The sequence below is a fragment of the Microtus oregoni genome, unplaced genomic scaffold (genome assembly GCF_018167655.1).
Source record: "Microtus oregoni isolate MIOR12 unplaced genomic scaffold, Mior012 000023F_ref0000262, whole genome shotgun sequence".
Classification (NCBI taxonomy): Eukaryota; Metazoa; Chordata; class Mammalia; order Rodentia; family Cricetidae; genus Microtus; species Microtus oregoni.
Genome location: NW_024543082.1, coordinates 24,994,556 through 25,217,335, shown reverse-complemented (window position 1 = coordinate 25,217,335; position 222,780 = coordinate 24,994,556). Strand labels below are relative to the sequence as shown.

Below are 222,780 nucleotides of genomic sequence, written 5' to 3'. Positions count from 1 at the left end.
TGTACCAGGTACCTGATAAAAATTCCCATTTGTGGATATGTATTTCTTGATCCAGCACATGCTTAGTAAAGGCTTATGATGTGTGGGAACAGCCCTAAATACTGAGTTATGTGATCTGATGTGCTGCTCGCTCTGTTGGACTGGAGAATGATCTATGATTTATAGCTACGCTTTCGGTTGTGAATGAGTGGATTTATTAAGTATATAGTAAGCAGAAGTCGGAGAACAAACAGCAAAAGACCATCAAAGCTGGAGCTCAGAACACCTAGCAGAAATGAACAGGGAAGCCCTGCTGAGGCAGCCAGCTGGAGTTTCTGTCTGGGTGGAGCAGAGTCTCCTTCATAAAGGAGCAGGTGACAACGGGAAGGCGACATCCTCAAATCAGCTGCTTTCATTTATCCAGCAGACACTTGACTGGGAAGCCGAGGCAACCGAAACTCCTGATTGAGAGGGTCCTTCTCGCTTCCCATCCTCACCCCAAGCATTTTTTATATTACAGGATAGTCTCTGTTGGAAAAGCTTTCTCGAAGTTCTCAAAGGCGTGGTGTTTTAAATGCCCTTGTGACCTTGACGGCTCTTCCTGTTTCTGAGTCAGGAGTCCAGCCTGACCCAGGACAAGTTTTGGAGGATACTTGACATAAACATGCTTGTTCTAAAGCAGTGGTTCTCAGCTTTAGAACTATGGGTTGTGGTCCCTTTGTGGGTTGAATGACCCTTTCACAGGAGCTGCCTAAGACTGTCAGAGGGACTGATGTTTACATTACAGTTCATAACAGTAACAAAGTTACAGTTAGGAAGCAGCAATGAAAATAGTGTTATGGTTCAACATGAAGAGCTGTCTTAAAGGGTCTCAGCATTAGAAGGTTGAGAACCATTGGTCTAAAGTGTGTGCATGGCAGCAGGGGTGGGGTGGGATGGGTGGGGCTGGGGGGGAGGGAGCAACACCACTTCCAGAGTGAGCTTCTCAAGGAGCTCAAACAACGCATGACAATGTACATTGTATATCCAGACTGTCCTCCAGGCAGAGGGGCTAAATGAAAGGGCACACTGTTTCAGCTTTGGTGTGCTCAGAGTATACAAAGATCTGTAAGATGTGTACTCTGCTCATAAAGAGCTTCTAAGAAAATGAGTACATAAATAAAAACAGTTGTGAAAATTTGAATGTTGTTTTTTTATTCTGATGGGTGTGGGTATTCAAGGTGCTTCCCACAAGAGTTCATGTGTAACTGCCCACGGGTTCTTTATTTAGCTATTAAAAACGTAAGGGCTGGGAGATGGCTCGATTAAGTGCCTGCCCCATGAGCATTAGGACTTGAGTTCCAGTCTTCAGCCCCATATAAAAGCCAGGTGCAGAGGTGTGCGTCTGTAACCCCAACACTGTGCTCATATGTGTGTGTGCGTGTGCGTGTGCGTGTGTGTGTGTGTGTGTGTGTAAAATAGGCAGCTCTCCAGAGCTCTAGCTTGCTGGCCAACCAGTCTAGCCATTCTGAGCTCCTGGTTCACTGAGAAGCCCGGTCTCAAAAAAACAGGGAAATCAATCCAGCATTGACACCTGGCCTCTGCATACACACGTATACACATGTGCATGATCATATATACACTTATCACACACACACAAACCGTGGAGTCTGACTTGTCTTCCTGACCATGGCACCTGCCTACCCTGGTGTGGGGTGGATATACTCCGTGCCACTCCATTGGAAAAAACTGTATTTTCCCTCTCCTAGCCGATATCAATTTTATTCTCCAGGCACAGCAGGGCCAGTGCACATATGAACTCAGAGAGACTTGTGACAGTGTGTACAAGTCCTTTGCAAGTTCAAGCCAGACAAAACCCCAGCACAGGAGAAAGGAAAGTAGGCATAAAGTCCCACGCCTAACCAAGGAGGCACATACCTTAAATCCCAGCACTTGAGGCTGGGGCAAGGGGATCTCCCTAAATTCAAAACTAGCCTGTTCTACATAGTGATTCCTGGCCAGCCAGGGATACAAGACCCTGTCTTTAAAAAAGAAAGAGAGAGAAAGAGAAACTCCTAGTAGTTTCACCTTTTGTTGAGTCTAATGAGTTCAATAGCGCATATAGAAAATTCTCATCAAGGAAAATGAGGATAAGTGTAAGAGTCTGGAGTTGCATGCAATTGCATGCCAGCTAGGAGCTGGTGCTACCCAGCACCCGGGTTTATTTTCATCTCAGTTCTGTCTTCCAGGACCAATGAAACCAAGCATGCACCTTCGTACATTCTTGTTCAAGACAGGCAGAAGAGGCAGAAACCTGTCCCCAGGCATGGAATTCTGAGTCCACCTTTCAGTCTGCCTGAGCAGTATTGTTACGTGTATTTTATAAAACAATAGTTGTCCGTGGTGCACCTAAGGCTAAGTGGTCTAAACAGGGCCCACCTCTTTCGTATCTCGTCAGATCTCTGGGCAAAACTGAAAGTCTGTTTCACAGGAGGAAGGAGCCAATGGATATTAAGTCAGAAACTAGTTTTCCACCTCGCCCACCAGACCATGAGGTCATCCTGAATGACCACACTGAGCGTACAAGATGAGTTCCTCTTTGTGTTGACTCAAATGAGAAAACTTGGTGAACTGTGAGAAATCAACGTCCAGGCTCCAACAGTCAGCAAGTGCTCAGGAAGCTGTTCCCTGGAGAAGAGCGTGTGGGGGTCTGAAACAGGGCACATTCGGCTCCAGGAAGCTGGATGTCCTGCTGAGGTGATATAAGCAATACAGATGTGGGACTCACTCTCCGGTCCAGAGTCAGGAGATGGGAGGCGCCGTGTTTACAATCACGGCAAAGTCACACTTTGAGCAACCCAGGCTGCTGCTGTTTATCTTTGTCCTCATCTTTTGGCACGTCCTGACCATGGTACCTACAAGTGTTTGCCACACAGTTGGACGAGAGGGCTCAGGCCACCTTACTGTCATGGTGCACACCTGGAACCCTAGGCTTGCCTGCACATCTGTTCCCTCTTCCTCAGATGCCCTCCCCAGCAGGAGAGCACCTGCCCAAATGCCAGGCCCCCTCAACTCACCTCCCTCCAATTGTTTCCCCTGTTCTTTGTATCACATCAGAGATTTTCCTTTCATCCTGGGGTCATCTTTTCTGAGACTGCAGTTTTTCCAGGCTAGTCTTCCCTCTAGATCAAAAACAAAAAACAAACAAACCCCAAAACCCTCAAATTCCTTTTCATTCATCTTTGTGTCCCTTGCCACTACCTCACAGTTCTTCTGAATAAAAGCTTACTGACTTAAATTGTCAAGTTACTTCTGTTTCTTCCCACTGTGTCTGTTACTTCTGTTTCCTCAGAAGGACATGCTATCTTAACACAGACACCATAGTTTTTCTTTTTTCTATCGAATTGACTTTTAAAAAAAATAATAATTTCCTGTTGTTGTGTTCTGTTGGTCTTTGGGCATTAACCTCACCACTCAAACATAGTCAGGTCCTCTGTTATAATACGTGTGTGTAGGCGTTATCAACTCCTCCACATACGCTGGAGAACGGTCCAATGGAGAACTGCAATTTAGACTCACACTGCCCTAGGCTCTAATCGTCATTCACATCATTAACTCTGTGATTTAGGCAAGTTTCTAGTTACTCTAAGTCCCAAGAAAAAGAATGAAATAAAAAAAATGGGGAGGAATTATGTAGTGAGACCCTGTCAAAAAAAATTAGATAATAAAACAATAGGTATCTCGTTTACCATTAGAAAATGATAACTGCTTGATAAATGTTAGTGCCCCCGGCTCAATTAATCCCAGGTGCACTGGTAGGGATTTTGGACAAGCAGGCAGTGGTTAGCTGAGATGCCTGTCTCTTTAAAGAGTCAGGGCCAAGCCTTTGGTTAGTCTTGCTGACCTGCTTTGAAATTCTATCTGGGATAGAGCCTTGGTTGTTTCTCCCTGCCGGCCTCCCCTGACTTTCCTGTCCACAGCTGGCAGGGACTCCAGCCCTGGGAGCCCCGTGCGTGATGCCCAGACAGCTGCTGCTTGCTAAAGTAGGCAGGTTGACAGGAAGTGGCAAACGACAAAAGCAGTGTATGGAAATCCCCACCCTCCACCGCTCAGATGACACCACAGTCACACCTGGAATCCTAGCACGTGGGAGGTCAGGCAGAAGGATTACCAAGAACTGTAGAGCTGCCTTGTAGACCAGTGAGTTCTGGGTCAGTCTATGCTGAAGTGACATCAGGCTCAAAAAATATAACAACAACAACAAAAATATCACAGGACCAAAGCAACATTGTGAGAGAGGCTTGTGGTCTTTGTTCTCCAGATTTGCTCCAGCGCTTTTTCTACCTGTCTCCAGAGAAACAGAGAGAGAGAGAGAGAGAGAGAGAGAGAGAGAAGTATGAAACCATTTGCAGATCAATTGACTCCAATTAAAAATTTAAAATGTCTCCCTTATCATGCAGAGAGCTTTCACAGTTTGGTAACTGCGCTTCAGCCACCTCAGGACAAACAGGACTCCCCTCTACTCACACCTCACCCCTCCCTCAGCTCTACCCTTCCCCTACTACCCTCTTCCATGGTCACACTCTTCTTTAAGCTTAGTTTGGTCATTTGCTGCAGGCATCCAGTTGCCATTGTTGTCTGTAGCCTCCCCCTTGAAAAGTGGTGCTCAGGCCATGAATGCGCACTTAGTATTTGTCCAGGTGGGAACTCCAACAACGTTAGTGCACACTTAGTAAGTATTTGTCCAGGTGGGAACTCCAACAGTGCATTCAACAATTCCTAATTTTTCCTTAGCCTTAGACTGTTAGTTCAGGGACTCCCCGTAGACTTGGCGTTTGGATGGCTCTAGGCTACTCAGCATGCACTTAAACCTTGGGTACAATAGGGCAAAGGCGCTACCAAACCAGTAGCCAGGATGGAGACCCAGCAAGTCCTCTAGAAGCAAGAAAGTCAATGTTTGCTTAGTTCACATTTACAAAGTGGATCCCTGGGTTTGTTTAGACGTTTCTTGAAAGTCATCAGATGTCTTAGGAGTGTGAAGTTGGAGTCAGTGGATCTAGTTCAGAATGTTTGGCATTTCTACTTAATGTAAAGCCCACTTAAAACACAGCATTAACTATGACAGACTTGGGTTCAAATTCCAACTTTGTTGCCTACTCTGTGTTGGTACATGTTACCTCTCTGAGGCCCCCATTTTCCTAAGCTCTGGAAGACTGGTGATGACTGAGTAATATATATATATACACATATAATATTTATGTACGTACACAATATGTTATATATGTTTAATATACATTTATATATAAATATATAATATTTATCTGCACATAATTGTTATATATGCTTACTATATACTTATATATACGTATATGAAGTGGCCACTGGAGGTTGAACACCAAATGAGTCATTTTGATTGGAGGTCATCGATGTAGATGGGGTGGGTGGTGATTTGGGTAATGTGTTACCTACCACTCATTAACTCTTACTAGGTGCAGATATTGCAGCGGAGTGGCAGCTTAGAGTTGAAGGGGCTGCTTTACCCCGCTGCTTTTGTCGAATGAATGTCAAATCAGTGCACAGTGATGTTTGCAGAGTGTCTTAGACCTTTCATGGGGCTTTCCGGTTCTCACTGCCAGGACTGTTTCTGTTAATAGTCCTAGGCGTTCCCACTTTGAACTGCCCTCCTACCACACACAAATCCCCAAATCCTCCTGACAGGGCATCTGCACTGTGTCCCGCCTGCTCTGTGGACCTCAATTCTCTGCTCGCTTTTCCTTTGACTGCTCTGCCTGCCTCTGGTGACCCCCAGGGTCTTATCTTGTCCTCTGGAGGTATGCTAAGTGTTGTACCAGCCTGCCTGTTGGCCTGGCCTGTTTTCTCTCACTGCCAGTACCTCTTGGATTCCAATTCCAAACATGGTATCCCTCTGGGGTCACCCTTTCTTCCGGTGCCAAGAGAACATGCATTCCAAATGGAACCCAAGTGTGTCTCTCCTGCTGGCTCTCACTCCTCAGTCTGCTTGGGAACAACAGAGAGCAGGCTGTGGCTTCGTCGTCCTGTGCTACTGAAGTTTCTGGTGTTGTGGTCCTACTTTCTCTGAGGACAATGTATGCCTTTTGCTGAAAACTAAAGGTGAAGAGCATTCTAAGAAAGCCGGAGCCAAAGAAGTTTGCCAGAGTGCTGCAGGGAGGACGAGAGTGGTGCTGAGAGAGGGAGAGAGAAGAAAAAACATCCCGAACAACAAACAGGTTTTCAGTCTTCCATGAAGCGTACTATGTTCTGGCATTCTTTCTCAGAGCCACCAGAAGCAATCCTGTCAGCAAAGGTCGAGTTGGTGGTGAGAAGCCACCGGGGAGTCCAGGTTGCTTGATTTTTTTTCTTCCACTTTCCTTTGTGGAGAGGCCTGGAGAGTCTTTGAGAGCCCCAAAGATGAGTCCCAACAGCAGCGCGCTGGGTCAGCTCCTCTGGCGGGGGCCAGTGTGCAGTAGCTGGAAGCAGGATATGGAAGGTGCCGTCTACCACCTTGCCAGCTGCTTCTTGCTCATGGGTTTCATGGCAGGCAGTGGGGTGTACGGCTGCTTCTATCTTTTCGGCATCCTGGGCCCAGGCTACCTGTGCTGTGTGCTGTGGGGCTGGTTTGATGCCTGCGGGCTGGACATCGTCCTTTGGAACTCCCTGCTGACCGCGGCTTGCCTGCTTCAACTGGCGCATTTGGTGTATCGCCTCCGGGTGAATACCCTCCCCGAGGAGTTCAACCTCCTCTACAAGACGCTGTGCCTGCCCCTGCAGGTGCCCCTGCAGGTCTACAAGGAAATTGTCCACTGCTGCCACGAGCAGGTCTTGACACTGGCCACGGAGCAGACCTATGCCGTGGAGGGTGAGACACCCATCAACCGCCTGTCCCTGCTCCTCTCTGGCCGGTAAGCTACTCTGTGTTGTCAGTGCCTGGAATTCCCCCGGCCCACACTTCCCATGTCCTAGTGTCCCTTTCCATTTCGTGTCCCCTTTCGTCGAGGGAAGGATGTGGCAAGTCTAACAAACCCAAATAGACTTTTCTAGGAGTGACTTTGCTTCCTCTTTCTTGACACTTTCCAAGAGGAAACTAGATCACGGGGCATCTTCCAGGCTATCAAGGATAACTATGTTCACTTGCTAGTGCAAAGTCTGATGAGGCCAGACCTGAAACACCCCCCCGCATACACACACACACACACACACATGCACACACACACACACACACATGCACACACACACACACACCCTAATGTGTAATGCCCCAACCTCGCTGTGACCTTTAGGAAACTGACAATTTCAGTAAGATTGATTTCTTCCTTTCATATAAGCATTTAACATTTGCTAAGCACCAACTGTGTCCAGGAAATAAACCCAGAAACAGGAGGCTTGCCATGACCCCTGTTTCCTGCCAGGGCCTCGAGGAAGCACCCTGTTGTATCTGAGATCTCCTATACAAGCCTTGGAGGACACCCCATGTACTGGCAGCTACAAAGAGAAAATAGCTCTGTCTTATTTCCAGTCCGATTGTCCTACTGAGAGTCCGTACTGTAATCTGAGGGCCCTGTGGTGACAGAGGAGCAGTGAGGCCCACAGATTTCCCACTGGGGATTTAGTGGAGACATGTGCCTCAGAGGAAGAGTGACAGCTGGGCGTTGGCTGACTTTAGGACCAAAGTGTGTCCACTTAGCCTGCATGACAGCAGTGGTCATGGCTGTTTAATGAGAAAACACCATGGGCTCTGCATGTCACACTTCACAGCCATTTGCATCCTTTGAGATGCTGCCTCATGGCACTTGACCATAGGCACTCCCTCCTGTCACCTTGCTGGAGATCACGTGTGGCTAAAAATGACGGTAATCAGAGCGTTCTAGAAGGCAAAGGGAAGAGGGGAATGGAAGGAGGAGGGGAAGAAGGGAAAGGGAAAGGGAAAAAGAAGGGAGGGGAAAGGGAACAAGGGAAGGGAAGGGAAGGGAGGAGAGATGGGGGGAGAGGAGGACAAACTAAGATGGCCATCTACACAGTGGGGAAAGGCCTCTGATGATGGCGGGACAGCTAAGGTCAAAGTCATAACACACATTTATGTCTGACTTTATAGAATACAAATTGTTATGTAGACTTCGGTTTTCTGTTTTTCTGGACTCAGAAGACAAGGGTTGACTGGGTTATGAAGGGGGAGTTTTTATGGGGAGATGAGCAAACGCAGCAATCTGTAGACAAGCGTACACGGTGACTGTTGTCTGGTGTTTACCTCATAGCTGCATGCTTCTAGGACTAACAGTGAATGTGGGGACTTCTTCATTCATGGGGTCCACGCTGTTTGCTCCTCATGGCTCCTCTGTTGGGCTGAGGGGACTGAGGCTAATAAAGAACGGCTTCTCCTTGCCTGGTGTTCACTTAGCAGAAACACAGTTACCATATAGTTCTGATGTCTTGTATAAGGCAGATTTACTGTGCACTTGTATCAGCCTGTGCCCTTGACAAGAGGGAAAGTAAAGCTTGCCTTTCCACAGAGCTTTTTCTGCTATACTTAGGCACCAAGAGGTAGAAAGCAGGCCATTTTGAGTTTTCTCTAGGTTTTCAAGGTTTGGAGTAGGGTTTTGTCACTGTTCTTTTTGACTGTCCTCTTTCCCTGTCATTCGTCTCAGCTTTGCTGGAGGGACAAGAGGGAACAGGCCTCTAGCTGGTGGCTGGGCTCTGGATTTAAGAGGGAGTGACTGCATCTGGGTAAGTGCAACATGGATGCCTCCCAGTCACAGAAAAGACTCCTTCTGGGCCAGGAAGTGCAGGCCTCTTATGCAGACCTCCCTGTCTTATGTGGAAGGTCACCCGGAGACCTTGGCTCCAATCCTGGAAGCCTTTTCATTTGGTTTTAACAAGGGCAGCCAGTCACCGCTTCCAATATTCTGAGAACAAAGTGACTTCCTCAAAACCTGTCACCCGGCTAAACTATACTTACTCTTTCAGTTTCATTGCCGATGACATGTACCAACTCCCACGTGTACAGCCCTCTGAACAGGTGACTGGCTGCCACCTGTGTGACCAGGGAGGACACCAATGACGAAAGAGACACCGAGGAAAAGCCACCTCAGTTTGGCTTGCTGCCTGGTTCTACGTTATACAGACAGAGTCACATCTTGGTGAGGTGCTTTGGGAACCAGCTTCCGTCCCTGAAGAAATGATGAGGAGAAATGATATATATTACAGGCTTCCTTCTCTCTTTCTGTCTTCTTTCCTTAGAGAGGCTTTTTTTAGGTTTTAATCTCTTCACACACACACACACACACACACACACAAATCTTTGTCCATCATTTCTTCCTTCTTTCCTTCCTTCCCTCCTTCCTTCTATTTTTCCCTTCCTTCTTTGTACATTAAGAGTAGTAAAACTCCTGATGCAGATGTGACAAGCGTTGTCTTGAACTCGTGGAGCTTAAGACAATAATAACTGTGTGCCAGCGTGATTAATCATGGACATGGCCTTCTCAGCGAGAGATACTTAGTATAATGAGAGCATGTAAGCTGTGGATCTTCCTTTTCTGGGAGGTCAGACAGACTCCTGCAAGGAATCAGCCCAGCCGTGAGGGAAACTGGTCTAGCTGAAGATAGACTGTGTGGCGGCCCCTCGGTAGGAGGACACGTTGTCCGGGCAGCCTGTATAGATTTTTCTAGTCTTGTAGTGAGTGTGTTTCTGCCATCAGGGGCGGACTCTGTGATTAGCTTGGTTTGAGAGCTTTCTTCTTTGGGTGATTATATAATAGGTAATTACTTAATGACTAGTAATAGTCTTCAATAATTTGTATGGTCATGCATGTACCTAGGCATTCATTGAGAGGAGACTTATGGGTGCTAATGTTCCATTGACCAGAACTTAACCCCTTGACTAAACCTAGCAGCAAAGGCTATAAGAAGGCATAGACTTAGCCGTGAAGCCACATATCCAGCTGGACCTCTAGCAGCACGGAGGAGGAGAAGCAGAGAGTGTTTAAGAGCAGGCTCTCATTACATTAACAGATCTCTGTCCACCTCCATCCTTTCGTGCTCATCAGTGGCCTGCTAACCCTGCAGCGCTCACATGAACGTCATCCTTGAGAAGCCTGCTCCCTGCACAGAGCCAGGCTCTTTGTCTCTTCCTCCTGTGAGCCTGCTCTACCCCAGTACTCAGCACACTGACTTGAACTTGTTACTTATGTGCTCGAGTCTTCCACTCAGCTGTGAACCTCTCGAAGGCAAGGGCCAGATTATACCCCTCTCAGTAGCCCCCAGTGTTCAGGAAGACGGGAGGTTCTGTGAATGTTGGTTTAGTTAGAAAATTTTCAGAAGTGACAGCAGGCCAGCTCCTTCCATGTGGTGTGTGCGCCACTGAGGTGCGCTTGTCTCTTTGCGTCTCCGCCCGATGTAACCCGCTTGAAAAGAGAAGGCAAATGTGAATGCCTGGGTTTTCTGGGAAACTGGGGGAAAGACCCTTACGGGATCTTGATCTCTGTCTAGATGCTACATCACATCCCCAAACCACTCTCTTTATCCAGGCGTACTGCTGTTGGGCAGGTCCCTTCTCTGCAGAAGCCAAGCGCCCGTATGATGCTGGCCATAAGGCTAGACGAGACAGCAAGCAGTATGGGTGGGGTTGCTAACCCTGAGCTGGAAAACACACCTGAGGGAATAAGAAAGGCCAAAGCATTTGCTTAACTTGTTGGTAGTATGGAATAATTATATCCATAAATTTTTAAAAATTAATTAGAATTCTTGGCTGGAGCCACAGAAACCCACTCTGTCTAGTTGTTGCCCTTTAGAAAAAGCAAATGACTTCTTTTGAAACTTAAAGAGAGACATACAGCCTGGCCTCAGGCTAGAAGAACATAAAATCATGTCTGTTGGAAATTCTGTATGACTTTAGGTTCTCCTTCCCTGTGGCCCTCTGGAGAACATCCTTGTGTAAAGTCTGAATTCCATTATATGAGAGACAAGGTTTTAATACCTGAATACAGGTTGAACCAATGTCTGGTAGTTGTCTCTGTTGGAAGCACAAGTCATAGTGACTTCACCACAGTTCCAAAGTCTCACAGATGGGGTTGAAATGTCGCTGGGCTAGGTGTGCATCCCAGGACTGTCCACTGAATGAGGTACCTGGATTCTCATTTCCTTATGGATGCTGACGGTTCAGAAAGGTGATGTTGAAAGTGTCCACCACCACCTACGAAAACCAGTAAGATGACATCGTGGTGAGAACACAGAATCTCGGTTTTGTTTCCTGCTAGCCATATGACCTTAAGGTTTCCTTACCATCTTTGTTCTTGGCTGTAAAACAGAGGGTGGGGCGGGGGAGGGAACCAAACGGTCCACCTTGCCTTGCCGTGATGACTAAAGGGGCAGGCACACGTGGAGCATCTTTTCGTCTCTCACACACTCTTCTTTCCCTTGCAAACGTGTTCTGTCCTCAGTACTGCTGCTCATGTAGCCTGCTGGACAGAGGGCAGCATCCCGGTAGGGCAGCATCTTCCGTGGCAATGTCACCATTCTACATCCACACTGTGCAATGCGGCAGTCACAGACCGCACACAACCACAGACCGGAGCACCTGGGTTTGATCAGTGTGACGGAGGAACTGGACTGTTAACTGTATTTAGTTTTAATGGACGTCGATCTTAATTGAAATAGCCACATGTGGTTAGTGGACAGCGGAGCCACAACCCAGTGGTTTGCGTCCTGGACACATAGTGGACTCACTGAGGAGATTCTTTTTTTGTGGCTTTAAACATATTGTTTTGACTGATTCTTTGGGAATTTCACATTAAGGGCCCCAATCCCACTCATTTCCCAGTCTCTCCATATCTGTCCTTCACCCTTGTAGCATTGCCATCCAAAGGAAAACTAAAAAATAAATAAATAAAATAAAACAAAAAATAGCAATACAGACAACAACAAAAAATCCACTTCATTCCTCCTATTTCTCACCTTCTGGGGAGATTCTTAAACTACTAGTGTCCAGACCTCACCCTCAGACATGTTTCTTATTGCTTTGGAATAAGGCCCATGCCCAAGGCACTTTTCAAGAGGTTTTCCTTCCTTCCTTCCTTCCTTCCTTCCTTCCTTCCTTTTTTCCTTCCTTTTTCTCTTGCTTCCTTCCTCCTTCCCTCCCTCCCTTCCTTTTCTCCTCCTCTCCTTCTTTGTTGTTGTTGTTGGTGGTGGTGATGGTGGTGGTGTGTGTATGTATGTCAATTCTAGAGTTTTGGAAGTTGCTTACAATGTAATTCTTACTTACTTAGGTAATATTATATCCTTCTGGAGTCTTTGATGGAGTTGAAGATTAGATAGTTATAGTTTTCCTTAGTTATATAAAAGATAAAATAGATATAAATATTGTAACTGTAATTCTTGCTTGATATCTGTTTTTTATATATAATTTTACTATGTTAAAGTTAAAACCTTCCTTTTTGTTTAGACAGAAAGGGAGAGGTGATGTGGGATTCCCCTCTGTATGCTGTAAATATTTTATTACCATTGGTTAATAAAGAATCTGCTTTGGGCCTATGGCAGCGCAAAATAGAACAAGGCAGAAATTACAAGCAGAGATAGAGGAGGAAAAAAGGCAGAATCAGGGAGACAACAATATGGCCACTCCTATCTCCCCAGAACTTTACCGGTAAACCACAAGCCTCATGGTAAAATATAAAACAATAGGAATGGGTTAATTTAAGATGTAAGAGTTAGTTAACATTTTTAAATATTTATTTATTTATTTATTTATTTATTATGTATACAATATTCTGTCTGTGTGTATGCCTTCAGACCAGAAGAGGGAACCAGACACCCATTACAGATGGTTGTGAGCCACCATGTGGTTGCTGGGAATTGAATTCAGGACCTTTGGAAGAGCAGACAATGATCTTAACCTCTAAGCCATCTCTCCAGCCCCTAAGAGTTAGTTAATAAGAAGTCTGATCTAATAGGTTGAGCAGTGTTTTAATTAATATAGTTTCTGTGTAATTATTTTGGGTCTGGGTGACCAGGAAAAGAACAAGTAGCCTCTACCTACACTCCCCCAATTCCCAGGACTCTAGTTCTGCAGTCTGGAGTAGAGAGCCATGCATGGTGGGGAGGAGAAGGGCCGTGATAGCCTGCTTTCTGTGTTTCATTGGGTCACATCTGCTTTAGCTAGGTGTTTCTGCTGGAGGATTTGAGCCAATCACCATAAGTGACTTCGGTAGAGGGTATAGAGCAGTGATTACCCTTTCCCAGACAGTGTCTTCTTTCCTTTCGTCAGGGTTCGAGTGAGCCAGGATGGGCAGTTTCTGCACTACATCTTTCCGTACCAGTTCATGGACTCCCCCGAATGGGAATCGCTGCATCCTTCCGAGGAGGGGACCTTCCAGGTAACAAGGAGCCCGACGGCAGCACTGCTCACCTGCCACTGCACGCCCCAACATCGCTGCCTCCCTCTTTCACATCTGCCCTTGGGCCATCACCAGATGTGATGCTAAGAGGGGGTGGGGTCATGACCCCTGCCTTCTGAGGAGAAGAGTGCCTACGCTCCCGCTCCCGGGTCTGGGGAACAGGGAAGGGTGGTATTGGTCCCTGACCGGCAGTCATGTCGCGCATGTGCCTACAAACTTTCCAAAAGACTAACGCCTAGAAAAAATAGATTAAAAAAAAAAGCCCATCCTACATAGGATCATGGAAACTCCTAGAACCCCCTGGTTGTAGCTCCAGCTCTCCTGGTTCACGCTGCTCATTCTAGCTCTGCTGAACACCGGTACCCATATACCTTGACCCTGCTATGGCCTCTTTATCTGAAATACATTTTCACTTCTAAATGAGCCACCATGCTCTCCAGGACTCTTCTATGAGGGTCACTCAGGCTCACCTTTCCGCCTCCATGTCCATAGCTTACTGCAGCCACCCGCCAGCTCGAGTTCTTCCCTTCCTTCATGCTGGCCTGGTGCACATTGCTGTCTATTCTAATGACACAGAGACAGCTCCATCTCTCCGTCTCTGACCCTATCTCTGTCTGTATCTGTCTCTGTCCCCACACTTCAAAACACAGTCCCAAGAACACAGTTTTTCCTGAACAGGTTGGTGTCTCAGAAGACTCAACGGGTCACTCACACCCATGAGGCCACAGGGATCCTGACCACTCAGCTCCTACTGACCTCTGTGCAGCTGTTCACATTTGTGGTTCCGGGTTGCCGACGGCTAGAATGTGACACACACTGCAAATTGTATTGCCTTGCTGAGTCACACAAATTGCTAGACCGGGTAATACTGTTACTGTCTAACAGATAACCCATCTCTGATTCCAAAGCATCGTGCACCCAGCCAGAAAGCGACAAAGCCAAAAAGGAGCCTGCTCTTACTGTCTGTCTCTTTTCTCTGAGAAATGAAAGCGCCATCATAGGAGTGGTTCACTCAGCCCTCTTAGGGACTCTGCTAGGCAGTTTGCTGGTCCTAGGATCTGTGGATCTTCTGTGATGTCTACCAGAGAGTCCTCTAGCCAGCATATGAGCTAACCCCGGAACAGACACATGCCAGGCAATGCCACTGTCTGGGCTGGCTTCTGTCCTAATCCTAGCTCTGTGGTGATATTGTCAAAGAGGCAGTCTTGCCGCCATTGCCAGGGCCACTAGCCACTGACTCCCTCCAATCAAATAATTTTTGTCCCATCCCCACCCTCTCTGCCTCACCCAGAGGCATTCTCTGGGAACTCCCTCAGGCCAGGAGAATGACAGAAGAGCTTAGGGCTGGAGCCAGCCAGACCAGGCTACAGCAATGACAGGGAGGAGCAGGTGGGTCGTACTCCAGAGGAAAGACTGTTACCCCAGATGGCCTCTCGGCCTGGAATGTAAGCATGCTCATATTCCTCCCTTTTATATCTTCTGTGTATGCCTCATTTAGAAGCAAATGGATCCACACCCTTGCTATTGGCTGTGTAAAATCCCATTTCCTCTTTGCAGGTATCAGGTGTTGTTGGGTTATAGTTCGTCTTGATCTTGCCTCTTACCTAGCTTTGTTGACTGGAAGAGCAATTCTAGGGACTGCTTACATCACAGCTTACAGCAAATTTAACCCAAATCTCAGCGTCCTGTCACACTTTTCAACAGTTCAGTCTCCCCAGATCTGCTGGCTGGTGGCACAGTGACACTTCCATTATTCACCAAGAGCGGAGCACGGCACAGCCCGCAGAATTCATCACCAGGTCTGTGTCCTGTTTCGCCGGACCTCTGTCTTAATTATATATGTTCTCACAAAGAAAAGGCTTTGTGCTTATCAAAACTTTGTTACAGACAACCCTGGATGCATGTGGGAACCAATAAAAAGGTAGGTTTCTGGAGGTTAAGAGCCTGGTGCAGTAGGGAAACGCTTGCTGTGCAAGCACGAGGGGCTGAATTAGGATCATCAGCACCCAACAGAAAGCAGGACATAGTGACGTGTGCCTGGAACCCCAGCACCGGGCAAGGCAGAGACAAGCAGATCTGGGGGGCTTGCTGGCCCGCCAGTCCAGTTGAATGTCAAGTGCGAGGTGTAGCCTCAAAAAATATGATGTAAAGCAATAGAGAAGGTACCAGAAGTCAGCTTCTGCCTCCACATGTACATGCACAGGCCAGCACACCCACATACATACATGCCCATACATACCCCCTAACATACACATACACACATACCCCCAACACACACACACACACACATACACACACACACACAAAAGAAAGTAGATTTCCAGAGAACCTTCAGAGAAGAACTTTTTAAAAAGATTTGGTTTTAGTTGTATGTGTATGTGGTGGAAGAGGTATATGCACGTAGGTGCAGCACCCTGGAAGGCCAAAAGAGGGCATCAGCCAAAATTACAGGCTGTTGCTGTTGTGAGTGGCCTGACCTGAGTTCTGGGAGCAAAGCTCTGGTCCTCTGGAAGAGCAGGAAGTGCTCTTAACTACTGAACCATCTCTCCAGACTCTAAGGAAGGACTTTACGAAATGATACTGGGTTGTTTGGCTGCATACAAGACTGTTCATCTTCACTTGAATCATTTGTTCCTTTCAGAGACGCTCTTGAGGAACTTGGTATATGTTAGCACTGATGAAAGGGTTTGGAAAACATCAATGGACAGCACACATCCTGCCCTTATGCAAGCTGCATTCTAGCAGGAGAGGCAAAAATAAACCCTCGATATAGCAAACAGATGAACATATTGGAGAACAGTAACTGCTGATTAAAAGAGCAGCAGAGAATGCAGCGTACGGTTACAGTTTAAGTAGCAGTGCTCATGGGTGCCCTGTTGTTAAACAGGTGACCGCTGAGTAAGGGCTTGCGAGGGGACAGTGTGCACTCTGGTCCTCTAGGAGACCGTGGAGAGAACACGGTCCTCTCCTAAAGTCCTGAGGGAGAACTGCAGGCTTCAGGTACAGAAAGGGGAGCACTGAGAGGTGGGGTACAGCTAGCAGGAGAGGAAGCTGCAGATTGCATAAGGGCCAGCACATATGTTTTCTAGATGGAGCCCGAAAGGTTAATGAATGCTTATTGAAGAAGGAGGCTTCTGACTTTCTGACCTGAGCGCTAGAAGGGTGGGGTGGCTGCAGGCGGAGCTTGCCAGAGCGGGAGAAGTGCATCTTGGGATGTGTTCAGTTTGCTTCATATTGGACAGTGGGGGTGTTGCAAAGGCAGCTGGAATAGTCGAGTCTGGAATCCAGGAATGAGGTCTGGGCTTGAGAGATACATTTGGAAACGGGTTTTATACAGGTAAGACTAAAAGCCATTGGGTGGGATAGCATTGCATAGTGAATGCAAGCATAGAGAAGTGGTCAAGAATCTGACCTCTTCTGTGAAGTTGGGGAGAAAAGGAAGAGACAGAAAGTGAACCTGAGGAGAAGTCAGGAGGTCTTCCTAGGAGTGTTTGGCACCCCAGAACCCCACAGAGACAGTGTGCCAAAGAGAGGTGATTTGGCAGAGCGCAGCTGGCCTGTGAGAGCAGCAACTGAGAGGTCACAGGGTGTCTTGATTGACAGGAACAATGATTGACAGTCTTATTTGCCAAAGAGCAAGTCAGAAGAAAGGAGACAGTACATATAGACAGGTTTCTGTGGAGTTTGCTAAGATGGGGCATGAATATAATGGTAGCCATGAAAGTAAGATGAAGAAAAGGAGTTTCATATTTTATCCTTTATTTTAATGAAAGCAATAACAACCTACACAAGGGGAAAAAGCCCATAATCTCTGTGTCTGGCCATACAGACATTGACGTCATCCACGTTAGGACATCATCAGGCGCATCTGCCCTGTGGTTGGCACCGTGTCTTTTGTCCTGGGACTTTCTGTCCAGGACATATGAGGCAGAGGCTATGACTGAGTGTGACAGATTGTGAGTGTTCTCTTCAGGACTCTCTCAAAGAGGCGGCATGCCTGGGCATAGTTATTTAACGGAAACTACACAGCTGGTGAAGGGTCAGGCTGAAACCAGCGACCAGCCCCTGGCCTGATGACTAATTTAGCTAGGGCCCTGGTCTAACAGATGAGACAGGGGGCTGTGGGGAGCAGGAAGTGGAGGAGGGGCTCAGCAGACACTGAGGAGGAGAGGAGAGGGATGGGAGGTAGTGTCTTTTTAGAAGATTTATTTTATTTTTAGTTTGTATGTTTGTGCGTTCACGTGCGTGTCCACCCCCCCCCCACAGAGGCCAGAGGCTTTAGACCCATTGGAGCTGAAGTTATAGGCAGTTGTGAGCTGATCGATGTGAGTGCTGGGAATCAAACTTAGGGTCCTCTGTAAGAACATCAAGTGCTCTTAACCCACTCAACCATCTTTCTGGCCCTGAAAGGCACGAGTTCAAGGGGTTGTATATAATCTCTAACAGAGAATGCTTCAAAAGCCAACACCACATTTCATAGTCAGTATAAGGCGTCAACAGAGTGCCTGGCACATAGTCACAGTTCAGTAAAGGTTAGCCGCCATGTCCCTCCGTCTCCACTCACAAACACACCCTAACCCTGCCAGCCCAAGGGTTGTGTCAACCAGATCGTTACAAATTGTCTAAGTTTATCCCCTTCTCGATACTATCCTTGGAATGATTCCACTTTAGCCTTAGCTTTGCTACTCATCTTTGGTTTTGGTTTTGAGACAGGATCTCACTGCATAGCTCAGACTATCCTAGAACTCACTGTGTACCGGATCCATTGCCTCCACCTTCGGAGTGCTGGGTTGTAAGGCATGAGCCACCATGCCTAGATCATCATTTTAACAAGGATTATGGAGGCCCACTGTGTGCCAAGCACACGGTGTTGCTGCTCTTTCCTGCTGGCATAATCTGATTTGCATCCAGGGCACAGTGACTATGCAGACATTCCCAGGCCCTTAAATAAATAACCGAAGAAGGGGGCCTGTTCCGTTCTGGTTGTGAGTTCTTTTTCTGTCTCTATTCGTTCTTGAGTCATGAGATCCTTTCGGTTTGTAACCAAGTTAAGAACAGATTTGGGTACCTGAACCCCAGTGCTCTGTCCCTCTGATACATCTTGGCTTGATACTTGCTTGATCTGTAGCCTTGTCCCTTGATAAACGTTTTCCTCATCTCTTTGGAGGTGATGGTTGAGTGAGCACCAGGCTGTCCCCAGCTCCTGACACAGGGCATGCACATCACAGCACACACAAGAAGCTTGTACCTGGACTTCCTCCCAGCTAGGCCGTAGAGTTACCCCAATCAAAATAGCCACCTGTGTCTCTGCATTTTAAATCTTTCTCTGCTACTAACCCCCCAGGTCACGCTGACTGCTGAGACCGAATGTAGCTACATTTCCTGGCCCCGGAAAAATCTCCACCTTCTTCTGAACAGAGAGCGATACATCTCCCGCCTCTTCTCAGCCCTGCTGGGCTATGACATCTCTGAGAAGCTCTACACGCTCAATGACAAGCTGTTCGCTAAGTTTGGGCTACGCTTCGACATCCGCCTCCCCAGTCTCTACCATGTTCTGGGGTCCTCAGCCTCGGATGGAGGACCCGAGTCTGAGAAGGATGAGGAAGAAGTCTTTGAGGCCGCCGTGTCCCCTGCGGAGGCCAGGCCCATCTGTATCCTGCCAACACCCCCTTGCTCCCCACCTCCAGCTCCGACCAACTTCCCTGTATCTCTGCCCCGGGCTAGGATGTCCAGACCTGACAGTGGCCCCCTGGGTGAGGACTCCACCAGTCTGGTGCTGGAGGATTTTGAAGAGGTTTCAGGATCAGAGTCGTTTATGGATTATAGGAGTGATGGGGAGTACATGAGGTGAGGGCGGAACTAACAGGGGCACAGACACCAGCTAAGGATCCCATGTAAGTATGCAGAGGCGAATGTGCCTGTTCCTGCCGCTGCTGGTCACAGCGGCCATCTTACGGCAGAAGCACTGCTTTTGAGTCCCGCCCAGAGGGCTCACTGCTCTAACCCAGCCCTGTGCTCACAGCCGGCGCACGCTTGCCTGGAGAATTTTCTAAACCTACTCACGGCGGGGTTACATTTCAGAGAATGGGTTGACTGACATTTATGGGCTGCTGATCTTTTGGGCGTGGGAGGGGCTAGATTTTGCTAACTGCTAACAGCACTGCTGAGACGAAGGAGGTTCTGTCTGTGGCATGCATTTCAACATGGTTCTCCCCGTGGGTTCCCTGGTGTACAGATGAGCTCTGGGGACGCAGAGTTAGTGAGACTTGACTAGGAAGGACTGTTCAAATCAAAGAGACTGGTGATGGCCGACACAGTTCTGGGAAGTAAATGGCCCTGTCTTGCTTTCCTCCTGCCCAGGGGCAGGCGTGCTGGTCACTCAGGCAGAGGTCTGGGCACTACTTTGATTTAAACATTACCACGACAGGTGTAGGACAGCCTGGTTTTCCCCAGCAGCCCACACGCGTGGGCAGTGGTCGTGGGCCGGGCCTGGACCCAGGTGAGCTCCCCGTGCTGACAGGATTTCCCTCCTAGGAGTGTGTGCCAGGAAGGCCGCGCTCCGCAGTTCTGGGAAGTCACTTTCATGTTCCTCTGATTGATCTTACAATGCTGTGACATTTTCCTCTGGTCTCTACCCAAATATAGTGGAGGCTTGGCTTTTCCTGAGGAAAACCCCACTCACTCTTCACGATCTAGAAGGTATTTTAAGTGACAGGGGAGCCACTGAAGGGACCTGTCGCTCTTTGGGAAGCACCGGCAGATTTGAGGAACTAGCCCAGTGCGGAAGGCCTCTGAGGCACACGGAGTGAGTGAGTGGATGCGTATTTCCAGAACAATCCGCATAGCAGGTGAAAGAGGCAAGAGAGGTGAAGGCCATGAAGACAGACATTGGCTTTAGAGATACAGACGTTGTCATCTCCCAGGGAGGAATTCCAGGGCTCTGAGACCCATGATAATTTAGTTTACTTTCCTGTTCCCTGGTCTCCCATTATCTTTCCGCACCTCCTGCTCCGTTCCCTTCCTTGCTGACCAGTGTGACCCCTGGGTGTCACATGCTGTCCAACCTGCCGCACTGCCTCTTTGGTTCACAGAGCTCTGACTGCTGCCCTTCTCATTCCTGACTCCTATTTGTCCCTGCTGTCTCAGTGTGTGGCTCGGTGTGTCCCTCTCCCTCTCCACCTGCCCGATTTCTCCTGCTTTTGTTTTTGTTTTAACTCTGTTATCCATGCCCTCTTGCCCAATCTCTGGCTTTGCTCTCTCTTCTCTTCCCTAAGCAACCTTGTGTCTCTGTTCATTTTGGATTTTAACTCCTCCAAGGTCGGTACCCATTTCTCTAAGGATAAAGAAAACCATTCAAATAAAGGCCCCCAGACATGAAAGGACAGGCGGCTTGGTAAATGAGGAGACTGGAGCTTTCGTGCCCAGCCCCTCAGCGAGGGACGTCAGGACAGAACAGACTGCGTGTCAGCGTTAGCATTCACCTCAGCAGGAATAATCTGAGGCCTCCTTTTCCGGGAGCCTAACTCACTTTGTAAAATCGCAGAGTGTCTTGGGGTCCCCGCAGGAGCTCCTCACAGTGTGATTCTCGGAGCAGGGGCGACCCATTGCTCCTACCAAGCTGGAATCCGATCAGCTTGCAGCCGTGAGCTCATTTCCTCCTCTAAGAATGATTCCAGTTGTCAGATCTTTCCCAGAACCACTGTTGGCCCCCAGATCCTCCTGCGTCTGTCCCTGTTATTTAAATAGCCGGGAGGAAGGAAACAGCAGGTGGCTTTTACTTTCAAACCACGGAATGTTCCCAAGGAGGTGAAAACATGGTCATAATTGGTCCTGTTTTAGGCAGCTTCCACGTGGCTGGCTGATTCTCCTTCCTCCCTGAAACCTACCCCACGGGAAAGGGCTGGTGGGGACAGCAGTTCAACAGCTCAGCAACAGATGGGACCCGGTGGAAGCGGTTTGGTTTCTGACAGCTGCCAGAATCCTCTCCCTGCCTCCTCGGTCGGCAGCCTGGGAAGAGGCTGAGAAAGAGACCACGCCCTGCTCCCCGAGCTTCTGAAGAACCGGGTAGCGCTCTACCTCCCACCGCCGTCACTTTGCCTTCAGACTCTTCCCTCAGAGGGAAAGCTGGTGACTGCCCATGCAAGCAGACAGCTCCTGAGCAGATTCCTGGGCAGACATTTGGTTCTTAGTAGGCTGGCAGGCTCGGGAGTCTCTCAGTGGCTGATCGGCTGGCAGACGCCCCTGTGTGGGTCAGGCCCAGGGAGGCAGTCACTCTCTGCACAGTTCTCAGGTCATTTTTTTTTTCAGTTCTGCACTGCAGGCCCCATCTTCATTTTGTGAAATGAAAGACGGGACGGTAGAAAGCCTGTTGAATTTCAGTATTGGGCTGGGGCTGTCTTTATCATCCCTGAGCCGCAAGTGGGAAACAGAATGCGTTCCTTTGAGCTTCCTGAAGTTGCGAGAGGAGGATAGAACCGTAGACGAAGAGAACAGGGATGGATAGCTTCAGAAGTGACCCCCGCCTGTCCCCCACCTGCATTTCATAATGAAAGAACTGAAAGACACAGCTGCCCATGGCCAGGCATTGGGCATGGGGTCCGCGAGGGGGGGGGGGGTCCGCAGGGGAAATGGAAACCCACAGGCTCCTGTGATACTGCACATGCCCCCTGGAGCCAGGTGCTGATACCCTTCTTCTGTTTCTCTCCACAGCTTTCAGAACTCTCCAGAACTCTTCTCAGGTTATGACCAGAGCACAGGCCCCTTTGGCTCCAACCCACACTCCTGAGCTTTAAGGATCACAGAGACAATGGCTTCTCTTCCAGATGTCTCCCTTCCGTGTTCCCTGGATGGCCACTTGTACTAACATCCCTCCTCTCATCCATCAGAAAGAGCTGGGGCAAGATGGGGAAACGGACATGCCATGCTAGTCCCACAACCGCGCCAAGGGTGACAGGAGGAAACTTGCCTTCACGAACCTTCCTCACGGGAGGAGGGTCCAGAGGCGGCGGCCTGACTCTATCTTCTATGGGCCATAGGACCTTGGCTGGGTACACAGCCTCTGAACCTGGGCTGTCAAGCGGGGCTATGAACTCACCTCACGGGGTCGCCGTGAGGATCCAGTGAGGTAGAGCTCCTATGACTGGGCATGGCCGCAAGCAGGCACCCACTAAAGCACGACACGCCTCTCCCAATGTTGTTGCTTTAAATTGTCTGTAAGGATCCACTGACTTCCTCCCGTGGGTATTTTTGGTTCCCAAATAAGTTTCTATTGAAGTAGAAAGCTTTAAACCCTAATATTTTCTTCAACTTTTACGTCCAAGATACAAATAACCATGTCCTGTTTATGAATCTAGTATTAGATAATAGTTCTTAGAAAAATTTTATAAATTTAACCAATTCGTTTTCCTTCCTTAAACATATAAAAGTGACTTACAAGTTGGATCTATCCTGCTCTCTTTTTATCTGATTATTTATTTTGATTGAGACAGCATCTGACTACCGTGCCTGAGATGGGTCTTGAATTGACAATCCTCCTGCCTCCCTTTCCTGAATGCTAGAACTGCGGTTGGACACCACCATGCTTTGCTGAATATATTCTACGTTGTTGTTCATTAAGAAGCTCAGTGTGTGCTCTGCTTACCTACTGCTGTGTAAAACCTATGTCCAATACAGCGGCTAAAAACTGGTGTAATCACTTGGTTTGCTGATGAAGTGGGACTAGCTGGGGCGGCTACGCGGTGCTTACCCAGCTCCGCGCTATCGCTCATGTGACTGCTTTCGCACACGCTCGGAGCGGACTCATCTCAAAGACCTCCTCAGGCAACTGTCTGGGGTGAAACTAGAAACCTCAAACAGCTGAGGATTAGCCAGCTGGGGACCCTCGCTCCATCGCCAGCAGTTGACTCTAGCTGACACGTAGCTCTCTAGTGTGTACCACGGTGTACTCATGCATTCTACTCCTGGTATGCGTTTGATTTGTTCCCATCTTGGCGTGATTAAAACAGTGTTCCTGTGGACATCTTTGTACAGATGCTTCGGTCCGCATACCTCTGCATTTCAGATACCTAGGAGTGGTACCCTCAAGGCACTGCTCAGGCATCCAGTGTATACATGTTCAACTACAGTGGATTCTGCCAGATGGTTTTCTTTTAGGTCATTTTCTTTTCTTTCATCTATATTTGGTTGTTCAAGTCTTGCTGTTATAGGGTCTTTAGGTTTTACTGGTGTCATGTTGCTCTTTGTGGTGTTGTGTGTGTTCTTACTTTGTCTACTCATCTTTTCCTCTAATAGGTGTAGTTGTGGCTGTCTGTGACTCTGGTGATTAATCTTCTAGGTGCCAGTGGATCCAGGGCTCAGATGGTTGTTCCTTGTGGTCCAGTCAGTGCCACGGTTCTAGTTATCCCACTGATCACTCCTTGTTCCTGGAGGTTCCTCTCCTGAGGTTTGCTCTGCTCTTGTGGAGCTTGCTGCCTCAGGCCTGCTCTGGTCTAGGTTGCTGGCTCAGACCCGTTTCTGTAAATTTCTCTGATCTGGATCTGTTTGTGCAGAGGTCCCTGGCTTGGGGTTGGTGCTGCAAAGGTCTCCGGCTCTGATCTACTCCCTTGGAGGTTCCAGATTCGGGTGCACTGGGACCCGCAGAGGTCCTGGCTCAGGCCTAGTTCCTTGGAGGTCCTAGACTCAAGCCCAGACTCACAGGGGTCCTGACTCAGGTCTACTCCCTCAAAGGTCCCAGATTCAGGCCTGAACCCACAGCTGTCTCTGGCTCTGGCCCACTCACTCAGCAGTTGCTCCCCTGTACCTGCTCCTGTGGAGTTAGCTGTCTCAGATCTGCGCTGGCCCAGATTGCTGGCTCAGTCCTGCCTCTGCAAACGTCCTTGGTCTGGATCTGCTCCTGTGGAGCTTTAGCCATTCTGAACAGAGGGAGGGAAGTCCCAGGTGGCCACCATCGCGTGAGAAGCATGGCGATCACAGTCCTCCTTCCAGATTGTTTTCTTAAGTGTTTTCTTAAGTGGTCGTAGCAACTTGCATTCTGCTCTCCAATGTTTGAGGCTCCCTCTCAGGTAGTTGTCATTATTATGTTGTTGTTGTTTTTTGTTTTCTAACCTTTGCCTTTGGGGCATGAATAAAACATTTCATTGTGGTGACAGTTTTCATTTTCCTGATGAATATTAAGGTTGAATACCTTTTTTTTTCTGTGCCCCCTTACTTGGCTAACCTGGAGGCTAGCAAACTTCAGCTATCTCCTGTCCCCACTCCCCCACCTCCCCACCCTTTCCTCAAAGCTGAACTAAGTGCTGGGACACCTGGCTTTATTACATGGCTGCTGTAATCCAAACTCCATTCTTCCTGGCTGTGCAACAGGTTCCCTTAACTGCTGAGCCATGTCTCCAGCCCCACCCCCATTCCTCATGTGCATGTCTTCTGTTATTAAGTGGCTAATCTAGTCTCTGAGCCATTTCTCTATTAGTTTGTTTCTCTTTTTCTTACCAATTTAAAGAAATATTTTAAATAATCAGGATAAAAATATTCAGGTTAAAAATTTTTACACATTTCCCCCAACACATTCTTTTTCCTCTAAATGGTGTCTTTTGATGAACAGCGTTTGAGTTCACCATAGTGCTGGTTTTGCCCTTTCCTGAGGCTAGTGCTTTCTGTGTCTTCTTGAATGATGTGTTCCTGTGAAGATGGTCTCCATCTCAACCTCTTAGATGTTTTATAGTTAACAACGAGGCTGGCGATAGCCTGTATTTGGTTTTGGAGTATGGCATGAAGCAAGGGCCTGGACACTAGTCACTGACATGGCTGTTTTAGCCCTCACTCTGGTATTCGCCACCAGCTTTGTCATAGGTCAATGAAGCAAGGGCCTGGACACTAGTCACTGACATGGCTGTTTTAGCCCTCACTCTGGTATGCACCACCAGCTTTGTCATAGGTCAAATGTCCCTGGACGGAGGCTCTTTCCGGAGCTGTGCCATCGCCCTGTCTGCTCTCTGTACTAGTCCTGTGCTACATCCCGGCTCTCTCTGTTCTGTGTTTCTGTCCATTAATAATCCCACCTTGGTGTCGTTACTATGGTGTCGTAGTAAGCTTTGCTATCCTGCAGTCTAGCCGTTCCTTGGATCTTGGTTACTGTAGGTCTTTCCCTTACACATCCACGTAAGTTTCACAACCAGCGTTGTCAGTCTTGAAGCACAAACCGATCAAGTGTGAAAAAGCGTTATCTTTACAACCCTGATCTTTAAACCTCTGAATACAGTTTAGCATTTCATATACGGTTTTCTCACAATCATTTTTTTTGTTTTTGAAGTAGATACCCTTGCATTTTTTACAGTTATTTGATAAATTTGATATGACTGTAAGTAGTATCATTAAACACTTTTTTACTTTCTGATTGTCCATTGCTGCTTATAAAATACAACTAATTTTTATAACTTCCACCAGTGATTATGATAAATACATGTATTAATTTTCATCATTAATCTATACATGCTGCAGCATTTTCCAAAGATAAAATAATGACAGTTTTATTTCTTCATTCCTGACTCACACGTCCCCTTCTTCCCTCCCTTCCCTGTCTTCAGATTCTGTCCCGTGCAATTTCACAATAAGTGCTAACATGAAGCCAGCGTCACTCAGAATTAGATTCCCTGTAATGTGACTACTCTGCTGCCCCTCTCCCCGCGGTTCTGTTCCACACACAGCAAAATGCTCATTTGGATGTGCAGGAGTCTGAATGCTTTTCACCATTTTCTCTTGTTTTGTTTTGTTTTTGTTTTTTTTTTTTTTTTTGGTTTTTTCAAGACAGGGTTCCTCTTCTGTGGTTTTGGAGCCTGTCCTGGAACTAGCTCTTGTAGACCAGGTTGGTCTCGAACTCACCGAGATCCGCCTGCCTCTGCCTCCTGAGTGCTGGGATTAAAGGCGTGCGCCACCACCGCCTGGCTTCTTGTTTTGGTTTTTGAGACAGGGTTTCTCTGTAGCTTTGGAACCTGTCCTGGAACTCACTATATAGACCAGGTTGGCCTTGAACTCGCAGAGATCTGCCTGTCTCTGCCTCCGGAGTGCTGGGATTAAATACCTGCACCACCACCACCTGGCACATTTCATCGTTTTCAAGCATCCAGTGATGTCACCAAACTAGACCACTCCCCAGGCAGAAAGAGAAGTTCTCTGTGGCTCAGACTGCCAAGGCTATGGGCAGGGCAGAGAGAAGATGATTGGTGGAGAAGCAAGTGGATTTTATATGACAGTCAGCAGGGAAGGAATCTTGGAACTGTTCAGATTGACTAGGAACTAGATGCCCTTGCCCACGGTAGTTAAAGCCTTTGGGAGGATTAAGGAATTAAAGGAGACTCCAGGTAAACACAAACATGCCTTGTGAGATCCAATTTTCCAGTAAACAGAAACCCAACTTCAGGCTGTTTGCCCAGTAATGGTCCTTCTCTTTACCCAGCCAAAGTCCTTGTGTGTAGGACATTGTCACCAGCACTGCCATTTTGAGGGACACAATTTGGACCTAACCACCATAAGGAAAATAAATAGACATGTGAAAGAGCCTATCATTTTCCAGCCAAACTTTAAATGATTCTCTATTCCACTTGAATAAAATCAGAATCTCTTACTGAATGACATTAACATAAGGTTTACTCGCTGAGGGGCCCTGTGACGGACAAGGGCATCTGCCTGCCTGTCCTGCTGCAGCTCAGTGATTTGATTGACTTTGATCATTGGGTGCTGGCATCTTCAGGAGGACATCTCCTGTTTTCTTTCCTCTGCCCTGAACTGAGAGTGCATGCCACCATCCAGTGTTTAGACCTTGTCACACTGACCCAGCTTGTTCTCAGCTTTGCCTTCTGTCTTAGTTAGGGTTTCGATTGCTGTGAAGAGACACCATGACCACAATAACTCTTATAAAGGAAAACATGTAATGGGGTTGGCTTCAAGTTTCAGAGGTTTAGTCCATCATCATCATGGTGGGACAAGGCAGCACGCAGGCAAACACAGTGCTGGAGAAAGAGCGGAAAGTTCTACATCATATTGATCTGCAGGCAGCCGAAGGAGACTGTGTGCCACACTGGGCATGGCTTGAACATATGAGACCTCAAAGCCCACCCCCACAGTGATGCACTTCCTCTAAAAAGGCCACACCTCCTAAGAGTGCCACTTTTTATGGGCCATTCAAATACATGTGTCTATGGGGGCCATACCTACCTAAACACCACAGTTTTGTTGACCAATGTAGTGATGAGGAGCAGCAGGCCACTTTCCGCCGCCCGGCTCCCGGCTAGTTTTACCCAAAATAATTACACGGAAACCTGAATTCATTTAAACACTGCCTGGCCCATTAGTTCTAGTCTCTTATTGGCTAACTCTCACATCTTGATTAACCCATTTCTAATAATCTGTGTACCACCACGAGGTGGTGGCTTACCGGAAGATTCTAACCACCTTCCGTCCGTCTTGGGTAGGAGAAGCATTCTGTTCTGTCTACTACACTTACCTATGTTCTGACCTATCAGGCCAAGCAGTTTCTTTATTAACTAACCAATGAAAGCAACAGATGGATAGAAGACACTCCTACATCAGACAAGGGCAGGCAGAGACTATGGGGAAGGAAATGGATCTCCAAACAATTTCTACTCTTTAGTCTGCCTACCTATCCACCCCCATCCCCGGTGTTCCAGCCACACTAACCTTGTATTTAGGGCCCTTCCAGTTGTTATTTTGTCTAACTGCTTTGCTCTGGCCTTTTCTTGGCTAGTGTCTTCTCATCTGAGTCTTGTAGCAGATGTCACCAGCCCAGCAAAGAGGCCCATCTCACCTCAACCCCATTCTAGGTCTCCTTGCCCTACATACACATTAGGAGTCCTGTCTTCCTTTCCCTCTCCCTTTGGGGTTTCAGTCTTATACGTGATAGAACTTAGGTGTCCCATTCAGCTCTGGTGTTGTTTTTGATTTTTTTTTTCTGAAATAAGATTGTATATGTATTGTGTCTCTTTCATGTACATTTGATGACCAAAAAGGTCCCTGTTAATCTTAAGAGGTTCTATCCACTATTAATGACTTTCTCCGTGTTCTTGACACACTGGCTTGCAGATGCCTACACCAAGCCCAAGGCCGGAAGGGTGAGCGAGGATATTGGCAGTTTCACTTCCGGGTGTCACGGTGTCCATACACAGAGCTGTCTTCCCCTTCAGAAATTTACCTAGAGACCATGAGACTTTACTTTGCTTTTGGTATACTCCTCCAACATGCTCCTTCCTCAAAGTGCTTCAATACTGTGTACAGTTGAGATTGTCACATGACCTCTTCGGATGGGAAAACCCAAGACATCACCACTTCACGAATCTGATTTACACAGCCTAGAAACTGAATCTTGGCTAAAGGCTAAAGCAGCCCTCTACTGCCCCGCTGCCTGATCCTACTCCCCACTCAGTATCTCTCCTTCCCACTGTAACTGCCACCTGCCTACTCGGTCATTGTTCTCTGCGGGGCCCCTGAGACTCCAGAGTAGGAGGTTTCTGTCATTGCTGTGCCTGGAGCATGTCACAGGGTCTCAGGCTTGGTACCAGGTTGGCAATTGCTCGGGGTCTCTTCAACTTGGTTGCTGTTACCAGGATGACTTGCACATCCCTCCCGAGAGGGGTAGGGCAAGCACTTGGGAGTTCTGGGTTGCTCTTTCCATTTCCAGGTTTTTCAGCCTCTCTCTTCTATCCAAGACAGGGCCCCTTTTCTTTCTCTGGTTCATCTTTTTTAAATTGTTTTTTCAAGGCAAAATCTCACCATGTAGCTCTGGTTTTCCTGGAACTCAGTCTGGCCTAGAACTCACAGAGATCCCCCTGCCTCTGCTTCCGGAGTGCTGGGATTAAAGGCATGAGCCACTATGCCCAACTCTTTTCCTGGCTCTTTAAAAGCAGTGAGGACAGAGGTTTTGTGGTTTCTTGAGACCCTGATGAATCATTTAGGCCTGATTTTCCCCGCCTCCAGCCCAGTGAAGCTTCATCTTTACGCATCTTCTTTCAAGGGTCAAAGAGGAAAATATTCGTTGCTTTTAGCCTTTATCCTTTGCCCTTTTTGGTTTCTTCCCCTTTCCGTGAATTTCCTTTCTCGCAATCCAATTTCTCTTCACTTAACCACTTATACTTTTCCTGTTCCCCCAACATAGTTCCTAAATTATTTTAACTTCTGTCTTGGGTACAAAAATGCACTTAAAAACTCACATCTGCAGGGTGTCATTTTATATAACCTAGAAAGCACAACTTTAATGTAATTTAGCATATATATTTTATAAGGTCTTTGGTTTTCTTGTGTGTGAATACCAGTGCTGGCCTGGGATTCTCTTTGGGGTCCAGAGGTACTGTTAGCCTTGGAGACTTCAGGATCCAGGAAAGAGTCACGGAAACATCTATGTTGAGAGTTTGTTGTCCCTCCTTCTTATTTCCTTTATATCCATCAATATTTCTATCTTTGCTGGAATCATTTAGACCTGTAGTCACCACTCTGACCTCATATTAAAGTAAACTGAGGGACAAAAGAAGAGCACATGGGGGCTGATTATTGCTAAGGCGGGCTGGAGGCACGAGTTTTGTACCTTTCTGATTTTTTTGTATATGGTTGGTTCTTAATAAGATGAATTACATAAAAATATTTTTATATACATGCTTGTATGTACATTGATGCACGAGTTCTACTTGGTCTTAATAACAAAAACATCTGGAGCCAGGTAGAGGGGTAAATGCTGAGAGATCAGAGAGAGAAAGGAGCAAGCCACAGCCAACTCCTTGCTAACTCCTCAACCGAAAAGGGTTGAACCTTGTCTCCTCTCACCTTATATTTCTCTCTCTGCCCAGCCATACCACTTCCTGTTTGTCCAGACCTCTATGGTTGACTAGTGGCTAGCTCCTCCCTCTGATCTTCAGGCAAGCTTTATTTGATAGAGTACAAACAAAATATCAGCATAATACATTCTAAAAAGTTACTGAAGATAGGCCTTGTGGAAGACAGAATTCTTGGGGGCACTGGGCCTGGAATCCGCCAAAGCTCCCTGGGGATTCTTAGGCTTGAGGTGGGTGTGTGAGGACAGGAAGATAACTGAACTGGCCATAATGGCTTCTTGAGACTGCGAGCGGCTGCCTCCACCTCCTCCTCCTCTTTATCTTCTTCTTAGTCCCTTGAGACATAGCCTCATTCTGTGGCAGGCTGGACTCAACTTCACAGCAATACTCCTGTCTCAGCTTCCTGGGACTAGGGACAGGTGCCACTCACTGCACCAGACTTGGGGCTCTAGTCTTCTGATGAGGTGCCAGATGGTTGCTCCCGATAAAGCAACACTCCTATAGTGTTCTACGCACCTCTCGTACGATCTGCACTCAAACAACAGAAGTCAATTGGAAAACAGCGGCACTGGCATGGGTAACTCTGGCTAGCGCTCTCCTATCAGGGTGTGAGCTTCCCGAGCAGTGGTTCTCAGCCTGTGGTTTTGACCCCCACAGGGGTCAATTATCAGTATCTTGCATATCAGATATTTACACTATGATTCATAACAGTAGCGAAATTGCAGTTACAAAATAGTGATGAAATAATCTTGTGGTTGGGATCACCACAACACGAGGAACCGTATTAAAGGGTCTCAGCATTCGGAAGGTGGAGAACCACTGTTCCAGAGGGAAGAAGCTTTCCTGTGGTATTCGTACTTACATTCTCACCACATGGAATATGATATTACCAGGAACGTGTCTAGTAAATCAAGTTTGTTAAAATATAAGAAGGGCCTATGATATGGCTCAGTGTTATTACACTTGCTGCCAGCCCTGGTGGACCTGAGTTCAACTCCTGGAACTCACATGGCAGAAACAGAAAACCAACTGCCGGAAGCTCTCCTCTGGCTTCTCCATGTAAGCCATGGATGCCTTGCAGCCCTCAAATACATATGGGGAAATATGAATGGTTACTGGGTTAAGACGCGCTCTTATCAACAAAGAAGCAGGGTTAAAAATATAGACCCCGATTTTAGCTCTCCCCTGGGTTTATTTTATCATCTAGTTATTTTACTGTGGGGCATCTCAATTTGCTCAAATGTAAAATGCAGAGCAAACATAATAGCTACAACTGTAAAAACAAAACAAACCTTTTGCAAGGAATAACTGTGAGGATTTAATAAATCTATGCCTAGAGCTATAAAAAAGCATTTAAAACTGTGTCTGACACAGAGTAAGCATTCAAACTCAATGCGTTACAATTTTTATAAGAGAATAAGCAAACACACAGTCAGGAGGACTTGCAGAATGAGGGAATAAGTCTTCCGGTTTTGTGATTGCTCATCTCTGCTGTTACCTGTTTCCCTGTACTTTCCAGATAAGAGACAAGGCAGCCAGCAGCTCTGGGCTGAACTTTGGGTTAGAGTCACGGAGAGGCATCAGGAGTGGAGGCAGGAAGATCAGGAACTCCAGGCCAGCCTGAGCTCCATGAATCCCTGTCTCAAAAATCAGACAAACAAAAAGGGGGAGTTAACTCATGCTTGAGCTGGTTTGACTTGTGAATCTCCACCAGGAGACTGACGTGAGCCCTGTGGGAGTTTTCAAGAAAGAGGGGTGTTCATAGCTGAGCCGCTTGCCCCTGTGCTGCGGGAGGGAATTCACCGGCTGGGTTGCCCTTTGCAGGAGATTCACCTAATTTCCCTTCCACCTCTCAAGGCACCAGGGACTAAGAACTGCTTTCAGGAAACGGTAAATGAGAATCAAGAGAAAGGGTATAATGACTTAACTAGGGAAGGTCCTGAAATCCAGGCTCTTCCAACGACATCAGGAGGATTTCTTGAAAATTGGGGAGCAGGTGAATGGGTTTCAAGAGGTTTTGGACAGAATTATCTGGCTGGTGCTGGAAGAACTGGAAAGAGGCCAGTGTAGATGTTGGTGTCAAAATCCAGGGCTCTTAAGAGAGCCTAGGCAGGAAGGAACAGATCCCAGACTTGAAGAACTCAAGAGCCGTTGTGTGAACGTGAAACAGGGAGGACAGAGACGGCTTTTATTTTTAGTGTTGCCATGTTCTGAGTCAAAGATGACTCAAACTTCAAGACTAGACAGCTGAATTATCATGGCGGCTGTCATCGTAGAAAAGGACAAACAGATGGGCCCAGACACTGATCTGGCTTTGCACGGAATGAGTGGGCTGTGGACAGGATACCAGCTGGATGTTATGGTTCATAAACAGATGTGTGTGTGTGTGTGTGTGTGTGTGTGTGTGTGTGTGTGTGTGTGTGGTGTGTGCATGTGTGTGTGCGTGTGTCTGTGTGGTGGTGTGTGCATGTGTGTGTGCGTGTGTCTGTCTGTCTGTCTGTGTGGCGGTGTGTGCATGTGTGTGTGCGTGTGTCTGTCTGTTTGTCTGTGTGGCGGTGTGTGCTGAGAATCAGAAGAAAGGTCAAATACAAGGGCTGGGTTTCCTTATCACCTCCAGACTCTTCACAAAGCAGAAGCAGCCTGTCTCTCCTGAGGTGGAGGTAGGGGCTGCGATGGTCAAGTATGCCCAAGAGTGAGAGCAGGGGGTATGTACGAGTCTGGGTGAGCAGCTCGTCACTTTCAGAATAAATGCCAGGATAAGGCGATCTAGGGCAGGCGAAGATTCAGTGGGTAGGGAAGGAAGATTTCTATTCTAGTGTCATGTGGATGCAACCATTACTTCTTCCAGAGATTTGAAATGTTAAACTGTAACATTGGTAAATTCTCCAATAAAACCCATAAATGAAAAACATGCTGGACACCTAGGAAAAGACAGCAAGCTGTTTCTCTCATCTTTAAAAAAAAAAAAAAGCCTCTCATGTTTTCTGAACCTTTAAGTTTGCTGTCTCTAACTCGATTTGAGCTTTCCTTGTCTTTCCAATGAATTATACTGTGGGTGGGGGACGCAAAGAAAGAGAAAGCAAAGTCCCTGTTCTTACGAACCTAAGTCTTGGCTGTCATAGAAACTGACACGCGTGCTGTAAGTTCCTGAATACTAGTATAAGGCTCTGTAGACACTGACTTATTCTTAGTTATGAATATCCATCCGATCTTGGCTTGGTGTGTTTCAAGCCAATTTTTCTATACTGTTTCTTTAACTACATTTTGTGTCTAGGCTTTTACATTTCTTTATTCTCTATATCTTTCTTCCTACTCCATGGCTGGCTGTGTGGCTGGGTGCCTGGCCCCTGGCATCATTCTCTCCTCCTTTTCTTGCTCTTTCTTCTCACTCCCTAGATTTCTCCTCCTATTTATTCTCTGCCCGCCAGCCCCACCTGTTTCTTTCTTCTGCCTAGCTATTGTTCATTCAGTTTTTTATTAGACCAATCAGGTGTTTCAGGCAGGCAAAGTAACACAGCTTCACAGAGTTAAACAAATGCAACATAGAAGAATGCAACACCTCTTTGCATCATTAAACAAATATTCCACAGCATACATAAATGTAACACATCTTAAACTAATATTCCACAACAGCTAGATGTACCAGGGTGGGCAAATTATACATATACATATATTTATATAATCTATAATTACTCATTTAAATAATATATAATTTGTATCACAGATTATATAACTTATATGATAATACAATATGTAATAAAATAACAATTATATATGTAGAATTTCCCTTGTCCCTTAGTGCTTTCACATGTAAAATAAGGTAACGCATGGAATTACTAGGAGGTTTATGGATGATAAACTGCAGTGTGATTAGAGTCCTACCTGTCACATTATGTGCTCTGGGAGTTTCATTTTCATTGACAATGCTATTGATGGGGCAAAGGGAAATTTATCATAAGAGTACAGGGTGACCTTATGGAATTAATGTCAAGACTACTGCTAGGTTTCAAAATAGGGCTGGATCAGAGAAACAGAAAGTCATCAGGGACCCAGGCCCTTTCTCCCTTTTCTGCTTCTCTCGGGAGACAGGTGATGTGTTTCTCTTTCCTTACAGACTAGCCTTCCCTATTTCTCTATTCTCATGGGGAAATAGGCTGCCCTCATTGCTCGTTTGTACATAACCATTCCATCCACCAGAAGAGAAGGGTCGGCCATCTCTTACAGTTTCAGGTGTTCCAGATGAAGCCTGTCTGGTCCAGCTTCAGTCAGGTGTCCACGGCTAGTCCACGGCTAGTCCACGGCTAGTCCACGGCTAGTCCACGGCTAGTCCACGGCTAGTCCACTCAGGTGAGGCTAAGGACAGGGTCCTCCATTTCACGTCTCAGAGAAGGGGCCCATGAAAATGTCTTCTGATCTGAGCAATATGATTTTTAGGCTGTGGTCCCTCTGGGAATGCAAACTCGGGGTATCCAGAATGTTGATGTCTTTGATTTGAATGAAAAAGTGAGTATATTCTAGACTTCAGATTTCTATGAGGAATTAACGGTAAGGAAATATATTATTCTTCTGAGATTTGTATCCAGGCATGAAAATAACTAAAAGACACGTAGCAGAATAATGCCTTGTCAAAATATCCAAAGTTTCCTCAGGAACTGTAACCCCATGACCCTGCTTATTTGAGGTAGGTAGCCAACAAAAATTCTGTGATCTCAGAAAGACTGGCAGTGCAGAAGGAAAAACACAGAAGCAAAGTCAAATGCTTGACATTTTCTACTAAAAAAAAAACCCAAATAATATTGAAAAATGTCCAGTGAAGAGAGAAAATAACAATTAGTGACAATTAACAAAATGGAGAGTGGAAACCCGTTGTTTTTTTTTTTAAAGAATCATTAAAGCTGACACATCTTTAGCAGATCTTACTAGCAAAATTGTGAGATTTAGTCTCTAAAATCAAGAATGAGAGACATCACTACTGACCTCACAGAAATAAGCATGTATTCGAGAATACTATGAAGACTGTACACCAACAAACTAGATAATAGGTAAAATGTGCAGATTCCTAGAAATGTCTGAACTGCAGACACTGACTCAAGAGAAAATAATAAGAGCAATTCTCTATCAAGTGAAGAGATTGAATTGGAAAGAAGAAAAGAACCCACAGAAAACCAATGCTAGCATATTAGGTCAATGAAGAGAACATATCCAGGGAACCACGTATCTTATAAATAGTGGGGCTGTACCATACCAGTGTGCTAGCTGCTGGTGTTACAATAGATAGAGCAAAGGACTGCTTTTTCCTGGTAGAGATTTATAGCCAAGGCAGAGTCTGGGAGCCACCGGAAGCCACTGAAGTGTGCCTCCTCATAGAAGGGCTCCAGAGAGGGCTGTGTGCCCGGCTGTCTCTCTGAGTACAGAGATCTCCAGTCACCCTCATGTCTCCTCCCTTCGCTGTCTCCCTGCTCCCATCTCTGTCCACATTGTATTGATGGACCAGCCCTGTTCTCCTAAAAGAACTCACCAGCTGACAGTCTGAGTTCCCCATCTGCTGACTATGCCAGCTTGGCTAGGATTTCCCAGTGAGGGTGGCTCACTTGGCTGCAGGGCTGGCTGGAGGGACACGTGACCTGTAGTTCTGTTTCCTGCTCTGCTGTCACTATCTTGAAATTTTAAATAACTTTTTAAAATGATGAATCCATATCTTAGTTTCACCTAGACTTCAAAAGTTCTGTAGCCAGTCTTGGGGGCTTCACTGTGGGCCTTTGAGGGGAATTTACTCGGCCTTGGTTTTAAACACTTTATACATACAGACTGATGACGGTTCCGGTTAGCACCCTGCGCTGGGACCAGACTGCCGGCATGTGAGTCCTGACTCCTTTGCATACCAGTCCTGTGATCTTGAATGCTCTTCATTGTGTGACCTGGGGCGGTCGCTGCGTTTGTCTCACTGGAGTGATGAGAGAACAAAACGTGGTAAGACAAGAGACAAACTCAGATGACGTCTGGACCACAGGAAGCTGCTGCGCAGCCTAGCTATTTCTGTTGCGTCCTCGTTTCAGGATTAAGTTACTTTAATCTTCCAGGTGTGTTGGCTTGGTGAGGAATCTGACTCCTGAGTTAAGTCACAATGATAAAGATCTCGGCAGAGTTCTGTGAGTGACGTGGAGGTGAAGGGTTTCCCAGCCCTGCCCTTGCCCTATTGTTAAGCATCACACCATGCTAGTCCTCCCTTTTCCCTACCTCCACACACTTCCCAGCCTCTTAAAGCCCATTTCCCAAAGAGAAGACTATGTGCCCAGACAGGATGCTTTTGGAAGGCGCCCAGGTCTACCACTGTGTGGTATGAAATCTCATAGTAAAGAAGCTTTACATGTCTTCCAGTCCACTGATTACATGTGTTATTAGTAGAAGGCGTGGATATTTTTACACACGCGTGTGTGTGTGTGTGTGTGTGTGTGTGTGTGTGAAAGAGAGAGAGAGAGAGAGAGAGAGAGAGAGAGAGCATCACAGCACATTTGTGGAGGTCAGAGGAAAACCTGGAGTCAGATCTTCCCTTCCACAGTATGGGTCCTGGGTTTGAACTCAGGACATTAGGCTTGGGATCGAGCACCTTTCCCCACCAAGCCATCTTGCTAGCCCTGCAGATGAGTTTTGAAAACTTTTCTCATAAGTTGCTAACGTTTGTTTTCTGTTAGGGAAAAAGAGGGCCCGCATCTCAGGGGCCAGCAGGCCACAGCATCTGCTGGGAATTTCAAACATTGCTATGTTCTCGTTGTATTTATTTCTAGGATTAGTCTCTGATAAGGGAAACTAGTTTCCCTTTTAAGGCAATGATCTAACAATTCTGATGGGACGCACAATACCACGTGGGTACATTAACGATGCTGTAAGACAAGACGGCGTTAGTGAGGGAACACAGGCTGTTCCCCAGAGACAGAGCAAAGCTTAGCCAGAGTAGCAGCAGCAGCATATGATATATAGAATTTTATCACAGAAGTATAATATGATTTATCCATACTTGGAAAAAAGAGCAGCAGGCATAAGGGAGAACTAAGGAAGAAGTATGGCTAAATAGTGTCTCCCAGGATATCCAACCCTTCCCAGTTATAATCCCAGGAAGCTCAGCTTGATAAAACCCAAGCCAGCTGAGGTCACCCCCGGGAAAATTCATGAGATGCTGGGTGTTACAAGAGGGCGTAAAGGAAAAGGTGGCTTGGGGGCTCTAAAAAGGAGCAAAATTGCACGCCTGCTTACTGAAGAATACATGGGTTCTTCCCATGACCTTTTCCTATGGGCGGTGGCAGCTAGAGAATGACATTGTGTCACTTGTCCAGTGGTTTGTATTGTCACATGGCTCCTGCACCCTGTGTGGCCTGGTCCAGATGACGAAAGCACACCCACCCTATGGTTTACATCAGGAAGGCTGAAGCCATGGCTTCCGCACCCTGTATGACCGGGGTCCAGATGATGAAACACACCCACCCTATGGTTTACATCAGGAAGGCTGAAGCCATGGCTTCTGCACCCTGTATGACCGGGGTCCAGATGATGAAACACACGCACCCTATGGTTTACATCAGGAAGGCTGAAGCCATGGCTTCTGCACCCTGTATGACCGGGGTCCAGATGATGAACGCACACCCTAGGGTTTACATCAGAAAGGCTGAAGCCATGGCTTCTGCACCCTGTATGACCGGGGTCCAGATGATGAACGCACGCCCTACGGTTTACATCATTCTTCCTGCCTTGGTTCCAGGGTGAACCAAAAGTCAGCAGTTCCCTTCTAAGCACATTTCTTTGAGTTTTTTTTTTTTTTTCTTTAAAGAGACTTATCTAGGAGGGAAAGTAATGAGGGTGAATGCAGTCTGTTTGTTCCTAAGCATTCCGTCCTTCTGTGCCCTGCTGTATGCCCTGGACCTCTATGTGCCAAGTTGATGACTTCCTCCTGCTGCTTCTGCTGGGGTCACTCAGGGTCATGAGCAGGAGGAAGGAAGAAGAGTGAGGTGGGAGGGCTGTGTGGCTGCCTCTTCCCTTTGCTCCTGAGAGAAGGTCCACAGCCTCCAGCCTCTCTTTGAATCTTCAGGGTCAAAGCAGCTCCTACTCCGCTAGCCACGGAAAACTGACGGTTCCTTGGGATTTCACCCAAATGATTACTGTAAACCGTCTTCTTTTTTTTATTAGTTTGTTTGAGAGTGTCCCAAGTAGCCCAGGTTGGCCCCTCACAGCTGAGGATGACCCTAAGATCTCACTCTTCTTGCATTTACCTCCTGAGTCCTTAGGTTTCAGGGGTGTGGGCCACCAGTCTAGCTAAAATACTGTTAAATTCTCTTCAACTTACCCAGTTTGAGGCTACCATCTGATTTTTGCTGAGCGGCTTATATAGGTTTCTTGGAAGATGAGATTCCCCAAGGGCTCTCTCATCCTCCAAACCTCAGTCACCTGGGAGAAACCATTACAGAGCTGAGAATTTGATAACTGCCATCTCCTTCCTCTTGGACTGTAGATTTCCCCTTTTAAAAGGGAAACACTCTTGGGTATCAAATCTGTATTTCTTTATATGTTATGTAACAGATATCAAAAAATAAGAGCTTAAACAATATATTTGTGTCTTTCAGGCAGGATTTTCTAGAAGGTTTCATCCATCCTGGCAGCTGTTGAATGTTATTTTGCTTTATTTCTGGGACAAGCTCTTATTGTGTGTCCCTGTATGGCCTGGATCTCACAAAGCTCCACCTTCCTCAGTCTCCTAAGTTTGGTGATAAAAGATGACTGCCACCATGCCTGGTCCATGATTTTTTTAATTGGAAAGTTTCCATTTTCAAGTTTAGTATGGTTATTGACAAATTCATTTTCTACTCTGCCCAAGGCTGCTAAGGATGGCCTTGTCAAATAGAATTAAAGAGAAGATGACTTTAGAAGTCATTTCCATAATGTGACAAAAATCAATATAGCAATGTGATTTGAAGGAGAATAGCCCCTGTAGGCTTATATATTTGAGTGCTTGGTCCCCAGCTGGTGAAAGTGTTTGGGAAGGATTAGGAGGTGTGGCTTTGTGGGAGGAAGTGTGCCACTGTGGGGTAGCCTTTGAGGTTTTAGAAGGCCACTTCATTCGATGTTAGCTCTCACTGCCTCCTCCTTGCAGATCAAAAGTAAGCTCTGAGTTACTGCTCCAGTGCCATGTCTGTCCTCCTGCTGCTGGGCTTCCAGTTATGACAGTGGCCTGACCCTCTGCCACTGTGAGTCCCAACTTAAAAGCTTTCTTTTATAAGTTGCCTTGGACAAGTAATATTAATAAATGTTGTCACAGAAGATGATGTAAGAGGAATATTTCATACTAGTATGGTTGGGCCATCTTTCTTCAAAAGGCCTCTATATTACAGGCCATAAGGGGAGTGTTGGTGTCGCGGGATGTCCTGGAAGGAGCCATACATGCATCTCCTCACCCAGATCAGAAGCCAGTAGCTGACCATAGTAACAACTCCACGGAAATCTAACTTGACTAACTAATGAGTGCACTAGGGCTTCCTTATAGGATCATGAGTGCGTTCATGCTACAGGAGCATGAACAACTCAAAGGCAGTTGCATCCCCAACAAGCTTAGCCCAGCCTGGGGGAAGATGCTCAAAAGCTGCATCCCTGGGGCTCTCTGAACTTGCAGGCAGCTCGCCGGGTCAAAGTCTCTTCTTTATGGATGCCTTTCCTCGCTATGTGATTGTGAGGAGGGGTCTTGTGGGTCTCCTGAGTTTCTTCTTTCCAGGACTTGTGGCGCGTGTTTTCTTCCTGAGTCCCCAAGCCTCTTTCCTCCTCCTTAGAGGGAAACTTTCAATTCAGAGGAAATGGTCATACAACACTCATCCTTTTCCTCCCACTCTTACATTCTTTCTGCCCCTCTTCTGTGATGTACCCGGAGCCTAGATGTTCCGTTGTTTTTCTCCATCTCGGGCTAAGTATTGTGTCCAACTGCTACAGCAACCCTTGCTTTTTCCTAGGAGTTTGGCAGGTGGTCAGGGTGGTCAGTCCCTGTGATCTGTTGTCCATTACAAAATGAACGTTTTCTCCCAAGGTGAACTGCAGAGCCTCTGCATGTCACTTTTTCATTTTTAAAAGCATTTACTCAGTGTGTGCAAGTGTGTGTGGTGTGTATGTGTGAGTGTGTGTGGTGTGTATGTGTGAGTGTGTGTGGTGTGTATGTGTGAGTGTGTGTGGTGTGTATGTGTGAGTGTGTGTGGTGTGTATGCGGTGTGTAGTGTGTCTGTGAGTGTGTGAGTGTGTGTTAGTATGAGTGTGGGTTGTCTGTGTGCTGTGTATGTGGTGTGTGTGCTGTGTGTGAGTGTGGGTTGTGTGTGTGTGGAGTGTGTGTGGTGTGTGGGTGTGTGTGAGAATGTGTGTGGTGTGTGAGTGTGTATGTGTGTGAGTGCACACGTGAGTGTGTGGTGTGTGTGTGAGTATGCATTCACACGAATGAGTCATCTCCATGGCCCTGTAAATAACAGTTGTAATAGTAGTAGTAGAATTACATTTCAACAAAATAACCAAAATGATTCAGATATTCCATATAGTTTATTTAAAACATTTCTCTGCGTATGTTTTCCATTGAATCCTAAGTATAAATACCTAAGGATGTGAGACAATTGCAGTCGTGTAGAAACAGGGATGCTGAAACGGTGTCTATGAAAAGCCGAGTAAGCCGTGGATGGAGATCAGGTTCTGTAAGATGAGTCATCTGTCCCCTCCATAGCAACTGCTTACGGGGAAACCACCAGCAACTTGGCCTTCCCCCTTGGTAGGAGAGGAGTGGAATAAGCTGCAAGCTGCCCACAAGCATAGCTCTTGCCACACTGCCCTCTAAAACTCCAGGCCACTGCCTCCTGCGTAGGTTTGGGCTACGCACAGGCTATTTTCAGGTCCTGAAAAACAGGCGTGCTTGCTTGCAGACTCACTGGCTCAGATGTGCAGACTGTCTTCTTGCTGTACGTGAAGAGCAACAGAAGGCAGGTCCTTGGTTACCAGGAGAAAGAGCTAGAAGTTGCATGGCTTTTCCTGTCCCCCATGTCTAGTGAAAGAAGTCTGTACCTACCTACAATAAAGACTATTCCTGTCCTCTGGATGCTAATCATAAGGTGGGAAAGCTAATCATGGAAACGCCTGCTCTTAGATTCCAGACCCCACATGGAAGAGTGTCGCCAATGACACATTTGAAGTAGAGGCCGAGGGAGGAGAAATGCACCATGATAAATGTTCTGATAAACTCTTAACTGAAACCAATTGCATAAAGCAGATGTGAAAGTTTCAAGTATTAAAGTAGGGAGGAGAATTAAAGATTCCTCCCTAGAACTCTCAACTCAATGTGACCCTACAGAAGATTCAGGAAAGCCCAGGCTCTTAGTCAATCCCTCTTCTAAGACGGCTATCAGTAACGTGAGGCTGAACTTCATCAAACAACACCCTTAGTGTCCAGAACTGTACTCAGTGGGGCTGTAGGAATGCCTGGGGGTGGGGCTCTGTGACTCACCTGTCATTGACAGGCAGAGGGGCAGTGCAGAAAGTTCCTACGACAGCAGTCCTGTCTTTTTTCCAAACCCGGCTGGGAACTTGGAACTTGAGTTTCACTTGGTTTATCTGGCACTGCGGGTCAGGGTGGGCAATGACTCCTCTCCCTTCAAGTTGCTCTCTGGGTCTGGAAGGAAAAGGGGAAGAGGATGAGGCACTGAACCCCTGAACTTTACTTCCCCTTCGATCGATCCAAGGGGCCCTGCTGGTAAACCTGGGTGGCTGTCATGCAGGGGCACTGGCTCCTTGAAGAAGAAGACATTTTGTGTAGCCCTCACTGGCCCCTCTGCCCACAGACTAACAATTTTGAACACAACCCAGGAAATACTTGTTACTTTTTTTTAATTGTTGGAAAGTCGATAAATTTTTATTTAAGGGACTTCACACGTGTCCATTGAGGTCACTCGGGTTCAAGACTCCTGAGACAGCCCCCTTCTCGAAGAGAGATGCTTCCTTGGGTTGTGGTGTGGGAAAAACTGGTCGCCTGAGGCCTGGTCAGTGGACTGTGTTCTTCCTCCTGACCTCGGAGGCAGTGGGGACTCTGAGAAAGAGGGAGTAGAACGTAGAACGGGGTACAGTTGCTTCTCTGTATCGCAGCCAGGTGATATAGGCCTGTTCAGTTTCCTTTTTCTTTCTGTTTTCAGAGTGACGGTGTTTGCTTTGTGTTTCTTCTCATCCAGCATTAGCTACAATTAGTTTTCTCATTTTGCAGGAAGACTCTAAGTAGAAAAGCTGCCCTGATCAGAAGTGTTTTAAAATATGTCAGAGAAAAGCAGGGTGGCTCCCTTTAAGAAACTGCTCATATCAAAGGCCTTATAAATTATAAGGAATAGGAAAGATGCTTCGTGTGGGCGGCTTGGCCTGGGTAAATTCTCCAACTGAAAGGAAATCTTGGGGCTTTACAAAGCAATAGAAAATAGGGAAAGAACACACTTCTTCCCGGCAGGCATCTTTCTTATTTCTGATATTTTAATTTTTTTTTAAAAAGTGTCTTTCTTCAAGAGTCAGGCAGCTTCCTTCGGGAGTAAAGGCTGAGCACTAGTGAGGTCCATTGAGCACTGCTCGGAGGCTCAGCTGTGGTGTGCCCAGAGGCTCTCCAGTGACCCGTGGGAGCAAGCAGTGTTTTTAAGTCTCTCCCAAATACCCAGCGAGTCTGTGCCACAATCCGGCTAGGATCCACTGATCTACCAACTGCCTAGAGAGACAGAGGAAAGCCATTCTCGAAGCAGCTTTGAAGAGATACGGTGGAAAGTTCTCGGCTCTCTGGTCTCACCACAATTCACAAGCTGCTGCGAGTACCTGCAGATTCATGTGGCCGTGTGGCCCGAAGGGCAGTGTTTGCAGACAGAACTCGGCCTGGTGGCTGGATGTCTGGGAGCTCAGGAGAAATTATCTCTTTCTGGTGGAACTTGTCTTCTCTCATAGCACAGTTCAGCAGGACACCCAAGAATGTTTTCCCACCCAGAGCTGACGTCAGTCACTCTCCTGTGTGCTCGAGGGCTCCCCAAGCTCCTCTTGGGACAGAAACCCCCATCTCTGATTTGTCCTTCCAACCTGATTTGTCTCTCCATTCTTCTCTTGTCTAAGACCCCACGCCTTGGCTTTCTCTTCCAGGCACACCTGCATGTCAGGTTCTCACTAACCCGCTGTCCAGCTAGCTCACTGCTGCAAACCCTTGGTCCCTCAAACCCACTTGGGCGCTGTCTGTGCTCTCAGAGCTTCCGTACAGGGGACCAGGGAATGTTTAAAGGTGTGTTCGCGGATCGTTTCCCCATTTGCGTTGAGTTCACTCTGCAAACCTTTGTCTGCAGTTACTTGCTCCAGCAGATTCTGGCAAGGGCTGACCCTGGGAGGCAGGCATAGGCCTCTGAGGGCCTCTGGGGTGGGCAGGACTTGTGGAAGGGCGACCCTTAGGACTGCGAAGCTCCGGCTCCTGCCCAGCAGCCTCCGCTGTGATCAGGCTCCGTGGGAGGCAGTCCTCTGGCTTTGCCAAGTTGCCACCTACTGTGGTCACCTCTCCCCTGGCTCCCCTGCCTCTCATCTCCCTCAGCTTTCCCAGTGCAGTTGTGATTAGTTTCCTCTGTCACATCCTTTTTGGGGGTCTCCTCTGCGTCAGCTCTGCTTTTCTGACTGGGCGTTGACAGAACCAGTGATATATGATAGCTTGCTGCTGGCTTGTAAGTAACTTAACCCAGTTGCTTTTTAAAGAAACATAGACCCTTGTTACCAACTTCCCATCCCCTGCCAGGCTTGTAGTGCCCCGAATTTGTCATTCTTTGTTCTCTGGATCCAAGTCTGGTCCCACCACCTGCCGGGACCCAAATCTACCCCTTAGAGGAACGGAAATGATCGGATCTGGTTCCATTCACTGGAACCACTCCTGAGGACTCTAACCCCATACTTAACTGGCCTTAGGTTCCATTCAGGCAACTGACCCAGACTTGCTCCTCCTTCCACGGAGAGGCTCTTCAGATTCCGGTGAACCCTGCCAGGGATTGTGGCTGACCTGTCCTTCCTATTGCTATCCCTAAAACAGTTCTGCCTGGATCCTACTGTTTCCTGCTCAGAGCTGGATTACTGCTTTCTCATCACCTTTGCCCACTAGCCTTGTTTCTTAGCATCTGAAATACACTGTGCTTGTGGGGGAGGGAGTGCCAGTCCCAAACCCACAGCTTGTATCTGTGAGTAGATCTATAGTGGCCACTGTCTCCAGCTTGGTGGGCTAGGCCCAGCCTTTAGCCATCACACTGTGCCTGGCTTGGGTGTAAACACACAGAAAAGAGGGGTTTAGCCGTATGGGACACTTACGTACATGGTGATCTTGACTGAGGAAGTAGTACCGATGCTAAGAAAGGTGACCTCGATGCTGGTGTCCTTTTTTCTCTTCTCCTTCAAATGAAACTCCACGAGACTGTGATGCACTAGGAAACCAAAGCACAGCAAAGGCTTGGCAGACAGCACACCTGCCAGAGGGAAAAGACCCACAGAGCAGGGCATGGCTGGGATTCTCTAGCTCCAAGGCATTGTGGGAGGCACAGGTTACTAGTTATCACGGATCCTCAGCTTCCTCAAAGGCAAAGTTCCTAAAGAGTTAAGTAGTTATCCCACAGGCCGGAGTGAGAACGGGGTGAATCAGTGTAGGCAAAGGCCTCGGGACAGTGTTCTCGCCTAGGGGACATGTAGGAAGTGTTAGTTTCTAATTATTGCCTGTCATGCAAGAGTGTAAGAGTGCTTCACTTCTCCCTGGTTGCTCACCTTATTGCAGTGACGTAATGTTTATAAAGTTGTATTTGAATTTACTTAGTGTGTGTGTATGCGCCATGTGGTGCCTGTGGAAATTAGAACACAACTTGCAATAAACTGGTTCTCCCGTCCTCCATCTGGGCTTCAGGGAATAACTTAGTCAGGAAGCTTGTCAAGAGTCACATTTACCTGCTAACCCATCTTGATGGCAGTAATGGAATCTTGAGACTATCCAAGAGAAATCTTCATATACTGCTATTGTTTGAATGTCAGCACCCCCCAAAGTCACATTTAAACGTCATCCCTGGGGAGACGGTCAAGTGTTGTCAAAGCATAAGGACCTATATTTGGAGCCCCAACAACCATGCAAAAGGCGAGGTGTGGCAGCAGTTGCCAGAAACCCCACTGCTATGGGGTTGGTAGGGGTGGGACAGGCAGATCCCCAGATCTTTCTGGTGTGCTGTTAGCCAATCAGGTTCAATGAGAGCCCCAGAGCCTTCCTGAATAGATCAGTACCCCACAAAAGGGATGGAAGTACTTATCTAGGGACCTTTTGGCCCTTCTACACTCTATTAAGTAAAGACTCAGTGACAGCAGCAAGATTCCATCCTGGAAGCAAAGAGAACAGTCCTCAGACAGCAAATATCAACATCTTGACCTTGGCCTTCCTGGTCTCCAGAAGGCTGAGAAAGTAGATTTCTGTTCTCCGTAAATCTCCCAGGCGCGGATATTTTGTTATAATAGCTCAGACAAGGACATATGCTAAATAAACAACTCATTTAACACAACATAGTGCCCCTCCACGCACAGTGTTGGTTGTGTTACTTTGACTCTCCCTTGAGCAGTATAGGTACTAGAGCTCTCAAGGCGGGTATCATCAACATAGACTAGGTGAGCATCTTGACTCATGGTGATGAGAAATAATAAGGACCCGCTGACTGTCTGATAAGGAGGGGAGGGTAAGGACGACTGCAATGTCACCAACACATTCTCTCTCTTTATTAAGGGGCACCTGGGAGCATTTTGCAGTCACTTTGGTCTCCATTGGTTACCCTGGCTCCTTCCATGATGGGAAGATAGTTAGAGATGTAATCCTTCACCCTTCCCGACCTGTGCTCTCTCATCTGACCGCTGGGGAAAGAGCCAATGGACGCAGCTACCGAGGCTTAAGTAGAGAAGCCGTGGTATCCATCTGAGCCCAGCGAGCTTAGGAACAGACTCATTGACAAATGCCAACATACTAAGAACTCATGAGACAAAACCCTGCGATATTGTCCCCTCCTAAGAGAAGAACATTCAATGTCACACGACTTCTGTCAGTTCTGTGTGAATTGCTGTGGAATGGGTAAGGTTTCTGAACAGGGCCAGATATTCGTGCTGTAGAAGTTAGCTGACTTATGAAAACTTCTTCAGGGGGTCGAATTTAACATGAAGTGTATGCCGTCTCTTTCTATGTTTGCCAAGACGTTTTCTTTCGGTTCTGTTTCTCTCTTCGCCCCAGTGCCCTAGAAACCCAAGAAGGGCCTGGACTGTTGTTGGGTGAATAGGAACTGGTACAGGAAGATGACTCAGAGAGTAGTACCCAGAGCCCTGAGTGGGTGGTCAGAGGGTAGGAACCTAAGACCAGGCCCTGATGCTGGCAACCCGTGCCATCTTGTCTAAACGCAGAAGCTCTTTGTCCCTCCATTGCTTTACATGCCAACGGTAAAGATGCAACGGACCGAAAAGCTGTTCCACAAGGGAAAGCTAATATTGTTTTTAAAACCACGATTGGGTAGAAGATCAGCCCTTGCTGGGCACATGCCTGGCAGAAATCAAGAGGGGAGGAGTGGCAACCATTCCGAAGAGCACTGCTGAGGCGGACGCAGGCTGAGTGTGGGAGCCCAGTGCGTGATGGCCCGAGAGTGTCTGGAGAGCTGGAGCTGGCCCGTGGCCCCACTGAAGCCTAGTTATGCGGTACAGACTTGCTTGGCCTGGAGCAAGGGTGGTACCCTGCGTCTGTCCTTAGAAAGGTTCAGAGTTTGGGAGCAAGCAGGCGTCCACACTGGCTGGTTCCCTGCCTGCGTCCCTCTGTGGTGTTTGAACAGCTAGGACTATGCTGCTGGGGGTTTGCAACAACATGAAACCAGAAATGTACAGGGTCTGTGATGGCCTCAGCGGGGACCTTTAAGATGCCCAGAACCCCCAAGATTCCCCCGGCTTCCCTACCCAGTGTATTCTTAGCCACACAGACAGAGGAGCCTGTTCACGTTGCTGCCAACTTGCCCTGACTGGAATGAGAAGCCAGGTCATCTGGTCTCAAAAGCACTGCCTCTGCCACTACACACCACAGCCTTCCTGTTGGCCTCTGATGGCACTGCTGCCAGGAGAGTGACAAGAAAGAGGAACAAGGAACCGAGGGGTGGTGGCGTGAGGTGACATGACTTTCCTGATTTCCTCACCGGGCTGTGTATCTCAGGTACTGCCTCTCAGACCCTCCTGTCATGGAAACCTGACGGAGACCACTATGCTCCTCCGACATAGCTGTATCTGTGGAGCTCAGAACATCAACATCGAGGTCTCAGATTTCCTGCCTAAGGGAAGGGAAGGATTAGGTGCCTGGCTCTGAGTCACCGGCACTGACTTACTCCACCCTAGTTTACTCTCACAGTTGACTCTTGCGTGTGGGTCCTGTGATTGTTCCCATTTTCCAGAGCAGGATATTGGGTTTCAGAAAGGTGAAGTAACTCGCTCCTAGTTACTCAACTGGAAAGCAGAGAAGCTGTGATTCAAGTCCAAGCCTGTGTGGCCACAGAGTCTGAGCTTTGAGCTGCAAATCCCATGACATTGGGCCTTTCTGGTAAACGGAAGGCTGTCGTCACACAGGTCTCTCCAACAATGCAGCATAAGCTAATGAGAAAATCAGCTCAAATTAAGGTGACTATATCATTTATCATCCAAATTAGCATAGTTTTGTCCTGTACACACCGTGGAGCAGGCAGGAGGGCCCCAAGACAATGAGCACAAACCGGGAAATGTAGTCACCCCTGTGAAGCTACAAATGACACAAGAAGAGCCCTGGCTTAGTGTCTATGTATTTCATTGATTCCAAGACTAACTTTTACTTTAAGTTTGCACCTTTTGTAATCATTGGCATCTTCGCTTCAAAGGAAAGCAGCAAGCAGTATCTGTGATCAGCTAGATTGTGTCTATGGAGGAGAAGGGGGCAGAGGTCATGAATCCTCAGGGGTTCTGACCCAGGAGGCTCTCTAGAGTGAGAGGTGTGTAATGTGGGCACCAGGAGGGGGAAAGACGTACAGCGGATGGCACGAGTCGGGTATCCCAGAGTCAGGGTACCCCTAGGAAAGAAGCAAAGATCTTCCTTTGTTTCTTTCTTCCTTCTTTCCTTCCTTCCTTCCTTCCTCTCTTCTTCCTTCTTCTTCCCTCCCTCTTTCCTCCCTCCCTCCCTCCTTTCATCTCGCCCTCCTTTCCTTACTTTCTTTCATTTTGAGACAAGCTTTCTCTGCATAGCCCTGGCTATCCTTGAACTCACTGTGTAGACCAGACTGGCCTCACACTCAGAGATCCTCCTGTTTCTGCATTCTGGGTGCCAGGATTAAAAGTGTGCGCTATCATAACCAGTTGGGCACATATTTCAGTGGGGAGAGGAAGGAGAGAGAAAATGCAGTCAAAGAGGTGCTCTTGAATCTTAAGTCCTCACCGTTGTGGCATTGCTTGGATCCATTCTCACAGTTCTGGTTCTGCCGGAGACTACCTCCCAGGATATCTCTGCCCAAACCCATCACTTCCCATCTGGACTCCTACGCTGGGCTACGTGCAACCCACGTGGGAAGCCTGGACATCCCCAACCTCCCTCTAGCACAAGTATTCCTTTTTTCTCCCTGCTCACCACAGTATGGGGCCGTGGATGTAGTCAGGAGATACACTCTCACTTCCTTGGGGAGTGGCTCAATCTTGACACCACCTTGTTCCACCAGTCCTGGAAATAAAGAAGCAAAGATGGCATGGCTGTGAGAAGGTCATTTCCTGGACTCACAGTCTCCAGGCAGGCGTGGACTCACTCATGCTCCCCATGTTCTGCAGATACTCGACTGCACGTGTGTTCTGTCTCGCGTGTTCTGTCTCACACTGTGTGATGAGCCCCAAGAACCAAACCAAGTCCAATGGGGTGTAAACACGAACGTCAACAGAGAGTGCATTCTCCGGGTTGTTCTATACATTCATTTATTTTCTTTTAAAATTATTTATTTGTCTGTGCAGGTGTCGGGGGAGTCAGGGGACACACACGTGAAGGTCAGGGAACAGCTATGGTAGGTTAGGTAGCCAATTCTCTCATTCTGCCATGTGGATCCTGGGGGTGGGATTCAGGTTTTCAGGTTTGATGGAAAGAGTCTGGCTGCTGTGCCATCTCATTGCCCTCATTTGACTCATTCTTGGCAGGTAATTGTAAGAAACATAATGTTTTGTGTCTAACTTGAAAACTAATTCATATCATAGCTGCTTTAACGGCACCTGGATCCTGTTGCCCCAAAGACTGGAAGATGACAGTTGGATAGAGCATGCTCAGGAATGAGATCAAACTTAGGACAAAGACCTGCAGGGTGAAGAACCTTGGATAATACACTCGGAAGGGTATGTGGCCAGCATCTCTGAGGTTCAGTGTGAGGGAGAACAGAGAGAAATGGGCAGTGGGAAGTAGCTGTTAAACCACTTGGCCCATCACCTCAGAAGGGAGGCCAGACATTTGTCCGTGGGGGAGGAAACAATGCTGGTGTGTGTTGTTACTGCACACTATCTTGTAAGTGGAGGCTGCTCATTCGATTCCTGGTCGCCCATACCTGAATAATCACACAAAACTGTGTTAATTACAACACTGTTTGACCAACGGCTTAGGTGTCTTTCTAGCTAGCTCTTATATCTTAAATTAACCCATTTCTATTAACTATGAGGCTGTGGCCTACTGGTATGGTTCCAGCATCTTTCTCCTTCAGCAGCTACATGGCATCTCCCTGACTTCACCTTCCTTCCTCCTCTATCTCTGCTTGGATTTCCTGTCTTGCTCTATTCTGCCCTGCTATAGACCAAAGCAGCTTCTTTATTGGCCAATGGTAATAAAACATATTCACAGCATACAGAGGGAAATCCCACATCACTGTCTGCCTTTCACAATTTTCCAAGCTACTACCATGTCACCGTATGAGCAGTGACAAATTGCTGTGTTCTGAGTGGTAGCCAGCGATAGTAGGGAGTGGAAAACTGTGGAAACAGGAAAGAGCGATGTTTTCCCTAGAGTTTTACCCCCTAGGGTATGAGGGACAGTGGTCTCCACAGGAGTGGGTAGAGGCCTCATTCCTCAGCTTCCTTAGTGTCTTTCCCCTAGTCTGGTCCGGATCATACAGAAACACACTTGAGCTGCCCAGCAATTAGTCACTGCGCCTTTCCCAGATGTCCTGTGGCCACCACAATCTCCCACTTCTAAAGATGACCTGTGTGCAGCTCTGGGAATCTATACCAGACACACACAAAGAGCAGCATGACATCAGGGATCACTTAAAAGGGTATGGGGACAACAAACAAAAATTGCCATGTTTCAGGTGAGAGCAGGCTGAGCACTTCGTGGTTAGTTCTTTTCCCAGATGGACAGACTCTTTGACACCTTAGGTCAGAGGTGCTCTGACAATGTGGTTGTCTAAACAGGGCATGCACAGTAACAGCACCTGTCAACATGCTGAAGCTGTTTGGGCCTGTGATAGGGTAGAATTCAGCTACGTGGGGTAGACTGAACTGAATACTGGGAGAAAGAAGGCAAAGTCAAGCCATGTAGCCCTGCCAGAGACAGATACCAGACGGAAACTTGCCGGTAAACCACAGTCACACGACAATACACAGATTAATAGAAATGGGTTAAATTAAGATTTAAGAGCTAGCCAATAAGAAGCTAGAGCTAATAGGCCAAGAAGTGATTTTATTAGTACAGTTTCTGTGTGATTATTTCGTGGTCTGGGCAGCTGGGAACGAGTAAGTGGCTTCCTACAACACAAGTAGTCAGGCCTAAGCACATGTCCATAAGAGTAGCACTAATGGACTTGTGTGTGTGTGTGTGTGTGTGTGTGTGTGTGCACGCAAGAGTGTGTATGTGTACGTGTGTGAGTGTATGTGAGTGTGAGTGTGTGTGTGTGTGCGTGCGAGAGTGTGTATGTGTATGTGTGTGTGAGTGTGTGTGTATGTATGTGAGTGTATGTGTGTGATTATAGAACCAGAGGTCTTGAACTTCAGAAGGAGGGAGAGCAGGAGTCATTGGAGCAGGCAAAAGAAGAATGGGCAATGTCAATACGGCACTCATATATAAAATGCTAGAAAGAAATAATAGTTTTTTATTTAAACTATTTAAAACCAAAAAAGGTGGCGAATGGATAGTCCTTGAACTCCCCTACATTGCCAAGGGAAGCCAAGGGAATGAGATCTTACCAATTCTCGGACAGGAGAGCAGAAATGGGTTAAAGCAATCCAGACAGTCTCCAGCCAGGAAGGCCTTGTAGCTGGCACAGGGAAAGGCCATCAGGGGGCAGGTGTTCTCCAGAGCACTGATGTAGAGATGCACGGCCCTCATGTGATCGCAGATCAGGTAACTGTAACCTGAGAGGAGACAGCAACCACAACAAAGTTTCAGCCCAGACCGGTGGAAACTCCCTCCCCGCCATTTACTATCCCGCTACTGGATCTTAGAGCACAGAGGCCTGTGATTAGCTGGGCTGCGTCCTGAGCCACACTTTAGAGACATTAATGGACGTGGTTACCTCGATCTCGCTTTCACTTTTAAGTTTCCTGAGAAACATAGCCTGCCAAGACAATTGCTTGATTTGAGATTGATTCTTACATGATTAGGCAAACTCTCTGGAAAAATGAGAGCACACAGAGCTGGGGGTACCACTCCTACAGCTTAGACAGTTGCCTTTCTGCCTGTCTATCTTCCTCATCAACACTCCTAAAACAGTTTTCCTACCCAGCAAAGAGATAACTGAGAGCAGTGGTACTCAGTCTTCCTCACGCTGTGACCCTTTAATACAGTTCCTTATAATGTGATGACCCCCATCCATAAAATTATTTTTGTTGCTTACTTTATAACCATAGTTTCGAATGATAATGTAAACATCTGATATTTCTGATGGTCTTAAATGACCCCTGTGAAAGGGTTGTTCAACTCCCAAGGGGTCTGCAACCTACGTGTTGAGAACCTCTGGCCTAGAGTCAGCAGCCATTCATGGTTAGCCTTTTGAAGTATATGTGCTGTAACTCACGTGGCCCAGAAACTGATCCAAAGAACTTACCAAGTAACCCAGTTATCCCAACTTGATTTTATTGTGGTTATTTACTATTCTTTTATTTTTCTTTATTATATGTGCATTGATGTTTCTTTATTTTATGTGTTTTGCCTGCATGCATCTCTGTGTGAGGGTATCAGATCTTGGAGTTACAGACAGCTGTGAGCTGCCATGTGGGTGCTGGGAATTGAACCTGGATCCTTTGGAAGAGCAGCCAGTGCTTTTAACCACTGAACCATATCCCCAGTCTTGGTTATTTACGATATAAAAGTTGCAACCACTCTTGTGTATGCAACACACACACACACGCAAGCATGCTGCAGTCCACATAAGTCTGGAGCTAAAAGGTAAGGAGTAAGCCACAGCTACAGGATCTTAGGGTCATTTGGCTCCCCCTGCACCACAGGATTCTCTTTTGGACTGACAATTAAGGATGAACTGTGTTCACATTCCTTTCTCCCATGGTCTGGATGTTTTCTACTGCCAAGCTCCTTGTAGCATCACCAGGGAACTGAGACAGGCTAGGCTAGCCCCTTCTCAAACTGCATCATAAATAAATTAAAATGCCACTAAGAGCTTCTAAAACCATTGAAACCAAACCGCTTCCTAATCAGTAGCGCTTAAGTGTTATAAAGTTTTCTAAGAGGCACGTTTTTGAAAAATCAGTGAATATGGCACAAAGAAGTATTTATTTGATAAAAAAAAAACTGTTAAAAGAATCCTTAAAGTGAAGCCAGGTATGATGGTGCAGGAGGCTGAGGCAGGAGGACAGCTGGGAGTTTGACATCAGCTTGGGCTATAGCATGAGATATTACCTCAAAACCAAACAAAAGAATCCTTAAAATATTAAGAATCTGGTGAAATAAGAGACTACTACAAACATACAGAAATCAACATTTAATATTTCCAAACAAAATGCCAATATATCGATTTTAATCTTAAGAAAAATGTAAGGCTGAACAATCTTTGTTGCTTAGCTTTTGATAGATTTGGTATTATTTAAAATAGATATTAGATATATTTGTTATTTAAATATACTTATAATTTAAAACACATGCTAAATATTTTCAAGAAGAGAATTCCAAAAGAATATATTTAGGTGACAATATGTTTTAAAAAATTATCTTTAAGATAATTTTGGAGGCTGGGTATAGCAGTGTATACCTTTAATTCCACCACTCGGGAGGCAGAGGCAGCTGGATCTGTGTGAGTTCCAAGCCAGCTTGGTCTACAGAGTGAGTTCCAGGATAGTAGGGACTACGAAAAGAGACCCTGTCTCAAAACAGACAACCAAGAAAAGAAAGAAGAAGAGAGGAAAGAAGAGGAGAGAAAAGACAAGGCAAGAAGAAAGACAAGAAAAGAAAAAAGAGAACTGTATGGTGTTGGGCAAAGTGAGTCTTCATCATGAAGCTCTGATCCGACGTCTTGCTTGTACCACAGCTCCATTCTAGAGAGGGTGCAGCTCCTATGGGCCTTGCCACAGATCACATCTTGGGAAGGAATAGGTGTTATTGGCCTGATCGATGTTAGATCATGGCAGAGTGTAACATAAAATGGGATGATGCACAAACATGAGGTCAGCTTCCAGTATTAGAGACAACTCTCCAGAATTAATGGGCTCCAAGATAACTAATAAATTGCAAGACACTGTAGAATATAAGGACATCATCAGAAAGACCCCATGTGGCCCACACTCTAGAACACAGAGGGCATCATCAGAAAGACCCCATGTGGCCCACACTGTAGAACATAGAGAGCATCATCAGAAAGACCCCATGTGGCCCACCCTTGGCTGATCAGGGTGAACCATAGTGAATTTCAGCTTGTGGAGCACGTAAATACTAATTCTCCCTGGCTTGCTGACCTGCGTGAATAAACGTGGGACATCCAGGCTGGTCTTGACCTCCATTGACGAAGTAGTCCACGTGTCCCACAGGAATCCGGATACCCAAATCTGAAAGGGGCGGAACCCTGTTAGTCTCATGCTTCAGACATACTTTCCTGGTCCGCATCAGGGCGGTTGGGAGTCAGTGTCCTCCTCACCCTGATGGGTTGTGCAACGTCACAAGGCATACCGTGCTGAGAGGAAGCACACTGGAGCCAGTTTATAGGATACCCAGGTTTGCCCGAAAATAAAATCAACAAACATCACATTTAACCACATGGTTCTCTTTTCTGTTTCTAGAACTAGTCAAGCCACAGTCCACATCCAGGCCTTACTTCGTCCCTCTTCTCCTCGCTCTTCCCCAGGCTGATTCATTCTCCTCCACCGAGCCTTGCCTGCTGCACAGATGCTGCTCATCCTGTTGAAGCAGTCCCCTCTGCAGCTACCCTCCATCAACACCCTTCCTTACATACACGTAATGACCACACGCCTGTGATAAGAACAGTCTGTAATCTGGTCTGTTTCCTCAAATGAAGCCTTCAGGTATTTTCCTGTCCCTTGTGCTCTTGTTGCTGTCTTTCTTCTGAGTCCTTGGTACCTACCACAATACCTGGTTCACAGTGAGTGGCTAATAAATAGTTACTGGACGAATAAATGAACAGATGCCTAACTTCAGATCCTTGTTCATTGTTGATTCTGAGGACTGGCTACCTAGCTCAGTAAATATTGATTGAATAAGCAGAACTCTTATTTTTAATCCCATACAGAAAAGATTCCAAGTTCAAAAGGCCAGAGAGGCCTAAGCCAGGGAACTCTGAATCTAACATGAAACATTTTTAGTAAGCTTGGGGATGGAAGAGTTCTACTTTATTTTTTCAGTTGTTTTTATGTGAAAACAATGGGTTTATTGTTAATCATGATAACATACAGATAGCAAAAAGGTTCCATCTTAATTTTTAAGTAGACAGCTCCATGCATTTACTGATTGTCTACTTTTATATTGAGAAGTTATCGCCTCCTTATATTGCTTAAACATCACTGTCCCAAACCGAAATTTTATATTAAGGGCCAGCTCCTCATTTCTCCTTCCCCCATTCTCTGTCAACCATCATTGTGTTTCTGTCTCCATGAATTTGATTTCCCTTAAGCAAAGGACCTTACCTTAGTGATGAGCAAGATAAGTTAACCCGACAAAGCCAGGCTTGTGGCTCTTGGTGTGTATTTGTGCAGTGAAGGTAGGAACAGGGATTGCACAATATCACTGCATGGACTTCTTTATGCCTGTGTGCTTTGGATGCTATAAGTCTTTTGAGCAAAAGGGATGAAATGCGACATTTCTCTCCCTTAAATTGTAAACCCTTTTGGCCAAGAACTAACATTGTTTCTCTTGTTCATTGCAATAGTACCGAGCATAGGGTATATCCTAGGGACATCCGATTTCTGGTAGAAATGAGGGTGATTGTCTCCCTCCTTTCCCAGGTGGTCAGAAAGACAAGTTGGACTGAGTGGAGGTGAACTTCCCTGGTGTGTAACTACGGGAAGGGGGATTCTCTCTCTTGACTTAGGACTAGGCTTGTCCTCTGGGGAAAAGGGAAATCCTGACCTGCCTCTGAGTCTGGGGAGTGGAATGCCCCCACTCCGTCCTCAGGGACCAGTCACAGACAACCTGAAAAAGCAGCATGATTTTCCCATCTGTCATGTAGACAGCAATGCCCCATCAGCACAGGGTTTTGGTGCTGAATCGGTGAGATTACTAAACAAACAATTTTAGTCTGTGAGTGAGAGTCCTCCTGCCCACTGGGAGCTTAAAATAAAACTACTTATCACCATGGTCACAATGACAATGACAGTGGCAGCCAAAGAATGATCTTGGAGCTGGAGGAGCCCTTCAAAGTCATCCTGATACATTCCTCACTATTAAACAGAAACTCTGCCAGGAACAGGACACTCCGGCCAGGACCAGGCCACTAGAGGCGAGCATCCTAGCCCCGTCCCATGTCCTCTCCCTCATCCCAGGCACATCGCCCAGCTCACAGTCAGTGTCTGTATGAATGGCTTCCACAAAGCGGGCATCTCCAGCATCCAAGCGTTCCTCCAGGCTGGCTCTGGTGTATTCTGGTCCTGCAGGATCTAGACCTATAAACACAAACTGCTATTAGGACCCTTTTTCCTCTCAACTCCGATTAACACCATGGACCTACACTTTGCCTTCCCCAACAGTCCCTCTAGTGCAGCTCATAGAATCATCCAACCAGAACCAAGGGTGGGAAGACGCAGTCCAGGATCGTTTTAGCCAGGAAACCCCACACACTCCATTGTCTGTTTTCTGTTGTGGCCCAGTTTTCTGGCTCTAAAATGAACATAACAATATCATCAATTTGGCAAAACCAGTGCCTACTGGTTTCATCCCATAGGGCCTTTCTGGAGCATTCTATGAGTCATAATTCAGAGATGTCCAACTGAAGGACTAAGAAGGTAGGGTGTTTACCATCCTTACTGACTGAGACTGACAACTGAGTTATGAACCCCTCTGTCTTTGCAGGTAAACACTGTCTTGGGGAGAGTTTCACACCAAATCCCAATTACGGCTTATTACAATCCATTTTATAAGTGTGTGCAATACGGTTTGGAAATAAATGCATGTGCCCTTATAGTGACACTGGAGATCATGAAACAGTGACACCATTTTAGGCAAACAATAGATCCATTTTAGCAGCATAAGGATGTGAGCTCAGCATCCCCTCTGCTCCCTTCACGGGTGTCTCTGAAGTGATCTCTCTCTGTATTCACCGAAAGGAGAGGTAGAGAGGAAAATTTTTCACCTGTGATCCGTCCCAACTGGCCTTTGTAGAAATGTCCCACCATGCCTCCAACGTGAGCCCCAAGACTGACACCAATGATGTGGATTGAGGACTCCGACACACCCAGCTCCTGGAATGGACAATGGGCGACAGTGGGTTCCACTTGGGCCACAGTGACTTTCCTGAGGCTCCAGAAACCAAAGGCCTTGGTTTCTACCCACACGCTTCAGAACAAGGAAAGACCTTTTATCCATCAATCGCTGGTCCTTTTCTTTTCTCTCTCTCTCTCTCTCTCTCTCTCTCTCTCTCTCTCTCTCTCTCTCTTTGGACTCTGCACCCCCAGTTTCCCTCACTACAAAGTATATAATGACCATGTCACTTCTTGGGAGGGACTACTAAATTTTGCATTAGCTATCTGTTGTGCAATGACGTGTTTTACTAGGGCCTGGGGACCTTGGGGAGGTTCAGTGCCCTGCCTGTCAATACCCCAAGAATCCAGTCCCAGATTTAAGCTGAAAACCCACCAGCTTCCTGAGTGACTCTGCTCCTGCTTCTGACCTCAAAGGGGGTCCTTTTCTTTGTGGATACTCAGTCCTGTCCAAAACTAACCTGAACCTTTCCTACCTACCAAAAGTTTGCTGAGAAAACGGGAGATCTCCAGGCTCAGCTTGACCACATTCTCCACAGCAAAGAGGTAGTTGCCTGTAGAGCCGTAAACCCAGTCCACTGCAATCACGTTGGCATCTGTGGCCCGAAGGAGAGTTCTAATAAACTTGTCAATCCAAGAAGGCTTTGTTCCTAATGCCCTAGATGGCAATCAAAATACAAAGAAACATTGCTGGCCAACCTGACTGATAACCATTGATAGAAACTCAACTTAGTCCCCAAACTAGAGAAGTCAAGACTAAGGGCAGCCAGTCACATAGTGCCTTGAGTAGAGGGGTGACATCATTCAGTATTTGTGGATCTTTCATGCAAATTATCTGAAAGTGTCTCTTGTTCCAGGTAAGAATGTAGAACGCAGGGCAGACTCCAGCCACACCTGTCTTCAGTCTGCGCCTGTGCTAATCTCTGCAGACTGCCTGCCCTCCCTGCTTTGTCTCTGTACTATTCGAGGGAAAGCTCTGCACCTTAGAGTGAAGACGTGCAGCCTTAACTAAGTTACAATTCTCATTTTAAATGCTAGGTTCTTTCCTTGAGGAGGCTTTTCATTCATCCACGTGCCCTTCCATCCACTCACAACACATTTATTGAGTACCTGTGGGTCTAAGGGTTTGCTGGGTGATTTCCAAGCTATAAAGACCAGTCCCTGTCTGTCTAGAACCTATAGTTTAAGACTCCTCTAAAAAGATAATGATAGAAAATTTTCAGAAAGCTCTCCTAACAGCATGGAAAGACATCCCAGCTCCTGTTGCGGGACACTGTCAGCATGCTCACGAGGAGACAGGACTGCAGATGGGGCATGCACTTTGGAAAGTGATCCCCGAGGCTTGAGAGCAGAGCTGTGTGATGAATGTTCTGGTTCCATCAGACGTCCAGGGCCAGAGGCACAGACTCTGCCTGTGGTGGTGGCTGGATGTAAGACTTGCTAAAGAAATGACTGTGGGAAAAGGGTGGCAACGAGGGGCAGATGTGGCTGGGAGAAAGGCCAGATGTGAAGAAGAGGGAGCACCTCTTCAATGGGCGCCCCAACTCTATATGCCCCACAGTCTCTTCTTCCCTTTCTTCTCGGAAACTTTCTCTGTTTTCATGTCTTGTCAGTGGGCTTTGGGGGAAGAGACGTTTGAAGGAAGGGCTGTGATTGAATTGGACAGCAGGATACCAGAAACCGCAGAACTGTCAAGCTCCTGAGAAATGCTAACCCCCGGGTAGGATGAAAATTATACCATAAGCAAAAGTTTCTCTATAAAATCATGGAAAAAAGTGAAGAATAAAAGAGGAACTAAAACCCTGGGCAGAAAGTACCAGGCTGTTACCCTTGAGTGCCTGCGTAAAGACTACGACTTCGTTTTCCAAGATGAATCATGCTATACAACCACACCTTGGGGCCAACGGCACAGGTTTTTGCCCAAGAACCATGGAGACTATTGCTACACCTTTCTCTTCAAACTAGATGTGGAAACTGGAATGACCTTCCCAGGGTCCTAAAGATTGGGTAGAGGCTGAACGGTGTGCTCTCACAAATGAGGCACACAGTGGGTGCACAGTTCACGTGAGTGATGGAACATGGGATGGGTAGTCAATCCATGCCTCCCCAGGCCCCCCACAATCTTCCCATGGCATTATGGACTCTCTGGTTCTTGGCTGAGAAGATCCTATTGGTTGCTTAGCTCTCACCTGAATCCATGAATAATTAGTTTGGTTCCCAGACTGACGTTAAACTCGGAGTTTTGGATGTCGCTGCTTTCTTCTACTAGCTGCCCACAGCTGGGGTCCGAAGAGCTAAAGAGAAGAAACTGGACTTTGAGGTTGGTGCCTCGGAGGAGGTTGGCGTTCTGGAAGTCAGTGCACTTCGGCTGGGTGGTAGGAGCTATGTTCCCTGGGGGAAGCAAAACAGAAAAGCATTCAGAGTGTGGCCATCTCTTCTTAGGAGGACGATGTCCTCGAAGGAAGAAAGGAACAGGAACTGTGAGCACAAGGTGTGTTTTGAATCAGCGAGCTCAATGATGAATCACCAATCTGTCAAAAATTGCATCAGTGCTGTAAGCGAAAATCTGTTCCTAAGTTTCATGCCTCAGCATGAAAGCCCAGAGGAGAATATGGGCGTTAAGGACCATGGCGGAAGGGTTGTTGTGGGACTGAGTGAAGTGACCTGGGAAGTTAACCTTGTCAACTTGACTGGATTTCGAGTTTCCTAGGAAGCACACTTGCTGGGTGTGACTTTAAGGCATCTTCAGAGAGGATTAGGAGAGGAGGGAAGGTCCACCCTGAATGTGGGCAGCTTTATCCCACAAAACAGGATCCTGGACCAAATAATGAGGAGAAAAGGGGGGTGGGGGGTGCCAGATGAGCATCAGCGTTCATCTCTTTCTCCATCCTGACTGTGGATGCAGTGTGATCAGAGCCAGTGTGACCGGCACCTCATGCCCCACTGATGTGCCTTCCCGTCACCAAGCATTGTTTCCTTTTTAAACCCTCAGACAAATCAAATCCTTCTTATCTTAACTCTCCTGTGTCAGTCCTGTTCTCCCAGAGAGGAGAGAAGCAGCTAAAACAAACCCCGCCCCTCCCCCAATCATACACTGAAGTCCTAACAGCACGTGCCTCAGAATGGGGCCATGTTTAGCAAGGGGACTTTTACAATGAGTATTAAATTACAATGAGACCTTAATAGAATATTGTTGGTGTCCTTATAGAAAGAAATTTTGACAGGAACAGAGGAAAGATGATGGGAAATGAACAGCACAGGAAGCGATCAAGGAAAGCAGGCTGGGATACTGTGAACCCGAGAAAGAACCTGCCCTGATTGACACTGTAAAACCTTTCACAGGCCAGGCTGGAGAGATGGCTCAATGGTTGAGTACTGGCTCCTCTTCCAGAGGACCCTGGTTCAATTCCCAGCACCCACATGGCAGCTTACAACTGTCTGTAACTCCAGTTCCAGACACCTTCACACCAATGCACATAAATAAGTTAAATGAATTCTAAAAAAATGTTTAAAAAAAAAACTTCACAAGCCACACCTACTTATAACACTTTACAATGTACTCCTTAGATACAATGTACTCCAACGTATTGGGTATTTTTAGCTGAAGCCATCAAAGGACAACATCAAACAAACAAACAAACAAACAAACAAAGGCAACATAAAGCTCTTTCCCCACAAGGAACATATGGCTTCTATCATTGGAGGGGCCAATCCCTGTGTCTATCTATCTCTGTGAAGAGGAGCTGTGATCCCTGCCCCCAGCACTTCTCACAGGAACAGACTGGAGTAAGGCAAGATGCATTCTCACCCAGCATGCGGCACTGTGGCAGCTTCTGAGAGTCCCTGCTATGGAACAAAGATCACAGACTCGTTCTCATGGAGACCTCTAGTGATGGCAGCTCCTTTAGATTCTGCCATGGTCATATGCTGTTAGAAGTAACTAGGACACACACACAGAGTGTGGGTGTGAAACTATTGTTTGTGGGTCTTGGGAATCCAACCATAGAGAACCCTCATCCAGTATCACCACATGGCTGGGTCTGAGCCCCAGCCTCTGATGTAACCCTTCCAAATAGCCAGGTCCTCGGCACTCTTGGGATCAAGCCCATTCTAAGTGTGGTGACCTCCTCAGTCTACGATTTGAGCTCCCACAGTAGATGAGAAATATCTGTCTATTCTACTTCATCTGCCTTTTACAGCCTTTGGCATTGATGTTCTTTTTTGAGCAATTCCTTTCCCTCCCCCCTCCTCATTCTGTTTGTGAGCAGTACTGAAGATTGATTCTAGGGTAATGTTAGGGAAGTACACTACCAGAGCCCTGTCCCTAACAGCTTCTTAAGACAGGATCTTCTTACAGGACTCCACACTGACCTCAAATTCATGAGGTTCTTTCCTCAGCCTCCTGGATACTAGGATTATAGATGTGTGTGGCCACATTTGGCAGGACTAAATCCTTTGAAAGAAACAGAGACTGGGAAGGTAGCTTGGTGGCAGAACACTTATACAATGCGTATGTTTGATCTGCAGTACCCGAAGAAGTGAGGCCTGGCGACGTCCTAGATATGCCCTGGAAGTGGATGGCAGGGCCTCAGAGTCTTCACTTAACTCTTTATATGCCTTAACTCTTTCTCCCCTTTATGCCTCTTCCATCCCAGCATGCCATTCAAAGAGGACAACCCAGCCAAGCTGCTCGGTCTTGTTCTCGCACTTCCCAAACGAAATAATCTTGAACTAAAGAACACTCACTTTTTTGAAAGTTAGTTGCATCAGGTATTTTGTTGTAGAAATACAAAAACCAACTAATAGAGCCAGCCCCTGAAATCACCAAAGGATCAACACCACTCAGAAAACAGCATCTAAATGAATAGCAAACTTAGAGACCAATGACAAAAATGCATTTTAAAATACATGGGAAGTCTAAGAACCCTAAGCAGTGTTTATTTAATATGCCCATTAAAGAATAATCACAATGGAAAGCCAAGAACATCCAAAAGATGAATGGTGGTGAAATAAACACATGTTAAAATCTGTATCTAGTGGCCTAATGCAGCCCTTGCAGGGTCAACGTGACTCACTGGGAGGCCATCATGCCAAGGCAACTTGAGTCCCCAAGTTAGTAAATAGAAACTCCATGCAATAAGTGGAGAACTGGAAACCAAACTTAGGCCCCAGCAACTGGAAGCAGCTCACTCACCTCTGACTAGGGACGGCACACCCATTTTAACCAATCAGTTTCTTCACACTGTTCGTCTTTTAAAACTTTTCTCTCAAGGCAGTCATGGTGGCACACACCTTTAATCCCAGCGTTGGGGAGGCGGAGGCCAATGTGAGTTCAAAGCTTGCTTAGGTAAGTCAGTCCTTAAGGAAAGAATAACAGAGCTACTCCAGGTATAGCGAAAGAAACAGGAAGGCCCCAGTTGTCATCAGGATAGCATATTCAGAATTCAGCCACCCCTCCCTACCTAGCTACGACTTTGGGCTGAGCCATGGCCCTTTCTCAAGATTACTGCCCTAGCTTGTCCTTGCTGTTCCTGCCTGCACTCCGGGTCCCTTAGGTCTACCTGCAGCACAGTGACCTTTGGTACTTCATTCAGAATTAATGTCCACAGATTGGGCTGCAGGGCTCTCAAGGATCTTGTTTAACCTCTTGAAAGCCATTTCCTGTAGAGGACACAGAGTTCTTTATGTTCACAGACATGCACTAATGCAGTGATTCCCAACCTGTGGGTCATGACCCCTTCGGTGGGACCTAATGACCCTTTCATGGGAATCACCTAAGACCATCAGAAAACACAGATATTTGCATGATGATTCATAACAGTAGCAAAATTACAGTTATGAAGTAACAACAAACGTAATTCTTTGGTTGGGAGTCACCACAGCATGAACTGTTTGCCGGGTCACAGCGTTAGGAAGGTTGAGCACCACTGCACTAAGGGAACCTGGAATGTTAAGCACACAGGGTTGTTCCCTCAGGAGAAGAAACACAAAACCCATTGTTTTTGTTTTTTGTCCCCCCCCCCCAGAAGGCTGGAGCAGACACGCTTTCTAGTCTGGCGACCTTCGTGCCGTCCATGTGGCTGGAGACCCTCCTCCAGATCCGCTCTCCGCTTTGTTTTTCTCAGTCACTCTGCAGAACCCATCTTTATGGAAGGTGTTTGTGTGCTTTGGTGTAGTGAGTTTTGGTGTAGTCACGTCTGACCTGTATCTAGCTTATCTTGTTCCTCAGAGGGATTCAGTATGCTTTGTGTGCTTCTGGGATGAGTTAGTCATCCATCACAGGAATAGTTATCTCCAGGTTGTGCTGTGTTTAAATAAGCCTAAAATAAACCGCTCAGGGTCACTCCCTGGCTACCGAGGAGTGTTGTGCCAGGCTGCCTTCGGTTTCCCATGGCTTGTCTCTCAGCTGCTAGTGAAGGTCACGGGGACCCCTGCAAACGGCACCTGATCTGTGGGGCTCGACCCTAGGAGAAGATAAGACATTTTTTCTTTAAATAGAAGCAGAGAGTAGGAGTTCAGTCCTCTCAGCCGAGGAGTCATGACCCTAAGTGAGAGAGTGAACTAGCAAGTGTTCTTCTCCATCATTTGCGGCAAAGCATTTTACAAAATTCTTGAGCTGTCTGTTAAGATCCAGGGGAGAAAAATAAATCTCAAGCAACGGCTCTGCAACTTTGTACAAAGGACTGTACAGTCCAGTCCTTTGCTTTCTGAGCAAGCTGCTGATGTTGACAAATGGGAAAACATAGGAGCTATTATAAAAAGAGCCCACGAAAAGGGGAATAAAATCCCTGTCATTCTTTTGCAGTCTAGACTGTAATAATGTATTGGTTGAACCCTCTTCCGAAGGACCACAAGAGGAAGTTCATCAGGACATCTCACTAGGGGACTACTGCTCCTACATTCAAGGAGACCAATTTAGACAGGCTGCCTCCCCTTTCAAACACACCATATTTACATACATTTCCAACAAATATTCATTCTCGCCAATCCAGTTCAGAAATTCAGTATATACTCCCTTACTTTAAAAGACTAGTTGTGGAAGATGAGGGGCATGATCAATGGGAAAATAATTGGACTAAATTCCTATCGAGACAGCTCTTACAATGCCTGGGATTTGAAACCCTCAAAACCCAAATGTGCATCAACATTGCCCACTTGCTTTCGAGTTTTTAAATAATTGCAGAAAACTGGTCTCTGGCCAATGGCGTACATGCTCCATTTACTGATATACTGTGGGAAAATTTAGACAGGGATATTGTTCCTCCTTGGGACTATAAGCAAGTATGTAAACTTCCTCTGTCCCAGGATAATACTTGATGTGGAAAGCACAATAATATGACGAGTATGATAACATGCGGGAAGAAGCCTTAGCAATAGCATCCCTAGTAATTCGGACATGCTTCAGGGAGCAGAGCGATACAGTGACTCTCCAGTACAGGGAAGTTTTTTGGCCCAGTATTTTGACCAAGTATGCCTTTGTGCACTGTGAGCCTGGAAAACTACTGATCTTGGGGAAACTGTGCCTTCTCTAGCCACTTTAAAACGAAAGGTTAATGACCTTTGAAGACAGCCATACAACAGAAAGCAGCTCAGGGGGAAGGCACAAATATCCTGATCTGAAAACTTATGTTTGATGGAGCTGCCAAAGAGAGTCAAGATGCTGTAGCAAGATGGTTTTTCTAACTGGGTACATCCATTGAAGATATGGGGAGCTTATCTCATTATATTGGAACATTATGTAGCAGCAGCTATTAAAAAAGCAAACAACAACAACAACAACAAAAAACACCTCTTCAAAAGAGACCTGGCATAGAATTAAGGAATAAAGGACCTTGGGAAAATGACTGCAAAAAAATTCTAGTATTGGGGCCTTTGCCTTTGCACATGATAGAAAGTGAAAACGTTGGACAAGAGATGTCAGTTCAAACTTGACAAGGATGGTAAGCCCCCTTAAACTCCCAAAGGGGCAACACCAAGCCCCAAAATCAAGGGAGAGATTGACCCAGACAACCAAAAAACCAGACTTGAAAGCAGTATCCAGTTACTTGGGAGGAACAACAGCATCTACTGCCAAGGGATTTAACCCCTTACCTTTATGGACAAGGTGGTTATCAGCAGATGGATGTACTTTGTTGGCCATATATGTGGAGAACTATCCCTTAAGAGGCATTCTAGACACTAGGGAAGATCATTCCGTTACTACTCAGGAACAATGGCCCCTGCACTGGCCAAGGTCTAGACTAGCCTTTACAAACTGTTGGATGCCAACAGGATTCTGTAAAAAGCACTAACATGTTATATTGGACTGACAAAGATTCTCCTTCTGGCACTGTGCAGCCTTGGGACTTTCCTACAACATGTGGGGAAGAGACATATTACAACAAATGCCAGCAATATTATCACTGCAACTAATGAATCATCTGATAATTACAATATATGAAAACCTAACCCCCTCCCATCAGAGTCATTAGCCAAAGGCTGTCCAGACAGCCTTTAAAACTACAAAGGGTCTCTGATGACCCAGTATAGATTGTCCCTTCACAGGGAAAATGAAACGAGACCCAACATCCAGTACAGGAAAATTCATACAGGAACTTCATCAGCCCTTGGAGTGCCCTAGTGCCTGTCTTGAATACAGAGACCTCTGTGCTCCCACACTTCTCTTTATCTTATCTTGCACACTCTGTTCCAGCCAGAATCACCTTGGTTCTCCCTCAGATGCTCTTGATACAGGCTGTCTTCTCTTTCTGGAACATTCTGCTAGGCATGTGCATGGTTAATTCCCTCCGTCTGCTCCATTAAGCCTGCCTGTCAGATGCCATTTTCTTTCCTCTTCTGTACCTCCAAATTCCCTCAATCTCTCTTACCCTGATCTCTTTACTTGTGTAGAGACAATCATTTTCTAATATACTCTGCACTTTTGTTGGACTTGTTTATTGATTATTTCCTTACATTAGAATAGACTTTGGGTGTTTTGTTTTGTTTTTTCAAGACAGGGTTTCTCTGTGCAGCATTGGCTGTTCTGGAACTCACTCTGTAGACCAGGCTGGCCTCAAACTCAGAGGTCCATCTGCCTCTGCCTCCAAAGTATTGGCAGTGTCACCACCCACTAGAATAGATTTTCAAGCAAGGCCAGGCTTTTTATTCCTTCTCTTCACTCTTCTGCTTAGCCTAGCACCTGCCACACACAAGACACTCCAAGAACTGGTTCTCTGAAAAGAATAATAAACCAGATATACTTTTGATAAGACAGGGTAATAGAAAAGGAAGAAATTGCAGGTAAACAATTTCAAGAAAAGAAAAGGGAAATCAGTACAGACACAACTGATTTTTTCAAAATATAAAAGAACATATTTTTACTCAGCCAGAAACTGAAGCTATAATTTTTTCTAAAATGGATACTTTCTTAGAAAACCATAGCTTACCAAAACATAGTCAGGAAAGAAAAAACAAGCAAACAAACACAAATAGACACTCTTTAAAAACTATAACACATAAGAATTGAAATGTAGCTTTCGTATCATTGGTCATAAAACCCTAACATGCCAGACAGACTTACAGAGGGCTTTTTACCAACCCTGGAATACTCAATTTCACATATTAGTCCAGAGAACAGAAAATGGGAGACAGAATACAAACTCTTTCTACGAGAATAATCGAACTATTAAATCTAGATAAAATACCAGTAAATCAAAATCCATCAAGGATAATAAGAACAAAGGGCACAGAAATGTATTATGTTTGCTGGGCAGGGGTGGAGTATGCCTTTAATCTAAACTCTGTGAGTTTGAGGCCAGCCTGGTCTACAGAGCAAGTTCCAGACAGTTACACAGAGAAAGCTTGTCTCAAAACACCAAAAACCAAACAGAAACAAAAACCACTACCCCCCCAAAAAAACCAACAAAACCCAAAAACCTAATAACACACACACACACAATGGCCAATCAGGGTTTAATACAAAAAATAAAGGTTTGTAATAGTAATATATTTTTGAAGTATTTGTGATATTAATGTAAAAATAATATGCTCATCTCAATAGATGTGACTTCATTTAAAACTGAGAACCAATCAGTTCTTGTTGGTGTGGTGGTGTGTGCCTATAGTCCTGGGACTTTGGAGTCTGAGGCAAAAGGATCTTAAATTCTAGACTAGCTTGAATTACACAGAGAGACCCTGTCAGCCGAAAATAGAGAAGGTTGTCTGCCTTGTTACCTTTGTTAAGTATTTTACTGGATGTCCTAATCCTTGTCAATGAAACAAGACAATAAAGTGGGATAAATTAGAGAGTCTGACAAGGAAGAGAGGGAAAATGCCAGTATTTAAAGATGATAAAACAGTTGATCATGGACTGGAGAGACAGCTTAGAGGTTAAGAGCATGCACTGCCTTTCCCAAGAACCTGACTTTGGTTCCCAGCACCCACTGTACATGACTCACCAACACCTGTTACTCCAGCTCCAGGGAATCTGATGCCCTCTCCTGGCCTCTATGGGCTCCTGAACTCAAGTACATGTGTCCTCACACGTATACACACACACACACACACACACACACACACAATTTAAGAGTATATGACATGGCTCAGTGAGCCATGCTCCGATGTTCCCCACGCACCCAGACATTTCTTAAAGCAAACATCAAGGACAGGCGAGCACTGAAAGAGAGAGAAAGACACAGTCCTTGCTGCCAGACTCTAGCAGACATTCTCCATCAAGTGCATTTGTTGTTTGGCCTTTTCCATTTTTTTTTTTGAGGTGTGCATACAATTTTTCTTCTTTTAGTTTGCTTGTGTGTGAATTAGATTACTACATTGTCTAGTGTTTAACATATCAGTCTTTTTAGGGCTGGCCAGACGACTTAGCAGGTAAAGGTGCTTACTGCATAAGTCTGGTAATCTGAGTTCAATTTCTGAATCCAAAGGTAAAAAAGTTGAGTGAGAAGTCCAGTTTCAAAGGCATGCTCTGGTCTCCACATGCAAGGCTCTCCCACACATCACATACACAGTAGCAACAAAAATAAAAACGAAATTATAACTAAAAAATCCCTTATTCCTTGAACTAACCTCTAATTAACCATGATGTGGTCTTTGTTCTTTTTTGGTGGTGGTGTTGTTTCAATTTCCAATTAGGTTTTTTTCTACATATGTTCTTTTTGTTGTGCCTATTTTTATTTTGTAATATTTTCTGGCTTCATTTTTTTCACCCTTTGTATTTTCAGTTTTAATTTTCCAATTGGGTTTTTTTCTATATACATTTTTGTGTTTGTGCCTATTTCTATTTTGCAACATTTTTATCTTCTTTTTTTTTTACCCTTTGTATTAGCAGTATATTTACTTAAAAGTCTCTTACAAGAATTTTTTTTTTTAAGTTTGTCTCATTTGAGAATGAAAAGGGCAATCATGGAAACAAAAAAGAATCAGCACTGCAAGTCTAGCACAGAAGTATTAAAAACTTTTAAAATGTTAATGTGTAGGTGCTATGAGTGTAGTTTAAAGGTAAATGTGTGCTTAGCATGTGCAGAGCCCTGGTTTAATTCCTAGTGCCAAAGAGAGTGCGCCCGCAGACACACACACACACACACACACACACACACAAACACGCTGGAGGCTGTAGCTCAATGGTTAAACACTTCCTGGAGTATGTAAAACCCTGGGTTCAATATGCAGCCCCACCAGAAAATAAACACAAAACAAAACAAAAGGGAGAGGCTCTAACACTTACCTAGTCGTGGCTCTCTGAAAGAAGGCAAGGCCACCCCAGCAGTACACATGGACTTAGGAGGCAAAAGCAGGAAAAGCAAAGCAAGTTCAAGGCTATTCTGGTCTACATACATAGCAAGTTCCATGCCAGTCAGGGTACATAATGAAACCCTATCTCAAACACACACACAAAAGAAAAACCTCAGTGAGACGATGAGAGGAAAAATATAAAGTAATTATTAGAAGTAAAGAAACTTGGTTCCTCAAATCAAAATTCTCAGAGTGAGGAACAAGGATTAAAAAAAATCTACAGTAGGCATCAATTCAGCAATAACTAAATAATACAATAAGCCAAAATATTAGTGAGAAAAGCAATGAGATTTTCTGTATTACAGGAGGGGCTGTAACATGAGCCAACTGCTTTGGAGAAGAACTTGGTGGTCAAGGCAGAGGAACCACCGAGGCTGCACTCACTCAGAGGTTCAGTTTTCAGACATTAGTCTCAAATGCTTTGCACTGTAGCAACGCGCATGGTAGAAAAAAATCTGAGGAGAAACGAAGCAAGACTGTGTTAGTTTATCACTTAATAACCCGAAATGTGAAGTCGAAGAGGGTCCGAAGTAAAAAGAAGTTCACGTTGCTTCTTTTGTTTGGATGGTTAGAAAGTTGGTAATGTTTTTTAAATGAATTTTCTTATATCCTTAAGTTATTTTGCAATTTTCTTATATTCAAATTAAAAAATCAGAAAGTAAATCGAAGGAAGCATTGGAAAGCCAAAAAGGTTAAACACTGTGTCTGTATGTTGGCTGTAGGTAGTTATTCTCCCAGCTACTTAATTGTAGTTTTACATAATTTTTATGTATTTTCTAACTTTTGTCCTGAGTCTTTATCCATTTTCTAAAAAAATTGTTTGTTTTTATTTTATGTGTACTGTAGCACATGCATGCCAGAAGTCCAAAAAGTCAAGAAAATATTGCTAGATGCCCTAGAACTGGAGTTATAGGCAGTCGTGAACCCCCGTTCACGGTTGAGAGCTCAATCCGGTCCTTTGTGAGAGCAGCCAGTACTTGTGACCACTGAGCCATCCCTGTAGCCTCTTCTATTACCTAAAAAAAATAATGATTCAAAACAGTACAAAGGGGTGCTGGAGGTAGTATATAGTCTACCAATATAGAAAATCCCTGCACAGCCCTAAAAAATAAAATTAAAAATCTTAAAAGTTTCTTTACATATACCCTCTCCCCAGAAGTAACTTCCGTGCATATTTTGTTAACGTGTTTCTGCCTTCTTAGAAAAACTAAATACGATCAGGAATAGATTGCATATATTTATATATTCATTTGGTATTGGTTTTGTAATGGAAAATACCTAGAATTTAACCAAAGAGGGGGGAAATCTATTCTGCAAACTTAAAAGCACTAGGCCTCGAAGAATATGTCAATCAACCCAGAGCACAAGACTCTTCAGAGAAAAGAGAAGTGGTTGATGGGAGGAAAGACCTTAGACGCCATTCCAGGACAGTCTTCCGTAGAAGAGATGGGAGGTGGTAAGGAGTGTTCCAGGTAACGGAGTGCAGGTTCCCTGGGAAAAGAGAACTGAACCTCTATGTTCTCTGATTCTGGCGTAGTTTTTCTCTGGGAGAATTAACTCAGACAATGCTGTTGGGCTTTGGGGACCAAAAATTCCCTTTTAGCAGACCTGGGAATTCCTGATACACCAAGGGCTTTCTGAAGGCACAGGGATCAGGAAATCAACCATCCAGCCATCCAGCCAGAGCCAGTGTCCGGCCTCTCATTCAGGAGGAAGTGGACACGACTGTACCCAGGACCGTTCTCTAGCCACGGTATTCATCCCTCTGAGGCTGGGAGAGGCTCTTGGTTAGTACTGTGCTGGTCACCTTCACCCTGGGAACAGCAGAGTGCTAGACCTTGTCAAAGGGAACTTGGAACATTCACAGACCACAGATGTGGCAGGTGACAAGGATGAAAGTCAAGTGGCCTAACTCCTTGGCTTGGGGGGAGGACACACTCTCTCCTTCCTCCTCATGTTCACACAGAGCTTCTCAGGTCAGGCACACAGCATAGAAGCTACCCCCAGCTGAACTCCAAGCTCGCTCTTCTGCACAGTTCAGCCCCCTCGGCTTTGGTTACTGGAGTGTTTCAGGTCAAAACTGGGCTTCATGGCTGTTCCCGTCATCACCCTCTAAAGTCCACTGGAGCTTCTTCTTAGCCAAAATAAGGAGTTGTATTCAGTTCTAATGGGTGGGTGCATTTCTTCCCAAGCTCACCACCAGCCAGTTCTCAGGGGGAATGGATGTCAGGAAGGCTCGGGGAACCTTGCTGTTTGTCTAGCTCTGCCACGATGAAGTGATGCCCTCACTGAGAGCACACTCTGATGGGAAATGGTCACATCAGCATTCATGTGGATGCAGTGAGAGGGTGTGAGCCCGAGACTGAAAGACTCTTGTCCAAGGGAAGAGCAGGGCTTGGCAGATAGATGGGTCAGAGTACGTGTCAAGGCCAGGATAGCAGATGGGGTTCCAGGGCCAGGGCAATGGAAATCAAGGGTTTGGGGATGTCGGACAAACCAGGCCAGTGTGTGGTCTGAGGGCTTGAAGAATCTAGGCTGATAGTTGACGAAATTGAAAATGAAAATCTTTCCTCATCTTCCTAGATGCCCTACCTACACACAAAAGCATCCTGTCTGTTTAGAAGATATGAAAAGGTCATGGTCCCAAGACCACCAAATCTTGCTTTTGGGTTAAGCCAAATAATTAATTTGGCTTAAATTAAACCAAGGATCTCACACATGCTAGGCAAGAGCTCTACCATGAATTAAATCCACAAAAAGGATTTCACACACAGGCACAGAATAAATGTTTTACATAAATAAAAGTATTTTATTTACACACATAAAGTATTTTTTTATTGAGCTCTACATTCTTCTCTGCTCCCCTCCCTGCCTCTCCCCTGCTCCCTTCAATCCTCCCCCAAAGTTCCCATGCTCCCAAATTTACCCAGGAGATCATGTCTTTTTCTACTTTCTACTTCCCATGTAGATTAGATCTATGTAAGTCTCTCTTACTGTTCGCATTGTTGTCTAAGTTCTCTAGGATTGTGGTTTGTAGGCTGGTTTTCTTTGCTTTATGTTTAAAAACCACCTATGAGTGAGTACATGTAATAACTGTCTTTCTGTGTCTGGGTTACCTCACTCAAAATAATGTTTTCTAGCTCCATCCATTTTTCTGCAAAATTCAAGATGTCGTTATTTTTTTTTTCTGCTCACACATAAAGTATTTGTCATGGGATCACACTTTAGAGGTATGTTTTTATAATTAGAATATAATTTTATACTTCATTACAGTTTAAATCTTAGAAATTGTGGTTTTCACTTTACTTGGTTGTCTTTATTTTTGTGTCAAGCCAGCTGGTAATGGATTTGTAAGCAATAGGGAGGAGGATGTGGACTTAAATATTGGCTGTCCCAGTGTGGAGCTGGCAGAAGACTCCCGTGTTCCAAGTAGTGAGCTCCCTCCATCACATTGCTCTGCCGATACTGCAAAATGGGAGAAGGGTGGAGACTCCCACCATAGCTGAATGGAAGGTGGGCTCCTGCCAGATGTGCAAGGGACGGCATCATCTTCAGCTGGCTGTTGAGGGGTGGGTATCACAGGCGTTACCGGCTGCTTCTCTCCAGCTGCCTCTGTCCCTGTGCAACATTAATAGGCCCTGAGCTTTCTGGTCCCCTAACTAGGCCTCCAGTGTCCCCAGAGGACACAGCTGTGTTCTTAACTGGTCTGTGGGTCACTTTGTCAGCAGTAAGCAATGTGGGCCACCCTAGGGACCCTTACATAAAGGTCAGCAAATGGAAATGAGGCCCACACCCAGATGTTTCCTCCTAAGCAACCTCAACTCCGGGCTAGAAGGACTCAAGGATAAAAGACCAGGCATGTCTCCTCTCAAAAGCTCCAAAGTTTTAGTGAGAAAGTGGAAATAAACCCGAAACCCTGTGGGAAGCTGGATCACGGGGCCCGTGGCTAGGAAATGTGGTGCTGGCAGAACCCCTGGGATGCTGTTTGACTCAGGCTAGGGGTGACTTTGGGAAATGCTCAGGGACCATGATGGCTCAGCTCTTAAGGCTGCTTATCATCCAGTCTGATACCTACTATGGATCCCTGGAATCCACATGGTTGGGAAAGAAAACTAATTTCCACTGATGTCCAAGTTGTCCTCTGACTTCATGATCACTGATCTACTCACACGCATGTGCACACACACACACACACACACACATTCATACTCACATACAATCAATTAATGAAATTTAAAGAAAGAATGCCCTTGAGGCCGTGACCTGAGTGACCATGAAGAAGTGTGCAGGTGGCCAGCCAAAAAAGACATTGAGGCGGGTGACAGAAGGGATCATAGAGGTCAATAGGCACATTGCTATCTCCTTCGTTCACGCTCCTTTGATCTCTTCCTCTCCTTTGCCTTGACCTCTGTCTCCTTTAATCCCCCTTTCCTCTCCCTCTTCTTCCTGTGGGCGGTCTCAAAACAGCCATGCTGTGTTAAGAAAGGGCAGCAGGCCCAGGCAAGCCAGATGGTAGAGACTCCTGAGACCTTGCTGGCAAGTGTTGCCCACTCCCTCCTTGCATGGGCACCTGGAATCCTCCCCAATCTTAGAACTGGATTCCTTGTTGCCTTCACCCCAACCAGGAACCTGGCTTAGGACCTCTGATCCCCTTCTGTCTGTGTCTGAGACCCTGGGCTTGCTGAGAGAAAAGGTTGCAAAGGAAATATGTCTTCTCGTGCTCAGATTTCAAAGCCCGGCCCCACAGTGACTGCCTCCTGCCCCTCAACAAGGGCTGGGAGCAGCTGTGTAGCAGCCAAGGAGCCTGCTGAGTCCCCTTCCCCCAGCAGCACCCACAGCTCTCCTGGGAGCATCAGAGATGCCCCCCATCTTTTTTCCAAAATGACGGGTAGCAGTCTGTCCCCCTTTCTCCCATCAACTATTCAGTAATAATAAAACCACCCAAACATGAGCAACTGTCAGAGGTGAGATTTGCACAAAACTGCATGCAGTCCTTTACTGCATCCCAGTTTGGTACGAATAGTCACCAAGGACAGGCAGAAAGAAAGGTCATTTCCTCAAAGCCTCACAGCCACAAAGCCCGCATCCAGTCGATGTCTGCCGACTCGGGCCAGCTCCCTCTGTTCATTGCCTTGGTGCCCGTTGGGTAGCAATGCAGTACCACTCAGTGAGCTAAGTGTATGCAAGAGACTGCAGCCCCAAACATTCCCCCCTTGTGGGAACAAACAAATGAGGAGGGAAAAAAAAACCAAAAACGCGCAGCCAAGCAGCACCTTGAAAATGCACCAGGCTGCAAGGACAGAATAGATCCACGGGAGCTGGACTCGGAGCAGGGAAGGAGTGGCGAGCAGGGCAGCAGATTGCTGCAAGGGAGTAGGAAAGACCCCCGTGCAAGAGGGGAAGGCTAGCACCAGCCCCAAAGTCTGAGCAGCTCCGCAGCTCGGGTGGAAGTTCAGAAGCTGGGAGATGAGAAACAGCTTAAGAGAGGACAGAAAAGCAGTCTGTTGGTGGGAAGTGGAGGGAGGGGTCCCTTCTGAGAGTGCTGCTCCCGTGTGTGTGTGTTTGTGTGTGTGTGTGTGTGTGTGTGTTTGTGTGTGTGTGTGTGTGTGCATGCGTGCATGTGCATATGTGTATGTACATGTGTGAGTGTATGGATCTGTGTGCATGTGTGTGAGTGCGTGCATGTGTGTGTGTAATTACTATATCAAGAATGTAGGAAGCATGCTCTAACTCTCACCAGGGGGAAGATATGATGCAAATGGCATCTGAAGAAAGCCACTCTGCCGGGCGTCTGGGGTTAGCAGAGGGACATGGCTGACCTGGGTTGACCTAAGCCTGAGTTGGGTTGGTCTAATTAGAACACCTAATGATCTCAATGGCAAAATTGTTCTGGAAGTTTTCCAAAGTTCATTTGGCAAATTTAAAGTTAACTGCTCCCTGAAACAGTGGCTAGCTGAAGGACAAAAGTATGCATTTGAGAGTAAATCAAAGTTTATTTTGTTACAGTCTCCTTGACTTGTACAAGGTGACGCGGGTTGTGATTTGGGCTGTAGAAAACTGAGTCAGGGGATCAGGGGAAGTTCAGCTCTGGTCACCGAGTAGGCACTGATCTTGCCACCATTCCCATTATGATGGGAGGGTTTTCCCCCTTCTTCTAAAATCGCCCCTGGAGAGATCAAGGACTTTTAGGGGACCTTCCAAGGTCAGTGCTGCGTAAGGCAGCAGTTAAAGAAATAAGATTCCACCCCAGACCCCAGCCTTTGGCTTACCTGAGCTTCCAAGGCTGAGCCAGAAAAGCAGTCCCCACAGCCAGAAGCATCTCTCCCGGAGGCCAGGAGGCATCGCTGAGCTGGAGTCTTGGAGCCAGTCTGAAGAAGAGTCCTAAGGATCACATAGTCCAGCCTCCCACCAAACATGCAACACCCACGTGGGACTCAGCAATCGTTAACTGACTGCATGACTTATAAGATAAATAAATACATAACTCTTCCTATTTGCTTAACCCCCGGAGTTTTCAGTTTCTTCTTCTCAATGAAAACGAGCACCCTTCCCACACTTTTTTTTTTCTTAAACCAAGGCGCGTTGAAACACATTGTTCTTCCTCTGTGCGCCAAACAAGATCAGGAAATGGCTTTCCACACCGCTCCCATTTCCCATTATGAAATGTCAGTGATGAAAAGGCCAGCCTTTCATCTCCCCGTGGTTACAAAACTCTCACTGGGATGGAATTTCTGTGGACAAGCTTGGCCCTGGGAAGACCGAGCTGTCCGAGGCTGGAAGCCTCTTTCACTTTTGGATCCCTGGGGCCTCACCAGGCATACAGCCGACCACTGTGCACACCTACTGGACAGGGTGAGAAAAGACCAGGTGTGGCTCTGCAGAGTGTTGCCTTCCTCAGCCTCCTGGGGTTAGAACGTGAAATCTAACCTCTCAAAAGACCTCCTGCTTCCTAAGTGCACAGGTAAAGGAGCAACAGTAGAAAAGGAGGTGTCACAGCGACACTGTCGGTGGAAGGGCTAGCGCTGGGCCTGGAGCCAGGGAATCTGTCCCATCATGGGGCATCCTCACTCCGAGGGGTAGTGGAGACCACAGGGAGGGGTTTCCCTGCAGCCTAGGACAGAGCACCGCTCCTGACAGGCCAGCGGTCCTGTCATGAATGCATACTGTCACAGGGCAGGGACCTGACAGCAGGCAGGCTCTCTGAAGGGAGTGCTGTTGACATGTGTGTTTACAGTCCTGTCAGGGAGCATCGAGAGAAATTGATAGAGAGTAGGTGTTTCGAGCAAGACAGTTTAGGCCCAGAACACGGGCTCTGCCCTGGAAGTATCCCTGGGGCAGACTAGGCAATTGGTGAGTCCCTTATTCAGCAACAGACCCTGTCTTAAAAGGGGAATCAGCAGACAAGAACCTTTGGTCTGCACACACACGCACACACACACATACTCGCACACATGTGCACGCACACAGGCACACAGTAAATAGATAAATAACTTTTTAAGCTTTACAGTGTATGAAAATGTAGGGTGAAGAATGAGTCTCTACCCACCGTTATCCCCCACTTCCAGTTCCCAGAATGCGCAGGAGGCCCCATGATCACCATTTTCTTCTAAGTCCTCTGGAGATATTCGATCTCACTCCCACCCCTGCCTTTTAGAACAGCAACATGGTTCTAACCTATTAGACACAGTGTGTGTGCGCAGGCGTGTACAAAGGAGTGCATGAATGTGCCTGCAGTTTGCAATGACACCTTGCAAGAGTCAATTCTTTCCTTCCACCTTGTGAGGCCCAGGGATCAAACTCAGGTCATCAGGCTGCGTGGCTAGCGCCTGTCCCCACTCAGCCATCTCTCCAGCCCCACAGACCTTCAGACATTGCTTTTCAGGCTCACAAATGTACCTAAGAGCTTCCTCATTCTTGTTTCCAGGATGCTCGGACCACGTCATAAAATTTGGGGGCCCAACCCCAATGGTACTCATCCTACAACACTCAGGAGCCTAATCTCCCCCCAACTTCCTCTTCAGTTCGAGCTGAGGGTAGGACATTGGAGTCTTCCCTCCTGATGCCCTGTATGTCTTACATGTGAGCATGTGTGTGCGCGCACACACACCAGAACAAGGCACAGTAAGTGGGAACAGCAGCCAGGCACAGATAAACCATCTCCAACTGTCCCAGTTCCCCTTTCTTGCCGGTCGACCTCAAGAGCAATGGCAGACCGCGCAGGGAGCACAGCATCTGGAAACAGCCAAGATCTGACCAGATGAATCTGGGCCCCGCTCCAACCCTTCCTCCTCCTCTTTCCCAGAAGCAGGAGGATCATCAATGTCTTAACTCACAGAATGATGATGTGTCTCCTGCTCTCTGAGTCCCTCAGCTATTGTGCAAGTGGAACACATACCGGGGCAGCATTCCTGGGTCTTGGGGAACTGGCTAAAATGCATCCTAGGCTGGGTGCTCTGCGGGTTGTAAATTTGCTTCCTATAACTTGGGAAGAGGAGAGGAAGTCCCGTCTTGGTCTAAGACAAGAAACAAGACTACGGTGAAGCCACTTCTCACAATCTAAAGGCCGCCGGAGAAAGAAGGCCATGTGCCCTTAGTACCACACCACAAGGTTTAGACCCCATTCTGGGTTTTGGTCTGTGTGTTTTGTTTTGTTTTTAGCCAGGGTAGTGTTGACAATTGAACCTTAGCCCTCTTACACTAGTCAAGGGCTGTGAAATTGAGCTACACCCCAGTCACAACTCTCACCTTTAAAGCAATAATCCTGCTTTTCCAGATGGAGACCTGGGCTGCTTTTTGTCCAGATAAAAGGTCAGGGAGAAGGGTAGGGTTTCTCAGAATAGAAAGACGCTGAACCCACAAATGACTCTAAGGCTCTGTCTGTGCTGAGAACCATCTGTAGCTTTAGAACGAAAGTTGGGTGCTAAAATTTTATGGCTAATGTTTGTTCTTAAACTAAAAATTGTGAGTCTTGCAGGCTTATCTCTGGGGTGCAGTACTGCAAGGCAGAACCAAGAGACACCCTCAGGAAACAAAGACATGTGGGTCCCTTGGATTGAGTGAAACAGTTCCCCAAGCGGTGGAAGAAACTGGCTTGAAGTGGTATGTCTGGAATTCTCCCTGTATCTCCCATCTTATCACAGGCTGGCAGGAAGAAGACGCCAGCCACACTTTTTATTTTATTTTATTTTTTCAGGCGCACTTTTTAAAGAGATGTCACCAGCACTTAGCAATTTCCCACTGTCACTCTCCCTTTAAGAACTTGCCACATGTCACATGTGTGTGTAGGCGAAGCCTACAATCCACAGGACCAGGGATGCTACTATCTCTGCTCTGCACGTGGAAATCAAGGCAGAACCAGGCTAAATAACTCTCCCATGTCCACACAAAGTAGCTGAGAAAGTTTTTAATCTGAGAAGATGACACCACATCTTTATCCTCTAAATGTGGCTACTATTGTGGGTGGTCCATCGCCTCCCAGCAGCCCTCGAGGATGACAGCATCCTCTACCTTCCATTAGTCCTAGTGACGTGAGGCCCAGAGGGCATGCCTGGCAGCAGGGCGGACTCCCAAAGGCAGGTTTCTGCACGGCATCAGAGCAGGCCTTCCTTAGTTCTAACAGCCCATCTGGCACCATTTCCCAAAGCAAAAGTGCCACCTGCCTAAGTCTCCAGCATTCAAGGCTGGGGGACCCAGAAAGCCCACTTTAGCCTCAGATGCTCTCTCATCCGCTGAGATGTCACTGGCAGAGGTCCTTCTGTTGGAGATTGCTTTTTCTCGAGGCCGTGTTCAACAATCCCCTCATCAGTTTCATCTCTCAGTCACGGTCACTTCCTTCCACTTGCCAGTTGTACTAACATGAACATGAAGGTTTTATTTAAATAGCCTGTTGTGGGGTGGGCAGAGGTGTTTTCAGAGTAGATAGCCTAGGCTTGCCTGGAACTCATTATGTAGACCAGGCTGATCTTACATTTACTCTGTAGCCCAGGTTAGCCTCAAAATTATGGCAATCTTCTTGTCTCCACCTCCAGAATGCTGGATTCACAGGCATGGAATGCCCTGCCAACTTATACTTTAAAAAATGTCGTTGGGCTAGAATACCTGTTTGAAGAAAGCCCAGTAAGTGCAGTGAGACTTTCTTGCACTAGCATTGAGCAGTATAGCCTGGAGTGTGCTGGGGAGGGCTGTGGTTGGAAGCACGGTTCTCTATCGGTAAATGGAAACTTCAGTCCACAGCTTCACAGATGGGAGGAATCAAGGAACTCTGCCCGTACGTCGCATTCTGTGCACCTCCTCTATCTGTTCCCCATTTGTAGCCTGTATAACAAGCTGGTGACACAGATGAGCCTCTGAGCAGTGCAAGCTGCCCCAGGACTTAATCAGCTATAAGAAGGAAATTGTGGGAAGTCTGGCTTACAGTCATGAGACACACACAGGTCGGTCTGGGACTTGCGAAGGGAGTCTCAAGCGGGAAGTCTTGTGGGTTGGAACCCTCAACCTGTGGATCTGATGCTAACCCTACGTGAATGACATCAACACAGGATTTGAGGCAAGCAGCTGGTGCCTTCTGGGGAGTGGCTGAGGGTCTAGAGAAACAACCGCCTCAGATCCGCTGCTAAGTGTCAGGAGGTGTAGGAGTAAGGAAGACTTCAATGTTTATCCCATCTTTTATAGTCAAATACAGCATACAGCTCAGCTTCTCTCTCCCTAGCTGTGATTTTGCATAGACAAGAGCAGCCCTCTGACCCACTGTACCATTGGTTTGGTTGCTCTGAATCATTTAACGCATTCTTTCCTTTCCCAGATGTGAAAACCCTTAGAGGCCACTCCTACATCCCAAAGACAGAATAGTGATAGTAATAATGGCAAGCCTGCCTACTACTTCGTATCTGGATGCACTGGCCTGATAGACTCTAGTTCTACCCTGCAGCAGCCACAGCTGCCAACAAAGGAAAGATGCATGTTTGCTTGTTCCAGTGAGGTAGAGAATGAGGGCTGACAACAGCGGCTGGAGACTGGTGAACATGCAACTTAGGACAATGTAAACTTTGCAGGTCACAGAGCAAACTATTCCCCTAGCAACCTTAGGCAGCAAAGAAAACAAATGATGCAAATCGAGAGAGAGAGAGAGAGAGAGAGAGAGAGAGAGAGAGAGAGAGAGCTCTGAGCTCTGTCTGTCCTGCCCTGCTGCACAGGATCGGGAGAGCTGTCTGTCCTGCCCTGCTGCACAGGATCGGGAGAGCTGTCTGTCCTGCCCTGCTGCACAGGATCGGTAGAGCTGTCTGTCCTGCCCTGCTGCACAGGATCGGGAGAGCTGTCTGTCCTGCCCTGCTGCACAGGATCTGGAGAGCTGTCTGTCCTGCCCTGCTGCACAGGATTGCACAGGATGGAGAGAGTTCTGTCTGTCCTGCCCTGCTGCACAGGACTGCCTGGGATTGAGAGCTCTGTCTGTCCTGCCCTGCTGCATAGGACTGCCCGGAATTGAGAGAGCTCTGTCTGTCCTACACAGGACTGCCCTGGTTTTTGGCACATGTCCAATGGATACATATGACAGGCTCGTGCTGGGGCCTCACTTTTATTGATGTGCTTGGACATTATCCATTTCATTGATCATCTTTTTCTTCGTTCTCATCCTTCCTCTCACTCCTCCCTCCCTTTCCCTGCTTTCCAAGGTCACTGGTTCAGAGTGGTAATTGAAGAGGAGGCTTGAGAAATCCTGGAATTTCCCAGGGTGCCTGTGATAAAGTGAGAGCATGCAAGCAGAACAGGATGTCTAGGGTCTCCTGTTGTCTCTGTGGTTAAAGCCCTTCCCCAGATCTCAGCAGATGCTAACATGCCCATAGTCTCCTGCACTTCCTCCCCCTCATTTTAAATAAACCCAAGGGCTTAGAAAGGCAAACCCCAAACTAGTGTGATGAGATCTCCCTCCCACAAACCCAGTGAACACCAGGAAACTAGAGAACTTGCAGGGGTCAGAACTCTGTGGTTGTGCTAAGGGAGGGAAATGGGTTCCTGTCCTTACCCTTGGCAGTGAGTCAGGTGAGGAAGCCTCCTGGAAGACTGAAGTGGCCATAGGGACTTAACTGTAGCGGCTGGACCTTTGCTAGGCCGTGTTCCCTTGAGAGTGACCAAAAAGATACCCAACCACCTCCCAACAGGTTCAGTGTGGGAATAGCGCTATGAATTAGGGCTGTGGGTGAAATGGAACAGGAGAAGACGACAGAAAAGCAGCATCGAGATGTAAAGCAGACCCACTAGAAGGCAACTAGTGGCTTGATGCCATCAGCTTGCTATCTGTAAAGGTAACTTGGAGAGTCGTGGGGGGCAGGAGGCTACCTAGCAATGGACGCTTAACCCACATTGAGTAAGCGAAGCACCTGCAAGTGTCTGTGCAGAGAACAGAGACAAGCAAACAGATGAACACTCTGAACAGTGTGTTCTGGGTCACAACAGGGCCAGCACTGGGGACGGCTAACAGCAGCATCCGGCCGACCGAGCTTGCACCGCTTGGGGACAACAGGAATCCAGCTGAGAAAGTCAGTGCCACAGCGCCAAAGAACCAAAGAAGCAACAGATTTAGGAGAGGACTTGGTGGCGCACCTTGTATCGTGCCGCTCGGGAAGCAGAGGCAGGCAGATCTCTGAGTCAGAGACCAGCCGGACTCGTATTAAGGCCCTGTCTCAAGAAGAATAGGGAAGAGGAAGAGGAGGAGGAGGAGATGATCGTTTTAAAGTACAGGGCTGGGGATGTAGCTCAGCTCACAGAATGGCTGCCTAACGAGCACGAAGGTCTAGGTTTGATCTTCAGCACCGGGCACAACGCTGAATGTTTGTAATCCCAATGCACAGGAGGTAAAGGCAGGTAGACCATCTTAGGAACTTGAGGTCTTAGAGACTACCTGGGCTATAGACCCTTTCAGAAAAGAGAGAGGGGAAGATAGAGGGAGAAAGGAAGTAATGTACATTAGAACCTTTGGATGGAGAACAGCCTGCAGATGGAGTAGTTTGAATAAGATTGGCCCCCAAAGGCTCATATATTTAACCGCTTAGTTGCCAGGGCATGGCACTGTTTGAAAGGATTAAAAGGATTAGGAGTTCCGGCCTTGTTGGAGGAAGTGTGTGTCTGGGGGATATGCCTTGAGGTTTCCAAAGGCCATGCCGGGCCTAGTCTTTCTCTTCCTGCTGCCTGCAGATCCGGATGTAGAACTCTCAACTACCTCTCCAGCACCATGTCTGCCACTGCGCTTCCTGCCATGATGATAACGGATTAAACCTCTGAAACTGTAATCGAGCCCCAATTAAATGCTTTCCTTTATAAGAGGTGCTGTGAGCATGGTGTCTCTTCACAGCAAGAGAACACTGACCAAGATAACGATGCTCTTAGGATCCCCACGGGCCCCTCTGTTCTCAGGCCGTATAACTTGCCACTGCGTTGAGGACATTAATGTTTGGCTTGCACACGGACAAGCTGAGATGTCCCAGGGAACTGACAGCTTTGCTGGGGATGGTCCTTAACCCATCCAAAGTCAGTGGACGCACACTCAAAACTGGCATGGCATTTCATGAGGACAACGCTGAGGACTGCCTCAGGCAGAGGACCCCCATAGAATGCACCTCAAATGGCCATGGGGATTCCTGCTCATTCACACAGCCTGTGAGCTCCCTTCCCTCCTGGTCTCACTTCCCTGTTCTACTTCCTGGAATTGCCTCCCAAAGAAACTCTCTGCACTCAAATCTTTGCCCGAGTCTACTTGGGGTAGGTGGGGGACCCGATTGAGGAAAACGTGGACAAAGCATTTGGAACAATTCTATGATCAAAAACAAAGATTCAAATACAAGGTGCTTCTGGAAGGGGAAAAGCTGACACCATCAAGTGAAATAAAAAGATTCTCAAACACAGAGATGAACCCGAGGAGAGGAGGGAAGCGTGGGAACACAGGAAAAGCGTGTGAGAAGGCAGAGCTAAGGGCGACCAAGGAACTTGTCCTCTCTAAAGTCTGAGCATGAGATGAGAATACTTGAATAGACTGAGAAGAACCACGGCTATGGAGAAAGAAGTCACCAGGAAAAAAAAGGAAAGGAAAACACCACCCTCTCCTAGGGGCCAAATGCAGTGTCTTCTTTTGACCCAAGAGAATATAAAGCCCGCGCTGCCTCTTCCAGCCGCTGCCGGTACTCCAGCTTCTCGTAGTTAGAAGGGTTGACTCCTTTAAAACCATGCATCACTCCCCACCAGCAGCCGGCGATGGCTGCTGTGGAATCGCTGTCTCCGCCGTGGAAAAAGGCTCTGTGTGCAAGTTCCTTCCAGGAGTCCCCCGCAGCCAGGAGGGCATCATAGGCGATCATGGGGGCATCGTGTCCACTGCTGCCGCCCCAGCCAGAGTAACTCAGGGAGATGTAGAATTGATCCCTTTCCTTCACCCCGAAGGGCTTCTGGAAGACGGGAGCTGACTTGCCATCTGAAATTCCTCGAAGTTCCAGGTACTTTTCCCATTCTTTCTGGAAGTAAGACCTGCGGCAGGGAAATCAATTTTTTAAAAACTAATGTCAAAAGCCATATGGAAAAGTACCAGGTAGATATGTAAATAGAAAAAAGTCCAGAATGACTTCAGCTCCCCATACTAGTGACATAAACTCATGGGGGAAAAGCAGCAACAACTCTCCAAGCCATTCATAAACTCATAGGGAAAAGCAGCATTAACTCTACAAGCCATTCATCCATTTTTTACTAACCACCCACTGAGACCAGGTATGGACTCAGTTGCAGTTGCTCAGTAAGGAAGGTATGTGTCAGGGCGGCGGGACAGGAAACAAACATTGGTTCTTCTGGGTCCAGAGCAACACCTTATTACCTTTCCAGGAGAACTCTGGGACATCACGACGTGGGCACCCTTAGTAAGGGCGCTGAGCCCTTTGCTTCTAAGAAAGCTGATGTGAAGTAAGCCATGAAGAGGGGGAGAGGTGGCCTTGTCACCCAGCTCCTGGGGAAACTTATCTCTCGGGCATTCTAACCAAAGGTTCTGAAATATTGCTTCAAAGCAATACTGGAAAAAGAAATCTCAGAGAAACAGGAGGTAACCAAGAAAAGTGCGTCTCTGCACAGGCTGGTCATAGACATTTATAGGAAGCTGGAATCAAGACTAGGACTTAGGTGACTACAGGTGCCCACACACCAAGGCACCCTCTTGGCTGCTTCAGGCAACCATGACTGGAAAGGAACGTGGACTCCTTAGCAGGTGCCCTGGGAGGAACAGGAATGTGAGAACTGTGATGGCTGCTGTGACCTCTGAACCCTAGGTACACGGATGGTGCATGCGCATACACGGACACTCACCAGTGTTGGAGATTTTCCTCCACAAAGTAGTCTGACTGGACAATGTAGTTTTTGGCTTCTGGTAACACTTCCATCAACCCTCTTCCCCACTCCCTCGGTGGCTTGTCATTCACGGCATACGCTGTAAAAAGAGCCGACACGAGGCTTCCCAGGTAGCCTGTGGGGTGGTGGTGGGTCATCCGGCCACTCTCGATGCTCACTTGGATTAGCATGTCCAGCTGGCTGGGGTGAGGGAACCTCAGCCCGATGCACATGGCACGCATAGCAGCTCCGCAGCCACCCTCATGGGTGTTGAAGGGGATCCTCCAGCCATCGGGCCTGTTGGGCTCCAGCTGCATGGCATTCTGCATGCAAGCACCGCCTAGGGTGAGTCAGGTAGAGAGAAGGGTCAGAGACCAAAACAAAGGACCCATGAGAATAAAGAACAAAACAGACTCCCAAGTTTCTCTGAAACAAAAGGAAAGCCATGAACATATGATATGGATGGACGTATGATATGGATGGAACATATGATATGGATGGAACATATGGTATGGATGGAACATATGACATGGATAGGAACATATGGTATGGACGGAACATATGATATGGATGGAACATATGATATGGATGGAACATATGACATGGATAGGAACATATGATATGGATGGAACATATGATATGGACGGAACATATGATATGGACGGAACATATGGTATGGATGGCCCCACAACTTCAAACCCCAGCCCAAAAGTTGTCCTTCTTCATATGTAATCCTAAGTGTGATATTATGAATTAACAAAGTAGCAAAAACATAAAGTAAGCCTTGGGATCGCTGTAACTTATTTGCTTTTATTTATTTTTGAAAGAAAGGCTTTCTACATAAACCAATCTGGCCTGGGACTCTCTCTTGTATCTGAGTCTGGCCACAGACTCATAGTCATTCTCCTGCTTCTGCCTCCGAAGTGCTAGGACCACAGGTGTGCGCTATCATATATTTGTTTTTAATAAGATCAGACTCAAAACTTAGGGAACTTAAGATCACAGAAGCAGCTAGTCAGTGACCATTAAAATATAATCAGACTCCATAGCTGAAGTCCTTAGTGAGTCTAATAAGAGCCTGTTGGGGTTCCCATTGGGGTTACTGACTATCAGAAAGAGAAAGTTCCAGAAGAAACATTAGGTTTAGATCAGGAACAACAGACTGTGACTGTCCCCTACATGACAGGGGTAAAAGGAGGTTTTCCCACTGACCTTTTGTCCATTGTCCATTTTATGTAAAGGGAGACTGGGTTTTTATTTACTCTGCTAAGCCCTTGGTAGAAACAGCTTTATTCATGACCCAATAAAAACAACATATATATAGAAGGACATCCCACATCATTTTCCCTTTTCTGTCTAAATAGAAAGGAAGGTTTTAACTTTAACATAGTAAAATTACACATAACAAAATGGGTACAAAGCAAGAATTACAGTTACAATAGTCTGTTTGCATCTGGAAAAATTAAAGAAAATACTCTATCATCTATTTTATCTTTGTGAGTCTAAAGTTTCATATTTAATTTATCTTTTATTATAACTAAGGAAAACTATAACCATATCTAGCTATCTTCAAATCCATCAAAGATCCCAGAAGGATATAATATTACCTAAGTAAACAGGAAGTACATTGTAAGCAACCTCCAAAACTCTAGAATTGACAAAGGCATCTCACTGCCTGCATAGTCACCCAAAGTTCTTCTGTAACATTGGGTATCCACCTTCAGCCTACAGGCCCATAGTATCCAGTAGACTTTTCCATGAAGCAGGAAATTTGCAAGACTGTTTTGTCTATATTGGCAGTTTGTCAGTCACTTTCTTCTGTGTCCTGTAGAATGTCTGGCAGACTCTTTCATGAAGCAAGAACCCTGAAGAACTGTTTCACCTTCTTTTTGCAAGTTCAGCAGTCATTTTTCTGTGGGTTCTGTATGTCCAGTTTATACAGAATACCATAAAGCAGTCCAGGCAAGAGTTTCTTGCCCAAATGGCTAATTTTGTCACATTGAAGGCAAATTCCATAATGAGTTTCTTGAATGCCCATCAACCTCTCTATAAAGTAATTGGTGGTGTCAGAAGCAGGCATGTCTCACTATTGAGAAAACCCTAAGTTCTTAAAACCTTTAAAATGCAATATTCTGTAGGTCTTTGAAGTGTTGAAGATTATCTATCTAACTGAAATATATCTCTGTGTACCTAGAAAACCTAACTAATATGACTACAAGTTTGACTATTATAAATGACTAACTATTAATCTGTAATTTTAACTATACATTGTATTTTAAATGAGTGGTATAAACATAATATCTTAAACAAAAGTAGTGTAACAAAATTAACCTTAAATTTGTATCAACAGACTAAAATCTACACTAATGTAAAGCATTTATCTCTATATCATATCCCCTCCATTTTTTAGAAAGAGATTGACTGTGACCATTAACCACTTACAACAAATCCCCTTTAAATGAAAACAAACATTTATAAATAATCATTTTAGGAATTTGGGCATTGTTTTCTCCAAGGTGCTTCCTGTTGTTTTTTGGGTGAAGTATTTTTAGGGTTCATAGACACCTTTTGGAGTCATGTTCCATCAAACCATATTAGCCTGGAAGGAATCCACAAGTTCTTATCTTCTGTAGAAACAAAAGCAGAGCTTCTTTTTCAAAGTAACATATCCTTAGACTCAAATTTTGAAGTCAAGATAACTTTAAAATATGTACGTTGGTTTAGCTTAGCAATCCCCAGAATTAAATGTTTTTCAGCAGTTAACTCATTAACCATCAAAAAAGCCAAAGAAAACACAATAATACACATAATTCAGACTCTCTGTATATTTTATCTTTACATGGATTATTTTTTATTCTATTACTTTTAAATATTTGAGCACATGTCCTTGTGGCACAGTTGTATAACACTTTGTAATGATAATCCCCAACAGACTCTTATAGGAAGAAAGGTTGGTCAGGGAAAAGGTGACCTAAACTTGGAGGCTCCTAGGGGACCACAATAAGTTCCCAAAGTGGGTAAGAGCCACTGTGTGCACAACTGGAACAAAAGAGAGTCTTCATTTTTTTTCTTAATTAGAAAAGCAAAAACAGTTTTCTTTGTAATTGTTCATAACAAAATATAGAAAATAGAAGAAAAATAACAAATGACGTCTACTTCTATAACTTAGGTAGAATTATGAATATATTTATGAATACGCTTCCAGACCTCTCTCAACAGAGAGAAGCAACTGTTCTGTGTGTGTGTGTATGTGTGTGTAGTGTTTGAGCACATGCCCATGTGCATACAGAGGACAGAGGTGGCTGCCAGGTGTCCTGTCTCTTTCTCAGATTCTTGGTACAGGGTCTAGAGATAGCCCAGCAAACTACAGGGATCCTCCTGTCTCTGTCTCCTTTTGCACAGGGGCTACACATGTGATTGTTTATGTGGGTGCTGGGGATTTGAACTCAGGTCCTCACGCTTGCACAGCTAGTGTTCCTACCTGCTGAGCCATATCTCTACCACCTCTCATACCACCCCACTCCTGACCTTCCTGCTTCCTCCTCCCAAGTGCTGGGATTACAGATATGCACTACCACACCTGGCACACGACATTATTTTCATAAAATATTTTTCTGAAACCTACTTTTTTTATTTCATGGATAAAACCTTTCCATATTCATCTGCAGAGTTTACAAAACTGTGATGCCACCATAAATAAGTTACAAGAATTCAAATCTACACTACCATTTCATTGATATTTAAATGCCCCACAACTTTTTTCTCCTTTTGGTTCTCTGAAACAGAATCTCACTCCAGAGCCTAGGCTGGTTTTGAAGTCAAAGTCCTCCTGAGTGTCGAGACAGTCACCGATCCCTAGTCCCACCAACATTCTCTGTCCCCAGGAGCCACCTCCTCCCAGCAGCACTCACCTGGCGCCCGGCCATCCATGTCTCCCATGCAGTCCTGATAATGTTTAGCTAGAAGGGAATACAGCTGAGCCAAGCTCGGGGATGTGCCGGCTTCCAGGAGTGCCTCTGCCGTAGCCAGGTGCATCACCGTGTCGTCGCTGACTCTCCACTGTGCCACGTCTATGGCTTCCAAGTCACCCATCTGGGCCAACTGCCGGTGTATCTTCTCCCCGTCCCGAAGGAACTCCCACTTCCCATTGAAGTATCCCAAGGCATCTCCAGCTGCGCTCAGCACCATGGCGGCCACATATCTCTCAATCAGCCCCCCACCCATGCTGCGCTTGGCACAGGTGGTCTCGGGGGGACAGCTAAGACACCTGCAGGAAGAAAGAGAAAGATCAGTCAGAAAAAAAGCAAGTTAATGATTTAAAAACAAACAAACAGCAACAACCTCCCAGATGCGTTACAAGGAATGAATGAGTTCCCATAAAGTGTATAGAGGGCACAACTTTATGATTATTATCCATCAACAACCAGTTCCATAATTAAGCTTTGCCCACACTCTTCCTTTTTATCAGCAATATTTTTGTTTTTCCATTTTAGAATGATTTATTTTTATTTTACGTACTCTGGCTTTTTGTCTACAGGTGTGTCTGTGTGAGGATGTCTGATCCCCTACAACTGGGCTTAAAGGCATTTCTGATCTGCCACGTGGTTGCTGGGACTTGAACCTGAGTCATCTGGAAGGGTACCCAGTGTTCTTAACTGCTAAGCAATCTCTCTAGTCCCTGTTTGCTTTATATATGGTAAAAGTTCTATGTCGGGGCAGTGGTGGCGCATGCCTTTAATCCCAGCACTCGGGAGGCAGAGTCAGGCGCGGTTCTCTGTGAATTGGAGGCCAGCCTGGTCTACAAGAGCTAATTCCAGGACAGGCACCAAAAACTACAGAGAAACCCTGTCTCAAAAATCCAAAAATATAAATAAATAAATAAATAAATAAATAAAAGTTCTATAGTACTGGATCACAGATGATATTGTGTAGGAGAAGGAGGAAAGGGCCAGCCCAAGAAACCCGCCCTGGCTTTGATACCAGTGAAAGAAATACACTTTGGCCTGGTAATCACACCCAAAGAAACACACCCTGACTAGAGCCAAAGAAACACACCCTGACTAGAGCCAAAGAAACACACCCTGACTAGAGCCAAAGAAACACACCCTGACTAGAGCCAAAGAAACACACCCTGACTAGAGCCAAAGAAACACACCCTGACTAGAGCCAAAGAAACACACCCTGACTAGAGCCAAAGAAACACACCCTGACTAGAGCCAAAGCAACACACCCTGACTAGAGCCAGAGAAACACACTTCGGCCCTAGAATCACAGTCAGAAAAAGAAATATGCCCTGGCCCTGAAGTTAGAGAAACACAATTTGGCCCTCAAACCAGAGGCAAATCTGTGCCTGACCAACTCCAACTAAACAGAAAACCAACCGATCCCTGTGCAGACAAGAATCAATCCCTGAGCAGAAAACCAACCAATCCCTGAGCACGAGCTCTAGCAAATCTGAGCTCAAGGGACTGAAATCTGATTGACTCCCACCCTGAAAATCTTCTCCCTGGAAAAACTTGGCTCCTAAGAAACCCTATATAATTTGCTGCTGCCTTCTTCCACCCTGGCACAGGCTGCCACCGTCCTGGATTCTTCCCTCCCAATAAATCTCTTGAGTGAGGTTTGAGTGAGACCTTCCTTCACAGAAATGCACTTTTCGTGGGGGCCAGAACAGAGCAGGGCTGTAACACTTTTGCTGGGGAAACCTCCCCCCTAGCAGAGCAGGAGTAACTACACTCCTGCACTGCAGGGAACAGGAGCTGGAGCCCAATCGGAACAGAGTTGTTAGAATGGGGAAACCTTCCCCCCTAGCAGAGCGAGGTTACTACACTCCTGCACTGCAGGGAACAGGAGCTGGAGCCCAATGGGAACAGAGTTGTTAGAATGGGGAAACCTTCCCCCCTAGCAGAGCGAGGTTACAACACTCCTGCACTGCAGGGAACAGGAGCTGGAGCCGAACCGGAACAGAGCTGTTACACTGGAGAAACCTTTCCCTAGACCAGAGCTGTAAGCTGCTATGTTTGCTATGACCTGTGGTATTCCTTAGCTCCTGATCGCCAGAATACTCTTCCATCCGAACTGTAACACTCAGTTTTCCCTGGCCCAGCTTCCCAGACTACTTTTCCACCCAGGCTGTAACACTTAGCACTCCTTGGTTCCCAGCTGCCAGGATCCCTTTCCATTCAAGCTGCGATGCTTTGAATATTCCCACCACACATGAAATCCTTGCCAAAGCACTGGCTTCCTTGTGCGTGCATTTCTCGAGACCCTACTCTGCGCTAGGCCAGTTCCCCACTGTGCCCAATCCCTGTGACCCTCAGGTTCAAAGTGCTCCAACATTTGCCCACTCTGTCTATCCATCTACCCCATGTACAGGGGTAAACACTCTTAGAGACACAGAGACTAGCTCAGCCCTGCCCTAAGTTCAAGCTCTCCCTGCACCCAACTGCCCTTCTTCCTCTCTACTTACCTAAATGCTATCTTAGGTTTAGTTCAAGCCCAGGCACTTCCACGGTCTTCCATCTAGCCACACTGCTCAGGACTAGGGCACAGGACGGCAAAGACCTGAAGAAGCAGTAAGGGGGAAAGACAGACTGAGCATTTGTAAGAGCGAGCACCTAATCACATTATCTAAATATTTTCTTATGTATAAACAAAGCCTAGGAAGTAGAGATCTGTACTCTCTTGAGTTAGTTGTGTGATCATAATAAACAAGCCATTCACTCTGGAATGGTTTCCCATTCGTGGGGCAGCAGGAGGATGTAGATTGTAAATGTTCTCTGAGGTACTGTCTTGGCCCAGGTTTTCGAAGCCAAAACTTTGTTGACCTCTGAGAATTGAGAACTAACACCCACTCCTTTCCCTCCCAATGCTCAAGGTTTCCTTTCTGCAACTGTCCCCAGTGTGTGGGGAGCCCGTGGAGGAAGCATCTTTTCTCTATGGAATTCCTTTTCATCCTGGGACATGCCCCAGTCCCAGCCGTAAGAAGTCATTATTTCTTAACCCACTTTAAACTTCTACGGGTCTCATTGCAAACAAACTATACAATCAAAACTGAAGTCCACTTCCAGACTAGCCTGTTTTCCCGGCCTGGGTCGGAGGAGGAACAGGGAAAGAAGAGGTTAAGGGAGAGGGCGACACACTCTGGAAAGTCCTGGAGGGCCACTTTGAGGGCCTGGTACGACTCTGGAAGTGAGAGCCCGGGGCTGAGTGGGTACAAGGTCAACCGGAGGAGAGTGGTACAGGGAGTCTGGCTGTACCTGCTGGGGAGAGGCTGGGAGAGCAGGGCGGGGGCGAGGGGGTCTTGAGAGCCCAGGCGACCTGAGCAGGAGTAGGGGTAGCAGGCGCTGGAGCCTCGGTGTCCCGCGTGCGTGCCCGGGGCACACAAGGGCGGAGCCGCGAGCGGGACTCTTGGGCTGGGGAGTAGCAGACGCAGAGCGGCTTCCGGCGGGGCCGCGCCCTCCCCACCATCAGCACCGGGCGGAAGGGGTGGCTGTCACGGCGCCCAATCCCCAGGGAAGCGCGGGTGGAGAGGGCGGCCTGGGAACCGCTCTGCGCTGTGTGTCTGCGGTTATGGGGGCCGGGGCGAGCCGGGCGTGCTCCCCTGTCGGGTTCTGCCCCTCGCTGTAAGCTGGCCTGATTGCGGCACCCATCTCCTAGAGTGGCTACTGCTCGTCCGTTATAGCGCTAGACTGTTTGGGTCTGCATGCTCTTCACGGAAGTGCTTCTAACGGGAACTTAGAAGGGAACAATTAGCTTCTCACCCCTAAATTATGGCTCTGGAATTATTAATACTCTAAGGTAGCGAAAGACGCATTAAGGCCAAGATGTCGTGTTCCAAGTATAAGCCTGCGCCCCTGGCCACTCTTCCCAGTACCCTCGACCCAGCCCAGTACAACTAACTGTCCCCGGAGACCCGAAAGATGCAGGTCGAGCGCTTGAGCATCAGGGTCATCTTAAACGGGAATATCTGCTTCCGTACAACCACCGCAAACGCTCATCTTAGATCCTGCCTTGGCTCGTTGGACCTACGTAAGATCAATAGCTGTTTATCCTAATTTCAGACCCAACTCCAAGAATTCACTTTTAGGAGCTGTGCTGGGAATTGGACCTCTCTTCTGACGCGGTTTCAAAACAGACGGGAGAGAAAGGCAGACTTCTTTAGGAAGGAAAATTGGATCTCCTATTAACTTTGGCAATGACTCTTGCCATAAAAAAATCTCCTATTAATCTCAAAAATAATGAAGGAGGCATTCGTGTGGAATTTGGGGACATTTTTATTAAGCAGAAAATAAATCATGTTTTAGGATGGTGGATATATGTTAAAGCACTGCGGGGAGGGCTGCTTGGAAGGGCAAACATCAAACTGTAAATTACAGTTGTCTGTCAGAGGGAACAAGAGAGACGGAAGAAATTTAAATTTTGGTGGGTTTTGTTTTGTTTTTTTGGGACGGTTTCCACTATAGCCCAGACTGGTCTCAAACTCATTCCTCCTGTCTCCACCTTGAGAACGCTGGAATTTCCATTTTGCAACACCACGTCTGGCTTACATCTGTTAGAATATTTTTCTGTGTTATATATGAAGAGATTTTTAGAGAGAAATAGAAACCACAGGCTACCACTCTGGTTACATAGACCTGGAGTCTTCGTGGTACTCTCACGATTTTAGAACAATAACAGGTCCTTTTGTAAAGAAAATTTTATATCCTCTCTTTAAAAACTGACTTCATCATCTACGAACAGGGCTCCAAATGTTCATGCACATCCGTGCTTCTGGGATCAGCTTCCTTCTAGTTGGATACAATGAGAGGATGAGACCCTGGTGCCCAGCTGCTCTCCCACCTCTTTATGGTTGTTTTAAGAGAACAGATTCACCAATAATCGGAAAACAGGATGCTGAAACAAAGCTTTGACACTCCCTAGGCCCGACTATGTCACCAGTGCCCGTTTACACAGTGACAGCTACAGGTTTTAGAAATGTGTACTAACAGGAAGTCATTAATATGCAAGGGCTGTGTGGGCTCTCTAGCAGAAATTCACAGCAAAGCAGCTGCAAGGGGCAAAGGGCAACAAAGCACGGGCTAGGATCCTGTGTAAATTCATCAAAATAAATTAAGACGGGGAAGTATAAAAGCAGGAAAGCTAGGGACAAAGACATAAAAATCCAAAAGTAGCTGTAATGGTTTTCATTCAAAAAGACTGGGCAGCTCACTGTATGACATCTTGGCTGCAGAACAACACCCAGTTAGCTGTTCAAATCTTACTCCAGACAGGAAAGGGTTTTAAAGCTGAGATTAGCTTTTTTATCGACAAATACTGGGGAGAATAGACTATTGTCCATATTGTGGGGAAGCCTTATTGAATCAGTTGAAGATCTTAAGAGAAAGGGCTCCCCTTCCATAGGAAAAAGAATTCTGCTAACTGACTGCCTTAGGACCATAGGCTCCTTCTCGGGTCCTCCAGGCTGCAGACTTTGAGCTCGCCAAACCTTATGATGTAGAAACCTAGTGTAGCCCTGGCTGGCCTAGAACTCATTTGGTAGACCAGGTTGACCTCAAACTCACCTCCTAAATGCGGTGGTTAATAAATCCAATTCTTCTTTCTTTTTTTTTTTTTTCGGTTTTTCGAGACAGGGTTTCTCTGTGGTTTTGGAGCCTGTCCTGGAACTAGCTCTTGTAGACCAGGCTGGTCTCGAACTCACAGAGATCCGCCTGCCTCTGCCTCCCAAGTGCTGGGATTAAAGGCATGCGCCACCACCACCCGGCCAATAAATCCAATTCTTAAAATGGGTATCTCTCTTTCCTCTCCCCCACCCACTCTGCGTGTGTGTGTGTTCTGGTTCCTTGACTAATTCAGTTACTAAATGTGCCAAACTTTGCTATGTAGAGAGGTCAGATGATAACCAACTAATAGAAGATGTATCTAGTGGACTAGAATAGCATTAGGCTGCAAAGAACACAATAGAGAAGACTACTCAAGGTTGGTGATGTAAGACAAAAGCATTTTTGGGTCAGTCATTATCCTCAGAGAAGGTAGAGAGAGAGAATTAGACCCAAGTCTAATTTGAAGACTATTAAGTAAGCAAATAAAACTATAAGTACAGAAAGAAACACACACACACAGAGAGAGAGAGAGAGAGAGAGAGAGAGAGAGAGAGAGAAAGAGTTGCTTCAATGTAGGAAAATCCATTTAAAAAGAAAAGGATCAAACAAAGGTTGATCTTTGCGGGGCACAGTAACAATCCTGTGATCCTGTGAATTTCAGAAGCTGAGCCAGGAGGATCTTGAGTTTGAGGCTAGCCTGGGCTACATAAGGAGGCTGTGCCTCCGAATAGAAAGAAAAATAAAATATATAAAAGCAAAGTCATAGGTTTAGTTTAGAATTTCCTCCCTGAGGGATGCACAGTTGCTGGGCCCAGAGTTAAACTGAACCAGGCCTTGAGAATTAGCCTTCTTTCTCATTTCCTCACTTACCAAGACATTCTAAACACCGTATGTAAGGCTGCAAATCCTCAAGAAGACTTGGGAAAAGACTAGAACATTGACTCCCCAAGGAAAGCAGGCTCTCTGGACACCGTCTCCGGGGAACCTTAAGAATTTTTGTTGTTTGTTTGTTTGTTTTTGGCTGTTCTTTTAAATTTTGTTTTGCTTTGGGAGGGCAGTTGCAAGGGCAGAGGGCAGATGAGTGGGATCGGGATGCATGATGTGAAATCCACAAAAAGTCAATAAAAAGATTTTTTAAAAAGGAATACACCAGACATGGTGGTACATATCTTTAATCCCAGCACTCTGGAGACAGAGACAGACAGACCTCTGTGAGGCCAGCCTGGTCTAAATAATAGTGAGTTCTGGGCCAGCCTGGCCGTGTGGTCTCAAATAAAACTTGAAAAACAATAGAGCAGAATACAGTCAGATGTGGTGGCTCGTGCCTGTTATTTCAGCATCTGGAAACCTAAAGCAGGCAGAAAAGGAATACAATACCAGCTGTGTTGCAAAGAAAGTTTTGGGGGCAGCCTGGGGTACAGAAGGAGACTCTACCTCGAGGTCATGACAAAAATAGAACGTTCATGTCCATAAGAGTGGTTTAAGTCATCAAATGTTAGCTCCATGAGAGTATCTGCTCAACATATTCCAATGAAGCAGCTGAGGCAGAGGAGAGCTCTTCAGAGTTTGAGTGACCTAGTTACAAAGGAAGAATCAGGCCTGGAACCCGGGTGAACCCTTCCATTCCCCATAATGCCACTTAGAAAAGCTGTATGAAATGGCTTGCAGCTAAACTTTGATTACTTTAAAGGCACAAAGCCTGATTTTTTTAAAATACTTTTTGTCCCATTGGTAGGCATAAGCATCCCTTTTGTGACCACATAAAAGGAGTATTTAAAGAAAAATATTATATAAAAAAAAAAAAAGCATCTGACTGTTAGGGAAAGCTTATCCTCCCAAGCAGAACAGAAAGACTGCTCGCTGCTGGGGAAGTCCTTGCTGCTGTCCCTGGCTGCCTCCCTGGGTGCAGTGGCTGGTTCCCCCAAGCCAGGGCTTCCCAGCCTTTGGGAGAGACCTGCCAGGACATTTTGAAATCTTTGCTGGTGAGTTCCAGCAAGTGGCCTCTACTGCTGCCTTCTTGCTTTTGCTGGTTTTCCAGCGTGCCTGGCGCACCAAGCCCAGCTTCATTTCCCGAACTTGCAAGGCCTTCTATGTTCCAGCCAGTCACACACTAAGGGACTTCACTGGGCCCTGGGCTCTCCGTAGATGAAAATGCGGCCTTCAGGGGAAAACAGAAACAAACAGGAACAATGGGTGCTTTGTTGGAGTGATTTTTTTTCTTCCACACCCACTGTGCCCAACTGCCTTCACTGACTTCCTGGACTAGCTAGCCACAGTTAGTTCGCTCTCATTGCTGGTTCTAGATGACTCCTGGACACGTGCAGTAAAGAAATTCTAGCAGGAGACATTTAGTTGTCTTTCCAGTCTGCTTCTCCAACCTCGGTCCCTCATTCCTGGGTCATACTCCATCCTGAAACTGCTCTTAAAGGGAACTCCTGAAGCTTAGGGCGTGCGGCATCTTTAAAGAAGTCGCGGGCCATCTGAGGAGGCACTCAACTAAGCCCCAGAAATCTGCCAGAGGCTTGGGGGAGATGCCCTCTGAAGTTCTGCAGCCGTATGAACCCCACCCTCCGGCAGAACCTTCCCGTGAGCAAAGCCCTTCCCATACTGAAACTGGCTCCACAGGTCCTCACTAGCTATGCTGAAAATGTTGTGCTAGACAGACAGAACATTCTGTGTAATTACATTGATATACAGCTCGAAATGTGCAAACAGCTCAACAAAGGAAGAAAACAGAGAGGCAGGCATCGGGAGGGGCAGTTTCAGAAGCCATGGAAATGCTGGGGGGGATACACAGGTGTTCACTATTTCCATCGGTGATGGCTTATGCGTGTATCCAACTGAATTTTTTTTTTTTTTGATTTTTCGAGACAGGGTTTCTCTGTAGCTTTTGGTTCCTGTCCTGGAACTAGTTCTTGTAGACCAGGCTGGCCTCGAACTCACAGAGATCCGCCAGTCTCTGCCTCCTGAGTGCTGGGATTAAAGGCGTGCGCCACCACCTCCCGGCTCAATTGAATATTTTAAATATTTGCAGCTTTTTACTCTGCTGTGTTGTTCTTTTTTGGGTTTTGTTGTTGTTTTGTTTTTCGAGACAGGGTTTCTCTGTTTAGCTCTAGCTGTCCCAGAATTTGCTCTGCAGACCATGCTGGTCTCAAACTCAGATCTGCCTGCCTTTGCCTCCCAAGATCTGGGATTAAGAGCATGTGCCACCATGTCTGACTGCCTTTTGCTATGTTTTAATTTTTACTATGTTTTACTATATCTCAACAAAGTTATTTAAAGTAAATAATTATGTACATAAATCTTAAATCTTGCCCTCCCTAGAAAGACATGGTGCAGGGGAAATTCCACTTTTCATTTAAGTCATGAAATTTCTCTTTAGTTTTTATGAACAGAATTAAGTTTCCCTTTTCAGCAAAATTTGGAAACCATGACCTTTTGTTCAAGATCATATTTAAAACATTATGTTGATATTATGCTGTGCTGTTGTTTTGTTTTTGGTTTTTTTTTTTTTTTGGTTTTTCGAGATAGGGTTTCTCTGTGGCTTTGGAGCCTGTCCTGGAACTAGCTCTGTAGACCAGGCTGGTCTCGAACTCACAGAGATCCGCCTACCTCTGCCTCCCGAGTGCTGGGATTAAAGGCGTGCGCCACCATCTCCCGGCGATATTATGCTGTGAATACAAAAGAAAAGGCAACTGTCTGGTTCACTTGTCACAAGAAGGGAGAAGGAAAGGAGAGGGTAGTGGGAGAGAGGGGGAGAGTGGACGCTTGCTTCATTTTAGGAAGCTTGAGCTGCAATACCCGACTAGGTCTTTAACACACTCTGCATTCTCCAGTCATTTCCAATCACAGTCCCCATGGCCACACTGCCCTGTCCCCAAAGCACCAAGACCCTTGACTTTTCCTATCTGATCTCCTTACTCCCCTTCTCAGAGAAAATGAAATCAGAAAGTTCACAGTGGCATTCCCATCTGTGTTCTGTCCGGCAGAGGATGGGGTGTCACAGCCAAATGTAACTCTTGGTGTCTGGAATCCTGCAGCCCGGGGCACTCAGTTTCCAGGGCCAGCAAGAGGTCCCTGCAAGAAGCCTCCAGAATATCTCCACCCCAATAAGATTCAGATCAGGTGAGATGTTTTTCTTTTTAAATAGGGGCAAGGCCCAAATCCTCTCACCATAGGTAAATTTTTAGAATATACACATAGAAGTAAAAGTCTGGAAGTCGGTTTTCTTAGAATTATCAGGGTCACGCTCTTTGAAAAGGATGCCCACAGGGCTACCGCTCCTCGGTTAGAAGACCCTGCTTTTGTCCTTCTGATGAATCTTCTGGCCAACAGGACACAACAGGACACCAGCAGGAATGATGCTTAGGAGGTGGACCGCTCAGGTCCCACCAGCCAGTGCTTGCCGTAGCCTGGGCCTGACTGTGTAAGGGCGGTGTTGACAGGACAAACCTCCGTTCCCACCTCTTCCTTTTGTATGCTCTCCTTTGCTTCCTAGCCTAGGGAGGCCCACAGATCTCAGGCCCCTGTCATACTCCTCCATCAGTCTACTTCAACAGACCACAGTGTCTTTGCCTGCGGTCCAGAAGAGGGCACCAAACCTCATTACAGATGGTTTTGAGCCACCATGTGGTTGCTGGGAATTGAACTCAGGACCTTTGGAAGAGCAGGCAATGTTCTTAACTGCATTAGGAATAATCTTAAGACAAGCTTCTTGGCCGATGCCAATAATTCCAATCAGACCAAATTAGACCAAATCAAAGATGCGCACATTTAATAAATGCTTCACCCGGGAACATGGTGAGGGAGAGAGAGAGAGACGGGAGGGGCATGCAAAACCCAAAGACCACGTGTTTGTGTTCTGTGGCAGTCTAGATAGCCTGTGGGAGTGGTCCTGACCTTTCCTGGGGAGGGGTCAGCATTTGGCAGGCTTTCCCAGGGGACTTGAAATGGAGTTTTTTTTGTTCCATTGGTTCTTCAAGGATGAATGCCAGGGGCTGGGGTGATGCTCTCAGTCAATCATCCCAGACTCCTTGGATATAGGGGTGTTAGAGGGCTGGGGTCTCACTTTTAATCAAACATCCCAGAGTCCTTGGATATAGGGGTGGTGGCTCAAGTCTGGCTACTTCCTGCAGGCATGGGGCAATGTGGGAGGGGGGAGAGCTAGGAGTTGGTGCACTCATGCTCAGGGAGAGGTGTGGCTGGTGAGGCATCTGGTTTACTGTCATCCTGAAGTCTTCAGGCAGCTGCTTTTTGGGGGAGATGAGCAGACAGGTGGCTAGGAGAAAAAAATACTGTTTTTTTGGTCCTATGAATGGGTCCTAGCCATGGGAAGTCACTAATTGCCAGAAAGAATGGGGCAGAGAAGTATCCTGGCTATACAGGTGGGCTTGGGTGTATAATTGGAACACAATAGCATATAAAACCAGGTTTTAGCTGGTAGGTGTCCTTGATCCAGGAGAGTTGATCCAATGGTAAAGTCCCAGGAGCTGGTGCAGGTGTTTGGCGTTGTCTGGAGAGTGCTTTGTCTTGGCCCAGACAGCAGGAATGACCTGTAAAATATACTTGAAACTGGGTGGGGTTAAAACAGGTTCTGTTAGCCTTTACTAGACTTTTGAAAACACAGTAGAACGTTTTCCTGGAAACTATATGTATCTGCCAAATGCCATTAGACAGACAACTAAAGCGAGTTGGGATCTCTGGATTGTTAAGATGTACCTGAAACCTGTTAGTCCTGGACTATGAAGGCTGTGAAAGAGACACACCTGTCTGTATTTTTTGTGGGAGATTTAACAAATGAAATAATGAGCTACTAGTTCCTTAAGTCATCAAACGCCATTAGACAGATCTGAGAGGGATAAATGAGCAGAAATGAGACAGCTTTATAGCTACACAGGCAATCCCAAGTCCTCTCCTAGCCCTTAGAGAACACCAGTCTTAGAAGCAGTGCTTGCCGTTAGCTGCTGAGTACAAAAGACCCAAAGATTTTTCCTGTCGGGGGGAAGATTTAGTCTATCTGTCTTGGCAGGATGAGAAGATCTATTCTCCAGAAGGTATCCAGGAGCTAAAGAGGTGGAAGGCAGCTTTTTGCTGTGTGGGTGGCTTTGCCAAACCGAAAGGCAAGGCCTGGAAGTGGAAGGTCTTCTGTCTTCTTAGAGGCACTAAGGGGTGCTGCAGAAGCTGCCTGTCTGTGTTAGAAGCTCTTTTGTTAAATGCCATACCCTCAGATCTGTAAAGGTACTTGAGAATTGGATACCATTATCTGTTATTTTAAACAAGGCATAAAAACTAAACTTATCCAATTAGTTACAGTTTACCAAGGTCAGTAAATGTAAGAAGATTAAAAGGAATATTTTAATAAGTCAGAGAATACTAGTACATGTAGGTACTCTTACCCCAAAATAGCAGAGAGGTCAAAATGGAGGCTACCCATGTGTCTGTATTTTTTCAGAGCTACTATAATCTGGAGTTATAAGCCTTATAGATCTTAACATTTCTATACCATTTTCTTCATGTAGCTACATTCATGCACTCATGCACCACAGTTGCTATCATTTTCCTTCCCCCTCCCATAAACTTCCTTAGCTTTAGAAGGAACACCATGCACCTCTAACATGCTCTGACTCCTGCTGTCTTATTCTGGGCTCTCTGCACAGCAATGTTAAAGACAAAGACCCAAGTGAAAACTAAGAAACCTGAATGGATAGAGAGTAAACAAGAGAGGTGAGATCCAATACAAAAAGCCTTACCAAACTGATGACTGTTAAAGACAGTGGTTAGAAATGGATTGAAAGCATCACTCCAGCCCCTGGCATTCATCCTTGGGGCACCAACGGAGCAGGAAGCTCCATTTCAAGTCCCCTCCCCTGGGAGTCACCTTGGTCTGGACCACACCTCCGGGAAAGCCCACCAAATGATGACCCCTTCCCAGGGAAGGTCAGGACCACCCCCATAGGCTATTTAGGCTGCTGTAGAAAAGAAAAAAGGAACATGTGTGTTTGGTCAAAAGTGAGATACCAATCCCCTAATACTCCTCTATCAAAAGAGGCTAGAATGTAATATTGAGTTGAAAGTGTCACCCCAGTCTGCCAAGTGCTCGGACTCCAATTCCCAGCCTGCTAAGCACTGACCCCTTCCTGGGGAGGGTAAGGACCACTCCCACGGGGTATTTAGGGCAACAGGTGGTTTGGGGTTTACCTATGCTTTCCCTCTGTCTTCCCCCTGTCATGCTCCTGGCCATCTAGGAATGCACCGTTTATTAAACATGGGCATTTAATTTGGTCTAATCTGGTTTAATTGGAGTTCTTTGAGCCAGCGGAGAGGCCCATTTTAAGATTTTTCCTAACAATGTGCTCTTTGGGTTTTGCATGGTGCCCCCCCAACACTCTCTCTCCCCCTCACCATGCTCCTGGCCACTCAGGAGCACTGACTGCATTTATTAAACATGGGCATCTTTTATTCAGTCTAATCTGGTCTGACTGGAATTGTTTGCGTAGGCAGAGAGGCTCCCCTTAAGATTATTCCTAACAGTTACTCCCTCCCGCAGGACTTTCTGGGAGCTCTGTGAAGGTCTTTAAGAACTTCCACCTGGGAGACAAAAGGGGAAGCAGCTACCAAGCTGTTCTCAGCTTTTTGGGCCAAGGGTAGTCCCACAGACACCTACTTTCCCACAATTAAGGTTCTGCTTGCTTGAGTACAGAACTTCCAAGGGTATTCCATGTCAAGGCCACAGGGGAGGCCTAGATCAGTCAGAAGTCAACTGTGAAACCTGTAGGCTCAGTCAAGGATCTGCATGGATCTGCCTGTGCAAAGAGATTCCCTGTCCAGCGTGGCTGCCTGCCTGTCCATGGGTCCTTTCAAATTCCACATACAGGGTCCCAGGCAGTTCAAACTGGCTGCAGATAACAGTTGCAGGTGAGGGGGTGGGGGTGGAGTCTTCTTTGTCCCATCCTGTGATGTTTTCATTGTGTTCCTTGAGCTACACCAGCTGTCCTAAGGTGAGTGTAGCCTGCCATCCGATGAGACTGTAGGGAGCACACTCTATGAGGATGGGCAAGATTCATATGCAGCTAGAGTGGTCTAGTAAACAGAAAACACACCCCCCACCCCCGCAAATGCCTACTATGTCTGAGCCAGACAGCTGTAGTTACAGCAAAGAGTAACTCAGTATGCAAACAGAATGCCAGATCAGTGTGGAAGCAGTCAGGATGGCTCCCACACCACAGTCCAGGCAGAGCCAGTGCCTGCCCATTGCTCTTCCTCTTCTTAGACAGCCAATACTCTCACCATGGTTAGTTCATCCCTGTGGTGAGGGCAGCCTGCTGGGCGTCTTGCTCAAGTCACACTCTCTCAAAGAGCAAGGGAGCTTCCTCAAGGTTTTGGTAAAGGGAAGTTGGAAAGGGGAAATTCCGCCCCCCCTGCTGTGTTAGTCATAAAGACGACGACAGCAAGAGAAGGCTGTCAGTGGGCCCCACCTTTTGATTCTTAAGACACAAGAAAAAGACATCTTCAGCGAGTAAGTAAATACATTTATGATTTATCAACCGTGGGAAGCCTTAGTAGAACAATTTAACACCAACCTGACCTTTTTTCTTTTCTTTTTAAGACAACAGCTCCTATATCCCAGACTGGCCTCCAACTTGCTATATAACCCAGGATGATCTGGAACTTCTGATCCTCCTGTCTCCACCTCCCCAGTGTCACCACGCTGTTCATACAACTCTGGGGCTCGAACTCGGGGCTTCCTGCATGGCAGGCAGACGTTCTACTGACAAAACCACCTCCTCAGCCCCAACTTCACTGCTTTTAAAACAAGCATACAGTTGTGACTTGCCCTCGGAGGAGTCTCCTGAGATCTCTTGTTGTCACAGCTGTGGCATTTCAACACTCTTAGAAAACACCATCAGAATTCTTTTGCGTTTCCTGGATGCTAGCCAATATTTCTATAGGCTGACCTTGAGTTTTTCTAATCAATAAAATGCTAATGGAAAAGTCTCTTCAAACTTACAGGTTAGAGCGTGGCTAGTGAGAGACAATCTGGTATGGCTCGGGGATAGCTCCAAAAGAGGAGATCCACAAATCTGGCCAGTTGTAGGTATGACGTCATTCATTTTCATTTCTCAACTTTAATATGTTTACTGGAAAAAAACATAAACATATATTATACGGCATAGTCTAAATACATAGTGTTTGTCGTGTGTCTTTTCTTTGCTCTCTTTTTACTGGGACACCCCTCCATTGGATGAAATCCTGTAGGAGTTATTGTGTTTAAGATCTGAGGTTCTTGATATCCTGTTAACAGATAAAACACTACCCTGGACAAATACATGTTTGCCAGTCCCTCTGGGTTTCTGTGTGTGACTGTGGGGGTGGAGGGTGGAGAAAGTGGGAGGTGGGATTTAAGCTTTCTTGGACTGGTTGACACTGAAGGGTCTTGGTGCTTTTCATTGTTATTGTTTGTGAAATGGGGTCTCACTGTGTTCTGATGTTAGCCACACACCAAAGCAGAGAACCCTTTCACCCAACTGCTGCTAATTCTCGGAAATGTCCAGAACAAGTCACCTCCCCTAGAGTCCCCCCACCTTTAAATTCCCCTCATGGCCACACCCTGATTTAGAGGCCACTCAGATTAAGAACTCTCACTCCTCACTCCTCGCAGACAGGAGAGTTTTCAGCTTAGCTCACTCACTGCAAGCAACGACTCTTGTTAGTTTCTGTTTCAGGTTGTGAAACACAGCCTTCGGGGACTCAAGAACTGTCCCATCTCCGTGGAGCCATAGAATTGTCTTCAGCATCTGCCTGGTGTCTACCAACCAGGATTCTCTACTGCTCTGTTTCCCGATTTTTGTGAGCCTAGGAGGTGCCCGGGCTCCCTCTGGCTCTGGCTTCCTGGCTTTCACCATCTAACCAGAGCATCTGAAGCTATGGGGTGCCGACTGAGGCAGAATTCACCGCCACCCAGGTGTCCACTTCTCTGGCTCATTCATCTCTTTGTGCTGCTGGTTGGTCTTTCTCGAACGTCTTCAGGTAAGGAAGGAACTTCCAGGAACTTGATTTAAGCTCGACGGGTTTTGAGAAAGATGCTGTTCTCTGTGCTGGCTCCCTCGGCTTACTTTGTAGCTGTCTCCTTCTGCTCACTTTGTGAACCAGAGGGACCCTTCAGTGCGTTTCCAAAATACTTTAAAGCTAAGAAAGTTCTGGTTCAAAGACGGTAAAAGGACATATAGGTTCACACAGCAAATTAGAAACCAAGTTAAATCAAGAACTTCAACTCTAACATAGAAGTAGGGACAGTACTGTTTTAACAACACATAAGTCCAGAGAGCAGCTTAGGGCTGTGGCCTCCTCCATCTATAATAAGATGTTCGATCACATCTTGTTATGTGCCTACAGCCTTGGTCTGGGATTCTGGTTTTCAAAGAATGTTTCTACGCTATGACTCAATTAATGTGGCCTTCCTCTAAGACCAAACAACGGTGACCTCTTCCGTTTGGTGGGTAGTTGAGAAATGTTATCTTCTTAGTGTGAAATCTTTCTCTTAATATTTCTTCTCAAGCTTCGCTTTCTTCCAGTGTGTCAACACTGACATCTGACTGCTAAGATGTAGTGCAAAATGATTGGTGTTTTAGTTGTTTCTGACAGGCTGTGTGTTTCATATGTGTTGTTTTTTAGTTGTTTCTGATGGCCTGTGTGTTTCCTATGTGTTCTTCAAAGAGCGTTTTGCTCTCAAGGTGATTTTGCTTCTATGTCGGTGGTCTGAAGGGGCTGGACTTCAGGCACTATCAGAAGAGGTGAGGGCTCTGTCCAGATCATGGTTTTCTTGGGAACTGCCATCCACCATGTCCTGAATGACCTTTTTTAAAGGTCAGGAAACAAAAGATCTGCTTTCTAAGGAATAGCACAGAAACTGTTTCTCACAAACGAGGAGGAAACCAGAGTTCCAGACGGCAGTGCGGAAACTAGACTCTCAGAGGCCCTGGTGTCAAATCATTCACCTAAAATCCTGCCCAGAATATCTAAGAATGTGAGAGACAGGAAGAGAGAAAGAAGGGGATGGAGGTACGCAGGCCACCTGCTACAATAGTAGCAGTTTCAGGTTTTCTGTCCCGAGCTGTGAGATTTGGTTGCAGAACCCAGACAACCACGACTTAAGAGCCCACTCATACATCAGGTTCTCTACGTAGTCAGCACGTCCAACAGTTACAGTCTTTTCCTGGAGATTAGGGAAGCACTCCCAAACTCTAGTCTTCTGGAGCAACTCCAGACACCCCAAAATGGGGCTTGGGAGTGGATGGGTGGGGTGGAAAAACTCTTAAAAAGAGAGAGAAAGCAGACAACATTTAAAATTGAGAATTGTGCCAGAAAGAGTCAGAAACCAAGCATAGCTGATTCATGTTTAGCCATTAGGAAAGCACCAGGCCCTACAGCTGCCTTCAGTGTCTACTGGGCTGAGTCCCCGAGCATCTTATTCTGAGAGTTCACCTCACCTCAGAAGTAGTTGAGCATGCGCTTCGTGGCTTCAAACATGTTTGCATATGTAAATCCTGGAACGAATCCCACAAGAAATATGAAAATAGGAGGACTACCAAAGCCCAGGCTCTGAGAAAAGAGGGGGACAGGGTCTCTGGAGGAGTACAGCTGAGGGAGGCAGATGTGATAGAGGATTCTGGGGAGGGAGGCAAATTGGCAGACACCTTCTCCCCATTTTAGGCAGAGTCTCGTGTAGCCTAGCCTGGCCTTTACCTCGTTAGGTAACAAAGGCTGACTTTGAACTCTTGATCCTCCTACCTCCATCTCCTAAGTGCTAGGATTCCAGATACAGCACTTTGCCCAGTTTAGATATCAGATAGAGGGCATTCCGGGCAAGCACTTTGCCAACTGAGCTACACCATAACTGTCTAGCTCATTCTTTGTAAACACTTAATTCAACAAACACCAGGCAATTTCTGGGTACAAGACATGTTTATTGGTCCCAGGAACAAATTATGAGCTCCTTTCTTTCATGGAATTTATAGTCACTGGAAGGAAGAAGATGAACAATCTAATAATCATTGCATTTATGTCATGACCACAGAGGTGAGAACTTTGAAGGAAAGGTGTTGTTCCGAGGCGCCATTTTCACCTGCTGAGGACCCGCAGACAGACAGTGATGGAGAGAGCAGGACCAGAAGGGAGCATAGCCTCTCAGGCCTGGGCTTTTAAGGAATCTGAACGATATTCAAACTGCACTGGGAGGGCGAGGAAGGGTTTAGAGGGGGAGGTGGCACTATCTATCTCAGCGCTGGCCATACGTTAATTGTGTATATTATCACCTGGGTGGGGGTTAAAAGCTGTCCCTAGCGCAGGGGATTTTTCAGAGAAGTGAAACTATTTTGCATAATCCTATAATGATGTATCTATTGATTATAGACATTTCAAACCCATAGAAAGCCCACCTCCTAGAGGGAATACTACACCGTGACTTGGGGTGAGGGTGATGTGTCAGCGTAGGTTCGTGGAGTGTGGCAAAGGTGTCGCTGCCTCACGGGATGCTGACGATAGAGGATACTCAGGACCGATCTGTGGGACTCCTGCAGGTTTGTCCACCCAGTTCTCCTGGGAACCTAACGCTGCTCTGAAAAATATTTTAAGGTATTTTTGTTTTGGTTTCTAGAGTCAGGGTCTCACTCTGTAGTCCAGGCTGGCCTGGAATTCAGTATGTAGCTCAGGCTTGCCCCCAAATCCCTGCCTCAGCCTCCAGAGTAGCCAGGATTACATATGGGAGCTACCATGCCTGGCTTACGAATCTTACTTGAAAGGTTGCTTCTGCTTAGGTGGCCCAGAACCAGGGCCTGAGATTCTGCATTTATAGTAAGCATCCCAGTGATGCTGAGGCTGGTAGAGCCCTGTTTGAGAAGTATGACTGCATGTAAATGATATTCAAAGAAAAACGGAAAGTCAGATGTGCTAACACAGGTGCCGGTAATCCTAGCTACTCCGGAGGTTGAGGCAGGAAGATCAAAAACTCAAAGCCTCAGGCTGGGTGGTGGTGGCACACACCTTTAAACCCAGCACTTGGGAGGCAGAGGCAGACGCAGGTGGATCTTTGTGAGTTCAAGGCCAACCTGGTCTACAAAGAGAGTTCCAGGACAGTCGAAGTGGTTACACAGAGGAACCCTGTCTAGAGAAACAAAAACAAAATTCAAGGCCTCCCTAGGTTATAAAGGGAATTCAGGGTTAGCATGGACAACTTAGTGAGACCCTGCCTTAAATAGAAATCATGGACTGGATAGCTCAGTGGGTAGTGTACTTGCGCAGCATACACAAGGCTCTGAGCTTCGACTCTAGTAGGGTATAAACTGGGCATGTGTGATCTCAGCACTTAGGGGGCATAGGCAGAGAGATGAGAAATTTAGAATCACTCTATAGGACATGGTGAGTTTGAGACCAGCCTGAACTACAAGAGTCTTTATCTTAAAATAAAATAAAATAAAATAAAATAAAATAAAATAAAAAGCTGCAGATACAGCCCAAGGGTAGAATGCAGGAGGCTCTGCATTCAGTTCCTAGGACTGAACAACACAAAAATCTTGAGCTGGTGAAGCATGAGGAATGGCTCATAGAGCAACCACAATAATTGTGCAAAAACCCAACAGGAGGCTGTTTCTGGAGCCAAATGTGTACGGTGATGTAATTGATGAAACCATCAATTACATCACCGGTGGTGAGGAGAGAGGGGTCAGGTGTGGGAAGGATGGACTGAGACATGAGCAATATGAAGCAGGTGAGAACTTGGCAGATTTTGGTGAGGATAGGAGTGGTCCGTGGTCCCTCAGGTCAGGTAAGGGAGGGCTGTTTGGGGGCTGTGGAGTTGCCACACCTTCAACCCTGCCCTGGGCCAGGAAGTCACGCCATGGTGATGTGGTCCCCTCTCCCCTTCTACTCTCCAGCCATTGACTTCCAGGGCAAGTGGGCCTTTGCCTTTCACAAGATAGGATCCAGCCACACCCTCTCCACCGTCAGGTTTCAGGCGTGGTCTCTTGAGGTAGAAACGCAGGACTGTATTCCAGAAACTGGTGACTAGGAGGCAACCATCAGGGAAGCCTAAGTAGGCTGCCTTTCCTTCGGGGCTGGAATCCTTTCAGGGTGGCTCACCTCTGAGGGCTGGGGAAAAGCTTTCTACGGAAGTTGGATAAGCTTGGATATGGGTGCGTTAGGAGCTCTGAGGTAGAGAGAAAGCAAGTGTCACAAAGAGTAATCCCATCCACACCCTGCTATCCAAACACAACGGGCCAACACATCTCATGAGTTATAACCTCTGCCATGGTTACCCTGATAACTGTAGTTCAAATCTCACACCCTGCTATATGAACACAACGGGGGAACACATCCCGTGAGTTATCACCTCTGCCACCAATACCCTGATAACTGTACTTCAAATCTCAGCATCTAAGAGTTTTGAATTTAGGAGACAAAAAATAAAGACCTGATTTCTACAGACTGTAAGGGCTGTACCTAAACTGGAAGGAAAGTCAGGGGCAAGACTCAAATCATCCCATGACCAAGTGAGCCAGCACACATCCTTGTCCTGCTGGAATGCTCCACAGGCCTACCATCAGACCTGTGGAAATCACTTAACAAAAGTTTAGACGTGCCCCATAGTATCGCTTCCACAGAAAAGATGGTGTCCAAGCATCAACTGTCTCCTAACATATGCTAACCAGGCCCAACCCTTCTTAGCTTCCAAGATCAGTCAAGATGGGACACAATTGGTGTGATATGACTGTAGATCCGAATATTGAAATAAGCATCTCCATGTATTAGGATGATAAGTAATATTTATGTTTCCCCCCTCTTTCATTCTTTTCAAATTTAATGTTTTTTTTCTGGTCTTGGAAAATGCTTATTTAACTAGCACATTTATATAATGTATATCACATCTCTTGAGTTATTTATTTATTTTTTTTTTGCTTTCAGTGCTGAGGATCAAACCAAGCGTTTGGCAAGTGCACTACTACTGAGCTAACCTCCTCACCTGGTGGATTTTTTTTTTTTTTTTTACTTTTTGAGACAGGGTTTTTCTGTATAGCTTTGGTGCCTGTCCTAGGACTAGCTCTTGTTGACCAGGCTGGCCTTGAACTCATAGAGATTCACTTGCCTCTGTCTCCCGAGTGCTGGAATTAAAGTCTAGAATTAAAACCACTGCTGCCTGGCTTATGAATTTTAAGATGCTGTGCTTAGCTTGTTTCCTTTCTGTTAGGAGACCTGGTAATCCAGCACAAAGACCTTTGCCCAAGGGCTTGGCTACCAAGGAGCCTCCCTATTTGCTCCTGTAGTTAGTTAGACTCTAGAAAGATACATCAGACCTGTGTGGAGGAGTGTGAGTGTGTGTGTGTGTGTGTGTGTGTGTGTGTGTGTGTGTGTGTGTGCCACAGCTCTCCTGTGGAGACCAAAGGGAAAACTTGCAAGATTTAGTTCTCTCTACCATGTGGGTCCAGGGTGGAACTCAGGTTATCAGGGTTAGTTATCATCAAGTGCCTTAGCCCATGGAGCCATCTTACCAACTTTTATTTTAATAAAATAATTTAAATAAATTTTAATAAAATAATTAGTTATTTTATTATTTTCTAACTTTCATCCAAAACACCCTTTTCTGAAAAATGTAAAAGTAGGTACATTGAAAGCACCCATTTGGTTTAGGTTTGGGCTCTTTTTTTTTTTTTTTTTTTTTGAGACAAGTTCTCACTATGTAGCTCCGGCCAGCCTGGAACCCATTATGTAGACCAGGTTGACCTGCCTCTGCCTCCCAAAGGCGTGAGCCACCATGGCTGGTTGATGGCACTCTTAAAAAGAAAGATCTGTGTAGCCCCTAAGCTGCAAGCCGAACATAATACCAAAAATAAAGAGATAAAAACTTAGATTGTCTGAAAAGCTTTAAAACTAACCATTTTAAAGCGAGCGTTTGCTGGGTTTCCGCCTCTCATACTGTGATGAAGCTCTAACTGCTCTGTAGTTTCCGGGCATTTTCAACACCTCGTAACCAGACCCCTCCAGCAGCCACTCTTCCGTGTCGCCTGGCCTCGCCTCCTAGCTACCATGACTCTACTTCCCCTCTCGTGAACCATGCCTTTTCTGCGCGTTTCATAGAGTAGAAGTATATACCCTGAGGTGTCGCGTGTCTGGCTTCTTTTCAGGATTCATCTATGTTGTAGGATGTACTGGAGTATCATTGTCTTCACGGCTACTGATGCACTGCTGTAGACCGAGTTCTGAAAAGACCAGTTCTTGGTCTAAAACCAGTGGTCTTACTCTGATTTCTCTTCAAATTATATAACTCTTTCACCTTTTACTAAAACCAGAGGTTTTTATGTCTACTGGTTGGTAGCTCCCTCTCCAGGGTGCTAGTGACTGGGAGTTGAAGTTGGTAAGGGAGGCAGATGGCAAAGCTGTCAGGAAAGGCCAGGGCTGCCCTAGCCTAGCTGCTTAGTGCCCCAGTTTGCCACCCAGAGGAGCAGTGCACACACATTTGTTAGAAGTTGTCTTAGGGTTTCTATTGCTGTGGTGAAACACCATGACTAAACAATGATTCGGGGAGGGAAGGGTTTATTTGGCTTACACTGCTGTTCATTACCGAAGGAACTCAGGACAGGGACTCAAACAGGGCAGGATCCTGGAAGCAGGAGCTGATGCAGAGGCCATGGAGGGGTGCTGCTTACTGGCTTGCTACCCATGGCTTCTTAGCCCTCCTTCTTATAGAACACAGGACAAGCTGCCCAGGGACGGTACCACCTGCCATGGGCTGGCCCTCCCCCACTGATCACTAAATGAGAAAATGCCTTACAGCTGGTCTCATGGAGGCATTTCCTCAGCTGAGGCTCCCTCTGATGTCTCTAGCTTGTGTCAAGCTGACACACAAAAGCAGTCAGTGCAGCAGGAAACAGAGTTGTCTCCTCTTCCTACCCATTTTCTCTTACAGCCTCAGCTCCATCCAACTGCTGAGGCCTAGAAGGGGCCTGGTGAGCACCCCATTCAGACCACAGGTCAGACAGTTTCTGCAGTTCCATTCTGGGTGTGGCTCAACCAAGCAGGATGTGGTACATTGTTAGAAGAGCCCTGCCAAAACTTGTATTAGCACTGATGAGACGAATCTGCAGGAAAACACTGCAGGCCTAACGACCCGGGTTCAATCCCCATAATCAACAGCAAAGGAGGAGAACCAAGTCCTGACATTTGTACTCTGACATCCACGCCATAGCATGTATCCATCCACTTGCTCACACACATGAATAATAAATACAATAAGACGTAAGAGTCTATGTTTAAAAATTATACAGCGCCACAGTTAAGAAAGCACCTTGCTTGCGTCCTAGTATCACCATGGTCATCGTATGGGGTGGAGAGAGCACATCCAGTCTGCAGAAGTGAACCTGAGGCCCAAGGAGGTTTACCCTGCTTTTTAACTTGTGGTCAGCTAAGCTCCTAATACTTAGCTATGCATTCAGCAGGGGTCCACTTCGTAGGCCCTGTTCTCAACGCTGCAGAACAGGCAAAACTTCACAGATGGACTTGCATGTCGTTCATGTACACGGGTACCGTCTATCCCACGTGTAACCTGCTTCAGCTGGAGCAAGACTGAGGCCAAAGCCACGCGTAGTGGCTTATATGTGTAATCACAGTATTCTGGCCAGATAAAGCCAGACAAAGGACACGTAGGGATATGCCTCATCTCAAAAAGCAAAACCAAAACATAACAAAAAGATTGAAGACAAACATATCGGGGTCAGAGCCTAAGGAGCGGCTAGATGGTGATGTTAGAGAGGACTCTGGGAGAGACAGAGGAAGGCTTTTCTGAGTAGGGAACACCAGCCCAGAGTGACTTGGGCCCTGGACCATGTGGACCTCCTCAGGAAGATGCTCACGTCCTAGGCGTGGTGAGGAAAGTTAGGTTCAGTGTCCTGTTTGAATCCTCACTCTTGCTTTGTCTGGGGCGTTGAAGAGCCAAGTGGCAACAAGCAAACTCAGAGATCCAGGGAGGTTTCAGGAACCTGGGTCCCTCCCAGAGTCACCCACACAGACAAAATTCTTCCAAGACGTTTCTTCCATTTCTTCTCATTGCTCAGCATGAGAATGCGAACCTGGTTCCTGTGGGAATTTCCAGGCCGCACGGGAAAGTTTTGATTCCTCTTTTCAGTCTGGTTCTTCTTCAGCATGGGGGGTGTGAGGGGTGGGGGCTCAGACAGGAATGGAGAGTAGCCCATTGATGATGACTTTTAGAGAGACATCCATGCCTCTCTGCATGTGAGTGCACAAAAACTCCTCAGGAACTGCCACTGAAACGAGACAGTTTTGCTTTTGATTATGATTTCTCTCTTGTTTGTATCATCCGGTGTCAAAAGCTGCTGGATGCACTGCATTCTATAGGATGGGAATCAGCAGGTCTGGGGAGGAGATACCCCATTATCTGGGGCCCCAATAAATTATCTGTTTTGTGTCGTAGTGTCCAATAGGTTCAAGCAAGACCAGAGTTTTATACAGCTGCTAAGATCCGTGAGTGAGGTTGAAGCAACCAGAGGGGAAGATTTAGGGCAGGCAGAGGGAATGCTGATCCTCCTACAGAAGACTTGCTGTCCCAGGGTCTCCCTGCTTCTATAGTTTAATTGAATTTACTTTTGTGGTGCTCTGGAATATGCAGGTCTTGCACCCTTTTACGGATGAGAAGACAGCTAGCTCGACAAGTAGCAGAGCCCACTAGAGTCGAAGTCCACGGGAACATGTAGTCTGTGCTCTGTGACACATCTTTTAGCTTTCCTGCATCCCCAAATGTGCCCAGGTCATAGCTTGGTCTTCAGCTTATCTTTTCACTCGTGTCGGTTATGACTCTAGAATAGGAATCAGTGACGTTCGGCAAAGAAAGCCTGCGAGCTCAACTATCTCCCATTATGGCTATGAGCTAGGAAGGTGTTACTGGTCCCATCTTGTTTTTCAAGACACAGGGGGCCTGGGAACGAGGCTGCACACATGGGCTTTCCCCAAGGGCACCTTTGTGACTCTGGGGGCACAAGGCAAGGTAAATGCCGATGACGGCACTGAGTTGGGGCCTGAGAATTTGGGCTTCAGGGGACACTGCCTCGGAGCCATAACCCTGAGGTCTCATCTGATGAATTTTGTGGTGTTGACACTTGCTAGGAGCTAATGAGTTGGGGTTTAGATATTGAAGTGTTGGTTTTTTTTTTTTTGCGAGAGAGATATACTGATGTGGAAACATGTCTGGTTTTTGTTGTTGTTGTTGTTGTTGTTGTTGTTTGGTTTTGGTTTTGTTTTATGTATATAGGATTTTGTACACATGCATGTGTTGTGTGCCATGTGTGTGCCTGGTACCCACAGAGACCAGAAGAAGATGCAAGACCCCCCTAGAACTGGAGTTACAGGTGATTATGGGTCATCTTGTAGGAGCTGAGAATTGGAGAGAGGTCCCTCTGGAAGAAGAACCAGGGCTCTTAACCACTGAGCCGTCTCTCCAGCCCCAGGGACCAAGCTTTAAAATGAAACCCACTTAGCAAATCCATGCTAGAGAGGATAATTGGATGCACAGTGGACAGACAGCCAAGAGGACAGGGTGGAGAGGCCATCAGAGGGCAGGTGTAGGCCGCAAGTGTAAGCCTTGTCCATGTCCCGGGGTGCGGTGAGTCATTCCAGTCTGCAACCATGAGGTGAGTCAAAGCCCTGAAAAAAAGGGACTCTTTCATTTTTTATTTTGTTGGTTTTTTAGTTTTGTTCATTAGAAACAAGGTCTTTTGCAGTCTAGGCTGGCCTCGAACTCTCTGTGTAGCCGGGGATAACCTTACACTCTGGGTCTTCCTACTTCTGCCTCCCAAGTGTTGGGATTACAGATCCCTAGGATTCTTGATTTTTATTGCTTGTTTGCTTATTACTTATTTATTTGTATGCACACTCATGGCAAGTGTTAGAGGCCAAAGGGCAACTTGCAGGAGTTAGTTTAGTTCTCTCCTTCCAACACGTGGGCCCCAAGGATCAAAGCCAGGATGTCAGGTTTATTAACAGTTGCTTTTACTCACTGGTCCCTCCCAAGACTCCTTCTCAAAGAGAAAGAGGTCTGTGGTGGGGCCAGGAGGGAGCCATGCAGGGTTGCCTTAGATCTTTGGGAACTGAATCCTAAAGCTGAGGGAGTCAGGCACCTCAGTTTCTTTTCCTGTCACCATAATAAAATGGCCAGACGAAAGTCACTCGGGGGAGGAAGGGCTCGTTCTGCCCCACAGTTTCAGGGTATCCGTCATGGCGAGGAGTCACAGCAGCGGGAGCAGGAAACAGCTGGCCACATGGCATCCCTGTCGAGAGAAAGTGTGGGAATGCTTGTGATACCCAGCTTCTGAGACGGTGCTGTCCACAACGGGCAGGTCCCCGCCTCGGTGAGATCAGGATAATTCCCATAGGCATGCTAAAATCTGACTGAATAAAAAATGAGGACCTGGCCACTCCAAGGTGTGACTGGGAAGAAGGTTTTTTATTGTAGTTATGAGAGAGAGTACAGCCAGAGGCATCTGGAGGCATCCAGAGCAGAGAGAAAGATTAGCAGATTGAACATGGCCCGCAGAATAGACTGAGCCATGAGAGGAGAGAGGATGGGGAGAGGGAGAGAGAAAGAGAAGAGAGAGGGACGAGAGAGGGAACCAGGAGAAGGGAGTGTGACTGAAATGCCTGGGTTATTAGGGGAAGCTCAGGAGCTGGAGAGGTTTAGGGTAGAGGGCGGGGTTGTGAGGAGCAGAGAGGAGCCAGGACTCTGTAACAGTGCTTGCAATGCCCAGAGAGCCTGGAGGCCAGCATGGGTATGTTAAACAGACACCATGGTTAGCCATTTGTCCTGAGTTTCTTTGGGAGCTGACACTGGTCTCTCCAGTGATTCTAGATTCTGTCAAGTGGACAGCTAACACTAATGATTGCAGCTGTCAATAAGAGAGGGGCCTTAAAAGTCGGGGCCAGTAAGAAATATACATAGAAATAGGGCAGCACCTTTTCCTTGGCCTAGTTTCCGTATCTGTAAAATAAGCTGCAGAAAGCAAATGCTGGTAGTGCCCCCCAGACTTCACAGTCCTCAACTTTGTCCTCCGTATTCTTTTGGGGCACAGCAGATTCTTTAACCTGCCCTGGCATTTTGTCTGGGGTCTCTTAAAACCCACCACCTTCTCATGGTACCGGAGGAGCATCCCACTCCCTGGGTGTCCCTGTCTCTGACCTGGTCCATAGGATGTGTATGTAAATTGAGCAAGTGCTTTTCCATTCGTTAGAATGTTCACTGTTTGTTATCCTGCGAATATGTGGGAGAGAGGAAGATTCAGGGCAACTCCTTGTAGTGACATCGCCATTCTAGGTGTTCCACTGAATGGTATGTATGATAGGAAAGTGGCAGGTTAATTGCCAATGTAGTAATGGGTATTCAAGGTATAAGGTATAAGGTTGCTGCAAAATACTGAGTTCACTTTAGGCTGCATAATCAGATTTCTATAAAGGAAGTGGCATCTCAACTCTCCTCTGAGTCAGTCTCTCGTCTAGTGAAAGGTTTAGTGGCCTTTGCTCCCAAATCAAACTGTGTGGTGGGAAAATGAGAGTGCTCAAAACCATATTAGTAGCCATTAGTAGTGGCTTACACCATTTCTAGAATTCAGGAAGGAATAACTCCCAGCTGAGTGATGGAGGTGGGTCTTGTATCTTATCTGTTGCTTTCATTGGTTAACTAATAAAGAAAACTGCTTGGCCTAATAGGACAGAAAATTAGGTAGGCGGAGTAAACAGAACAAAATACTGGGAGAAAGAAGCTGAGTCAGGCAGTCGCCATGATTCTCCCACCCGACACAGCCACAGGTTAAGATCTTCCCTGGTAAGCCACCTCGTGGGCTACACAGATTATTAGAAATGGGTTAGATCAATATGTAAGAGCTAGCCAATAAGAGGCTGGAACTAATGGGTCAGGCAGTGTTTAAAAGAATACAGTTTCCATGTAATTATTTCGGGACATAAGCTAGCTGGCGGCCAGGAGCTGGGCGGCAGGAACGCGGCCCACTGCTCCTATTTCAACACCCAGCTGATACAGGAGGATCAAGATAGTCTGCTTGAGCTTCCTAGGGTGACCTTGTCTCAAACAAAACAAAACAAAATGCAATTCTGTGCAATGTGTGTGTGTGTGTGTGTGTGTTGTCTGTGCATGCATGTGTGGTGTATATGTGTGTGTGAGCACGTATATGCATGTGTGTGCGTATATGCTTATGTGCATGGATGTGTGTGGTGTGTGTGTGTGAGCACGTAGATGTATGTGTACGTATATGCTTATGCATGTGTGTGTATGTGTACATGCATGTGTGTATGTAGGGGAGAGAGAGAGTTGGGGAAAGAGCTGTAGAAGAAACCAAAGGGAAAGTTCCATTGGATAGATTTTTTGGTTTGTAGTTTGCCTTGGTGGGTCACTCAGTCTAGGGGTTGTAACCCGCCTGGCTGATCAGTTATTCCAGGGTCCCGGAGAGGCGCTATCTGAAAGATATGGGTGGGAGAGAGGAAGAAGGCCACACTGCTAGGTTTGTCAGAGCCTCCATTTATTAGAGTCATGGTTACAGCTTATATAGCCCCTGGATGAGGAATTTGGGGGGACAGGGGCATGACCAGAGCAGGAAGGGATCTTGCAGCGTGGTCCAAGCCGGTCACAAGGTCATCAGCCAGGAGGTTAGGTCACGATTCCTTGGTCAGGTCAGGTCACAAGTTGACACACCTAGTTCTCTAGATAGTTGGAAGGTAGGGCGGGTTCTGCTAACAGATAGCTCTCTATTAACAGATAATTGGGTGTGGGATAGGCTCTGCCAATTTTGGGGGGAAATGGCTCCTGACATTGGTTGTTGTTTATCTTGTTGTGGTTGTTTTGTTGAGACAGAGTCATGTGATGTGGCACTGAGTAGACTGTAAAATCAGACAAAAGGATCCTTGTTGCTTTATGAAAGCTGAAGCAAGATGGCAGAACTTCGTGCTCTTCTACCTCTGTTGGAAATGTCAGACATTTGTGAGATGGAGGTCATAGCTCCTTACAGAGGTCTCAACAGAGACTTTGAGATGCTTGGGAAGCTCAGGGCAAAGGGGACTATGATTCTATGTCTTGTGGCTCTTCATCATGAAGAAATAAGGAAGGCAGATAAGAGAAAATACAAAATTAAGAGGGCCATATTTTAAATAGGCAATACAACAGAACATCCTGATTCTTAGCGTTCACATTTGTGAATTGGCCTAGTCTCTGAAATTATTCACATTTTATTTGGGGTGTGGCAGGCCTTGCTGTGTAGCTCTGGTTGGCCTCTAACTGATGGCAATCCTCCTGCCTCAACCTCTTAAGCACTAGGGTTACAGAAATGTACCATCATGCACAGCTTCAGAATGTATTTAGAGCCCAGAGTCAATACTTGTAGAATTTTAGACATGGACAGAACAGCAGAACTTGTGAACGTCTCTCTATCGTCGTTTTTCTCTGTTCTTTATTTCTTCTCTTACCTCTATTCAGATGAACCCTTTCTGTCTCTCTTGAAGTCTTCCTTCTAACTAAATTCATTTTTTCCCTTACAACTTATATACCCCGGGAAAATCTTTCAAGCAATATAAAGATTACAACATGGTTACATTCTATTTTTCAAAAGAATGATTACAATGAATACAAGTATAAAACAGCCTGTTTTCCGTATCTCCCATGTGATTAAACATTTTTTTGTATTACAGGTGAAAAGTTGTCCCAAGAACCCACACTCATTCATACCCAAGCAACTTGTTATCGATGAACACAGTGTAAGCAAGCGAGGGGTTGTTCTCAGCCAGTTCTTTTATTTGCAGGTTACATTTTGTGGTTACAAAGAAAGGACCAATCATTTTATTATTTATCGCAAAGGTAATCTTATAAGAAATCTTAGAAGAATCACAAATCTAAACTTTTATTTATAAAAAAGAATACGTGGGCTCCATTTTAAATCCTTGGGGTGCATACCCATTCATCAACAGTTTCTTCTTTAATTTTATTTTTTAAGAAAACTCTTTTTTCATTTTACATATCAATCCTAGTTCCCACTCCCTCCCCTCCTCCCATCCCTGCCACCATTCCTGCACCCCACCCCATCCCCTCCTCAGAGAGGGTAACACACGTGGCTTTGAGGAAAGCCCAAGGCCCTCCTTGCTATATCTAGGCTAAGCAACGTATCCGAATGTGAATGACAGTTGCATGGCTGGGATGGACTGCAGGCCACTGGCAGAGAGACCAGAATTTATTCTCACTGCTTGCACTGGCTTTTTGGAGCCCATTCTCTTTGATGGGATACCTTGCATCGACAGTGTTTTATATCAGAGAGCTGAGGGCAGAAATGATTACCAACCCTTCTCACAAGAAAGGTGCTCAGCCAGCAATAGCCAGGCTGTTATTATTCTTGTTCCCTGACCTCAACGAGGCCCTCGCTAAGTTATTAAAAATATTACTTTAAAATGTTTTTCAAGATTCTTTTTTACCTCAAAACCATTAACAAAAACATCTTTGCTTAACCTTAAGTCATAGCAAGCTTTTTTTTTTTTATGAGGCACACTGGAACCAGTGAACATATCTCTCAACATTAAGATCAAAAGAACTTGAGCTAACTTAGCTTCTGGGATTCAGTTTTTCTTAATCAATAACCTAAGCCACAGTCTATACGGCTCCTCAAGAGAAACTAGCTATGCGACATTTCCTTGTTCCTATTTTCTATCCTTTGCAGCCCCTTGTTTATCAGGGATGGGGCCAACACTTTAAATAGTATATCTTAGGAAGAAATTATCTTTATACTATTCCACTGGTAAAAATTTCCATGAGATAATCACTTCACGTTAAAGGCATTGGAGATCTCCCCACACCCATTCACACCATGCCAGATACCAGAGAAAAATGGCAGCTGTGAACATGGAAAGACACAGCAGTAGCAAAAGACATGCTGGGTCCAAAGCCCTACCACACTTGCAGTTCCGAGATTCACCCTGCTTGCTGGTGGGCTGATTCCCTGAAGTTAATTGCCGCCAGTTGTTCCTCTAACATGGCCACCAGCAACAAAAGAAACAAAAAAGGAAGGGTGTGATAGGTTCTGTGGTGCCAATGGCAGCACACCCACCCGAGATTTGGTCAAAGTCATTTTGTCTTTATCAACCAATATGGTAGACAGAGCACACAGGAAGTAAAAGAGCACTCAGTAGGTGGGGACAGGAAGGCCAGGAGTTTAAGGTCACCCTTGGCTACTTAGAGAATTCAAAGTTAGCCTGAGGTAGGATCAAACCTGACTGATCTGTGAAATCGGGGATATGAAGAGGCATTTGCACACCCATGCTCACAGCACTTATCCATGGCAATAACCAAGAGGTGGAAGCAGCTCCGATGCCCATCAACAGATGAGTAGATTTATCAGTTGTGTGCGTGGGTGCGTATGCACATGCATGCATGCGTGTGGGTGTGTGTGAGTATACAACATATAAATTGAGAAAAGGATATATATATATAAACATATCGAGAGAGAGAAAGAGGGGAGGAGGAAGGGAGGGACACAGACAAAGGAAGATGGAAATTATTTGTGATCACATATCGTGTCACGAGGAAATTATAATGGTAAAAATAAAATGGCGCTGTTCCCTGAGAGGTGACAGTGGGCAGCAGGCCACAAGTGGCAGCGAACCCCAGGCAGGGAACCGCATGGTGGGTCAGCCAGTCCCACGAGGAGCTGCGGTGGGTGAGAGACAGAGATGGATAGGCACGCCATGCATGAGGTTGGATATTTGTTTAGTGGGTTATGGAAGGGAAGGGGAAAGGGGACCTGGAGGGAAAAGGGAAAGGAGAGGAGAAGCTACCTCTTTAGGAGAGAGATGCAAAGGAAGAAGTTCAGGCGGGAAGCTGAAGGAAGATCCTCTTGCCTAGGCAGACAGGGGTGTGGGAGGTGCTTATCTCTTAAAGGGACAGAACAGACCATTACAGAAATTATGTCATATAACACAAGATAAATAAATCTTGAAGACATAATATAAAATAAAACAGGCCACCCACAAAAGTCCAGTATATCTAAAGTAGTCAGATTCATAGAAACCAGCAGGAGAACGGTGGTTCCAGGGTGAGAGAAATGGAGGGGAGTTTGTTGTTTAATGTGGAGAGAGATTCATGACACATACAAACAGCTCTGAGCTCTGTCTCGCAGCAACGTGAAGATATGTTTCCATCGTAAACTTAAAAATGGTCACTATAGTAAACTTGATGTATTTCTTCCAGTGCTGACAGCAAACCCCAGGGCCTTGCGCACAATACGCGTGTGCTCTACCATCGAACTACATCCCCAGCAGGGAGGGCCTGCCAGTGTAGGACAAGCTGGCCTCAAACTTCTTGTTCTCCTCCTCAGCTTCCCAAGTGCTAGGATTATAAGTATCCAACATACGTGGTGGTTTATGTTTTTTTTTAACCACAATAAAAATTATAAATGTAAGCCAGTGGTAGAGGCACATGCCTTTAATTCCAGCACTCGGGACGCAGAGGCAGGCAGATCTCTGTAAGTTCGAGGCCAGCCTGGTCTACAGAGCTAGTTCTAGGACAGGCAGGCTTGTTATACAGAGAAACAAACCCTGTTTCAAAAGACCAAAAATAAATAAATGAACCCATCATTTTGCACAATTAATATACAATAATAAAACATTATAAAGAAGTGTCGAGGCTGGACGAGGTTGGGCCCACTTTTAATCCCATCACTCAGGAGGCAGGAAGCAGAAGGATCTTGTGAGTTCAGGGCCAGCCTGGTGTCCATCACAAGCTCCAGGACAGCTAGGGCTACATAGAGAAACCCTATCTCTAAAAAAACAATAACAAAACAAACAACATCAACAACAAAAACGTGTTGGGGATCAAGATAAAAATCCTGTCTCAAAAAACAAAAACAAAAATCCATTCTGGAGTCACTCATCACGGCTAGTCACTTGACAGAATGAGTCTGCTGTGCTCAATAACGGTGGTGCAGTCTTTCCTTCCGTGTCTTCTAGGTGTTCCCAGAGTGTCCAGGTCGGTGAAAGAGAAGGTTTCACTGCCCTGTGGCTACAACTACTCTGTTGATGAGCTGGCCAGACTCCGGATCTACTGGCAGAAAGAGGGGAAAGTGGTACTGAGCTACGTCTCTGGGGATAAAGTAGTGTGGCCCCAATATAAGAACCGGACTTTACTCGACATCACAGACAACTTCCGTCTCATGATCCTGCGCCTGTTCCTGTCAGACAGGGGCTTGTATACCTGTGTTGTTCAAAGGCAAGAACAAGGGACTTACAAACGGAAGCACTTGGAATCTGTGGAGCTGTTGGTCAGAGGTGGGTAGGAGTCTCCGATTTACTGATTTGTAATGTCCTGAAAGTCTCGTCTCTACTGATGTAGGTGACAATTCTATCAAAGAAGGTGGAGTCGCATTTCCTACCTGAGGAGTGGGTTTCCAGTTTTACAGAGAATCTAACTGATGGTTCAAGGGGGAAAAAAAATCTGTCAGTGTGCTTTTCTTGTACTTGGACCACACACACAAAGCCACAGTAATCAGACCAGGCACTAGAGTGGTCTGAAATGCCTTCTGATTCTTGGGAATGTAACTTGAATGTGATGTGCCTGTGCTCTGAACTGCACTTGAGAACTTCCTATCACAGGTAACAAGTTAACTAGGTCACAGACTTTTGACCTTTCTGAATAATTTGTACCCCTACCTTTGTTCATAAACATCCTTATCTTCTCCACTGAGTGACCAAAACTTGTTACCTGAGTCATTTGAGATAAAAAGGACCAATCTTTTTTTTATTTGAACTGTGGTGTGTGTGTGTGTGTGTGTGTGTGTGTGTGTGTGTGTGTTTACAGTAGCCAGAAGAAGGTGCTGGATCCCTGGGAGCCACCCAATGTGAGTGCTGGCAACTGACCTTGGGTGTTCTGCAAAAGTAAATTAAGTTGAACACTTTACTCAGTACTTGGAACTGCTGAGCCATCCCTCCAGCCCCAAAGGGCTAATCTTTAGACAGCTCACAGTCTGCCAAGAGCTTCTGAGCAGTGATTCTAAACAGGTTATCTTGTGGAAGGGCTTGGACACAATGCTGAGTCTGTTGTGAGCTCAGTCAGGTGTGGAAACAATGGCTCTTAGCGAGCTGACTGGTTCTCAGAAAAGCAGAATGAATGAACATGAGTCGTGACTTCCAACATAAGATGCTCAGACTTGCTACTCCAGGGTAAAGCCATGATGTGTGGTTAATAGAAACAAAAGTAACATTTTTATGCTGGCTATCAGTTTAGTAACTTGACTGGGGGGTATGAGCTAGTAAGTAGAAAATAAAAATGCCAACTATAAGTAGCTCAGGAACACATCAAACTTTATTTAGGAGCAAGGCCCATTTTTTCTTTGTATTTTTTTCTTTGTTTTATTTTTGGTTTTTGACATAGAGTCTCACTATGTAGCTTTGGCTGGCCTGGAGGCTTCCATCAAACTCGAAGAGATTTACCACCAATTTATTATTATTATTATTATTATTATTATTATTATTATTATTATTATTGTTTAAAGTGACTTCCTCTCCAATAATATTAAGGGTTTTCCCTTTCCTGGTACCCTGTCAGTACTTGCCCTTCCCCCACTTCTCCCAGTACCACTATGCAGTTTTTTTTTTTGGTTTTTCGAGACAGGGTTTCTTTGTGGTTTTGGAGCCTGTCCTGGAACTAGCTCTTGTAGACCAGGCTGGTCTCGAACTCACAGAGATCCACCTGCCTCTGCCTCCCAAGTGCTGGAATTAAAGGCGTGCGCCACCACCGCCCGGCCAAACTGTATTCTTTTAAACACTGCTTGGCCCATTAACTCTAGCCCTTACAGGCTAATTCTCATATCCCGATCAACCCATCTCTTATAATCTGTGTAGCATCAGTCTTACAGGGAAAGATTCAGCATGTCTGACTTGGCAGCTTGCTTCATGGCGTCAGCCCGGAAGAAGAGGGAGCATGGCCTCTGAGCTCACTTCCTCTTCCTCCTAGCATTCTGTTCTGTTTACCCCGCCTATCTAAATTCTGCCCTATCAGATGGGCCAAGGCAGTTTTTTTTTTTTATTACCAATGACCTTCCTCCATCACCAATTAACCCACAGTCACAGAATAGACCTCAGTTGAAGAACTGCTCTTGGTGACCTCTGACCTCGGCTCACATGAGTTCTGCAGCACTCAGACTTCTAAGAAGAAAGTTCGTTCTATGGACTGAAGTGGGGGTTTGAGTCCCAAGTGATAGGGAGGAGTTAAATCCCTAACACCTGAGTGAGCAAGGAGTTCAGAGAAGTTTGCACACTTCGCTCTAAGCCTACTTTAGTATCCTACTGAAGGTCAGATACACAAATGGAGTCCTCTCCAGGAGGCCTCTATGTCCCTTCAAGGAATTGTATTGATGCAGGAAGGAATTAATAAAATGTCATGGCTGAGATTACAGATTCAATATTGTACATTTGGGATATAGTTTTATCCGAATACAAGCCTTTTTAAAAAAAAGTTAGAAAGGGTCTTACTCTTAGCCTAGGCTGGCCTGGTGGAACTCAATATATAACCCAGGCTGGCCTGGTGGAACTCAATATATAGCCCAGGCTGGCCTCAAAATCCTCCCACCTCAGCCTCCAAAGTACAGCCGAGTTACACGTGTGCCCTACCATGCTCAGCTGAACTTACTTTTTAAGAAGCAAGGGAGCACTGAGCACAGACTTGGGGTGGTGGCTACTGCGGGTGTTGAGGTTAGAGGTCCACAGGGGGGAGACCATATGAGTGGGTGTGGATGGGCTCCTGGTTCCTGGCTCCCAGGTTGGAGGTGGCTTCACCCATGTCCCTTACTAAAGAAACAGATAGAGGAGGCCACCTGTGAGCATCCAGTATCAGAATGAAAGGACAAAACAAGATAGATGGGTAAACAGCAGGCACAGCTCCTGGTATTGAGAAATGGGGACTGCGGATCTCAGTTCTGCCACAGGGCTGCGGGTTCCCCACACCTATTGGTGTAGAAAATAAAATTACAAACATCAATCCATCAGGTTAGGGCTATTTAACTTCTTTTTTGTTTGTTTATTTTGTTTTTCGAGGCAGGATTTCTCAGTGTAGCTTTGGAGCCTATACTAGAACTCACTCAGTAGACCAGGCTGACCTCAGACTCACAGAGATCCACCTGCCTCTGTCTCCTGAGGGCTGGGATTAAAGGCATGTGCTGCCACCGCCCAGCGCTATTTAACATTTTTTCATTTTGTTTGTTTGTTTTTTGAGACAGGGTCTCTCTCTAGGTAGCCTTGGAACTCCCTCTGTAGACTAGGCTGGCCTCAAACTCACAAAAATACACCTACCTTTACCTCCCCAGTGTTGAAATTAAAGGCATGTGCCACCCTGGTGGGCTTTGGGCTTTTTTTTTTTTTTAAGACAAGGTCTCACTCTATTTTCCAGGTTGGCCCCATACTTGTGGAATTCGAGCAAGCCTTCTCCCTCAGCCTAGGACTCCAGGCATGCCCTACCCTTTTCACTTGATGCATTACCCTATTAAATGGCAGTTCAACCTCCTAAGGTTGTCATACAGAGAATTTCCAGAGTTAACTGACAGGAACTCAATAAGCATTCAGTTTTCTCATCTCCTCTTAAAGTAGCAAACAGTACATTTATCCACACGAACCTATTGCTCTCTCTAAGAGCTTTCCTATCTCCTTCAAGCTAGGAGACAACAGACGTGACCAATTTAAACCAGCTCTTTTACTAACGACTTATAGAGACTTGCACATTCGACCTTATTCTGTCATCCTTTTTGAAGCTTGATCACTTATTGACCATCTACACACAGATCTGTACCTGTGTATAATTGCACGTTTGTTCTGTCTCCAGCTGACTACGCAATCCCTAATATAACTCACTTTGGAAATCCATCTGCGGACATTAGAAGAATAATGTGCTTCTCCTCTGGAGGTTTCCCGAAGCCTAACCTCTCCTGGTTGGTAAATGGAAAAGAAATAAGAGGCATCAATACAACAATTTCTCAGGATCCTGAATCTGAACTATACACTGTCAGCAGCCAACTGGATTTCAACGTGACATACAACCACAGCATTGTGTGCCACATAGCGTATGGAGACTCTCAAGTGTCAAAGAACTACACCTGGGAAAAACGTAAGCCACATTACCCTGGAAAGTGTCTACCGTAGGGTATCCAAAAGAATAACCCAGCCAGCTTTATGTTAGAACTGAACTCCCTGACTCTGATGGTAACGTTAGTCATGTTAGACATTCAGGATGTGTCGTTATGACTCGCTGACGTCACTAGACAGGTGATGGTGATATTACTAGACTCATTTTATTTTCTTTTAATAAATATTCTAAAATGTACAGGCCTAATAACGGCTGTCTTTTCTGAAAGCACCAAATTTTGTCCTTCTTTATAATTTCCTGACTCTGGCATTTTCAATCTCAATGGTCCCATGGTATCAAACCACTGTCTTTTTGGAATGGATTTTTGTTTTAGAACTACTCATTCACTCTGGGTGTGGGGCTGGAGCACATCCAAAGCCCTAGATTTGATCCCAACTTCTGGTTCATCCAGAGCCAAGTCTGGGAAAGTTATGTGATCAGAGTCTTTAAGGACAATGGCTGGGGATGGGTGGGAAATAGGTCATTTTGAGTCAATAGTTTTTCTTATAAGTAGTAAACTTATGGAATTCCCTTTCTCTAAAGGTGAAATTATAAAATGAAGAAACTGTTTTGATATAAACATATGTATCTGAAATTCGTGGCCGGTTTTCAGGGTTCTCAGATACCGGAATGTTCATCTAATTTGAAGGGCATTTGAATGAGCTTACTGAGGCCCATTAGGGACTCTCCTCCCACCTCAGCCCCACTCTAAGGACGTCTTCTGTGTCTGTGCAGTGCAGAAGCAAGGCAGTGTGACAGTCAGTAGTACATGTGCATTTAATGTGAGCGGCGGCATGGCTTCTGCCTTCCTCTTTATTTCCAGTTGACATAGCTCAGCGATTTTTTTTTCAGATCTGACCTGGATTCTTTTAACTATGTTCTTCTGTAGGTAATAACGAAATTTCCTGAGAACATTAGTTTCCAGTACAAACCTGCATGATTTTAACACCCCAAACTCATTTCTTCATCGCTTTTTATGTATTCTGAAATTTTACTTAAAAAAGTCTTGGCTCATAAAGTGGACACTAGTTTATTAATTTGAACTTCATTTTTACTTTAGAGAGCTATCACTAACAAGTTTTATATAATCTTTAAGGTGGGGATTTAGTTTAGTCAGCCATTTTTGTAATATGGGTATATGTGAGATTTAGGACAAAAGTGCTGGAATGTTGCTGGAAGAATTCAGACAGTATTTTAGACTCCGCAGGTCATGTAGACTCATCGCGATGCACCTGAATACGCACGCTCGTGTGAGCACGGTCTCGCTGTGCAGCCTGAGTTGGCCTTGACCTCATTCCAACCTCAGCCTCCCTGGAAATAGAGAAATGAGCTACTGCACATGACTGATTTCTAATTTCTCGTCTCAGGCCCTGTTGCTTTGACTGCTCATGGGGTCTGCTTTTGTCGACGGAGAGTTTTATTATTTTTTTAAGATAAATCTATTTATTTATTTATTATGTGTTCAGTATTCTACTTGCAAACCAGAAGAGGGCACCAAATCTCTCTATAGATGGCTGTGAGCCACCATGTGGTTGCTGGGAATTGAACTCAGGACCTCAGGAAGAGCAGCCAATGCTCTTAACCTCTGAGCCATCTCTCCAGCCCTTGATGGAGAGTTTTAAAGAAAAGCCTCAAATCTCACTAACCAGACAGCCATCATTGTTTGGGGCAAGAGTTAGGATAAGTGATTGTTTGTGAGATGAGTTTGGAGGCTAGTGAGTGGCAGATTAGAAAGATCCAGACTAAGAAGGTCCTGGGGGAAAGGGGCTCGGCATCAGGGGTCGTCTGAGACAGCACAGAAGTCCACGGGAGGCGGTTGGGAAATGAGAACAAGGAAGGTGTGACACTCTTGCTTGGGTGGCTGAGGATGCCGTTCAGGGCAGTGGCAAGTGTGGGCAGTAGACAGTGGGCTTTGTGGGGGAAACCGTGAGCTGGGAAAGATGGCTCAGCAGCTAAGAGTGTGGGCTGTTCTCCCAGAGGACCTGTCTTTCATGTCTAGCACCACAGAGTGGTTTATAAAAATCTGTAACTCCAGTCCCAGAAGAATTTGATGCCCTCTTCTGGCCTATGGTGCACAGACATACACACAGGCAAAACACCCACACACAGACAATAAAAACAGATAAAGCTTTAAGAAGAAAACACAGTGAATTTTGTTTGCATCAGTTGGCTTCCAGCCATGTGGTCAGCAGCTGGATCTATAATAAATACATCTAGAGTCAAGAAATGAGATAAGAAATGCAAGGTTCAAACTCAGAAATGAGATGGTATTTCAAGCTTTGGATGTGGATGAGATTATACTGGCAGACAGGGCCACAGACAGACACCATGGAAAGAAACAATGATATGGAGAAGCTAAGATGAGGAAAAAGTGCCTGCAAAGAAAGATGAATGTTACAAACAGAAACAGGGGAGTGTGGGATCTCAGATGCCAAGGACAAGGTGGTTCATGGGGCCAAAGGCTGAAATAAGCTCAAAGAGAAACTTCATCCACGAGGCTTGGTAATGGGAAAAGCTGAGAATGAATTAGTGTTTGAGATTTGCTTATAAGCCATTCCAGAGAAGCCAGAGAGGGAGGTTATGTTGCTAATATTCCCTTCAAATCATGTCCCTGGCCTTTCTTCAGATGTTGCAAATTCTCAAAGCGATTAAGAAATGAATGGTATAGCTGCTACCTCAGTGAGGACTGGATGGCAGCAATACACACATCAATCTCTTTGTCCTGCTGCCCCAGCGGGCTTTGTATCGGCCATGTGCTCCATGTGAGACTAGACATTCATCAGAAGCTATCACACATGGCTGTCTTCCAGTCTGGCCCTCTAATACCAATTCAGAGCCATTGTTGGCTCCCTTAGTCTCCCCCAAACTTAGGACTGGAGGGCAAAAACAGATGAATCCTGAAGAGAATGCGAAGCCTCCTGAATCTTCAGGCAACCCCTCCATGGAGTATAAGAGTGGAGGTGGAGGATGTGAAGAGACCATGCAAGAGAAAGACAGGGGGTGTAATAGAGGAGAAAAGAGTAGGTCTGTCTGTTTATATTATGACATTGCTAGTAAGACTCAGTCATATCAGCTACAGAAATGAACTGTGGAGATAATAGCTTTTAAGGTATCTCCTTAGAATCTTCCTTCATGCCAAGTTAGCTCAGGCAATGCAAACGCTCATGTTACTTTTTTCATCTTCAGTATCTATCATTTGAACGTTAGCTGCCCACGATATGTTCTTGGTAGGATTGTGCAGAAGAGTGTGGATCTGTGTATCTGGCATAGTCAAAGATTCTCCACAGGTGTGCGGTGAAGAGGCACAGGATGGGAACCTGGCAATGGGCTGCACATTACAACTGATACTATTTTTTTTTCTCTCCACAGCCCCAGAAGCCCCTCCTGACAGAAATCACACAACCACAATCTTAATAATTGGGTTAGGAGTCATTTTTGCAATACCTATAGCCTTCATTATATACAGTAAGTACTACCTTCATCATCATGATTAATCCATGGAAGCCTAGACTCCATCATGCACGTCAGCACATCTTTGGCATCCCAGTCTAGTCTTTGATCATGTTTGCAGCAAATCTACAGGAACTTTAGATTCTTAATTATTTCTCTCATCAAATTCTGTCCATTCACCATAGAAAGAAAATCCTGGATCCCTACTGTATACCTAGGATTCTCCGAGGCATCAAAATTCTGAAGACAGAAAGTCATGGTTCTTAAGACCCAGTCTATAATCTCTGCACTCATGAGACTGAAGCAGGAGGACAGACAGCTAGAAACTGGACTGAGCTACACAGGAACTTTGAGGCTATAGCAAAGTCCTGTCTTAAAAGAGATGAGTGTATTTTAGATCAATCTTGCCAATTTCCCATACTTTCTATTTTTTTGGAGACACCGATGTTTTAGACTACTTTGAAAGCATCTCTGATGCTGACTGACACTCTCATCTCTGGATCTGGAGGAAAGGAAGAATGACAAGGTTCAGAGGCAGAGTCTTTTCTTTGGTAGAGATCACTAAGACCTAGGAAGCTAGATGCCATAAATTGGTGCGGGACAATTCTGTATTCTGTCAATTATGTTTAAATAAATGCTGATTGGCCAGTAGCCAGGCAGAAAGTATAGGCAAGACAACCAGACAGAAAGTAGAGGTAGGGCAAGGGGAACAGGAGGATTCTGGGAAGGAGGAAGCCCATTCTTTCTGAAGTCCTGCCCAGACACCGAAGAAGCAGGATGTGCTCTGCCCTGCTGAAAAAGGTACTGAGCCATGTGGCTAACATAGGTAAGAATAATGGGTTAATATAAGCTATGAGTTAATAAGAAGCCTGAGCTAATGGACCAATCAGTTTATAACTTATAGAGACCTCAGTGTGATTTTCTCTGGGACTAAATGGCTAGGGAATGGGGCAGACAGAAACCTCAGTCAACAATAAATGGCTTTTGCCAATCCTCAATTATTCAAAATATTTTTGTATCAATGAGGCTGTAGTTGGTTAGAAGATATGTTTAGGAAACTATAGGTTTTTAAATTGTGGCATTAGATATGGCCTGCCCTCAATCTCCACGATTGACTAAAGAGGACTTTCTAGTTCAGACCTATGGTCATAATCACCCAGAAGCTATCAACTAGACTAGGAGTCACAGCTCCTGAGCAAATCAAATTAGAAGAGTAACATCTGCTGACTTTTTTTTTTGGGGGGGGGGGGTTTCGAGACAGGGTTTCTCTGTGGCTTTGGAGCCTGTCCTGGAACTAGCTCTGTAGACCAGGCTGGTCTCGAACTCACAGAGATCTGCCTGCCTCTGCCTCCCGAGTGCTGGGATTAAAGGCATGCGCCACCATTGCCCGGCTTCATCTGCTGACTTTATAACCTTCAGCACACAAAACAAAAAAGGTCAAAGCTCAAATAGACGTTATGCTCTGCTATGAGAAGATCACCTTAAGATACAAAAGCCAGTGAACTCATGATGTTTCTAAAACAAATTAACTAATCTTACTCTCCAGTTCAGAGTCTGTCATTCTCACCACTACATTGGCCTTTGGGGTCCAAATAATACTTTGTTATAGTAGAATTTTACTATATATAAGATGTTCACAAGAGGATGCTTCCTCATCTTTCCACAAACAACAATAACAGCAAGACATTTTTTCAGGAATTGCCAATTGTCCCTGGAGATGGGAGGGAGGTATTTGAAACTCTCCTGGTTTAAGAACCATACTCTAGGTATAAGATAGTAGTGGGATGTTTCGCTGAAATACAGAGGCATGATTTATGGGATCCTCATCTGTTGTTATAATTTATGCTTCTCTTCAAGGACGTTTCAAAAGAAGGAATGAGGCAAGCGAAAAAGAAAACAACATCATTTACCTAGGGCCTGTAGAAGTATCAACCGAACAGAATGTCTGAAGGTAACCATCTACCTTCCTTTAGCCCTTCTCTACCCATGTGGCATACATGGTATTATGTGGATCATGAGGTACAATCTTCCTTTCAGCACTGTGATAGCTGATCTTTTGGACGACTGGACACAAAATAGAAGAGAAAACCCTTAAATGAGGATTTCTCTCCCTCAGGTTGCCTGCGAGCAAGTTTGAGCACTTGCTAGGTTGATGATTGACAGGGGAGGGCCCAGACCACTATGGGTAGTGACATTGCTCAGCAGGTGATCCTGGATGATAGGAGAAAGAGGAATGAGAAAGATGGGGAGTGAGGCAGTAGACGGCATCCTTTCATAGCCTTCACATCAGTCCCTGCTTCGTTTCTTGCTTGAGTTTCTACTTGCTTTACCTCGATGATGAGAACCTATAAGATGTAAACCTCCTCCTCCCCCAAATTTCTTTAGTTCAGTGTTTTATCACAACAACAGAAACCTAGGTAGGACATATATTGGTGGCAGGAGTGGGGTATTGTGTACTGACAGACCTGACCATATTGTTATAGGGAGGACTGTGCAGTGCTTAGAGAGCTCTGGAAAAGCCATTGGTGCTTAATGCTCAATTCCTTGCTGCCTGTGGCATTGGGGGAGCTAGCCGGGGCAGAGCTGGAGAGCTCACCCTGGTGATGAGGTCGTAGAGCTGGTGGGCTAACCAAACTCAGCTACCACCCAGGCCCACATCCATGGCTATGAGTTGATCCACCCCACCAGTGAATTGCTGGAGCACACGAAGGAGCTGGTCCAGCATATCTTCAATGTTTTCCATGGCATGGTTTGCAGTCAGTTCATGTGAAATGCCGCGGTGCCTGCAGTGAAAACACACACTTTGGATTTGGTCCTGTGACTCCACATGAACTAGAACAGTGGAAGTCCTAAATGCTCTTCCAGCCAGTGGGGTGAACACAGCATTAACTTCTGTGAAAATCACAGTTAACACCGGTCAAATGTGTGCATTTCTAGAACTCCATGGTCTTTTATGGAAGAGAACAATGGGACTGAATGTATGTCTTTCAAAGCTCAAAGCAAAGGTCAGGTTGGAGGCACAGTTCATAGTCTACTACTTTTACTGGACTGGCAATCTCTTTAGGCTAGTTTGGCCCTTTACACAATACTTGAGATAAGTTCTCATCTAAAATGAGATTATTTACTAAGTAGTAATCTATCTTCACATAAGTGACTGAGGTGATACTAGCCTTCCATAGAACTTCCAGACGCCTTGAAGTGGCTTTTGCTCTTTGGTATTTCTTGATCTGCTACCAATGGAGAACTGAGAAGCAAAACCTAAGAGGTCACTTGGAGTATCGGGTGCTTAATAAACATTTGCTTGGTGAATACACTGCATTTCATGCAATAAAAATTAGACTATTTTTATATTCCTTATCAGGTATCTATTATGTTACCTCAAGTTAAGTATATAGTTGGCCTTGAGGTTTAAAACATAGTATTTTTCTCTCTTCAAATATTAGGGTTGAAGTAGTCATTTATTTCTTTTGTTCCCTCAGGTCTCACCTACATTTGCTACCGGCCTCTTCTGTAAATGTCTTCAGGAATCTAAAGACTACCCAACAGTGCCTTGCAAACATGTGTTCTCTAGGCGATGCCTCTCCAGTGTTTTTGCAGAAGACCAGAGAGGGATGTAACACATACTACAGTAGCCATGTAGATCTTGAGAAAGCAGTTTAGAGACTGAATTCTTTGTCTGGAAGGGACATTGGGGAACACTAGCACATCTGCCCAACTACCATAGACCCGCACAATGTTTTAAAGTAGGATACACACATACACACAAACACCTGGTGTTTTAAGATAGGGTCTTACCCTGTTGCTCAAGGTGACGTAGAAGTCACTATATGGCCCAGATAAGTTTCAAACACGCGGCAATCCTCCTGCACTAACTAGTGCCAGAATTACAGGTGTGAGCTACCACACTTGGTAGAACACTAGTTGTATTAATGAAGACACTGAGTGAGGCTCCAGGAGGGGACCTGAATTTTGAAGGTGAGTCAGAATCCAGACTTCCCGGCTCTACTGCTCTCTCAGTTAGACCCTAAGCTCTGAGCTCGTAGATAAGCTAATTTGAAATGCTGGTATTACTTGCCTAGCATCTATGAGGCTCTAGGTGCTTTTTGTTTGTTTTTGGAGATAGGGTCCCTCTGTATCTGTAGCTCTGGCTGTTCTGACACTCACCTTGTAAATCAGGCTGGCCTCGAACTCAGAGACCCATGTGTCTCTGCCTCCCTAGTGCTGGGATTAAAGGCATGTGCCACCACTGCCCAGCTGTTTGTTTTCCTAAGGCCTATTGGGCCTAGTGTAATTTGTAGGAAATATTTTGGTATGTATACCCATACAAGGGTAATAAAAATATTAGTAATTTAGTAATTTTCAGTCTGCATTTTTTCATGTATTTTCCTTTCATTTTCTCGAGTTCAAGAGAAAACAGAATAATCAAACATGATTTTTTTTTTCTGGTATCTAACATGAATGTATGTCTTTCAAACCTCAAAGCAAAAGTCAGGTTGGAGGCACACTTCATAGTCTACTAGTTCATATTGGACTGGCAATCTCTTTAGGCTAGTTTGCCCCTTTACACAATACTTGAGATAAGTTCTCATTTAAAATGAGATCATTTACTAAGTAGTAATCTATCTTCACATAAGTGACTGAGGTGATACTAGCCTTCCATAGAACTTCCAGATGCCTTGAAGTGGCTTTTGCTCCTTGGTATTTCTTCATCTGCTACCAATGGAGAACTGAGAAGTAACACGTAAGTCAGACACAGTAGCACACACCTGTAATCCCAGCACTGGATGGGGAGGGGGAGGTGTTAAGGCAGGAGGATTGAATTCCAGGCAGCATGGGTTGCATAAGACCCTAAGACCCACCTTCTCTCTGACCCCCAAAGGAAGGGAAAACAAGAAGTAGCCACTGCCGCTTCTACGTTGAAGGTTCCCTTTTCTCTGAAATCATCATCCACAACTTAACACAAGGGCAGGAGTGGATTTGACTTAAGACAAGACAGTCAGATATTCTCATTTGAAAATTTGGAGTTGGACATCAAAAGGCAGCCAAGTCTCTCAATGTGGCTGGATGAGTAATTTTAAGGACTCTGTTGTACTGTCCAAGAAATGGGCCCATTTTTATATGGCTGCTCTCAGAACAAGTCACCAAAGAAGATAAAAAGCAGTGGACTGGCAAGAAGCTGGCGAAACATTGGAAGCAAACCCAAACAAGAGCGGGAGAAGCTGCTGTGTTTAACTAAGACTCAATGATCTTTAGGCTGACCAAATGAGACATCAAGAAGATTAAGTGATAAAAAGGAACAATCTATGGAGCAACTTAGGAAGTAAGCTGTATTAAATTATTGACTACTACATTTGATAAATGTTTTTTAGAGGTATACTTTATTACTCAGGTATTTTTTAGGTTAAAAGTAAAATTATTTTTAAAAGCGACTCTCTAGTTTTATGAATTTTTTAAAGATCTCGTCTGTGTAAAACAAGGAGTAGGATGATCTTGCTGATCTGTCATTTTTAAGGGGGTAATTATAGAAGACACGATTCATGAGAATGGTTCTAACACATAATTCACTGTGCCAATATGCCTGTGTAGAGGCTTTATATCCTTACAGCTATGAATATTTACTATCATCTAAGTATTGTGCTAAAATTTTTGTTGGGAAAAGTTCATGCACATATGCATCCCTCCTCCCTATACGTTTACCAACACAGAAGACTTCTGTGGCCACCATAGCTGTGGGAGTTTCTCCCAGCCAGCCAGGAAGCCGGATGGACAACAATTCCACTGTCTCCAAGGCCCTCCTTGTGTGATGAATTTGCTTGATGAGCAAATCTCAGGCTGCAGGAAACACACCTAACTGGAACATGCCTTGGGCAAAACATGGGGAAGTGAGGAGTTTCTGCACCTTCCCTACAGGCCCGCCTCTGGGAACCAGCAGCACTCCGCCACTGTCCAGCTGGGCAGTCAGGGAAGCCTCACAGGCACAGTGATTACATTTCTCAGCTCATCTCCCTAAGCAGAGGTTGTGAGCCGGAACAGGAAGCGCCTGTTCTTGTAGATGACCCGGTCCTCATCCCCAAGAGGCCACCAGCCTTCCTGCGACTCTGCAACACGTACAAAGAAAGATACTATCACTTGTGGTTTCCAGGATTCAGGAAGCTGGGTGTCAAGGACGAAATGCAAATATATACTTAATACTATCACCCTCAAATAATCTCATTTAATGTCTACTTCCAAACATATACTACCATACTTAGTGAAAAATCTGAGCCTCCAAGTCCAATGGGGCTGAGGCTCTAACTCAGAGGCTGCTTGCCTAGTATGTGCGAGACTCCAGGGTTATCAAATGCTTTTGCAGTAAGTCACACAGTGAGTGGTTTGTCCCTGGAGGCTTCACCTTTAGCACTGTGCTATGCTGTTGTTACAGACCTCGCTTCAGAGTAGACCCAATTCACCGAGAGAATGCTAGCAGTTCCTTCCCTCCGTCAGATCCACAGGATGTATTCCAGGACCACAGTGGACGCCTGAAGCTGTACACAGTGCAGGGTCCTCAACACAGCAGTGATGCTCCCTTTCCCTCAAAGGGCACACTGCGAGCCTGTCTTAGTGCGCGTGAGCTGTCAGCAGCACTACCCATGCACCCTGGAGCCACTGTTAAAGGCCACTGTTTTAACACAGGCACTGTCATTCCACGGACTCAATTTGATAACCAAGATCAGGTGACAGACGGACAGACACAGAGTGGGGAATGCCAGGCCAAGGAGTATGTGCTATCTCAGGAGGCCTGGGGTGAGATTTCATCATCCAACCTAGAAAGGCACAACATTTAAAACTTGGAAACTTGGTCCTCCTGGAATCTTCCATTTAATATTTCCAGACCAAAGCTAACTGCAAGCAACTAAAGCTAAAGAAAGCAAAACCAAAGACTAGAGAAGTGCTGCCCGTGTAGTTCAGTCTTGGTTCCTCCCCATCGGCTTCTCCTTGGTGTAGGGCTGGCGTGTCTTCTCTTGCATCTTCTGTACACTGAACACAGATGCTCCTTCAGCAATGGGGAGAGGAAACAAAGCTGGACAATATCCGCCTGCTTCCATTTCATTAAATCACACTCAAATGGCACAGGAATCACCTTTTATTCCTATTAAAGCGAAACTAAATGCACCGAGGCCCACACTGTCTGAAGCCCCAGAGGAAGGTGATTTCACAGGCCATTTCTTTTACCTAGTTCCTTCTCTTTTCAGTCACTCCAAGAGAACATTCTTAAAAGACTGGGGAGAGAATAGGTAATCCAGACAATCCAGTTTTATTCTTTTGGGAAGTACTTTACTTGCATAAAATCTAGCAAGATAGAGAAATATTAAGTATTCAGATGGATCAATGATCAGTATAGATAAGAGAATGCAACCCAATTCTATGGGTTATTTCTTGGTTCTGTTGTGGTTTTTGTGGGTACGTATTTTTGAAACAGGGTCTCATTACGTAGCTCACACTAACCGCACATCATCTTTCTCAGCCTCCCAAGCAGCTGGGATTAGTGTGTGGCACCAGCTTTGATGGCCTAATTCTTCCTGTGGAGAGAGAAGGTAAGAAGCAAGTCACTGCAACCACAGGTGCCAGCACCTGCATTTGTCAGGGCGAGAAGTAGCCTGGCACTGGCATTCCTAGACACACAGAGCCCCTCATCCTCAGTCTTTGTCTTGTTGATCTGGTGATGGAGGGTTCCTCGGGAGGTCCAGCAGCTCCTGGATTCTCTGAGCATCTTCCTCAGGCCGAATCTTCTCTAAGCCACTTTCAATTTCCTCAGGGAGGAGTTCAGTGAATTGCAGTTTTCTTCTCCTACGATCAAAGGATAAACACGCATCAAGCTCTGCTTCAGCACTTGTCCTTACAGACTCCAAACAAGATGGCAACGTCTATCACACCCTCCCTACTTTGCCGTGACAACTTATGAGCAAACATTGGTCTTTGCATTCACAATACAACACTTCTCTCTCCTACCCTGCTGTCTACCCATGATCTCCACATCACCAAAATGGACACTGAACACCCAACAAGATCTGGGACACTGTCCTGCATTTCTCCCAAAAGATGAATGAGAGACTAAAGTATACATTTCAAACTGGGCTGTCCTCCTCCCCTTCAGACCCGGGGGACCGCGAGTCCCCACCACCATGTAAACGTTCTCACAGAGCTTGTCTCAACTCCTAAGACTGCACTGGTGATCTAGGTGATGCCAATTAGGCAACTCTACAGATACATATTTATGAAGAGTAGAATCTAATTCTACTAATTTCTAAGAGATTACTCCTTTTCCTAAATAGAATTTTAGTAACTATCTTCGTTTTTTGGTTTTTCAAGGGATTTTTTTTTTTATTTGGTTTGGATTTTTTCCTCCCCTTTTCTTTTTTGGTTTTTTGAGACAGGGTTTCTCTGTAGCTTTGGAGTCTGTCCTGGCCTTGAACTCACAGAGATCTGCCTGCCTCTGCCTCCTGAGTGCTGGGATTAAAGGCGTGTGCCACCACAGCCCAGCTTAGTAACTTTCTTTAATTATCAAGGCCACCTACATCTTAAGTGTCAACCCAATCAAATTTGACCATTTTTCTATCATAACTTTATGGCCAGTCTTCTATATTTTCTGCTAGGGTGATTTTTTTTTTTAAATTTATTTCTGTCTCTTCCCCACCACTGCCTCCCATTTCCCTCTCCCTCCCCGAATCAAGTCCCCCTCCCTCATCAGGCCAAAGAGCAATCAGGGTTCCCTGCCCTGTGGGAAGTCCAAGGACCACCCACCTCCATCCAGGTCTAGTAAGGTGAGCATCCAAACTGCCTAGGCTCCCACAAAGCCAGTACGTGCAGTAGGATCAAAAACCCATTGCCATTGTTCTTGAATTCTCAGTACTCCTCATTGTCTGCTATGTTCAGCGAGTCCGGTTTTATCCCAGGCGAGTCCGGTTTTATCCCAGGCTTTTTCAGACCCAGGCCAGCTGGCCTTGGTGAGTTCCCGATAAAACATCCCCATTGTCTCAGTGTGTGGGTGCAACCCTCGCAGTCCTGAGGCCTTATCATACAACAAAAGTATATGTTCTACTATGTTCATAGCAGCATTGTTTGTAATAGCCAGAACCTGGAAAAAACCTAGATGCCCTTCAATGGAAGAATGGATGAAGAAAGTATGGAATATATACATATTAGAGTACTACTCAGCAGTAAAAAACAAGGACTTCTTGAATTTTGCATGCAAATGGATGGAAATAAAAAACACTATCCTGAGTGAGGTAAGCCAGACCCAAAAAGAGGAACATGGGACTTACTCACATTTGGTTTCTAGCCATAAATAAAGGACATTGAGCCTATAATTCGTGATCCTAGAGAAGCTAAATAAGAAGGAGAACCCAAAGAAAAACATATAGGCATCCTCCTGAATATTAACCTTCATCAGGCGATGAAAGGAGACAGAGACAGAGACCCACATTGGAGCACCGGACAGAAATCTCAAGGTCCAAATCAGGAGCAGAAGGAGAGAGAGCACGAGCTAGGACGATTTTTTAAGATGGTTTTATTTCTCTGTCATTTTCAGGCACAGAAGCTCAGACATAAAAGTGACATAAACATTTGATCTAGCTCTTCCTAGGAATAAACAGTGAAACCAACTCTAGTTTATGTCAAACTGAGATTTAAGCCCAGGCTCCGAATCAAGGTTCTGGTCTTCTACAGCACTTAAGTACTTGGGAAGAGACCTACGTAGATCTATCACAAACGTCCATTTGTGTTTCTGTGTAACCAAAAGAACTTCAAATAAAATCCCTGGGAAAAAAAAAACCCTGCTTATTTGTCCAATTAGAAAAGCAACAGCAGACAGAGGCAGGCTGATCTCTCTGAGTTCAAGGCCAGTCTGGTCTACAGAGTGAGCTCCAGGACAGCCAGGCTACAGAGAAACCTTGTCTCAAAAAAAAAAAAAAAAAAAAAGGCAGCAGCTGTGACAGCAGCTCTCGTCTCAGACAAGGAGCTGACCCGTGATGAGCGTCCACACTAAGGAGTGCTATAAGGCAGCAGCCAGGAGAGCCTGCACAATCTATACAGGGTCAGTCTCAGGCTCACCACCTTAGCCCACAAACTGGAGATTACTGAACCAGGCCCACAAGCCCAGTTACTAGGAGGCTGACAAAAGAGGACCACAAGTTCAGAGGGCAGTCTGGGCAACATGGTGAGACACTGGAGATTTGGTTCAGTGTACTTGTTTAGAGCACTTGTTTAGCATTGAGAAGGTCTCCAGCACTGAAAACAAATATTATAGCATATGAAATGATGAGACAGAAGCAAACATTTTCATAAACCACAGTGGCAACCCATCCACAAACAACTATTTTATCTACCTCATTTCTTCATCTAAATCAAGAAGTAAAATTTCAAATATGGACACATAGCAGAAAACATATGCTCTCTCTCTCACAGTCTGTGTGTGCGAAACCAAGTAATACTACATAAACCAAGCTGACCAAGGTGATCACCCTGCCTCAGCTGACACTTTAAAAACAGAAGTATCCCATCTGCATTTCCCCGGCAGGGGAGTATTACAGAGGTAGGCAGAGGGTTAAGAGCTGGAGGAACTAGAATGTGGTGAACACTATCTTCCAGGCATGGACTGGCCTCAGCCTTGTGACCTCAGAGGAGCTGTAATTACCTGCATGAGACTTGCACAAGGCGGGCCTGTCAGCATTCCTTCCTGGGCCAGCATGCAGGCCCTCCCCAGCCCTGCATATTTATTTATAGGCAGTTCATGGTTACTGGGGAAGCAGAAGATGCTTTCGTCAGCACAGAGCCACATGCAAGGTGGCCATGCTCCTGCAGACAACTATGCACCAATGTTCTTGTAGTAACGGTAATTAAACCCACTGAGTCACAAAAGAAAAAGGAAGAAAAGGAGGAAGGACAGACAGACCTACAGCAAGATCCTGATCACACTAAAAATAAAATTGGGGTCTTTCATTTTTCCAATCCCTTCATGAAACAGAATTAAAAGACAATTCAGATGAAGAGGGCGGAAGGCTTGGCACACCACCGTCGTTGAACTGTGTGGTAGTTGGGAGAGCCCGTGTCATAATGTGGGCTGTCTAGGAAGTCAGACCAGCAGTCTTCGCACGCTCCTTACCATTCTTCCAGCTTCTGCTCACGGGATGCCTTCTGGTCCTTCTGTCTCCTCTCCTGGACGGTCTCATCACAGTAAGCCTGCAGTGCCATCATCAGGCTTCCCATGGGCGTGCTGAGGGAAAAGAGGAAGTTCAAGGAGAAAGTCATTAGCCTATTTGACACAGGACTGTCCCTGCCCGTCAACAGCAGAACCCGCTGTCAGATATGGAAGCATTTGACAATTTACACCTCTTTCAAACAGAAAAACATACTGAGGCCATTTTCCTCCTGGCTTGAACAACAAAGAAAAACAATCATTGTAGCTTCATTGATTGGTATAAAACAGTAACAGATCTAGAAATTGGTTCTTTCTTTTTTAAAATTATGAATAAGAAATAAACCAAGACAAAGGAGGAAATACATATATATGACTAGTTTAATTAAGCTGCTTCAAACTGGAAGCTTCTCAAAAAGGAATGACTAGTTCATTCAGGACAGTACCAGCCCCTGGAGGACAAGACCTGTGGAGAAGATGAAGATGCTACTGGCTTTGAGGGACGGGCCATGGAAACACCTTCTAGTCTAGAGGCTAGAACTGATAGCTGCTATGTCACCAGCTGTGTATAGGGACGGGCAGAGGTGCTGGGGAGAAGGGGTTGCAGTAAGGGCTCTTGCTGCCCTCTCAGAGGACCCAGGTTTGGTTCAGACTGCTTGTAACTCTGACTCCAAAGGACCGATGCCCTGCACATAAATACACGCAGGTACTCATATGCACACAGAAATTAAGAAGAAACGTCTTTAGGGGCTGGTAAAGTGCTTGCCATGCATGGGTGTTGAGTTTGCATCCCCAGCACCCATATAAAACCAGGTGTGGCAGTATCCCTAGGGCTTGCTCACTACCCTGTCCAGCTGATCTGTGAGCTCCAGGTTCACTGAGTGATCCAATCACAAAAACAAAGTAGATGGAGCTGAGGATGTAGCTTAGTGGTAAAGCCATTTCCTATCATGGACAATGTCCTAGGTTTGAATCCCAGTAACACAATAAATAAATAAAGTAATAAGGTGGAAAGTGAGAGGAAGACACCCTAACACTGATCTCTGGCTTCCACACCCATGAACACAAATGTATGTGTATACTAAAACACATGTACATACACAAAAGAAACTGATTTAGATAATTATCATAGAAACAAACAGAATTTTCTTTCCTATGTCCTCAAGGAGCAAGTTTTGACTTTGACATAAGTCAAATTCTTTCTAGCTAGAACTTTAATAAACTCATTAAAAATTATCTTTGCTAAGCAAAAGAAATCAAAAACTACATCAGCAGAATGGATAAAGAAAATGCCCCCCCCAGAGAGAGAGAGAGAGAGAGAGAGAGAGAATTATGCATCATTAAAAAAGGAAACTGTTACATTCCACAACATAAATAAATCTCAAGCATGTTATGCTAGGTGAAATAAAGCAGTTATAAAAGGACAAAATGTAATTCCATTCATTCAAATACTATATGATTCCAGTGTGTATGCCAAATTTATAGAAAATGGAAAGTAGAACGAAGGTTGCCAATAGCTGGGCATAGTGATGAGAAAGATTATAGTTTAAGATGTATAGAGTTACAGGTATAAGACAAAAACATTTTGGAGGTGCTGTAAATATTTATATGTATAACACTACTGAACTGCACACTTAAAAATGGCTAAAATGTGGGAAAGGAAATAGGAGAGGAGGACCAACAAGAACTTTACTCATGTGACTCTATAAAGTGTCTGATGCTCTGAATAAAATTGGCTACTGCATGAGACTTTAGTCTGCTTCATTTTTAGGCTCCATTTTCCCGGGTCCCACCACCTCTAGAGAAGTAGACACTCCATCATGAGCACAAGGAGACAGTACACCTGTGACTTTATCATGTCCCATGCAAACATGGATTTTGCAGATTTCAATCAATCAGAAAGATTACTGGGAGAGCCCTTTATAGGTTGGACAAAAGTAGACAATCCAAAGTGTGGGGAGAGGTACTGCGATTCTGAACATGGACGGCATGAGAAAGATGAGGGTGGCCTCAAGGAACAGAAAGGGAGTGTCTGGCTTACAGTCCCAGTGAGGAAGCACACATTGCAGACCTATACACTTTGGCTCAGACTCATCCAGGTACATAGCAGGGAGTGGTATAGCTCAATCACGCAACGGTTTTAGCTTTACAGTTCATTTTGGTTTACTGTTGTTTTTTGAGACAAGTTCTCATGTAGCCCAAGCTGGCTATGTACCAAAGATGACCTTGAATGCCCATCTTTATATTCTAAGAGCTGGGACTACAGGTGTGTGCAGACACACAAAACACTGCTTTGGCTTTTTTAAGGCAGCTCCACACTGACTGTGATATTATCTGTACACCTTACACTCCTGCCAACAGCGCATGCAGATCCCTTTCACTCCCATCCTTGCCAACACAGACTAAACCAATATACCAAACATTTAAAGTTAACATTATTATAATGGGTATGTGATACACACAAGGGCACAACTGCACCTACACAGCATCCCTGACAAAAACACTTAACCCAAATCTAAAGCAAGAATGATCAGCTACACGCCTTTAATCCCAGCATCATGAGGCAGAGACAGGCAGATCTCTGTGAGTTTGAGGCCAGCGTGGTCTACAGAGTGAGTTCCAGGACAGCCAGAGATACACAAAGAAATGTTGTCTTGGAAAACAACAACAACAACAAAAAGAATAAACAGAGCAAACTGTGGGAGAACCACTCTGGGTGCTGCTGTGGAGGCTGAAGGACTTTGGAATCAGACTTCCTTTCATAGAAGAGCTGGAACACGCCTACTGCGGTACCTGTACCACAAGTTTACCGTAGGTGAGGCATGCTGACACATTTAGCGGTAAGCATTTATAAAATCTCAAATAGTTTAACCAAAAAAGGGAAGAAAGGAAGAATGAATGTACCTCATACACATACAGAGATATAAATAACAAATATGGAAACGTTAGCAATTGGTGAATTCAAGTAAAAACCATATGCAGTCTGAGTTTTGCTGCTGTTTGATTGTTGAATAGTACTAAGAATTGAACTTCGCCTTGTGCAGAATGGGTAAATGCTGTTACTGAACTACATTCCCAGTCCTGACATGGGTCTTTATAGAAGGTGTGTGTTGTCCCTGCCCTGCCCCCACCCCTTTGTTTTTCGAGACAGTGTTTTCTGTGTAGCCCTAGCTGTCTTGGAACTTGCTTTGTCAACCAGGCTGGTCTTAAACTCAGAGATTTGCCTGCCTCTACCACCCAAGTGCTGGGATTAAAGGCGTATACCACCAAGCCATGCTTTATAGGGTCTTTTTGTTTTTGTTTTTGGAGACAGGGTTTCTTTGTAGCTTTGAAGCCTGCCCTGGAACTCACTCTGTAGACCAGTCTGGCCTTGAACTTACAAGGATCCACCTGCCTCTGGCGTGCATCACCACCGCCCAGCTCATAGGGTCTTAGCATTTTTTTCCGTAGGTTTGAAATTGTTCAATTTTTTAGCATTTTAGCTAGGGAAGAAAACTTTAAATATGTATCCAGTTAAACAAAACAAATACAATTTTAAAACATTACAAAACACACGTCCTATATGAACAATTTTCTGTTCATTTTTCTTGCTCCTTATGAATGTTTTTGTTCAAATTACAAGTAATTTCAGGAACTGGTGACGTTTAAACATATTTTACCCAGTAAAAAGGAATCTTGAATATACATGCTATTTCACTCCACGGTGCTGTTATTACTGTTTTAATTATACAGTGACGACTATAAATAAACAAGTGGACCGTCAGAGCTGGAGATATGGTTCAGCGATAAAGAATGAACACTGTTCTTGTAGAGAACCTCAGTTTTATTCCCGGCACCCATATCAGGCAGCTTACAGCTGCCTGGAACACTCCTTGGGGACATACACATGTATACATAAACAATAACCCTCTCCTAGCCCCTCCCCACAATAAGGAACTGAACAGTCGCAGCCATTGTCAGTAGAGGACATACACCGTTTAAAGACTGTGAGGACTCAATTTGTTCTTTATAATAGACACCTTTGGTAGACAACCCATTTAGACTACACCATGTGAAGACTTACCCTAACAAAGCTCCAATTATACCACCAGCCACCAGGCCTCGAATACCCAAGTTTACTCTGAAAAGACCTCCGGTGACAGCTATTTAAAAGGAAAAAAACCAGAGGCAATATTAGGTCATCTTTAAATGCTAGACTTCTACTCTTTCACAGTAAGAACAAAGACCTCCAGGTGAACTTTCGGAACCACCATGAACAGTGTGATGACATCCAGGAAGGTAACGTTCTGTCCACTCCACAAAGAAAGAAAATATTTTAACATTTTAAATATCCTCGGTGTTACTGGGTAGTGGTGGCACATGCCTTTAATCTCAGCACTTGGGAAACAGAGGTAAGTAACTGGATCTCTGAGTTTGATGACAGTCTGGTCTCCAGAGTGAGTCCCAGGACAGTCAGAGCTACACAGAGAAATTGTCTTAAAAAACAAAAACAAAAACCAAAGAACCACCACCAAAAAAAACCAACAAAAGCCCTCCATTTTTCCTAGGACTCTACGACCATTCTACTTTTTTTTTCTGCCCATTTTCTCTTAAACGTCGACAGACAGTTCACTTTACCTCTCCCACAGCTCACACCTCTTTCATGTCTTTCTTCTTTGAGGCAACTTGGTCCAAAATGAAGAGAGCAGCAACAACAAACGCCTTTCTCCCAGCCTCACCCATCTGCACGCTGGCTGCACTGTGCGCAGCAGATCTGCAGGGGCAGCATTTAGCATGGGATGCCACCTGGTGACCCACACAGGGGGTGCACCTCTTTTCACTACAATTTCATTTCTAGGACACTCATTTAATCTTCGTTTCTAAAAACAGGTCTCACGTAACTCAGCAGGGAGTTGAGAATGACCTTAAACTTCAGGCCTCCACTTTCTGGGTGCTGAGATGACAGCCATACACCACCACCTACAGTCTATGTGGTGCCCCTTGCATGCTAAGCCAGCATGCTACCAACTGGGATACACACATTCCAGCTATTTCCCCCTTCATTCTGCACAATACAACTAAGGACATCGTAGGTGGCAAAAATTTTCAGGTGTTTATCTGGGGTTTTTATTTCTATTTAACTATTATATTTTCATTTAAAATTTTCTAAATTAACAAGAATAAAAACCACTTTTAGTATCATTACTCAGAAACGGCTAGTCTTCCAAACAAAATACTAAGAAACAAATAGGGCCATGTTATTTATATATATTTAACTTTTAATTTTCTCTGAATATATTATTAAATTACATTATCATTAATTTTTCAGTTTCGGCCTGATGATGGTGGTGCATACCTTTAATCCCAGCACTTAGGAGGCAGATCTCTGTGAGTTCAAGGCCAGCCTAGTCTACAAGAGCTAGTTCCAGGACAGTCAGGGCTGTTACACAGAGAAACTGTCTCAAAAAAAAAAGTCAGCTTTAATATTAAAGTTTCCTACACGATTCTATTACTAGATTGCATGGACATTTGGACATTCCACAAATTTTTATCTTAACACCAGTTTCTATTTGTAAATGTTTTAAATAAAGACACTCCTGTGCATAAATCTTTATACATTTGATAGCTTTTTTAAAATAAACTCACAGAAATGAAATTTTGGGATAAGGGGTATGAAGATTTTTATTTAAAAAAAATTTTTATTTCAGAATGTGAGTTTGGGAGGGGTGTGGCCAGCACACCTGCTGCTAACTGCTGAGTCATCTCTCCAGCCCCAAGGTGTGCTGGCTATTCTTGCTTGTCAACTTGTCTACATCTGGAATTAACTAAGGTCCAAAAATTGAGGAACACACCTGTGAGGGCTTTTTGCTTAACCTGAAATAGGAAGATGCGCTTCTAATCTGAATCTTTAATCTGGCCCACACCTTCAGCTGGAAACCTCTATAAGCACAGGAAGAAGGGAACTTTTGCTCTTGCACGTCCACTGGCATTAGAGCCTACTTCTTCAGATTCTGGCACACACTGAAGACCAGGTGAGACAGCTAGCCCCACAGACTGAGCAACTACTGTTCATAAGTAGCCATTGTTGGATTAGCTGGACCACAACAAATCCCCTTTCTATATAATACTGAGGTTCATTCTGTAAATTCTTTTACCCCTAGAAAATCCTGACTAGTACACCAAGGTATGAACATTTTTAAGGCTTTGAACTTAAATTACTATGCTGCTATTCAAAAAAGGTACACACAGTTACCTCCAATTCAAAATATGCAATTGTACACTTCCCTCCATTCTTCCATTCTTCTTCTTCTTTTTTTCTTTGAGAAAGGGGCAATGAGGACCTTGTATAGCACAGACTGGCCTGGAACTCACTATGCAACCAAGATTTTTGATCCACTTGTTTCTGGCTCTCAAGAGCTCAAGTTAAAGATATATACAACCACATATGGATCTTCTACATTCTAGGTTGATGAGCCCCAATTTCACAGGCTTTAAAAATGGCAGCTAACTTAAATTATATTTCTCTTAACTATAGAGAAAGGTGAGTAATTAGTCACCTGTGTTATTTATGTCAGTTAAGTCTTTTTTGTTGTTGTTTATTTCATTGCCAATTAAGATAACCTTTCTTTTTGATATATAGGAGTTTTTATTGAGTACTATCTGAACACATAATTACTCAGGGACCATTTCACATTTAATGTCTTCTGTAGTAGTTTATGCCAATCAAAGCATAAACTATATATAATTTCCTATAACTTAATTTTTATGTTTAAAACATACACATAAACAAACATATATATTTATATATGTTCCTACTCAGAAAGCTAATACATATGCAGCTATATTCCCCCTAACATTTCATCAATTTTTACTTAAGTATTTTAATGAATCTTATATTTCATTATATTAAATACTGCTGCAATTTGATTTTTTTCCACACAATTAATAACTGTTATGAAGCCCATGAACTGTCAATCCTCTCTTCATGGATCTAATATATCACCTTTAGTTTAGACAGACCCGTACAATTAGTCTTTATTTCTAACTCTCCGAAGTCTGTCCAACAGCTCTGCAAACAACCCCAGTATGCTATATATTGTTTTTTATTCATGTTTGGACTTTACATGGAAATATTCCCTAATTCTTTAGGGAAATGTTTTGCTATGCTCATAGAATCAGCATTTTAGACAGATGCTATATAGTTTAGCAAGTTCTCTATTAAAACAAAAACAATTATAGCTTTTATTTGATTGCTTTTCATTTAATAACTGAGATGAAAGGCCAGTTTAGTTTTTCTGGTATGTAGAGGCACTTAAAATTGTTCAGTGTTTAACATATCATAGGCTTTCCAATAGTACAGCCTCTAACAAGCCTAGGCTGCTCCAAGCCCTGGCCATGGGCTGTTTAGCTTATACCAAGAAGCTGGAAAGCATCTAAATCTGCACGCAGTGTGCACCAGGCAGACTTCAGGTGTTTGTGCTAAAGTATATGGTCCTTATGAGACTGTGCAAAACAGACAAGCACATTAACAGGGCACGGTGTCATAAGTGTGTCCCTGACAGGATCAAGAGGGAGTTTCTAATTGAGGAAAAGATACTTTTCTTCCTTTTTCTTTTTTCTTTTGGTTTTTCAAGACAGAGTTTCTCTGTGCAGCCTTGACTGTCCTGGTATGCACAGAGATCCGCCTGTCTCTGCCTCCTAAGTGCTGGGATTAAAGATGTGCACCACCACAGCCCAGCAATATGGGGCTTTCTTAGTTATAAAAGTCAAGCCTCAGTTAAAAACCAAAACAAAAGAAGCCACTTTAGGTATAAACTGCCAAGGTGTGAATCTCCACGGTTATTTTTCTTGGAGTTTGCTGAACTTCTTAGATGAACATATTAACACATTCAGATTTGGAGAGGCTATTATTTGTGCTTCTTTTCCCCAAATATTTTGCCTGCTTTTCTCCCTCTCCTCTCTAGCTAGTATTTCCATTACACATTAGTATACTCAGTACATTTTCCTCACTCCTAAAATTCTGTCTTTCAGAGGAAATGATCTGTACTAATCTAGCTTCAAGTTCATTCAACTCTGTTCCTCCACCTGGCTAAACTTTTTTTAGCCAGGTGGTGGTGGCACACACTAATCCCAGCACTCGGGAGGCAGAGGCAGACAGATCTCTGAGTTAGAGGCCAGTCTTGTCTATAGAATGAGTTCCAGGACAACCAGGGCTACACAGAGAGACCCCTGCTCGAAAAAAGCAACAAAAACAAAACAATTTTTTTTTACAGTCTTACTCTACAGCCCACACTGGACTCAAACTTGAGGTATTTCTCCTGTCTTCGCTGTCCAGTTGATGAGATTACAGGTGTGAGCCACCATGCCTGGTTGATTCTTTCCTCTGCTCTCTTAAATCTATGGTTCAGTTCTCCAGTAAAAATTTAAAAATATTTTTGTACACATACAACCGCACACTTGTGTGTTGGTGTATGTGTGCACATGTATGCATGTATGTGTATGTGTGTACATATGTGTCATAGCATGTATGTAAAGTTCAAAGGAGAACTCCAGGTTTTGGGTCCTCATTCTCCACTTAGTTGAGATAACGGTCTCTCTGTTGTCTTTCCACAGCTTACAGCAGGCTGGCTGGACCCCAAAGAGTCTAAAGATGCTCTCATTTCTGTATCCCATCTCCCAGTAGGAGTGTTGGAATCACAGATACTTGTGCTGTGTATCTGGCTCTTACATAGGTTCTGAGGATTTGAACTTCGTCCCTTACATTTACATGGCAAGTGGTTTTACCCAGAGTCTTATCCCTAGTTGTCTAGTGGATTTTTAATTTCCAGTACTTCATTACCAACACCAGCTATTTCGATTTGATTACTTTAAAATTTCCTATCCTCATCATTACATTTTGATTTGACATTATTTGGGTTCGTCAGCTCTTTCCAACATGTAGTTCCCTTCTATTTGTTAGTAACTTCTACCCCACCCCATATTTTTCCATGTCTTGTTGCTATTACTGTTGAAAATGAACATTTTTGCTGGGTTGCGTGGTGCACATCTTTAATCCCAGGACTAGGGAGGCAGGCACAGGCAGATCTCTGTGAATTCGAGGCCAGCCTAGTCTACAAAGCGAGTTCTAGGACAGCTAGGACTGTTTCACAGAAAAACTCTGTCTCAAAAACACACACACAAAAAAAAAAAAAAAAAAAAAAAAACAAAACGAGAGAGAGAGAGAGAGAGAGAAATGAACTTTTTCTTTTTGAGACAAAGGCTCATGTGGCCCAGTCTAGCCGCAAGCTCTGTACACAGACAAAAATGAGTCTGATTTTCTGATCTCCTCACCTCCATCTTCCAAGTGCTGGGATTATGGGCATGTGCTACAACTTACAGCTCGAAAACGGACTCATAAAGCAATATATTTTAGCAGCTCCTGAGTTGAACCGTGTCCCTCCCATGCTGAGGGTCTGCATTTAGGTAGTGATTTGCCTAGATCAAATCTATGTGTTTTCCTGAAGAGCAGAGCCACTGATGTCTGTTCTGAGTTCTTATTTTTATGTCTGGCTTCCTGAGAAGAGTCAGTCAACAACTCCTTGTACGTTGTGATTAAAGCTTGGCCAACAAACCTGTCTGTGGCTTAGCAAATGCATTAGAACTTCAGTTTACATTGTCCTTTCTAGCTTTCACACTGTGTCCACAGAACTCACATACGACCAAAGAAAAACAGCTTCTAAGGCCCACACTAGTCTCTCCTGAGCACACATAGATCACCATTATTACCCTCTCCATTTGTTTTTTTTTTTAAGCAAGGGTCAAATAATTTTATTGAATTTAATGAAAATCAGATAAAAAAGTCATAGCTGGAAATTCCATCTTAATTAAATTTTCTTATACTTTCTCGGCACAAGTCATTCTAGGATCACACAGGAAATCCCCCCCAAAGGCACTCAATTTGCTTAATTCTTGAAGGCAAGATTTTTAAAATACTCAGGGAGAATATAAATCATCAGAAACACTGGCTTAACTATGGGAGCAGCTTCTTAGGGAGCGAGGTGCAAGGGCTCATGAACCACATTTGTAAAAAGACGTCAAGTGGAGAGATGTGGGAGCGTCATATATCAATCTGTTGATTTCATTGGTTAAGCAATAAAGAAACTGCTTGGCCTCATAGATTAAAACATAGGTGGGTGGTGTAAACAGAATGCTGGGAGGAAGAGGAAGTGAGCTCAGACTCGACAACTCTGCTCTGGAGCAGAGACGCCATGCTCCCCTCTCTCTGAGGCACACGCGATGAAGCTCCGACCCAGGATGGACATAGGCTAGACTCTCCATTTGTTTTTGTTCTTTCTTATTTTTTTATTTTTTATTTTTTAAGATACAGAGGCTTTACCTGCTGCCTGGGTTGGCCTTGAACTTGTGGCCTCAGATGATTTTCCTGTCTCAGCCTCTCAAGCAGCTACCTCTGGTTTTATTGTCTCCTCAACAGTTCCATTAAAATCCAGCCTGGTTTGTTAGTCTGTGGCTCATGCCAAATGGATCAGAACCTTAGGGTAGCTAGGTTAGAAGTCCCTGACTGCTTTAAACAACTTCCTAGATGTGGACTTTCCTGTGCTCTCTTCCAGAGGGTCCAAAGTGTAAAGATGAAAGGCACCTGTCACCACACATGGCTCCTTTACTCTATTTTTAATGCTCATTTTAAGTGGTGTGTCACCGCGAGAGAAGAGCTTTAAACAAAACCAAACTCTTACCACGAGAAAGTCTGACCCTTTCCTCTTCACACCTGTCTCACCTCAAGCTACTTCCCTTCCCTGTGCTTGAAACAACATCTCCAGCGATTTCCTGTTGACGCTCCTCTATCCCACTATCCTACAGTTTTCTCCTCCCCAACCTGCAGCTGTCAGTTTGATGATCTCAAAGACTCAATGACCTGTCCATGTCCCATTATTTGCTACTTTCTGTCATAGGAGCTGGGGTTTTTTGGTTTGTTTGTTTTTGCCCATCCTCATGGGTAAAATTTAATGAAAGCAAAGATGGTGTCTGCTTTAATAACTGCCAATGGTCAACTATGAGGCTATTTGTAAGCATATTTTCTATGAATATTGAAAAGGATATAGTGTGAAGTCAATCAAAAATTCCACAGTTCTGATTCATAAATCCTATACATTCTCAACCATATGTGAAATTAAAATATGAACAAGAATAAAACACCTTACCTCCAGCAATGACAAAATGGCTCAAGGAGTTTTTATTTCGATACACTGTTAGTCCAGTGTTCACTGTGCTGGAAGAAGGAGGAAAAACAAAACATTTCATTAAAAGCACACGCCATTCACCTTGCTAACTGCTGTTTCATTGGAATGATAGTTTAAACACCCTGTTAGACGAAAGAGGCAGCTCAGTTGGCAGAGTGCTTGCCTACCACGCACAAGGTGCGGGTTCAATTCCTGCACCATACCAGACTAGGCATGGGAGTTCATATCTCTAACCCCCGAATTGGGGATTAGGAGTCAGGAGAATCAGAAATCCAAAGTCATCCTCAGCTACACATTCAGTCTGGGCTGCATGAGACCCTGCCTTAAAAACAAAAACAGAACCCAGAAACAACAACAGCAAAAGTCCCTGTATTTGAAAGCCTTGTCCTAGTCTAGGCCCCTTTGGCGTGTTCTAGACTAACATGCCTATGTGTTTTTAGGTAAACCTGCTGAAGAATGAAAAAAAAGAATCAAATTCCTAAAACATATATTTATTCAGAAATAGCAATTTAGAAAGAAGGGATCTGCAGAATTGTCCTTTCTTCATAACTTTGATTCTAGTTCTGGCATGGCAGCACACTGTAATCTCAGGATTTGGGAGGGTAAGAAGAGTTCAAGTTTGAGACCAGCCTTGGCTACACAGCAAGTTTAAGCCTGAGTTTCACAGCAAGATGTTCACAGCAAAAAAAAAAAAAAAAAAAAAACCAAAACAAAACAAAATCTATACCTGTTTTTGACCCTAGTTGTAGAGCTCTATCATGGATGCAGAACTAATACTGAACCAATTTCTCATGCACATACAAGTTATTAAGAAAAGGGCACTACGGGGTCAGTGGCATGACTCTGGGTAAGGACTCTGCAGCCAAGCCTGGCCTGCTTCGGTCCCCAGGGTTACACGGTGAACGGAGAACTGACTCCTCCACGTTGTTCTTGGACTGCCACATGTACACTATGGCACAGGCATTTGCACACAGACACGGACATGGATACACACATACATGTAAAAGAATTTTTAAGAGACAAGTTTATGTACGTGTTCAGTTTCATAGCACCTCTTGCTCAAAGGATGCTCTCCTAAAGAACCCTGGCATGGTGGCACATGTCTCAATTCCAGGAGAATGACAGTCTGAAGCCAGTCTAGACTGCACTGTGTTCTGGGTCACCAAGAGACTCTCCCCTACCCCCCAAAGATGAAGACTCTCTTGCACAACTGAGAACTTACTTGAATATGGTCACGAAGACCGCAGTTCTCCAACTCCAACGCCAGCCATACCGAATGAAGCCCCTCGTGGCAGCTCGGTGTGCACTTTGCTAAAAATAATTTGTTAAAATGCGGTGAGGTTCCAAGATACTCTGACATTTTCCTTATTCTAAAACTGTACTGCAGAAATGTCAGCTGCAAATTAATCAGGTACACCTAAATAGAAACATAGGGGAAAAAATTCTAGAATGATCATTAAGAACTAACATGAGCAACACCTTGGGAGTCAAAGAGAAAAGGGCTAAGATGCTATTGGCTCCTCCCTGTTTGAGAGACAACCATATCTTCTCATGCAGTGCCAGCTACATCCCTGATACATGATGGTGAAGACTGGAAGGAAGTATTTGGCTGTACTGGGCACCTGGTTACCAGAGCTACTTTTATCTCTAAGAAGTTAATGACCCATTAATCAATGACCATTAATCGACTTCAACTACATGGTTTACATGTTCCTGTATGATTCCAACCACGGCAAGTTCCACAGCATGGTCATGGCTCACAATGAGAAGAAACCCGTCATCACAGGGAAAGCCATCTCCATGTTCCAGGACAGAGATCCCATCAATAACACATGAAGTGACGCTGGTGACAAACACCCTGTGGAGTCTACCTGCATATTCAGGGCTCACTTGAAGGGTGGAGCCAAAACCGTTATCATCTCTGCCCCTTCTGATGATCCCAAGCCTGTGATAGATGTGAACCACGGCGGGTTTAACAGCTCACTCAAAACCATAAGCAGTACCTTCTGTACCACTGTTTACCCTTATCCTCACCCCCTGGGCCAAGGTCATCCATGACAACTCCAGCATCATGGAAGAACTTCATCGATTCCAATCCAGAAGACCATGGCCAGCCCTTTGGGAAACAAGCATGGGGCTGTGGGGTGGCTCTGCAACTACTAGTGTTGCCATGGTTGTGCATCAGAGCTAAGGGGGCGCTTCCGGACATGGTCTTCCAGGTTCCCACCCTCGGTAATTCTCACGAGTCTGGCCTGCTGCCTGAGGAAGAAACTGCCAAATAAAATGGCATCAAGAAGGTAGTGAAATACAGATCGGAAGCCACCCTAAAGGGCACACAGAGCTCTATCAAATGCCAGGTTATCTCCTGCATCTTTAATAGTGATACCCACTCTTCCATCTTTGATGCTGAGGTCAATGCCCTCCATGACCACCCTGTCAAGCTCATTTTCTGGTATGACAATCAATTCAGGTAGGCAACAGAGTGATGGATCCCACTCACCTGGCCTTCAAGGACTTAGAAGCCCCAGAGTACCCATCCCAACAAGAACACAAGATCCTCTGCTTCTGGGTCCCAACTCAACCCCCAGTGCACTGGGCATCTTCCCTCAGTTTCCATCGCGGACCCCCAGAAGAAGTGCAGGGGCTTAGGGCTACTCTCAAGTACCATCAATAAAGTTCACTGTTGGGCTGGAGAGACGGCTCAGCAGTTAAGAGCACTTGCTAACCTTCCAGAGAACCTAAGTTCAGTTCCCCACACCCACATGGTGGCTCCTAACAATCCATAACTCCAGTGCCATTAGCTCCAACACCCTCTTTCTGACTTCTGCAGACAGCAGGCATGCCCATGGCACACACACATACACATGCGCATGCACACTTGTGCACAGGCAAAACACTCATACATATTTAAAAAATAATTTTATTGTAAATCCCACCGGAAGGAAGGGAGGGAGGGAGGGAGGGAGGGAGGGAGGGAAAGGCTTAAGAAGCTCTAGTTTCAGTCAGGCGCACACCTGTGAGGCAGGCAGACCTCTCTGAGTTCGAGGTCAGCCTCATCTACAGAGTGAGTTCCAGGACAGCCAGAACTGCAATAGTAACTCTGTCTCAGGAAAAAAACAAAAAAAGAAAAACAAAAAGTGTTAGCTTCAAGTAACCGTCTGCCAATTAAGCAGTAAGCCCAATGACAGTTATAAAATCAGAAATAACAATACTTTTTACATTCAAAAGAAATGTGTGGGAAAAAAAACAAATGCTGAAGAAACAATTAAAACCAAGGATTAAAATAATATAGGTATGAAGGGAAAGAAGAGAAGAAAAAAATATTTACTGATAACCCTTTATACAAAATTTAAAAAAAAAAAGCTAATGGCTTAGCCAAAAGGAGCTAGCCACTAAAGCCTACAAGCCAAGTCTGAGCCTTGGAACCCACATCAGAACTGAAGCACACTGCAGCGAGATGGGAGGAGACAGAAGAGTCACCTAGAAACTGGACGGCCAGCAAGCCAGAGTACAGGGAGCAGTGGTAGAAACATAGTCACCTTGGCGCTCAAGGTAGAAGGTGACTCCCAACACTGTCCTCTCGACATTCTACACATCTGCGCATAAATGTATAAAAACTAAAAAAATATAATAAAAAAAAATAAAAAGTGAACCCATTGCCTCATTTCCACTCTCTTCAGGGAAGTGTCTTAGCGCTAACTAGAGCTTCCGCGGGAAGATTACCACTAGCATCTATAGGGCGGTAAGGAATAACCTCAGAACTGAAAGGTAAGAAGGCTGTCTCCAGAGCATATTTTTATCTATTAGCCATCACACATCGGGTCTAGTATAACATCGTGAGATAAAATTTGTATTTGTAAGGATTGTAAGAAAATCCACATGATGACCCAAACTCCTACATGACCTTCGGCAAGTCAAAACTTCTCTACAAAGAACCAGTATAGGGGCTGGGAGAACTGGAGATGGCTCAGCAGCTAAGAAGGCTCGCTGCTCTTGCAGAGGACCTGAGCTTGGTTCCCAGCACCCATGCAGGACAGGTCACAACTTCCTGTAACTTCAACTCAGGGGATCTGATGTTTTTCTCTGGCTTCTGCAGACACCTACACATACAAGGCGGATACCACACACATGCACATGCAACACCCCCCCCAACTTAAAAAAATAAAATAAATATTTTAAAAAAGTATCAGTATGAACTCATAGTTTTAAAAGATAGCTAACAATACTGACCTAGTGTCTGAATGCACAAACTATGGATCAAGATACATACACACAGACAGACAGACAGACAGACACGCACGCATGTACCCTCCCTCTCTCTCTCCCCCAGACAAAAACAATAATACCTTGGAAGAGTAGAGCACACAGAGGACCCGGGGCTTGATTTCTAAATACCAATCTTCCCTAAAAGAAACAGTAGTTCCACCAGACGTGATACAGCACGCCATTAATCTCAGCACTGGGACGGCAAAGGAGGAGGATCTCTGTGAGTTCGAGTCCAGCCTGGTCTACAGAGAGAGTTCTAGAACAGCCAGGTCTATACAGATAGACCTTGCCTAAAACAAAACCAAAACAACTCTGAATTCCTTGAAGAAATAGCTACTTTCAAGGAATAGAAAAAAGTTGAGTCAGCCAGGAATACTGTGAGCTGAAAGCCAGTCTGAACTACCAAGTAAGACCCTTCTTAAAAAGAAAAAAAAAAAAAAAAAAAAAAACCAAAAACCTCAAGGCCAGAGGAACTACCTAAAAGGTTACAATAGTCCCAAATACATGCCAAATACATGCCAAATGGAGTATCAGAACAAATGACAGCAATGGAATATAACTCTACTGAATAAAAATCTGACCCCAAGGTCCAAATCAGGAGCAGAAGGAGAGAGAGCACGAGCAAGGAACTCAGGACCGCGAGGGGTACACCCACACACTGAGACAATGGGGATGTTCTATCGGGAACTCACCAAGGCCAGCTGGACTGGGTCTGAAAAAGCCTGGGATACAACCGGACTCGCTGAATATAGCGGACAATGAGGACTACTGAGAACTCAAGAACAATGGCAATGGGTTTTTGATCCTACTGCACGTACTGGCTTTGTGGGAGCCCAGGCAGTTTGGATGCTCACCTTACTAGACCTGGATGGAGGTGGGTGGTCCTTGGACTTCCCACAGGGCAGGGAACCCTGATTGCTCTTTGGGCTAACGAGGGAGGGGGACTTGACTGGGGGAGGGGGTGGGAAATGGGAGGCGGTGGCGGGGAAGAGACAGAAATCTTTAATAAATAAATAAATTTAAAAAAAGAATTAGAAAAAGGCTCTTCAACAATCATGTCAGTAAAAACCATTTCGAGTAAGAATGAATTGAATTCTAAAAGCACAGGGAAAATTAAAATGGAATATTTATAAAATCTCAGGGTTTCTAACAAGAATCTGTAAAATACGTATTTCCTTAAAAGAGAAAACATAGTAACCTTATATTATAGGAACCCGGCAAATCTCATCTTACCCAAGTAACTAAAGTTCACATCAAGAGTCAGAGAACAAACAGGATGTTTCTGAAACAAGGCACTGAAATATCAATTCTAGGGTACTGCACAAAACACGTCTAAATCTCCCCTCTGTCTGTCTGTCCTGTGCAAGTGTGCCATGGCATACACATGGGTCAGAGGACAATTTATTAAGAGTCTGGTCTCTCCTTGCCCCCATCCTGGGGACCAAACTCAGGTTGTCTAGCATGGCAGTAAGCGTCTTTAGCCACTGACCCATCTCAAGGCCCACAAATCTGATGTTTTTGGTTTTTGAGTGGAGGGATTCTCTTCAGAACCTCTAAATCTTTCGCCTTTCACAAATCTGAATGTTATCATGAGAAACTGTGGTGGCTTGAAAGAAAATGGCCCCCAAAGGAAGTGGCACTACTTAGGAGGTGTGGCCTTGTGGGAGGAAGTGTGTCACTGCGGAGGTAGGCTTTGAAGTCTCATATATGCTCAAGCCTCTCCTAGTGTCTCAGATCACTTCCTGTTGCCTACCAACCAAGATATAAAACTGTCAGCTCCTTCTCCAGCATCACATCTGCCTGCAGCCACCATGTCCCACTATGATAATGGACTAAACCTCTGAACTGTAAGCCAGCCCCAATTAAATGTTTTCCTTCCTGTGAGTTGTCATGGTCATGGTGTCTCTCACAGCAATAGAAATCCTAAGATGGAAACTATCAAGCAGATTTAAATTAAGCGGCATTCTACAAGTGGTCTACAATCTTCAAAACTGCCCAAGACTAGCAGAAACTGTTTCAGACTAATGGATTCTAAAGAGGCATGCAGCAAATTCAGTAGGTAATCTATCGTTAGATGCTACACTAGAAAACAATGATCTTTCTTTTAGACAGTGGCTGAAGAAGAAAATTCATCTAGGTACTTTAGCATTAGTGTTCCATTGCTGCTAAGTGTAGATCTAACTTCTTCACCCTGACATACCTAACAAATCTGAAGCATACAGAGAATAGTAAAATTGGTGCTTCCCTATTAGCATTTCAATACTTACCACAGCATCAAAGCGGTTATGATACATCTCCCCCTGACTCTGTTCAATGTAGCGTTTTTTCGCATAAATAAAAGCAGGTATTCCTCCATACGCCCAGCCAATGATGCCTGCTGAAACAGCTGCCCTCAAGATATAGTCAACTTCCTTTGGAATTTCCTCTTGTTCACTAAAACCCAAAAAAGAAAATGCTGTTGGGACGTTATTCAAAATACTGTGTTCCAAATTATCCCAAATGCTGGTATCACACTTTCTGTGACGGGCAGAACGGATGAAATGACAGCAGCTGCAGAAAGCAGCACAGGTCAGGTGTAAGGGTGGACACTGCAATTACAGCACTCAGGAGGCTGGGGGAAGGGGAGGCATGAGTTGGAAGCCAGCCTTTGCTACATAATGGAACCCTGCTCCAAAACCGAAACAGTAACACACTAAATGCACTCTATGCTATTAGAAAACCAGGATAATAACTGGCCTTGGAGGAAAGGGCACAAGGGGGAGCTCCTGGGATACAGGTAACAATTTCTGGTGTTGCTTGCACAGATATGCTCATCTATGAAAACTCATTAATAAGCACAGTTTGGTATATTTCTAATACTTCCATTTTTAAATTCTAAGCTAATAAACGCCACATGAACTCGAGATTTTTTAATTTATTATTACATATACAGTGTTCTGCCTGCATGCCAGAAGAGGGCGCCAGACCTCATTACAGATGGTTGTGAGCCACCACAGGGTTACTGGGAATAGAATTCGGGACCTCTGGAACAGCAACCTGTGCTCTTAACCTCCGAGCCATCTTTCCCACCCAATTCATGAGGTTTTTAAGAGCAACACATAAAATATGAATTTCAAACATCTGGAATGTGGATTCTAAAGATGTTAAAGCCCAGAGGCCAGAGCGATGGCTCAATGGGTAAGAGAACTTGCTGTACTTGCAGAGGACTCTGGTTCACTTCCCAGAACCCACATGAGGGTTCACAAATGTCTGCAGTTCCAACTGCAGGACATCTGACTCTCCTTACCCCTTTGTGTATGAAGCACCTGCACAGTGCACACACATACATGCAGACATTCAAACACATGAATAAAAAAATAAAAATCTTTTTTAGGAAAAAAAAAAGTCAAAAGCCTTACTAAACACTGGCTTTATGATATACTCAGACTGGCGCTACACAGAGCACTGGAAGCCATCACAATGGCCCCAGGCTATGCTCACGCTGCTGGAGAGGCTGAGGTGGGAAAATCTCTGAGGCCGGGAGTTCCAGGCCCGCCTGAAGAGCACAGCGAGAGCCATCTCTTTATTGAGACAGCATCTCACATTGCCTGGGAACTCCTGATCCTCCCACCTTCACCTCAGGGGATGGTACTGCAGGCTCGGGCCTCCATGCCTAGCTTTAAAATCGTACAAGGGAAAAAAGTCCTGAGAAAATTCACTATGCAGTAGGCAGCACAGGTCAATCTAAAGTAAGGAAGAGCTGTTTAATTCATGTTATGCCTCTCAAATACATAAAAACTAGAACTTTGTTTCCAGGATGGACTCTTTAAAACAGTTTAACAATATGGCACTGCTGCAGTGCCCCTCCTAAGGGAACCATTAGATGACAAGCTTTCTTCTCAAAGTGTGTGACCCTAACTCTCAACCACTACGCTCTGCCTTCATGCACAAAAGAAGTTAAAAGTCTTTAGGAAACAAATCCTTACATTCACATTAATAAGAAAACTGCCATAATTTAAATTTTCCATTGAACAGAACTTTAAAAAGTCATCTGCATAAAAACTGATCGGGGTTCGGTTCCTAGAATCCTTGCCTGCTGACTTGCTGACAGGTAAACTCCACTTTCACGGAGCTCCGATGCCTCTGTGCACATATCACAAAATGAACGTACACATAAAAATGCAGGTGGGAACCCGGGGGCGGAAAGGAAAGAGCGGGCAGAGAAGGGAGAAGAGCTGTCACTGTTTCTAGTTTCTTGTGCAAAATAAAACAAAATTGACAATTCTCTCTGCCCCTCCCCAATCCCACTTGTAGTATATAGGGCCACTACTGGTAAAGAAAGATCAAAGTCTGAGACCAAATGAAATATGAAAAAGAATGTTAGTGTAAACTTATACAGTTCCCAGTGATTACCATATGACAATAACAGGGGTGGTCCGATTTTTCTAATATATACAATTAGGGTACGATTAGCGTGACTTTGAATGAGTGTGCCTCAAACACCAGCGTGCCAACCACGTGCAGAAGGACACTACGAGCAGGGCAGAGAGAACGTCAGCGTCGTCACTAGGCCCACGTGCCGCGGCCGGCGCCCCCCAGTCACCCTCCCCACAAACCCGAGGCCTTTTTACTCTTTGGCAAACAGCTGCCGGAGGCGGTCCCATCCGGATTCCGGGGAACCGGGTTCGGAGACGCGGGAGTGCGCCTCCCGATCCTCCGCAAAGCCTTGGGAATCCGCAGCCACAGCGCCGGCAGCAAAGACTCGGGGAAAGGGACCCCAGGCCCGGCACAGGAAGCTGCGAGGTGCGGGCGGCGGCGCCTCCATGGCGCCCCCCAAACCCGCGGACAGGCACCCTGGGGCCGGCGAGCACCGTGGGCGACGGTGACCTGCACAGCGGAGCAGGACGATATTCGGAACACCGGACCTCACAGCCGGCCCCCGGTTGGCTCTCTCGGAAGCACGAGACCGGAAGTCCCGCCCCTAGCGGTGAAAAAGACCGAGGGGAGGGACGACGGCGGAACCCTGGCTGAAAGCTCTTCCGCTCAGGGGAGGGTGTGTGACGGTCGTGCCCCAGAAGTGAGTTGGCGGCGGCGGTATCTTTTCAATGAGATGCTAAGGTCTTTGGTCGAGTCAGTTGGTCTGGGGCGGGCTCCGCTCAGCCTAAGATGCTCACGGAGTTAAGTGAGGTGACTCGTTTAAGATGCAGAAAGCCCACGCAGAAGGCGACAGTACTTTATGCAGTGCAGTGGCGTGCGGAAAGAGAGAGGCGATGTGCCAAGCCCAAGCTTCACCAAGCTTCTCTGGTGGACCGAGCAGAGTTCACCCTTGCCCTGGCATTAGGGGCAGCCGTATAGCTCCAAGATTTGAGAAGGCTTTTTGAAGCATCAGCTCTGGGCATTTTTTTTATAGCGTGGGTTCCGATACAAGTATTCATAGGCTTATTACTCTCCTGAGAGGGCAAAAGATCTAGAATTTTAATCGCTTAATAACTGGAACTATTATTTCCTGTTAACCTTCTGCTAAGAACATGTGCTTCTAAGTCTAGCTTTCATTGCAATGCCCTCTCATTGGATGAAGCGTCCCAAGACTGGAATTTAAGCCTTTAGGAAATGGTGCAGGAGTCCTGATTTGGCCATACATGATGAGGCCGACCAGCCCGGGCTTCACAAGACCACAGCATGGTTCCCAGCACTTATAACAGGAATATCACAACCACCTGTACTCCAGTTCCAGCGTACCATACCAGTTCAGGACTCCCGAGGGCGCACCCGCACACATTTTTTTTTTTCAAGTGTAAATTGTTCTCTATTCGCATATACACCTAAAGGCCAGAAGAGGGCATCAGATCCCACTACAGATGACTGTAAACAACTAAGTGGTTCATGGGAATCGAACTGGGGGATTTCTGGAAAAAATGTCGTTGCTCTTAACAGCATGCTGAAGCGTCTCTCCAGCCCCTACTCTTTTTTTTTTTTTTAAAGCAAACCGCCAAGGCAAAAACAAAAAGTTCACCAAGGTAAAATATTCCCAGTTGGTTTGTGCAATATGTAAACCTCGGCAGTTAGCACGTATCCCATATTCTTTGCGAACTCCTTCACCTACTTCCTTCTTTTCTAGTTAAAGTACCCTACTGGATACACAGCTCAGTGGTGCTCTGCAGCCACCTCCATAGTGCACTAATTAATTAATTAGGAACTTTCACAAGATCTATGTATATATAGTAAGTAGGATTTGGGGAGCCGACTGTGGGACACCTCTAAGAGGAGGGCCAGAAAAGGGCCTTAGATGAAACACCTGTCAACACTTACTGCAGTGTCGTCATTTCCTGTTTTCTGAGTTCTCTCAAGAGGACTGAAGCTGAACATTCATCTCTACCCTTCTGGATCATCAATCTGTGTTTAACCCGAAGTAGCTGTTATTTCCACCACCACCACCCCCATTTCTCTGTGTAGCCTTGGCTGTTCTATACTTTATAGAACAGGCTGGCCTCAAACTCAAGAGACCTGCCTGCTTCAAGTAATTATCTGTTGAATAAAGAATTGAGATCCTAATACCTGGCTCTAGTTCGCACCTGTTTGGTTCCCCCCCCCCTTTTTTTTTTCAAAGGTGGGCACTGGGGTGAAGGTCATAAGGCTGGTAAGACCAACAAATGGTTGCATTGCCTGTCTGCCTGACCTGAAGGAAAAGCTGAGTGTTCTCATTTATCTGCCATTCCATTCTTGAGGTCTTGGGACTGATCCTTAGATCTGGAGCTAGAGTCATTCTGGAATCAGGGTAGCCTCCGAATGGGGACAGGGCAAAGGCTGGACAGACATTGACAAAATCATTTACATATAACTCAAATATCCTCAGGATCCTGTGCCCTGTAGACAGACACAAATGATAACAGATACATTTCACTAACCCTACAGACTGATTTTGTTGTATTAGGCAGTACTGGGAACTGAGCCTATGCCAGGCAAGTGCTCTGCTGCTCAGCTATTTTCCAGCCTCAACAATTCATTTGTAAAGTTGCCTTTGCTACCTCGGACCTTGGCTTCTGCTCCCCGTTCCTGCTCTTGCTCATCTCTCTCCCAGGGCATCAGAGCTTACCTTCTTGTACTACAGGAAAGTACTCTGCCTCTCCTGTACTCTGATCATTCTGAAGGGTCTCAAAGGTTGTCGTGGGGGAGTGATCAAAGCACACTTTAACACACCGCTCTTTCATCCTCAGGACATGGCTTGCAAACAGGGTAGCCAACAGTGACGGATCTCAATCATCACTGCTTGGAACCAATCACTCCTTGTTCCCCAGCCCATGGAGCTGAATTCTAAACCCAACAGCTTTTCCTGTTGTCAATTTTCTCTTGAGTCGGCAGGTTCCCTTGGGCAGGTTCACCAAGTACAACTCTTAGAAAACACATTATATTTGGTTATACCTTTTCCACAGTAGAGAGGATGAATTTTTCTGAGGAGAAAATGGTAAGTTTGGAGCGGAGCTAGCATGAACGCTAACAAAATCTCCCCAAGTATGAGCACACGAACTATTTCCAAAAGCATTCACTTTACACAGTGTTACACGTCATTCTCAAACCATCTGCACTGAGGTACACAGAACAGTATAAAACCCAAGGGACTTTTGTTGTTTTCAAAACAAAGATACCCCTTGCTACTCAAGAGGGCAAGAGACGATCTGTATTCATCCATTTCTTCTAATGAATCTCATCCACTCCGCAGTCAGTAACCAAGCAATTTAAAAATAGAATTTAGTTAAGTCAGGTGACTGTGTCAGTCCATCCCCCACTCACCCGTCCCCCCCACGGTTCTTCAGTAACTGTTCTGTGTGAGGCACTCTGCTAGATAATGGGGACACCAAGAGCAGCGAAACATCGTTCTCACCATCAATAAGCTTATGGAACAGCGGAAGAAACAGCCAAGTAACTGCACCACAGTGTGACAGCGTATCATACAGGCACGAGCAGACTGTTACAATAGTCCCTAGCGACCAAGAATGAAGCCCAGAGAGGTGATGTCGGAAATGTAACTTGAACTAACTGTCCATACATGTGTTTCAGAAGGGAAATAAGGAAGTACTCCAATGATGATTTACACTAAAATACCTCTTGTAGGAGTAAAAATGACAGCTATAAGTAAGTGCTCTATGAATTGACACTTCATGATGTGTTCACATATGAAGATCAGGGTCTCTGCAAACTGAGATGGTCCTGCTGCTAACTTAAGAAGGCAAAATCAAAGGCTTATGAGACAGGCCCTTGTGTAGTCAGACTGTCCTTGAACCCTTGTATAGCTGATGGTGGCCATGAACTCATCCTCCGGCCTCTACTTCAGAAGTGTCAGAATAACGGGACATTGTTTCGCTTTTTTAACAAGACTGCTTCCTAAATGTATTAAGAAATCTCTCTCCTTGTCTCTCTCCTTTAGAGAATAAAAAGGGCATGAAGGCACAAAATGGGCCCTTGAAACCCAACTGCAAAACTTACTCATGCAATTGAAGCATTATAGAAACCTCCTGAGGGCCAAAGAATTTATGCTTCTATAAAAGAGAACGCCAACAGCGCTGCAGGGCACAGCCATTGCTTCCTTCGACTCTTCAGGAAATGGTCACTGCGGTACTTTTCACAAACCCCATAGGATTTCTACATTAAAATAAAGCAACAGACATCAAGCCTAGAATAACTTCAAAGTTGCAAATATGAATCATACCAAACGACGGATGGTCTGCCCCAAATAACAGGACAAAGGGCGTCTTCACACGGAGCCAGTCAGTTTCACAGTGAGGATACATGGAGATGACCTGAGGCACACGCTGTGATTGGTCATGAGAAAAATGAAGGTTGGAATGCAGTTCCAAATCTGTCTTTCATGATGTCGGAGAGCTGTTCATCACGTACATTTTAGATCGTTCTTGTTACTCCCTTCGGATACAACATGATAAGGAAAACTAGAAGTTTGGCTTGGCCAAAGGTGTTCAAAGTCTACTTGTCACGCTCATGGTACACATGTCACCACAGAACATCACAGATCCGCTGTCAAGATTCCGGCCCTCCGATGATGACTACAGTTCAGTTTTCAGAAGTCTGGGAGTGATCTGACCATACTCTTTCCTTCGTGTTACATTATAGGACAGGAACTTGGAGTATTCAGTCAAGAGGTTCTCCCAGTAACAGGTGATGTCGTCCATCTGCAAATGGTGGATGATGAACCTGCTTCCCCTAGAGATAAGATTAACAAGAGCATTTTACATCATAAGCTTTAAAAATAACAAGCCTACAAATGGTTAGGCTGCTTTACCATGAGCCTTGTTCTGAGTATTCTATTTGATTTAATTCACCTGCACCTCACAACCAACCCTGTAACTGTCCTATCCCTATGTATGTATTTAGCAATAGAACTTAATTATGCTTAAAAATCAAGCATTATTACCAGCCAATATTCATTATAAACACTTAAGTTTGTCATTGTTGTTTTGTCTTGGTGTGATTTGGAGTTTTGAGATGTCTTACTTTTTACTTCAGGATAGCCTAAAATTCACTTCATAGCCCTGGTGGATGATGAACCTGCTTCCCCTAGAGATAAGATTAACAAGAGCATTTTACATCATAAGCTTTAAAAATAACAAGCCTACAAATGGTTGGTCTGGAACTCAAAGCAGTTCTCTTGACTCAGTCTCTCCGTTGCTGGGGTTACAGGTGTGAGTCATCACGCTCAGCTAAAAACATCTGTCTTAGTTCCTCAAAGACTGAGGTCTGGGGCTTGGAGAGAGGGTGCAGTGGTTAAGGGTGTACTGCTCTGGCAAAGGACCAGCTCATACTGCTTTATCTCCAGTGCCAGGGGGCTGATGCCTCTGACCTGGGCACCAGCCCTGATGTGCACATACCCAGACACAGACATATAATTTAAAAGTAAAATGAATTGTAAAAGACTGAAATCTGTGTAAAACGGGGAGCAATTGTGGACTGTGTATTTGGCTGCAGGACAGCTTTAACTCTGGGTTACCTTTGTAATGAAGCTGAGGTATGGACATTATCATGTAACTCTATTTAGAAAGCTTTAGGACAGATGAGGACAAAAAAGGACAAATGAATAGAGCTTACCTTTTAGCAATTTCCTGAGCAATATCATCATTTGCTTTTACAAATTCCAACAGCTCCCTAAAATGACAAGAACCATGACACTGTAGAGGCTGGGAAGGTAGCTCTGCTGCTAGCGCGTTAGCCATGCACGCACAGGGACCCGTGTTCAACACCAGTACCACGGAAGAAGCCTAGAATGGTGGCTTGTGTTTTTGATTCCTGTGCTAGTAAGGTGGAGACCAGTGGATCCCTGGAGCTGTGGTCAGCCAGCCAATTATAATAAGCGAGCACAAGGTCCCAGCAAGAGATTCTGTCTCAAAGAGAACAAAAGGTTTGGCCCCTGAAGAACACCACCTAAGGTTGACCTCTGGTCTTCATATACACATGAACAAACACATGCACCACACACACACACACACACATCTTGAGCTTTTAAAATATAAACCACACTCATAATACCAAGTAAGAAAGACAATAGATAAATCTGTAGATAAGTAGGTTGTAGATGATTTCTTTAAAACAAAGCTATCAGGGTGCCTGCCTAAAGAGCTAAAGTAACAGCAAAGATAAAACCTCAATATACAAAACCAGGAATGATGGGGCATGGTGTATGCTGATAATCCCAGCACGCGGGAGGCAGAAGCAGGAGGATCAGGAGTTCAAGGCCACCCCAACTATATAGCAAGTTTGAAGACAGCCTGAGTTACATAAAATGGTATCTCAAAAAATACAAAAGACAAAGGGAAAAATACAAGTTAAAGTAAGATTGTTACAATAATCATAATAAACCAAGTATAATAAATAATTTCTAGCCGGGAAGTGGTGGTGCACACTTTTAATCCCAGCACTCGGAAGGCAGAGGCAGGCGAGTCTCTGTGATTTCGAGGCCAGCCTGATCTATACAAGCTAGTTCCAGGACAGGCTCCAAAGCTACAAAGAAACTCTGTCTCAAAAAAACAAAAAACAAAACAAAAAACAAAAAAATCATTTCTGGGGCCAGAAAAATGGCTCAGCAGGTGGCAGCAACAGCCTGACAAGACAAGTCTACCCTGGAACCCATATGAAAACTGAATGTGGTGGCCATCTTGTTATCTCAGCAGGAGGCAGGGACAGGAGAGTCACCAAGAAGCCCGAGAGCCAGTCAGCCTGGAGTGTACATCACAGTTGCCGAGACAAGCAGAAGGCAAGACCAGACTCCTGGAGTTATTCTCTGACTACATATACAAAGGCATGTGCATATGCTCGCTGACAAGTGTTTCCCCCAACATACACACACACACACACACATAAATAAATAAAAATATTTAATTTCCAACTTGCTCTCCAAATTCTTGTTCTAGCCAGAGGAGGGAACTGGTTCCCATTCCTGGCCCTTCTCCACACCTCTTTCTGTCTCCCATCATGAAAGACTCTGCTAAGGCTTCACTAACCAACAACATAACAAGGCCAAATCTATCTTCAGTTGTTGAAAGAGCAAAGCCTCTCACTTCACGTACACATTACGTTAGAATCAGCACTGTGAATTAAAGCACTTTTCAAGTTCAATCCCATGTATCCCTGCCTGGATAATACACAGCAGTATACAGTGTGTATGGGGGGCGGGGGGAGATTTCATTGAAAATTGAAAATGAAATCACCCTGAGGAAACATAAGTAGTCACTTAAGAGACTTAGGAGGAAATGGCCATAGGAAACTGTAGTTGGGAGGTAAGTGCTTACTGAACATTGGAGAGGTCTGTTTTGACTGGGATGTAGTGAACCCATGGCTTTAACTGTGGGTAGAAGAATTCAACCCACTCGTCACCAACATGGAAGACCAGCGAACCACACAAGAAGAGATGTTTGAACCGGAAACTTGCAGCTACACCTCGGAAATTAAACAGATACCTGAGAAAGAGAAGACAGCACACTTCACTTTCCGCAGCTGCCGCCACAAAGAATACCTCCCCCTTCTCCACACCATTCCCTTACTCCTGCTCTGCTCTTAGGATCTCCCTCCTTCCCTTTTATAATTCGTTCCTTTTTTGAGTTAGTTCCTTTTTGGTTAGTTGTCACCTTGACACCAACTAGAATCACTTGGGAAGGACTCAGTTGAAAAGACTCCACTATCAGTTTACCTATAGGCAAGTCAGTAGGTGCGTTTCCTCGATTAGTGATTGGCATGGGAGAGCCCAGCTCATGGGGGTGATGCCGCCTGTGGGCAGGCTGTTCCGGGTCATATAAGGAGGCAGGCTTAACAGGCCAAAGGCAACAATCCAGTAATCAGTCCTCTCTGTGGCCTCTGCTTTAACCTGGCTCCAGGTTACTACCTTGAGTTCCTGCCCTGAATCCCCTGGATGATGGCTAGAAACTGAAATAAAGCCTTTCTCCTCAAGTGCTTTATGGTCATGGTATTTTACTACAGTAATAGAAACCCTAACCATAGGCCGGGCGGTGGTGGCGCACGCCTTTAATCCCAGCACTCGGGAGGCAGAGGCAGGCGGATCTCTGTGAGTTCGAGGCCAGCCTGGTCTACAAAAGATAGTTCCAGGACAGGCTCCAAAGGCACAGAGAAACCCTGTCTCGAAAAACAAAAAAAAACAAAAAAAAAAAAAAAAAAGAAACCCTAACCATAACATAGTCTTGCACTTCACCTTAAACTAGACTTAGACTCAGAAATCCTCCTGCCTCATTCCCCCAAGTGCTGAGGCTGTAGGGATTGAGCCACCATGCCCTATTCTCAGTCTTCAAAACCACATCAGTATATATCCGTGCAGTTTCCATAAATCCCTTGCTTTTCCTGGGTTGTTTCAGGAATATCAGCTAAACAAAAGAAATAATTTCTCCAGAAAGAGTTATGTGAGACCAGTAGCTATGTGCTAGGTAGAAAACAGATAAGATCAGGAAGAATGAAAGTTTGGTTTTGTTTTTATAGATTTTAGACATATATATATATATATATGTATGAAATAATAATGATATACATTAAAACCAAAAGTAATAAAATTGGGCTGTAAAGTGGCTCAGCAGGTGATCGCCACCAAGCCTGAGGCCTGCATCACATCTTCAGAGCCTGGAGAGTGAAGGGGAGAACAGATCCTACTGAGTTGTAGTAGGACCTCCACGTGTATGCAATGGCACCGAAGCACCTACACAAAATAAATAAATGTAAAAAATACGCTTTGAAAAGAGTAAAGAACTCCACGTGTTCCATATGGTGGAACACACCTATGATCCCAGCCTCGGAGAGGTGGAGACAAAAGCAACAGAAGCTCAAGCTCACCCCGGCTACATACTGAGTTATATACAGTGTCAGGCTCCCAAATCTTTGTTCCCATCATCAGTCCACCAGGCCAAAGACAGGCCGTCTTCTGGATATCACCTCTTCTTCCAAGGCACAGGGAGACAAGTCTAAGCTAAGCAGTCCTCGAGAAGATGTTCCCCACAGAGAGCTCTGAGAGGACCGCAGAGACTGAGAAGACCGCAGAGAGCTCTGAGAGGACCGCAGAGACTGAGAAGACCGCAGAGAGCTCTGAGAGGACCGCAGAGACTGAGAAGACCGCAGAGAGCTCTGAGAGGACCGCAGAGAGCTCTGAGAGGACCGCAGAGAGCTCTGAGAGGACCGCAGAGACTGAGAGGACCGCAGAGAGCTCTGAGGGGACCGCAGAGAGCTCCGAGAGGACCGCAGAGAGCGCCGAGAGGACCGCAGAGAGCTCCGAGAGGACCGCAGAGAGCTCCGAGAGGACCGCAGAGAGCTCCGAGAGGACCGCAGAGAGCTCTGAGAGGACCGCTCTCGTCTCAGCATTGCTCATTTAGTGACCGTCTCCAACAGAGGAGCACCACCCTGCAAGTTCCACTGGGTATAACCAACGGCCTCACTCCCGAGTCCCAGTTCAAATCCTCCTCCCAGCCTCAGTTTGCCTGTTTGTTGCAATGATGGGAATGAACCTAGGGCCTCCATCATGCACATGCTCCAATGCCAAGTTGTACCTGGAGCTCCGCATTGTAACATGCGTCACTATGGCAAATATGTAATCTAACTGTTGGGAGGAGGGCGGCGGAGAGAGGTGATCCTGCCACTTTAAGGAATGGTAATTAACTCAAGTCAGTGCACTGCATGCCTCAGGGAAAGCCAACCAAATTAACTAACACTTGAGATGAAAGTCTCCAAAGTGAAGAGTTTAGAAAGCAATACAGACATAAGTAACTGGAAGCCTTACTTGTATTTGCAGTGATCCACCAGGTGAACATCCTTAGCAGCTGGCTTTCCCAAGGTATCCTGTAGGTGAAAAGAAGTTCTCACCACTAGCACTATTAAAACATTTCACCAACATCACCTCATTGAAGCATCGTGACGAACAAAATACGCCCAGGAGGCGTTATCCTCTTCACCAGACCACTGAGGAGCCCAAGGTTTCCAGTGGGAACTTGCTCAGTGTCATGTTATCTTAATAGCAAATAGTTTGGACTCAGGTCTGTTTGGATTGAGTCTGAACTCACCTGAAGTCAGGCTACCTTCCTTTGGACTAAGAGGCCATGATGCATCACGCACCTCCCTCCGTGGGAACTACACATACACAGTCACCAGCGCTGACTCATGGAGCTCACGGCCGGAACTCCCAGAGACATTCACTGAGCCTCTGCTAACATTTCACTAGGTGGCATGAGATTTCTCACAAAAGCCCACACCATGCCTGTAATCCCAATAGGGGATTTTACTGTTGAAGTTCAAGTGAAGGTGGAGGCAGGAGGATCAGTTCAACACCACCCTAAGTTGCATCAAAAGTTTAAGGCCAGCTTAGGCTACTGAAGACCCTATCTCAAATTCAATCAATCAATCAATCAATCATGAAAATCCAGATTTCTAAATTTTCTTGAAGGACAGTAACAATAACAAAGACCTAGCAAAGCAAGCTCCCGTTCCCACTTGGCAGCAGTCACTGGGAGCTGTCCAAGCGCCTCTGGCCTGCTCTTGCCCGTTTGCTTCACCGTCCCCTCTATAGGAGGATGCTAACAACCTGTGTGCTGAATCAAAGTGTGGGAACAGCTAGAACATGGTAGCTTGGATTTCGTCTGTGGGCTATAGTTTAGCAATTCCTGGTTTAAATGAATGGTTCTTCATCTCTTTGCTGGTGCTACCCTTCTGCTTAGTTTAGGTTTTGAGATAGGGTTTCAGAGCCCGGTTAGGCTCAAAGTCACTAACTGTGGATGCTCTTGAATTCCTGTGCATATTTGTGTTAAGGTTTCTTAAACTCCTTTGCTCCAGTTTGACTAAAACTGCATAAGACAGGCTAAGGGTGGGGCTGGAGAGGGCTCAGTAGTTAAGAGTACTTGCTGCTCTTACAGAGGACCTGGGCTCAATTCCAAGCTTCCTCATGGCAGCTCACAACTGTCTATAACTCCAGCACCCTCTTCTGCAGGCACCAGGCACACATACATGTACTCTTACATACATACATGCAGGCAAAACACTCATACACATTATACATTTCTTTTTTCAAGACAGGCTTTCTCTGTAGCTTTGGAGCCTGTCCTGGAACTAGCTCTGTAGACCAGGCTGACCTCAAACTCACAAAGATCTGCCTATCTCTGCCTCCCGAGCGCTGGGATTAAAGACATGTGCCACCACCATCCGGCTAAAACAAAAAATTTAAATTAAAAACAAAACAGGCTAATGGTGTAGCTCAAGTAGAGTGTCTGTCTAGTGCTCTGAGGTTTGATCCCCACTATGGCAACAATGAAAATGTATAAATAAAATTTATGCAAATAATTTCAGATATACACTGGGTTTTTCTCCATGAAGCTTAAACCTTTTTTCTCATACGCTGTGTTGAAATTGTAAATGAGAAAATTAGGATTTTAAATTCTTACTTATGACAAGAAGTCACAGTCAGGACAGATGGACCTTAAAACTAAAGGTCACATTTTTCATCTTTTAAGGAAATGAAGATTCCTGGAACTTTGGCCCCAGACACTTAGTCATTTAACGCACTGTTTAAGCTCGTAGGTTTTACTCTTCAGCCACTGAGAACCATTCATCTAAACCAGGGGTTGCTGAACTATAGCCCACAGACCAAATCCAGCCCGCCATGTGATGGCATAGAACTCGTGATCTAGATAGTCTCACATTTTCAAGGGACTGGGGGGAAAAGAGAAAGAAATATATCTTTGGTATGTAAAAATAACATGAACTGCAGGTATAGTGACATGCAACTTCAGTCCCATCACTTGGGAGGCAGAGAGTGATCTCTACGAGTTCGAGGCCAGCCTGATCTAGTGAGTTCCAGTATAGCTAGAGCCACGTAGTGACACCCTGTCTCAAAAAAAAAGAAAGAAAAAAGAAAAGACATGAAATTCAAATCTCACATGAAATTCAAATTTTGGTGTCCATAAATAACTAGGAAATAGTCATGTTGTGAAGCTGCCTGCTCCTTTCACCGTTACTGCAGGCCATGCAGTAAGGACCTGGGCAGACCCACATTTCCTATCTGGCCGAGTGGCTGACACACTCGGCACAGCACCGTGAGTGAAGTCTGAAGACAGAGTGTTACAGACGCGCTAATGCGGGTGCACGGAACTTGCTCCACGGTCATCTCACCGCTGAGCGGACACCTAATCTGAAATTCTACCCGGCTGGCACCGCTCTCTGAGTCCCCACTGCTGTGGTTCTGGTCAGACGGCGGCTGATTACTTTCATAGATTTCCAGGCCTGGTTTTTGGTGTATTCTGCATCAACGAGTTTGGGATTTTTCCGAGACAGAAGAATGAGGGGATCTCTTTCTGGGCTTGTCCTACGGAGAAAATACAGAACATAAATCTACGTAGCCTACACCATAATGTCCCAAGTCCCTAAAAGGTGAGCAGCACTGGCCAGGGAGGTGGCTGCTGCCACAGATGGGGTAATTCTCTGGGTCTGGTACAGAAAAGGGAGGGTATCGTGGGTAGTGCAACATTTTGGTGGTTCAGGCTACTCCCAATTTACACATCAAAGATGGGAAGTATTGCGTCTTTCTTTACTTACATCCAGTTTTACTGTTTTGAAACAGGATTGCATGTAGCCCAGGCTACCCTCGAACTAACCATATAGCCAATGTGGCCTTCAATTCCTGATCCTGATTGGTATCTCCCAGGCACTGGGATTATAAGTGTGTGCCACCACATATGGCCTGCATCTGGTCAATATGATTGTACTGGCTAGGTTTACGTCAACTTGTTGTAAGCTAGAGTCATCAGAGAGGAGAGAGCCTCAGTTAAGGACATGTCACCCTAAGATCTGGCTGTAAGGCATTTTCTTAATCAGTGATCAATGGGGGCGGGCCCAGCCCATTGTGGGCTGTGCCATCCCTGGGCTGCTTTCTGTAAGAAAGCAGGCTGTGCAGGCCAGTAAGTAGCACTCCTTTGCAGCCACTGCATCAGTTCCTGCCTCCAGGTTCCTAGCTGTGAGTTCCTGGCTTTTGATGATGAACCGTTCCGTGGAACTGTGAAGGAAATAAACTCTTTCCTCCCCGAGTTGCTTTTGGTCATGGTGTTTCATCACAGTAACCCTAAGGCACTGATGTTCTAGTCACCACAGCTCTATTTCAGGGAATGGTTTTCTTTTTTAGACGGTTCAACCAATATCTATCATCATTGCCTTTTACAGCTGTGTGGCTACATAACCACCACTCACCAAAAAAATAGCTACACGGCCTTTGTCGTGCACTGTGATGGCTATTCTTGGTTGCCAACCATGAATATATAATATTTAAAGTTGAAAACGAATATAGTATTTAAATTTGAAAACAAGCTAGGCATAGAAGCACATATCTTTAATCCCAGTATTCATGAGGCCAAGGAGGATCTCTGTGAGTTCAAGGCCAGTCTGAACTATATAGAGAGCTCCAGGCCAGTCAGGGCTACAAAGTGAGACCCTGTCTCAAAATATACACAAACAAATAAAAAAAAGACAAGACCACAGTGATTACCTGCTACAAAGACTGAATGAGTTAACTGTTGGGGACTTGACTTCTTTGAATTCCAGTTTAATTGTGAGTGATTCGGCAAATAGTTGATGCCCTATTTTGTTTTATTTATTTATTTATTTATTTTGTGGTGATAAGACCATGACCAAAAGCAACTTGGGGAAGAAAGGTCTGAATGGCTTACATATCCTGATCACAATTGATCTTTGAAAAAACTGGGGAGCAACTTTGCAAAAGAAGGAACCACAGAGGAAAGTCACTTATTGGCTTGTTTCCAGCCAGGGTCATGTTCAGCTACTTTTCTTATCCTTTCTGGGACCTCATACCCAGGGAGGCATGGCCACCAAGGGATAGGCCCTCCCACGTCAATCACCAAAGAAGAAACTGCCCCACGGGCATGGCTGTACAGTGATCTGAGGGAGGTATTTTCTCAATGGAAGTTCTCTCCTCCCAGGTGACTCTAGTTTGGGTTAAGTTGACAAAAACTAACCAGCACAACTGGATTCTTCTCAGGTTTAAGATCCTGCCAATACGCATTTTGTTGTTGGTGGTGATGGTGGTTGTTTTGAGACAGGTCTCACCATAGAATCCTGGTGGGCCTGAAAACCACTATGAGATTTAGGCTGGCCTGAAACTTAACCTATAGACCAGGCTGGTCTGGAACCCAATCCTGAAGACGAGGAAGGCCTGGGGCTTGTAGTCCTACTTCTGTCTCTTGATTGCAAGATTACAGATGGGTGCCACTACGCTTGGTCATCATTCCACATCCATTTCTGCCCATGCGTCTTGAGTGCAAGATTACAGCTGTGTGCTCCTACACCTAGTTATCATTCCTCGTTCATTTCCTGGTTATTTTAGCTTTCCCTTTGAGCAACAGGATACATTAGACCCTCAAGACTGCATAATTTTACCCACTGCTTGGAAGAATATTGTTATTACAGGTCAGAAAACATAATTACCTTGATCCTCGGAAATATGCTGTAGAATTTTTCTTTTCCCATGGCCACTGTGCTGCTGACCTGAAAATACATTTTTTTTTTTAAATTAGATTTAGGGCTTTTTCCTAGACTATCTGTTTTAACCATTTCTGAATATTAGTTCAGAACTTTGTACCTTTAAATAAACCTGTCCAAGGCTACTGAAACAAGCCATGAGTAAAACCACAAACCCTTCGATTACTGTTTTGATGTTCTGAAGGGGCTTGCCAGGAATAGCCACAAATTCACAAACCCACTAACATTAACTTACTGAAACATGGTCCAGATGGCATTCATAGGACCATTGAGCTGGCAGTGAGGGTTTCCTCTCTGAGGAGAAGGCTATTAATAAAAATAGCACGTGACAAGAAATGCGAAGGAACTGAGTGAAAGGGAATTCACTTCCTGGCTTCATGCTTTGGGAATAAATCAAAGAGCACCAGATGTTATGTACTATGCTATCTGAAAAAACCCTGGGATTCTTAAGGCTTCATGATGCTCTAAGAAAGATGAAGTCCCTGAAAGGCAGGAGTTAGTGGATATTATCATGACCAGCCTTCCTTGCTACAATTCACATAGTTTTTAACTGCCCTTGCAGGAACATCCCCACCCTGCACAGAAGTCTATGCAGTGTCTTCCTCTATGTAGGGGAAGGCTGAACTGGAGTAGATGAGGGACAGTGGGCTGTATTATAGAAACAGAAAAACACAGGATGTGAACTTTTTGAGGTCTAGGAGGATTTCAGACAGTGGCATACTTCTTGTTTCCACTCACCTGAGAGCGATGCTTGGTCCTTCCAAGGCTCTCAGACCTCTGCCCTCGGCTAACCTGGTCCATCCTTTAACCCTTTATTTTCCTTTCTTTTTACAGAAGGGCTACATGTAGTTCAGGCTGGCCTCACACTCTTGAGTCTCCTTGCTCTGCCTCCCAAGTGCCAGGACACAGGTGAATGGCACCACTGCCTGGTTTCCAGCGGTGCTGAGAAAGACACCTAGGTCTCTAGGCATGCCGGAAAAGCAGTCTACCAACGAAAGACATCTCCAGTCCTATCTTTTCATTTTATTTGGAGACAGGATCATACTGTGTATCCAAGGCTGGGACTTGCTATGTAGCCCAGTAGCTCAGGCTGGTCTTGAACTTGCCATCTTCCTGTTTTAGCCTTGCAAGCGCTGGGATTGCACCAGGTATATACCACCAGGCCCAGATAGCACTTTCTTTTTGTCTTGAGCCAGGCTATCACTGTGCAGCCCTTACTGGCCTAGAGCTCGCTGTTTTGCTGAAGCTAACCATTTTTCTTTTCTTTTTTTTTTTAAGATTTATTTATTTATTATATATATGGTGTCCTGCTCACAGTCATGCCTGCAGGCCAGAAGAGGGCACCCACCAGATCTCATTACAGATGGTTGTGAGCCACCATGTGGTTGCTGGGAATTGAACCCAGGACCTCTGGAAGAACAGCCAGTGCTCTTAACCTCTGAGTCATCTCTCCAGCCCCACTTTTCTTTTTCTAATGTGCATTGGTGTTTTTCCTGCATGTATGTCTGTGTGGAGTTACAGACAGTTGTTAGTTGCTATGAAGGTGCTGGGAGTTGAACCCTGGTCCTCTGAAAGAGCAGTCAGTGCCCTTAAACGCTGAGCCATTTATCCAGCCCCCGCCTTAGCCCTGCTATCTTAAAGCTTGCGTGAGGCCCCCGCCACTGCTTCCTGGGTGCTAGAACTGTAGCCATTGTTTGTGACAACTTTATCTGACTCTCCAGCCCAAGGCCAGAACTATTTCTTATTCCTCGGATGTATAAACTATCCACTGATTGGAGGGTTTTGTCCTTTTGGAGTTAGTGGGAATGACACAGGCATTTGTTTCAGAGTCTGTGGTAAAGCATAAAGCGTTGCAAAAGCACCTGGAATCCCCCCTGCCCACAGCAGCTGGGGAAGACTCCAGTGACGACGTTCTCAGGGCTGGAGAGAAGGCTCAACAGATAAGGGTATGTGCTGCTCTGGCAGGGTACTGAGTTCAGTTCCCAGTACTCATGTTCCACAGCTAACAACTGTCCTGCTCCACAGACCCAACACCCTCTTCTGGCCTCTGAGGGCACTGCGTTTGGTGCATAACCCCACACACAGAAACACACATACACATCAGTTAAACCTAAGAAAGAATTTGTCAAAGGATTTCCTTCCAACAGTGCTGACACGCATCTGCAAGCTCGGCACTTGGGAAATAAAAGCAGAAAGATGACTAGGTCACCACAAGGGGAATCTGAGGTCAACCTAGGCTGTATGTCTCAAAAGTAAATAAAATGAAACTGTCCATTCATTTCTTCCACGTAGCTGGGTCCTCCTCCCCTTTTCACAGCACTGGACGCTTCGGCCAGTACCTTGCACATGCTAGGGAAGTGCTCTATCGCTGAGCCACGTCTGTAGCCCTTCCTGGCACTGTCTCTGTTCGCTTACCTACCCACGTGACATGTGGCTACGTCTGGAAACATTTCTGAGGAACTGCTACTGGCATTTAGTGGGCAGAGACGTTAAATATCCCAGAAGGAACAGGACAGCTCCTTACCACAAAGAACTACCCAGTCCAAGTATCAGTATTACCAAGCCTGAGCAGGCTCGCTCGATGGAACAGAAGGCACGCCACGTCTCCAGAGCACTTCTGTGTTTTAATCAGCCCCCTCTGAATCGCCAGCCACACTTGTAAAGGTAACAGACTCTGGGAACAAGATGAATTACATTATTTGCCCTCTTTGCATCCTAGAGACGACCTATAATGACTGTGTTTCTGGAAAAGTAAGTACCAATAAGCCAGGTACGGTGGTACATGCCTGTAATCCCAGCACTCAGTAGACTGAAGCTGGCCAATGGCAAATTCAAGATGAGCTTGTTTTACATGGCAAGACTCCATGGGCAGGGCACCACCAGCGTAACCCCGATACTGTGAAAATCATGACTGTAAGATATAGCTAGTTTAGGAAGTGTAGACGGCCAGACCCTGAGAAGTCTGGTAGGATGGAGTCAGTAGGCCAAGGCATGTCTCGGTCCCGAGGATCTGGAATATACTTGTCCTTAATATACCTAAGGGTCCACTACAACCCAGCATTAGCACCAATTATCAAGCACATTCCAAGTAATTTTAAAAAGCCAAACAGAGCAGTAACTACCTATAAGGCTGGTATTTGGGAAGGCAAACCCCAGTATCTAGGAAGATCAGGAGTTTGAGCCCAGTCTGAGCTACACATTCAAGGACAGCCTGGATTACAAAGTGAGACTGTTTCAACAGATTATCTCCCCTTCCTCACAGCAAGGTCACTTAATTTACTCTCTCTTCTCAAGATAAAGACGCACAGTGGAGTGTGGCGGCTCACGCCTGTAAACCCAGCACTCGGCAGAGTGAAACGGGAGGGCTGCTCCAGTCTGAGCTGGCCTGGGAACTACATAACAACTTCCGGGTCAGGCTGGGGCACTGAGTGAGACCCTGTGTTTAAGAATATTTAAAATAAAAAAAAAAAATTAAAAGAAAATGGTGCTGGAGAGATGATTCAGTGGTCAAGAGTACTTGGTGCCCTTGCAGAGGATCTGGGTTCAGTTCTCCGTGTTCACATGACAGCTCACAACCACCTGTAACTCTTAGTTCTAGAGGATCTGATGCCCTCTTCTACCTAGGGGACCTTAGGCGTGCATGTGGTACATATGCAGATGTGTAGGGAAACATGCAAATAAAATAAAAAATCATCTTAAAAAAGCTTAAAGACTCTTGTAACCCTTCCCTGAGAGGCACTGCTGACAATTTAGGATAGTGTCTTCTGCCCTTTTTGATAGGGATCTCTAAAATTTGAGTAGGGTCTTCTTATTTCCAGGCTACCCTCAAACATGGTTGAGATTGGTCTTGAACTTGGGATTCCCCTACCTCCACCTCTCCAGTGCTGGGATTACAGGCATGAGCCACCATGACCAGTCTGTGCAGTGCTGGGCATCGAATCCTGGGCTTCATGCCTGCAAGGTAAGTGTCCTCGGGCCTGACAGGAATACTTATATACACACAAAACTGCTCATACTACGTGACAGTCTCCTGACTTTTATATTGTGTGTGTGTATACCTTTCTATGCGTGAGCATATAACAAGGCTAGAAGAAGACATAGCTGTCAGACTTTATTCCCTCGAGATAGGTGTTTCACTGACAGGGCTCTGGCCATTTTTGCTAGGCTAGCTGGCCAGGGAGCTCCCAGGATCCACCTGTCTCTGGCCCCAGGAACTCTGGGGGTTACAGGCACACACAACTATGCCTGAGTTTTACGTGGATGCTCCATAGCCAAGCTCATATCCTCAGGCTGCACAGCTAGCACCCTACCTACTAAGCCATCGCCCCAGCCCAGGTGGGAATCTTAAATTACTGACTGTATTCTGCTGCTTACCCCATGAAAACTCACAGCGAGGGAGAAACAAAACCTTTCCAAAGGACCTACCTTAGCAGATCTTCTCTGAAGAGGTCCCACCGTCCAAGACCAGTAGGATAAAGTGGCCACACAGCAGGGCCCCCTTCCCAAAATGTCCATGCAGGATACATGATATCATGGTACTCCGATGTCTTTGACAGAAACAGAAAGGCATTCTGAGTAAGTTTTGAGAGAGAATGAGAAGCAGCCGGTTGCACTCATTATACAGAGTTGGGATAAAGGCCTTCATGGTATCAGGGAAATACTGCATTTGTCTGCGAGGTTAGCTCTGAGAACACAGCTCCATGACAGAGCACTTTATAGAGCACCTACTGACCACAAGTGAGGCCCTAAATGCAATACCCAACACCACAAGGCATCATCTCTTTCTTTTTTCTTTTTCGAGACAGGGTTTCTCTGTGTAACAGCCCTGGCTGTCCTGTAACTAGCTCTTGTAGACCAGGCTGGCCTCGAACTCACAGAGATCTGCCTGCCTCTGCCTCCCGAGTGCTGGGATTAAGGGCGTGCGCCACCACTGCCTGGCTAAGGCATCACCTCTTATGCCTAGACTGTAGACATTAGAAGGCAAGAATTACCAGGGGTAAAAATAGCAGATATGCCGGGTTGGGGTGGTGCATACCTTTAAGTCCATCACTCTAGAGGCAGTGGCAGGTGGATTTCTGTGGGTTCGAGGCCAGCCACATCTATACAGTGAGTTCTAAGACAGCCAGGGCTACACAGTGAAACCCTGTCTTGAGGGGGAAAAAAAGTAACACTCTCTAAATCCCAGAATTTTTAACCATATTAAAGGTCAAGTTTTTCAGTTCTTCAAAATTCTGGAGGTTTTTTTCTTTATTTGAGGAAGGAAGGATAATATTCCCAATTATGAATAATCAGTTCTGTCAAAACGTAACTGCTGTTACATCCTCGTGTTTCCCCTGCTTTTCCAGTTCTGAGTTATTTCCCAGGGGGTATTCTGAGAGTAAGAATCAGGAAATAACACTGATCATGGTGGTCTGAACGCCGACTCTTCCTCTTTGCCAGAAGTGAGTGCTCCACTGTATGCCTCCACGTCCAGGGAATGGGGGAATAAAATCCCTAACTCTACCTATGGGTTTATTTTCCAAACCCAAGACGACTTACAACAGCTTGATAAGAAACTGTCTGATGACTAGTAAGTCATGATCTGGTGTCACCTAACACTGTGGGTGTCCCTGTTGAGCTCATACTGGCTGTGCATGGATCAGAAGGACCAAGGGAAGAACGGAAGAATGCAGGGAGTCTAATCACATACATGGGTGGGGGGTGCTTGCTGTTGTTTTTTGTTTTTCGTTGGTGTTTGTTTGTCTGAGATAGGACCTTACTGAATAACTCTGGCTGGCCTGGAACTTATCATAGACCAGGCTGGCCTCTAATATAGTGGTCCTTCCCTTTCTGCCTCCTCAGTGCTGGGATAAGCCAGGGATCTTACAGGCCGAAGCCAACAAGTCCAACACACATATTTTTGGGTAAAAGTTTAAAATCCTCTGTTCCTACCTATGGCTGCCTCTATTATGTAGCTACTTACAAAGCCTTTAACCCACTGTTTCTCCACTGCAACTCCAGGTGTAAGGCCTAACTCCTCTCAAGCACTTAGAAAGTCCCAGGTGACCCATCAAGCATCTCCAACAAAGCAGTTGTTCAGTAGGAAATTCACAGTTAACCAAAGCCAACAGACTGCAGTTCCTCCTCTGGATGTTGCTGTCAGAGACTGTGAGAGCCAGGAGGGAAGTAACAGGAAAACAAAGGCAATAAAAGTGACATCACACTGGAACCAGCTTTTGAGAAACCAGCATAAACCACTTAAAACACAGGAAGTAAGTCTCTCGAGAACACTGTGATAAAGAGAGGGGGGTGGCTAGGAGACGGCCCGAAAGGTAAAGTGTCTGTCTTGCAAGCACGAAGACCCAAGTTCCAGTCCCTGAAGTCACAAAAAGCTGAGCACAGTGGCACACAGTAGACCCCTGGGGCTTGCTGCCCTGCCAGGCAGCCTAATCAGTAAGCTCCAGGCCAATGAGAGATCTTGACTCAAAAACAGGGCAGATAGCTCTAAGAAACAACACCCATGGTTGAGCTAGCCCACACACATACATCCATGTATTGACCTCTGGCCTCAGAATCCACACACATACATCCATGTATTGACTTCTGGCCTCAGAATCCACACACATACATCCATGTATTGACCTCTGGCCTCAGAATCCACACACATACATCCATGTATTGACCTCTGGCCTCAGAATCCACACACATACATCCATGTATTGACCTCTGGCCTCAGAATCCACACACATACATCCATGTATTGACCTCTGGCCTCGGAATCCACACATATACATCCATGTATTGACCTCTGGCCTAAGAGCCCACACACACATCCATGTATTGACCTCTGGCCTCGGAATCCACACATGTACATCCATGTATTGACCTCTGGCCTAAGAGTCCACACATATACATCCATGTGCAACTGTCCCCACACAAAAACAAAAAAGAAAAAGAGAAAAAAGAAAGAAAAAATTAAGAATGCTGCTTTGGCTGGGCATTGGTGGCACACACCTTTAATCCCAGCACCTGGGAGGCAGAGGCAGGTGGATGTCTGTAATTCAAGGCCAGCCTGATCTACAAAGCAAGTTCTAGGGTAGCCAGGGCGGTTACACAAGGAAACCCTGTCTCGGAAAAAAGAATACTATGTTGGAGAAAGCAAACCAGAGCACCTGTTCCTTCACTCAAAGTCCATGGTCGTCCTAAACCCACTGTCTTTCAGCCATCCCACCCGATTCAGGATGCTTCATACCTGGTTTCTACAGAAGGCACTCCTTGCCAATACAGCATCTGCATGAGCCTGAGTACAGACAGGCTGCTTTCCTGCCCCAAATTCTCCAAGTCCATAGGTGTCACTCCACTTCTATCCTCCCTAATAGGATCCTAACTCCCTCTCACTCACCTTCTTGGTCACCCTAGGCCCATCTGTACAATACACTGTTTAGACACAAACCATGTATTACCCAGCACCTTCAATGTTAGATTTCAGCTATGCTGAGTGCCTAGGACACAGACAAAGACAGGACCGAGGATACTTAGCACTGTGGCTACTGGATACACTATAGGAATGTGAGAAACATTTCTCAAATGACAGCACTACCTAACTAAGCATGTGAGCTTTCCTGGATTCCTGTGAGAGCTGTAGGCTCCTAAGGCACCCTTCTCCCTAGCCATAGATACTAGGCTAAGGTACTCTTCTTACATTACATATGGGTCTTCAACTCTATTTTACCAGTCTTATGGTTCGGTGATTGTGAATTAACACAGAACAAGTTCATTCCTGGATGATGGCCAGCCTCATCCTCACCAATACCCATCAGACTGCCGATGAAGATCTCTTGCTCCTATCGGAGGATCTCACCCTCTGTTCCCATGTGGCCCTTCCTGTGCTCACCTTACTGAAGGAGAAGACAGGGATGGTTGGCTCCATCCACTTAGGAACCTGAGGATAATCTCGTACATTGATGACCATTTCCATGTCCGGGAGACGCTGAATCACTGCCAAAAGAAAGTGTTCGACACCACTACACCTGTCAACCAGACAAAAACACAAAATCGTCAAGAGTCGTGCCTGCAAGCTGCAGGGCGAGGAAGGATGCTAACATTACAGTGAAACAAGCCAGTGCCCAGACTGTCAGCCCACTGCACAGTCCCCTGAATGCAATGCTTCTACAGCGACTATGCCCCTTTTCACAAGGCACAGTTGACTGTTCTTAGCTAAATTGCTTCCACAGTCCTAATTTGAAGAGAATACCACTTCTACACACATCACTTCTCTGATCGTTACCCAGTCTTTCTTCCCACGACACAGAATAGTTTAATCAGTAGAAAAGACGCAAATTTTAATAGAGAAAGTGAAGACCTTATTTCCTAATTCTGTTCCTTCCCACACGAAGACACTGCTATAGCTTGGATCTGGGTTGTCTGGTCCTTGGCTGGAAGGTGACGGTAAACAGTTAAGATAGGGTGGTTCTGGATCACAGAAGCCATGCTTCCAAGGAGAGCGTGAGCTGTTGCATTCTCTCCTTCCCTCCCGGGATCCTCACCTTCCCAAGTGACGGAGTGTAAGGAGGTTTCTCTACCCAGTACTGCCCTCCATGCTGCCCTGAATAACCACAGACCCCAAAGCAAGAAAGCCAACTGACCAGACTGAAACCGTGGGCCAAAATAAAACGATCTTCTATGCTTACTTGGCTCAGATGTTTTGTTACAGTAGCGGGAAGCTGACTAACATACCGAGTTAGGGTTTTCACTGCTGTGGAGAGACACCATGACAGCAGCAACTCTTATAAAGAAAGCATTTAATTGGGGTGGCATATAGTTCAGAGGTGCAATCCTTTATCATCAGGACAGAAAGTATGGTGGCATGCAGGCAGACGTAGTGAGTGTCATGACAGGTGACACGCAGGCAGATGTGGTGCAGGCTATGGCTTGACCAGAAGGGAGCAGGAAGTCGACTGACTCACTGGGCAGAATTCTAAACATAGGAAACCTCAAAGCCCACCCCCACAGTGACACACTTCCTCCAACAAGGCCACACCCACTCCAACAAAGCCACACCTCCAAAGAGTGCTACTCTCCATAAGATTATGGGGGCAAATTACATTCAAACTACCAATGGTACCATTTTACTTTCTTCCAAGGTTAGCTCTTGATGAAGGAAAACCTTTCATACATTCAACCTAAATACAGATCATTATCAAAACTTGCTCTGCAAGACAGAAACGGACGATAAAATCATGAAGACTAAAACACCACTTTCTCACTGCACTCCCTGAGAAGCCTCAGAGAACTTATTTATTTTTCTGAAAGAAAGGGAAAATGTTTGGCTTGTTTCTGCCCTATCCTTTGAGGTCCTACTGCCACCGCTCCAGGAGCTGACAGATCTAGCAGCTCACAAACTGATCAGAATTTTCTGGCAACATGGCTAGTCTGTAACTTACTACATAGACCATCTGGCTTCAAACTTTTGGTCATCTTCCTTCTCTGCCTCCCAAGACCCAACATTTCAGCCACCATGCCAGACTAAAACAGTTTAACACACAAGGAGATAGCTACCAAATAAATATTATTTCTTATTATTTTATAGTCTATTATTACAATTATAATTATTAAATATTATTTATAAATATTACATACATATTTTACATGTAAGAAGATAACTGCCAAATAAAATCAATGGTTCATAAACATAAAATACTTGTGTATGTAATGTATTAATAATAAGGAAGTGTCAATGAGATCAGATAACTTTTTAGAATTTGATTGACAAAGATTCTAAAAGTCTAATACACTGCATTGTAGTAGAGGGTATAAGGTTTACTTAAGAGCATGAGAGCCAGACAAGGTGGCTCACATCTTCAATCCTAGTGCTATGGAGAAAGAAACAGGTGGAACTCTGAGTTCAAGGCCAGCCTGGTCTACGTAGCAAGTTCCAGGCCAACCAGAGCTACATAATGAAACACCGTCTCAAATAAATTAGTAAATGAATTAATTAAAAATCTTTAAAAAGCATGGGAAACAAAAAACAAAATACAGTACTTAGCCTAGCTATTCTGGGAATTCAGCCTACACGTGTACATGTCCATGACCAGTGTGCGCAGAGGTATATGCATATATAAGCATAGTAAAGCTTGTATTGGTCAGATTTTATAGAGGTTTTGTAAGGAGTAATTTAAATATTCACTGATAGAGGACTAAATGAAGAAATCCATACAGTGAGCTATTACTATGCCGTCATAAACCTGCATAGAAATACCTGGCTCACAACACACATTTATAAATCCCTCTGCTTCACTTTCTCCTGTAGCCCACATTACCCTACCAGGTTTCATTAGTCTAGTCTTCATAGCCTGTGAAACCAAGCCAACAAACAAACAAACAAACAAATAAATAAATAAATGAAACATAAGGCAGAGCCAATGCCATCAAAATTAATGATGTACAATAGATTGCATAAAATAGTTGGTAATAAAAAAATATATAAAATCCCAGGCAAGGTGAGTTATCCACACTTCCTGAAATAGGAGGAAAGAGTCACTCGTTAATCTTCTAAGTTGGCATCTAGGAGGACTTGACAGTATCATTAGCCAACATGTAGCATCCTTAGAAGATACCAGAAGATACGTCTTCATCTTACCTGGAGGGGAACATGCAGTCATCTTCCCGAAATAATCTGTGCTTAATGATCTGGTAGTGGGTCCCTAGCTTCCGCCTGACTACCTCAGCCATCATCTTCCTGGAGATACCACCTCGGAAAGGAGTGAGGTCCTCTTGGATGACGCTGTGAAAGAATGGAAACCATTGAGGAAAGCAGGCCAAGAAATTCCGATAAATTCCGTCTATTCCCAAGTGCATCTTGTTCAAAGAATAAACTAAACAGGGGAAAGTAATGGATAAGAATGAGCAACTCTTCTAAAAGCACTATGGGTAACTAAAGAAAAAAAAGATCAAACTCAGAACCTGGGGAAGATGGGCTTGCACAAGGTTCTGAGTTCACAACCCCAGCATCAGTGAACACAGCCATAACCCCAGCCCTGTGGAGGGTGGAGAGGCAGATCACCAAAGGCTCGCTGGCCCCAGTCTGGTTCAGTGAGAGACCCAGACTTTGCAGAATAAGGCACAGTGACACCTGAAAGAAACATATCCAAACACACACAACACACACAATCCAAGATGCTGAGGCGTAGTTCAGTTAAGAGTGCTTGCTTGGCATGGGCAAGGTCCTAGGTCTGGTCTCCAACACCACAAAAGCAAAGTGTCAAACATAGCAAAGCAACAGGAAGAAGAAGTCCATGTTTCTTCTTCCTTCCTCCATCAGGCTTGCCCCCCCCCCCCATGGCCTATTCATGCCACACCCACGACCATAGCCCCGCCATCTCACAGATGTCCTATTTTCCTTTATTTTAACGGCGAGGCTAGTGCTCCCCAGCATTCGCTGCAGTCACCAGGAAATCAGTTACTTTACATCTCTTTTCAAGTTCAGCACCATGTAAGTTTCAAGAAGTATCGTTAGCATCAGGAGAATTTTTGAAGAATCTTAGAAAGACGAAGGGCAAGGACTGCTGTTTATCTGAGCTTTCGGAGGAATGACATGGCTTGCCATAAGGGGTAGTCAGTGGGAAACTTAGGTTAGAACCCCTCAGGCTTGCTGTCCACGGGCTTATCTTTCTACTATACTAAACCCAGGCCAAACTTGCATACCTTAAAGATTAAAAACCAAGAGGAAATACTGATTATATTATATAGGTGATATATACGCTCATTCCTTCAACAAGCAATTGCAGAGAGTCAGCACCAGAGAGAAGACATAGACTCAGGTCCTAAGATGCTTTCAGTCAAGTGGGTGAAATAGAAAAGCACATTTGCTAAATCCCACAGGGAGTAGAGGCCATGTGGAGAATACTGAGCCTCCCAGGGCATTTTCTCATGGCAGAAGAGCCACCTAAGGTACCCCTTCAGCTCTCACGACATCCTTAGATCACTGATAACTGCCATCAAGATCTCTTGCAGGACTTTGGAAAGTTTCCCTAGGTCAAGAATCCAGCTCTCGGGGACACATTAAAGAACTCACCCGTGATAGCAGCTGCAGTTTTGACTTGTACATGGTTCATAATTCTCCAAAGCCCTGTTAATTTGGTCAATAAATACTTTCCATTTTGAGCCTTCAAAAAGTGAAGGAAATGAGAGTTAACAAAATACCCTTGGCATTCGCATGTGCAAGCAGCAGGCAGAAGCAACAGAAGACCAACACTTGCAGAAATCCCCTTCCTTTCCCAGTAGTGGAAACGAAATGCCAAGAAGGATTCTTTGTGTAACTTGTCGGGGCTTGAGTCAAGTCTGCTCCTCTACCTGGGCCATCAGGTATCTAAGAAATTGGAAAAGTCACAAGCTTAATGTTCGGCCTTAAACGGCTATGGATACAGTGGACTTCGACACGGATTCTCACCTAATCAAACTGAGCCCCTTCGAGAGAGAACCAATGCAAAGTCTTAGACATAACCCTCCCTCATCTGTTGTTCTGTCATAACAGGTAGGAGTCTCCCTCTCAAAAGGGTGCAAAACACAGGGGACGTCCCTCTCTCTCCCTACCACCCCCCAGTTCTGGAAGATGGGTCCAGGGATAGAAGCAGCAGAAGCCCAGACAACTCTGCTCGCCCCCGCCCACGCTGGCCGCCCAGCTCGCGCAGCAGCCACACAGCATTCTCCGCGCGCCGGGGGGCAGGAGCGAGCGCCTCGGGAACCAAGCGCACCCCAAGTCGCAGCGGCAGGCTTGGCCCTGCCCGGAGCCCACCTGACTCCTTCTGGCGGGCCTGCACCCGGAGCAGGAGCAATAGCAGCATCCATGGCCCAAGCCGACAGCCCGCCAGCCGCTCCATCGCCCGCAGACCACTGCGGATCCCGGCCCGCACGCCGGCGGAAGCGCCGCCCTGCACAGAGGTGGCCGCGGACGCCAGGCACGTGGGAGCTGCCCGACACAAAGATGGCTGCCCAGCACCCCGCCCCCACCTCCCCTGCAGGCACCTAGAAGCTAATCAAGATAGTACTGGTCATTCCTTCCGTTTTGTCACAAAATGAAGGTCAGAGGGAGTACATTTCTTGCCACAGCTACACACAGAGACTAGGCTAGGTCATCCCAGAACACCAGTTTATTTATTGAGCATATGGATGGATGCAAACTGTCAAGTCACAAAGTGCTGCAAATAGGTTAGCATGGGTCACTTTACAATAGGAATTTATAGCAATTATAACACAAATTGGCGGTGGTAAACAAGAAATATAGTAAGCCCTTATCTTGAACTAAGGCTAGAATATCAAGCAAATTGAACATTTTAAAGCTATATCATTATCATTAAGTTCTTTTTTTTTTCTTGAGACAGAGTGTTATTATATAGCTCAAGCTGATCTCTAACTCACTATCCTTTTGCCTCAGCTTCCAAAGTGTGGAGGTACATGAAATGCGGAACTGAACTTCAAATGTGTTAGTGTTTTTATAAGCAAACAACAAACCAGGAGACTCACAGCCGCCAATCACAAAAGGACTATACTGGAGACTTGGCTCAGCAACCAAGAGCACACACTGCTGCTCCTGCAGAAGATCTGAGTTTAATTTTCAACACCAATGTCCCATGAGTCATAGCTGCCTGTAATTCCCCAGATTCTAGGAGATCCAGCATCTGGCCTCTGACCCCAGAGGACACCCACACATACTTGCACACAGACTCATTTGTGCTTGACAATAATAAAAATCAATCTCTTTAAAAAGAGAAAAGGCCAGTGCAACCTGGGCAAGTATGATTTTTTTTCTTAAAAAAATGTTCCTTATTAATAACTGTTATGGTAAAAATAAAACGCCGCAGGTCCCCCAGTGGCCCGGGGGCCACGAGGGGCAGTGGATCCCAGGCAGGGAAGTGTGTCGCGATGAGAGACCTAGACGGATAGGCAAGCCATGCTGAGTCCTTTCAGATGAAAACAGTTCATAAGGAGAGCAGAGGGTTATTTGCAGAGACTATGACATAAAAAGGATGAGACATAAAGAAAAGGTTGGGAGGAGGGCCCAAACTAAACTCTCCTAGTCCCCCGACATCCCAGTCCCTTTCCTCCAGGATAACCAACTTAATAATTTTCAAGGCATTGTTCCTACCTTTCACATTTCCTATTATATTGTTACATTCCTCATTGCCATTCCTTCCAGGGGATATGGAAGTGATGTTTGTAGTGGGGGTGTTGTGTTGAGTGGTTACAAAGCCGGTTTTTGCTTGCTTGCTTGTTTTTGTTTTGTTTTAGTTTGTTTCGTATGGGTGGTCTTGACTTGATATGTACAAACAGGTACATGACAAGAGACCCTGACCACTTAAAGCTCATCAATGAAGCCTAAGGGAGGGCTTCCCTTCAGCAGAAAGGATTGGGTAGGGACATAAAGTAACAGGAAGAAAGAAAAAAGAGACCAAAGGACAGTTTCAATTTTGTTTTATTGCTAGGACACTTTCTGACAAACCTGTTTCAGCTCTGGCTTAGCATAGATAGGAAGTTTTCAACAAGCTATTTGGCGTCAGTTCGTAAGTTTCTTCTGTAAAATGGGAATCATGGGGCTATCTAACAAGGTGTTCACAGATTTCTTTTTTGAAGACTGGGTCTTTGTACTGTCCACACTACTATGTGTACTACGGTACTATGCCTGTAGGGTGGAGCCTGCACTATGGGACCATTCACGAGCTGGGAAAGGTCCTGGAGATTGAAACACACAAAGACACCCAGACAGAGAGGCAGGTCATCCTTGAAACAAGAATGCCTCCTTTATTGTATACCAGAACCGCTTAGATATGGATCCTTAACTGACAGCCACGCCCCCAGCCAAACCCATCAGAAAACACTCCCTTGCCGTTAGGAACTCCTGAGGGTCTCATGCTCAGAGTAGCTGCAAACACAGGAAAGCAAGTTGTTTTTCTCAGAGCAGCTGCAAGCACAACAGGTTGTTTACAGGAAATCCAGGGTCTGGGTCCACAGTCCCAACAGGTCTTCTGTTACCCGGCTGAGGATGAAGCTGAGGATGACTTTGAACTCTTGAGCTTCTTGCCTCCACTTCTCAAGGGTTGAGATTACAGGCATGTGTGCCCACCCCTTGCAGTTTTTGTTTCTTTTTCAGTGCTGGGGAGTCTCATTCTGGTTCTCACTCATGATAAATGCTCTGTCTCTAAGCGACATTCCCAGCCTGGTTGTGAAGTCAATGAAATATGTAGTCTAGCCGTATTCATTCCTACACAAATACACATGTGTAAAAATTAAGATGCCCAGCTGGGGGGGAGGCTCAGTGGCTAAAGTGCTTGCTGTACAAGGTGAAGCAGGAGTTAATGCTTGTAAACAGCCTTGGCAGGTTACTCAGTCTAGGGGTTGTAAACTGCCTGGCAGGGTCAGTAATTCCAGGGTCCCGAAGAGGCGCTATCTGGAAGATATAAGCAGGAGACAGGAAGAAGGCCAAGCAGGGTTCTTGACAAAGACTTCGTTTATTAGAGTATGGTTACAGCTTATATAGGATGAGGAATTTGGGGGGGGGGGGGGGAGGCAGGAGCCTGGGCTCTTGCCGCGTGGTCCACGTAGGTCACGTAGGCCAGGAGGTTACGATAGATCAGGTCACGATTCCTTGGCCAGGAATTCACAAGTTGACACACCTAGTTCCCTAGATAGTTTTGGAATGTGGGGCGGGTTCTGCTAATAGATAGCTCTCTATTAACAGATAATTGGGTGTGGGGTAGGCTATGTCAATAAAACAGTTCTCAATACAATTGGGGGTGTGGGGTTCTCTGCAGACTTCCCAGGGCGATGGTTCCTGTAATAATTTTGGGGGGAAATGGCTCCTGACAAATGCTCTCCAGAACCTATGCAAAGCTGGACGTGGTAGTGCACATCTGTAATCCTAGCAAGCCTATGATAAGATGGGGTGGTGGCGGAGAGAGGGACTCCCCAGATGCTCATTATAGCAGCTCATAACCTGGCATAAAAAGCAGCCAACAGCTGGGCCGTGATGGTGCACACCTTTAATCCCAGCATGTGGGAGGCAGAGGCAGGCAGATCTCTGTAAATTTGAGGCCAGCCTGATCTACAGAGCTAGTTCCAGGACAGCTAAGACTATAACACAGAAAAACCCTGTCTCAAAAAGAAAAAAAAAAGCAGCAGTCAACATTAGAAACCGTGTCTCAGACAAGGTAGAAAGCAAAAACCAATACCCAAGGTTGTTCTACGACCTCCACACTTCTCCCCTGGCATCCATATGCCACACCCATATATACATACATCACATACACATATATAAAAAAATTGATGTGCGTATGAGATGGAACATGTGGCATTTCTCTTTTCAAACCTGGTACCTCACTAATACAATATTTTCCAGTTCCATCCATTATATTGTTTTCCTTTGCAGCTTAATAAAATTCCATTGTATATGAACTGCATTTTATGATCCATTCATCTGTAGACTGACTCAGTTCCCTCGCTTTTGTGAATGGAACAGCAGTAAACATGGATGTGCTAACATCTTTGTGTATACGTGTCTGGAACTGTTGCAGCTAGATCACAGATCAGTGTCTTTGTTTCCTTTTCAGACACCTCCTTGAAGATTTCCACAGTGGCTGCAACTCCACCAACTCTCCCCTTCCTAGCGAGCATTTTTTTTCTTGATAAATTCTGATAGAGATGAGATCAGAATTCTGATTCTGACTGAGGTAAGATGGAATCTCAAAGTGGCTTTAATTTGCATTTCTATGAGAGATAGGGATGTGGAACACCTTATTTATTTATTTATTTATTAAAGATTTCTGTCTCTTCCCCGCCACTGCCTCCCATATCCCTCCCCTCCCCCAACCAACTCCCCCTCTCTCATCAGCCCAAAGAGCAGACCAAGCAAACCGGGTTCCCTGCCCTGTGGGTAGTCCAAGGACCTCCCACCTCCTTTCAGGTCTAGTAAGGTGGAACACCTTTTTAAAAGATGCCTCTATTAGCTCTTTTTTTTCTTTAAACTTTGTTTTACGCGCACTGGAGTGAATGTGTCAGATCTCCTGGAACTGGAGTTACAGAGAGTTGTGAACTGCCATGTGGTCACTGGGAATTGAACCTGGGTCCTCTGGAAGAGCAGCCAGTGCTCTTAATCACTGAGCCATCTCTCCATCAACAGCCTCTTTTAAAATCATTTATTTTAAAAAAAAAACAGAACACTTTTAAAATCATTTATTGGCCATTTTTCTTCGAGACAGAGTCTAAGTCTAACAGGGCCCAGACCTTTGTAGGCCCTGAGACCTTAGTACAACTGACTCCATGATGTAAGTGCCATTTAGGCTGTAAAGCTCACCATGTAGATAGCACCACCTTCCAAAAACTAAAACAAAAACCTACAAAGCCCATAGTTCTGGGGAAGTCTCTAAATGTACTAACCATGCTTTTTGGCATCTGTGGTTCCACTTCTGGCTAACTGTTCTTGCTAACTGAAGTGTGTCAACCAAGAGCATGGTTTTTGTGCTTTAGAAGCTCATCCTGAGAAAGGCTCAATACTACACTGGGATCCGAACACCCAGTGTTCGGATCTGCCAGCTAATAGACTTTCCGTTGGTTTAAATCCACGTCCAAGCGGTCTTCTCTTGTGAGTGCCCACGACACCATGCAGTCCCAGCTGGCTTGGAATTTGCTACATAAACCAGTGTGGCCTAGAACTCAGTGATCTGCCTGTCTCTGCCTCTTGAGCGCTGGGATTAAAGGTCTTGGATTTCTTTCTCATGAGAACTATCAGTCAGGTTCATTGGCTGAATTATTATTGATTGCCGTTTTTGTAGGTTGTTTTATTATTTTTTTTATTTATTTATTTTTTTGTTTTTCGAGACAGGATTTCTCTGTGGTTTTGGAGCCTGTCCTGGAACTAGCTCTTGTAAACAAGGCTGGTCTCGAACTCACAAAGATCTGCCTACCTCTGCCTCCCGAGTGCTGGGATTAAAGGCATGCGCCACCACCGCCCGGTTGTTTTTTTTTTTTTTTTTTTTTTTTTTTTGTGAGGTCTTATATAGCACTGGCTTGCAATGCAATTGAGGATAACCTTCAACTCATGCTCCTTTGGCCCCCAACACACCAGGCTACATTTTGATGGTATTTTAATTCTAAACTACTGACAGTTCTGGAATTCATATTTGAGCTGCCCATCTTTTTTTTTTTTTTTTCTGGGGTAAAGGTCGGGGCTTGAACTCAGCAAGGTAAGCGCTACCATTAGTCCTCCTTATCGTTTTATGTCTCACTTTCTGTCCACAGGAAAACAGCTTAGTCATCTCTGGAGCCTCCGCTAAAATGCCAAATCTTTCATAAACCTTTTTCAATATTGACGCTAGTTGGGTGGTGGTGGCGCACGCCTTTAATCCCAGCATTCGGGAGGCAGAGGCAGGCAGATCTCTGTGATTTCGAGGCCAGCCTGGTCTACAAGAGCTAGTTCCAGGACAGGCTCCAAAGCTACAGAGAAACCCTGTCTCGAAAAAAAAAAAATATTGACGCTAGCACCATCCTAGAGTTTATTAACTTCTTGTATGCCATACCTGGACCTCGGATATACTTTTAATCTTGCATTTATTGTTAACAGTATTACTGCGGCTGCTGCTGCATTCTTTTTTTTTAATAGACTGAACTTTTCTAGATCTCGGTTTTTATTTCTAATATCTACCTAGTTCATTATTTATCCGTGCAAGGGGAAGTCTGGAGGCTCAAGCAATTTCAACATGTGATTTCAACAAGCAATTTATGCATGTGACTTTAGGTGGGGTCTCCGAATATCCCTCCTGCTGTGAGGGTACCACTGGCTGACTGAAGCCAGGGAGGTTTAAGAAAAACAAAAACAAAAAAAAAAAAACAAAACCGCAAGCCACGCGTGGGCGGGAAAGCCCAGCCACCCGCCCCCATGCCCGCGGGAGCGTCCCACTGCGCAGGTGCACCGGGAGGCTGGCCAGCCGGCTCTGCTGGCTGCAAGTCAGTTTCCGGGGGCCAGCTCGACGCGGAGCTGACGTCATCGCTGCGCGCTGCCACGTCTCCTCAGCTCCTGGGCGATGGAGGCTGAGGATGAGTGGTGATGGGGTCGGGCTCTGCTTCTGGGTTTAGCTCTGGCTCTGGCACGGACTCCCGGTCTGGGTCTGGTAATCTAGAGACCCTACCCGATTTTTCGACTCTCCAGTGGGTACCGGCCTGCGTCCCGGCAGCTGTTTTGGAGCGCTTCAAAGAAGGGAGGGAGTTCGGGTGCCTGGGGTCGGGTCTGTGAAGCCACCGCCTCCTCCCGGGGATCCTGCTCCGTGGCCGGCCTGTTCCATGCGTGAGTTTTCCTTACCTGCTTTGTCGTCCCGCTGTCCCGGCGTGCTCCGGGCCTTTCGGTCGCCGGGCTGGGACTGCTTGGTGATTTCTTCTGGGGGCTAGTCTATTCAAGTTTGTGGTTTCTGGCCGTCCACCTTGACCCACCCCACGCTCTTGTGTCTCAGCCTTTCTCCCCTCACCTTACTTTCTCTTTAATTAAGGATCAGTTGTCCTAGCGTCTAACAGTTTGGATTCTTTGTCCCATCTGGCGTTAGTTGTTAGTCTGCAGACAGAGGATCTGGAATAGGGAACATCGGATCCCTCTGCAGTAGTAACAGTTCGAAAACGGGTTTTTTTCTTCTTTTTATCTCTCCCCGCCCCCAACGTATAGTTTCCTGAGTATTTTTAGTTGTATTTAGAAAATATTTGGCATATATTGTCAGAACCATATTTGCCTAAATTGAGGAAAACAATCCTTTTTTTTTTCTCCCCAGTGAAGATCTTTAAGTTTCATTAATTTTTTTAAAAAGTGGTTTTACAGTAGCTTTCCTGAAACAGGCAACCATTTGAATGAACTGAAGAAACCACGGGTTAAATGGCGTGGTCAAGGTCAGATAATATGGGGCACATCTTATCTCCGGCAGATCCCTGGATAACAAACAACCTATTATTTTGGGCAGTGATAAGCTTCCTGTATTTCAGGTGCCTTTAATGTGAAACACCCAATTGGACAGAAGTTGTGTTGTTTCATGTAAACTTTCACCTGACTGTGGTGTGTTTTATAGGACGAGAAGTCAGCAACAAAAGACACAGTTGTGACTTGCCCAATGCCGAGCAAAGCTCAGATCAGATTTTAAGCCTCTGACCTTACCCCAAGGTCCAAACAGTATCCACAAATGAGAACCAAACAAAATCTGCTCACTTAGTTTTAATGTTTGCTTGTTACACTGACTTCTTTAAGCACTTAACTGGTATTTAGGGTTTTATTTTTTAACTTTTTTATTATTCAGAGTTGAAGTAAGTTGCCGACCATTAGCCTGGGTTGCAACTGCAGGTGGCATTGGAAACTGCCTGGGTCCTGGACATGCCCAGTAGAAGGAGGGGTCCTAGTCGGCAGCAGCTAAGCCGGTCAGCTTTACCTTCTATACAGACGTTGGTCGGTGGCGGCTGTGGCAATGGAACAGGCTTGAGAAACAGGTAAAGAAAAAAATGAGTGTGTGCGTGACAATTTGCATAATTTGTGATATATTATCGGTAAGACTAATACAAAAGTCATTCTATTCAAATATTTGCTTATCAAACTTGGTTCTTGTCACTGACGTAGAAATTCTACCTTTGAAGACTGAGAGCTTACTATTTCACAGTACTTTGCAGGTCGAATGATAGTTCACAGGGACCCCAGAGTGGACGAGTATTTTTTTCTTTTATTTCTCGCTTAACAATATTTTAAAATTTTTTATGTGTATGAGTATTTTGCCTGCATGTATGTCTGTGCACCACTTACAAGCCTGATGTCTACGGATGCCAAAAGAGGTTGTTGGATTCCCTAGACCTGGATGGAGTTGAGATGGTTCTGAGCCACCATATCTATTCTGGGTACCATATCTGAGTCCTCTGGAAGAGCAGCCAATGCTCTTAACCATGGAGCCGTCTCTCAAGTCCCAACCCCCTTTTAAAAAACTACCCATTGAGTCCACTTTGTGCCACTCATATACTTGTGGTGGTGGGGCCATTCACTGAAGTGTGGTTGGCCTGACAGGTGCCACACCTTTAAAGAAGCCATCAGTTTTCCATAGCTCCTTTTAGGGATGGGGGCTCACAAGCCCTTTCCTCTGCTCTTGCCTCTCCACATTTTATTATTAAAAGTTAATCAGGCAAATGTTATTTGATATTAATAATAGCTGTCAACTGTAACATGAAATGCTAAGAATTGTGCCGTGTTACATAGGATACAAGAATTTGTTTGGGGTGTTGTGTGTGCAAGGTCAGGTGCTACTCCTCAGGTACTCATTAATTTTGAGACAGGGCTCTAAGTGGCCAAAAAGTCACTAGATAGGCTGGCTCAGCTTGTTAAGCTCCAGGCATCTGCCTGTCTCCTCAGTGCTGGGATTATAGTATAGACCATTATGTCCAGTTTTTTTAAAGAACCTTGTACATAAGCACTGTCTCTACATCACTCCCACCCCTAGTTCCTCATGGTCTCTTTATTATTGTTATGTGTACATACATACGTGTGTGTATATGTGTAAACAACCCACTAAGTCCATTTACTGTTGCTCGTATACCCATGCGTCCAGAGCTGACCCCTCCTAGACAGAAGTTCATCCCTGGAAGCAACTCATTCTCCCTTTCCCAGCGGTCGTTGACCACCTGCAGCTCTTCATCTGTGGTTGTGGAATTTCTCTGTCCGTGTTGGCAAGCCAGCTGCTTTCCCATTATGCTGGTCTTTTCTGGCATCCATAACGCATGAGATTTCATCGGTGTATTTTTTCCTGTCATGCCTCGGGGACACTATCTGCCAACAGGTATTCTGTAGACTCTTTCTGCCGGCCCTTCTGATACTTTTCCCCAAGCCCCAGGTGTAGGGGTTGTGTTGCAGATGGAGCAGTTGGAGTGGGCACCTCCCAGTCTATTACTGCATTTGACCAATTGTGGCCCTCTGTAATGGTCTCCATCTGCTGCAAAACGAAGCTTCTTTGATGAGGCCCGAGAGCTACACTTATCTGTGGGTCTAAAGATGAGGATTTAGATTATGGTTGGAAAACACAGGTTTAGGAGCAGGACGGCAGTAGGTTCTCTTCTCAGTCTGTGAACTCACTGGACATGGATAGCTGACTACGTTTCTAGTACCAGGAATAAATTTCCTCTTATTGAGTGGTCTTAAAGTTCAGTTAAGACAGTTACTAGCTACCCCCGATATAAAAATGTTGTTGTGCCATTGGGATATTGTTGTGGTTCATAGGCTTAAGCTGGGTAAGATTGCTACTCTCCTTTGGCAGCTTGCTTGCGTACATCTTCTCTTAGGAGAACTAGTCCTCATAAAATAACCTGGAGGATTCCAGAGCTGTTTCAGCTCAGTTTCTGTAAGTACTATGCCTGAAGTGTGTCATCAACAAAGTCTTACCTTCAAGTTCTGGAAGGCAGCAGCAATAGTCATATTGTTTGGGGAGACTCTTGTAGTCCTCTGACCAACAGCTCGAAGGGAGATTTCCCATGCTTGTGGGGTCTTGTTAGATAGTGAATGGCTCTTAGTGGGAGCATCGTCACCCTGTGTGGGATAACCCCATTATTAAAATACACACCCACAGATAAAAGCATGCTAAGCATGTGCTTTACTACTGAGTTACATACCCAGCCCAGGATGCGATATTTTGTGCTGATCGTATCCAGGGCAACTCGTGTCTTTGGAGGCTTGATCATGGAGCAGCGCAGAGATGCTTTTACCTAGTCATGCGTTTGGTCAAGATAATTTTTTCCTGAATATTTTTGTTTTCCCTTGTTTTAATGTTTGGTTTCCAGAGTTACCAATCAGTACCACTCCTGTCTTTCAGGCTCTCCTGATTATATTTGAGAGTTTGTTTGGAGGTTCTAGCACAGGAGCATAGCCACTCCTGACCTAACACTGGTCCTCTTCCAGTCATGGAAGGTCATTCTCTGACGGAGAGCACAGCTTGGAGCTTTGAGGATAGACAGGATACCCATCCAGCCACTCAGGTTAGCTGAGTCAGCCCTGTTTTTCTTCCTCCTTGGCTTCCTTGACTCCTCTAGCTTATTGTGTTCCCAGAGCTGCTGCCTGCTTCTTCCTGATCTGCTCTAGGTAGCTTGGAAGGAAAAGGTGGCCAGGAAATCCTGGAAGTTGGGCCAGGTTTACAAGTCCTCTCAGCTAGACTAACTTTTTTTTTTTCCAATTTATTTTTATTTTATGTGCATTGGTGTTTTGCCTGTATGCATGTTTGTGTGAGGATGCCAGATTCTCTGGAACTGGAGTTATAGACAGTGTGAGCTACCATGTGGTGCTTTAGGCCCCTAGACTAACTTTTAATGTTTAATTACTGGGATGGTGAAAATATCTTTAAGGCTAAGGAAAGCAAGCAATCTGCTATTTCAAAAGAGTTGAAGCCCAGCTTTGGTGGTGCACACCAGTATTCCGAGTACATGGGGGCTGGGCTGGGAGGATCTAAAGCACAAAGCCAACCTTGGCTACTTGTTCAGACCTTATCTCAAACAAACAAAAGTGACCAGAGCTGAAGTTTCATTCCTAGGTAGTTCTGCTTATACTTGGATTCTGTAAACACTGTAGTGGGAGGAAAGAGGAACATTTGAAAATGCTGATACTTTAGTATTTGTTTATTAAGACACATTTTTTTTTTTTTCTTCAACACAGGGTTTCTCTGTGTAGCTTTGGAACTTGCCCTGGAACTCACTCCGTAGACCAGGCTGGCCTCGAACTCACAGAGATCTGCCTACCTCTGCCTCCCAAGTGCTGGGATTAAAGGTGTGTGTTACCACCTTTGGCTGAGACAGAGTCTTACTATGAAGCCTTGGCTAGCCTGAAACAAACTGTGTATACATATCATGCTGGCCTCAAATGTACAGAGGTCTGCCTGCCTCGCCTCCTAAGTACAGGGTTAAAGGCACGTGCCACCAAGCCTACTGACAGTGTTGATAGTTACTAGATAGATAGATAGTTGATAGACACTGAGTCTAGCAGTGCTCATAAGCGCCCCTCCTTATTTTGAGTAGGGGGTTTCTATATATGTTCCTATTTTTGTAGCTCATATTGACTTTCAAGGTTTCAGTCATGTATTATTTTGATCTACCATTTTCCAGCCCTCTTCCCTTTTTTTTGGTTTGTCGAGACAAGGTTTTGCTGTAGCTTTGAGTCTGTCCTGGTACTAGCTGTTGTACACCAGGCTGGCCTCAAACTCACAAAGGTCGCCTTTCTCTCCCTTCCAGGTGCTAGGATTAAAGATGTGCGTCACCACCAACCAGCTTTTTTTCTACTTTTAATACATGTAATTTTTGCAATTTTAGTTGAGGGGATGGAAGAAAGTGTTTTTCAGTTGATTAAAATAAAAGAAGTATTTAGTTCACTTAAAAATCATTGTGACTGCCAGGCGGCGGTGGCACACGCCTTTAATCCCAGCAGTTGGGAGGCAGAGGCAGGTGGATCTCTGTGAGTTCGAGACCAGCCTGGTGTACAAGAGCTAGTTCCAGGACAGGCTCCAAAGCTGTCTTGAAAAAAAATTTTTTTTATCATATGTTTACCTCAAAAGATTAGTTTGGAAAAAGAAGTTTTTCTAAATCTCTTGCAGAGATTCCCCCACCTGTGCCTCCCAAGTGCCAGGATTGTGTGTGCCACCACACCTGGTTTCCCCTGGAAACTTTCTCGACTTACTCCTTTGTTTACCTAAATTCTGCTGCTTCCTGGCCCCATGAAGACCAATCTCTTGCTTGCTATATCCTTCTTACACATAAACTATATGCAAGAATATAGTAAGAGTTCAGTGTAAACATTTCACATACAGTTTAGGCACAGTGTACCATTTTTATTATCTAGGGAAAATTGTTTTGTGTTTAATCCTTAGAGAGCGATGTTTACCAATCACGTTACTAGATACAGTCCTCCTAAGTAGGTCTTTGAAGACAGCTATATACATTACTTTTCTTATTGTGGCATCCAAGTCTGTCCAACACAGTTTATGGAATGAAGGATTTCTTGTGGTCCACAGCTTAAGAGAGTGTGGGGAGGTGTGGCAGAGGTTGTGGGGGTGGGGTATGCAGCTGGGACTCAACTTCTGGGGAGACATGAGAGCTATGCTACTCTTCATGATGCTTCCTCTTCTCCATTTCATCTCAGGCCGTGGGATCGTGACACCCACGCACGTTCACAGTGAACTTTCCCTTCTTAGTAATCCTTCGGGAAAGCCCTCACACAGGCCCAGAGGGGGAGAATCCAGTCCAGTTAGGTGAATGCCGTCTTTTTTCTAGGGAAGTCTGGTGTTAGGGGAGAGTGCTCTTGTGGCTGGTCTCTAAAGAAAACCTTAGCCATTGCCCAGTGTCGTGGTGAATGCCTGTAATCCTGGCACTTTGGAGGCGGAGGCAAGGAGAACTCTGGAGTTCAAAACTAACCTAGTCTATGCAGGAATTTCTAGGCCAGCCGGGGGCTACATAGAGCCTTAAGGACAAAAGAAAAAAATCTAGGGTTTTGAGTTTCTAAAGAGCCTTCTTGGTAGATTCTTGGTACCTTGCATATATTGTAACAAATTGCTGCTATTGTATAGTGTTGTGTTGTGTTTTAATAAATAAAGCTTGCCTGAAGATCAGAGGGCAAAACTACAGAGAAACCCTGTCTCAGAAAAAAAAAAAACCAAAAAAACAAACAAATTGTGTTTTAATAAACAAAGCTTGCCTGAAAGTCAGAGGGCAAAATAGCCATACAGGCCCGGGAGTGGTGGCACACACCTTTAATCCCAGGACTCGGGAGACAAAGGCAGATGGATTTCTATGAGTTCAAGACTGTCTGTCTAAAAGAGAAACAGCTCACTAAGTTGATCCCAGCACTTGGGATCACATGATTTTAATTCCAGCACTAGGGAGGTGGAGTCAGAATTAATATGGCTGGGTGGAGAGAGAAGTATAAAGGGGAAGAGACAGGAACTCATTGGAGTGTGGGGTGTGGTGTGTGTGGAGTCTTCAGGATTTGTAGAGATGGGATCTCGTCCATTTTCGGTGTGAGGTAGAGGTAAGAGCCAATTGCTGGCTTTTCTAGATCTTCAGGTGGAACTCCAGTATCTCTGGGTTTTTATAATTGGTGCTACACTACTGGAATTAAGTGCGCCCTGAATAGATTTTTTTTTTTTTTTTTTTTGGTTTTTCAAGACAGGGTTTCTCTGTGGCTTTGGAACCTGTCCTGGAGCTAGCTCTGTAGACCAGACTGGTCTCGACTGAATAGAATTCTTAAATCTGGCTAAAGAATATAACTCATGTAGAGTGTAGGCCTAGCATGCTAGAGGCTGTGAATTAGGTCTCCAGCAAACTGTTGGGCCAGGTGGAGACATACAGGTCTGTAATTTCCAATATTCCAGAGGCAAAAACAGGAGGATTAAGAGTTAAAAACAACAGCAACCAAAATAGCAAAGAAGTTGGGGTTCTTAAGTCTGTATGTATATCCTACTAAAAGGTTCCCTCCCCCTGTGCTAGGATGCAACCCAGGGCTTTCCACATATTAGGCAGACACTTTACCCCTGAGCTGTACCCTCAGACTAGGTATAGTACTTTTACTTTTCCTAAATATTACTTCTGCAATTAATTTTCTTACGTGTATTCACTAAATGTATTTATTTTTAAACTATTTAGAATTTTAGTTTTCATTAGTGTATAATCATATATGGACTGTGACATAGTATTTTGATGTATCTGCATTGTACAATTATTTGAATGATTTTAGTTTGTAAGACTTTGGATATATTTCCCCTCTAGCTTTCAACTTTATCAGATGACTTGATTTGACAGATGCTATGGGACGGCTTTCCTTTTTCCTTCTGATGTCCTGTATTGCTGTGGCTTACCTTACTTACCTCTTGTCTTTTGGCTTGAAGTGTAAAAGCTAAAGCTGCAGAAAGCATCACAAGTGTGGATCTCCTGTGTCAGTCAATACTTTGGAAATTGGCTTGTTTAGTGGAACAAGTATCTCAATCTATTTTCCTTGGAGAGATTTTTATGACCTTTTAAACTCATAAATAGCATACTCATTGCACATGCTTTCACCCTTTATTTTTACTGAAGGGAACAAGAATTGTTCATTTGTTAGATTTAGAGGCTCCTGACTTTGTTACATTTCATCAGTATTTTTAGTTTCGACATTTATGGCTAACTGAAGTGAGGTAGTAGCTGGGGTGCCAAGCCTTTGCATTCAAGTCATAGTGTTCTTTGTTATTCAGAATGAGCAAAGTTCATGTTCCCAGGAGTCCCTTAAAGTACCGTAAATGCCACATGCCAGCTAGGGTTCTATATTTGGAAATTTTAGAGTGGTAACACTAATACTGTTCCTTCTCTTGGTATTAAAACCAATCCTGTTTTTCCTCGTCATGTAAATAAGATCAGCCTTTCGATCTCTGTAACTATTCCTGTTTTTTCACTTGGGATAGCTGAGCTCTTCCTGATCTGTAAGTAGGCATGGCGGAAGAATAAGAAGATAAGAACTAACAATTCTAACTTTTGTGCTGTAAGAGATCTTTCTCTTTCATGATTGCATTGACCTGCTGTCTTCTTAAATGTGTGTATCAGCAGTGAATTAAAGAAAGCATATTCGAGACTATAATTTAGTAGCTAAGACATAACTCTATATAAATTATGTGATGGAAAGATATGCGAATAAAGGCATAATTTAAATTTGATGATGAGAGAGGTGTCAGTTTTGAGTTAGCGTGAACTCCACAGAGGATAGATATGTTTGAAACGTCTCCCAAATAATCCCCATGCTTTCCTCTTGTGCCTGTGGGGAGAGCGTATATAGTACCATAGCATGTGTGGGGTCAGAGGGGAGCTTGCAGGAGTTTGTGTTTTCTTACTGTACGGGTCCCAGTGTTCAAAATTGAGTTGTCAGTATTGGCGGCTGGCACCTCTACCCACCGAGCCATCCTCCTAGCTAGTTAGCTTTTCTTTTCGTTTTTTGTTTGTGATTCTACAGATCTAACCCAGATAATTGTATGTACTAAGCTAATACTCTATCTTTGAGATAGCCCCCCTCCAAGTCCCTTAAATCTTGAAGAAGGAATAAAATAAGAATATCTAAAAAAATTTTAAGGAAGGTGATTATGGAGGGAGGGCACTGCATTTAAAAGGAACAAAGTGCCCAAAGGGAATAATACATATGTTTCAGACAGCACATACGTGGACATCATATGTGCTCCAGGTAGAGAAGGGACTGGTGGGAAGGTCACTTTGTTAAGAACAGGCCTGTGTATGACTTAATAAAAAAAAAAAATTGGCTGTTATTTCATTGGCAAGGGAGAACTATCTTGAAGATTCAGGTAAGAGAATAATCTCAGAATTTCACTTAGAAAGATCCTTGAAGGCAGGTTAGAGGTCTTGATGAAGGTAGACTTGGGGTTTGTTGTAGTAATTTAGGTGAAAGTTGGTAAATGGTTGAGCCAAGATAGTGCATTGAGAGGGGAAGTGAGGCTAAAGAAAATTTTATAAAGTAGAATCCAGTCCATTAGAGAGTGGTTGAATATGGAGAAGTAGAGGAGAAGTTCTAGCTTAGACTTTTTTTCCTTTGGGTGGCCAGCAGAATAAGCCATGGACTAGTGTCAAGGCTATGGGGTGGGTGGCGCAGATGTTCAGTAGACAACTAGGTAATGAGACTAAACTCAAGGGAGCTCTGTGGTTTAGTCTTCATGCCCAGGAGATAATGGAAAGCATGGCTTCATTTTATCACTGATGTAATGTGTAGGAAGAGAAGAAAAATGGGAAAACAGCAGTTAGAGGTGGGTGGAGGAGCCAACAGGGGTTTTAGGCATTGTGACACTGAATGAAGGCTATCACCATTTGAGTTAACTCTAATTTCTTTTTCAGGAATGGTAGTGCTATTGGCCTTCCAGTCCCACCTATCACAGCCTTAATCACCCCAGGTCCTGTTCGTCATTGCCAAATTCCTGACTTACCAGTAGATGGGAACCTGTTCTTTGAATTTCTTTTCTTCATCTACCTGCTGATTGTTCTGTTCATTCAGTACATCAACATCTATAAGACTGTGTGGTGGTACCCATACAATCATCCTGCATCTTGTACTTCACTGGTAAGTCTTCAGATGCCTAACGTTCATTGTCAGCAGGCAGGAAAGCAGCTGGAGACACTGTTTTACATAGCCCAAGCTGGTCCGGAACTGAGTGTGTAGCCAAGGATGACCCTGAACTATTAATTCTTTTATTTCTGCTTCCAGAGTGCTACCACCTATCTAGAAATAAATCCTCTAATAAGGCATTGTGATACCAAAACTCAGATTTTCAGAAATAAAGCTTCCTAAATTGTTAAAATACAAATATTGCCAGAGGAAATGAAAGTAGAAATTAAAATGCAGGAAATGTTTAATAACATATCAAAAAGTGTTTGATGTTTGGCTTCCTCTGCTTCATGCTAAATGCATTGCCAAATGTCACTATGATTGTATTCCAGCAACGTTTCCTTTCTGGTAGTAATGGAAAGCAAACTCAGGGTCTGTGTGTGCTAGACATATACTTGATCACTAAGCTGTGTCTCCAGCACCAACTTTACCATTTTAAAAGTTGAATTTGGTTAATTATGTAATGTTTCTAACACACGACAGTCTGAGGCAGTTCTTTGAATGGAAACTACCCTCTTGGGTGGAAACTACCATCTTTTAATGTGTGACCTTCAAGGTGATATAGTTCAACTTTGTGATCCAGAAATGGAAGTGTGAATAGGAAAATAAAAAAGATTATTTTTGAGTCGGGCCTCATGTATTACATGTACTAAAGATGGTAGATTTCCAGTTCTCCTCCTCCTGTCTCCTGAAAGCTGGGATTATAAGTACCTAGGTGGTGCTGGAACTGGAACCCAGGGTTTCATGCATGCCAGGCAAGCAGTCTTATCAACTGAGCTATAGCCTAGTTTTAAAGGAGCATGCCTTATGGGTCATGTTTCTATCATTTTCCTATGTATACTCCAAACAGTAAGGGAGGCTAGAATGTCCATATGTTAATCCGAATAAAAATTGTATTCTGTTACTAAAACTAGCTCTGTGTGCTGAGTAGTCACCACATTATGGATTAGAGAGATGATTTAGCAGTTAAGAATGTTTCCTCCTCTTCCAGAAAACCCAGTTGTGTTCCTACACCTGATCTGTCTTTGACTCACAACTACCTTAACTCCAGGTCCAGAGGGTACCTCTTCTGTCCTCCATCTACATGCACATGCACAGAATACATAATTAGAAAATATTTTTAAAAGGCAGACTGTAGGTTTGTTTGTTTTTTGTTTTTGTTTCCTCCGTTATTTAGAGAGGCAGTGACAGTCAGGAAGCAGAGAGAGTTTTCCATAGAGGTTCTGTATAAAACGTTCATGATTCTAGGCAGAGTACTTGACATACACATTATCCAAGCCAGAAACCACTGGTCACTTAATTTCTGTGTATTGAGGACCACAAAATATTTGTCTTCCTCAGCACAGTGTCCTTAATGTTGGAAAGGGTGCCTGCCATAATTTGAGTGTTAGATACATATTTAAGCAAATGTACATTTCGGTTCCTAGGATACTGTTCCTAAAGCTTTGTTCTTGTCACAGTAATATGAACAGACTTAGAAGAAACTAGACTCTGGGTGAGGGCTGTTTTATAGAAGAGATGAGCTCCAAGACACATTTCTAAATCGTTAGGAACGGCAAATGAGCAGAAGAGATATAACACATAGTAGAAGGCTTAGCAGTAGACACTCAGATTAATGTGTACAGAGACGAACAGTTGTAACTCCTCAAACACTCAGAGTCCCAGATGATCTGTGTAATTGGACACACTATAGATCCGTTGTTTTCATAATTCTGCAGGGTATTACTTGTTAATTGTCTTTTTTTTTTGAGATCGTGTCTTGCTAGCTAGAGCAGGCGTGTGTCATCATCACCATGCTCAGCTCTTTTCAAAATCAAAAGGGAATGCATTTTAGACAGTTGTTTAATGTTTGGACAGATATTGCAGTTTGTCGTGAAAAGAGAAGTAGCAGGTAGGCAGTCTTGGGGCATCTGAACCCCCGTGTTCTGTACTGGTCTCAGAAGACCTTCAGGGGTGGGCGCTGCTGCCGCTGTACAGTGAGCTGGTGCGCACGGTGCTTCTCTGACGCACTTCTTTGTTTCTCTTATAGAATTTTCATCTCATTGATTATCACCTGGCAGCATTCATCACAGTGATGCTTGCGAGGAGGCTCGTTTGGGCCCTCATTTCAGAGGTATATTGGCTCATTCACTTCTTCTGTCACCTGGGGCTGGGCTTAGTTGCTAGAATGGGGTCAGATTCCAAATGTGAAATGACTAAATAGAATTTTAATACAATTACAAATTAATTGCTTCTGTATGCCTTGTTCTGATACTTAAGAAAAAAGTTTTCCTACAGTGTTTAAATTCCAAATGTGAAGTAATTTAAGAGAATTCTTTGAAATCTAATTTGTAGGATTGTAGGATCTGAGGTTATTTTAGCTGGTAGATTTTTTTTTTCTAAATGCAATCTTTAATTTTGAAGTTCTAGTTAAATACAGGATGTGTTTCAGGTAATGAGTTGCTTGTACATGCATAGTTGAGTCTGAAATACTGTTTCAGATAACATTCACTTGAAATGGTTTGTATACCACTTGTGAAATTTCCTAACAAGAAATAATTTGAGGTTTTTAGGACTTACAGTTTTGAAAAGACAGTGTTAAATTTTGGTGTGATTAATTTTCAGAACCTAAGCTTTAGTGGGCTGAGGAGGAAAGAACTGCAGCATAAAGATCTTTTAAAAGCTTACTGTTATTGGTATGGTAGCGTTGGCATTGGTATCATTTCTCAGATGTCTGTACACTTGGTGAGGGAGGAAAATGCTTTCATAACTTCTACTATATCTAACATGAAAATGGTGTTCAAACAAAAATGGTAACTTAGTCAAAGTGGTTGATTATTTTTAATCTCGGAAAATTTTATTTCAGTGTGAAATTTTAAATGAATATTTGCTATAATCATGGGTAATTGAGACTCAACTTTATCTTTTTAAAAGATTTTTTTTTATTTGTATGTATGTGTTTGTGTGAGTGTATGTTGTGTGTGCTGGTGCTTATGGAGGCCAGAAGAGGGGGTTCAGATCTCTTGGAGCTGGACTTATAGATGGTTGTGAGCCACCTGATGTGGATGCTGGTGACCAAACTCTGTTCCTTTGGAAGAGAGCTTCAAGCTCTTGACCACCAAGCCATGTCTGAGGCCCCAGTGCTTTCCTCCAGAGCAGACATAAACATCTGTATGTGTGGGTTCTAACTGAAGAAGTGGATTTCTGTGAACGCAGTGGTTGAATTTAACTGCAAAGCTATGGTAGTAAGATGGCTTTTTTCCACAGTGGGAAACCTTTCACCAAGTTTGATTTAGGCGATCAAAGTAGATACTGAGCTTGATGCAGTGGCACAGGCCTGAAGTACCAACACTTGGGAGGAAAAGGCCATATGATTAGCAGTCTTGCAAGTAGTGAGTTCCAGGCCAACCTTTTTACATACTCAAAAGGAAACAAAATAAAAATTGCTTTTTTTTTTTTTTTTTTTTAGTATTAGTTATGGAACCATGGCCTCATATATACTGGGCAAGTGCTGTATTCCTAAGCCTTCTTTTTGCTTATTATTTTGAGATAGAGTCTTATTAAATTACCTAGACTAGCCTTGAACTTACTCTATGACCAGGCAAACCTTGAACTTCCTGTCTTCCTGCTTGAGTTTAATAGCTAAGATTACAGGTCTGGCCTAGATTGCCCCCCCCCCCTTATTTTTTTTCTTACTGGATGCCTAGTTTGGATAGTTCCAGAAATAAACTTCATTTAGAATAATTGTTTTGTTCTTTTGATTTAACTAAACATTGTTTTGTTTTCATCCTTCAGTTACTTAGAAATGGTATTTGTTAGTTGGGTGCAGTAGTGCTTACCTGTGATGCCAGCACTCAGGAGGCAGAGACAAGAAGGATCAGGAAGAAGGCTATCCTTGGGTACACAGTGAGTTGAGGTCAGTCTAGGGTACCTGAGATCCTTTGCATATGTTCTGTTCTGTGACTGAGAATTCCTGTTGCTGCAGAGACTAAAACTTGAAGCACTTACTGCTTTTGTTGGTGATGTAATAATAAGCAACTTTTGCAGTGTGTTAGGAGTATGCATTAACTTTTTTCAGAGCTGTCTGCCATTCTTACTAGAAACAGATGCTGAATTTAAGCAGATTTTTAATCCAGGACTGAAATTGTACGTTGTACACGAAGGGAGTGTGTAGTAATTACAGCACATTCATATACTGGATCTGTGTGCAGATATTGAAAGGTAGCAGGGTGTTTGCTGTTGACGTTCAAGTAAGCGCAGACGCATGGGGCTTTTAAAGAGGGTGGGTTTGTTGTTTGGTATGTTTGACAAAAGTTTCTAATATGTAACCCTGGCTAGCCTGGCACTTAACTGTGTGACCCCAGTTTGCCTTAGAACTCATGGTTGTCTGCCTGTCTCAGTCTCCTGGGTGCTGAGTTTCCAAGCTTGTACCATCATCCTTGGCTTTAAGACAGAAAAGTTGAAGGAACAAAGTCGTTCGCTGATGTGAAAACTTGTCTCTGCGAGGATATGCAGACTGATGCCAGGCATTTGTTGGTGTCTGGGGACAGTACCAGGTTCCCACCAAAAACGCTGTGTTTATCTTTTGTATCTGAGTGCTGTGGCTACCACCTATTAAAAAATTAAAAACCTAGAGCTGTATCATAATTCTCTCCTAAAATATCTAAATTAGGTGGGTAAAGCTCATCATAAAACATCTTTTCTAGAAGCCTTCCATTAAAATATGTTTGCCTTCTTTTGTTTTTTATGCCACAGAAAGGATCCCTACCTGAGAAAGACCAGTCATTTTTAAGGACAGGCTGGAGGTAATTAATTAAGAAAGCTGAACTGCTCAGAAGGGACTACCTCTCTCCCTAGGTAGACTCTGTTCACCTCCAGGCCAAACCTGCTTTACTGCTCCACAAGACTAAACAGAAATTCAGCTTTCACCATTTTGAACCAATTCTCTTTAAACATTTCTCCAAGCAAGAAAATAGGGTATTCCATTGGAAAAAACTAAAAGCAAAGTAGAAAATTAAAAATTACAGTCCTATTATAAAGAACCAAATTCCTTCTAATCATTATATACACATAAAAGTTTGATGTCTGTGTGTGTTTGTGTTTATGTATTTTTCATGTGTTCTGAGAACATATATTTGTCACTCAGTGTTACAAATATTTTTCTACCCTTTCCTTAGCCTTCCTTCGTTTTCCTCAGGTCTCAGTTTAAATATAACTATCACTTGAGAATGGTGTGGGGCGGGGGTCCTAGGGACTGAACACAGGGCTTCCCCACACACCAGGCAAGAGACCTAGAGATCTCCTACTACATTGTAGCCATAGCCTATGTTTTACCTTCTGTTTTGAGACGCTTTCACTAAATTGCTCAGGCTAGCCTTGAACTCACTCTGAGCCCAGGCAGGCTTTGGCCTTGCAGTCTTCCTGCCTCACTCAGTATGTGGGATCACAGGTCTGCACTACCAGGCACTAAATACTTGCCGTTAAAAGTCTTGTCATGTGCTCTCCTGGTAGCATAGGTTTTTCTTGTAGCACTCATCATACTTTAAAAATAATTGTTAAAGTTTAAGTTTAGTATTTGCATTTCTTGACTGGGTAGCTTCATCACAGTGGTTAAGAATTTGGGTTCTGGAATAAGGCAAAATCACTGAGCAATACAAATCTATTTTAGTGCCACTACACAGAAGCAGTCTTTATTTTAGTTTTTGATACAGAGTCTTTGTGTGTAGTCCAGCCTGGCCTCAAACTCATGATCTTCCTGCCTTAGCTCCTCTTTGTTGGGAAGATAAGTATGTACCATGGTACTAGCTTGCCTTCTTTTAAATTTCTAACCTTTTTGTGTGTGTGTGTGGTTTTTTTGAGGCAGGGTTTCTCTGTGGCTTTGGCCTCGAACTCACAGAGATCCCCTTGCCTCTGCCTCCTGAGTGCTGGGATTAAAGGAGTGCACCACCACCACCACCTGGCTTTAAATATCTAATTTTAAGTTGAGAATGGAGATGGTGGAGTAGCTCCAGTGGCTTAAGTAACTTCCCCAGGATTACACATGAAGTCCTTTGGTGTGGGTATGTATTCAGGAGTGAAATGGAGCTATAGCTTAAAATATCTTGAGCCTTTCCCACAGTTTGATGCTTAAGCAGAGGTATAACATTCATTTAATGATACTTCACATTTTTACTTGCATATACTGTGTGTGTCTACAGTGTATCTGTGTGAGTATACGTACAAATGCTGTTGTGTAATGTAACGTAGTATAGTGTAATGACACAAAAAGATCTGAGAAATGCATTGCAAGGTTTTCTTGTGTGAACATTGCATAGTGTATTTACACAAACTTGGATGATGGTTGTCAGTCTTCCTGTGTGACTTCTTGATGTAGTTAAGGGGTGATGTTGCCAGAGATGTACTGTGTACTATTCTATAGTAAGCTTATAATGAATAACATTGAGACATTGATCAGAGTATATGTAGTCTAGCTCCAATAGTTTTTATCAAACATTATTGTATGTAACTGTGTTGTACGTTTATACAACTGGGAGTATAGTAGGTATGTTTGAATCAGCATCACCACACACACACTAGGAACTGTGACATTCTGACAGCTAAGTCACTGACGAGGAGTTTTTAAAGTCCATTTAATGCTTTCTTTAGAGATGAGGTCTTGCTATGTTGCTCAGACTGACTTCAGTCTTCAGATCCCAAGCAGCTGGTATGAAGGCATGTGATATAAATAGCATACAACTCTCCCTTAATTTTATTCAAGCACTACAATGTATTCAGTCAACTGAGCATTACTGTAGTGTGTCGTACCTGTACATTATATGTGTTAAGTACCATGATCTTTAAGGCGTAGATGTAAAGAGAGACTCGAAACGCTACCTCCCAATCTGTGTTGGTGACTGCAGATCACTTTTACTCCCTTTCTGGGTCCAAGACTACTGTTTAGAGCTGGTACATGTCTTAATCCCAAAGGAGGCTGAGACAGAGAGTTATGAGTCTGAGGTCAGCCTGAGCCACAGAGTATGAGGCCCTGTCTCTAGGAGAAAACCGACAACAGAACAAACAGAAGGACTGATATGTGAGGTGAATGGGGACCTGCTGATTTTCCTGCAGTTTGTTCATGGTGTCTACATCATTTTAGAGAAAAAACAAACAAGAAAACATGACATGTGAAGCTTCAACTTTTGACAAGTAACAAGTATTCCTTTTTTTTTTTTCGCTATATGTAGTTAGTTTTACATTTTTGGGATTAAGAAGGCATATTTGACAGGCTCCAAAGCCACAGAGAAACCCTGTCTCGAAAAAACCAAAAAAAAAAAAAAAAAAAAAAAAAGAAGGCATATTTGAGCAACTGGGGTAAAAAATCAAATGTGATAATTCATTGTTTCCATGTGTGCAGAAGTTTAAAAAAATTTAAAAAGAAATCACAAAAATTGATTATGGAACTTTAGTAGTTTATAAAATACTCACCCAGCAAAAAGTTCAGAAGTAAAGATTTAAAAAAGAACTATTGAGGCCCTTGTTGTCTGGTAGGACATTAGGAGAGAAGAGTCAGCGCTTCTCCATCTTTTGTTTCTTCTTTTTCATGGCACTGTTGAACCTAATTTAGCCAGGTGGCCTTGGGCTTGTCCAGGCGGATTTTAAACTTGTGACCTTCCTGCCTCAGCCTCCGCATAGCGGGGGCTCCGGGCCTTGCCCAGCACCTTCCATCTTGTTTGTACATAAAAATCCCATAGGTTGTTGAAATACAGATTCCTTGGTTCAGAATCTTGTTGCATATTTCTGGACAAGAAAGTTGTTAGGTATTGATGCATTTAATAAGCAGCTGGTGGTGTTCTGATGACCGATTCTGGGCCAGGGATAAGCAAGTGATAGTTGTGCAGACTTATGGGATGTCCACATGAGGGGTATGCAGTAAAAGAAGGAAGTAACAGTGCCTAGAGAAGTCTGAATTTCCAACTGTTAGGAAGGTAGGTGTGGGTGGGGCAAGTTTTACTTTTTTGCGTTTAGTTTTCTCTAAATCCCAGCTCTTACTCTGAGGCACTGAGTAGCTGGTGTACAAATGTATACAAGTTTCTTTCCGTGCTTCCACACTTGCAGGCCACTAAGGCAGGTGCAGCATCCATGATTCACTACACGGCTCTGATACTGGCCCGCCTGGTGCTACTTACTCTGTGTGGATGGGTGCTTTGCTGGACCCTGGTTAATCTTTTCCGAAGCCATTCAGTCCTCAATCTCCTCTTCCTTGGATATCCGTGAGTATTTCAGTTTTAAATTTTATTGGCAAATCTTCAGAAGTTATTTGAGTTATGCAAATGACATAATGGAGGGGAAAATAAGATTCTTCATACATAAAGTAAGAATGTAGAAAATTGGAAAGCTAGTAGATATAATTTGTTTTCTTAATTTTTTTATGGTTTACTTATCTTTATTTTATGTGCATTGTTGTGAAGGTGTCAGATTCCCTGGAACTAGATTTTCAGACAGTTGTGAGCTGCCATGTGGGTGCTGGGAATTGAACCCGGGTCCTCTGGAAGAACAGTCCGTGCTCTTAACCGCTGAACCATTTCTCCAGCCTATAATTTATTTTCTAAACTAGGGTAGTTGGGGAAGCAGGTATAAACCAAGAGCATTCTGGGGAAACCGAGATACGTGGCTATCCTCCCGGTGGAGAATTAATTTCAATAAGCACTGTTCACCTAGTAAAGGTCTGTAGTTTAAGAGGAATGCGATCATCAAGATGGCTAGCAGACTTTTTAATTTAAATGGCTTGCTGCAAAGCATGGTAGCTCGTGGCTTTAATCTCAGTACTTGGAAGGCAAGGCTGGTGAATCTCTTGAGTTCAAGACTAGCCAGGGCTACATGATGAGACATTGCTTCACTCTGCCCCCTCCAAAAGCTTATTTATTCTCTACATCCCACACAATAGTAATAAACATGTAATATGGACAAATCTTGGGTTTAAATATATTTACCTTTTTTATGTTTTGAAACTTGTATAATCTACCTTTTATATAAGCATTAATTAAAAAGGCATGAGAAATTTAAAATACTGAGTATTGGAACCACCACGTCTTTTCCATTTATTCAGAAGGTTTTTTTTTTTTTAAAGCCACCCTCATTTCTTCCCTTCGGTTTTCAGTGGATTCTTCGTAAATCAGTCCAAGTCTGACAACTGTGGCTCTTAACCATGCCCTGAATCTGCCCATTCCCAGCACTTGAAAGGTGGAGGCAGGAGGAGCATCAGTTCAGGGTCATCCTGAACTACATAGCTTGAGACTCAAATTTCAAGTGTGTTGTCGCTCCCTTTAACGTCCTTCCTTGCCGGGCCCGAGAGATGGCTTAATGATTAAGAGCACTGGCTGCTCTCCCAGAGGATCCTGTTTCGGTTCCCAGAACCTACCTGGTGGTGGCTCATAACCATCTATAGTTCCAGTTTCAGGCAATCTATTTTGTTGTTGGTTTTGATTTTGGTTTTTTGAGACAGGGTTTCTCTGTACTTTGGAGCCTGTCCTGGAACTATCTCTTGTAGCCCAGGCTGGCCTCGAACTCACAGAGGTCCGCCTGCCTCTGCCTCCCCGAGTGCTGGTATTAAAGGCGTGCGTCACTACTGGCCAGCTATTGTTTGTGATTTTTGAGACAGGGTTTCTCTGTGGAACATCCCTGGCTGTCCCGGAACCCTGTAGACCAGGTTGCTCTCAAACTCCCAGAGATCTGCCTGCCTCTGCCTCCTGAGTGCTGGGATTAAAGGTGTGCACCACCACCGCCCGTCTTCAGGCAATCTTGGCACTCTTTTCTGACTCCACAGGCATCAGGTACTCAGGTGGTTCTCATATATACATGCAGGCAAGTACACAGACATCCTTAAAAATGCTTTGCTGAATCCCTTAATTTACAGAGTCCTCTGTGGTCTGATGTTCTCTTCTGCTTCCTCTCATCTTACCCTCAGTCAGTTATTTGCTGCCATAGGACTTCACCACATGACATATCACCATGATAGATATTTATTGCATGGGTGTTGAGGTTAGCTGGGAATCGGGGGCCTCTCCGGAACTATCTGCCTGGGTTCATCTACAGATTTGGGATTAACTGGCCACTATAATGCTACTCTATGTTCCCCATGTCTCATCCTCTATCAGGCTAGTCTGGGTATGATTACATGAGTTTGGCAGAGTATCAAGAGAGAGTATATCAAGAGAGTGTGATAGGGGTTAGTCACTTTACCCACAGGATGAAGCCAAGCAGTCACATAGGAAGTGTGATTTAACAAGGAAGACTGAAGAATTGGGGTCCCCATCACACTTTATTGTACATTTAACCTCTTGTTTTGTTGAGTTTAGTTTTTGAGACAGGATTTCTTGTGTAACTCTTGACTGTCTTGGAACTCACTCTATAGACCAGGCTGAACTCAAACTCAGCAATCCTCCTGCTTCTGCCTCCCAATTACTGGAATTAAAAGCTTGTACCACCACTACCTGGTATGTTTCAGCAACATCAAATTTAGTGAAACATATAGCTTTCATAGTTTAGAATGATTTTTTTTATTTGTTTTTGTTTGAGACAGGGTCTCACTGTGTGGCCTAGAATGTACTATGTCGCCAAGGTTGACCTCAGACTTTTGGCAGGATACTTGTTTGATGGTTCCAAGTGCACAGGGGATTTTTCTACCTGCTTCTTGTGCTTCTTAACACCATCCCACCCTCTCAAGGGCATCTTCACAGTGGGTCCTGGAGCTATCCCAAACCGTTCTCTCAATCAGTAAATACCTCATCCTTTTCCTTCCATAGAAAATTATGAACAGGGGCTGGCGAGATGGCTCAGCGGTTGGGAGCATTGCATGCTCTTCCAAAGGTCCCAAGTTCAATTCCCAGCAACCACATGGTGGCTCACAACCATCTGTAATGAGGTCTGGTGCCCTCTTCTGGCATGTGGGCATACACGCAGACAGAATACTGTATACATAATAAATAAATAAATAAATAAATAAATAAATAAATAAATTTTTTTTTTAAAAAGCTAGTTCTAGGACAGCTAGGACTGTTATAACACAGAGAAACCCTGTCTCGAAAAACCAACAAAATAAAATGCTTTAGGAATCAATAGTTAGAGTAAGTCTAAAATATTCACATGGATGGTTGGGAGGTGTACACAGCTCAAGGTAGGTTTTTGTTAATGTGTGCATTAAACATAAAGCATTAGCATTAAGCCCTGAGTTTAATCTCCAGGATCAAAAGAAAAATTCTCAATATTCTCAAAAAAATTAGTTCTTTAACCAAATACTACTGTGTGTAGAAATTTATTGTACTTGTAACCTTTTCGTTAATTTACCAAATATTTTATGTGAGACTTTTATTTCATCAGCTATTTTAGGCACCAAGGTTATCAGTGAATTAACCAGACTTAAATTGTTTTGTAGAGTTTAAATTGGTAACGTGGGAAAGTAATCCAAGAAAATAATACCATCCCCAAATAATATATCTATTAAATGCACAGGAAGTAGTAAAGTCTTATGAAAAATAATAAGGAAATGAGTCAGTATTATGGGACTCCACGTGGTTTTGTTATGTTTTGTCCCTGCCCCAATAAGGTACTTGACAGGCCAGCTCCTCTACCCGTGTGCACTGTGCACACAGCCTTCTCTGAACAGTGCATCTAGCAGCCGTGGCCCCCACTTCAATCAGCTTCATATCCATCCCTCTCTGAGCCGGTGTGTGGCTGAGCAGCCGGGAATAAACAAGTGGCCTCCTACCACAGGTGTGGAATAGGTTTCTTCTCCCCTAACAATTACCAGATTTACACAGTTTCTTTTCAAATATATTCCCAACAAAGAATGCAAAGACTGAGCTGACCTTAAATTGTTGGGGTAGATAAACATTAAGTCACAGTCCTGAAGTGGATTTTGGGGGGAAATCTTCTATTATATTATGCAAATGCATAATTTTGACTATATAATTAGAATCAGATGCATTATGGGAAGGGATGTACATAGTAGCAAAATGATTATATGGCATAATCTATCAACCAAAAGAGAGATCGCCCTCATTGCAATCCTGAGTAACTAAAGTCACCCTCCCTGAACCCCAGAAAAGAAGCCCTGAAGAGTAATCTGGGCCTTGGGCATCTGTGTGAGCCTTTATTTCAGTTCTTTGAGTAGGAGTCCAAGAACCTGGCAACACCCAGCTCAGACCCTGACCCCTGGCAGTCACCGTATAGAAAAGCTGCATTCTGGAAAACTGTTCACTCAGTAAAAATGATCGTTTCTAGGTGTTTTTATGTAGTGTCATTGGGCATAAAAGGCATTATTCTACAGTGCATACATACTGCTCCATGATGTGGTTACGTGATGTGTGAGAGTCGTCTCATTTTCCTGTTCCCTCTTGTGTTACAGGTTTGGTGTTTATGTTCCTCTCTGCTGTTTCCACCAAGACAGCAGAGCCCATCTTCTTCTCACAGACTATGTGGTTCAGCACCAGGCAGTCGAGGAAGGTGCTTCCAATGTGGGCAGTTTGGCCAAATCCAAAGATTTCCTCTCCTTGTTGCTGGAGTCGCTGAAAGAACAGTTTAATAATGCCACACCCATCCCCACCCACAGCTGCCCCCTATCTCCCGATCTCATTCGCAATGAAGTAGAATGCTTGAAAGCAGATTTCAACCACAGAATCAAGGAAGTTCTCTTCAACTCCCTCTTCAGTGCCTACTACGTTGCATTTCTCCCGCTGTGCTTTGTGAAGGTAAGCAGGTGGCCTGTTCTCTGGACTCCCTGGATTTGTGTGTCAATTACATAAGCTGGGTATTTCTTGTTTAATTCCCCTTTTCTCTGTCTCCCCTTTGGCAGCCTGGATGGTGGAGTTCGGCTGCATCTGGAGTGCACTAATACCGCTCCTGGTTGGCGGATAGGTATTTCCATATATGTGATGCACCCCATAGTAGCTCCCCCCTTTCTTCCTTCCTTCCTTTTTTCTTTGCTTTTCTTTTTTAATTTTTTTTAAAAGTTTCTGGGAAAAATAAAGAGTGAACTTACAATAGAATCGTTACATAGCAGCTTAAGAGAACCAAGATTTCAATGAAATTTAGCCTGCTGTGGTTGATATTAACAGGGTCATCTTGAATTTAACCTAACCTCTATCTAAAATCAATTTATTTCAATAGAAAAGATAAATGATCTGGATATCACATGGGGCCCAAAGCTTTTGGGATGTTGTAGTGTCCTCCTCTCCCCATCAGAAGCACGCTGCAGCTGGACTGGCCCTTCAGACGCACTCGGGTCTTCCAGGAGAAAACACATAGAACATAATTGTCTCCCTCCCAGCCCTAACTCGCACAGCCAGAAAGTCAGGTTGATTTTGGAGGACTCTGCTCCTGAAGTTTCTGCACGGACAGCAGGACAACCAGTGCATGTTGACTCAGTGGCATTTGTCTGCAGGGCGTATGTCCACACCCTTCCCTGCCTCAGTTCACTGCCAGTGCATGGATCGCTTCTCTTATGGTCTCTTCCAGAGTACCCAGTATTACGACATGCGCTGGTCATGTGAGCACCTCATTATGGTGTGGATCAATGCTTTTGTCATGCTTACCACGCAGCTGCTGCCATCCAAATACTGTGATTTGCTACATAAATCAGCTGCTCACCTGGGCAAGTGGCAGAAGTTGGAACATGGGTTCTACAGCAATGCTCCACAGCACATGTGAGTAGGTTAGAGGGTAACCGTGTAACATTTCTCTTCATGATACTGGTCATGTTTATATGCTTTGTGTGTCATTCTCGTCCTCGCTTTAAACGTTTGTTTTTTATTTATGTGTGTGCTTGTCATCATACTAAAAAGAATACAGGGCATTAACTCATTTCTACCACCGTCACCAGCTCCTCGAATGGGTCCACATTTCAGCTGCCCAGCCACTCCAGAGTGCATTATACTCTGGATTTTCCTTTCAGTCTTTACCTTTTGCCCAAATGCAAGCATATTTGGGAATATATGTGTATGTATGTCTTTTAACTGTAAGACATGAGGTTTGTCTTCTCATCTCCATTGCTGCAGCTGTGTAGCTTGAATTTGCTGCTTTCGACTTTTCTAATAAGTACAAATCTGGTCTAGTAATTTTTCTTGCCTATATTTCTTTCTTTTTCTTCCTAATCTCTGTACTGTTTGTCTCCCTGTCTCTGACTGTGTGCCTTTACTAGTCGTTTCTGTGCATGGTTCAGAATGCCTAACTTCCAAATGCTTTTCTTCTGTCAGTTCTGAGCACACTCTCGTAACCGTCTCTCAGGCCTGGGCCATCTTCAAACATGGACCCTCTTCGCTTTCCTCCCTTTTATAATTTAAGTATTCCGCAAATTTCATCTACCAGTTTCCCTCTCATGAAATGGGACAGATTGAGGTGACCTTCCTTCCCCTCTCCCCCCCCTCAGAGTTCTCCCTTCAATTATCTGCCTTGATGTCTGATACAGATTAGCACAGGCCTTCAAGCCCAGGATCTGAAAGAAACCTGAATGTGGGCAAAGGACAGATTTCAGTAACAGTTGAAAGTCCAGTCCTAGTACTGTACATCTTCAGGCTACTGGTGGCCATGAGGTGTATCATCACCTTAATGCTGGTAAGTGTGAGCAAGGCCGGTGGAATGTGTTCTCAACTGGGAACACTTCAGGGTGCTAGAATAATTTTTATTTTTAACATATCTAAACTGCTGTCCCAGTTCTTATCCTAGGAGACTAACATTTCCAAAATCAGGAAGTGATAAATTAACTTAGATTTAAGTGAAAAAAAAGTTTAATTTGAAGATTTTCATCCTTCTGCAACTCCATTACATTGATTCTGGAAAGAAACAAGTTTTCCTTCCCTAATTTCTTTTCCTTAGAGAAACCTCTGTAGAAATGAACCAAGAAGATGGTAAAGAGAAATGTCTGTGTACTAGTACCATGTGTTCTGTGTTCTGCTGGATAGCTGCTCCCATCTGTGAGGCATTTGAGTTGTGTGATTGGCAAACAGATCCTGTATGGGGTGTGGTGCAGCAAATGCCTTCTTGCTGCTGTTGTCACCGGCTTTCACGTCTCGTTTGTGTCCTCTCCTGCTCACTCTCCCACGCCTGTAAGTCCTTCAACACTGAGTCAACTGTATCACTCGGTAGTTTCTCTGTACTGTATAACAATGAAGTAAGTCATCGTAACAAATCCTTTCTAACTCCTAAGAGCTTGGCTATGGAATTACTGTATGTGTGTTCAGAATTCAGGCAGATGAAGCCTTGAATGCTTAATCTGATTTCCATAGAAATATAGCTGGCCTTTCAAAACACTGTCCCCCAATTCTCAGTGTTCTAATATTGCATTTCTTTCTCCCATAGTTGGTCAGAAAACACAATATGGCCTCAAGGGGTGCTGGTGCGGCACAGCAGATGTCTATATAGAGCCATGGGACCTTACAACGTGGCAGTGCCTTCAGATGTATCCCATGCCCGCTTTTATGCAAGTACCACTTACTTATTTCTCAAGAGTAAACATAAAAGTGTTAGGAGGCCACTCTGTATGTAAGCATCTAGCACAGTATGTAATACACTACAGGAAGTTGATACTGGCCCTTGACCTTGAGAAATGTCTTTGGAAAGGCAGCCTGAAGTCCACATATCATTGCTCAAAATAAGGCAATTATGTGATTTCCTCTTTCACTTCATAGTTTAATTTGGTAGTGGTGTGGTTTGGGGTATCCTTCAGATATGTTGTATATGAGCCTGGCATGGTGGCATATTGTATTCCCAGCACTTGGGAGGTGGATGCAGGAGGATCAAGAACTCAAGGTCAGTCTTGTCTGTATTGACCCTGTCCAAGAATTAACGAGATCTGTGCATTAAAGTTAAAGTACTATTTAATGCAGTAATAATGGCGTCTTTTGAAGTGTTTACCTGAGTTTGAAAGAAAGTTAAAAAAGTTAAAATTGAAGAGGAAAAAGCAGTAGGCTCTTATTAATTCAGCTCCTATCCCATTTGAACTCAGCCTTGAGCCGTGCTCTAATTGAGCGTTTTTTTTTTTTTTTTTAGAACTCCAGCTCTAGGAGTCAGAAGTCTCTGCTTCTAAAGAAAGGGCGGGGACTGACCAGGGTTGGTGGGGGAAATGGATACGCAGAGGTGTGTGGTGTAGTGCCTTTGAATTCTGTTAGGAAATGGAGGTTTTAGTTTTTAAAAGTTTTTTCCCTCCCAGTTCCTTGTAAGAGCACCACAGACTTTCTGGTTATGGAGGCTTTTGACCTCTGAGGACTAACATTAGGGCAAGAACCCTGGAAATAGCTGTGGGAGAGAAGAGCTTGAGCAGGGTGAGGGCCTTGAGAAGGAGACAACAGCCTTTCCTCTACTTGTGGGATTGCCTTAAGATGAGGAGTGGATCATGTCACAGCTCCATAAGCTTTGATTTCTCCATAAGTATTTAATTCAGCCAGTGCAGTCTTGGCATATTTGGGAATGAATTATTTTGACCAGTGCTGTCCCTTAAGCTATACTAATTAGATATCTTATTATAATTTTTTGTTTATGTTGGACAGCTGGAAATCCAAGCCAAATTCATATAAGAAAGATGAACTAATTGCTGGTTTTGTACAACCAAATAGGTAAATCACTACTTCTCAAAAGTGATCCCAGGGCTACCTAAATTGTCATGTTTGTGACAATGATGGGGCCTCTTTTCTAGACTTCTGAATCAGAATCCCTGGAGGAGCCCAGGAATTTAGAACAGTTTTGTCTAAAGTAAGAACATTCAAATTTATATAAACCGCTCTGTGTACGTAGAAGGCAGCTCACACCAGAAATCCTATCCTTTGGGAAAGTAGAGGCAGAAGGATCAGAGTTTCAAGGCCAGCCTTTGGCTACAGTGTGAAAAATCCCCAATAAATCAAACCTAATAAAACCTGTCCATTAGCAGTAGCTGTTACACTTTAAAACCTTTATGACCTGATCAGTTTCTAGGTTACTAGACTTTGCTGTAGAATTTGAAATGGGTTTTTTTTTATGCTAACAAAGGGAAATGACTATTCTTAATCTTTCTACAACAGTAATTCTGAGCCATTTTATACATGGAGTTACTGAATATGTTAATATGATTCAAGTTCAAGACTTCCTTTCCCCTGAAGACTGCCCAGAGAAGCCAAGTGTCCTTGAGAGCAGCCAAGGCAATTTAACTTCCATCCACATTAGTTGTTTTTAGATGGCATACCAGTATAGACCACGTCTGTCTTCATTTGAATGTAGGGCTCTGTGGGTTCATGTTAGGTTGCAATCTGTGTCTCCATATTCAGAGTACCTTTTTAAATAAACTAGGATTAGCCCCTTAGAGTAAAAAATCTGATGAGGGAAAATAAGAAGTCCCGTTTTTAGCATGGCTCTGATGCCTGTTCAGTTCCCATTTTTCTTCTTTGTTTGCCTTTTCGAACTTGATTTTTCCATATTGGGGGAAGGAAAACATGCTCAGCAGAAGTATACGAGGTAGAGGGTTTCAGTCAGTGATCATAGTTGGCAAATGGTTTAAGGGAAGATTACGACACTGTTGTAGCTTGGCGAGGTGGCACGTACCTGTAATCCCGCACTCACAAGGCAAAGGGGAGATGATTGCCAGTGTCAGCTGGCTTGGGCTACATAGGAAACCCTGCAGAATTTAAGAAGCTGTCATACTGATAATTCAATTTGTAATAGTTTTCTCTTTCCCCAGACTTGCCTAATATTGGTATTTATGCCTTACATTAGACCCTAAAATCCTAAGCTAAGAATGATTAACAGTACATTTTTGAGTAGTTATATTGCTACTACATTGCAATTTTAATTTTTGAGTCTGGTACAAATTCTAAAGTATTTCCATGTGGTCTTTTTACCAATCTGGCCTTAGATAAATATGCTTTGGAATGTCTTAGATAAAATAACATCATGATACCATGTTAGAAAAAAATCATATTGGGCATAGTAGTTTCTTACATTTTAGAGGCATTGCAATAAAATTTATTTCATAGTTGATGAGGGAAAAGGAGAAAGGTTTCAGATCTCAGAAATGGTTCGACACTGAATATGCAGATGTGCTTGATATTGGGTATGTGAACTTAGAACTATGAAGCAGTTTTAGGAAAATGAATTCAGTAATTTCAGTTTTCCCATGATACAACATTTTGTTTCCTACAGTTCCTGTTTCATCGCCCGTTAAGGCTGCTGAACCTGCTCATCTTCATTGAGGGCAGTGTCGTCTTCTACCAGCTCTATTCCTTGCTGCGGTCAGAGAAGTGGAACCACACACTCTCCATGGCGCTCATCCTTTTCTGCAACTACTATGTTCTGTTTAAGCTCCTCCGGGACAGAATCGTCTTAGGCAGGGCGTACTCCTACCCCCTCAACAGTTACGAACTCAAGGCAAATTAAGCTGCCTCTCAACTCGAGGGAGAACTCAGATAAAAATATTTTCATACGATCTATTTTTTTTCTTGCGATTTTTATAAATATTTAAGATATTTTATATTTTGTATACTATTATGTTTTGAAAGTTGGGAAGGGCAAGGGATATTAAATGTATCCATAAACAAGGTGATGTTATCTTTCATGTGTTAGCATATTTGAATATTATACATGAGAGGTCGCCCTTTCAGTAAAAGATTAACCTGTTTGTCTGGCTCTGGAGTAACATTCACCTAGAAACATGTCTTGCATATCTCTTGACATGGTGTCTTAGGTGTGTCTGTTTTCTCTCCAGTCTTTCCTTAGCTTTAGCTCCTCCCCTGGCCCTAGTAATTGCTGTAGAAAAAAGAGATGGATGGAGTTGCCTTCTAGCACCCAGTGCCCTCTAATTTACATGCTAATAGTGCTGGGGTAATTTCAGCAAACTGGGTTCAAATCTTGGGTCAGGTGCTCTTTGTTGCCTACTGGGAGGAGACCGTCCTAAGCTCGTCTTCGCTGACCTGTCCTTGTGATACTTCTGATTCATTTCACCTGGTGTTCTGGGGTTTGCTGTCACTTTCATGGCTTTTGCTTCCAAAGATTTTCATTTTACTTTTAGTTATATATGTAATAGTGCTTTTCAAAGACAGGAAGTGTATAGTGTGCCCACGTTCATGAAGAAGATGTGAAGCTGGATCCCAGGGAGAGGATGAGTGGAAACGTGGGTCTCTAGAGTGTGTGGGAGATTGAAAACCCTCAACCAGTGGGGAGGATGGGCAAGCCCTCGGCAGAAATAGCCTTAGTGCAGTCTCGCTGCTACCTCTTTATAGTAGCACTGTGCTTGGAGTTCTCGGGAAGGAAAAATAGGAGAAGTTGCTGCTCTGTCCTCAGAATTTGACCTGTACCTAAAATTGGTGTTTTAAATTTCATACTCAAAGGCTGCAGATCAGCTCTGCGGCACTGTGCTTGTTTCATATGCACGGGGCTCTTCGTTCCTCAGCATTGCAAAGAGAAATAAATTCCATACTTTAGAACCTTCATATTTGTGCATTAGCCCTTTAGGACACCACTGTCCTTGCTATAAATTCCA

General features: G+C 45.0%; 7 protein-coding genes and 1 pseudogene across 10 annotated transcripts; 4 read left to right on the top strand and 4 right to left on the bottom strand.

The window, feature by feature from the left end:
• The first annotated feature begins 5,950 nt into the window (after window positions 1–5,950).
• Window positions 5,951–23,377, top strand: Popdc2 (popeye domain containing 2). 2 transcript variants are annotated; one of them, XM_041673441.1, is made up of 4 exons: window positions 5,951–6,878; window positions 13,232–13,340; window positions 18,706–19,114; window positions 22,071–23,377. In XM_041673441.1, the coding sequence occupies exons 1-4, from the start codon at window positions 6,388–6,390 to the stop codon at window positions 22,151–22,153; spliced, it is 1,092 nt and encodes a 363-aa protein (XP_041529375.1). In that variant the 5' UTR covers window positions 5,951–6,387; the 3' UTR covers window positions 22,154–23,377. The 2 variants fall into 2 exon arrangements, with proteins under 2 accessions (XP_041529375.1, XP_041529374.1); XM_041673440.1 differs by having other exon boundaries at window positions 18,706–19,255.
• Window positions 23,378–40,740: 17,363 nt separating this feature from the next.
• On the bottom strand, window positions 40,741–75,471 carry Pla1a (phospholipase A1 member A). 2 transcript variants are annotated; one of them, XM_041673176.1, is made up of 11 exons: window positions 75,196–75,471; window positions 59,329–59,530; window positions 57,620–57,797; window positions 57,013–57,121; window positions 56,225–56,326; window positions 54,170–54,259; window positions 51,452–51,619; window positions 48,873–48,962; window positions 44,553–44,661; window positions 41,703–41,867; window positions 40,741–41,158 (listed from the first exon to the last, which is right to left on the bottom strand). In XM_041673176.1, the coding sequence occupies exons 1-11, from the start codon at window positions 75,266–75,268 to the stop codon at window positions 41,074–41,076; spliced, it is 1,371 nt and encodes a 456-aa protein (XP_041529110.1). In that variant the 5' UTR covers window positions 75,269–75,471; the 3' UTR covers window positions 40,741–41,073. The 2 variants fall into 2 exon arrangements, with proteins under 2 accessions (XP_041529110.1, XP_041529111.1); XM_041673177.1 differs by lacking the exon at window positions 40,741–41,158 and having other exon boundaries at window positions 41,709–41,867; window positions 44,549–44,661.
• Window positions 75,472–80,033: 4,562 nt separating this feature from the next.
• Adprh (ADP-ribosylarginine hydrolase) lies at window positions 80,034–91,685 on the bottom strand. The gene is made up of 5 exons (XM_041673345.1): window positions 91,537–91,685; window positions 90,747–90,841; window positions 88,189–88,544; window positions 84,257–84,617; window positions 80,034–83,434 (listed from the first exon to the last, which is right to left on the bottom strand). Exons 3-5 carry the CDS (start codon window positions 88,499–88,501, stop codon window positions 83,020–83,022), a joined length of 1,089 nt encoding a protein of 362 aa, XP_041529279.1. The 5' UTR covers window positions 88,502–88,544; window positions 90,747–90,841; window positions 91,537–91,685; the 3' UTR covers window positions 80,034–83,019.
• Window positions 91,686–92,103: 418 nt separating this feature from the next.
• Window positions 92,104–103,658, top strand: LOC121461625 (annotated as a pseudogene).
• Window positions 103,659–103,802: 144 nt separating this feature from the next.
• Cd80 (CD80 molecule) lies at window positions 103,803–130,482 on the top strand. The gene is made up of 5 exons (XM_041672714.1): window positions 103,803–103,905; window positions 120,922–121,239; window positions 124,784–125,065; window positions 128,453–128,548; window positions 130,391–130,482. The coding sequence occupies exons 1-5, from the start codon at window positions 103,803–103,805 to the stop codon at window positions 130,480–130,482; spliced, it is 891 nt and encodes a 296-aa protein (XP_041528648.1).
• Window positions 130,483–135,808: 5,326 nt separating this feature from the next.
• On the bottom strand, window positions 135,809–160,110 carry Timmdc1 (translocase of inner mitochondrial membrane domain containing 1). Its single transcript, XM_041673473.1, has 7 exons — window positions 159,799–160,110; window positions 157,456–157,621; window positions 152,145–152,233; window positions 150,884–150,951; window positions 143,770–143,848; window positions 139,674–139,784; window positions 135,809–136,360 (listed from the first exon to the last, which is right to left on the bottom strand). The coding sequence occupies exons 1-7, from the start codon at window positions 159,990–159,992 to the stop codon at window positions 136,210–136,212; spliced, it is 858 nt and encodes a 285-aa protein (XP_041529407.1). The 5' UTR covers window positions 159,993–160,110; the 3' UTR covers window positions 135,809–136,209.
• Window positions 160,111–162,556: 2,446 nt separating this feature from the next.
• Poglut1 (protein O-glucosyltransferase 1) lies at window positions 162,557–187,099 on the bottom strand. Of its 2 annotated transcripts, XM_041673396.1 has the most exons (11): window positions 186,966–187,099; window positions 186,246–186,336; window positions 184,812–184,955; window positions 182,067–182,202; window positions 178,619–178,740; window positions 174,140–174,199; window positions 171,911–172,010; window positions 169,440–169,498; window positions 166,960–167,127; window positions 165,263–165,319; window positions 162,557–164,380 (listed from the first exon to the last, which is right to left on the bottom strand). In XM_041673396.1, exons 1-11 carry the CDS (start codon window positions 187,048–187,050, stop codon window positions 164,224–164,226), a joined length of 1,179 nt encoding a protein of 392 aa, XP_041529330.1. In that variant the 5' UTR covers window positions 187,051–187,099; the 3' UTR covers window positions 162,557–164,223. The 2 variants fall into 2 exon arrangements, with proteins under 2 accessions (XP_041529330.1, XP_041529331.1); XM_041673397.1 differs by lacking the exon at window positions 186,246–186,336 and having other exon boundaries at window positions 186,966–187,095.
• A 6,124-nt stretch (window positions 187,100–193,223) lies between these two features.
• Tmem39a (transmembrane protein 39A) lies at window positions 193,224–221,727 on the top strand. Its single transcript, XM_041673429.1, has 9 exons — window positions 193,224–193,502; window positions 194,491–194,677; window positions 203,060–203,282; window positions 205,357–205,440; window positions 211,401–211,555; window positions 215,689–216,031; window positions 216,798–216,985; window positions 218,637–218,757; window positions 221,445–221,727. The coding sequence occupies exons 2-9, from the start codon at window positions 194,565–194,567 to the stop codon at window positions 221,676–221,678; spliced, it is 1,461 nt and encodes a 486-aa protein (XP_041529363.1). The 5' UTR covers window positions 193,224–193,502; window positions 194,491–194,564; the 3' UTR covers window positions 221,679–221,727.
• The last annotated feature ends 1,053 nt before the right edge of the window (window positions 221,728–222,780 follow it).

Coding starts and splice junctions, on each gene's coding strand:
- Adprh (XM_041673345.1), bottom strand. CDS start 88,501: ATGGGTGGGGGGCTGATTGAGAGATATGTGGCCGCCATGGTGCTGAGC. Junction 84,618..88,188: donor CATGGATGGCCGGGCGCCAG/GTGAGTGCTGCT, acceptor GACTCACCCTAG/GCGGTGCTTGCATGCAGAAT. Junction 83,435..84,256: donor GAGGAAAATCTCCAACACTG/GTGAGTGTCCGT, acceptor TCCCTGCCGCAG/GTCTTACTTCCAGAAAGAAT.
- Pla1a (XM_041673176.1), bottom strand. CDS start 75,268: ATGCCTCCTGGCCTCCGGGAGAGATGCTTCTGGCTGTGGGGACTGCTT. Junction 57,122..57,619: donor GTTTTCTCAGCAAACTTTTG/GTAGGTAGGAAA, acceptor TGTCCATTCCAG/GAGCTGGGTGTGTCGGAGTC. Junction 48,963..51,451: donor GCTCTCCTGTCCGAGAATTG/GTAAGATCTCAT, acceptor CTTTATTTCCAG/GACTGGTGGAACAAGGTGGT.
- Tmem39a (XM_041673429.1), top strand. CDS start 194,565: ATGCCCAGTAGAAGGAGGGGTCCTAGTCGGCAGCAGCTAAGCCGGTCA. Junction 205,441..211,400: donor TTTGGGCCCTCATTTCAGAG/GTATATTGGCTC, acceptor CCACACTTGCAG/GCCACTAAGGCAGGTGCAGC. Junction 218,758..221,444: donor TATCCCATGCCCGCTTTTAT/GCAAGTACCACT, acceptor TGTTTCCTACAG/TTCCTGTTTCATCGCCCGTT.
- Timmdc1 (XM_041673473.1), bottom strand. CDS start 159,992: ATGGAGGCGCCGCCGCCCGCACCTCGCAGCTTCCTGTGCCGGGCCTGG. Junction 143,849..150,883: donor CCATTTTGTCATTGCTGGAG/GTAAGGTGTTTT, acceptor CCTTTTAAATAG/CTGTCACCGGAGGTCTTTTC. Junction 139,785..143,769: donor ATAATTGGAGCTTTGTTAGG/GTAAGTCTTCAC, acceptor CTTTTCCCTCAG/CACGCCCATGGGAAGCCTGA.
- Poglut1 (XM_041673396.1), bottom strand. CDS start 187,050: ATGGAGCGGCTGGCGGGCTGTCGGCTTGGGCCATGGATGCTGCTATTG. Junction 182,203..184,811: donor GACTGCATGTTCCCCTCCAG/GTAAGATGAAGA, acceptor TCTGGTTGACAG/GTGTAGTGGTGTCGAACACT. Junction 169,499..171,910: donor AGGCCTGGAAATCTATGAAA/GTAATCAGCCGC, acceptor TTTCACCTACAG/GATACCTTGGGAAAGCCAGC.
- Popdc2 (XM_041673440.1), top strand. CDS start 6,388: ATGAGTCCCAACAGCAGCGCGCTGGGTCAGCTCCTCTGGCGGGGGCCA. Junction 6,879..13,231: donor TCCCTGCTCCTCTCTGGCCG/GTAAGCTACTCT, acceptor TCCTTTCGTCAG/GGTTCGAGTGAGCCAGGATG. Junction 13,341..18,705: donor CCGAGGAGGGGACCTTCCAG/GTAACAAGGAGC, acceptor CTAACCCCCCAG/GTCACGCTGACTGCTGAGAC.
- Cd80 (XM_041672714.1), top strand. CDS start 103,803: ATGGGGTGCCGACTGAGGCAGAATTCACCGCCACCCAGGTGTCCACTT. Junction 103,906..120,921: donor TCTTTCTCGAACGTCTTCAG/GTAAGGAAGGAA, acceptor CGTGTCTTCTAG/GTGTTCCCAGAGTGTCCAGG. Junction 128,549..130,390: donor TATAGCCTTCATTATATACA/GTAAGTACTACC, acceptor CTTCTCTTCAAG/GACGTTTCAAAAGAAGGAAT.